General features: G+C 50.6%; 4 protein-coding genes and 1 pseudogene across 13 annotated transcripts; 1 reads left to right on the top strand and 4 right to left on the bottom strand.

The window, feature by feature from the left end:
• Window positions 1-10468: 10468 nt before the first annotated feature.
• Fasn (fatty acid synthase) lies at window positions 10469-27757 on the bottom strand. Of its 2 annotated transcripts, none has more exons than XM_052194394.1 (43): window positions 27505-27757; window positions 26242-26377; window positions 25583-25735; window positions 24260-24433; window positions 23907-24107; window positions 23603-23725; window positions 23392-23507; window positions 23163-23297; window positions 22104-22566; window positions 21811-21998; window positions 21368-21557; window positions 20827-20921; window positions 20470-20604; window positions 20188-20391; window positions 19960-20075; window positions 19597-19769; window positions 19332-19523; window positions 19177-19257; window positions 18905-19084; window positions 18573-18752; window positions 18289-18492; window positions 17782-18068; window positions 17124-17510; window positions 16874-17038; window positions 16678-16796; window positions 16435-16589; window positions 16131-16334; window positions 15774-15924; window positions 15510-15688; window positions 15311-15430; window positions 15074-15196; window positions 14768-14991; window positions 14335-14536; window positions 14078-14229; window positions 13870-13961; window positions 13561-13712; window positions 13235-13480; window positions 12857-13045; window positions 12445-12672; window positions 12136-12356; window positions 11921-12019; window positions 11483-11734; window positions 10469-11400 (listed from the first exon to the last, which is right to left on the bottom strand). In XM_052194394.1, exons 2-43 carry the CDS (start codon window positions 26366-26368, stop codon window positions 11263-11265), a joined length of 7515 nt encoding a protein of 2504 aa, XP_052050354.1. In that variant the 5' UTR covers window positions 26369-26377; window positions 27505-27757; the 3' UTR covers window positions 10469-11262. The 2 variants fall into 2 exon arrangements, with proteins under 2 accessions (XP_052050354.1, XP_052050356.1); XM_052194396.1 differs by lacking the exon at window positions 27505-27757 and adding an exon at window positions 26719-26981.
• Window positions 27758-30180: 2423 nt separating this feature from the next.
• Ccdc57 (coiled-coil domain containing 57) lies at window positions 30181-121372 on the bottom strand. 3 transcript variants are annotated; one of them, XM_052195877.1, is made up of 19 exons: window positions 120838-121371; window positions 113408-113822; window positions 111156-111264; window positions 104230-104331; window positions 103786-103943; window positions 103585-103659; window positions 102045-102245; window positions 98571-98729; window positions 97086-97248; window positions 96053-96187; window positions 88086-88299; window positions 87319-87471; window positions 83389-83489; window positions 80658-80831; window positions 74919-75126; window positions 68304-68425; window positions 63670-63801; window positions 62923-63139; window positions 30181-30593 (listed from the first exon to the last, which is right to left on the bottom strand). In XM_052195877.1, exons 2-19 carry the CDS (start codon window positions 113812-113814, stop codon window positions 30355-30357), a joined length of 3069 nt encoding a protein of 1022 aa, XP_052051837.1. In that variant the 5' UTR covers window positions 113815-113822; window positions 120838-121371; the 3' UTR covers window positions 30181-30354. The 3 variants fall into 3 exon arrangements, with proteins under 3 accessions (XP_052051837.1, XP_052051838.1, XP_052051839.1); XM_052195878.1 differs by having other exon boundaries at window positions 80670-80831; XM_052195879.1 differs by lacking the exon at window positions 63670-63801 and having other exon boundaries at window positions 120838-121372.
• Window positions 120653-147074, top strand: Slc16a3 (solute carrier family 16 member 3). Of its 5 annotated transcripts, none has more exons than XM_052195883.1 (6): window positions 120653-120768; window positions 142611-142705; window positions 143648-143891; window positions 144227-144370; window positions 144710-145492; window positions 146167-147074. In XM_052195883.1, exons 3-6 carry the CDS (start codon window positions 143669-143671, stop codon window positions 146442-146444), a joined length of 1428 nt encoding a protein of 475 aa, XP_052051843.1. In that variant the 5' UTR covers window positions 120653-120768; window positions 142611-142705; window positions 143648-143668; the 3' UTR covers window positions 146445-147074. The 5 variants fall into 5 exon arrangements, with proteins under 5 accessions (XP_052051843.1, XP_052051844.1, XP_052051840.1 ...); XM_052195884.1 differs by lacking the exon at window positions 120653-120768 and adding an exon at window positions 137346-137434; XM_052195880.1 differs by lacking the exon at window positions 120653-120768 and adding an exon at window positions 137647-137727.
• LOC127695750 (uncharacterized) lies at window positions 131378-131527 on the bottom strand (annotated as a pseudogene).
• Window positions 147075-147463: 389 nt separating the features above from the next.
• Csnk1d (casein kinase 1 delta) lies at window positions 147464-182327 on the bottom strand. Of its 3 annotated transcripts, XM_052195888.1 has the most exons (10): window positions 181934-182326; window positions 171812-171922; window positions 162523-162671; window positions 161567-161795; window positions 160982-161152; window positions 160163-160311; window positions 157571-157742; window positions 156365-156504; window positions 153296-153358; window positions 150126-152239 (listed from the first exon to the last, which is right to left on the bottom strand). In XM_052195888.1, exons 1-9 carry the CDS (start codon window positions 182007-182009, stop codon window positions 153326-153328), a joined length of 1230 nt encoding a protein of 409 aa, XP_052051848.1. In that variant the 5' UTR covers window positions 182010-182326; the 3' UTR covers window positions 150126-152239; window positions 153296-153325. The 3 variants fall into 3 exon arrangements, with proteins under 3 accessions (XP_052051846.1, XP_052051848.1, XP_052051847.1); XM_052195886.1 differs by lacking the exons at window positions 150126-152239; window positions 153296-153358 and adding an exon at window positions 147464-147595 and having other exon boundaries at window positions 181934-182327; XM_052195887.1 differs by lacking the exon at window positions 153296-153358.
• Window positions 182328-205786: the final 23459 nt, after the last annotated feature.

The raw sequence follows: 205786 nt of genomic DNA, 5'->3' as shown, positions 1-205786 counted from the left end.
CCAATACCCTCTTCTGGTGTGAAGACATACATACAGATAAAACACCATATACATATAATTAATTAATTAATTTTTAAAAAAGGAAAGAAAGTGAAGGAACAAACTGCATCTCCACAGCTGGTCATTATGGCACACACCTTTAATCCCTGCCCTCCAGATCTCTGAGTTTACAGACAGCCTGGTCTTCAGAGTAAGTTCCAGGACAGTCAGGGCTACACAGAGAAACCCTGCCTCAAAAAAGCCAAAAAAAAAAAAAAAAAAAAAAAAAAAAGTATACCCCTTACATCGATCCACTTATAGTGTTCTGGTCTGACACACCACACCCTGGAGTAGCTGTAGACGGTGTGTCTCGTGCCTGCCAGCTATTTCATGCTGTTGCTGTAATGCCTCCCAGTCATTGACACAGAGAGGTGACTTGGCTCAGACCAAGGCCGTGCTGACCACATGCCGTGCTTTGTTCTGAATGTTCTGTGAGGTTTGCTAATCTTAAGAAATTCCACAAAGCTTTACATAGGACCTATCAAATCAAAGGTCAGTATGAATTGTTGTGTCTAAAATATCTTGAGTAAGAGCTTCCTGCACCTGTGTGTTAACTCATTGTGTTTTTTTTCCCTTATAAGCTGACAGAAAAATATATCTGTTGTCCTAGTTCAGATAGCTCTGAGCTATGTCCCTGTCTGACCAGTTTCAGAGTGTGTGTTCAAAAAGCTAATCTTGCTTAACTGAGGTCACTGTTCATTGGCTTCTGTGGCAGTTCTTCACCCCCAGCGATGGCAGTTCCAGCATTCTTGACCCTGTCTGTAGATCTGAACTTCTATTGCGCTGAGTGTTTTTTGTCTTTATAGGCCAGGTAGAGCAAGGCCTCTGTTTCATTTGTTTGTAAATCTCTGAAACCCCAACCAAAAATTAAAAGGAAGTAAAGAAAGGAAATAAAAACAAAGAAAGAAAAAGCAAAGAAGGTAACAGCTGGAGGCGGTGACACACACTCGTGATTCCAGCCAGCCTGGAACTCTCCATCTTCCTGAGCACTGAGACTGCAAACATTTGTCCCCATACTCCAGCTCTGCCTGGTTTTCTTGGCGTTCCTATCGTTTGAGTTTACTGAAATTCTTTCATCCATAAATTAATTTTTCAGCAATATTTCAGCCATTCCTTTTTTTTCCTCCCCTTGACGGGGTCTCTAACCCAGGTTGATCTTGAACTAGGTTTCTAGCTGAGGATCTGAGGATGACCTCGCATTCCTGTTCCTTGGGTCTCCCCACCCCATCTTCATTTATACTGTGCTGGAAATCCAACCCGAGGCTCGCGTGTGTTAGGCAATGCTCTTCCAGCTCAGTCGCACCCCAGACCTTTCTTGCTCTTTTTTCCTACTCTTCTTTTGTCTATGCACCAGTCTGTTTCCATTGTTGACAGCATCTTGCCTGGAATTCTGCTTTGTTTTCTGACATTCCCCCCCCCCCCCCCCCCCCGCCGGGCAAGGGCGTTCTCTGCTCTTAGGTTGGCCTGCCCCCTAGTGGAGCCTTCCTGCACTGTTTGTTAACTGAGGCAGCACAGGCCACCCCTGCTTCAATAGCTGGCAACTGGGAAGGGGCAGCCCGTGATTTCCACTCATGTCTCTTGGCAGGGACCCACTGTAAGGCTGGGTAAAGACACTGGGACTGGGTTCCTCTTCTTGCTTCCCCAAAGCTTAACTTCCAACTTCCAGAGGGCGTTAGTGAGAAAGGACCTGGCAGAGCTTGGACGCAGAGCTGCGTGGTGAGCCTTTGGTCATCTGTGTGGTGGCCTTTAGGTTGGCCCCTGGAGGAGGGAGCGTGTCCTTAGCTGCAGCCATCTAGAGTGCAGCTTGCATCGTGTGGGCAGAGAGGAAGGATGAGGCAAGGCAAGTGCCCCAAACTCACTCCCTTCCTGGCAGGATTTGGTAGATTTTCCTGAACAATGTTTTCCCTTTGGCTGAGAGTCCTCAGAATAATTTCCAGGACTTTCAATGACTTTCTGGAGACTTTTCACCAGAAAAGGCTGCTTTTCTGAGGACAGCCCTCTGAAGCCTTCTGGCCACCGGGAGTGTGGGACCCTTTCGTTCTGCGTGACTCACACAGTTGCTCTGCTGTTGTCAGGGTCTGCCAGTGTATGCCCTCTGTTCTCTTCTCCTGCTTTCTTTTTGGAATCAGGGTCTTGCTATGTCTCCTTAGCTGGCATGGAATTTGATAAACCATACTGGGCTCAGATGCATAGATCGGCCTGCTTCTGCCTCCTCTGAGCTGGGAGAAGGGGCATGGGCGAGGTATGCCACTGCGCCTAGAAACAAGATCTCAAAGATAACAGCAGCTCTGAGAACAGCCCCTTATATCTCCCCCTCCCACCCATCCTTCCTAATACACACAGAGGGCGTTGTCATCGAGTTTTTCTTGTTTGGTCCTGTTCTTTTTAACAGTCTCAGATGGCCAACTTGGAACCTACTCTGCAGCCCAGACTAGCCTCAAACTCATGGTGGTTTTCTTGCTTCATCCACCCAAGGATTAAAGGTGAGCTCCACCATCCTGAGTTTACCTGTCTTTCTCATTTGTTGACTTGGAGTTCATGTCTCCTTTCCCTGCTCATGGCTCTCCTTTGGACACACACACTCCATTTGTTCTTCCAGTCACAAAGAGTAGATATCTAGGCCATGTCCAGTATTTTACAACTTTACATTGTTTTACAATGGATGTGTGTGTTTGTATGCACATGTGTGCATGTGTATGTATGTGCATGTATTTGTGCATGCATGTGTGTATATGCATGTGTATATGTGTATATGCATATGCAGGTATATGTGTGTATGTAGGTGGGTGTGTTTGTGTGCACTGTGTATGTATGTGTGCTCATGCTTGTGTATGTGTGTTCATGTATGTGCACGTGTATATGCATGTATGTATGTATGCATGTGTGTATGTGTGTATGTGTATGTATGCATGTGTGCGTGTGAGTGTGTGTACTTGGAGCACTTTCCAAGAAGCACAAACACAGAGGTGATTTTTCTGCGTGCTGCCCAATCTCTCCCTGGAGACTTTGTTCTATGCCTCCCAGTAGGTGCCAGTTTCCTGTCACCTCCACAGCACTCTGAGGTTATCTTTGCAACTGTGTCAACCTGACAGATAAAGAAGCCTCCCCCTCGTCTGACTATCATTTTTTATTTCCCTTATAATGAGAGGTTGAACATCTTTTTATATGGTTAGAGGTCTAATTGACTATTATTTTGTTTATAAATCCCCTCTTAAACAGCTTCATGGAGGCATAATTAATATTTTTAAAATATATACGAAGTGGCAATTACATGTTTATAGATACCCTTATATACAAGCGAAACTGTTACTGTCAGATAATGAAAGTGTTTTCCATCCTCCTGGTTTCCCTGTACCCTCCCCAGCCCTCTTCATCCATGACATGTTTGTTACTTTACAGGTGTACTTCTGTCAGGCTCCATTCGCAGGGAACTGTGTCAGGGTTTGGTTTTTGGTCTGAGGTCACAGCTCACAGCTCACTCTTCCCACAGCTGAGCAGTGTACTTCTACTTCTACAGGATGTTCTGACATGTGTCTTCCAATCACCTGCTCATGAATCTGGAGCGAGGGCTAGGGTTACAGATATGTGCCACCATATCTGGATTCATGCTTCTTCTTCTTCTTCTTCTTCTTCTTCTTCTTCTTCTTCTTCTTCTTCTTCTTCTTCTTCTTCTTCTTCTTCTTCTTCTTCTTCTTCTTCTTTTTCCTCTTCCTCTTCCTCTTCCTCCTCCTCCTCTTCCTCTTCCTCCTCCTTAGTGGTAGTGGTGGTGGTGGTGTGTGTGTGTGTGTGCCCGTGTGTGTGTGCCCGTGTGTGCGTGCGTGTGTGTGTGTGTGTGTGTGTGTGTGTGTGTGTGTAAAAGGATTTGTTTGGCTTATTCCTTCCAATCACAGTCCATTATGAAAGAATGTCAGGACAGGCTTCAGAGACCTGGAGTCAGGAGCTGAAGCAGAGGCCACAGAGGAACCCTGCTCGCTGCCAGTGTGCAGCCCTGAGCCATGGCCACACACCATCTGTGACTTCTTCGGTGTCCACCGCACTACAAACACAAACCCCCAGACCCCGAGGCCATCGCGCCCGTTCCAGGGCAGCACATGAACCATTACTGCTCTGCACTTCTGCGTGATGTAGTCTACCTAAACGGTCTTTTAAAAAAGAAAAGAAAAGAAAAGAAAAGAAAAGAAAGAAAAGAAAAGAAAAGAAAAGAAAGGATTTATGGGGCTGGAGACACGGTTCAGCAGTTAAGAGCACGGACTGCTCTTCTAGATGTCCGGAGTTCAATTCCCAGCAACCACATAGTGGCTCACATGAGATCTATAATGGGATCTGATGCCTCCTTCTTCTGGTGTGTCTGAAGACAGCTACAGTGTACTCTATAAATTAAATAAATAAACAAACAAATAAATAAGGGATTTATTGTATATGAATGTTTGCCTGGGCATACATCAGCCTATAGAGGTCGGAAGATGGTGTGGGATTCTCCAGAACCGGAGTTGTGATGGTTGTGAGCTGCCTTGCCATATGGGTTCTGGGAACCAAACTCAGGTAGGTCCTCTGGAAGGGCAGCCAGTGCTCTTAACTGCTGAGCCACCTCCCCAGCCCCCCCAAACTGTCTTAAACATTCCTGTGCACACTCAGGGTTGTGTGTGCTCGACTGTTGCTTTGGTTTTGTTTTTTTGGGTTTTTTTTTGGATTTGGTTTTTTTCAAGACAGGGTCTCTCTGTGTAGCCCTGGCTGTCCTGGAACTCACTCTGTAGACCAGGCTGGCCTCGAACTCAGAAATCCGCCTGCCTCTGCCTCCCAAGTGCTGGGATTACAGGCGTGTGCCACCACTGCCCGGTTTCAACTGTTGCTTTTACCCCGTTTTCTTTTTTCTTTTTTTTGTTTTTGTTTTTTGTTTTTTGTTTTTGTTTTTGTTTTTGAGACAAGGTTTCCCAGCTTCAACAGTTGCTTTTACCCTGTTTTCTTTTTTCTTTCTTTCTTTTTTTTGTTTTTTGTTTTTTGTTTTTGTTTTTGTTTTTGAGACAAGGTTTCCTGGCTTCAACTGTTGCTTTTACCCCGTTTTCTTTTTTCTTTTTGTTTTTTGTTTTTTGTTTTTGTTTTTCTTTTTCTTTTTGTTTTTGAGACAAGGTTTCTCTGTGTAGCCCTGGCTGTCCTGGAACTCACTCTGTAGACCAAGCTAGCCTTGAACTCAGAAATGCGCCTGCCTCTGCCTCCCAAGTACTGGGATTACAGGCGTGCGCCACCACCGCCAGGCTCCCGTTTTCTTTTGAGACAGGGTCTCCTGTAGCCTCGTACTCTCTACATACTGGAAGATGATCTTCCCCACTCCTGTATTCCGGCCTCTGCCTCCCAAGTGGTGGGTGCCACTTGCGGGGTGCGTGCCACCACACCCAGCTCTTATTTCAATTGTTAAGCATGAATTGGGGAACTGAGAGAAGCAAATACTGTATTTACCCATGTTTTGTTTTTCCATTTTCTTCCTGATATTTTAAGGCTCTCCTTTGCCACCCGGTAGCCCTTGAGCTTCTGATGCTCCTGTGTCAGCTTTTGAAGTGTTAGGTTACAGACTCGTGACACAGCAGGCTCAGACTGGGTAATTTCTATTGTTTTATTTACTATTATCATTATGATCACGACCACTACCACTACTATTGAGTTTTTGAGACAGGGTTTCTGTTTAACAGAGCTGGCTGTTCTGGAACTCACTTTGTAGACCAGGCTGTACTGAACCCACAGAGATCCACCTGCCTCTGCCTCACGAGGGCTGCGATTGAAGGTGTGCACCACCACTGCCTGGCCAGTGCCTTCCTTTTTTTTTTTTATTAGATATATTCTATATTTACATTTCAAATGATTTCACCTTTCCTGCCCCCCCCCCCAATCAACCCCCTCCTGCTTCCCTGTCCTGGATTCCCCTACACTGCTGCATCGAGCCTTTCCAGGACCGGGGCCTCTCCTCCCTTTGATGTCCAACAAGGCCATCCTCTGCTGCCTATGGATCTGGAGCCATGGGTAACACCATGTGTACTATCTGGTTGATGTTTCTGTCCCCGAGAGCTCTGGGAGTACTAGGTGGCTCATATCGTTGTTCCTCCCATGGCACTGCAAACCCCTTCAGCTCCTTGGGTCCTTTCTCTAGCTCCTCCATTGGGGACCCTGTGCTCAGCTCAACGGCTGGCTGAGAGCATCCCCTTCTGTATTTGTCATGCATTAGCAGAGTCTCCCAGGTGACAGCAATATCCGGCTCCACTCAGCCAGTACTTGTGGGCATCGATCATAGTGTCTGGGTTTTGTAACTGTATATGGGATGGATCCTTAGGTGGAGTAGTTTCTGGATGGTCTTTCTCTCATTCTGCTCCACACTTTGTCTCTGTATCTCCTGTGGGTATTTTGTTCCTTCCTCTAAGGATCAGAGTATCCATACTTTGTTCTTCCTTCTTCTTGGGCATCATTGATATATGAATTATGTCTTGGGTATTCCAAACTTCTGGACTAATATCCACTTATCAGTGAGTGCATACCATGTGTGTTCTTTTGTGGTTGGATTACCTCACTTAGGATATTTTCCAGTTCCACCCGTTTGCCTAAGAATTTCATAAATTGATTGTTTTTAATAGCTGAATAGTATTCCATTGTGTAAATATACCACTTTTTCTGTATCCATTCCTCTGTTGAGGGACATCTAGGTTCTTTCCAGCTTCTTGCCATTATAAGTAGTGCTGCTATGAACATAGTGGAACATGTGTCCTTACTGCATGCTGGGAAATCCTCTGGGTATATGCCCAGGAGTGGTATAGTGGGGTCCTCCGGTAGTATCATGCCCAGTTTTCTGAGGAAGCGCCAGACTGATTTCCAGAGTGGTTGTACCAGCTTGCAGCCCTACCAACAGTGGAGGAGTGTTCCTCTTTTTCCACGTCCTTGCCAGCCAGTGCCTTCTTTCTTTGTTGAGATTTCCTTGTATTATACATTCTTACTGCCCACTACAGTGTGTGGCGCCAACTGCTTTATTCTCTGTTAGGATTACAGGTCCATGCCACCTACCCAGTTTACATTCTTTCCTTCCTCCTCTCTTTTCCCCTCCCTCCCTTCCTGGTTTCTGGTGGTGGAGCACTCTACCCTGAACTACATCCAAGCCTGCTGACTGCTTCCAAATGCTAAGAGCATTATGACTGTCGGCATTAACCGACATTTATTGTTGTCTTCCCCGTCCAAGATTTTTCTGGTTCTTGGTGAATAAATGGTTTTCACGATGAAAACCTTGCAGGTAGCGGGCACACATGCTTTTAATCTCAGCACTCAGGAGGCAGAGGCAAGCACATCTCTGTGAGTTCAAGGTCAGCCTGGTCTACAGATGGAGGACAGCTAGCTCTGTTAAACAGAGAAACCCTGTCTGCAAAAACACCTTGCTGTTTGGTGTATTGGGCTGTGTTAAACTGTGAGTGCCAGCCAACCCTTCAGTCTGGCTGGACTGTCTTCTACCAGTGGTAAAGGGCCTGGCTGCTGTTGCCTAGCAGGTCACCTAGGTAGGGAGGCCTCTGAGGTGGGAAGGAATGTCATTTCCCATACCGCTTAGTGCAAAGGTGGTGGGCTCCTGGCTCTCCAACCACACTCCCTGCCTTTCTCTTTCCCTCTCGTTTGTTTCTGGATTGGAACTCAGGACCTCAGAAATTCCATTAACCCCACCCACACACCTGTTGAACAGGTGTGTAGTCCAGGTTAGCCTTTAACTAGTGGCCATCTTGCCGCAGACTCAGGTGCTTGTCACAGCTGTTCACTGCCATGGAGACTTTCCTGGGACTCTCCTCTGTGCCCTTAGGATCTCCGGCTCCTCCCACCCCACTCCTCCATGTTCAAGGACCACCCCGACCCCCAACAGTTGGTCTCACATTTAGGACTCAATATTTGGTTTTATCTCCCTGTCCTTGTTCAGTAGATACTATGTACTGTGTGTGCAGGAGGCTTGGGTGGAAACATCACTCACCCCCACCTTCCTGCAAGTAGCAAAGCTTTCGCTTCTAGTATTTTTCTTTCTAGTTGGTTTGAGCAATTTGACTGTGACAGACCTTAGCACATGACATGTTTCCTGAACCTACGAGTTTGAAAATGAGTCCCCACTCTACTCCCCCCTTTTCCAGTTCTAAGGATTGAAAGCAGGGCCTTGTGCACATTACACAAAGGCCATTTTCTCCTCTCAAGCTGCACCCCTGCCCTTTTACTCTGGGACTCCAAATTACCCGAGGTCCCATCTCTTTCTGAGCTCTGTTCATTATTTAAAAATAAAACAAATCCTGTTCTCCGGAGGATGGAGATCTTCCCCCATTCCAGGACCGCTCACAGGACTGCCTCTCCCCAGAGGCTTTATTCAACACAGTCCTTCCCTCTCCTCCTTCCTACACACCTTACTACTCTGAACCCCTGGGTGTTACAGCTACCTCACTGTTTTGGCTTGTGTCCTTGTGGTATCTGGGTGGTTTGGTAGGATTCTCATCTGGGCTTGTGTTCCCGCCCCCTTCCTTTTTTTTGCCCCAAGACAGGGTTTTTCTGTGTAGCTCAGACTGCCCTGAACTAAGATCTTCTTGCCCTGCCTCCAGAGTACTGGGATTAAAGGTGTGTGTACCTCACTGCCTGGAGGCCCCCCCTGCTTCTTCTTCTTCTTTTTGGATTTAGTTTTTCCGAGACAGGGTTTCTGTTTAGCCCTGGCTGTCCTGGAACTCACTCTGTAGACCAGGCTGGCCTTGAACTCAGAAACCTGCCTCTGCCTCCCAGAGTGCTGGGATTACAGGCATGCGCCACCACCACCCGGCACCCCAGGCCTGCTTCTTACACAGCCCAGGCTGGTCTCTGCCTGCTGGGTAATGGGTCTCAGGTACCCAGAGCTCCAGTCTTGAGCGTTGTTTGCAGAGCAGTAATTTAGAAACTTTGACCCTTAAGCTCTTGGAGCTTGTTAAAAATTTACTTAGCTTTATGTGAATGAACACTTGCCTACAGGTACCTAAGTGTGTTGCGGCTCCTGCAGAGGGTGTCAGGTCCCTTGGGACTGGAGCTGCTATGGGTTGCTACCTACTCTGGGTCCCTTAGAGTCATTTTTATTGCTGATGTACATAAAATCAATGCCACTGTACCAGAGGCTGCAGATGACTCTTATTCTTGACTAACGTAAGGACTCAGTGTCACACTGACAAGCCAGATGTTAAACTTGGTCCTCTACCTGTATCATAAGCCCTGTGAAGAGCATCTGCTCTTTTAAATGTTCACTTGTTCTAGTTCTGCTCCACTGAACAGATGTATGGAGGTTGGTGGACAACTTAAGTTTTTTCCACCTTAGCATGGGTTCCAGTGATCAAACTCAGGTCTAGGGTTTGACTACCCACCCAGCAGTCTCATGAGACCCAGCCTAAGTCTTGTTAGACAATCACGAAGAGCAGGAAGGCGTAAGGTGGCTACGAGGCGATTTTATTGCCTCTCATATGTGAATTCTAAGGATCACACAGTCTTGTAAGGGAGTCAGGCCTTTCTAGGATAGTTTATAAATCTGTTCCTTTGAGTCAGTAGACTCTAACTGGGTGGAGACACTACAGAGACAGGCAGGTCCCTCCCAGGAAGGCACATGCAACCCCTGACAAGAGCTGTAAGAATTTTCTAAGTGTGACTAGAGCCAACAAGATGCTTCAATCACCCAGACTGGGAGCTTCTGGGCACCTGTACCTGTACCCTGGCACTCCAGCCGTCTAAAAGCCAGCATGGGTGGGTCCGGCTGAGTCTGCTGCTCCCTGGACAGGACTGAATGCTGTGGCCCTCTGACAGTCTCTCCTGGACGCTCAAGCCTGGGGACCTTGCCTACCCCAACAAGCTGCCTTGCAAGACACATCATGCCTTCCCCCCAAGCCAGTGCATACACACTTGCTGTCACTGTGGGTCCACTAGGCTGTGCCTACTTTTCTCAGGGACCATATAGACCCTCCTCCTCCTCCAAGCGACCTCCACTCCTCTGCTTACACACACGGTCACATCTGTTACTCAGGCATGCTCTGCTCTGGTCATGTCACCTGTTTCCAGGGATACGCTTCTCAAGGTGTCCATACTGCTGAAGCTTTCCTCTAGAGGGGCTGGCACCAACTCTCAGTTGACTACAAGTAGAGGATGATACTATTTTCTACCCCTGGGGTGGGGCCGTAACTATGCTAATGCCCTCAGGGCAACTTAAATGTGGACAAATTCGGCTCATGCCTCTAGCCAGCCCCACATGCCTAAACCCGCATCAGCATACTACCCTTATGCTGACAGAATGCCACACCCTCCTAGGAACAGGCCGATTTAATTCTCACTGGAAGAGCTGTGGAGGACACTGGAAATCTTTGTGGGGATACCCATACGAGTCAGAGCCTGAGGCCCAGGCCCGGGACCACAAAGAGACTGAACAGAAGCAGCGCTCGCTCACGTGCAGTTTAATCGTGGGAACAGGAGAGCATCAAGAGCAGCATTTTTTACCAGGTTGGTGTAAAAATGACACAGTCCAGACATGGCTCACAGCACTGACGGCTGCGGTAAATTCAAAACCCGAGCAGCAATCTGAATCTTGGAAAACAAATACAGCCAGCGCCCGGTGCGGTCCGCAGAGCACAGCTGGCCCTGCATCATGGGTGCAGCCGGGGTGCTGGGACCAAGGGCTACAGTGTCTGCTGGGGTCCTCGTTCCCCGGGAACCAGCCCTCTCCTACCCTGCCCTGCAGTGAGCAGGGACGGGGCCAAGACACAAGGGGCTCCAGCCAGCAGCCTATGTATGGTGAGTCTGGAAACTTTCCCAGAAACTTTCCCTACATGGCTTCTCCCATTTTAGGGGGTTCTGGAATGAGTCAACCCTGGGGGTCTTTCCCAGCATACAATAAATATGAGAATTTAATGGAGAAACAACCAGTGTGGCAAACGCCGCACGGCGGAAAAGGCTCAGTTTGGCTCCTGCGGGCCTCCACTGACTCTTCACAGACAGGGGTGTCTCCAAGTCAGTGGTTCTGGGAACCCCACTACGTGGCTGGGACACACGTGATGGTCCTGTTTGTAGCAGCCCCCAGGGCAAGGGGTGGTGCTGGGCCACGAGGGGAGGGGGTCCCACCAGCAGGACCCTCCCCAGTCCCTGCACTCAGGGTGTGGTGGGCATTGGAGCATCTCTGGTGGCGGGTGTGGCGTCTGGTGGTGGGTGTGGCGCGTGGCTTCATGGTAGGCAGGTCTAGCCCTCCCGTACACTCACTCGAGGCTCAGCCAGGGAGCTGTGGATGATGTTAATGATCGATTCCAGGCCGCTGCCCTCCAGCAGTGTACGGTGGTCGCCCTCGATGATGTGCACAGACACCTTCCCGTCACACACCTGCAAATATTCACGTCTCACCCTGTGACCACCACATCCCGCCTGCCTGTGGTGAGTAGACCTGCCCCATCTCGCCACTCACCTGGGAGAGGTTGTAGTCAGCACCCAAGTCCTCTCCATAGGTACCACCTGTCTTGGCACGCAACAGTGTCACGTTGCCATGGTACTTGGCCTTGGGTTTATACTGCTCGGCTGCCCGGAGCTTGTGGTAGAAGGATGTGGCAGCAAAGCTCAGCTCCCGGCGGTCCAGGCTGTGGTGGCTTTTGGTGATGAGCTCCACAGCAGCAGCCACACGGTCCTCCAGGCTCTTCAGTGGCAGCAGGGCTTCCAGCACCTAAGGCAACAGCTCTGAGCACGCGGGGCTGGCGGGGCCACAGCTGCCCTGCCTTCCCTGCACAGATGGGCTTCTCAAGAAGCATTGGGAGTCTCCCTTATCCATTTTACAGGCACACAGACCCCAACCCTCCCAGCCCTGCCCTTCCTGCCTTTCCTGCCCTCTCTGGGGAGTCTCCAGGCCCACCTTGCTGTGTTCTGCATCAACAAACTGCTTTATGAAGAAGCACAGGGCCTCAGTCTCAGCCTCGGCCTCACAGCCTGGGGTCATCTTTGCCCGGTAGCTCTGTCAGGGAAGGAGAGATTGTTGCGGCAAGCGCCGAGGTAACCAGGACCCTCCCAGAAGTGTATTCAAAGCCAAGACACAGGGCAGTGCTCAGGACCAGTTGGCCCGGCTCTCACCTGGGTGTAGGCCAATACGTAGGTGTGCGAGCCGTCAAACAGGAAGAGGTTGTTGTGGGTGGGGGCTGGGCCCTGCTGGGCTTGCAGCTGGGAGCACATCTCGAAGGCTACACAGGCTCCAAAAGAGTACCCGGCTACGCGGTAGGGCCCCTCGGGCTGCACCTGCTTGATGCAGTCAATGTAGTAGGCAGCCAGGTCTGGAATGCTGTCCAGGGGGGCCGCTGGAACAACAAGCAGAGGGCTCAGCAGTCAGCGGGGAGGGACCCAAGGCCCATGGCAGCAGGCACTACTCCACCACGTGCACAGTACCTCTGGTGCACTGCAGACCGTAGGTGGGCACACTGAGCTTAGCGGCCAGGTTGTGGAACACCGTGGTAGAACCTTCGATGGGGTGCACGAGGAACAGAGGCCGCTCGGAGCTCTGCACCGAGTTGAGCTGTGTCAGGGTAGGGCCCTCAGGGTTCACCAGCAGGGTGCTCAGGTTCAGCTGCGTCTGCCTCAGGGGTGTGTCATTCTTGGACTTGGGGGCTGTGGTCTCTGTAAAGACAGGATATCGACCGGGCAGCCTCAGCCTGTGGGCCTGTACGCATCCTCTTGTGAGGACGCACTCACACAGACTACGTGCGGGCCCAGGTGCTCTCTGTAAAGGGCAGCGCTGCTGCCTCCAATCCTGGTTGACCTGACAGACACCGGGACTCTCAGCCTTCCGCCGGGTACGCACCAGTCGCTGAGCCAGCCTTGGACGACATCTCCTGAAGTTTGCGCAGCGTGAGCTGCCGCACCTCTCGCATGGGCAGCACCAGATCATGTTCACGTTCCAGGATCTGGCGCACTTCCACACCCATGAGTGAGTCCAGGCCTAGGTCCGCCAATGAGCTGTCCAGGTTGATACCTGCGAGGTCTCGGATGCCTGCCAAAGGGATAACTAGTCACTACTTAGAAGGGGGTGTGGACCCAGGCACATGCTGTGGCTCTGTAGCATTACTGCCAACCACCCAGCCAGGCGTTCAGACCACAGAACTCTGTCCTCTGCTTCCATCGACGGGAAAACTAAGGCTCGGAGAGTCAACCAGGCCGGGAAGGCCGGAAGCAAGCGTACCAAGGATGTGGGCCACGGCTTTCACCAGGTCCCTTTGGGCTTCGCTGTCACCGTGGGCCACAGCTTTCTTCTCAGCCAGCACAAAACTGCTCAGGACTGCGTGGGGCTGATTCAGGAAGAGGTCAAGCACCTCCATGCAGGAGGAGATGCGCTGCGGCAGCGTGCCGCCGATGACTGTGTCGTTGGTACCCATTGCTTCCAGGACGATGCCCACATCACCGATGGCGCCCCACTGCACGGCAAGGCCTGTGAACAACAGAGGCAGTGGGTGAGGAGCTCTGAGGAGTGAGAGCACAAGCAGGAGTGGGTGGGACGGAGAGGCCCACCTGGGAGGCCATCGTGCCGGCGCTGTTCGCATATCCGCTCCATGGTAGAGTTGGCAAAGCCGTAGTTGGTTTGGCCGGCATTACCACGCCCGCAGCTTACAGAGGAGAAGGCCACGAAGTAGTCCAGCTCAGGACAGGCTTCCCGGGTCGCCCTGCAGGTGCGTCTGTCAGTGTCTGACAACTCCTGCCCCCAGGGCGGTCCCAAAGGCCTCGGGCAGCTCAGCTTCACCTCCCCAGCCCCTTGAGCCCAGCAGGGACCAGACACATTGCAAGCACATATAAAACCCGATGGAGGGGCGCACTGCCCACCTGTCAAGGTTCAGGGTGCCATTGTACTTGGGCTTGTTGACGTCCTGGAAGAGTTCTGGAGTCTGGTTCTCCAGCATGGCATCCCTCAAAACCTGGAAGCAGGGTTTTGGTGCTTGCTGCAGCTCCGAGGCTCCAAGCCCCCCTCGGCAGCTACCCTGGGTCTCTCTCAGGCTCTGGAAGTCCGCAGAGCACAGTACGCCTTTCTTACCATGGCCAGGTTAAAGACACCTCCAACGGGCCCGAGCTTTGTGGCTTCAGCGATGAGGGCCCGGGCACCCTCCAGAGAGCTGACATTGCTTGTGGACACCAGCACGTGGATGCCCTGGCGTCTCCACTCCCGAACGTGCTTGGCTTGGTAGCCTGTGGGACACAGGGCTATGGGGCTGTACCCGAGGAAAGGGAGTGGTCTACAGCCCTTCCCAGAACAAAGGGAAGCCTACATCACCAGCTGCCCCATTCACTTACCCGTGCGCACTCCAGATCGGGAAGTCAGCACGAGCCTCTGGGCTCCCCGGAGCACAAGCCACCGGGCCAGCTCCAGGCCAAAGCCACCTAGGCCACCAGTGATGATGTAACTCTTATGAGCTGGGCAGAAGGTCTTGGAGATGGCAGAAATCAGGGTGGGCTGAGCGCCGGGCAGCACGGCCTCTGGCTCCTCCTCCCGCACCTGCAGATAAGGAGCAGTGGCTCAGAGGTAGTCCCAGGCCAGCAGGACGGCTGAGTAGGTAAAGGTGCCCATGTCAAGCCTGATGACTCGTAGTGGAGAGAACCAACTCCTACAAGTTGCCTCTAGCTCCCACACACGCCACATGTAACAAATAAAATAAGTCAATATAATTAGAAAAAAGTGAGCCGCGCCAGGCAAAGCCAGGCTGGGTGCCCGAGGGCCTCACCTCACCTGGACAAGGACTTTGCCAATATGTCTCCCCTGAGCCATGTAGCGGAAGGCGTCTTCCACCTGAGCCTTGGGGAACACCGTGCATTTGAGGGGCTTCACGACCCCGTCACGGATGCCCGCCTTCAGGAGTCCTGCCACCTCCCGCCAGCTGTCACTGGCCTCCTCGAAAAGTGAGTCCAGCAGGATCCCATGGAAAGTGACGTTCTTCAAGAAGATAGCCATGCCTGGATGGGAGAGTCGATCACTGACGGACACCCCTGGCCCCAACACCAGCCCCACCCCTGCTCCTTGGACTACGAGTCATACCCAGAGGGTGGTTGTTAGAAAGATCAAATTTGCCGATCTCTAAGAAGCGGCCATGCTGGGCCAGGCACCGCACACTGGCCTGCAGCTTCTCTTCTGCCAGTGAGTTGAGGACCAGGTCAACACCTACGGTGACAAACAGGTCACTTGGTCATGCTGGGCTCACCCATACCTCAGTCCTGAGGGCTAGACTGACTGCGTCATGATCTGCTCTCAGGAGACGGCCCAGAGGGCACTTACCTTTGCCTCCTGTGTGCAGTAATACGTGCTGCTCAAAAGATGTGTCTCGTGAATTGGCAAAGCTAGTGTCATCGAGCTGAGGGAACCTGGCCTGGAGGTATGCTCGCTTCTCAGCGGAGCCTGTCAGGGAGAGAGCCCAGTGAGTTTGGGCCTCAGGGCTCGAGAAGCTCCCAGGGCCTGGGCAGGAAAGGGGCCTTACCCACTGTGGTGAAGACTCGGCAGCCCAGACTGAGGGCAATGGAAATGGCTGCTTGGCCCACACCACCTGAGCCCGAGTGGATGAGCACAGCTTCCCCACGCCGAATGCGCCCACGCACTACTAAGGAATAGTAGGCAGTGGTATAGACAACGGGTACAGAGGCCGCCTCCTCCAGGGTCCTGGGGGTACACAGCAAGGATCAACTAACTCAGCCTGGCCACCAACTGAGACCACATCATCCCCCAACTGCAGCCACCCACTCACCAGCTGGAGGGCACATCCCAGAGGAAGTCCGGTGATATCAGGACCGAGGTGGCCAGGCCTTCTGCCGGTACCAGCCCCATCACACGCCGGCCGGACCGATCACGGCCTGAGAACTCCATGCCGAGCATGCAGTCCCGGCCAGCCCACTTCCCTGAGGGCAGGTGGACAGAAGAGGGGCTCATTAGTCTCTACTCTAGCACAGTTGTCAGGGGTGCAGGGTGCAAGTGCAGCCCTGGTGCTGGGGCCCTCTCTTCCCCAGGAGCTGGCACAGGGCTTCCTTCTCACTGGGCTGCCATGATACTGGCACTTTCCCTACCCCCCGGCGACCCAGTCACAAGACCCCATCCCGGCTGGCACCTGGAATGGCATCAGGGGACAGCTTGCCCGTGGCCAGCATGATGTCTCGGAAGTTCAGTGAGGCATAGTAGACAGTGCAGAGCTGTGCTCCTGAGCTCGTGGGCTGCGTGTGCTTCAGGGGAGAAGAGACCCAGCGGATGGAGGCAAGGTCTCCTCGGGTGAGGACATTTACAAAGGCATGTGCTGTCTGCTCCTCAGGCTTGTCTGAGGGAAGAGAAAGCAAGGATGCCAGGGCCTACCTGGCCAGTTCTTTGTCCCCCACCTTTTCCTTGGCCTGTCAAGTCTAGGGCATCAGTGGGCTCACCCTGCTCTAACTGGAAGTGACGGAAGGCCCCCCAGGCCCCGTCCCGGCACACGTTCATCACCAGGTCATTCTCTAACACCTTTTGCAGCTCTGAGGAGCCAGGCTCCAGCTTGGGGACATGAGATGTGTTGCTGAGGTTAGACAGCAGGATACACCTGTGGGGACAAAGTGGGTAAAGATACCGAGACTGGAGGGAAGGGAGGGGAAGAAGGAAGGGTGGGCGCGTCTTGGAGTCTCTCCTACCGAATCCGGTGTCCGCCCGGCTCTTTTCGGAGACAGTTTACCAAGCCCACCACACCAGAGGTGGGGCAATCCATGGCTGTCAGCCACACAGGCTGGGAGGAAGATGTGGCCAGAATGCTCTGCAGGATAAAGAAGGGTCAGTCTCTAGGCTGGTCGTATGCCAGGCAAGGCAAGGTACCCAGCCCCAGAACCTGACCTTCAGAGCATCCACCCACTGGAAGCTGGTATCCTCCACAGGCAGGAAGATGGGGTTGTCTTGTGGGACGACTCGGCGGCACAGGAACAGCGCAGTGCCATAGAATGACCTTTTAAGGCCCACCAGGCGCAGTGCCTTCCTTGAGAACAGGCTCGCCCACTCTTCCTACATGTATGAAGAAGTCTCGTAAGGCCCAAAGCAGCTGACCCACGGCCAGCCCTCACCTGCCCTGCATACCTAGGAGCAGTACCTGGCTCAGGAGGCTGGGCCCGGGCTGCACCTCAGAGGGGAGGCAGGCCAGCGTCTCCCCAAGGGCATGTCCTTTGAGCACTGTGTGCATTAGCAGGAAACCGCCTTCCTTGAGGGCAGCTACCATGTTGTCCAGGGCCAAGGCTGGATCCCCCAGGGTGGCTAAGGCGCAGTTGCACACCACAAGGTCAAGCGCTCCCAGGCTGCTGGGAGCGGGATCTGAAGGGTTCCAGTGGCCCTGGGCCACATCGTGCTGCTGCAGCTTGGTCTGAACATCCTTCAGGGCCTGGGGGTGCCGGTCGGTGGCTGTGTATTCCAGCTGGAGCATAGGCTGGGTGTTGAGCAGTGCCGGGATGCGGGAATACAAGTGGCCTTCTGCAGCCAGCACCTGGGGTGGGACAGCATCTTAGATCTGTTGCCTCTAGGAGGCAGACAAACCCGAGGCCTGGGTTCCACCCAGTCTTGTGGCCACGCCAGCCAGGAAGCTCTTGGGTGTTCTACCCTGCACTCCCACCCAGCTTAGAGCCCAAGCGTGCCAGGATTCTTTCCCAGGAGCCTTCCTCCTGGCAGCAGTGAAAAATTTCCCATAATCTTTTCGGGAGGAACGAACCGAAGCACGAAGGCCACACACACGGCCTGTCTACCTTTCCAGCACTCACCTCCACCACCTTCATCTTGAGAGTAGGCAAGTTCTCCAGGGCTGTGTCTATGCAGGCCTTGAGGGCCTGGGAGTTGAGGAGGCCACTGACCAGAGGGTCTTCCGGCAGCAGGAGCCTCTCCTGAGCCAGCGCCTCGCCCAGCTCCAGCTGCAGGTTCCCGTTGAGCTGCAGCTGGCAAGCAGCTGCCAAGAGTCGAGGCAGCCCATGCTGTGGGGGGTCCTCTGGCCCAAGCACCGCCGTCTTCAGCCCTTGCTGGGTGGCCTTGGTCTGCAGAGCCTTTACCAGACCTGGGAGGGAGAAAGGTCTATGTTCTCTAAGGCCTCCAGTCTACTTCCAGGGCCCACTTCCCAGCCTGGCCACAGGGCAAGGCCATAGGAACAGCAACGGGAAGGATGCAGCGTTCCGGTTCCGTGCTGGAGGCCCATGGAGGTAGGCTGCTCTCAGCAACCCAGGCTCCCCAGCACCTGTCGGACTGAAGGAAGAGGAGGGACGGTTTAGGATCCTCACCCTTGCACAGCTGCAGCTCCTTCTGCAGGACAGCATTCTCAGACAGGCACTCGGCCTCCATGTGTGGTGTGAAAACAAACTTCTCCAAGGTAGGGACCAGCTGTTCCTGCTGCCGCCGGGAAGTTGCTGTTGTCTGTAGTCTGGAGATGTGGACACCGCCGGAGACCGTTATGCCCAGACAGCGGCTCGTTGTCACATCAGCCACTATGGAAAACACAGTGGTCAGTGTAGGCAGAGCCCAGCCAGCCCAGGATGCGAGGGCATAGCGCTAGTGCCAGAGCTACCTTGAGTCTCCCCCTCCAGCGTGTACACCTTCTGCAGGTGCGTTGCGGGGTCGATGTAGATGGCGGTCACACGGGTAGGTAGCTGCAGACTCTGCTGGCTGAACCCCAGGATGGAGATCTGCAGCATCGTGTCCATGAAGGTCACCCAGTTATCTTTCCAGAGCAGCTTGCCCTGTTCACCTGCAGCGGACGGGCGGTCAGCACCCAGGACACCTGCTCCAGGCCCGTACTTCCTCCCTCCCTGTCCTCCCTGTCCCCAGCAGGCCGTGGCCCAGGGGTGAGAATGGCTCCTGGCAATCATGCTCACTGTCTCGGGGACTGCTCTTGCCCACCTTCAAGGGTGGCATCATGGATGCCCTGGAATTGGGGGCCATAATCATAGCCACGCAGCCGCAGCTCCTTGTACACTTCTCCCCGGGTCAAGCGGGAGACGGACGCAGACTCGGTTGGGGCTGGAACTTCTGGGTGGTCGAATAACTTGGAGTTTGGATCTTCCCACTGGTACACCTTCCCTGTAGGAGTCAAGGCAACAGGAGGGCCTGAGCATGGGGCAGGCTAGGAGCTGGGATCCCCAGCCTCACAGGCCTGGCCAGGCCCTACTCACCACTCACTATCAGGGTGCCATTGTCAGACACCTCAAAGGCATGGGAGGCCTCGAGCAGCCTCACCTCCAGAGGCACGGTTCCTGCAGGGGAAGGAGGAGGGTCAGCAGAGCAGGCAGGACGGTCTCAGCAGCCCCCCACTGAAGGGGCCTCTTACCCGTCCTGGGTAGTATAGTGGCCTGATGAAACGACACATTCTCAAACACCACAGGAGTCTCTTCTAGGGACAAGCCCAGGCTGCGAGCCAGTGTCTTCCACACCAAGCACAGGTAGCCAGTGCCAGGGAAGATGACCCGGCCATCAATGCAGTGGTCTACCAGGTAGTGGTCAGGCGACTCAGGACTGGCGTCTGTAAGGACAAATGCCTCAGCACTGGCCCACAAGCCTGGGAAGGAACCTACCCAACACGAGGCCTGGCTCACCGATGTTGTAGACTGTAGCGGAGGAGGAGCTGGAGCCGTTGGGGAAGTCTTCCGCAACGGGGACATCCCAAGTCTGACTGTGGTCCCACTTGATGTGCGGGGAGATGAGAGGAGTCCCTCGGGGAGCAGGGAACTCCACAGGTGGGAACAAGGCATTAGGGTTGACATTGATGCTGGTGACAAAAGAACAGATGACACACCTGGCCCTGAGAGCCCAAACACCCGTGGCCCTACCTTGCTTTACGACCCCAAGGTGACCAAGCTGAGGACCAAGGGCCAGAGCGGGGCTAGACTGACAGTAACCCCCCTTATGGAGGTGGGGTGTCGGCCCTCAGGTGAGCAGTAGAAAGGGGGGAAACCTACCCTGTGAGATGAACCTTGCCAAGGTTGGTGAGGAAGAACTCCAAGTTATCTTTATGGTCCCTCTTCATCAAAGGAATGATGGTGCAGGTAGACTTGACGCCTCGCTTCAGGACAGCCTACAGAGCGAAGGAGGCTGGGCTCTGACCCTTCCTTCCGTGTCATGCTCCCCTTGCCCAGTGACCAGCAGGCAGCTGCTGTGCCCCGATCCCAGGTGGACCAGCTGCTCACCTGCAACAGTGCGTGGGGCGCAATCTCCACTACCACAGCATGTTCAGGGACGTGCCACAGTGCTTCCTGGAAGAGCACCGGGCTCACCAGGTTGTTGACGTTGTACTCAGCAGAAGACGTGCGGGCCAGGCTGCTCTGCCACTGGGCCTCAGGGATGGAGGTGCTGAGCCAGCGCGCCGAGCGTGGCCGGGGCTCCCGGATCACCTGCATAGGAGCTCGGTTAGCAAGTGAAGTCAAGTCACCACGCCCTTAGGCCCATGCAATATTGGGTCAGGTACTTACCTTCTTGAGAGCCTGCAGCAGCGTGGGGGCGATGCCTTCCATGAAGTAGGAGTGGAAGGCCAGGCCGCCAGTCCGCACCTCCTTGGCAAAGACGCCCTCTTGCTTTAGCTGCTCCACAAATTCATTCACCGCAGCCTGCAGGCATCAAGGGCAGTGGTCAGGGGGCCCGGACTGGCTTGCCCTGGTCAGATACACAGTCCACCCAGCGTAGGCCTCGCCCAGAGGGCCTGAGACAAGTGTAGCTCACCAGCTGGGCCCTTCAGAATTTGGTAGATGTAGACTGAGGAGGCCTTGCCTCCTAGGTAGGGCCAGGGCAAAATGCAGGGAACAGAAGTCCTGCTAGGACTGCAGGCCCACCTGAGGTCCAGAGATGGTCACAGTGTCCTCAGAGTTGTGGCAGGCCGGCACCACACCAGGGGGGCAGCGCTGCTTACATTCCTCCCAAGACAGACCTGCAGGCAGAAGGGCTGGCCTCAGAGCCTGCCGGAGCCCAGTCCATGCTCCCAGATGGTGAGCACTACCTAGGGTCCTGGGCTTGGAGGACCGATGATGAGAGTGGACCTTCCTGGGCACCTTTACCCCCTGCCATGTCTGATCTCAAGAGAAGTGTCGGGGTAAGCAGCTGAGGAGCTGGGCAGCGAACACCCAGGGTTGGCAAATAGCTCTCCTCAGCTCCTTGACCCTCATGTCGTGTGTGGTGTTCCATACCTTGCTCAGGCCTGTGGGGCTAGAACTGAAGCCTCCTATAAACATAAGTTGGACAGAGTAACCTCTCCCTTTGCAACCACACGTCTTACACCAAAGCAGCTGGTCCTTCTGGAGGACCCAGGACAGAAACACCTTCCAAGAAGATCCGGGTGCCTAACCAGAAGGTTGGGGGCCTCCAGAGGATACCTACCAACCGCTGCCATGGACCCGGGTGGGAGCTTGGCTTCTTTGATGCACTGGCCTCTCCAGTAGGCTGCAAGCACAGCCTCTCTCTGGGACAGACAGCCATCTGCATAGCCGCAGGCAACCTCTCCCAAGGAGTGTCCAATGATGCCATCAGGTTTCAGCCCCACAGAAGTCAGCAGGTCGATGAGGGCAATCTGTGAAGAGGGGACATAGGCCATGCCACACAGCCCTAGATCACTAGTCTGACAATCCCTAACAGTGAAGCCAAGCACACCCAGCGAACCAGGCCTCTCCCGGGACCTCTGAGAAAGCCCTACCCTTCCCCAGGCTTGTCCCAGTACAAGGCCCTGCCTACACACCAGATGGGGCCAGGACTGTGACTCTGGTGCGGAAGGCAGGACCTTGGCAGGAGTGTCCCAGGGTCCTAGCACCGTGCAGGTAGCATACCTGGATGGCAGTGAGGCTCACAAAGGCATGCACGATGTCATCGAAGGTGCGTTCGTCTGTGCTCAGCAGCAGGTCTGACACTTTTACTCCCAAGGGCTTCACAGCCTCATCCGAGCGCAGGATGGACTCACGGAAGCTGTCCAGGCGCATGAGGCTCAGCCCCATTCCACGCCACTGCGTGCCCATCCCTGTGCCAGAAAGCTTATCAGGGACACCCTCCAGCCTCACCCTCAAGGAAAGGGACCCCCCCTCCTCCTTTAAGAGCCAGCCTAGGAACATGGGGGCAGGCTCACCTGAGCAGATGAACCAGAGTGGGCGCTTGTTGGCAGACACCTGTTGCACTTCCTGGACATGTCCCTCAACACCTAGCACAGTGTAGCCCCTGAAGGGCATGGCCGCTGTAGGGGTCGCCGCAATGTCATTGAGCATGCTCACAAAGGCCAGGTCCTGGCTGTGCTGGCGGCCCTGTTCCAGCAGGCCCTGCACTGCCTCTGCGGTGCGTCCGCTGGCATGCAGCAAATGGGGGAGGGCGGCATGTGGGGCGGGCGCAGGGGCCTGCTGTGTGTTGGGCTGGAGGATGACGTGAACGTTGGCACCTCCAAAGCCAAATGAGTTGATGCCCACGTTGCCTCCACGGACAGGCAGAGGCCTATCTACCACCTGCAGTCGCCCATCAAGAAGCCCTGGGATCTCAGGGTTGGGGTTCTGGAAATGTAGGTTAGGGGCCCAAACCCCGTGTTCCAGGGATAACAGCACCTGAAGACAGAACGCAAGGTTACTGGGCAGCTGTCCCCGCCAAGTGTGGCCATCTACCTCCCCTGGGCCCAAGAGCTGTGTGTGGCACTGGGCCCCAAGATCCTTGTCTGCTCTGGCCTAGTACTCTCCGTGGGTTTTTTTTTTGTGTGTGTGTCCTCCAGGGTGCATAGTCCCCAAGTTGAGGGGCTGTAGGCCTGAGCCCAAACAGATGGGTCATCCAGACAACCGCACATCTCCCGATATAGAAACAAGCTGGAGGTCTGAACGAGTGGACAGGCAGGTGTGCAGGGTCACCCAGCAGGAAAGGGCACGCCAGATCAGATGCTGGCTCGCTGCTCCCTCACCTCAGAACGAGGCCTAGGCACTTCCTCAGGACTGCACCTGTCCTTTTTGCAACCAAGTGTTTGCTTTGGCAAGAAGCTGTATCAGTCAGCACATCTACTACAGACAATGTGCCATGAGGGTAGCCTCACTGTCCCACAGGGCAGCCAAAGGGCCGGCTGGTAGGTAGGCAGGAGCCCTGAGGCAGGCCAAGTGGTGGTCACACTACGCAGCTATCCATGTAACAGGGACTCTTGACCCAGAGCCCAGCTCACCTTGGCCAGGGCTGCAAGCCCTGAGGCAGGCTCAGGGTGGCCCATGTTGGATTTGGTGGAGCCAATTAACAGAGGGCCCTGGCGGGAGGCGCACAGAGACCGGGTAATGCTGTTCAATTCCTGGGGGTCACCCACCTGCGGGAAATAGAGTAGGTTAAGGCTGCAGCTGGAAGTCCTCTAACAAGGACAGAGGGGTCACAGATATGGGTCAGAAAGGGCTTTCATTCACCTTGGTGCCGGTGCCATGGGCTTCAATATACTCAAGAGACTCGGGGGCCAGGCCGGCCGGCTGATACAGAGAGCGGATGAGCTGTTCCTGGGCTTCTCCAGAGGGGAACGTCACACCTACGGTACATGGGCAGTGGTATGGTGTGGAATGACGCCTCGCATGGCCCACGTCCCCGTTTCTTGTGATCCACGCTCTTTCCCTCCGTGCCCACCTTGCTCCTTGCAGCCATCTGTATTGGTGCCCGCATTCAGAATAGTGGCATAGACCCGCCGGGCCAGGGACTTCTTTGTCAGCAGAACTGCCACGACAGCCTCAGAACGGCAATATCCACTCCCTAGAGTAGATCAACACCTCAGCTAGGGGCTCTGGGGTGTGCGTGCATGCGCACACACACACACACACACACACACACACACACACACACACACACCACACACCCACACGCGCTCGCGCGCCATCAGGAGGAGTCAGGGTGCAGGTGGAGCCTAACTGATCCCTACCCAGGCCGGCCTTACCTGAATCGTCAAAGGACCTGCAGGTGCCGTCCGGGCTGAGCATGCCCAGCTTCATGAACTGCACAGAGGTGTTAGGCTTCAGCAGCAGGTTAATCCCGCCCACAAGAGCAGCAGGGCATTCGCCACTTCGGATGGCCTGGTAGGCGTTCTGAAGTGCCAGCAGGCTGGAGGAGCAGGCTGTGTCCAGGGCAATGCTGGGTCCTGTGAATGAGGGCAGACGCCGTCCCACACCGAACCCCTGGGGCCTCAAGCATCCCACTCAGCCTTCCCCAGGAATAAGGAAGTCCAAAAGGGTTGTCTAGGTGAATGCACACATTCAGCTGGGCCTGTGCTCAGGGCTGCCGCCCACCCACCTTTGAAGTCGAAGAAGAAAGAGAGCCGGTTGGCCATCATTGCCCGCTGGCAGCCCACCATGCTGTAGCCCAGAAGCGTCTCGGGATCTCTGCTCAGGGCCTCTGATGCCTCGGAACCACTCACACCCACCCAGACACCAGTGTTCGTTCCTCGGAGTGAGGCCGGGTTGATACCTGCCGGGGGCAGCAACAGCCACATAGGCTTGGTGAGAGGGGCCACAGTGGACCTCTAAGGTCTGGGTCAGGCAGCAACCACAGGAGGCCATAGGAAAGACAGAGAACAGCATTGTCTGAAGGCAACTCCCTTGGCCTCTGGTGTTACTGGTGGGTCTCAAGAGGCCGCTGGCCAATGGGTTCTCTAGTGCCAAGGGCAGCTTGCCCTGGGACAGGCTGTGATAAGGAGATACAGGAAGACAAAGGCCAAGTGTCCAAGCTGGAAAAGCAGAGGACAGTGGGTAACCCCCTGGGAGCTGTGCCCAGCCACTCATGGAGCCTGGGCGCCCAGACAGGCCCAAGGTGAGGACCTGCATTTTCACCACAGGCTCGATGGTCGTATACTGTAGCCCAGGGCAGTTGTACATCAAGCTGTATATCAAGTACCAGACTAATTAGCATCTACCAACCTGAAACACACCCCCACCATACCAACCCACACTGGCTGCCCACTGTGGGGCCTTCTATCCCTGGGGACCCATCCACGTCCCGAGCAGCAGGATCCAGAATAAGAGACAGCCGTGAGACAGGGTTGTGCCAAAGCTGGAGGCTGAGCCCCTGCAGAGCTACCTGCCGTAAGGCTCGCCCTCAGCCCGAGATCAACCAGACATTGGGGAGTGAGGAAACTGGGGTAACAGGGCGCGCCTGGGACACTCTAGTGTGCAGTTGTGAAACCGTGCCCTGCTCAGGGGCCCCGCCTCCTGAGCCACCGGCCCTCTATCAGGGTTTGGGACATAGCTAGAAAGATCCATGCCATGCCTGTCTCTGAGCTCTTCATATCTCAGAGCCAGAAGGATACTGTTGCATTTTCTTTTCCTTTTAACAGTACTGGGGATGAAATCCAGATTTTTTTAAAGTAATTTTTTTGTCACCTATTTATCTTATACATGGGTGTACACACACACACACACACACACACACACACACACAAGTACATTGTAGCTGTCTTCACACACACCAGAATAGGGCATCGGTGCCCATTACAGATGGTTGTGAGCCACCATACGGTTGCTGGGATTTGAACTCAGGACCTCTGGAAGAGCAGTCAGTGCTCTTAGTTCCCTCATTCCAGTATGTTTTACAAAGGGCAGTAATACCCCAATGACCCACCTCCGTCCACAATAGCTTCATAGCTGACTTCCAACAGCAGACGGAGCTGGGGGTCCATTGTGTGTGCCTGCTTGGGGTGGACCCCAAAAAAGGAGGCGTCGAACTTGGACAGATCCTTCAGCTTCCCAGACCGCTTGGGCAGTCCATAGAGCCCTGTGGAACATCACAGTCTCTGAAGCCAGGCTCCCCGAAAGTGACCCAACCTCACTGCTAATGAGGAGTCCCAAAACAGCCACATGTGGCGACCCAGAGCAAAACCTGTAGGAGGCGAGGCTGGTGACTACCCCCTGGTTACCCCAACCTGACTGGGAGACCCTCTGCATGCTCCAAGGCTGGCCAGGCCAGCCCAATGCTGACTCACTCACACCTGCTCATCAGGTAGAACCGCTCTGTGGCTCTGTTAGAGCCCATTGGGTGAGAGTCATCTTAGACACCATCTGCCTGCTCAGGGCACAGGCTGCAGCCGGGATATCTAAAGGGCCGGTCCCTTTCTGTTATCCACCTCTGGTGTCCTCCATGCAGAGCTGACCAGGCCACCTGTCCCTTTTCATCCTCAGTGGTCAACCTCACAGCTAGCTCCACAGGGGTTCACCGTCTCCAGAAGTCCTGGTCATGGACTCTCAGTCTGTCCTGCTGCCTGATCCCGAGGGGACACTCACCAGCCTTCCATCTTCTATCATCGTCTGTGACCATGTCCACACCGCCAATGAGGTTGGCCCAGAACTCCTCCAGGTTCTCTGATTCGGGCAACTTCCCCGACATACCGGCTATCACCACCTCCTCCATGGCTCTTCCCTGAAGGGGGGGAAGGTCGCATGGTGGGCCCCTCTCACAGAGTCATTCCCAGCTACAGCCACCTGAATCCACAGGCAGCACACCTCAGAGCCCTGCCCGCCCCGGGTGAAAACTAGCCGGACCCAGCTGTAATGAACGGATGAGCTGGACGCTCAGGCCTCCCTGCACTACTCCTGAGATGTTCATCCCTTCCAGGGTAGAGACACTTGACCTGGCCTGACCCTTGCCAGAGCTACCTGGGACCATCCGATCTCCAGTTGCCTACCAGGTACTCCATCCCAAGCTAGTCAAACAAGAAAATTGCAAACAGAAGTGGGCTTCAAGAAGCAGGGCATTCTCACCTCAAGTCATGGGGAAGCCAGTGCGCTTCCCATTCTTGAGGGTGGAAACTGACTGCCGTTCAGACCCAGCCAGGGCGCCAGGCTTGGTAAGGACCCAGAGGGAACGGGCCCGACTACTACTGTGTCCAGGCCTAACAGGGCTGAAGCAAACAGATTCCCTGCCAATGGACGACCCCTTCAACAAGATCCGACCAGGAGTACCACTCCCAGCTAGGGAAAAGGTGAAGCCTCTCGTCATTTGGCCGAACACTTTGTAACCTGGCCGAGGCAGTAGAAGGATCTGCTAGATCCTCCGGTCCCTAAGGCACTTGCCCAGGGCAGTCCAGGCCTTGCAGCCGTAGTCCAACGAGAAGGCTTCCGCGCCACCCAGTCGGCGAGGCCTGGATGGTCTGATGACTTCCGCTAAGGGCCTTGGGGCCTCGTGCGCACCCAGACCCGCATCTGGCCTCTCCAAACTGGAGCCCGGGTACCGCCGCGGCCTCCTGCGCCCCGCCAAAGCCGCCCAGTGCGAGCGAAGGCCCCGGCCCCATCCACGAGGCGCCCAGCCTCCTGCACCCGGCTGGCGCGGCGCCCACGTGACAGAGGCCCGCCGCGCTGGCTCTCAGCACACCCCTCCCGCGCCCCTCTCGGCCCGACCGCGGAGCACAGCCGGCTGGCTGGCTGTCGGAGGGGCGCGGCGACGCTTTTGTGAGCGCAGGGTGCTGAGGATGGGCGCCCGCCTGTCCTCCCACTGGAGCCGCGGCATCCCGCCACCGGCCTGCCGCCCCGGAACCCCGAACGCAGTACCTGTCTGGGCTCTGGAGGCAGACGACAAGCGAGGAGCGCGGCAGGAGAACTGGACGGGATGCCGCTGCCGTCTCTCTGGCTCCCTCTAGGCCGCGCCGGCGCTATTTAAACCGCGGCCATCCCCGCGCGGCCACGCCACATGGGCTGACAGCTTGGCTGCGCCGCCCAGGCCAATGAGCGTCGGGGCTGCGCCCCGGGACCCGGCGCGCCGCCGCCGGTGGGGTGATGCCCGCGCGCGCCGCCCCCAGCCAGGACCCTGCACGGGCGCGCGCCGGAGCACAGGGAACGCGCAGCCCCGCCTGCTTCCGTCCCCGCCCCCGGCCTCGCGCGGGCCACGCGGGGCTCACTCATCCCGACGCCCTCATCTCTGTCCTCCCACCCCGCCTCCCCGCGGCCGGGGCCAGGTGTGCACTGTGCGCGCGCAGTGTGGGTCGGGCGTGCTTGGTCACACTGGGAACTGAACTGAGGAGGACACTAGGGCCACGCAGGGGGGTGGGGGGGGGACAGGTCCGTGTCGCTGCGATTCCACGCAGTGATCATAGCGCGCGCGGAGCCTAGGGGCGTGGCCCGCTCCACATCGAGACCAATTGGACATCGAGGCCGTTCTCGGTGGCCCAATGGCGGCGCGCGGGTGGGCGTTGCTAGGCAATAGGGTGATGGGCCGGCAACAGCGGCAAAGCGCTCCGCCGGCCCCCGCGCAAGCGCGGTCGTTGACCCTGGCGGAGGGCGCCTCAGGCGGGGTTACTACCGGTCATCGTGGCCCAGCTTTCTCGGACACCCACCCTCTGTGGCCGCCTTGGAGACCGGGATGCGGGCAGGGACGGGAGCAGTGGGCAGGATAGGGAACACTGACGGGCGCGTGCCGCGGTCTCCCGAGTCCGCTCAGTGTCCAGGCGCGGCCATCTGGCGAGCGGGATACCACCCCTCCCCCGCCTGGTGGGAACAAAGCAGCTGCTGCGCGCCTCTATGAGTTGCTAGTTTCCGGGACCCTTTCCCTCCCTCCCTTTAAATGCCTCCTTTGAAAGAGTTATCGAATTTGGGGGCGGGGGATGACAAAACTCACCGACCAAAAAGACACAAGACTGCTCAGGGTTGGGCCCCTTGAGTGCCCAAGAGGGGTTGCTTTCTTCCCTTCTGCCCTTCCACTACAGGCCCTGGCCACTAAGACTAACCCCCTTATGGGGAATGGCTTTGTGTGTGTGTGTGTGTGTGTGTGTGTGTGTGTGTGTGTGTGTGTGTGTTTGGGGGTAGTGTCAGTGGTCCTTGACTGCATGTCTGTAGCGAAAGCCATGCCCTTTCTTGTCCACCCAGGCAGCAGTCTAAGCAGAGACCCTGCAGGGCAGCCTATAGGACTGGCAGGTGTACACTGCCCACGTGCTGGCTTGTCCCCAAGCTCTCCCATTAGAGCCCCTATGCCTTTAGGGCCCATTCCATGGCCTTCTGATGGTATCTTTTGCTGTACTGTGTATTCTATGGAGGTGGGGGTGCAGGACCAGGTTTGTTACCTGCACTGTCCCCATTCGAAGGTCTTCACTTTGGTGTTCATTGTGGGTGTCTTTGGGTTTCAGGGACAGCCTAGGAGAATGCACATGCTAGCCAGAGCTGGCCCACCCCACCTCCTGGTGCCTGGAGATAATACCATGTTTGCCTTCTTACTGGCCAGGCTGCTGGCCGACCATAAGTGGTCAGCAGAGCTCTGTCCTCTGCAGCTACCAGGGTCTCAGGTGGAGGGGCTGTAACCCAGGATAGCAGGCTGGGATGCAGAGTGTGGGCCTGTGCAGAGGATGCTAGGTCAGAGCAGACTTCTCTGCTCAGCTTTTCACCCACAGAAGTTGCAGGGTTACATCTCAGAAACATGTGACCTCACCAGCAAAGAAAGCGGACTGCCGGATGTGGACATGGGAAAGCCACATCAGGATGGCCTGCCATTGCCCCTGCTGGTCCTGAAAGTGTGAAAGCACTGTGGACCTAGGCAGGCTGGCTACTGTGAAGGCATCCTGCGGCTCTTTCTTTGCATATGCACCTTGAGAGCAGCCTGCTGCAGAGCAGCAAGAGTCATCTGCAGATGTCTGCTACCTAGGCCTGAGGTTTTCAACGGGCATCCAAAACCACATGACAGCGTGGGCTTTCCTGTGATGGTTGTCTGGCCCACACATGTGAGCCAGCCAGCCAGGAATCACTGTCAGGATTTTACACAGATGCAAAATGAAGCTGGGAGGGTCACATGATCAGTCAGGGACGCGCAGCAACCTGGACCTGGGAGCTGCGTCCATCCCTGCAGCCCTGTGTCTGACGCCCAGCACGGCTAAGACCATGGCCCTCGCTAAGTTGTGCCATGGGCAGGAAATGGTCAGGCAGGTCTTAGGATGAGGTTTCCAGTAGGTAGATAAGTGTGTTCCCAAGATGGGGCCTCTCGGCAGATGAGTGCATTCTCCAGATAGGGCGTCCCGGCCAGGCTCCTGCTCCTCAGAGACCTCACACTGTGCTTCTTGGGGACATACTTACTTTGCAGGTGGCCACTCTGTTCTGCCCACCAGGTTCTAGAGGACAGAACAGGGTCACTGGCAGGGCCAGTGCACAGTGGTTGTGGGTGGTAACAGGCAGGGGACTGAGGCCAGCCCAGGCTCCAGCGTGCATTTCCCAAGTAGGACAAGATAGACAACTTCACAGGCCAAGCAGATGGAGGAGGCTTTAATTGCTCTTTAGCATCAGAAAGGCCATCATTTGGAGGGCTGTCCCATGCTCACAGCCCACCTGTATACCACAAGTATACTGACTCTCAATTTGTACAAGCACAGGCCCCACGTGCCAAGGTGGAGGCCCCTGTGCGTCCCTGCAGGAGGCTCAGATTTAGTCCTTGAGGTTGTAGTTGCGGATCCTAGGGTGCCGCTGCTGCTGGCAATTTGCAGGTTTAGCTGGGTGAGCCTTGCTGGGTCTGGGGTGTGTGGCTTTTGGCTGAGCTTCCATCTTTAGCCCTTTGACCGCAAAGGCTTTCTGTATGGGGACAGGGCTCCGGGTGACCTTCTGTATGGGGACAGGGTTCCGGGTGACCTTTTGGAAACAGCTGGATCCTGGAGGTGCTGGACACTCTACAGGCAGGAAGTAGAAGATGTAGGTTAGGAACACGGGATGTAGCTGGGTGTGCTCAGAGTTGGTTATGTCATAATCGACAGCCTGGAGAGACTCAGGTCCTCCATAGTGACCTAGCCCTAGCCAGGGGCAACAACTGTGTTGGGTCTTGACTAGGGTGCAAGAGCTCTGTGTGGGCATGGGCTTTCAAGGATCCTGAGCCTGCCTCTCCCCTAGCACACAGAAATCTGGGCTCTGGAAACAAAAGAAAGCAAAAACCAAAACACCCTGAGCTGCTGTGACCATGTCCTAAGGGCATGGGGACAGGTGGCCCCTACCCCACTCAAGCCAGACCGCCCCATTGAGAGTTTCGTCCCTCGTCCTGTCCCCAGGGCCTGAGTGTACGGGGAGTGTTTGTGAACGTTCCTGACCACTCACATCCCTGACAGAGACAGGCCAAGGACGCTCTGGCAAGCTGGACTCCACACAGGCCCAGGTTAAAGCCTAGAGCAGCCCTGCCGGGGTCCACTGGGGCCATGGTCTGAGTGATCATTTTATTGCCTCTGTGGCTGTGGCTGTGGCTGCTGCTAGAACCCAGACTTAACGTGTCTGGTGGTAAGCCACGGCTAGCTTTTGTAGATGACCATCTTCATCTTTTCAGTCTTTCGAGTCTTTCTGTCCTTTGAGTCTTTGACACTAAAAATGTATCTTTTCTAAAACCGTTTTACCTCCCTCGGATACACAGACAGACCTGCCCTTCTTCCATGGCAGCCCGGCCTAGCAGACAGGAAGCTTCTGGATTACCGGGAACTCACTATAAACTGCTTGAAATTAGAGACACGCCTGCCTCTGCCTCCCGAGTGCAGGGGTGAGGAGCATGCAGCCCCATGCACTCTAGTGTCTTGGGGACAGAGATCCACTGCTTGCCAGCCTTAACTCTTATGTGCATGAGGCAACCTGGGAGGGGATATGCATGTCTGTCTGTCCAGGGTTGTCCACCTCTCTGTGACTCCCATGGACCTGGAACATGCTGAACGGGCACTGACTAGGGTAAGAGTCAGCACAGCTCGGAGTGCCAGCCTGACCCCACTGCCGTGGGCATGGAGCCCGGGTGCCGGGTGCTGCACGGGCCTGCCCTGCTGCCTGCTCCCGTCCCGTGCTTATTTCTATTCCGCTATCCTGAGACACTGTTGAGTCTTTTAAGAGACTTTGGTGTCTGTCTCTTTTAAGTCAGGATCTTGCTTTGTAATCCAGGCTGGCGTCAAACTCATGGCAATCCTACTGCTTCAGCCTTGTGAGAACTGGGGTTACAAGCATGTGATACTATGTCCAGCTTTCTGAGGAAACTTTGAGAACCAGCGAGCCCATTAGGGCCACTTCTGCTCTAGCTCCTGCTGAGCAGGCTCTGCTGTCTGACTCAGGAGCTGTCTGGGATCCTTAGGACTCCTGCTAGCTGTGTCTGGTTCTCCAAACCCAGAATACCCTTCTCTCACACAGATGTTCCCACCACATCTCTCTCCCAGACACCAGCTACCATAACACATGGCTCTAACCCCTCTAAGTCTTCCAGAAGTCATCGTGAAGGGGCAGGACTCACAGAAAGGGCTTCATGCTAGATCCTCTCGCTGCCTACTGGCACAGGCAGGAACAAGGGCCAAGGAAGGAACTGGCCTGATCCAAACTGTGGTCATAGTGGAGCTGTCCATGACGCACCCAGTGTCAGACAAGTCGCTTCTAACTGGCATCAAGAGCTAGACACATTTGCTTGAACTGTTCCTGCGTAGGTCTGGTTAGAGGAGGAATGGGACACTCTGCTTTGTGGCCTTTGGTCTCTGCTCCTGGCCTCTCTTTAGACACTCTTCCTTGTTGGGGGAAGGAGGTGCATGGCCCAGCTCCCAGGTCTTCGGGGTAGGGGGCCCCAGCCCACTGCTCTGAAACTGGGAGGCATGACACTGGGATCCGAAGCCATCTGGGGCCTGAGTCCCTGCACTAGAGGTTTGGGCCCCAGGAGTGCCCACCTGAGGACCAATGGGCATAAACCCCACTCTTCCTCTCTGGGTCTCGGCTTTGTCACCTGGGCTCTTGAGTCATAGGCACTAGGGAGAAGGCAGGATAAACAGCTGTCTTAGCTATTGCCAGCCAAATACTCCTGAATATCAGCCTCCTCCTCCTCCTCCTCCTCCTCCTCCTCCTCCTCCTCCTCCTCCTCCGGTCTGCCTCTGCCCAGCACTTGACTCGTGGAAAGATATTTGAGTCCCTGTGCCTCTTAATTGAAGAGGCACTGGAGCCTTATGGGTCCACGTGTGGGGTTATGCAGAGCCATGGCATGTCTTCACTGACCCTGGAGTCTGCGGAGGAGAGCTGACGGTTTGGAGATGGGCTTGGCTCTCATCCACACTGAAGTGTCTGTCAAGGGTAATGCTTTCTGAGCCTCCCCTGGCTTGCCCCTGAAATTCCCAGGTCCAGGAGTCACCTTCAGAGCTATTGTCCCAGATGCTTGGCTCCAGGATATGGTGTGACCTCCCAGCCCCATGGATGCCCTGATGTGGCTTTGTAAAGGACTGGACTCAGTGAGGTCTCCAGAAGCTGCCTTGGAGCTGGGGAGGGCTTGTCCTGGGCCCTGGCTACAGCTCAAGGCTCAGTTCACACTGTGGCCCTGGGCACAGCTGTCAAGACCTTCCTATCTCAGGCTTGTCTGTTCCAGCCAGTCCTGCCTTTGGGGGTCAACCAGCCTTCACTGAGACCTCTTTGTCCCCGCGGGATCTTGTGTGCACCTCAGTTTTCTTGGCATTTACCCTGAGTTCCTTTTTCCAGCATGCTTATCAATTAGGTCGTATTACACTTCTGGCCCTTCAAACTCTCCAAGGCTCTCAGAGTCCAGGCTGTCAGTGTGGCCTGCATGGTGAACACCATTTGGCTTCCTCAGCCCTCCTGTCCACATGCAGTGGTGGTATGACATCCTCATTCCTGTACCACCCCCCCCCCACCCCGCCTCGTGCCTTTCCCTAAAGGAGCCTTTAACCTCAGGTAATTAGGTGCTACCTAACTCCTCACCATCACCTTGGGGAACCCAGCTGCCTGGCTCCACTCACAGGCCTATCGGAGACCATGTTCTCTAGAGTTGTGCTACAGCAGAAAAGGGGCCTTGACAAGTGTCCACTGCCATGGGGTGCAGAGAGGGAGCCCTCGGTGGTGGTTCCCACCATCCCTCCTGTAGATGACTTTGGCAGGTGTGGACACTGGACCTGTCTCTTTCTGGCTGTCCTGCCTACATGGAGCTATCTGTAGAGGGAGCAGACGGAGAGGCTGTGTCCAACAGGTACTTGCCTGTGCAGCTACGTGGCCTTACTCTAATTCTGCCTCTGGCAGGGGTGAGGGAAGGGAGGAGACAGGGGCAGGGGCAGGGGTGATAGCTGCAGGAGGAGCTGCACTGTGAGGTAGCCTCAGAACTGGCTTGCCTCTGGATACATTCTCAGGAAGACATAGACAGTAGCATGGGCAGAAGGTGAGAGAGGCGGGTGGTCCAGGGATGTGACGGGAGTCTCACGCTGTTTGGGAAGCCGTGAGGTTGTTTCAGGTTCAGGAGCCGCACTGTCCCTGTTCTCCACACGTAGAGTCCTGAGTGTGTTTAGATGGTGTGTGGCTCTGTCAGATGCTCTTTAGGGGTGGCCACATTGTGTTTGGCTAGCTTCTAGATAAAGTCATGCCAGGGGCTTTTGCAGGGTCTGCCGGCCAACCTGAGGCTGCAGTCATGCTCCTGAGCATCCTAAGCTGTCAGACCCTGACTGGCAGAGCAGTTGAGGCTGGTGACGAGCTGTCAGGCCCTCCCTGAGGGCTGCACTGTGGGTAGCCAGCCCTCATTATCTGCATCTTGTCTCACTGTGCCACCTTAGCCGCTCCCTGCTTCCCTGGCCCCGGACAGCTGAGTGAGGCAATGTTCCCTACATCTACCAGTGTGGCCTGGGGAGAGAGGCTGCTGGCCACGCTGACACAGGCTGCCCAGCTTGCTCAAGACATCACGGGCGGCTGGCCAGGTCAAAGGCCTCCTCTGAAATCATTCTCTGGAGGTTTGGCCCATGACCCTTTGGACCCCATGAGCTGCTTTCTGTGCCCCCAGGAAGCAGAGGCAGAGGATGGCATGCCCGCAGCACATGCAGGAAGGGTGCACTCACCCAGGCGTGGGATGGGTCTGAGGCCAGGGCCAGAGGCACAGGCGGCGCTCCAGAGCCTGGAGGAGCCACACAGCTCAGCACAGTGCCTTGGCCACCTGTCAGTCTCAGTGGCAGCACTCTCTCTGTGAAGGATGGGGGACCTGCACCCCGAGACTGGAGGGTGGGGAGGAACTCCAGGAAGATGCGCAGGCTAGCTTCACCCCACTAAAGCTCAGCACCTCTTGGGTCAACGGGATCAGGCTCAGGACAAAAGGTCTTGCTGGGCTAGGAGAAGGGTACTTGGGTTGGATGAGGATAGACATTAGCCAGTGCTATGCTCCTCTCGGTTAGGGATGCAGGATCAGTACTACAGAATGCGGTGCCAGTGTGCACATTGCAGTGAGGCTCCTCCTGGGAGCAGTGCATGTGGGGCTCAGGGCTGAAGGCTGCCCCACTTCTCAGTTGCCTTCAGTTCCCTCCACATCACTGAGTGCTCATGACAGATGTTTCCAAGACAGGCAGGAAAGCTACAGGGCGTCACTCACTGCAAGGAGAGGGGAGACTTTGGGATTCACAGCCTGAGCCATTGTGTCAATCATGGACAGGAGTTAACATCAGCGTATGCACAGGTGTTCCTGGGTGGCCTGGCCTTCCATCCCACTCTTCCCCTTGAGTTCTGTCTGTCCATACTGGCTTAGGAACACACAATGCTCCCATGCCCTCTGTGCTTCAGGCCGGAGGCCATTGTCCGCAGGAGGTCACAGACCAGCCACTCTGCTGGTAATCAGGGGCTCTCTGGTCACTAGGGCACTTGTGGGTTGTGACACCTGCTGGAGTTCCAGGTATCTGACACCTCTACCCGCATCCCACTACAGGCAGCTACACTGGTCCTGTCATATGAGGGGTCCCCAGGTATTCATGAGGGGGTTCAGCCCCACATACAGAGTGACATGAACTTTGCAAATTTATAAATTTATCACCCTCAGTGATAGAATAAAGTATCCTATTAGCCTGTTAATTGGCTTTCCATTTTAGACAAAAGTCGGCAGTACCATGGTGCACATTCCCAGAGAACGCTGTTTCTCCCGAGTGTCCAGCCAGTCTCTTACCTCCAGTTCTCAATGTCAGGCCTGACGGGCCATGGCCTTTGCCCTACTAGACTGACTCTGAAGTTTAATTGGGAAGGCCGCATTTCCTAATCCTGAGCTTGAATGGAACGTCTTATTGAGGAGCTGCTGCCAGGGTACCCAGAAACTGTGGCCTGAGAGCGAGCCCTGTCTCCTTGGCTGTGAGGAAGTCAGGAGGCAAGCAGGTGCCTGATGTGTGGAGGGCTCAGGCACACACATGCCAAAGATCGGCTGCTGCAGGCCCCAGGGCACACAGTCCACAAGGATGAAGACAGCACTGTTCCCCTGGGCTCAGACTCCGCCCAAACGCTTCTGTAGCTTTGTTCTGAATTGTAAACACAACTTTCCAGGTACTGTAGGTATACAGCCCAGGTTCTTAAATGTGAAGGGAGGTGGTGGTGCACGCCTGTAATCCGAGCACTCTGGGAGGCAAAGGCAGGCGAATTTCTGAGTTCGAGGCCAGCCTGGTCTACAAGAGTGAGTTCCAGGACAGCCAGGGCTATACAGAGAAACCCTGTCTCGGAAAAAAAACCCAAATCCAAACAAAACAAAACAAAACAAAACAAAAAAAGTGAAGGAAGAATTCTGGCTTGTGTTTTTTGGTTTGCTTGCTTGTTTTGAGACAGGGTCTCTCTGTGAAGGCCTGGCTACCCTGGAACTCCCTGTGCAGACCAGGCTGTTGTTGAGAGTGCTGGGACAAAAGGCGTGGCCACTAGGGGATTCTAGCTCTATATAAGGGCTTACACCTAGACCCTCTAGTAGGAACCTTTAAAGTAGGGAGAGGCCAGGTGTGGTGGGCACACCTTTAATCTCAGCACTGGGAGTTCCTGGCCTGCCAGAGTTACAGGGTGAGACCCTGTTTTAAAAGGGGAGGGAGGGGGGAGAGGGAGAGAGAGAGAGAGAGAGAGAGAGAGAGAGAGAGAGAGAGAGAGAGAGAGAGAGAGAGAGAGAGTTTAGGAAATAGTCAGGTCCTATCTTCTCCAAATTATCCATAAGACTAGAAAAACTCTGAGAGCCAGCCTGATGGCCGACACCTGTGCTCTAGAACGTGGGAGGCAGGAGCAGTAGATCCTGAGTGCAGGGTCAGCATGGGTTACACAGTGAGGCCTTATCTCAAAAATCCAAAAACTGGCCGGGCGGTGGTGGCACACTCCTGTAATCCCAGCACGTGGGAGGCAGAGGCAGGCGGATTTCTGAGTTCGAGGCCAGCCTGGTCTACAAAGTGAGTTCCAGGACAGCCAGGGCTACACAGAGAAACCCAGTCTCGAAAAAACCAAAAAAAAAAAAAAAAAAAAAAAAAAAAAAAAATTCCAAAAACTGACAGCACTGGTGGGCTTTGGTTCCAGTAAAAGCAGGTGGACCTCTGTGAGCCAGCTTGGTCTACAGAGTGAGTTCCAGGATAGCCAGGACTACGCAGAGAAACCCTGTCTCAAAATAAATGGATTTTGGAAAATGGCTCAGTAGGTGAAAGTGCTTGCTATACAAACTTGCAACCTGAGGTAATCCCAAGAGCCCCATGAGGTGACTGTCCTCTGACTTCTATGTAGGTGAGTGGTATGTACATGCACTGCCCCAGACACACACACACACCAAGCCATAAAAGAAATACAGGTAGTAAGCTGGGTGGTGGTGGTGGAGGCACACACCTGTAATCCCAGCACTCTGGGATGCAGAGGCAGGCGGATTTCTGAGTTCGAGGCTAGCCTGGTCTACAGAGTGAGTTCCAGGGCAGCCAGGGCTACACAGAGAAACCCTGTCTTAAAAAACCAAACCAAACAAACAAACAACAAAACAAAAACAGGTAAAACAAAACAAATCAGTACCAAGCACATGGCCTCAATGTCACGCTCACGGCCGCCCCTCACGACTGGCCCCACACCAGGTCTGCCGCTGTTTCTCCGTGCTCACTCCAGCAGAGATAAAGTGCTGGGCAAGGCGTGAGGCCTGTCTGTGACGGCACATCTCTATAAATCAGGGATATAAAGTACTTTTTTTACAGTTCTGGGGACAGAACTCAAGGCTTCGTGTATGCTAAGCACACACTCCAGCCCCGAGCTCCAGTCCCTGCTAGAAATGCTTAGCTTGATAAAGGCCCCATTGAGAAGCACAGTAATCATCGCATTTAGAAACTTCAGCCTAATCCCCTCCGATTTCGGAAGGATACAAGACAACTCCTGTCACTACTCCTGTTGCCATGGTGCTAGGAGGCGCAGCCAAGTCTTTAAGAAACGGGATAGGAGTGCATGGAAGAGAAGGAAAGAAGGAAGGCAGCATCTGCTCAGCAGGAGAAAGGCTCAGAGCTGGGCTGCAGTGCGCAGGTCTGCTCACGAGCTCAGAAAGGCACAGCTCCTCCTACACTCCCCGCCCCTTCTGAAGCAGCTGTAATAGCCTCACTTTAGGAACAACAGGACTGAAGTAGCCTGCCACCACCTCGCAATAAAGCCTTGCTGGCAGTGCCCCAAGAGCAGTGCCTGGACCTGGATGGGAACACACCCTGGGGCCAGATACCTGCTCAGCAATCCAGAAAGTCAATTGCTTTGTACCCTGGTTTTTTTGTTTTTTCTTTAAATTAGGTCCTGTTTTTTCACACTGCATCTCCACAGCAGACTTTCACTCAAGCTATGGGGGTTGGGGAGGGGGTCAGTTTCTCCCACTGGCTCTGTCCCCTGGGTTCTACTACATTCCCATGATGCTGGAGCTCCTGGCCTGCTTGTCAGCAATAATGACCTCCCTTGGTGTCCCTAAATGCCACAGATGAGAACAATTAAGAAGCCTCCAGGGGCTTGATGAAAATTATAAGTATCCTTCAAGGCTCTCAAGTGGCTTCCAAACAACACACTCAGCAAGACAAGGCATTTCCTACATGGTCTTGGCTTGATTTTGTCTGTGATGGACAAGGAGAAAGAATGTGGTATTATTGTGTATGTGTGTGTGAGTGTGTGTGAGTGTGTGTGTGTGTGTGTGCCACAGCATGCACTTTGGAAGCTACAGGGCAACTTGTGGAAGTTATCTCCTTGCACAGAGTGGGTTCCTGGATGGAGCTCAAGTTGTCAGGCTCAGAGGCAAGTGCCCTGACGCGGCAAGCCACCTCTCAGGCCGCTTAAACCATTTTTATTAAGGAGTAATTTACATACAATAGAGTGCAGCTTTCTAGAACTTTCTAGCAATTTATCTATTTTGTAAAGTATCTGCCCAAATATTTCAATAATTTTTGTTTTTTGCTTTTTTTTTTTCTTGAATCCAAGTTTCATGCATCCCAGGGTGGCCTCCCACTTGTGACTTTGAACTTCTGAACCTCCTGCCTTTGTTGGGAATACAGGTGTACCCTATCATTTTGCCTTTATGTAACACCAGGGATTGAACCCAGGGCCTTGGGAATGCTAGGGCAGGCAGGCATCATACCAACTGAGCTATTTATCCCAAGCCCTAAGATGTCAGTTCAGATGGTCTGGATATGAGTTTTTAATATGTTCTTGTTTGCCTGTTTTGAGAAAGGATCTCACTGTGTAGACAAAGCTGGCCTCTAATTTGTGATCCTCCTGCCTCAGCCTCTTGAGTGCTGGGCTTATAAGTGTATGCTGCCAGGTCTGCTTTGCAGTGTTGGGGTTAAACTGGGGTCTCCAGGTGGAAGTAAGGCTCACAGCACTTGTTGCTTCTGCACAGGGCCCGGGTTCAACGCCACACACTCATCACTGGCCCATCAAACCATCCGTAACTCCAGTTCAGGGGGGTCCAATGCCCTCTTCTGACTTTGGAAAGCACTAGGCACACATGCTGTACACATTCATAATGACAAAACACTCTTACGACGCATGAAATAAATAAGTAAAAAGTAAATAAACTGGGACCTTCAAACAATATAAGATGAATAGTCTGTCACAGAGCTTCACGCTAACATTTCTGGGTTTGTGTTGTCATTGTTTTGAGGTAGGGTCTCTCTATGTAGCTCTGGCTGCCTGGAAAACTCTACGCAGATCAGTGTGGCCTCAATCTAAGAGATCTTTTTGCCTTGCTTACCAAGTACTGGAGTTAAAGGTGTGTGCTACAGTGTCTGGCCTTGTGTGTTCGTGTGCGTGTGTGTATGCTCGCGCACTTGGCCATGTTCCTGGGGGCAGACCCTGTGAGACTGAAATAAAGAGTGTCTCCTGATAGGTGTAGTGGTACTGAGGAGACTGAGGAGGGCCGAGAGTGCTTTCTCTTTATAATCTTCTTGTCCCGTTTTGCTTTGCTGTGTTGTAGGATCACCAACGTAGACAAGAGGACAGATATGGGCATCAGACTCTCTCCAAAGGTGGAAGCTACAGGTTCTTCATCGGTGCTTTCTTGACTTGCTAAATTGCTTGGTTTTGAGACGGGATCTCACTCTTTTGTTCAAGCTGGCCTGAAACTCACTGTGTTGTCCAGGATGGCTTAGACCTAATGTAAACCTACTGTCTAGTCTCCTAAATGCTAAGATTACAGGTATGAGCAGCTAGATCTTGCTTGAATTAATTTTTTCTTTAATTAATTAAAATGTAAACATTTTTAAAATGTAATGTGTATTTGCATCAGTTTAAGTGCATCACGTGCATGCAGATGCCTGTGGAGGCCAGAGGGGGCTGTGGCTCCTGGAACTAGAATTCATTATTACAGGCAGTTGTGAGCTGACAGACATAGGTGCTGGAAACCCAATCTAGACCCTCTGCAAGAACAGTAAGTGCTCTTAACCACTGAGCTGTCCGTCCAGCTCCTGTATCTCAATGGTCAGGTTAACACCGTCATTGTCACCACTATTATTGTATGGGTGTGTGTATGAGTGTATGTGTGTGCGCGCGAGTACACAAACATGGCCACTAGAGGACGTTCAGGAGTCATTCGTTTCTTTCTCTCTCCCTTCCCTTCTTTCCTCTATCCCTTCCTCCCTTCCTTCCTTCTTTCCTTCCTTTCAAGACAGGGTTTCTCTGTGTAGCCCTGGCTGTTCTGGAATTCACTCTGTAGACCAAGCTGGCCTTGAACTCAAGAGAGCTGCCTGCCTCTGCCTCCCTACTCCTGGAAATAGGAGTCATACCACCATGCCCGGCAAGTTGGTTATTTCTCGATACTGTGGGTTCAGGCCGTCAGCCTCATATGGCAAGCACTTTTAATTGCTGTCCCATCTTGAAGGTCTAAATTGTGCTTTTTGGACAGGGGCTAACTATGTAATCCCTGAGTACCAGAATTACAGCATGTACTACCATGGCCCCATTGATTTTTGTTTGTTGTTTGTTTGAGACAGTCTCAGTCTGTAACTTTAGCTGGCCTGGAATCAGCTCTGTAGACCCGAGCTGGCACCCAACTCACAGAGATCCATTTGCCTCTGCCTTCCAAGTGCTGGGATTAAAGTTGTAGGTTACCATACCAGAAGCCTTTGTGACTGTGTGTGTGCGCCGCGCGCGTGCGTGCGTGTGTGTGTGTGTGTGTGTGTGTGTGTGTGTAAGAGATGGGGGGGTCCCAAACAGGATTTCTCTATGTATCCCTGGCTGTCCTGTCCTGAAACTTGCTCTGTAGATCACCTCAGAGATCCACTTGCCTCTGCCACCTGAGTGCTGGGATTAAAGGCCTGAGACATAGCTGTCTGGCTCTATCCTTTTTAAAAAGTTAAACCACCATGAAAACATTTAAAATAAGCCTAGTGTGGTGGCACATTCTTTTAATCCCAGCACAAGTCAGAGGCAGAAGGATTTCTATGAGTTCCAGAAAAGCAATAAATAAATAAATAAATAAATAAAATAAAATAAAATAAAATAAAGAAAGAAAGAAAGAAAGAAGGAAGGAAGGAAGGAAGGAAGGAAAAACGTGTTTAAGTTAAAAACTGAGAGGCTGGGTATGGCGGCTCATACCGTAATTTCAATTCCTGAGAGGCAGAGATGCAGGAGGATTGCAAGTTCAAATTCAAGCTAAAAGAAAAGAAAGAGGCAATATGGTTGGGGCAGGGGAGAGTACTTGTGCTGAAAAGATTCTCACCTTTAGTCTGATTCACTCAGTACTGGCTGGAGTGTGACTAAATGGGTGCAGGGTCACTGTAACACAAACCTCTATACTACACGTGGCCTCTAGATGATGTTACAACTCCCGCCCAGCGCCCTGTGGGCCTGAGAGGAAGACACACATATGTTCATGGACCTTAAATATTTTCTTTGACTTTGGGATGTCTGAGCATCACCTCCATCAGAAAGGTAGCTGAGGCCGGGCAGTGGTGGCGCACGCCTTTAGTTCCAGCACTTGGGAGGCAGAGGCAGGCAGATTTCTGAGTTCGAGGCCAGCCTGGTCTACAAAGTGAGTTCCAGGACAGCCAGGGCTACACAGAAAAACCCTGTCTGGAAAAAAAAACTAAGAGAGAGAGAGAGAGAGAGAAAGGGAGAAGGGTAGCTGAGACCTCAGGACTGAATGAGGTAGAGTAATGTCGGGTCTCTTCAGGAACTCTTACCGCCTTTTTACAAAGGCTTTGCTTCCATGCACTCACTCACATGTTCAACTCAATTGAGAAGATTCTGCCTTTGGCCTCTTGGTAAGCTTTACAGGTAAAATGTGTGTAGGGCCCAGTGCTAAATGCTGGGGTTGCCACGGATGCTGCACACTAGCTCGCCCACACATCCTGTGGCACTGTGATTTATGGTTAACGCGTCCTTTGGTCTTTGTACCTACTTCCTGGCACACAATTGCTAAAATCATAGTGGAGTCATGCCTTAATATCTACCAAGGTTCGGCTCCAGGCCACCTGCTCCCCAACACTAGAATATGCCCCAAGTCCTCATACGAAATGCCTCAGTGTTTACATGGAAGTTTTGAAAGATGGCACTATGTCACCTCCTGATTCCATATAACTTAACGTATAATATAAACGCTCACCCTGTAAGCAACTGCTATACTATATTGTTGGGGATGACAAAATAAAGTATGTACATGTTTAATACAAATCCAGCTTTCAAAAGCATATTCAACCCACTCTGGTTGAAATCGGGCATGCAGATTAGCTTTATCTTCTGCTTGCTTGGCTTTTTCCTGTTGGCAAAGCAACATCATCTACTGGACTCTGGACAACACTTATTCAATAGAATAGTACAAATGGAAAGACTGCATTAAGACAATATTATGTATGATATACAGCCTGAAGACAAAGCCAGTGACATTATAGCTGGGCGCAGTGACTCACATCTGTTCATCTATTCGTGCTACGGTACCTTGGAGGCCGAGACAGGAAGGCTGCGGCCCAAGTTGGATTGCAGGCCTTTGCCACAAGACTCAGCTAAAAAGGTTGCTTCAAGTTAACTTTCCTTGCTGGAGATGTTGCTCTCTGGTAGAGGACTTGCCTACAGAGTCCTGACCCTGTGCCGAGTCCTGACCCTGGGCTCAGTCCTCTCGGCACAGCAAAATTATGGAACCAAATAAAGTTAATTTCTTTGTAAGGTTGGAACTGGCAGCTAGAACAATAGAAAAATAACCGATTAGGCAACACTGGCTAACTTTATAGGCTATTTTGTGAGAGGATTGGCGTGGAGAGAACTCTGCTATCTTGCCAGCTGAAGTGGCCTGGTTGGGATTTGGCAGTTGTCTCTCTGGGTCTGATTTCTGGAAGGTGAGGGGAACAGCTTGGCTTTAAGTTGGACAGGGACAGCGATTCTCTGTTGACATCTAGCCTGATCTGCCGCTGGACCCCACCAGTGTCCTGCTATTCCTGCATACTTGTTCTCCCAGCAACTCCTGGCCTTCCTGACAGAGCTGGGGCCATTTCCTCTGTTTCTTGGCTATCACTTTTGTGCACCTTGTGTCCCCTCTAGAGAGCTTGTTTCTATGTGATGTGCCTGCGTTATTGTAGACATAACCATGTGCATGCTGTGCACTTTTGTAGAGTCACACCTGGGATGCTGTGTCCTGCCGCAGAGATATTTCCATGCAGAAACACTCCTTGTTGGGACTTAATCCTTGCACAGAAAAAACTAACCTAAAGTAGCTGTGTTAACTGGTCAGTTGTATTTCTGTTGCTGGATTCTTGGCTTTCTTAATTGATTTTTAGACTTTTTTTTTTTAGATGGGGGGGGGGTGTCTCATGGCTGTAGTGACATACTCCTGTAATCTCAGCATCTTGATGTGGAGGTAGGAGGATGAGTTCAAGGTCACACATGAAGAGCGTGGTGTCACCCTGAGCTGTCTTCTATCCTGTCTTCATAAAGAAAAGAGAGCAACGGGGCTGCAGAGGGAGGCCTGGCTGCTCCTCAGAGGACCTGGGTTCCATCTCCAGTACCCACATGGCAGCTCACAACCGTCTGTGACTCTAGTCCCAGAGGAGGCAGCAGTCTCTTCAGGCCTCAGACATACATGTAGGCAGAACATTCATGTATACAGAACACATGTGCTTCCTGCGCTGGTCTCGAACTCCCAGGTTCCACTGATCTTCCACCCTAGTCTGTGGAGTAACATGTTACTATACACAGTCTACAGTTACTATACATAGTCTATAGGTATATGTCACTGCCTTGTTGTTGTGTGAGCTCCTGGGGACAGGATATAGATCAAATTTAGCTTTTATTCCAAGTCAGATAACAGAATGTTTAGACTGTGTAAAATATACTTTATTTTGTGAAGCTAGAGATTGAACTAAATTACACCTGCCAGGTGAGACCTATTTAAAAAAAATGGTGAGGGTGATTCCATACAGGGTTTATTTGTGCGGTGAGGGTGGGATGGGGTGGGGAATTGTCCTTGAATTCCGACATCACCTGCCTCTACTCCACCCCACCCCCACAGCCCCCCCATGCCATGCTGGGCTTAAAGGCCTGTGTTAAAGTTTTTTGATTTTGTTTTTTGAAATAAAGGTCTCACATAGCCTAGGTTGAATCACTGATTTTCTTGCCCTTGGCCCTGACCTGCTAAGACACAGACCTACGCCATTGTGCGTCTTTATGCTGTGTTGGGTACAGAGACTCACCTATGCCTCCTGAGTGGGACTACAGGTGTGCGACACCACTGCCCGGCTCTTATCTTCTTTTTTCAAATACAATGTGCTAGTTTTTCTTTAATAGCATTAAGGTTTTTTTTTTTTTAATCTCCGTTTAAAAAATGTATTTTATTAGAGTGAGTGTGAATGTGTGTGAGAGTATGACGTAAATGGAGAGGCCAGGCACAGGACTGGAGATGGCTTGGAGGCCAGGAGATAGCTTTATGGAGTCAGTCCCTTCCCTGTCTGTGGGTGACAGGGACCCAGCTCAGAGCACCAGGTGTGTCTGGCAACCACAGACACATATGCACTCCAGACAAGTCAGAGCTGCAAAGTGACCCTTATCGTAGCAACCAAACAAGCAGTGCTCATGGAGGACAAGCCATACATTCTCGCCAGCGTCTGCTGTCACCTGAGGTTTTGATCTAAGCCATTCTGATTGGTGTGAGGTGGAATCTCAGGGACATTTCCCTGAGGACTAAGGACTTTGAACATCTAAATGCTTCCCGGCCACTCGAGATTCCTTTGTTGTGAATCCTCTGTTTAGATCTATACCCCATTTTTTGATTGGGTTGTTTGATTTTTTTTTTTTTTTTTTTTTTTTTTTTTTTTTTTTTTTTTTTTTGGTGGAGGTCAGCTTCTTGAGTTCTTTATTGGATATTAGCCTTCTGTCAGATGCGGGGTTAGTAAAGATTTGTCCCCATTCTGTAGGTGGCTGATTTGTCCTATTGACAGTGTCCTTTGCCTTACAGAAGCTTTTCTGTTTCATGAGGTCCCATTTATCAATTGTTTATCTTAGAGCCCAAGCCATTAGAGTTATGTTTAAGAAGCTCTACCCCCTCCCCGTGCTAATGAGTTTACTCTTTCATTGCTGGTGGGATTGTAAACTGGTACAACCACTCTAAAAATCAAACTGGAAGTTCCTCAGAAATTTGGAAACAGATCTTCCTTAAGACCCAGCTATATCACTCTTGGGCATATACCCAAAAAATGCCCCACCATACCACAGGGGCACGGGCTCCATTACATTCAGAGCCATTTTATCTGTGATAGCCAGAAGCTGGAAAGAACCTAGATGTCCAACAATGGAAGACTGAATACAGAAAATGTGGTGCATTTACACAATAGAATACTATTCAACTATTAAGAACAAGGACATCCTGAGTTTTGAAGGCAAATGGATGGAACTGGAAAATATCATCCTGAGTGAGGTAACTCAGACACAACAGGACGTGAATGGTATGTACTTACTAATAAGTAGATATTAGCCAAAAAACTACAGAATACCTAGGATACAATCCACAGAACTCAAGAAGGTTAACAAGCACAAGAGCCCAAGTGAGGATGCCTCAGTCCCACTTGTGAGGAAAAAGACAACAGGCAGAGGGAGGGAGGGACCTGGGTGGAAGAGGGAAGGGGAAAAGGGGAACATGATGGTATGGGGGGGGGGGAGGAAACAGGAGAGAAGCCCTGAGGGCCAACAGAATGACTGGAAATATGCAACCTGGGGGCGAGGCGGGGGCTAGGAAGTACCAGGGACCTGGCGTGAAAGATTCTCAGGACTCAAAGGGAGGGACCTTAGATGAAATGCCCAACAGAAGAGAGAGGGAACTTGTAGAGTCCACATCCAGTAGAAAGACAAGGCATCAAGTGGAGGGATGGGGTTACCATCCCAAAGTCAAAAACCCTGACCCAGAACAGTTCCTGTCTGAAAGATCTGCAAGGACAAAAATGGAGAAGAGCCTGAGGGAAAGGAGGTGCAGTGACTGGCCCAACAGGATCCAGCTCAAGGGGAGGCCCAAGGCCTGACACTGTTACGGATGCTATGGTGTGCTTATCGACAGGAGCCTAGCGTGGAGAGGCCCCACAAGCAGCTGACTGAGACAGACAGAGATGCTTACACCCAACCAATGGACTGAAATTGGGGACCTAGTGGCTGACTTAGTGAAAGGCTGAAAGAAGCTGAGGCGGCGCCCTCATAGGAAGACCAGCAGTGGCAACTAGCCCAGGCCCCTGAGCTCTCTCAGACGCGGAGCAGCATACACAAGCTGGTCCCTGACACATACACAGCAGAGGGCTGCCTGGTTTGGCCTCAGGGGAGAAGATGCGCCTAACCCTCAAGAGACTTTAGGCCCCAGGGGGTGGGAGGGCCTAGGGGTGGGTGGGTGGAGAGGACAGACAGGGAGGGGGTAACTGGACTGTAAAAAATAAAAGTAGAGCTGGACAGTGGTGGCGCATGCCTTTAGCCCCTCACTTGGGAGGCAGAGGCAGGGGGATTTCTGAGTTCGAGGCCAGCCTGGTCTACAGAGTGAGTTCCAGGACAGCCAGGGCTACACAGAGAAACCCTGTCTCAAAAAACAACAACAACAACAACAAAAGGAATAATAATAACAATAAAGAACAAACCACACAAACACTATTTTTCTCAGATGCCTCTTCTGTCCTTCCTCTCTTTTTCTGTGAGGTTGTGGAGATCCTGATGGAATCAAGGGCACCACCATCCCACAAAGCTTTTTTCTTAAAAAAGAGAAACAGAGGGAGAGTGGATGGGATGAAGGCCAGTGGGGTGGTTGTGGGGAGGGACTGGGAGGAGGAGCTGGTTGAGAAGTAAGAACAATAGTTAAAAAGAGAAAAACGAACCAACATCTTAAAAAATGCCCTCTCCAAATGTGTTCATTATTGCCCAGGCTGGCCAGGAACTGCCTGAGTCTGAGGGTCTCCACCCCTTGGAGGGGGTCACATATCAGATACCCACATGGGTTTTGTTTGGTTTTTGGAGACAGGGTTTCTCTGTATAGCACTGGCTGTCTTGTAACTCACTCTGTAGACTGGCTAGCCTTGAACTCAATAGATCAGCCTGTCTCTGTGTCCAAAGCGCTGGGTAAGGTGTGAGCCACCAACCAGAGCCCAGCCGATTCTATGTTCTATCAATCCCTCTCTGCTGTGAGCCATATCTACATATACTTCATGCCTTGGAAAGTCGTGGTTTGATGCTAAACATGTTCTGTTCTTCTCTCTCTCTCTCTCTCTCTCTCTAAAGATTTATGTATTCATGTGTTTTATGAGTGCCCTCTCTTCAGACACACCAGAAGGACAGAAGGACTCATTGTAGATGGTTGTGAGCCCACATGTGGGTGTGGGATTTGAACTCAGGACCTCTAAGAGAGCACTCAAGTGCTCTTAACCGCTGAGCCATCTCTCCAGCCCCTAGACATTTTCTTAAGCTACTGAGATCCCTCTGTCTTTCAGAGAAGCCTGGGTTGATTTTGCTTAGTTGAGGCACTGCCTGGGCTCCTCGGATTGCAGAAGAGACGCAGCCTCTCCTGCCTTCACCTTCATGGCGCTTTCTCTCGGGCCTGGGGCCTGAGCACCCCCTTCTCTGGCAGAGCTCTGCACACAGCAGTCATCTTGCTGGTATCTCTCTCTTTTTCCTGTCTCTCCCATTAACTCCTCTTTCTCTCTCCCTCTGTTTCTCTCTCACTGCTTTTTGAGATAGGGTCTCAAGCTATTGACCCTAGGCTGGCCTCAAAAAATTTTGGGGGGAGGAGTGGGCTACTGAGACAGGGTCCCGTGTGCAGTCCTGGCTGGCCTTGAGCTGGGTTGGAACTTCACATGTAGAGCAGACTGGCCTTCAGTTTGTGACCGGCCATTCTTGGGCACTTGTTTTGCATTGTTGGTGCTGGATGAGCAGACCCTTGGGCATGCCGGAAAGGCGGTCCGCCACCCAGGTACCCACCCGACCCTGGCTTGCTGCACACACGCCGTGGGATCTGGGACTCCTCCCTACACAGTCCTCTCTCTAGATGCTGCCTCGAGGTTCATCCTCCTGGCTCCTCCAAGCTCCGTTCTCAGTCTTTCCCCACGTGCAGCCTGCGCTTGCTTAGCCGCTCCTTGCACCCCAGACAGAAGGTCGGACGGCCTGAAGCTGGCTTCTATTCTTCCTGAGGGTGGCACGGCACGCAGTGATGCCTGCCCTCCTGTCTGCCAGCCATTTAAGAGGAATCTCAGAGTGAAGTCCTTCCTTATCAGAAGAGCTCACAGGGGCAGAAATGAGTGCCAGGGTTCTGTGGCCCTAGAATAAACACCACTAAAAAGCAAGCCAATTTGGTTATTTCTAAATGTATTTGCTTTGCTTTAGAAGTGACTTCGACATGTATTCCTGAGTAGCAGTCACCATAGCCTCAGAACTATTTCAAAAAACAAGAAACAAAACAAAACAAAACAAAACAAAACAAAAACCCCATCAGATCTCTGGGCATCTATGTCTCAAAATTATGGAGGAAAAAAAAATTATGGAAGGCCCTCTGTCGTGAGGGCCTCAGCGCAGGCGCAGACAGGCAGCTCATCTGCTTCAGGGCCTCCACGCCTTCTTTTCTTCTTTTCTAAAAACAAATCTTTTTTGTTGTTTTGTTTTTCGCGGCAAGTTTTTGGGGCTGGAGTGATGGCCCTGCAGTTAAGAGCACTGACTGCACTTGCAGAGGTCCTGAGTTCAATTCCCAGCAAACACATGGTGCTGCACAACCATCTGTAATGGGATCTGATGCCCCCTTCTGGTGTATCTGAAGACTGTTGACAGTGTACTCTTATACATAAAATAAATAAATCTTACAAAAGAAAAAGACAAGTTTTCTTTGTGTGTGTTGTGTGTGTGTGTCCCTGGCTATTCTAAAGGTGGGCCACACTACTCTGTCTTTTATTATTATTTTTTAAATATTTATTTGCATTTTATGTGTGTGTGAGCTCACTGGATCCCCTACAACTAGAGTTATGGCAGCTCTGAGCTATGTGGGTGCCTGGAATCAAACTCATGACCCCTGGAAGAGCAGCCAGTGCTCTTAACCGCTGAGCCATCTCTCCAGCCTCTGCAAAGGTCTCTGTAAAGGCAATTCAAAGGTGCTGTGTGTGGTGGTACGCAGGCTTCTCAGACAAATGTTGCCAGCAGGAGCTCCCATTCAGCAACAGGGACCAAGGCAAGGACAGACACGCTGAGTAGCGGAGAGGCGTCCTGTTGAGCGAGCGAGGCTGCCGTGACAGTGGTCAGGGCCATGAGAACCAGCGCTGCACAGGCTCTCTTTGCCCTCCTCTGGAAAGTTCCTGGAGCTCAGTGGCAGGCTGCTGCGGCTTGCTTCTCCCTCCTGGAGTGGCTGTGTATCTCACAGCCTTGGCTACCAGGAGCCTCGTGTCCACCTTCCAGCTCGGGTAACTCACACCTTAGGGGAATTGTGTGTCAGTTTTCGAGTATTTGAAGGAAACAGGAAAGGAACACGGTGTTCTGGGCCAGTTTACAGTGGTCACAGCTGTTCTTGGAGGTTACCCGTCCTGTCAGATTTTCACTTGATTTTTCTTATCATAAATATGCATCACAACCGGCTCATTACCATCTCCCACAGAGACAGCTTGCATGCTCTCCTGAGCTCACTTTGGGTTTCACAAGTGACACCAAGCACCTGCAGAGGCCAGACAGTAGGCAGCTCTGATGTCAGAGACTCCTGGTTAATAAACATTACAGGAGGCCGGATTGTGGGCTAAGAAACAAATCAGGAAATGCATCAAATCCCACATCATCATCCTGAAGGGTGTGCCAGATTCCCCAGGACTGGAGCCACACTGTAGGCTGTGAGCCATGTGGGGCCTGGAATTGAACACAGGTCCTCTGGAAGAAAAGCCAGCACCATCTATCTATCTATCTATTTATCTATTTATCTATCTATCTATAATCTATTTATTTACTACTACAACAACAACAACAACAACAACAACAACAACAACTACTTCTACTTCTACTACCACTACCACTACCACTACCCCTACTACTACTACTACTAGGGCTGGAGAGATGGCCTAGCAGTTAAAAGCACTGACTGCTATCCTGAAAAATCCTGAGTTCAAATCCCAGCAACCACATGGTGGCTCACAGCCATCCGTAATGAGATCTGATGCCTTCTTCTGGTGTGTCTGAAGACAGAGTATACTCACATAAAACAAAACAAAACAAAACAAAACAAAAATACCCCAAAACCTACTACTACTACTACTACTACTACTACTATTAGTGGGTTTTCAAGACAGGGTTTTTCAGAGTCTTTGGCTGCCCTGTAAATGAGTTTGGCCCTCAAGCTGCTTCTGTCTCCCTAAGTGCTGGGATCAAAAGCACGTGCCACCCTGCCTCGCCACAGCCAGCACTCTTAGCTGGTACAGCATCTCTCCTCCAGCCCACCATGCCCTCAGCAGGTGTAGACAGTGAGGCTGCAGCTGAAGTCTGAGGTAGCCCAGTGACTAGATGGAGGCCACACCCAGATGAAGCTTCGGGAGGGCAAGCACGTCCCATCCCTGAGTTTGAAAACTTCTGGGATTAACCCTTACATGTTTTGCCTCAATTAAGTGCTAATGTTCAAAAGTGAACATTTTTAAAATTTAATTTAATTAATTTTTAAAGGGGGCTGGAGAGATGGCTCAGCGGTTAAGAGTATGACTGCTCCTTCAGAGGTCCTGAGTTCAATTCCCAGCACCCACATGGTGGCTCACACCATCTGTAATGGGATCCAATGCTCTCTTCTGGTGTGTCTGAAGACAGCTACAGTGCACTCACATAAATTAAATAATAAATCTTTTTAAAAGAAGGTTAAATTTTTTTTACTTATTTTTGTTTATGTGTATAGGTATTTTTCCTGCGAGACAACATGTGTACCACATGTGTACACATGCATGATTTGTGAAAGGGGTGCTGGAGCCTAGGACTGCAGTTCTTATGGCTGTGAGCATATGTGAGTGCTGGGAATCAAACCCATGTCCTTGGTAAGAGCCTCACTTGCTATTATCGGCTGAGCCATCTCTCCAAGCCAGCACTTTCTTGTTGTTTTGTGTGTGTGGCACACGCGTGTCACAGCATGTATATGACGGTTAGAAGTTAAGTTGTTGTGTTCTTTCCTCGATGTCTCCCAGGGGCCAAACTTTCCTTGGCAGCATTGGCAGCACACGCCATTATCCACTAGGCCATCTTGCCAGCCCTTTATCTTATTTTATTTATTTACTTATTTTGGTTTTTTGAAACAGGGGTTCTCTGTATAGCCCTGTCTGTCCTAGAACTTACTCTGTAGAACAGGCTGGCCTCGAACTCTGGGATCCTACTGCCCCTGCCTCCTGAGAGCTGGGATTACAGTACTCAAACTCAGGGAAATCTGTAACTTTAATTTCTTAAAACCCAATTTTTAATGATGGTTTTAAAATGTTTTAACGTCCCTTTAGCCCACCACCCACCAGCTAGTAGAAAAGAAAGGATACAGGGAAAGTGGACCTGTTTAGAAAGGGTTCTCTGGACTAACTCCTATCTGTGTCATCTGGAAATCGGCAGTTCACTTTATAGGTTAGCAGAGGCAGCTCGATCCACTTACCCAGTTGCAAACAGAAATATCAGGGTCAGTAGCAGCTGCAACACAACCTAATAGGAACAGCCAGACCTCAACCTTGGCTCGAGTCAGCAGGAGGGGACCCGGAGGAACACCAGGAGAAGTTCTTGGCTGTGCCTCTCTCAGGGAATCGAAGATGAGCAAAGATGAGAGGCCCATAGGCGTTGCACCGCTGGCTCTACAAGCAAGCCTAGCTCAGCCTCCGTCACTGTCCGCCAAGTCCTATTTATACTCTCTAAACTTCACGAGTCTTCTACAGGTCTTGTCTCAGCATGTGGGTCTGTCTCAGATGACATCACTCTGTTAATCAGCCTGGGTCCACTGAAGCGACAAGAAACTAGCATACCACCAGAAGTTTTTTTTTTTTTTCTGTATTTCTTTCTATAAAGTCCCAACAAATATAGCTCAACTACACAATATAAGACAGACCAATACATGTGTGTCCTTAAAAAAAACCTTTCATCACAAGCCCTTTCACGTGCTTGCTTTAACAACACACCTTTTTATCTGTGCCTGCTTCAGCTAAGCATTCCTTTATGAGTCTGCCTTAGTCTTTCACCTGTGTCCACTTCAGCGAAATGGTCCTTCAGGTGTTTGCCCTAACAAAACACCATCCAACTGACTTAAGTTTCCACTTCAAAAATCTGCCTGCTGTGGTGTTCCTTGTGCTGGGGTGACAGCACCTTAATCTTTTGAGACATGGGTCACTCTTTTATGTCTGGCCTTGAATGACAGAGAACTCTCCCAACCCCTGCGCCCCAAGTGCTAGGATTGAAGGTGTGCAGCACCACCGCTGGCTGTTTCCTAATGCTAAGGTGTCTCTTTGAATCAAGAGCATGCGGTCTTGCCTAGACCTGTAGTCCACCATGACAGGAACATGTCGCCACACTTGGCTTACTTGGGTGCTGGGATCTGAACTCAGGTCCCTAGACTTGAGCATAAGCTTTTCTACCCACAAAGGTGAGTCCTCTGGTCCTTACAAGAACTGCTTCGTAGCCAGGGAGTGGCAGTGCATGCCTTTAATCCCAGTACTATGCAGGCAGAGGTAGGTGGATCTGAGTTCAAGGCCAGCCTGGTCTACAGAGTGAGTTCCAGGACAGCCAGGGCTACACAGAGAAACCCTGTCTCGACTAACAAACAGTTTGGTTTTTTGTTTTCAAAGTGAACATTTTAAAGAAAAAAAAATCTTTCTAGCTTCCCGAGAAACATAAGTTTATTAGATCTACAGAGCCAGGGAGGAGCTGGTGTGGGTGTGTCCAGGTCTAGCCCTTGGCCACTTCCTGCCTGTCCTCCCAGCCCTTCCCTGCAGGAGTGTTCTCCAGGTGAGGCCTGAGGTGAAGGGCTGGCCATTCAAGCTGCGTCTAGGACAAGGAGGCTCTGCTGTCAGGCCATAGACAAGGGTCGACTGTCCCTTTCCTTTTCTCTTCCTGGATCTCCAGATAAGAGAAGCCTGGCAGTACAGTGTGGCCTGTTAGAATCTGCACAGCAGCTGTTATGTAAGTAGGAGTTAAGAAATGACTTTAAACTTTTCCCCCTGCTTTTAAACTGGGCCCGGGCTGGTCTTTAGTATGTAGCCCAGGCTGGTCTTTAGTATGTAGCCCAGGCTGGTCTTTAGTATGTAGCCCAGGCTGGTCTTTAGTATGTAGCCCAGGCTGGTCTTTAGTATGTAGCCCAGGCTGGTCTTTAGTATGTAGCCCAGACTGGTCTTTAGTATGTAGCCCAGGCTGGTCTTTAGTATGTAGCCCAGGCTGGTCTTTAATTCGTGATGACCCTCGTTCTTCCTCTGCCTACCAAGAGCTGTAATTAGAGTCTTGTGCCAGGAGGATGCACTAAGAACAATCCTCACAATGAAAACAACCAACCCACCCGAACAGCACTCTGTGCTGCGCCAAGCCTTCTGTTTGGTGGAAGAAGCTGACAAAAGTTCGGAGCCCTGGACCGAGCAGGGAGGGGCTGGGCTAGTCCCAACCAGTAGCCACATTCCTCCGGAGTTTCCACGCCCATGACCCTTTGTCCCAGGGACAACCTTAGCCTTCCTCCTAAGCCCTGATTACAGCCTGCTGACCACAATTAGGCCTCAGTTTCCACTTGAAAATGGGATCACTGTACCTGGGACTTCGTGTTGTATACTTCAAACCAAGAACTTGCCTGGCACTGACGGGCACCTTCCAGATACTGGCTGCTCAGACCAATCCCACTTGGAACCCCTCAGTCCCTGGTCCCTGCAGGTAGGGCCCTTTGGCCCTGCCTCTGCCCCCCCACCCCAGCCCCTGTCCCTTATCCTGACCGCTTGTCAAGTCAGTTACCCCAAGTCCTCAGTTTCAATTGTGCTCTGTGAAAAGGTCACAAATCCACATTAAGCCCAACCATGAACTGTCTACAGCTTCAAAACTACAGGTGAATGGGCTGGGTGTGGTGGCGTACACATTTAATCTCAGCACTCTGGAAACAGAGGCAGGTGGATTTTAGTAAAGTCTAGCCTAGACTACAGACAGCGTGGTTCCAGGACCATCGGTGCCATTCAGTCACAGTCTGCCCCAAAACAAAAACAAACAGTAAACTGCCAGGTGAACAGCTGGAACTCAGCAAGTGACTGGAAATTAAGGAGCTGGAGGCAGGAGGATCCAAAGTTCAAAGCCATTTTAAGCAACATAGAGTTTGAAACAAGACTAAGTGAGCCACAGGAAACTCCGTTCAAAAAGCAAAGCAAAACAAAACAATACACCCCCCCCAAAACCCCTGTAAATTAAAACCAGCAATGAAGTCTCAGCTTTCATTTCATCAGATTGAGAAAAGGTCTGGGCACTGGAGCAGGGCCGCTTTCTGCCCCACCCCCACCCCGGCGGGCAGGCAGCTGCTGGCATAGGGACAGATTTTTTTAGAACAATTTGGTAACACTTCAAACTACCCACACCTTTGACCCAGCTATTTCCCTTCTAGATAATTGTCCAACCCTGGATCCCACAAGGATGGGGACATACAAGGCAGCACCACATCTAACGTGGAAGATGACACGTGTGGACCCTGAGACAACATGAGTGTGCGGTGCTGTGGACCTCCCCAAAGATCTACCGGCCCACACACACTCTGGAAAGATCCTCAGAAACAATAAAAGAACAAGTCACTTAGGGCGACTGGAAGGAGAGGGCAAGTGTGTGGGAAGGCGAGGTGCACCTGCAGCTGGGTAGGTGGAAGGCTGACTGCCTTCCCGTGGGCGTGGGCGGGCTGGTGTTCCAGCAGCGGTCTGCACAGGCTGTTTCCAAATGAGGGAAGCACAGCAGGCCGCCACTGCAGCCCCTATCTTCCAGGAAGGCACATCTGGCCACTTGCATTCCTGGGACGGACACAAGGGAGGCTGGGCCATCCCTGTTCCCGGAAAAGACTTTCAGGGAAACGTCCGAGAGGGTAGACAAGGCCTGCCTCGAGACTGAACGTTGGAGACAGGTGCTTCTCGGTGAAGGGGTCTTCCCCTGGCTGGGATCCGTCATCTTCAGAGATGTGCCTTCTCAGATGAACAGGGGACAGCTGTTTAGAGGTGCCTGACCTGTGTTGGGAAGCACAGGACCCTACACTTCCAGTTAATCTTTATGATTGCTTCCGGTGCTAAAGATGGCCTGGGCCTTGGAAATGGCTGGCAAGTGTCTGCCAGTGAGCTGCTCCCCAGGAGAGTGCCCCACAGTACTGCCCAGACTGGAGTAGAGCTCTGCCTCAGAGCTGGGAACAAGTTTTGCTCTGGCTGTTCTTGTATAGTGTCTCCTATCCCCAGTGTGTGTGTGTGTGTGTGTGTGTGTGTGTGTGCGTGCGCACGCGCCATGTGCTGTGTGTGCACGGAGGCTCATGTGCCTGTGTGTCTGCCGATGGACCTAGAGCCTGGCACATGGGAGCTAAGTCTCTTGCCCCTCCGCTCGCTCGGGCCCAGCCTTGCATCAAGCGTCTTAATGCCTAATGTGTGGAAGGCTGCAGCAGGCTACCTGCTGCCTCCCCGGCATCTCATTGCTGTGGAACTTGAAAATCCACTTGTTTGGCTTTGAGAGAAAGCCTGTCCATATTTCAGTTAGGATTACACTAAAGGTTTCTTCACTGGAGAAAACCACTGCCCTGATCAAACGTAATGCTTTTGTGCAGGAAGGACCTGTATTTTTAAAGCCTTACTCTTTTCCTTTTTCTTTTCCTGAACAGTGTCTTGCGGGCCAGGCTCCAGAGTGCTGGGATTGTCAATGTGCAACACTCTCAGGGGGCAAGCTCATTGTGGGGGGGAGGGGGCGGTATGGTTGGGGGAGGGGGATGAATTGGGAGCTTCCTGGAGTGAGGCTGGGGCTCTACGGTGGAGCTGAGGTCTAGCCCCAGGCTTTGCCATTACCTTATCAGTAATCAGTTTTACTTCCTAAAATTCTTTCTACCCTCCCCTCCCCCACCCTAGGCTTAGGTCTCCTTCAATCCTTTATCCCGAATACTAACTGCTTGGTATTAGGAATTCTTCATCCAAGACAAAGTCTCAGGCGTCCCCACCCTTAGGGGCATTCCTGAAGAGTTAGAAGGGACACAAGACAAGTAAGAGAAAGAGAAAAAGGCCTGGGGCAAGAGGGAAGAGGAGTGGGGTTTGACCTGTGGCTTTGGCTTGGGGAGTTTTGCTAAGGGGAGGAGGAGGCGGGTGCTAGGGAGACGGGGTAGGGGTGAGGGCTGCCCTCTCTCTAGTAGAGTGGGAAAGCCCGCTGTGTCTGCAGGTGGGTGCAGAGCCCCTGGGCTATCCTGTAACACAGGGAGCAGAAGAATGGGCCCAGGCCTTGGGCCAGCTCTGCTCAGAGAGGCTTTTGCAAGAATGAAGGTGAGAGAGGAAGCCTGTTTTGCAGGTGTGTGTGTGTGTTGGGGGGAAGTCAGGGTGTGTGGGGGGTTGTAGGAGTCAGGGTGTGTGTGGGGGTAGGAGTCAGGGTGTGTGTGTGTAAGGGTTAGTCAGGGTGTGTGGGGGGGTAGGAATCAGGGTGTGTGTGTGTGTGGGGTAGGAATCAGGGTGTGTGTGTGGGGGGGGATAGGAGTCAGGGTGTATGTGTGGGGGGTAGAGGTCAGGGTGTGTGTGAGGGGTAGGAGTCAGGGTGTCTGTGGGGGGTAGGAGCCAGGGTGTGTGTGGGGTAGGAGTCAGGGTGTGTGTATGGGGGGAGGAGTCAGGGTGTGTCAGGGGGAGGAATCCTTGTGTGTGTGTGTGTGTGTGTGTGTGTATGTGTGTGGTAGGAGTCAGGGTGTGTGGGGGGGTAGGAATCAGGGTGTGTGTGTGTGTGTGTGTGTGTGTGTAAGGAGTCAGGGTGTGTGTGTGTGTGTGTGTGTGTAGGAATCAGGGTGTGTGTGTGGGGGTGGTGGGAGTCAGGGTGTGTGTGTGGGGGGTGTATGTGTGGGGGGTAGAGGTCAGGGTGTGTGTGAGGGGTAGGAGTCAGGGTGTGTGTGGGGGGTAGGAGTCAGGGTGTGTGGGGGGAGGAGTCAGGGTGTGTCAGGGGTAGGAATCCTTGTGTGTGTGTGTGTGTGTGTGTATGTGTGTGGTAGGAGTCAGGGTGTGGGGGGGGGTAGGAATCAGGGTGTGTGTGTGTGTGTATGTGTGTGTGTGTGTGTGTGTGTGTGTGTGTGGGTAGGAATCAGGGTGTGTGTGGGAGTGGTGGGAGTCAGGGTGTGTGGGGGGGGTAAGAGTCAGGGTGTGTGTGGGGTAGGAGTCAGGGTGTGTGTGGGGGGGTAGGAATCAGGGTGTGTGTGGGGGGGTAGGAGTCAGGGTGTGTGTGGGGGGGTAGGAGTCAGGGTGTATGTGTGGGGTAGGAATCAGGGTGTGTGTGTGGGTAGGAGTCAGGGTGTGTGTGGGGGGTTAGGAGTCAGGGTGTGTGTGTGTGTGTGGGTAGGAGTCAGGGTGTGTGTGTGGGGGTAGGAATCAGGGTGTGGGGGGGTAGGAGTCAGGGTGTGTGTGTGTGTGTGTGTGTGTGGGTAGGAGTCAGGGTGTGTGTGTGTGTGTGTGTGGGTAGGAGTCAGGGTGTGTGGGGGGGTAGGAGTCAGGGTGTGTGTGTGTGTGTGTGTGTGTGTGTGTGTGTGTGTGGGTAGGAATCAGGGTGTGTGGGGGGGTAGGAGTCATGGTGTGTGTGCCAGGTGTTCGGTCTGTGGATGACAGGAAGCTGTCCATAGCTGGTTATGGGGCTGAGGCCCTGCCCTGATCCTGGTAGGACCTGGACTGGAAACCACACAATGAGGATGGAGGGCTTGGGGTGAGCAGTGCTTATCCTTTCCCACCTCAATCCCTGGAGGTGTGAGGCAGGTAATCCCGGCCTCCAGACAGGGTGGCACCATAGGGTCCAGGGTGCCTCAAACCCGAGCTTCTCCCATCTCAGCCCCTCAGTGGTTCTCTGGGTCACTAAGTGTGGACACTCACATGACTCCTTTGTGCTCTCTCAGCATTGCTAACTGTCTGTGGCTGTGCAACCGTCGGTTTGCGGCTCACACGGCACTCAACGTGAGGGAAGAAATTCCAGCCTAGATCTTGGAGTGAGGTTTACAGACTGACTGGGGTGTGGGCCTACCCTGCTCCTCTAACATGGTGAGGTCAGCCCCATCCTCACCAGAGACCGAATCTCCTAAAGTATGACTGTGTCCAAAAATAAGGTCCTCAGCCGTTACTGTATTAGCATACAGAGTGACAAGTCTCATGGGGTTCCAGCCACACATACCGAGCCTCCAAGATGCCAGGCCTGCACAGGGAACTTAACAGGTACTTCAGCCACTAGACAGCACTGACAGCACCCGCCTTTTCCTCTCAAAAAATCCTTTGTAGGGTGAACCAGGAAGCCAGTTTTGCTTTTTTGGTTTTTTTTTTGTTTTTAACTTTTACTTTTACTATAAAGGAGCTGCTAGGAGCTACTGGCCATCCCACACTCAGACAGGCTGGGGCTCGTAGCTCAGTTTCCTCTTTCCTACTGAGTACTCCAAGAAGCAGGCTTCTGTCTAGGAAGATGGCCTAAGGCATAGGTGAGGGCGGCTGTGCAAGGCATGGAGAGCAGGTCTGTGGGTTCTAGGACCGCGGCCCTTCACTGACAAAAATGAACCAGTAGGAGAAGGGGGTGGGCTTTGTGACCATGGGAACTTTCCCAGCCAACAAGTGCTGGACCTAAGGACCCCAGAGGGCCGACCAGAGGCAGCATCTTCCTGCCTGTCCTGCAAACTGGCACAAGCATGTGCTTTGGCCTGCGTGGGCCTTGCACTCTGTGGCCAGATATGGCCAGTGCTATCCCCACAGTTCTTCTGCCCCACGCCATCTTCCCTGGGATGCTGTGACCTGCAGCTGCATGCATCTTGGCTGGTCTACCCCCAACCCCCACTCCGCTTATCATCTTTGGTTACCATGTGCAGCGTCTGCTGCCGTTTCAGCTGCCAGCCAGGGTGCTCCCAGCCAGGGTGCTCCCAGCCAGGGTGCTCCCAGGCTGTGTGGGGCTATGACAGCCCGTGGCCACCAGCTATGGCTCTTACTCTGACCCAGGCTGGGCCCAGCTTTCTTGAGAGCCTGCTGTCAGACATGCCTCTGGGTCCTGTGAGTTTCTGCCTGGCAGGGGTAGCAGTTTGCTCAAGAGTCAGTGGCTCCCTCGGGGTTAGCTGCACTGTGACCTCTGCTAAAAGGCTATGTGCAAAGTCTATGAGTGTGGAAAGCCTGGCTGTCAGTGCTGGCAGCCGGTCCTGTCCAGGTCAGGACTGCAAAGGTGGCATCCTACCTTCACCTCCTCGGGGCTTTTCTCTATCTGTCTCCCACCCCACCCACCTGCACAGGGACGCCTCTGCTGGTAGGTGCCAGGTCCCCCTCTCCCTGGACTGTGGCCTCCTCATAGTTGCTTTCTGAGTTGTTCATCCTCATCTCTGCTGAGGCCGGCCAGCCAGGGAGACTAAAGTGGTGAGCCTTGCTCCACTGAGAATACTCTTAGAACCACCAGTGCTCTACACTAAGCCAAACCCAGGAGTTGTGGGCATAGCAGTGTGTTTATACTCCTAGCACAGGGCAGAGGCAGAGACAGGAGATCTGCTCCAAGTTCCAGGCCAGCCAGGGCTACCGAGCAAGACCGTGGTTCAAAAAACCAAAATCAAATCAAATCAAAACCAGGGTCTCATCTCTATCTGACTGTACATTAACTCCTGCATCTGTGGGCTGACCACTTCCTCAGTCTTTTTAAAGCAAGCAGGGTGTAATTCCTGCAATCCCAGCATTTAGGAGACATATAACATCCCTGCAGATTCAAGGCCTGACAGAAATACACAATGAGACACAGCCTCAGAACACACAAAATAACAAATCAACCCAAAAGCTAACAACAAAAATACTAAACATATGTAATACACAGAGTTGTAAAAGGTGTAAAGTTCTATACATCTAGCTTAAGGAACAGAATGTTACTGCCACTGGCTTTCACAAATAAAGTTTTTTTCTTTTCTTTCTTTCTTTTTTTTTTTTTCTTTTTTGGTTTTTCAAGACAGGGTTTCTCTGTGTCACTCTGGCTGTCCTGGAACTCACTCTAGACCAGGCTGGCCTCGAACTCAGAAATCTGCCTGCCTCTGCCTCCCAAGTGCTGGGATTAAAGGAATGTGCCACCACTGTTTGCCAGGTCGTTAATTTTTTACTCTGTGCTAAAGCATCTATCTAAGATAAGTGCTGGGATTAAAGGTGCAATACCACTGCCCGGCTATAAATAAAGTTTTATTCACACCAGCTGCGTTTGCTGCCAGTCTGGACCCTACACTGCCTTTGAGGGTTGAGGTGTGCTGTGTCTCAGTGTGCCGCCATGCCTGGCTGTGGCAGATGAGTGGTGAGGGACAGCGGTTGGCGATGTTCTCCGGCTTCTTTGTTACTGAGTACATTTCCACTCTCTTCCAGGCCTGTGCTGAGTCTTTACTGCTACAATCCTCAAAAGGATGGCACTGGGGCTGGAAGGATGGCTCAGCAGTTAAGGGCTTTCTCAGAGGCCTAGGTTCAGTTCCCAGGACCCACAGAGGTTTCTTAGAGCGACCTCCTTGTACCTCCGGCTCCAGGGGTTTGAATACTTAGTCCCTAGTTGGTGGAACTATTTAGGAAGGCTTTGGAGATGTGGCCTTGTTAGAAGTGGTCACTGTGTGACAGGTTTTGAGATTTTACTAATTTTGTTTATTTGTCTTATTTTTTTGAGACAGGGTTTCTCTGTGTAACAGTCCAGGCTGTCCTAGAACTTACTATATAGACCGGTCTGGCCTTGAACTCAGAGATCCACTTGCCTCTGCCTTCCAAGTGCTGGGATTTTTTTTTTTTTTTTTTTTTTCTTTTTCGAGACAGGGTTTCTCTGTATAGCCCTGGCTGTCCTGGAACTCACTCTGTAGACCAGGTTGGCCTCGAACTCAGAGATCCGCCTGCCTCTGCCTCCCGTGTGCTGGGGTTACAGATGTGTGCCACCACAGCCTGGGCTTGGTTTTGAGGTTTTAGGAGCTCATCCCACTCCCTGTTACGGATCACTGCTCGGTGGTTGTGTCAGGGTGTGATCTTCAGCTACTGCCCTAGCACCATGCCTGCCTGCCTGCTCCCACCATGGGCCATGGACTCTCAAGCCTCTGAAACTGTGAGCCCCACATTAAATGCTTTCATTTGTAAGTTGACTTGGTCACAGTGGTTTACCATAACAATATAAGTAAGCCGTAGTGTATGAATGATTTAACAGATCTTCTTTGGGGGGGGAGGGTTTCTGTGTAGCTCTGACTATCCTGGAACTCATTTGCAGTTGCTGGCCTGCAACTAACTCAGAGATCTGCTTGATTTTGCCTCTTGCACGCTGGAATTAAAGGCATCGGCCACTACCACTGCCTGGCAACAGTAATTTTTGGGGGGAAAGCAAACTCCTCCTCCTCCTCTTCTTCAAGACAGGATTCTGCTATGTGCCCAGGGAAGTACTGAAGTTCTGGACTCTCTTGTCTCAGTGCTTTGAGTAGCTGGGACCAGAAGTGTGTGTACCACGCTCGAGTCAGGACTGTCTCATTTTATATAAAATACCGCCAATGTGCATGTTCAAGGGTACTTACCATTGCCTTATTTGTAATGACAAAGGACTAGAAATGACCTAACACCAACTGTTGGAGAACACCTCAGAACACAGTGCACAGCAGCAGGGATTGTGACCAAGAAGGACATATCCGGGACTAACACCAGAAGGACACTGGACTTAATGTATCTGGCTGTGATCCACCCTGCCTTTTGGCACAGTGTTTCTCTATATAGTTCTGGATGTCCTAGCACTCACTACATCGACCAGGCTGGCCCTGGACTGCTTGTTTTGTCTGGCTTTGGTTTTAAATCAGTTTTTCTTCTACCCTTCTTGCTTGATGCCATCTCAAATAGATCCCCCAAAGTGAGCCCTTTGGAGAGATTTTCCTAAGGATTTCACTTCGACCATCACTGGCTATTCTAGAGAAGCAGGCCATCCACCCTGTATCCAATGTGTGGAGAAGTAGATTTCATCCGGACGAGACCTGGGGAACACTGTGTACGATACGGTTTCTGATCTGAAGGGCTCTATGATCAAGGCACAGGACACTCTGGCTGCATACAAGAACACAGGCCCAGGAGATCAAAATGGCAGAAAGAATGCAACACACATCCTCTAGTCACTCGAGAACATCACAGCCACCCTGTTCCCACTCCTGCGGCTCTACCATGTTGGTAGCAATCAGGCAGCCAGCTCTCCTACCTGCAGCAGAGTTATCCTGTGAAGGAGCGCCTGAAAGGCTGGACCCCAGGTCTAGCAGCCTCCAGGTATCCTGGAGGAAGCTGCTGGCCAAGGAGGAAGATCTGTGGCTCTGGTGGTCGCTTTCTTCAGGGATGTCTCGAGCCTGTGGCAGCTTTGGGGTCCTGTTTTCTTTCTGATAAACTGACTTCCAAGTCTCTGTGGGGATTCTATGCTGCTTCTGTGAGAGTGAAGAGACAGTTAAGAGGTAGTTTTCTTCAATAGCTAGCTAGCTAGCTACCCTCTCTCTACCCTTGAGCTGCTTATAGCTTTCCCTCCCTGCTCCTATCAGGATACAGGGAACAGGACACTTCGAGATGGAGATGGGCTCCTGGAGAGCAGCACCAGCAGTGTTGACAGACATCACCAGGCTCAGCTCAATGTCTGAAGCCCAAATGAGTGCAGCACAGCAGTGTGGGGGCAGCCCTGACAGCTGAGGCTCCTGCTGGAGTGTGACGGGCACTGTGGGGTGAACATACACAAGGTACCCTGGAGACTGTGGTCCTTCACCTGCCCCACCTCTCTAAAGTGAAGTACCTGCTGGCAAACCCATGGCAGGAATCAGAGCAATGATGCACTTCCTAAGGTGTGTGTGTGTGTGTGTCTGTGCTTACACATGTGCGTGTGAACATCCAGCTGGGTTATTCCCCAGAACCCACAGAATCCTGTGGTACACGCCAGCCCTCTATGCACCCCAGCACCTGGCTATACCTGAGCAGGCCTTGACGCCATTACTGCCTTGTGGCCTTGTGGGGTGTTGTTTTTGCTGACTGCTTGTGCTGAGTGGAGCTGATTCTTCCCTGCATATTCAGAAACACATTTTCTCTTGGTGTGCCTGGAGTCCTGTTATGGAGAGTTAAGAGACATTCAGGGCCTGGTAACTGGTGACTCAGCTCTCCCTCAAGCCTGGAGAGAGATACTCCCCAGACCCTGGGTCAGGTTCTTCCTTTGCTGTCGGCCTTTGAAGGGAGGACGTGCCTGTGCACTCCGAGTTCAACCGGCTTCCTGCAGCTGACCAAGGACGCTCTCACAGTCCTCTGGGGAAGGAAGCTGTGCATTCCAAGCATAAGTCTCTTCCCCAAGAGTAGGACAGTCCTGCATAGCTCTGGCTTAAGTAGACCCCAGCCCAAGATAGTGCCTCCCGGGCTGGTCCCCACTTGTAGTCTGAATGCTTGGTCCGTCCCGTCCATGCTCTGCGGAGAAGTCGATGGACAGGGAGGCAGGGGACATCAAAGAGAACCACTAAAGGGCTTGAAAGGAAAGAAGGAAAACACGAGGGAAGAACAGCTGGGCGCCTGCCGAACTCACAGCACTGGGAGGACAGCGGGCGATCTCTCTGGCAGTAGTACACACACTAGTGCACACACCCAACTCATGGACAGTCCTCCAGTGCACACGCTGGTGCACACACCCAACTCATGGACAGTCCTCCAGTGCACACACTGGTGCGCACACCCAACTCATGCACTTTTGGGCTTAGAGCTCCTTTTCCATGGCCTTTTCTGTTCTCTCTCTCTCTCTCTCTCTATCGCTCACTCTCTTTCTGAGAAGGTTTCTCTGTGTAGCTTTGGAAGACCTGGAACGACTAACTCTGTAGACTAGGCTGGCCTTGAACTCATAGAGATCCACCTGCTTGTACCTCCCAAGTGCTGGGATCAATGGCTGGCATCACCTCTGCCAAGCTCTTTCACTACTACTTACATGGGAGGTAGATTTACTACTAGACATAAACATAAATTAAAAAAAGAAAAAAGAAAACAAGACTATATATATCTTGTTTTGTGAGATTAAAGGCATATGCCGCCATCACCACCTGGCTATTTTTATACTTTTACAACTATAGGTATTGTGTCTGCATGTATACCTGTGTGTTATGTGCATGCCTGCAGCCTACAGAGGCCAGGAAATGGCATGGGATCCCCCGTGACTGGAGTTCAGACACCCGTGAGCTACCATGAGGAGGGGGAGAGGATGGAGCATAGCACAGGGAAGCCCACTCTCCAGCAGTGCAGGAGCAGTGCCTGACACTCTGAATGGAGGAAGCCTCTCTAGGCTTCCCTCAGACCCTTTGTGAGGAGAGTTGTCCGCTGAGGAAACACCTGGCCCGCCCTACTCCCTTTGGCCAATCCCACTCAGCTTCTTCTCTGAGGAAAAACTGAGCTGCATGCGCCTCAGCTGTTCCCATCACGCCTGCTTTCTGGGTGGTCCTGCCCTGTCCCTGCCTGGCTCCTCTCCTTAGCCTGTGTGCCATGCGGTCCCAAGCCTGCCCAGGTGAGGATGGAGAAGGAGCACCACCGACTTGACGCCTCTTCCCCACCCAGATGCTCAGGCCTAAACTCTCATGTTCTTTCTTGGTGTTTCTGATAGTCTTCCACCACATTTTAGCCCTGCCCCACCTCCACCACAGCCTCAGTGGGCCTCACCTGCGATGGCCAGCGTGCTGCTCCCTGGCCCAAAGCCTGCCCTTCCCACCTGCCTGGGAGTAAATTTAGAACAGACATCACCCCAGGGCAAAAACATTTCAAATGGCTTTCTTTTATTTTAACATATTTTAAGTAAATTCCAAAGGCAAATTCCTTTGGGAGAATATATTTGCAGTTATTCAACAAATACGAATCAGTACTGAGATTCCAGAAACAACTTCTGTAGCCTGAATGAAGCTGATGACCATTAGTACACATTTAGCTCCAAGGCACAATCTTGTTACATTCATCAGTCAGTGGTGGAAATTACTAGTTGTACTGAAACTTGTGGGAAGAAAAAGCAATATGAATATTTCCATGGCAGAGACATGCCACCTCAGGTCTCGGGGAGGCAGGCCCGCCACCTCAGCTAAAGTTCTGAGTGTGCGTAGCCCTGGACACTGGGCCACCTGGGGATTCATATCTTACAAGTCACGACTGTTCTGGGTAAAACCTGAGGAAAGATCACTTGCTTTTTGTTTGAGACAGGGTTTCACTATGCAGCCTTGGATGGCCTGGAATTCATCAGGCTGGACTCAAACTCACAGATATCGGCTAACCTCTGCTTTCTCAATCTGGGATTAATGGTGTGTGCTCTGAGCAAAGTCTAATTAGGTCAAAGGAATAACATGGCTACCCAGGCGTGGTGGTGCACACCTATAATCCCAGCACTTGGGAGGCAGAGGCAGGCGGATTTCTGAGTTCAAGGCCAGCCTGGTCTACAGAGAGAGTTCCAGGACAGCCAGGACTACACAGAGAAACCCTGTCTGGGGGTGGGGAGGAATAACATGGCTAGAGTTGACATTGTAATGTCGGGATGAGCCCAGGGCCTCATCACACTAAACATACGCTCTTCCACTGAGCTACTCCCCAATCCTTGACCACAGCCACCCTGCCTGACCGGGTATGACACAGGAGGCTGCTAATCCCAACACTTGGAAGGTAAAGACAGATAAAAGTGAGGCCAGCCTTGTTCTACATTGTTCCAGGCCCTTCAGAGGTACAAAGAAACTCTCTCTCTCTCTCTCTCTTACTCTTTCTCTCTCTCTCTCTCTCTCTCTCTCTCTCTCACACACACACACACACACACACACACACACAGGATCCCACAGTTGAAAGAATTTGGATTTTTAAAAGGGATTTTTGAACTTTTAGCATTTAAATTTTTTGTTTTGTTTTTCAATACAAGGTTTCTCTGTGTAATACCCCTGGCTGTCCTAGAATTAGCTTTGTAGACCAGGCTGGCCTTGAACTCAACAGAGATCCACCTGCTTCTTCCTCCTGAGTGCTGGGATTAAAGGCATGTGCCACCACTGCCTGGCTTTAAAGTGTCTAAAATTTTAAAGACTGAGAATTTTAAATGCTGGAGTATATATTATATTGTGATATTAACATGGTCAAAGTGCAGGGACACACAGCAGTTTCCTAGCCTAATCCTAATATATGCCCCGTCTCTCAGACAGCAGCACAGAGCAGCAGAGGGCACATTTACTAACAGTCAGGAAACAGGAAAGGAAAGGTGTGGATTAATGTTGGCTAGAGTCATCTGGCCAGGGAAATCTCAATGGAGAAGATGCCCACTTCAGGTGGCCTACAGGCCAATCTGTGGAGGCATTTTCTTCATTAATGGTTGATGTGAGAGGGTCCCACCCATCCTACTGTGGATGGGACCACTCTTGGGCAAGTGGTCCTGGACTGTATACGACAGCAAGTGAATGGCTGGAGAGACAGCTCAGCAGCCAAGGGTACAGGGGGAGGCTCTATCTCCAAGAGAGCACAGGCTGTTCTTCCAGAGGACCCAGGCTTGATTTCTAGGAGCTACGTGGTGGTTAACAACCACCTGTGATCCCTTTAGTCTCAAAGGATCTAGTGTTTCTCCTGGTCTCCACAAGTACCAGGCATGCACACAGAGCATGGACAAACATGCAAGCAAAACACCAATGCACATAAAATATAAATAAGTTAAGAAAACAAGACAAAAGCTAACTGAGCAAGTCATGAGAAGCGTCCCAGTAAGCAGCCACTCCACCACCTCTGCCTCAGTCTCTGGCTCTCCGTTCCTGCGCTGACTTCCCTTTACGATGGACTATGATTCGGTGCATAAGCCAATTAAACCATTTTCTTGCCAAGTTGCTTTTGGTTCTGGAGTTTTGTCTCAGTAATAGAAAGTAAACTAAGCAGATCCTCTGGATCTATAGCAAGTTACCAGAGACTGTGAGCTGCTTGAGACAAACTCAGTCCTTCTGGAAGAGCAACAAGTACTCTTAACCACCGAGTCATTGCTCCAGCTCCAAGACATTTTTATTAAAGATACAAATCTTAAAATTTATATTGATAAAGATTAAAAATATAAGACCTATATGGGCCAGGCGGTGGTGGCACACGCCTGTAATCCCAGCACTCCGGGAGGCAGAGGCAGGCGGATTTCTGAGTTCGAGGCCAGCCTGGTCCACAGAGTGAGTTCCAGGACAGCCAGGGCTACACAGAGAAACCCTGCCTCGAAAAAACCAAATCCAAAAAAAAAAAACCCAAAAACCAAAAAAAACAAAAAACAAAAAAAACAAAAAAAAAACCCTATATGGGCATAGCTAGTAAACCTTGTGTATAACTAGTTACTTAAATCCAGGAGGAGGGCATGGTAGGGCGCTTGTGTAATTCCTGGGCTTGGTACCTAGGGTACACACTAGACTGGGCTACATACTGAGGTTCTGTCTCCAAAACCCAAGACAAATTAAGAAGAAAGGCAAGAGTGAGCATGGCATGGCCCACCAGAGTGGGCGCTGAATGGAGACATTTTTCTTGCTGTCTTCTGTAACTTGTCTACTGAGAACCTACACTCGGGCCCTTGGGAAATACTAATACAGACTTCTTAGGAGAAATTACCTGAGTTGTTGAGTGGGGCTGCAATTGTCCCAAAGGTGGGCCACGATCCAAAGGTCTCTCGGGCACCTCCTGGGGGTCCTGGGGCTCAGAGGTAGGAGGACCTGGGCACGGAGTCAGTTTCCCTGGAAACGGGATCAGGAAGGGTTGGTTCCCCATATACATCATAAAGGATTTCTTGAACACAAGAACAGCAGATTAAGATAGGCAGTGGTGGCACACACCTTTAATTTCAGCACTTGGGAGGCAGAGTCAGAAGGAGTTCAAGGCCAGCCTGGTCTACAGAGAGTTCCAGGACAGCCAGGCCTATGTAGAGAAACCCTGTCCCAAAAAGCCAAGTCAGGTGGAGGAGGGGGCAGGAACAGCAAACTGTTTTTCAAAATCAAAGAAAGTTTTACTTAAAAGAAAGAACTCAGTGACAGAGGTCATGTGAGAATTGTGACATATCATCCCCTTGCAGAGCCCAGGGACACACAGCACTACCTCCAGCACAACCCCAGCCTATAACCCCAGCCCTCAGACAGCTGCCCAGACAGCAGGAGCACAATTTAGTAAGAGTTACTAATACAGGCCTGGGGCAGCTCATTAAGTAAGCATCTGCTTGTGCAGGACACCCCCCACACCCACACCCACACCACCCCACACACATAGACACACACACCACCCACACACACACGTACACATCACACACACATACCACTCCCCACGCATAACACCCCCCCACACAAATACACATATACCACCCACCCCACATAACACACACACATACACAATACACTTATACACATCCCACACATCACCACACACACATACCACACACATACACTCACTCACTTGTATAGTTGTAGAACTCAAGCCTTTGCAAAGAGGCATGAATATCCTTGTATAGACAAGGCCTGGAGTGGTCTGGGACCTTGTTCCCCACATTCTGCAGTAAATGGATCTCTGCTAGGGACAGGACCCCTGCTTTCACTGCTATGTTTGGGTGACCAGTCAGCCAGGGGCTTCTGCTTCCATCAGGAGTGGGTGGCAATGCTGGCTTGGGAGCACTTTAAGAGCATGGAGTCTGTCTTCCCAGTGCGAGTCGGGGAAATAAAATGGAAGGAGACAGGAATTCATTGTGTTGGCCTGAGGAGTGGGAGGGTTGGCAGCTTTCCTGAGGTTTCCAGTGGGTCACTGCATTGGATTCCTCACTGTCCAGAGAAGAACACAATTTAAACCCAGGCTCATGTTCACTCCTGTGTGAGAGCCATGTCTTCTTCCTGGAATGATCTAACCATGGATGCTGGGTGAGCCTGCTGAGGGGTCAGGTCTACACTCAGCACAAGAACAAAGGAACAGAGGAGCAACAAATAGAAGGCGAGAAAGAAAGGGCTCTAACCCACTGCAGCAGGCGGCCACACCCCAGCAAGCAGCCGCACCACAGTAGGCAACCTGGGGAGCAAAAGCAAATTCAGAAGGCATGTGAGTGTGTTTTGTATAGTTGTTCAACAGCAGAAAATAAAAAACAGAAGCCAGCTTATTAGATTAAAAATAACCCAAAAGAATTTTGAAAATCTCTTCTAGATAACTCAAGGGTGAAATAGAACCCTGAGCTCACAAGAGTACATGTCTTGAGATGAGTTATTTGGTAACTGTGTCCTGTATGTTTCTAGGACATGTTTGAAGTCCATCACATGGCGTGGTGGCGTACACCTTTAATCTCAGCACTGGGGACACAGAGGCAGGTGGATCCCTGAGTTTGAGGCTAGCCTGTTGTACAGAGCAAATTCCAGGGCAGCCAGCAGAAACCATGTCTAAAAAAAAAAAAAAAAAAAAAAAAAAAAAAAACAACAACAACAACAGAAACCACACAATAGCTGAGCATGAAGGAATCAAGTAAAATGCTTGATACTCAATCAAGACACTGGGAAGAGCTAAATCGAATCAACTCAAGAAAAGGAATAGAGAGGAGGTGCTAAGTGATAGTCCCTGGGAACTAATCAAGTCCCTTTAGAAGCCTCAGGGGGGGGGGCAAAAAAAGGAGGGATGGACACACATGTGCGCACACACATACACACCACACACACAACACTCACCCACACATGGACATATACAGACATATCTCACACACACACAGACACACAACATAGACAAACAACACTCATCCACACAGACACACACACAGATATAATACTCATCCACACAGACACACCATACACACAAACAATACACACACAGGCACACAATACTCACCCACAAACACACATATACACAGACACACAAAACTCACCCAAACACACATACACACAATGCTTACCCACATTAGACACACACACACACATACCACACACATCTACACACACACACACACCACATACACACATCATGATGCCATACACAAGGATGAGAAGGAAACAGGAAGCAGCATTTAAGGGAATAGGGTTGCTTTTTATGTATGTACCTGTTGTTTATGTGTGTGGAAATGCATGCATCTGTGTACACGTGAACTCCAAGGCCCAAGGCTGATTGAAGTAAGAGATTCTCCTTGACCACTCTTCCGCCCTTTATTCTTTCAGTCACACCCAGAGCTCACTGATGCTAACCTCCTAGCTGGCTTGTTCTGGGGATCCCTGTCTCTAGCTGCCATACTCAGTGGAGTCTGGTGACTCAACACCCAGCACTCATGTTTGCTCGTAGATGCTGCACCTGAGAGCCATGTTCTCAGGCCTAACCTCTGGTGAGGTGTTCAAGAATATGAAAAACAAAACAGCGTATCACATGGACTTTTAATCAGGACAAACAAAATTGAGCCCTAACTGAACACAACAACATAAAGTGGAAAGACAACAGATCAGAATTGGTCGGTGTGTACAGAACAGACCCTTCACTGAGGAGCCAAGACCAGATTGCTAGGTGACTTTTGAGGAGATGACATAGCTGTGAATCCAGCATGTGGGAGACTAGGGCAGAGGGATTTTAATTAAGGCCAGCCTAGGCTACACAGTAAGACTCTGTCTCAAAAACAAACATACACACGGAGAGGTCTAGCTCCAGCGCAGCTCCAGTTCTAGACAGCAGTTAAACTAGGGTTCCTGTCAGGCATGTGGCCACCCAAGGAAGCTTCTCTGCCCTCCAGCTCTGGCTAAAGGGACAGCTAAAGGACAAAACCAAACAGAATAAAAATAAACAAAACAAAACAAAATAAAGACCCCAGTTTCAGAGGATGATATGAAAGTTAGGTTTCCTCTGGAGGAAACAGCTGCCCTTTGTGGACTCTGAAGAGGCCAAGTATGGAGGGGACTGCTTCCAGGGCACAGGACAACGACACAGCAGCAGGATACTGGCTTCATAACAGCATATTCAACTGGCTAACTAAAGCTACTATTTTTTTTTTTTTGATTTGTTTTTTTTTTCCGAGACAGCGTTTCTCTGTGTAGCCCTGGCTGTCCTGGAACTCACTCTGTAGACCAGACTGGCCTTGAACTCAGAAATCCACCTGCCTCTGCCTCCCAGAGTGCTAGGATTACAGGCCTGCACCACCACCACCCGGCTAAAGCTACTTCCTTATGATTAGTGATTTCTACATCGGGTTTTTGGATGCACATGTCACTGTGATTACAAAGTATGGACATCTGACAACCTGGGCACATACACTCAGAAGGCGAAACCGTCAACTGTAACCATGGGGAAAAACTGAGATCCCCAGTTACCTTCTCTTTTACTTTTTGACTGTGGCTGATCTTGAACTCATGATCTTCCTGCCTGTACCTTCTGAGTGCTGGGATAATAGGCAGGTATCATCGCCTCCAGAATGGTGGGTTTTCCCCAAATCATTCATAGCTGAATCACATTCTCCTCAGCAGGGCTGGGGGTGAGGTTCAGTGGAAGAGTGTTTGACTGGACTGCACAGGCCCTGGATTTGATACCTAGTATATAAATCAGAAGTATAATGATATAATAAAATGGGAAAATAGAATAATAAATGGGGGAAAACCCTACAAAAGTGGATATAAGAAGTAAAACAATCAATGTTTTACCTACCATGATTTTCTTTCTTTCTTTCTTTCTTTTTTTTTGGATTTGGTTTTTTTGAGACAGGGTTTCTCTGTGTAGCCATGGCTGTCCTGGAACTCACTCTGTAGACCAGGCTGGCCTTGCACTCAGAAATCTGCCTGCCTCTGCCTCCCAGAGTGCTGGGATTACAAGCGTGCACCATTTACAGGTGGGCCCCCACTTTTTGGGCCTGTGGTCACAGGGAGATTCTAAATCTCTGTTGTGCAAGTCTCTTCCGGCATTTCATAGCTCATGAAGAGTGCAGAGAGGAGTTTGTGGAAGACAGACGCTAGGCTGCTGGCAGATGAGGCAACGTGGACACCATTAGCAGGCCACAGGAAGGAGGAAAGAGTCAGCGTTGGTACAGTGCTTGCCGAGCGAGCATGTGCCACTGTTCCAATTCTTCTAGGAATCAGCCTGCTGACACTCAGAATCCACAGCACGCCCGGCAGGGAGGGAAAGCGGGTTCTGTGCACACCGCGTCCCTAAACGTCTATGTCCGTGAGCCTGGGTGAGGATGTGTGAGAGCCTGGTGAGCACGTATCTGGTGAGGGTGTGAGCGTGAGAGCCTGGTGAGCACGTGTCTGGTGAGGGTGTGAGTGTGAGAGCCTGGTGAGCATGTATCTGGTGAGGGTGTGAGCGTGGGAGCCTGGCGGGAACGTGGTTGGTGAGGGTGAATGCACACAGAGACTAAAGGGTGCAGGAGTCTGCCCCCAGTGTAGATGGGCTCCAGCCACTCAGTTCTGTTTTCTTACATTTTTGTTCTGACTTGTGTTTTTTTCTTTTGTTTAAAATGTAGATTTATTTATTTGTTTTATGTACATGAGTGGTTGGCCTGCATGTAAGCCCAGGTCCGCCTACTGCCTGTGGGGTCAGAAGAAAGGGTTGCATCTCCTGGAACTGGAGTTATAGAGTTGTGAGTCACCAAGTTGGGGCTAGAACTAAACCCAGATTTTCTGCAAGAACAGCAAGTACACTGAGCCATTGCTTCAATCCCTTGATTTAGTTTGTCTCACGCTGTAGCGCAGGCTGATCTTAGAGTCAGTGTTCCTGCGGGGATCTCCCTCATGCGAGATTTAAACATTAGGTACCGGTCTAGAAATGCATCTTAGTTGGTACAGTGCCTGCCTAGCGTGTATGCAGCCTTGGGTTTGATCCGCAGCACCACTGAAAATTGAGTATGTTAATATAAACCTGTGATCCCAGGATCAACTCATTCCTCACTATACAAGGAATTCTTTTTTTTTTTTTTAAAGTTTGGTTACATTTTTTTTTGTTTTTTGTTTTTAAGATTTATTTATTTATTATATTATATTATAATTTATTATATTAAGACAGTGCATTGTAGATGTCTTCAGACACTCCAGAAGAGGGAGTCAGATCTTGATAGGGTGGTTGTGAGCCACCATGTGGTTGCTGGGATTTGAACTCAGGACCTTCGGAAGAGCAGGCGGTGCTCTTAACCGCTGAGCCACCTCTCCAGCCCCGGATTCTTTTGAAGCCAATCTCAGCTATATGAGGCCTTGTCTAAAAGCAAAAGCAAGGATCCTGGAGAAACGGTTCAGGCATTAAGAGAACTGTCTGCTCATCCAGAGGACCCAGGTTCAAGTCCCAGGACCCACAGGGGAGCTCACAACTGTTTGTAACTCCAGTTCTAGGGGATCTGTCACCCTTACACAGACATACATGTAGACAAAACACCAATGCACAAATAAATCTGAAAAAAGAAAAAGAACCCCTACAATGCTAGGTGTTGTAGGCAGGAACAGATGCTGGGTTCTGACTTGGGGAGAGGCAGTAGTAGAGGCGAATGTGCAGGAGAGAAAGAGGAGGCTCAGTGGACATCCACCTTGCTGGGCCTGCAGTGGCACAGTCCATCTGTGGCCCCCTGAGCTTCTCCTTGACATTCCCAGCACTGTGCTCCTTGGCTGGCCTTGGTCTGGACCCTGTAGTCAGTCTTGGGATCTGAACTACAAGTTCTCCCAATCTCTGAGCTACCTCTCCAGTCTTGTTTGTTTTTAACATAAGGACTTCTACAGCTCAGGCTGGCCTGAAGCTTGTGGGGACCCTTCTGCCTTAGCCTCCCGAGTGCCGGGTTACAGGCAGGAGCTACTATACTCATCTGTCTTGCATTAAAGAACCAACAAACAAGCCTGGGACTCAAGAACCACTTGCTTCTTGTGGGAAATCACCCGAGTCCCTGCAGCCAATACTGCACTATTGGCCACACCTACAGCCCGGCCTGGGCCTGTCCTCTGCTTGCCTCACAGGACCTCAGCTGCTCCACGGCTCTTCCTTCCAGATGTGGCCAGAAGAGTGGGTCAAGGGACACCCAGTGCCGAGATGAAGCCCTGCTCTGTGCCTAAGGCCTCTGGTTGGCTCCATTCCACCACCAGTGGCCTCTGTCCTCCAGCCTCCCTGGGAAGCCAGCCTGCAGCCCTCCCTCTGGCCCCAGGCTGTGGTAAGCAGGCCAGGAAGCTTTTTTCTTTTGGCCTCCTGTGGCAGATCCATGGCACCACTTTCCCTCCCCACTGGCACGACCCCAGCTGAGGCCTGGCCTGCCGTCCTATCCCAGACACTCACCTTTTGCGTGGTCCTGCCCAGCTCGGAGTCTATTTCCCATCTCTAGGAGCTGCTCCCTCTCTAGGCGGAGGCTGAGTATTTTCTTAGCTGCGTCCTTTAGTTTCCTTTGCAGATGAGACACAGATATGGTCTGTGGAGGCTGTGTCCCTTCCTGGGGGAAAGTAGGGGACTCCATCTGGCCTTCCATGGGGTACCAGTCAGCCACACCCTGTACACAAAACCCAACCAGAAGATAGCTCTGTTAAGACACTCCAGAAGGCCTGCTGGAGGAGATCCTGAGGGCTGGGAGTTCTAGGATAGTCTGATGCACGCCCACTGAGCTGCTCACTGCCCTCTTAGAATCACCACGGCTGGCTGACTGGTGACATCCTTCCGGAAGAAAACAATAGAACGACTACTGCGCATGCTTTAACTGAGTTGGGAGTCAGGAACAGTACCCAGGCTTTGGTGAGCTACTTCTCGCCCAGGAATGGGGGTTGCATAGTTCTTGGCCTCCCCACTCCTGTCCCCGTCCCTAGCGCATTCCTCCCCCTACTCCCCATAAGCTCTGCTGAGAGAGTCTAGGTGGGGTGCCTTTCAAATGGAGACAATGAGAACTTATACTCAGCTAGCAGAGGGCTCCCTGAGGGCCTGTATGGGCTCTGTTCTGGAAGAAGAACACCTCGCATTAGCCTCCAGCAACACCCTAGATGTGGGAACCCTGAACCCTGTGTGAAAATGGCCCATGGCCAAGCAAGCACTTCTCACTGGTTTGAGCCCCACTCCGCCTGTGCTGGCTGAACCCCCACCCCAACCCCCCTTGGCTGCACAAGGCTCAGGCACACCTTTCCTTCTCTTCTGTCATCTCCCTTCTGTTCACCCCTCCTACCTGCCTGTCCCCTTACTGCCCTGTGGGTCAGCTATGGTCACCCTTCCCTGAGAGACCGGAGACTGCTAGGGAGGGGGGGACTCTGAGCCAGGGTGGAGTAGGCACGAACCCTGGGAGAGTGCCCTGTGCCCCTCCTTCAGTCCAGCCTGGACTTGGGGGCTAACCCACACACTGCAGAGATATAGTCGCAACCTAAGGGATGCCTGTGAGGAAGGGAGGTATGGGAGAGCCGGCCCCAGCGTCCCCACTGATTCCCAAGAGTTATGAGAAACTGTGACAATCTGTTACTATTCTGGGTGCTTGAGTTCAAGGCCCCGGAACATCCTGCATGCTCTGCTTTGTCTTCCTGGTCCTTGCCAGTGCTGGCAGGCGCTTGTGCCCTCTGGGTGCTCCTGTTCCTCAGCTAGCCTGAAGTGTGTGGGTGACTGCGCTGCATCTGGGTGCTCTTGGCAAAAGCTGCAGGCCATGAAGGACTGAAGGGCTCACAGTCATAGCAGGAACAGGAACTCTGGGTCCGAGGAGGTCCTGTGGCAAGCTATGGCCAAGCTAGGCAAGTGCACAGTGCTCCCAGGGGGTGCTGTTACAAGCCCAAACGTCCCAAATCGCAATGCATTCCCAGTGTATGCTGTTTGTTCTTGAGTCTCCTCAGATGTGGCCTTCAGAATTTACAGTAAATCAGACCCTAGGGAAGGCGGGCTGAGCTGGAGGAAAGGAGAATAGGGCTCTACCTTACAGGGGCTAGCCTAGTGCAAGATTCCTATCACTTCAAATCATCTTCCTAAACAGGGGTAGAACCCTTGTGTGTGGGTGAAGGAGGGCTCAGTGTGGCATTATTCCTGATGCGACACTGGCCTCAAGGATATGGAATGATTTCCCTGGGCTCAGCTGTTAAAAATTTTCATTTGGTTAAAGTGTAAAGTCTTTCCCCTGAATAAAGACTTTACAACATGAGACACACTCAGAGTCGCCTTGTGGCCTACGGGCACTTGAGTGGCACTGTGGCAACCCACTTCCACCATCTTGGAATGTGGCAAGTCTGGAGAGTAAGGAAATCTGCAGGAATGTCTTGCTGAGACTCACCCGATCCAGACCAGAGACCTGCAGAAGTCTGTGGTAAAACAAGGGTCTTTCACCAGCCAGGGTCAGAGCTTCTAGGCAGCTAACACTACACCAGGGACAGTCCTTCGGCCTGCCTCCTGCACAGGACAGGACAGGTGCTCAAAGTGTATTGATCAAGGTGGTGGGCTCAAGCTCTAACTAAACAGTGAAGCTCCACGGAAGTTAGGTGTGGACGGGGAGAGGTACTTCCTGTTTACTGCCTGCACGGAATTTTGTGCAGGTACCTGTGTGGGCAGCGTCACACTGCTACAGAAGTGTGGCCAGTTTTGCAGGCTCTTTGGCTGGGCAGGGAAAAGAAGGCTAGCAGTTTTGTTTTGTTTTGTTTTGTATTTTTCAAGACAGGGTTCCTGCAGCTGGGCGTGGTGGCGCACGCCTTTAATCCCAGCGCTTGGGAGGCAGAGGCAGGTGGATTTCTGAGTCCAGACTGGTCTACAGAGTGAGTTCCAGGACAGCCAGGACTACACAGAGAAACCCTGTCTCAAAAAAACCAAATCCAAAAAATAAAAAAAGACAGGGTTCCTCTGGGGCTGGAGAGATGGCTCAGCGGTTAAGAACACTGATTACTCTTCCAGAGGTCCTGAGTTCAATTCCCAGCAACCACATGGTGGCTCATAATCATCTGTAATGGGGATCTGATGCCCTCTTCTGGTGTGTCTCAAGACAGCGAGAGTATACTCACATACATGAAATAAATAGATCTGAAAAGCAAAGCAAAGCAAAGCAAAGAAAAGACAGGGTTCCTGGTTCCTCTCTGTAGACCAGTTGGATCCTAGCCTCTGCTAGGATCAAAGGTGTGTGCTACCACCACCTGGCTGAAGCTGCTTTTGACAGAAGCTGAAAGAACAGTTGGAGGGGCTACCTTAGACTCCTGTCTTGGGGACTGCCGTGTCTGCCTGGCTGCCCACCTCTCTGCACATAAACTTCTTCCTGGAACACTGGAGGATGGCTGGGAGGCTGCGCCTTCATGCCCAGACACTGAAGTTCTGCACTTCTCACGAAGGACTGTGGCACACTGTTGATCCTGGCCTCCTGACCACACTCTTCCCCACTGAGATTCCTTTCCAAGGCCCAGGACCCCCAAGTATGAGTGTGCCTAAAGTTAGAAGGTTCTCCAGTCTTTCTCCGTGGGAGGTTGTTACTGTTTTGTTTTGAGACAGGATCTCTCTGTGTGGCCCTGGCTGTCCTGGAACTCACTCTATAAAGCATGCTGGCCTCAAACTTAGAAATCTCCTGAGTGCTGGGCTTAAAGGCTGTGCCAAACACAAAGTAGCATAATTTGTGTTTTATGACAATGACATCCTCAAGGATCTGGAGGGGCTGATCTGTGGCTGTCCTTCCCGCTCACTCTGTCTGAGGTAATCTCTTAGGTGAGTGAGTCTTGGGTACATTCCACTTAGGCACAGATGCTGATGTCCTCATGCTGGAGAAGTTGGTCAAACTGGAGTCCCTAGGTTTCTCCAGTGAAAGAACTTTTTCACCTTCTGATCAAGGTCAGCTGAGGGTGAAAGAGATACTGTGTGACTAGAGATTCAGACACCTTGGTTCTCATTACACTTCTGTCTTAAGTTCCACATCCACATTCAACTGCCTTGTCTGGCATGTTTACTTACTGATGTTTGCATGTAGAAGTCTTTAAAAAGAAAATCTTTCTTTTTTTTTTTTTAAAGATTTATTTATTTATTATATGTAGGTACACTGTAGCTGTCTTCAGACACCAGAAGAGGGGTCAGATTTCTTTAAGGATGGTTGTGAGCCACCATGTGGGTGCTGGGATTTGAACTCATGACCTCTGGAAGAGGAGTCAGTGCTCTTGAGCCATCTCTCCAGTCTGAAAATCTTTCTTTTTAAAGATTATTTTTACTATGTCTGTCTATCTGTCTGGGGTGCTATGCAGGTCACTGTGTACATGTTATGGGGAATAGAATAACTAGTAGAACTTGTCACACTCCTTCTATCACATGGGTCGCAGAGATTGATTTGGGTCCTTGGGCTTGGCAACAAGTACCTTTACCTGCTGAGATAGCTTGCAGGCTTCCACTTATCCACGTGTCTGGTCACTTGGTCCACATCATTCAGGATTTCCTATGAACGTGGTAGACTGTAGTCTCTCCTGGCTGAGGTGGCCAGTTCTGGCCACCTTCCTGGATGGCGTTTGCACTATCCTACTATATCCATTTAGAACTGGCATTGCTCAAGGATCTGATGCTGGAAATGGAGCAAGAGCCTCTGGAGCAGCCTCTGGACAGGTGCCTGGCTGTGGGCTTCAGGACGGTGAGGAGCAGGCACGCACGTGTCTCATCCATTTCTGTACGTGTCGGTAAGGACAGCTGGGGCACTGGCCATGCCCCTGGGAAGCACTGATTTCCAGGCCTCCCCATTCCTGGGCATCTAACACTTGGTCCAACTGGGGGATATGCTGCTGGACAGTGGGTGTAACGCTTGGGGCCTTGTCCAGCAGTGGGGCTGGACACTCTTGGAGCTCTATCCAGAGAATGACCTCACAGTGCGCCAAAATCATAGCTACTAAGATCCAACAGGAACAAGGGTACTCTGTAGACCAGGCTGGCCTCAAACTTAGAGATCCGCCTGCCTCTGCCTCCAGAGTGCTAGGATTACAGGCGTGCGCCACCACCACCCGGCACCCAATAACTTTTAAAAAAAAGTATTTTTACAATGTGACCCGATAAATGTGACTGTCAAGGCCTACATCTCCTGCTTCAACCTAGTCTACCACTATTTAAGATCCAGTGTCTGTATGACGTGCTGAACTGCCTGCCCACTTCCCCTGGACTGCTGGATTGTGGGAAGGTCTGAGAGTCCTGGGAGGCCCGGGCGGGGTACAGGAACCCTTGGGGAAGAACACCGCTTGGTCCTTCAGTACTGGCCAGGTCAGTCTTCTGCTGGAGCCTTAGCTCCCTCAGCTCCACCCCTGCCTGCTTCCTTTCTGCTTGTTCTAAGACACGACCTCTGCCAGAGGCTGTGGCCTGTGCTCCTGTTCCTGTGATATGGTACTGTGTGAGTACACACTGTCTTAAATATCTCAGGCGAGTGCCTATGACCTCTGGTGATTAATTGGTCACCACCAGCAACCACAGGTGGCTACTGTAGGTCAGCACAGGCAGCCAAAGGTGAGCATAAGTCACCACTGTCACTGCAGGTCAACTGGCAGGGAGTCATCACTGGTTGGCCACAGCAGGTCAGTACAGAGGGAGAAGGCCATCAGAAGTCAGTACACACCACCCAGGTCACTGAAGGATGGGCATGGCCTCGGGCACAGCAGCAGAAGTAGGAGTGTCACCCTTCCTACCTGTGGTTCCAATTAGGTAGGAGGTCTGGGGCCCTTTCTGTAGATTAGACTCTGTTATGGGATTCAGTGTGTATTCAGTTCATTAGGCCTCAGCCCTGGCCACAGTGCTGACTAGACGTTAAGGGCTCTGTGGTCCCTCCTCTCACAGGCAGGCCAGGTCAGGTCACACAGAGTGCCTTCTTAGCCATCAGTCCAGGCCTGTCTATTGAGAGATATGCATTCTTTTCAATGTGCTTTCTAAGGAAGACTTTTCAATCAATGAGGGCATGAGCTCTAGTCCAGCAATAGTATGGGCGGCCAAAGAAAGAACCAGAGGCATGAGCAAGCTCACAGAGACAGACAGTGAAAAGAGAGGCAGTACCAGCAAACATGGCCACCTTCAGCTGTGGAAGCTGACAGGCCAGGGTGGAGAAGATGGCGGCAGTCATGCATGGCTGGCACCCACCTCTCTGTGTACCTGCTTCCTGGAGGAAGGCTCTCCTTGGGGCTGTGCCATCTTGAGATGCTTCCTTAGCTCAGCCACCTGCTTCTGCAGCTCTAAAACCTCCAGGTGCACCTGGTCCACCTCACTGGGGATCTCACGCTGGACGGCGACCAGCTCCGGGGTTCTCTGCCGCAGCTAGGCAATCAGTTCAGAAGGCAATGTTAATGTTAGGAAGTGTGGGGACTGTCCTACAAAGGACAGGAACACAAAGTGCAGGGGTAGAGCAGGGCCAAGTGGCCAATTCCTGCCGTACATGATAATCTGCAAACCTGCCCCATGTGCTCCACTTCTGCCCAGGCTCAGTGGGGAGAACTGGTGCATGAAAGTGGGTTAGAATCCACTCAGCCAGGCAGTGATGGCGCACACCTTTAATCCCAGCACTTGGGAGGCAAAAGCAGGATGATTTCTGAGTTCCAGGACAGCCAGGGCTACACAGAGAAACCCTGTCTCAAAAAAAAAAAAAAAAAGCCACTCCTGAGCTCTATTTCCCAGGAAGATATAACTGCCTCGAGAACATTGCTGGTGACCAGGAAGTCTTTTCTATCAAAAGGGCAGGTGGTAGGATGGGTGAGATGGCACATACTTTTAATCCCAGCACTCGAGGCAGAGGCAGAGGCAGAGGCAGAGGCAGAGGCAGAGGCAGGTGGATCTCTGGGAGTTTGAGGACAGCCTGGTCTACATAGTGAGTCTAGGACAGCCAAGGTTCTGTAGAGATCCCAAGCAATGAGGGTAGTGGTAGAGAAGTGGCTGAGAGGGAGGTGGGCGGGGGTGGGGTGTGGGAAAGCTGCACAAGGCAGTGATGGGTGGGGATGCGCGGCTGGTAGAGCCTGTGCCTAGGACGCAGGAAGCCCTGGGCTTCATTGCCATAGTACATAAATAGGGTAGTGGTCCACGCCTGGGATTTTAACCCTTGGGAGGTAGAGGTAGAAAGATCAGAAGACTTCAAGGCCATTCTCAGCCAGCTTGGGTTCCAGGAGAGCCTATCTTAAAATAAACATAGACAACAGGAGGAGTGGCCGTGGCGGACGTGAAGTCAGAAAGGGAAGTCAAGCCACAGGGTGACGGTGGCAGCAGGCGCACTGTGTCACCAGCACTGTAGCCTGGCTGGGCAGGAGGAGAAGAAGGAGAATGGGAAGGACATTTCTCACATGGTGGCCACCCGTTCTAGGTTAAGGGAATCAACACAGTGCTTCTGTTCCGGGGATGCCTGCGGTTGTCTCTGCTCGACCATCCCTTCTTCCCATCGCCTCATGAAGAACATTTATACAGCGGTGAGAGGACAGTATGCCCCTCCTCACTCACCGTAGATGGCTCAAGTAACAGGAAAGGTGGGCACACTGTGGTTAGTGTCTAAGAGTTAAGACAAGATGGAGAATAGGAGATTTAGCAAGCAATGTGCCTGCTAAGGATCTTGGATCCAGAATGCACTCCACTAAAGGTAAGCAGAGGATCTAAGCAGACATCCATCACAGGAGGCTGCAGGCGGCCATCCCCGGGAGATGGTGCTGAGCACTGTTTGTCAGCAGGGAAGTACAGGGGGAATGAAATCACAGAATGAAATGCCATGAACCAGAGTGGCCAGAATCAAGAGGGAAGAGAGGGCTGCTGTCAGTGAGCACGTGGAGGAAACAGACCTTAGCACAGCGACAGTGGGGAGGCACTGCTGCCGCCACCGCTGCTCTAGAAAAGTCTGGTGGCTACTCAAAGGGTAAGCACAGACTCTCCACAACGTTGGCACAGTAGCTCTCCTGGGTACACAGTCCCCAGACTGAAGACACATCTGGACAGAGACGCTTGTACAGATGCTTACACCATTCGCGATGGCCAACAACACAGGCAACCTACATGTCTATCCACAGGTAGATAGATAAACAAAGCAACAGGAGAGTACTGTGTGGCTACAAACAGGAAGGAAGCATTCATGTGTGACATAACACATGTGAACACTGAAATTAAGGAGCTATTCCAGCACTTGGGATGTAGAGGCAGGAGGATCTCTATGAGTCTGAGGCCAGCGTGGTCTACATAGAGAATGCCAGGACTACATACATCTGTCTCAAAAACAAAACAAAACAAAGCAAACTCCTGGGTTAAGTGAAAGAAGCCGGACATAGTGACTTCACTTATACAAGTCTTATGTGTCCATCATGCCCTCTGTCAAGGCCTCCTCTCTTCTACCTAGTCTTCTTGTATATTTTCTTCTTTCTCTTCATATATATGTGTACATATAAAATATGTATATGCAACATAATCTATACATATAAAATGCATACTGTACACAAACACATATACATATTTATGTGTGTGCACATACATACATATATGTGTGTGCGTGTGCACTGTTGCTGCTGCTGGGGTCTTGGGTTAGGGCCTCATGGATCCCAGGCTGGCCTCCAACTCTCCTATAGCCATGGCTGACCTTGATCCTCCTGCCTCAACCTCCTGAGTGCTGGGACAACAGCAGACACTTCCGGATCAGGCTTCCCTGTGAATCATCTAGAGCCACACACATGAGATAAACCAACTACTGCACAGTGCAGTCCTTTGTTCTGAAGAAAACAGAAGTTGGAAAGACATGCAAGGTCAATGAGGCCACGCCTGGCCCCTCTCAGAGCCTGCACCTGTGCCTACATCTGCTTTGGCTCTTCAGTTGCAATGCTTGCACAACCTTCAGTGACTAGGCTAGTCTCACCTTCTTTCTGAGCTGTGTCACCAACAAGTTCAAGAGATGCACTCTGTCTCCAAGCTTTCTGAGTGCTAATGCAATGGATGTCTGGTCTGCCAGCGTTGGGTCTGTGGGTAAGAACAGTTGCTGTCAGCTCAAACTTGAGAAACAGAAACAGTCGCCCTGTGAAGCTGACCCTCCTTTCCCACAGAGGCTCACTGAAGCTTCTAACTGACCTCAAGGTAAATATGTCCATCCCTGAATCAAAGGGTTGGGTCCCTAGAAAGACCAGAGACGTGCTATTTTAGTTCAACCTTATATATAAAGAGAGTGGGACTATAGGGTGAAACCCAGCCTTACCATGTCAAATCTGATCAATTTTCCCATTTAAATACAGGGCCATTTATTTCCAAAAAAAAAAAAAAAGATGTTCACATAATACCTGCGTTAAAGAAGAAGCGACATTTGGTATTCCAAGTTACTTTGCTTGGAATGTAAAAACCACTGTAAGAACTGTAAGGGTGTTGTAAAAAAATATACGTAAAATACATACATGTAAATAATAATAATGATGATGATGATGGTGATAATAATAATAATAATAATAATAATAATAATATATGTAAAGCTGTCCTTTGAAGGAAACTCACAGCATCGAGGCCCGGTGACTGAGGCAGAAGGCTTTGGAGTGAGTTCAAGGCCAGCCTGATCTACTTGGTCTAGAAATGAAAAGCTGGCTGTGAGGTGGGTCGGGTATGACTAAAGGGATGACCTAGGGGTACAGAGCACTTGCTGCTTTTCCAGAGGGTTGGGGTTTGGTTCCCAGCCCTCACAAGGCAGCTCTCAACCATCTGTGACTTCAGTTCCAGAGCATCTGACACCCTTTTCTGGCCTCTGCAGTTACCAGGCACACACGTGGTACACAGACACATGTAGGTCAAACACCCATACATGTAAAAAACAAAAACAAAAACAAAGAAGCCCCAAAACACTGGCTGTGGCTAAAGCTCAGAGGCAGAGAGGTGGCCGGAGTCCCGTGTGCTAGGCTCTAGGCTCCATTTCTAGCTCTGCACAAAAAAGGAAAAAGAACATTTGAGCATAGGTGCATGTCTTAGAAATAAAAGATTAACCCATGTAAAATGAATAATCTAGAAGGAAGGGCAGAATAGAATTAACATTAGTTAATAAGAAAATGGAAAGTAACGCATACTCTTATGTCAGCAATCCCAGTGGCTGACATTTTGTAAAGTAATGAATAAAGAAATAAATATCTGCACACTCCCAGGGAGAAAGGACAGAGCGAGCAGAAGCAAACGTCCAATGTGGTGTGTGGGGAGTGTCTGGACATTTAAGACTCAGGGTACAGCAATACAGCTGCAGTCTCAGCTACTCAAGAAGTGGAGGCAGGAGGATTATTATCTCAAAGAAGCAAATAGATATGATAAGGAACTTCATCCTAGAAGTTTAAAAATTTGATGAGATGGATACTTTCTCAGTATAATGTAATACAAAATATATAAAAAGAAAATATGGCAGTGCTGGCGCAGGCTTTTAATTTCACACTCAGGAGGCAGAGACAGGTGGATCTCTGTGAGTTCAAGGCCAGCCTGGTCTACAGAGTGTGTCTTGGGAAAATAAAAAAAAAAAAAAGGAACAAAATATGAACAATCCCTTAACTACAAATACATACTTAAGTTTCAAATCTTCCCACAAGGAAAACTCTAGGCCCTGGCGATTTGAAAGTTAAATTCAATAAATCATTTAAGAAAAAGAAGGTGTGTGTCTGATCATGCATATCTATAAGGCCAGAGTAACCCTGGTTCCAAACTCAGTGTAGAACATTACAAAAAAGGAAACAAGCCGGGCAGTGGTGGCGCACGCCTGTAATCCCAGCACTTGGGAGGCAGAGGCAGGCGGATTTCTAAGTTTGAGGTCAGCCTGGTCTACAGAGTGAGTTCCAGGACAGCTAGGGCTGCACAGAGAAAGCCTGTCTTGGAAACAAAACAAACAAAAAACAAAAAACAAAAAAGGAAACAAAGTGACAAGCCTATCTTACTCCTGGGCACAAATGTAGTACTTCTCCATGAAAGGTTGGCAAGCCAGGTGCAGCAGCCCATAAGGAAGCTGCAGCACAGTGCCGGGCTCCTTCCCAGGACCCATAAGGAAGCTGCACCACAGTGCCGGGCTCCTTCCCAGGACCCATAAGGAAGCTGCACCACAGTGCCAGGCTCCTTCCCAGGACCCATAAGGAAGCTGCACCACAGTGCCAGGCTCCTTCCCAGGACCCATAAGGAAGCTGCACCACAGTGCCGGGCTCCTTCCCAGGGAAGGGTGGCCTGACAAGACAGTGCGTTCCACCCTGCTTTGCTGACTAATCACAACCTGACACACAAATAAATGTCTCTGCAAGGTGAAAGAGAGACAGCTCCTTGGTCAGGCATGGGGCCCTGGATGACCCACGTGAGCTCCTGTCCTTCCTTCCCTCAGGTACCAGGGGATGTATACTGCACCCCAGACATTCTCTCCTTCTTTGTAAAGAATGGAAAGGCCCAGGGCAAGCCTATTCTAGGAAAGATGTCTGGGCATCCGTGTTCCTGGCTTGCATAAGGTCCGCACCAAGGCCAGCACACTCCCGGGAAGGGCCGTGGGTAGACATCTGTGGAGAACCCTGAGGGAGCCCAGGCAGTGGGAGTGCTGCTCAGAACTCCAGGGTCTCTCAGAGGTCACAAGTGGCCAGCAGCATAGGTATAAGGCCAGGCTGTAGTACTGCATTGTCGTGCTTCAAAGGATACTGTCCCTCTCAGGCCCAGATGTTTGGACACTTGGTCCCCACTTGGTGGCAGTGTTTAGGGAGGCTTAGGAGGTGTGGCCTTCGATGGAGGTATGTCACTGGAGGCGAAAGACTCTATACTTCTATCTGCTTTGTGCTTGTGGCTCAAGATGGAGCTCTCATTCTTTCCCAGTTGCCACACCTGTCTGTTGCTTCTGCCTTGTCTTTATAGACTCTAACCCTCTGCAACTGTAAACAAAAATAAGTGTTTTCTTCTGTAAGGTCTCTAAGTCATGGTGTTTTGTCACTGCCTCAGAGACGTCCCTAATACGTGCTCTGTGACAGCCAGGGCAAGTGAGGATTCCAAAAAGATGTTCGTGCTCACTCGAGCTGTAAATTCACACTGTAATGGGATGCGCCACACAGGGAAGCCAGCCAGGAAGACAGACTATGTATGCTGTGCAGCTGCCCTGCAAACTGCTGATGGCAGTGACTGTCCGTTAGCGGGTTGGGCAAGTACCGTAAAGCCTGGTGTTGTCCACTAAAACACAATTTAGGCCAAAGACACCAGACAAATGCTCATGTACTACATAATTCCACTCACACAAGAAGACAGAATTCCCACCTAACACTAGGGACTTCCAGGGAGCTCCTGTCCTGGAGACAGGGTGGCTGATGGTAGTAAAGACTGTGCAGCTATGCATGCATCTGGAAGACTTGCCTTAAGGAATTGTCTCAATTTTCTTTATTCTTAAACATTGTTTAAGCTGGGCGGTGCTGGCGCACACCTGTAATCCCAGCACTCTGGGAGGCAGAGGCAGGCGGATTTCTGAGTTCGAGGCCAGCCTAGTCTACAGAGTGAGTTCCAGGACAGCCAGGGCTATACAGAGAAACCCTGTCCTAAAAACAACAACAAAGAAAAGAACAAAAAACCCTCAAACATTGTTTAATTTTTATTAATTGTAAATTTTTTTTTTTTTGAGACAGGGTTTCTCTGTGTAGCCCTGGCTGTCCTGATACTCACACCCTGTAAACCAGGCTAGCTTCAAACTCACAGAGATCCGCCTGCCTCTGCCTCCCAAGTGCTGGGATTAAAGGGGTGTGCCACCACTGACCATATATGTTAGCTTTCACACAGTCAATGTTACTGGGAAAGAGAATAGGCTCAGGTGGCCAGGGACTCTCACCAGCTGCTTCTGCAGAGCTGTGGGCACCATGGTGTGGATCAACAGTGGCCACGGACGTCTTCATGGGCTCTTCTGTGCGTTGTAGCTGTTCTTCCAATGCTTTAAGTTTATGATTTAGGTTTTGCATTTCTGCTTCAAGGGCCAGAACATAATCTGCCAAAACACCAGGGAACAACACACACTCACTGGCACACTTACCCCACGGTCTTGCTGCCGAAGCGCAGGGCCCGCAGGCTCTCCTCTGGCCCTGATCTCGCTGCGCCCCCTGACCCCTGACCAACCTTCAGTTCTCAGCTTAGCCTCCACATCCTCTGGGGAGACTCTGGGACCAGGAATGAGAATCGGCCTGCCTCCACTCCCACAGGCTTTCTGAATGGAGGGAATGACTCCCACACCAGGGGCTTGTCCCTTAGAAACAGTCATGCTGCCTGCTAAGAACCAGACATGGGTGGGGCTGCCAGCTCAGATCTACCGTGGGATGCTCCTCCTGAGGAAGGCCTGCCTGGCAACCCTGCTGGCACTGCCACATCCTGCCCAGTCTGCCTGCCTGCCAGGGGTATCAAATATGCATCCCGCACTTTCCCCCTATGTCGCCAAGGAAGCATCATTAAATATAAAACTTAAGTTTCTCTCTTGAAGGACAAGCAACTGCTGTGTTCCATGGTAATTTATCACAACTGGAATGAGAAGCCTGCCTAGGGCTGCTCTCCCTGCTCTATCGGTTCCCACGTCCCCACTCGTGCTTCTCTGTCTCTCTCCCTGCTCACCTGGAGGGGCTGTGTCTCCTCCAGCCGTGGGGTCAGGCTTTGCTTTTGAACACTCCTCTGGCTGGGCGGAGGGAAGGTGAGCACTCAGCATTTCCATCTCCCTCCTCATCTGTGACACAGCGTTCCGCAGACCTGCATTCTGTTCCTGGAGCCTCTGGATCTCAGCAGATGGAGAATCTGCCCTTATTTCTCCTTCATGCTGCTGAGGAGGTACCTGCCAACCATACACAGCAAGGGGGAATAATCAGGGGTACAAAAGGAGAGGTCCTTTGTTCCAACTCAGCATGGAGCCATGGTCTGCAGAGTGTGGTAGAACACTACCCTCTGGCTGTAACAGCCACCATCTTTAACAGAAAAGCTTATTATTTGAAAGAGACCGCCCAGGATCAGGCTTATTGACTGATGAAACTTCCTCGCAGGTGGGAATGAAGACCCTCACCTCACATTCTGGCCTCTCCTCCTTGCACCCAGTAGTGTGCAGTCTTGTCCTAACTACACACATCCTCATGGTCCAGAGACGTGTCAGGGTGTGTACATACTGTGGACAGTTAACTGAAGGCAGGGGTGGGAAAGTCAGTGTCCACACTGGGCTAAATTGATAATATGATCGCTCTAGATTTCCTCACTCACGCATGACCTGTGAGAAAGCCCAGTAAGGTCTTGGATTCCCCCAGTTGGATTTTGGAAGAATCATACTTTGGTTTGTCATCAAGCACTGTGCGGAGAATGTAGAAGTTTGTTTCCCTGGGGAAAAAGTTCCTACAACACCATGATCCTCCTGGCACAAAGGCAGAGGTATGCCTCGAGGGGCATTTGCTGCGTGAATGACAGGGCCACTCAGTAGCTGGATTCTCAGACACAGACAAGGGTCATGGAGCTAGGAAGGAGGAAGGGTGTCAGGGAGCTCTAGAGAGGTGACAGTTTAGTCACATGCCTATGTTTACTGCGCCAAAGGCTTTATGAAATTTTTTAATTTTTAAAAAAGATCGATCGAAGCCGGGCGTGGTGGCACATGCTTGTAATCCCAGAACTTGGGAGGCAGAGGCAGGCAGATTTCTGAGTTCGAGGCCAGCCTGGTCTACAGAGTGAGTTCCAGGAGAGCCAGGGCTATACAGAGAAACCTTGTCTCGAAAAACCAAAAAAAAAAAAAAAAAAAAAAAGATTGATCGATCGATTGATTTGTTGTTTGTTTGTTTGTTTGTTTGAGACGGGGTTTCCTCTGTGTAGCCCTGGCTGTCCTGGAACTAGGTTTGTAGACCAGGCTGACCTTGAGCCCAGAGATCCACCTGCCTCTGCCTCCCAAGTGCTGGGATCAAAGCTGCCCAGTGTTACCACTGCCCGGCCAAGATTTATCTATTTTTATTTTTTATGTACTGGTGTTTTGCCTACATGTATGTCTATGTGAGGCTCTTGGATCCCCTGGAACTGAAGTTACAGACAGCTATGAGCTGCCATGTAGCTGCTGGGAATTGAACCTGGGTCCTCTTGAAGAACAGCCAGTGCTCTTAACCAGTGAGCCATCTCTTCAGCCCTGGCTTTATGACTTCTATGCAGTTTTAGAAAAGTAAGACAATTCACTGGGTAGAACACAGCTGAAAACAGAGAGAGGAGCAGGAACTACAATTGCTACAGAAAGCATCCACACAGGTCAGGTAAGCAGAGCCCCTAAGCCTGGGACAGCAGGAAGTGCAGGGTAAACTGACACTCAGAGCAAAAGGAAAGAAAAAGCTACTCAACATGCCCAGACGTGTTTCAAGTGCCCATCAGTGCAAACTGAGGCTGTTACCAGCTTCTCTGGTCATAAGCCAAGCAAGACCCAGTACAGGAGATCCTAGCTGATCTTCCTTCTGAGGAGGAGACACAAATGTGTCCAATACCACAATAAAAAAAAGATTATTTTTATGGTATGAGTGTTTTGACTGCAAATATGTATATGCACCACATGTATGCACTATCCACAGAGGCCAGAAAAAGGTATAGAATACCAGGAACTGGAGTGACAGATGGATGTGAGCAGCCACGGGGTGCTGGGAACTGAACCCAGGTCCTCTGCAAGAGCAGCAGGAGCAGAAGTGTTCTTAACCGCTGAGCAACCTCTCCCAACCACACCATCTCAACCCTGCTTGTCAACAATCTAACAACCTGGTAAGACAATGACTCAGCACATTAAAGCAAGCTGTGTGATAGATGCATTCAGATTATGTCTCTAAGGGATCTCTATGGGGTAGAAATATTAATGGTAGAAGTAAAGGAAGACAAACTTCCTAGTAAAGTGCTCAGCAGGAGCTCAGCCCCTCAGACACTGCCCTGCCCCCTCCTCTACTCATGTCCCCGCCTCCCGCGACATGTTCCCCCCATTCCATCTACTGTCTGTCCATCTGCCTACTTCCCGGGCCTGTGGATTTCAGACAGAAGTACTGTTAGGGGGCACCTCCCTCCACTGACAAGTGCAGACTTCCTGAGGCTGAGAGGGCCTAAGCTGGGTCTGCTCTAGGCCTGCATGATCTCAAAGATCCTCTCACTACAGTGCTAACTACAGCCACCCCAGCCCCACTTCTAAAATTACACTCTCTCCGTGTGTCTTTGTGTGTATATATACATGCCACAGTCTACATATGGATGTCAGAAGACAACTTTGGAGAGTTGGTCCTCTCCTTCCACAATGGGTCCTGGGGATCAAACTCGGGTCTTCGGGTTTGGCAGCAAGCACCCTTACCCACTGAGCATTCTCACTAGCCCAACTAGAGCTTTTTAGGTTGCAGTAAGTTTTTTACTCCTAGAACTAAATTCTCATCTCTCTTAACCTGAGCCCCAGCTCACCAGTGTTCTTTTTAGCCAGGCTGACTGAATGTGCAGCTGTGGTGCCAACCTTCTAGCCCAACCTGAGCTCACCCCAGCTCTTACCCCCTGGGCAGAAGGGGCCACCTCAGTTTTCTGCAACACCCAGCCTCTCCTTTATTATGACTGGCTGATTCCCCCTCTCTGGCAATGGACAGCACAGCAGCCAGGCCAGGAAACCTGGGGAGAACTTCTGTGGAGCAGAAGCAACAGCAAAGCCCGGGGGACCCGGTCATCCCTGTGCTACCTCACAGCTGTGACACCAAGCTGACTAAGAGCCTCTCCTGTTCTCAGGCTGGCTCCATCTTCTCCCTCTTGGGATCCCTGAGGTGACAACTCTGAAGTACAAGGGCCACCCTTCTGATCTGCCCTAGACCACGAGTGATGTCCCACATCACAGGTGCCAGACGGAAGCCTGTAAGATGGATGTCACACACAGCCAATGCCCGTGTGCTGAGGAAGCCTGTGGCAAATCTGGTGTCAATCTCTGGCACAGCACAGGCTCCTGTCTGTCCAGAGCTAGTCCTCAGGTGCTCCTAGCAGGGCCTGTAAGAGGTTTCCACTCGACGACACTTCGGCATGTTTCCTCTGCTGACTTCTGCGGCTCCCCAGTAGCACAGGTGAGGCAACCCTCACCATTTGGTTCAAAGTTTTCCATAATGCTGCCAGTGAGGAGCTGGTGAGGGCTTCTCCCTCCTGAGCCCTGGCCCATCACTCTGTGCCAAAGCCATGTCTGCAGCCAGATTCTGGGAACTGCACTGGCTGCTTTGGTTGTTGGGACACAGCCAGATACTGTGTCCAAGATCAAGGGTATACTTGAGGAGGTGGGTGGGTATGGGCTGTTCCTGACTATAGAGCACACTTCTGAAGTTTATTGTTTACTTAACAAAAACCGGCCAACCGATAGGCCCCGCTGACCTGCTTAGCTGGTACTTGGAGACAAATGTATTCTTTTGATTGCCAGCCTAGGGGAAAAGTACAAGAAAGCTTCCAGTAATGGACCATTGATGAAAATAAGTACTTTTTCTTCCATCCTCCATCTATAGTTTTTCCTGTGCTCAGATTGGGGACAGAGCACTTCATGTATGACCTCACGAAAGCCTGTGGGGTAAGAGGTCCGGGTGTGCCAAATGGCATCTGCTCCCTCATCATCCTCTGATTCTTGGGGCAGAAATGTGAGCTCAGCTGCTCAGGTGTCCTCAGTGCTGCACCCCTGGGGCAGCTCTCCTCACAGGCCCCAGGAGGGGTCAGGAGTATCTTCACCCAACTGGTCTGCCATGGGCCAAGTTTGGGAACTGCAGAGTGTGAAAATTCAGAGACATGTGTTTTGTTAGCAAAACTCTGCTGCTCAGAGTCTGCATGCCCACAGCACGGCTACCTATAGGCACACTCAGCTGCCAGCACCAGGGCCGTCCTCGGTAGTCACTTGCAGTGTGGACACTATTGCCCCCTTGTGCCTTCTCTTTGTGATCGTGATCTGGGAACTTGGCCTTTAAGGGATGACAGCTTGGTAGGAGAAAGACAAGTCTGAGGCAGGCGTCCCTCAGGAAGGGCCTGTAAGAACTTCAGTACTGTTACTCCAGAGAGCTGGTGAATGACCTTCATAAAGGGGCAGGTGTTTGACTACTGAAAAAATAAAAAAGGACCCCGTGCTAGACAGTTTTATGACGTGACACAAGCTAAAGTCATCAGAGAGAAGGGAACCTCAATTAAGGAAATGCCTCCATAAGATCAGGCTGTAGGCGAGCCTGCAGGGCACTCTCTTCATTCTGATTGATGGGAGAAGCACAGTCCTTTGTGGGTGGTCCCGGGTTCTATAAGAAGTCGGAGGAGCAAGGTGTGAGCAGCACCCTCCCAGGCCTCGGCATCAGCTGCTGCTCCAGGTTCCTCCTCTGTCAGCTCCTGCCTCACTTCCTTCCCTGATGGACAGTGACATGGGAGAATAAGTGAATAAACCCTTTTCTCCCCAACTTGCTTTGGTCACAGCCATAGGCACCCTGACTAGGACACACCACTAAAGATGGTCCTAAGAAGACAGATGGTCCTGGAGACAGATTAGGAGAGCTGTGAGATCTTGCTGAGAGTTAGCGCCAGCAGAGCTTGAGGAAAGTCTGTAGGAGTTTCTTACAGTTTCAGGAACACGCGGCCACAAGCTGTGCTCTGACAGAAATGCATTCTCTTCTGTTAGGCAGGCAGGCCCAAAGCCTGACACTGTGCTGTGAGGAAATCTGTGCTTCATCTGAAGGCTTGCAGCGGATCAATTCAGGTCTTGTCAGAATCTGGTGTTCCTGGGCTTGTATATTTGTCTCTCTAGTCTCTGCCTCTGGCACCACAGGGCCATCCTGTGCATTCATGTGTCCTTCCCTCTAAGGACAGCAGAAGCAGGGTCAAGGCTCAGAGGTCAGGGCTGCTCCGCTCCAGCATGGCGCATCTTAATTTACTACACCCTCAGCAATACAATCTCAGTGAGTCATATTCTGAAGTCTTGGGGTCAGGACTTTAAATCCGAGTCTTGTGGGGAATGCAACTCAGTCCACAGGCATCCTGTAACCAGTGTCTGGCTGTCGTCACTGCAGAGCTGCTAGGCTCCACTTTGTGAAGGGAAAACCACGTTCTCCATCTCATGTGGCTCAGACGCCATGCATGAGGTCATGTGTCTTTGGACAGAATTCCCACTTCTTACTCAGGACTTGATGGTGGAAAAGGTCCCAGGCTGGTGACATGGCTCAGTGGGTAAGACTACTTGATATGAAAGTCTGAAACATGCATGGTGGAGAGAACCAATTCCCTAAAGATGTCCTCTGACTCCACCCAGGTGGTGTGTGCACACATGCACACACAGAGAAACACAAAATAAATAATGTAATAAAAAAAAAAAGGCCCCATGACTGCATCCTGAAATGTGAGTCTGGACATTTGACAGCACACTCAAGTTTTCAGAATTGGCACCACAAACCGATGAGATCAATCAAAGAGGAAGCACTAGCCTGCATTTTAAAATGAAGACGGGAAAGCTGTGGTGGTGCATGCTGTCCCAGCAGCACCTGGGAGGCAGAGGCAGGCAGATCTCTGTGAGTTCAAGGCTAGCCTGATCTACAGAGCGAGTTCCAGGACAGTCAGGGCTATACAGAGAAATCTTGTCTCAGGAAAAAAAAAAAAAAAGAGTTCACTGCCCTCCCTATACAGTGAGTTGCAGGACAGCTAAAGCTATATAGTGAGCCTCTTTCTCAAAAACAAAAACAATAACAAAAACCAAAACAATAACAGCAAAAGCAACAAAACAAGCCCTAAAAGAACTAAAAAGTGAAGCAAAGCCTTTGAGTCCCAGCTAGTGACTATGTGGTGCTAGGATGCTGGTGTCCTGGCTTCACCCCAGATCCTGTGTTAACTCTTTCCTCTCAAGCCTTCCTTTATGCTGCAGTAGCCGAGAGGCTGCTACCACTACTCCCATGAGTGCCTTTCATGAGGCTGTAGCTCCCAGCCAAGAGCACACAGAGCCAGTCTCCTGCAGCAGAACAATTCCCATGGAGCTACGATGTGGTCTTCATTAGATGTCCCATGACGGCATGTGCTTGAGTGTGCCTCACAGGGCAGCAAGGAGGACTGTGTGCCGCAATGGATCACTTCCAGGTATTTGTGGTGTTGCGTCTAGGCCTCCGGCCATGCAAGGAAGTGCTCCCTCTCTATAGCCGTGCCTACTTAATGTTCTTCAGTTTGTTTTTGATAGAGAACCTTATGTAGTCCAGACCGGCCTTGAACTCAATTTTCTTCCCTCAGTTGCCTAAGTACTGAAATTATAAGTGTGTGCCACTACACCTTCCTAAATCTTTAAAAGTGTGTGTGTGTGTGTGTGTGTGATATGCTGGTGTGTGCCATGTGAGTATCGATGTGTACATGTGTAACTGTATGGAGTCAAGAGGCAACATCAGGTGACGTCTGCATAGCTTAGGCCCTTATGACTGTACAGCAAGACTTAACACACTGGGCTATCTCCTCATCCCTTCAAATATTCTTATTTTTGGTGTGGGTTTAATTTTGGCTTGAGATAGGGTTTCGATGTGTAGTTCTGGCTGGTTTAGAACTCACTATGTAGACCAGGCCAGTCCCAAACTCACAGAGATCTGCTGGAATTAAAGAGAGGCACAAGCATCCCTGATCCTTGAGATAGTCTTAACCATGGCCAGGATCACAACATGCAGCAGAAGGAGTCCTCCCCAGCTAGTCCTCCATGGCCAGGATCACAACACGCAGCAGAGGAGTCCTCCCCAGCTAGTCCTCCATGGCCAGGATCACAACATGCAGCAGAGGAGTCCTCCCCAGCTAGTCCTCCATGGCCAGGATCACAACATGCAGCAGAAGGAGTCCTCCCCAACTAGTCCTCCATGGTCAGGATCACAACATGCAGCAGAGGGAGTCCTCCCCAGCTAGTCCTCCATGGCCAGGATCACAACATGCAGCAGAGGAGTCCTCCCCAGCTAGTCCTCCATGGCCAGGATCACAACATGCAGCAGAGGAGTCCTCCCCAGCTAGTCCTCCATGGCCAGGATCACAACATGCAGCAGAGGGAGTCCTCCCCAGCTAGTCTGCTGCAGCAGCTCTGGCACACTGGTCTCCACAGCAGTGGTACCCACCTCTATGAGGCTGTGAGCCAGGAGCAAGCCTGCTAGTCTGCGTTCTTCCCTGAAACCCACGTAAAGGTGTGAGGAGAGAACCAACTCCAGAGCTATGCTCTGACCTTCCCATGTGTTCTCGCCCAACAATAATAATATATAATAATAAATAATATTTAGGAGATGGAGTTGGCAAATTTTATGGTCTAGGGAGGTGGTGACACAGCCTAAGTCAGCACTTGACACTGAAAGACTCAACAGTGACTTGACATTGCCGCCTAGTGTAGAGCAGTGCCCGAGCCCTCTTCAGCACTGGGCATGGATGTGTGCGCTGGATGTTGGGTGTTAGAGCTTCAAATGCTAAAGGACTACACCCTGGCATGCCCACTTCAATCCTGTAAGGTTTGGACTTGCCCTGCTGGAGTAACTGTCATCAAGAGGACCGGGTAAGAAAGCCTGAGCTGAGGTCATGGACTCTGAAGTGTGGAGAGAAGGCTCTTCGAGCCAGTAGGGGCTCACCTGTGCCTCCTGTCCAGGGAGGAGCCCATGTGTCCGTAGAGTTTCCACAGCCTGGTCTCGCTCCAGCGACACAGCCTTCAGCAGCATCTCCTGCTTATTCAGGGCCTTCTCTGTCTCCTGGAGTTTAGCAGCAACCTGGGAAAATGTCCATCTGTGGGCAGTGCTGGTCTTCAGGGACCAGACCGCCTTCTGCTTAAAAAGCAGACAACAGGACCAAGTGAACAGCCACAAGAGTCACTATATGTGTAGCCCTCAGAATGCTAGGGCCACCCTCCAATGCTGGGAGAGGGCTTTCCTGTTCACTTACGGTGCCTAGTTTGCTGGGTTGGGCAGGGCCATCCCAAGGGGTAGGGACTATCTCAGCACTCCAAGAACCAGAAACAGCCCCTAAACATGCTTGGGGATAAGGCAGAGAGACTTATTTTTGTTTACATTGGCCTTGGGCTTTGAGATGGCCTGCCTCCTTTTCCTGAGCAGCTGGGATTTCGGAGCTGCATTACATTACTACATCAGCATAAATTAACCGGTATTTGAGTTTGGACTTTTCTAAGTAAAAAAAATAATATGGTGAGCTGGTGAGAAGGCTCAGTGGTTAAGAGCATTGGCAGCTCTTTCAGAGGTCGTGAGTTCAATTCCCACAACCATCTATAGGGGGATATGACGCCCTCTTCAGGCAGGCAGATGGATATGCAGCAGAGCACTCATACATTCAATTAAGTTTAAAATGATGATGATGATGATGATGATGATATGCCGGGCGTGGTGGCGCACGCTGTAATCCCAGCACTCAGGAGACAGAGGCAGGCGGATTTCTGAGTTCGAGGCCAGCCTGGTCTACAGAGTGAGTTCCAGGACAGCCAGGGCTACACAGAGAAACCCTGTCTCAAAAAACCAAATCCAAAAAAAAAAAAAAAAACCCAAATAATAATAATAATAGTGATAATGATAATGATAATGATGATAATAAGGCAAGGGCCCAACCCCCCCTGTACAGTAAGTGCTACTTATACTCCACCCCAAGTACCCCACACACCTGCTCTCTGGCCTTGGTCAGGCCTTGGATCAAAGTCTCTGATCTCTGGATCTGGTCTCGTTCAACATCATCGCAGCGGCGCTGCCAGTCGAGGCCTAGCTGTACCTGCTTGCGCTCCAGGCTCTGTTCCCTTTCCACGGCCAGGGACAGCTGCTGCTTGTACCTAGAGACACATGCCAATGTCCCGTGTTAACTTTCCTGCAGTCCCTTCAGCGTGAAGAGCAAAGGTGAAGTGGTACACGGGGGGCTGACACGATCCTTCACATCCTTCCCATTTCAGGCGTGCCTCATGCTGAGGAAGGACGCGTGCATGCTGCGAGGAGAAGCTGTCCTAAGAGAGACCTGGAGAAACAACAGCACCCGTGGACAGGTAAACATAAAGGGCAGACATCAAGATTCAACACACGCTGGAGAAACAGTGCTGGAGGGAGGAGGCCACACGGGGCAGAAGGAACCAGTGTGAAGCCAGGAGGGAAGCTGCCTAACCCAAAACCACGACTGCTGTGTAAATCTTCTGAACAGAGACCCACGAGGAAAACTGGAGCATTGCCCTGGGGGCACAAGGCTGAAAAAGCAGGAGGGCTAAGGGTCCGTGCCAGACAGCAGTCTGTGGACAGAGAGGGACAAACGGGCCTGTTTATATTTGTACAAAGGCCAGTGTGGCGGGAAGCTGGTACAGCCCTAACACAGGAGCTCCGGGTGGAACCTTCACATCATCACAAAGCTGAGAGGGAACCACGCCCACGCAAGGTCTCTACACTTGCCTGTAATTGATAGAACCAATAAACAGAACTCAAGAACTCGGAGACCAGAACAGTGTTATCTACCAGAGTGGTCTAGGTGACATTTTCAGAACCCAGACCACAACAAGGGTATGTTTTAGCTTTAAGTCTGTTTAGCCAAGTACTGGGGCAGAACACATCCCAAAGGCATGAAACAGATTGCAGAGGAAATCAATCATGCAAGGTGCATTCTGCATGCACAGCAGAATTAGGTCAGAATCACTGACAAATGGTGCCTAAGTCAGAGGTTAGGCAATCTGGTCCTAAGCTATCAACTGACACAGGAGAGTCCACTGGAGACAGTGTTTTAGCTGAACAACATCAGAACTTGGGTGTAGCTGCGCTGTGCTGGAAAGAAAACTTCCAACACTAATTACATCTGACAGAAGGAAGGATGTCTCAGAGTTAATCAGCTTAGCTCCGATATCAGGATCGATCAGAACAACAAACCAAAGCCAAAGGAACGAGAACCACCACCACCACAACCACCACTACTACCACCATTACCACCACCACAACCACCACCACCACCACCACCACCACCACCACCACCACCACCTCGGTCTGCTTTCATCCCGTTGACCGTTCCTCCCCCAGGGAATGCAATGCCAAGCTTGTTTGATGTGGTTTCAATCCTGAGGACCTGTAGTGGTTCTCGTCTGCAGGAAGCACTCAGCGCAGGCGGCAACCTTGGGGACAGTACCTGTCTACGTCCTGTTGGAACCTGGCCACCTGGGCCTTGAGCTTCATCTCCTCTCCCTGTAGCGTCTGCACCTGGAGGTCTTTGGAGACAGCCTCCTTGGACATCTGCGCGATCTGGGCATCCCAGGCTGCTTTCAGAGCTGCCGCGTCTTCCCGAAATCTACACAGGAAGACATATGTGCAGTGAGGTTCTCCTGTTCTCTCTCATGCTCCCACACAGACCCAGAGGAATGTACACAAAGTTGCCAAGCCCTCATCAAAAAGCCACAAGAGAAGGCAAACCATTGCCTAATTTAAGACCATGGTTCTACTCAGGGAGAAATATCTAGCAGGCAGCCATGCAAATGTTAACTAATTGACTATAAAGGCCAGATTACACAAGGTGGAAAGGTGATCAGCACACAGCCTGCGCGTTGGGGGGGGGGGGGGGGGGGAGAAGCACAGCTGCTGAGTCAGCGTTATACCTCTCACTGTGCCCAGCCCAGCACCCAGCACGCTTCAGTTAAAAGTACAAGAAGAGTCCACACATTAGCTTGGCAGTCAAGTGCTGGACGAACCGCCCAAACCCGACAAGCTTTTCCAAAAAACAAACACCAAGTGACACTTTCAGGGGAGGTGATCTAAGCAAGACCGTTCCTGTTCACAGGAACAACCTGCTTTTGTGATCACAGTGTACCAGTGATCACATCCCTGGGAAGAGACCATGTGGGCTCTGTGCTGCCCAACGGGGGCATGACAAGCAGAAGGCGAGCAGCTGCCCTGGATCGAGAGCCAGGGGTTGAGTGTCCAGCCTGGCTTTGTAGAGCGTGAAAAAGGGCACTGTGGAAACATCTCTACACGCTTCAGGCATGGTGAACACAGGTACATGGAAGGCATCGATTTTGAGTCTCTCTGGCTAAGCCTGCCCGCCCGTCCGCCTGCCTCTGCCTGCTGCACTGGTATCTGGTACTGAGGAAAAGGTCCTAGAAATGCCCTCCGCAACACTTCTCACCAGGCTGCTTCCCTTCCCCAGCCAGCCGACATTCCCAGGGTCAGCACAGAAACACCTGGTCCTGTGACCCGTGTCCACTGTGGCCCCCTGCACATTCCACCTCCCTTTGCCAACAGGTGGCCTGGCTTAGCTGCCAGTATGGCTACCGCAGTCTTACCGTGAAGACCCACACACACTCACAGCTCCATGGGGGGCAGGCATGCCACTACCAAACCAGTGTTTTACCTGAATCCTACATGTGTGCCTGGTGGGTCCAGAGCAAAGCCACCGAGGGGGCAAGGTGCTAAGTACTGAGGTTGTCACTGAATGCCAGTACACGCTAGACACATGTGCAATGGTCACCAAACTCCCCACAAGTGAGAAGAGATTCCAAACTAGCCCGGGCTAGTTTGAGACCCCCTCAAAACACAAAGTCATTTAGTTTAAGGCTTCGAGAGGAGGCAGGAAGCCAGGCTCTGTGAGGCCCCACCACAGCGACTACTCTACAGAGGGTGGGAAGTGAGCAGCAGTGAGCCAGCCTTCCCTTGAGGCAGCCACTGCTCAGCTGCGCATCGCTGGCTCACTAGGGTGAGCTGCTTGGGCTTCTTACGGAATAAACAAGAGCACACTAGACTTAATGGGGTGATGTGCACCAAGCTTCTTAAAGCATACGTGTTAAAGTTTTAGTTTTCCTTTGTCTGTGGGTATTTCATCTGCGCGTGGGCTCTGAGGACTGAACTCAGACCCCTGGAGCAGCCGCCACTCTTAAGCACTGAGTCCTCTCTCTAGCCCATGTAGAGTAAGCTTTCATATACTGATACTTCACAGATCTAAGAACTACTTCTCCCCATAGTAGAAGTGTAATTTGGCAGCAATTTTTCTCTTTAAAACAAACCAAACAAAAAAAAGAGATATAAATACACCCATCCCAAAGAAATATGCAGTTGCTAAACCTGGGAAGGTTAGCAAATGCCTGACTTCAGTGTCCCTACGTATTTCCTCCCCACCCAGGATGGAGCTCAGTCCTACTTGTCTAGAGCCATTACATCTCTCCAGCATCCACAGTTCTTGACAAGAGACACAAGCGGAGCAGGTTGCCCAAACCCTCTGGCTTGAATTAAACATTGGGAAGGAGCCAGTGTCCTGGAGCACACCTGTGATTCCAGCACTGGGTAGGCTGTGGTGGGAGAATGGAGGCTTCCCAGACACCTCAGGCTACAAGGGAGGCCTTGTCTCAAAAACAAAACAAACAAAACAAACCAAAATCCCAGTTAAACCCAGAGCTGTATGGTCTTGAATTTCCAACACTGTTCATGTGCACAAGCGGACTGAAAGCAACATCTATAGAGGACGTCTGCACACCTGCACTGCAGCAGCGTGGCTCACAGGAACTGAGGTAACACCCCTGTGTACAGAGCAGATAAGAGCCTGTGGCCTTTCTTGCATAAAAGACACAAGGTGTGACTTAACAAGCCACTGCCCCCCATAGCTCAATGACTACCATAATTGTGTTGGGCACAGTGTTCTTGTGTGTGTACATGTGCAGGAGTGTGAATGAGGATGTGTGCAGATACACACACACACACACACACGTGTGTGTGTGTGTGTGTGTGTGTGTGTGTGTGTGTGTGTGTGTGTGTTGCACAGGTCAGAGGTCAAGTCTGGGGGTGCCCCTCAGCAGTCATCTGCCTTGAGAGAAGGCCTCTCACTGGGGCTGAAGGCTCACTGACTAGGCTAGGCTAGCTGGCCAATAAGGCTTCTGGAGGTGTATTTTGATACAATCCCAATTTAAAAGAAAATGTCATCTTATAAATGTGGATAATGCTTGAGAGCTTGAGTCTCTCTGTGACAGGCCAGACATATAAGGGCAAGTGCCATAAGATGCCAATTTGTGTGCTGTTCCTAGAGTTAGCAGACTCACAGACTGGAAGCTGCTGGGAGACCAGGGGAAGGAGTGGCAGCTCAAGCTGAATGGGAACAGTTCTGCAGACGGATGGCTGCAATTGCATTTGTCATATCCTGATGCCATCAACTTTACACTAAAAAGATTAAGTGGCTGGCCTGGCCAGGTATGGTGCTGCACACCTGTAACCCCAGCAGCACTTAGGAAGTTGAGGCAGGAAGATAAATTGGGGGGAGGGGCAGCTAAAGTGGCACATGCTTGCAGTCCCAACACTTGGGAGGTGGTGGCACACAGATTATAAAGCCAAGGCCATCCAAGGTCAGAGAGCAAGTTCTGGACCAGGTTTGCAGAAATGAGACTTTGTCTCAGAAAAACAAAAACTGAAGACAATAGGTCAACTTTGTTATATATACTTATCACAAGTAGTCGTAAATATAAAAAATATATCATTAAAAAGAAAGCATTACTAGAAATGGTGGGGGTTGGGAGTGGGCATAAAGCCCCTATCCACTGCTTGCAAACTTCCATGCTAAAATGGCCCACGGCTGCCTTGGGCTGGGCCCACGGCTGTTGGGCGGGGCGGGCCGGAGGCAGCAGCTCACTTGTCAGTGAGGGCATCCTTCTCCTTGGCATCCTCAGCTCGCTGCCACTCAGCCCTGTGCAGTTGTCCCTCCAAGGCCTCACATCGGAACTGAAGCTCCAGCACCTTGGCGTCCAGCACCTGCAGCTGCTCCGCATGGGCGCCCTTCACCGCCGCCAGTACCGAGTCTTTCTCCCGGGCTTGCCGGTCAAGCTCTTCATGTCTGAAATACAAGGAAGAGTCCCACAGTGGCTCACTCAGAGCCCTGGAACCTTCCGAAGTGTCTGTCGTGTCTGTCATCGTCTCTGACACTACAGTTGTTCCTGATAAGATGGCTGACTGAGCGGGGGTGGGGTGGGTGGGTGGGTGGGGGACTTGTAGGGTGCTTGCTCTTTCTGTGTAAGCACATCTTCTCAGATGTGCACATCTTCTCAGGCTCTGGAGGGCCCCAAGGCTCACAGACACCAGAACAGGTTCACAAAGCACTCACAGCAGACAACTAAGCTTGACCAGCCATGGAAAACAGACGCTACTGCCTCCCAGATGGACAGATTTCTGAGTGCCCCCTTAGTGCATCCATTTGTCTGTACTGCACAAATCATGGCAGGAGAAAACACAAGAGAGAATTTGTTTCCCTTCTTCCTCCCAAGTGTGGTCTGGGAAGCCCAAGTGTGTGGCGTGCAGTAGCTACCGTCCCTGCTTCCATTGGAAGAGAAAGTAAATGACTCTTGCCCTGGGGGCTGAGCCTGCGGCAGAGCTTCGAGCTCCCTCCCCAGTCCCCTCGCGCTGACACTGTGGTTCCAGCACCTCCTGAACCTTGCTGTACCTGGGGGAGGGGCAATGCTTTCATTGCACTGCTGAAGTTCCGCCTTGAGCCAACATACCACCTACTTCCTGGGTGTCCTAGACACCTGGCAACGTGAAGTGCCTGCTGCTGTTGGCTGGGTCCCAACCCACACCGAGCACAGGGTATGTGAGCAGGAAAAAGAGAACCCAGACAGTCTACAACCGAGAGAGTAAGGGGTGACTGGGTGACCATGCCAGCATGGCAAAGCTTGGGGCTAGAGTCTAAAACTTACAAACTAGTTAGTAAAGCATCCACGTCTTAAATGTTAACGTTTAATTTTTAAATACTTATTTATCTAGTGTGGGGGCATGTGTGTGGGGTCAGTTCTCTCCTTTTACCACGTGGGTTCCAGGGATGGAACTCAGGTCACCCACTGTGGTGACAAGTGACTTTATCCACAGATCCATCTCATTTCCCCATAAAAGTTAAAATTTAACTAAGGTTATATTTTTAAAAGCCTGTTTTAGACAATGTTTTAAAAGCCAAAGTTTTAGACATTCTTAGTTTGCGTTTTATCAATGAACTGGATTGGAGTCTTGGCCCTTAAAACATTTTAAACTTTGAGACAATGGATGCCTAACCCTCTCTGAGGAAGTAGAACATGGGGCCAACCAAAGTAGCATCCCAGCTCAGGCTCCCCGTCACTGGGCTCTTATCTCCGGTAAACACGATCCAGACTCTTGTCCAGCGGCACCACCCAGGCGGAAATACGCACTTCCTCCTGAAAGTCTCCTCAGCTTTCTTCTTGGCCAGGTGTAGGGAGTGAAGCTTCCTCTCCAAGTCCTTTATCCTAAACAGAAACTGTATCAGTAAAGAGCAGTTACACAGAGACCAAAGAGTTGAGCTGGAAGCCAGGACGGCACCACCAGGATCTAGTCCTTATGGCCACGATGCCTTGAGAACAGAACCCACGCACTGAGCATCCTTCATGGCCTCCAGACCCTGGAGTTCCCGGGCATGGCCCTGTAGCTTCCTCTCCAGGTCGATGTGCTCTGTCTCTGCCTTCTGCAGACTCTCCGCAGCCTGCGCTCCAGCGTCTCTCAGAGCTTGCAGCTCTTTGTTTAGTAGTTTTATCTGAGAAAGAAAAGTTCCAGGAGAGTAGCTGGGTTACAGGACAGTGTGAAGCCTGCTGCAGTCCCAACACTCGGCAGAGGCAAGTAGATCTCTGAGTTCGAGGCCAGCCTGATCTACTGACTGCCTTCCAAGATAGACAGGACTACACCGAGAAACCCTGTCTCAAAAAACAAACTGACTAACTTACAAAGGAACAGCATGGTGTTCTGCAGCACGGGGTGATTAAAGCTGCAACAGTGAACGTGGCAACTGGAAACCCTTCCAAAGCCCCGGCCCAGCCAGTTACCTTGAGCTCATGGGTCAAGACTGCATGGCTCATGTCATCAGCCCGCAGCTGGAACTCATGCTCTCTTCTCTGCATTTCAGATTCAAACTCCAGCAGCAGCTCCTGGAACGAAAGAGCCAAGAGTGAGGGAGGGCAGCTGCCGCGAATGCCCCAGCTCAGGTGTGGGACCGACGCGCACCGCGAATTACAGCGTCTTTACAGTACACACAAGGTTTTCTGTTCTACAGAGAAAACTGTTTAACTATATTTCCTACCACCATTCTTCAGTATCTATGAATCTATACACACCTGTAATCCAAGCACTAGGAAGGTAGAGGCAGGTGGATCTCTGAGTTCGAGGCCAGCCTGGTCTACAGAGTGAGTGCCAAGACAGCCAGGCTACACAGAGGAATCCTGTCTCAAAAAACAAACAAAACCAAACAGCCAAACAAAGAAAGAACAACAAAACTTCTCAGGTAAAATGGGGTCACAAATGAAACCATTTTAAGAAGCCTCTCTGAGAGATGACTTATGGAGTTCCTGCAGTCGGGTTAGCCCCCGGTGCACAGTCCCTGCTATCAGGCTAGCACACGTCCTTTTCATGTCTGACACCATGAGGCATGTCATGGGGTCCTCAGCTGTAAGCATGTTTGGATCCTCCAGCTGCCAGTGAACCAAAACACCTAACTTCTTTCTTTTTTTGTTTTTGTGTTTTCGAGACAGGGTTTCTCTGTATAGCCCTGGCTGTCCTGGAACTCACTCTGTAGACCAGGCTGGCCTCGAACTCAGAAATTCGCCTGCCTCTGCCTCCCAGAGTGCTGGGATTACAGGTGTGCGTCACCACTGCCCGGCTCCTAATTTCTACCTTCATCTCATTTTTGATCAGCACAGAGCAAGAGCCCCTGGGAGGACTGAGGGCCCTGCCCTGCCCTGCCCTGCCCTGCCCTGCTCTGCCCCGCCCGCCAGCAGACTCTGGCCATGAAGGACGGGCTGAGGGAGGACGGACAGACAGACAGACGCAGCTCTGAGGAAGTTGCCCCCACCCCTACCCCACGAAGCCCAGGTAGACGGGTGCACTGTGTGAGCTCTGCAGAAACAGGTCTCACTTTCTGGCTCAGGAAACTGCAGAAAGCACAGCTAGAAGTTATGTTTCACTTTTTCAATCCCTTGAAAGGCAAGTGTGAAGTATATAGTCACATGAGTGACCCTTATTGGAATCAGAATATTAAAATCATTATCGTAATTATAAAATCATGGCAGAATGCTTGCCTGTTTTGTGTGGTGCCTTGGGTTCTATTCCAAGCATAGAGACAAATGAAGGAAAAAAGGAAGGAAGGAAAGGAGGGAGGGAGGGAAGGAGGGAGGGAAAGAAGTGTGGTGAGTTGGTGGAACATACCTGTCAACCAAGAACCTGAAAGGCAAAGATAGGGAAGCCCCCCTCAAGCTCTAAGGCAAAGGTAGGGAAGCCCCCCTCAAGCTCAAAGCAACCAACTAACCAAACAACAAACCCGCAGAATTCGAACCATTGGGTTTTCCAAGCAAACTCCACAGAGGAAGGAAGTTCTGCAGGCTGTGGCCACCAGAGAGCAGAGCTCCATACTACGTCAGGCCTGTGCTGCCACCTTCTGGTCTTGCTGGACAGTGACAGGCAGACACCGTCTGTCTCTGCTGTGCTCCTGTCATTAAGGTTCCGGGGACAGTGTCTCTGGATAAACCTGGAACCTCACACAACAGTCTGTTACTGTCTCCTTGCACATGTTCTTTGTCTCAACAAGTCATCCTCTGTGCTCAAACCGACTGGAAGCACTTGTGACACCTGTCTCTTCCATCAGACCCATCAGGGTCAGGGTTAGATGTCCCCATGGGCTTCCCTTCTGGGCATGCTGTCATCTGCAGGGGCCAACTCCCCAAGCACGCCCCCACTCGTCAGCCTGCTGGCTATGCCCGCACATCTGGCCCAGCAGGTTCTCAGTTGCATACATCCCTGCCCCACACAAACACTCAACAGTTTCCCACAGTGCCAAGGCCTGTGAGGCCCTGAAGGCTGAGCTCCACTTTGGAAGCCCTCCTCTGACCTTGAACTCCAGTTTCTAGGTATCCTTGCGCACAGAGGCAGGTTCTTGTCCTCCTCCCCCTGAACGTTCTTCTGCACCCCGCCAACATCTATGCCGTTCCTGCCCACTCTCTGTACTTGAGTCCGACCACACCCCACTCCTGACCCTCCTGTCTCATCACATCCCAGGGTGTTCTTCGCTCTGTAAGGGCAAGAATGGAAGGTATGACAGGGATCCGTGTGCAACCCCGAGCCTGAAGGGCTACTAGCATGAGCTAGACATTCAGAAACATTTCTGAGACGAGCGGATAAATGTCCTCCGATGTCTTGTGAGCCTGTGACTAACAAGAAAAAGGATTTTCTCTGGTTCATAATACGTGATAAAGTTAAACTGAGCAGTCAGTTGCCAGTCATCAGCTTGTTTCAATTTATAAGATAAAAATCATTATTTCATTGAATCAGTTCTATTTACAAGGGTGACCAGCATGTGAGATTCTGATCCAACAACAGAAAGACGGGGCCTTTAGGAATTTTGTGTTGACACAACTCTCTCCTCACAACTACCCAGAAGGCCAAGATTGTTCCAAGCCACTTCAGGCTGCCACAGGCAGACTGCCCTGGGCTGCAGAAGGCTGCCTCAGGCTGGTTATTCCAGTCCACATGGGGGAAGACCTTTCCCTAGCCTCCTGTAGTCCTAAACATTACCTGGGTGACGGTGTGAAGTCAGGGACATGGCCTTTTCTGCCCCCTCCACTTGATTTTTTGAGGTTGGGTCTTGCTGTAGACCTGGCTGTTCTGGAACTCAGGGGTCCTCCAGAGTCTGCCTCCTGAGGGCTGGGATTACAGCTGTGAGCCACTCTTGCTAGTAGTTTTGAATAACTAGGTCTATAGGCTGGGGGTACAGCTCAGCTGCTTAGTACATGCAAGGCACTGGATCTCACCCCCAACACTAGGGAAAGGACAATTCCTCTCCGTTTATGTCTGTTTATTCTTGTTTTACTTGGTTTTTGTTTGTTTAGTTAGTTGTTTTTTTCCAGGTAGCATCTCACTGTGTAGCCCTGGCTGATCTGGAACTCCCTCTGTAGACCAGGCTGGCCTCAAAATCAGAGATCTGCTGCCTCTGCCTCCCAAGTGCTCCCTCAATGGTTTGACTTTTGTTATTTTTATCTTTTTTTTCTCTCCTAGAGGTGAGGATCAAACCAAGCACATAGCAAATGCTCTACCACTGAACTAAATCCCAGTTCCTTCTACCTCCACCTTGGTTGTGTGTGTGTGTGTGTGTGTGTGTGTGTGTGTGTGTGTGTGAGAGAGAGAGAGAGAGAGAGAGAGAGAGAGAGAGAGAGAGAGAGAGTGAGTTTGGGTCTCATGTTGCCCTGGCTGGGCAACTCACAGAGATTCTGTGGAACTCACAGAGATCCCCCCCTGCCTCTATTGGATTAAAACACCACTAAGAGCCGGGCGGTGGTGGCACACGCCTGTAATCCCAGCACTCTGGGAGGCAGAGGCAGGCAGATTTCTGAGTTCGAGGCCAGCCTGGTCTACAAAGTGAGTTCCAGGACAGCCAGCACTACACAGAGAAACCTGTCTCGATAAAAAAAAAAAAAAAAAAAAAAAAAAAAAAAAAAAAAAAAAAAAAAAAAACAGAACACACACACAAAAAAAAAATCACCACTAAGCCAGGCTCCCTATTTCCTTTTTGTCAGCAAACTCTGGGTCATCCACCCGAACCCTTGACTATAAGCCACCAATTTCCCACAAGACTCCAGCTGGCTCATCATCTGACCCACTAAGCTGTAGTTTGACATTTACTGCAATATACCATCAAGGAAAAATGGTATCTACAAGAGTGCAGTGAGTTAAAAGGCTATAGCCCTCATTCCTGCTACCAGGACGTCTCTAAAGCCTGCACCCGTGGCCTCAGGGGGGCTCCTTTAAGCAGTTCACAGAGGAAGATAAGGCTTGGCTGTACCAGGATTTTCAGGCACCACCTGAGGGTGCATAGCTGCAACATACAGGCTATCCCCAGAACATTCCTGAAGGACAGCGATTCTTCCCAGTAAGCAGAACTTTGGGCAGTGAACTCATTTGTTTGGAAGGAAAAACTTGGGCAAATATGCAACTCTGTCTGACTTACGTGCTGCAAGCAAAGGGTTGGCTGGATGGTAGACCAGATGGCCTGTTCTGTAGGCTATAAACAACCTCAATTTCTTTATTCCTTCAGTCATCCCTATATTTGCCCAGTGGATTCATGAGCAGCGTGGCCATGGTGGCAGGCCTCAGCAATGTGGACTTCCCACTTAGCAAGGCGTATCTGGTTGTGGCTGCTGCTGAGTATCCACTCTACCAGCAGCAAGACCCAGTACCCAGCTCCTCCATAGCATCATTCCCAGATGACTAGGCAGAGTGCTGGTGGCAGACTGATTAACACTGGTCCACTGCCATCACGGTGGGGCTGCTACTTACTCTGAGTATGGGCTGACTTTCCCTTCATGCAATGCTCCACCAATCCTATGGCTGGTGGGCCACAGAACGCCCACCCACACCCACAGGAATGGTATTCCACAGAGCACTTCTGCTGACCAGGACTCACTTCACAGTCAAAGACGTGCTCAGTGGGCTCGTGGTTGTAAGTCTCATGGGCCTTACCATGGAGTCACCATCAGGAGCAGCTGGCTTGACTGAAATGGCCTTTGAAGATTCATTGACAGTACCAGCTAGGTGGCATTATCTCACTGAGCTGAAATGAGGTCTAGAAGGCTGGATAAACTCTGAGTTGGAATTCAATAAATGGTCATTTCTGCCATGGCAACGATTCATTGGTCCAGGAATTGAGAGGTAGCAATAAAAACAGCACTACTCCCCATCACCTCTAGTAAAGGTGCTGTGATTTTCCAGGGTGCTATGCCCTGCTGCGTGCACTACAAGTCTTGATTCCATAGTGGGAAACCCTTCTACAGGCACTACAATGGTTCCACCGGACCTCTCAGGCACTGTTACCACTTTGGGGCCCTCCAGCCCCTAGGTCAATAGGTGAGGAAAGGCACTATGGTATTGACTGAGGTGAACAGCCCAGACTCCCAGGGTGGACTGGATGATTAGGCCACAATGAAGGTCAAGAAGATCCCTGAGACATCTAGTATTACCATGTTCTGTGATTGTGGCCACTGGGGCCAGACATGCTGGAATATAAGTATTTATTTATTTTCTTTTTTAAAATAAAGGAACACAGCATTTTATCTTCTCTGTGTAGCCCTGGCTGTCCCAGAACTCACTCTGTAGACCAGGCTGGCCTCAAACTCAGAAATCCACCTACAGCATTTTATCTTAAAAATTCAAATATATTTATAATGAAAATTCACGTCAATTTATTAAGCATCCACACAGACTGTCAGGCTCTGTATAAAATACCAAGTTTGCTCATGCTCTTTTAGAGCAAAAGTTACTGTTGTTCTCCACTTGTTTTCACATGAGAATGACATTTCAGTTCCACTGTCAGAATGACTTTGTCAAAATTGCTCAAGACACAAGTTTCCAATCACAGAAGCAGCCCATCCCACAGCTAAGGCAGAAGTGCGTTCATTGTGACATTACTTCTTCTTTGCCTTCCAAACCCACCACTTTGAGCTCCTCGTCCTTGGCCTCACCTGCCACTGCTTCTAGCAAGACCTTTCTCGCCTGGAGGATTCAGCAGAAATCTCTGCAGAGGCAGCAACTTTTAGAGGTCAATAAAGCTTTAGGTGTCTATATGACAATTTTAAAGTAAGCTGTCTTCAAGATTTCTAACAATTTAACTGGAAAAAAATCTCTGAGTTGTTCAAATGGTTCAGCTACTTTTCCAATTTGTCCTTTGGTTCCTAAATAAACAAAAGTATTGAAATAAGGCACCTTGAGCCCCAGAGGTGGCTCAGTGGTTCAGCGCACTGGCTGCTCTGCAGAGGACCTGCATCCACACAGTGCTTCTCAACCATATGCAATGACTGCTGAAGGCCTCATGCCCTCTCCCGGCCTCTGTGGGCATATACATACATTCCAAAACACTGATGCACATAAAATTTAAAAAAGAAAAAAAAGGCATCTTATTGTCTTCTATGGTACACTTATAAACTCATCTTCACAGGAATGTAGAACTCTTCAAACATGAACACATTACCTTGTCAAGATTGCTCAAGACACAAGTTTCCAATCACAGAAGAAGCTCACATGTGACTCTGGCTACAGAGATGACTGACTATCACCCAGCCTAATGAACTAAAATGGTAGACAGTGAGAACTGACTTCCACAGGGTGTCCTGTGACCTTCACAAGCATGCTACAGCTACAGAATGTGTATGTTGACACACACACACACACACACACACACAAGCAAATTAACGTAACATATCTTAAATAAAAATACACGGTGTGTATCTCCTGGAGGCCTGTGATCTTGGCCTTTGTTATAGCCTCTAGAGCTATTCCCTGGCCAAATCTCCTCTTCCATTGCCTCTGAAAAGTGGCTGTTGCTATTACCATCAAGGATAAAGCCATCTCTTCTGCCACTTCAATTAAAGACTCCACAACCCCTGCCTCGAAAGGACAGGCTCTCTCCCTTCAGAGCCACACACACTTTTTTTTTGTTTTGTTTTTCTGACAAGTTTTCATCATGTAGCCCACAGGGTCTCAACATTTGTTATGACAGATGTCACATGACCATGTCCAACTGTTTTGGTTTTTTTTTTTCCTATTTTGTTAAGAATATGGACACCTCTCACAGCATCCGACGAAGCTCTACAGCATAAATCAGCCCAAGGATCCTACTTCTGCTCGGATAGAATACTCAACAAACCTCTCACCATCTGATTTCAAACTAGTCGGCAAAGAGTACCCTTAAGAACCAACCCCAGTGATGCTCTACCTGTCTCTGCAGAGCAAGTTCACCATCGAGTTCCTTCAGTTTTCGCTCCAGTTTCCACTTCAGGTTCTCATACTGCTCCCGCTGGTGGTCCAGCTCGCTGCTCTTGTCACTGTGGCAAGCAGACAGGGTATTCAGAGAGCCATGCTGAGTGCTCACTGCCTGAACGCACTGCAGGGAGCACCTGACCCATGGAGCTGGTGCATGGCTTACAGGCGTGCATGCACGCCTCAGGCCTCTAAGAAGCAGGACTTCTGCTTGCCCTGAACCTGCCTGCCACCCCAAAACAAAGAGGCCAACAGCACAGGAGAAAACACAACACAGAACACAAATTGGTTGACAAACAAGAATCAAGAAAAGGGCCGGGCGTGGTGGCGCATGCCTGTTATGCCAGCACTTAGGCGGCAGACAGGCTGATCACTGTGCTCAAGGCCAACCTAGTCTACACAGCGAATTCCAGGCCAGTCAGGACTATATAGTGGTACGGAGGGGTTAAGCACTGAAAGATGCCAATATTTAAAAAAAAAAAAAAACAAGGGAAACACAGGGAATCTCAGCAAAGAAGAGATACAAAAACAAATCAAACGGAAACTTGATAACTAAAGCACAAATAGTACCCAGGTCACTACCCACTTTAACCAGGATCCCAGCACTGGGGAGGCAGAGGCAGAGAGGCAGAGGTACAGAGAGGCAGAGAGGCAGAGGTGCAGAGAGGCAGAGGCGCAGAGAGGCAGAGGCAGAGAGGCAGAGGCACAGAGAGGCAGAGGCAGGCAGATCTCTGTGAGTTCAAGGCCAGCCTGGTCTACATAGTGAGACTCTATCTCAAAACAACAATAAAAAAAGATTTTAAAAGTACAATAACCAAAACAAAAGTTCATATTCAGCCAGGCGGTGGTGGCGCACACCTGTAATTCCAGTACTCTGGGAGGCAGAAGCAGGCAGATATCTGAGTTCGAGGCCAGCCTGGTCTACAGAGTGAGTTCCAGGACAGCCAGGGATATATAGAGAAACCCTCTCTCAAAAAAACCAAATCCAAAAAAGAAGTCTCACATTCTGGGTATGATGTCTCTGATGAATATGGTAAAAGAGGGAATTGGTGAACTTGATAAAAACATTAGCTATCACATGACTGAATGGGAGAAAATGAACTAAAAAAAGATAAAGAAATGGAGCCAGGCAGTAGTGGCGCATACCTTTAGCTCCAGCAGATTTTTAAGTTCAAGGCCAGCCTGATCTACAGAGTGAATTCCAGGACAGCCAGAGCTACACTGAGAGACCCTGACTCAAGCAAACAAATAAATGGAGGCCTGGGGTTTGTGGGGGTAGTTAACAACTGGTGACTGACAAAGCATCTGAGCATGACTGAAAGCTCTCAGGTTTGGAGAAAAAGGAAAAAGACTCACAAAATAACACAAGGCAGCCTCAGCTTCCTAGTGAGAGCTGACATCTGTCTAAGGATCCTCCAGACAGCAGCTGGGCAGCATTTCCTGACTGTGCTCAAGGCCAACCTAGTCTACACAGCGAATTCCAGGCCAGTCAGGACTATATAATGGGACGGAGGGGTTAATCACTGAAAGATGCCAATATTTTAAAAAACCAAGGGAAACACAGGGAATCTCAGCAAAGAAGGCAGGCGCTGCAGAACATTTTCTAAAGACCTCTGACACAACTTCTCTGCATGTTAGGTGAAACTTGAGGAACGTGTTGCTAACACTTAGCAGACCAGTAGCTTCTATCAAGCTCCAAAGGTAAGAATGCCAGCAGATAGCATCTGTCATGCTGGGATAGTGGCGTATGCCTTCAGTCCCAGCATTTCAGCAAGCAGAGATAGGCGGATCACTGAATTTGTGGTCAGCCTGGTGTACAAGGTAAGATCCAGGGCGGCCAGTGAGGTCTTGTGTAAAAAACAAAACAACAAAAGCAAAAAATCTTGGGTTGAGACCTAAGGAAAAACTCATAGTTCCACTGAGCATCCACTACCACTGAGCACCCAGTACCACTGAGCATCCAATACCACTGAGTACCCAGTACCACTGAGCACCCAGCACCAGAGCATCTAGCACCACTGAGTACCCAGCACCACTGAGCACCCAGCACCAGAGCATCCAGCACCACTGAGCACCCAGTACCACTGAGCACCCAGTACCACTGAGCACCCAGCACCACTGAGCACCCAGCACCACTGAGCATCCGCCGGCACATGCACATAACTCGCTGGACACCAACACAGTGATCTGTTTGTAAGGGTAATGCACCTGTGGACACGCTCCAGCTCCAAGCGGTGCTCCTGCAGCGTAAGCTGATGCTGACGCTGCAGCTCTTCCAAGCGCCTGGCCTCTCTGGTGAGCTCCTGTCTCAGCTTGGCCACCTCTATCTTGAGCTCGCTGGCCTCTGCTTGTTGGGCCTCCTCCCGCCTGCGGGCCTGGGTGAACTCAACGTTGTAGCGTTCCAGCTCCTGGTCGCGCTCTTCCAGCACCTGAAGGTTGTAAACGAAGTCCTCCTGTAGGCGCTGCAGCCTCCCTTGCACCTCCTCCAGGCGGTTCTGAGTAGCCTGTAGCGCTGCCTCCTGCAGCTGTGCACGGTGGGCCTGGAGGGCTCGCCATTCCTCCTCCTTCCGAGCCAAAAGCTCGCTCAGTTCCTGCTCTGAGCACGGTGGCAGCATAGTGACAACTACGGCAAAGAAGGAAATGAGCAGCACACCATCAGGGCCTCTGAGTCCTAAGTGAGTATGTATGTAAGTAGTGTGTGTGTGTGTGTGTGTGTAGTATGTATGTATATAGTTATGTTTGTATGTAGTATGTATGTGGTATGTATGTAGTATGTGTGCGTGTAGTGTATGTATATGTAGTATGCATGTATGTGGTATGCATGTAGTATGTATGTATGTATTTTTGTTTGTTTTTTGAGGTAGGGTTTCTCTGTCTAGCTTGGTTGTCCTGGAGCTCACTCTGTAAACCAGGCTGGCTTTGAACTCACAGAGATCTGCCTGCCTCTGCCTCCCACATGCTGGGACTAAAGGCGTGAGCCATCACTGCTTGGTTAGACAAATAAATTAAAAAAAAAACAAGATACAATATACGAGTCCAGTGGTTTTGAGATGAAGTCTTACTAAGTTGCCCAGGCTGGCCTTGAACTCTCGGTCCTCTATCTTAGCCTCCTGAATAGCTAAAGTAATAGATATGTTCCACTATGCCTGGCTAAAGTCTTAATTTTTAAAAAATTAGGTCCCACATTATAAAACTACTTTGCCAACTAGCTAATAAGTCTTTAAAAGCAACTCATTGGAGGTGGGAGGAATGGGTCGGCAGGGCAGGAACCGCAGCGGCTACAGCACACTGGAAGAGACTGTTTTACTGAGGCACACTATAGACTGTCACTGGTCCTAGTGAGGCCTTGCTGCCAGTACTCAATGTAAAAGGGTTCTCTCTGTACACACAGCGTTAAGCTTGAGGCTCCTGGCTTTATTTACATAGTCCACCCAAGGCTACTCACAGGGACATACAGAAGGCCAGCCATGCTGGGCACCGTCGCCCAGGCACGTGAGCCAAGGGTGAGCCAGGGGAGGCACCAGAGCTCCTCTCTGACAGCCTTCCAACAGTCCTACCAGGGCACACAGGGGCTTCTGCAGTAAGTATCACTGTCACCCCAAAGAAGGTGGCAGTATGACTCTCTCTAAGTGGGTCTTCTTTAGAAAGAAAACCATTGTCCAGGATCACGTCAACTCACTAGTCTTATGTATATTTACAGAGAAGGTGAAAATACTCATGGCCAGCACCCTGAGATAGCCCAGAGTTAAGGTAGTGCAGGTTGACTCATCTCTACTCAAAGCAACAATGAGTAGGCCGTCACAGACATAAAACTCAGAAACAGGGGTTGCTTTTGTGTTGTGCTGTATGTGTGTGGGGGGAAGGGCATGGTGTGTGTGAGTGTGCATGTGCTATGTGTTGAACTGTAGTGTGTATGCATGAGTGTGTGGTGCTGTGAAGGTTTGTGAGTGTATTACAGCATGGTATATATATGGTATAACGTGGGCTAGTTCACGTGTTATGACGTGTTGTGTTATATGTTTACATCAACTCCACAGTTCCTAAGCCAGTAGCTGCTCTTTATATAAGTAGTACTACTTACAGAAAATTTAACTCATGACCTCATTGATAAGAACTAGTCATAGGGCCGGGCAGTGGTGGTGCACGCCTGTAATCCCAGCACTCTGGGAGGCAGAGGCAGGCCAGGCGTATTTCTGAGTTCAAGGCCAGCCTGGTCTACAGAGTGAGTTCCAGGGCAGCCAGGGCTACACAGAGAAACCCTGTCTCGAAAAAAAAAAACAAAAAACCAAATCTCCCCCCCCCCCCCAAAAAAAGAACTAGTCATAGTCAAGCTGGAGAGACGGCTCCATGGTCAAGAGCACTCACTGCCCTTGTAGAAACCTGATTCCTTTGCCAGCACCCACATGGCAGCTCACAAGCATTGGGAAGTCTAGTTTCAGAGGCTCTGATGTCTTCCTCTGGAGTCTAAGTTTTCTTCATAGACATGGTACACATAAAACTTCCACAAGAACACACACAGACATAATAATACATGAATAAAATTAAAAATGACAGTCCAAATCATTATACATCACTAGGACTGAAAAATCCAAGAGTGCATTTCACAGGAGAGAAGGGGTCTCCATCAGACAGTGGGCGCAGCTCTGTGGCAGGTCGTCCTCTAAGTGCTGGATCCCCCAGGGCAGGGATTGGCAGGGAGTCTGTGATAGACTGGGCACTATCTGCTAGGGGCTTCAGGCCACACAGCAACTATACAACCCCAGCCCTGCCCTGCTGTTCTCACACAGAGAGGCTTCTATCAGCACAGAGGGGACAAGCATGACAGACCTTCTCAAAGCTGGTCAGGGTCCCCAACCCTCCAGGGGTCCCAGCGCGGGCTGTATAGAGACACAAACAAAGCATTGCCTGTGCAAAGCCCCTGACTCTAGAGAAGGGCACGGCGGCACGCCTGGCATCTGAGTGCTGCCAATAGCCAAAGTTGGAGCAAGGGACCCCACAGCTGCATCCAGAAGAGACTGGCCCACCGGTGACTGTCACTGTAGCCTCAGAGCCCCTCAAGTGTGCTGAGATGGAGTTTTGCGGAGCCGATTACGATCTGAGTTGGCTCTGGTCATCCTGCTGCTTACCTAACATAAGTGTAGCTCCATGACCCACCGCGGTTGCCTGGCTTCTCAGGACTGCCACACAGCCCCCCCTTCACTGGAGCTCAGGAGACGCCCGCTGCCTGCCCGCCTGGCATCCGCTCTACAGCTCTGCTCTGTTCCTGCATCCCACACAATGGTCTGGTCATCTCACCAGCCCGACAGGCCTAAATCTTCAGTGCCTCATCCCGATGCCTGCACCTTGGCTGCCTCACACTCCTGCCACCAGACTCACCCCACTCCCACCCCTGTCACAATAGTCTACACCCTCAAACTGTGAGCCACGAGATCCTCCTTCCTTAAACCACTCTCTTAGAGCAATGAGAAAGGTAAATAACATGCCCCATCCATGCCTGCCGGAAAGAATCCTTTACGATGCCTAACTGCAGTGGCCTAGAGCACCAGAGCTGCCTGCCACTCCACTCCCACTCGCAGTCTCTGCAGTGCACCAGCCGCATGGCTTCGGGTTGGTGGTGCTCTGACATGGAAATCCGATTGTGGTACCATCATGCTTAACATCTGCTGTGGCTTCTGGAAATTTCAAGTAAGTTCCATTCCTTGGATCTGCACCCAGAGGCCCTTGGAGTCCGCTGCAGCGCTCTCTGACTTCCAGCTGCTCCCAGGCCTAAGGGCTGAGACTTTTGTTCCCAGGCACAGCACTTGTTGCTCTCTGCCTAAACGGCCTCCTGGGTGGGCAATTTCTTACTGCTAGGTTTTTGAAACTCAGCAGGTCACCGTCAATATGAAACTTCTGACCACCAAGCCAGGCACAGGGTCCCTATCCCTGTCATTTCTTCTTTGTTCTCCTGACCATGCAGACAGTGTGGTACCCTGTGCTGTCCACTGAAACTGGGGTCTCCCTGCATAGACTGTAACTTGGGGAACAGAGGATGAATGAATGACATAAAGCACCAGCCAGCCAGGGAGAGGAGCAAGCTTCTGCCGGCCTTGGAGCTCATCAGCTCAGGCATCCAGGGCAAGGGATCAGTGCCCCCCCCCCCCCCATGTTCCTTTCCTTCTACCGCACTACAGCACAACTGTCCTGCTCCTGCACAAATCTCACCAAAGGATGACTCCAAAAGTTCCAGGTGAGGCACCACAGGGCTAGAGTATGCATCTGGTCTGTCTGCCAGCTAACAACTGTCCCTAGCAAAGCACCTAGTTTTCAACACACAGTCTTGAGGGAGCTACACGAGAAGCCTCTGGAGGAAGTTCGGCCCCACTGTCAGCAAGACTTCACCTACAGTGTACGTGGTGTCCAGGAGAGTCTCTGCCAACAGAGCGTCATTGGGCAGGGGAACACATCAATTTCTCTCTCTCTCTCTCTCTCTCTCTCTCTCTCTCATTTTTAAAACAGTAAACTTTCCAGGTGAGATGGCACTTAACTGGAATTGTAGCTTTTGGAAGGCTGAGGCAGGAGGATCACATGCTTGACCTTTGAAGCCTTTGCTGAGTGCTGAGGCCGTTTCAGAAATGAACAAAAGGAACACTAGGGTCTTTCTTTCTCTCTTTCTTTCTGAAAATCTAATGGGGTGTTGTCAGTATCCCTGTGAAGTCTAGAGAGCCTTAGGAACCTCTGGATTTGGGAAGATAGAACAACTCTTCCTGAAAGGTGTGATTTCCCATGGGGCTTAGGGGCGTCCAGATAGCAGAGGCCGCATCTGTGAGACATGTCCATTATTGCACACAACAAAGTGAGCCCCAGTCCAGACACCCACCGTCCTGGGCTGTGGCCGGAGTTAAGATGTCACAAACAGTTTGGTAGCATGTGCAACAGCTCATGAACACAGCTCTAGGGTCCACAGAGCCCAACCCACGTGTGCAGCAAGAGTGTGTGTGGCAGGAGGCCTGCAGAAGCCACTCCTGAGCACAGGACCTGGCCAACAAGAGAGAAACACGCAGCAAAAGGGTGGTGTGAGAGGGCAGTCAGCCCCTCCAGGTGGGAAAAGATGCTGGGACTTCACAAGATTACAACAGAGCCAGAGCATACCAGAGCTGGGAGCAGGGGCTTCTTAACCGCTGACACCACCCTTAAGCGGAAGCTATTCAAGACCACGTCCTGAAGTCACCTAAGAAACGTCTATCTGAGAGGGAAAGAGCCTTCCCACAGGCCCAGGCGATGTAAGTCTGATTCTCTGCCAGCTTCAAATGAGGCCTTGTGACTCCAGTAAAAACGAAATTCAGGAATCAGAATAGAGATGGTGGCTCTTCAGACTGAAATTACTGGAATTATCTGGGTGCTTAAGAAGCCACAAGAGACACAGGACCAGAGGACTCAATGGGCCAATTAATGAGAATGTGGTGTGACTGGGAAATGTGCAGCTTTCTGTAGAAATTGGAATTTCTTGAAGGTAAAGTATTATCAGGGTAAGAGAGAAAAATAACACAGACCAGGCCCTACAAACCAAGCATCACAGAGAAAAACAAAATGTTCCCAGAAGCTGATATATGGGTGTGGTGCTCTGAATACTAATGGCCCCCATATAGCAGCTAGAACAGTGCAGGTTGGCTCCTAAGACCCTTCTGCTATTTTCCCATGATCCATCTGTGTAATTTCTGGTCAGTGATTCCAGGTTTTAAATAACTTGTAAGTTCTATAATGCTTTCAGTTTCTTTTCTTTATCATCCACTAAGAATTTAAAGAAAAATCACACTCTCTTTCAGCTGTTAATGCTGTTAGCTTTATAAGCTCTTCCCTGTTTTCAGTTTCATTTGGGTCATTTGGCTCATGGATTTTATTTTCTGTTTGTTGATAAGAAATGTAAGAGTAGAATGTTAATAAATTTCAGTTTAGTTCTGTAATGTCAAGAATTTAAGAATTAAAAAAAATGGACTGGTTAAAAAAAAAAAAAAAAAGAATGGCTCCCATAGGCTTATATATTTGACTGCTTAGTTACCAGGCAGGGGAACTATTCGAAAGAATTACAAGGATTAAGAGGTGTGGCCTCATAGGAGGGTGTGTCACTAGGGTGGACTTTCTTTGAGGTTTCAGAAGCCCTCGCCAGGCTGTCTCACTCTCTGTCTCTGGATCAGAATGTAGCTGTCAGCTACTCAGCACCATGCTTGCTGCCATGATGGTAGTGGACTAAGCCCCTACCGCTGGAAGCAAGCCCCCAGTTAAATGCTTTCTTTTATAAGAGTTGATTTGGTCATGGTGTCTCTTCACAGCAATAGAACAATGACTAAGACAATGGGTGTATATTGGACTATTCCAATGAAATTCCTGCCTGGTCCTCATGAAGCAGCTTCATAAAGGGTTCCAGGGCGGGCACTGACCTTTGAGGTCCTCCCTGTGGGGACATCAATGATCTCCATCTCTTCACGACTGTGCCACCCCCAGTCCCTTGGAGTTGCTGTTATCCTCAGGGAGGACCGACCTGTACCCAGGCAGGAGCCCTGGAGAATACATCCTGTGCCTGTTCCCTGAAGCTCTCCCAGGGCCACAGCTGCCAGAGCAGTGATGGAAGCCTACTCTGATCCAGATTCTAAATAAAGACTGCTGGAAACTGGATCCCAGGTTAGTCTGAAAGGTCTGAATGGTTTGATTCAGCTAACTGGTGATTCCTTTTCTCCACCCAACAGAGCAAGAATAAAACATAAAATCTAAAGAGAAAAATCGCCAGGCGTGGTGGCACACGCCTTTAATCCCAGCACTTGGGAGGCAGAGGCAGGCAGATTTCTGAGTTCCAGGCCAGCCTGGTCTATGGAGTGAATTCCAGGACAGCCAGGACACAGAGAAACCCTGTCTCGAAAAACCAAGAAAGAGAGAGAGAGAGAGAGAGAGAGAGAGAGAGAGAAAGAGAGAGATATCAGGATGCTTTCGCTGATGTATGCTAAAATTAATCACTGAAAATATGGTTAGATGCTTTTATACGGTCAAGCACCTCCCCAAATGGTATTTATTATTTACAATAAGAAAATAATAACTTTGTTATTTATTTAGTTTTTAAGACAGGGTCTCTACATAGCCTGGCTGTCCTGTAATTATGCAGACCAGGCTGGCCTCGAAATCACAGAAATCCGCCTGCCTCTGCCTCCCAAGTACTCGGATTTTAAGGCATGTCACCATGCCGGGCAGAATACAGTAACTTTATGTTAGCCGCTTGGCAGGCACCAAACTACTCAAAACTTGACAACGAAAGTATTCCCCAGTAATGGGGGACGTCTGCCTTCAGAGAGGCACGAGCGCGCCATTTTCTGGTTAAAAATGTGTAACTTAATCGTGTTGAATATCGGGCCAACCCAGGATGCAATGCAGTCTACAAGATAACGGACTAATGAAGCCAATGAGGGACTGAAGCAAGCGCTGCTGCAGGATGCAGAGCAGTGAAAACACTGCAGTCGTGTGCTGGTTTGAGCGAAACCTGCTCCTCTTGCAGGCGCTGGACGCTGTCGGTCCCCGGATGATCGCGTGTGGCTAATCACGAGGTAGGCGTTTGGGAGTCTGGGTCAAAGCTACAGGGGAGCAAGAACCTGATGCGATGGCCGTTCACTCACCGCGTGTGCCACCCGGCAGGACCCAGCAGAATTAGCTTCGTCTCCCACGTGCGACCTAGAGCGGCGCCAGCCAGAACCGGGGTCTCTAGGATTCTGCGGGCCAGCAGCCTCCCGCCCGCGCCTTTAGCGCGGGCCACGTTGCCATAGCGACTGGAGTCAGTAACCTTGGTCACTGTGCACCCTGAGCAGTGCTCCGGTCCCGCCAGGCAGAAACAGGAGTCTCAGCACAGAGTTCCGACCTGTGCGCTGGTACCGAAGGAAGGGACGCGTGGAGTTCCGTGGCCTACTGGACTCCCTGAGTAGTGCAAGCCAATGAGCAAGGACCCGCACCTGTGGGGCCCTGTACCCTCCCCTTAGCTGTCCTGAGGGTCCCCAAGGTGCCCATCCTGAAGTCCCAAAGGGCTAACTTCAGCGTAGCAGGAGGCGCCGGTAGGCGGAGCGACTGGGAGCTCAAGGGTGGAGCCTGCAAGTCGTGGATGGGAAGTTACTCGGGACTCAGGTTTTTCTTTTGTAGACTGCACAGGAGACTGTGACAAGGGTGCACGTGGCAAGAATGGGTGGAGGTTGCACCTAGGGCCTGTCGCCAGGTGAAGAAAGATAAGTGAAGAAGTTGATCCTCTTTCAGAGCCCTGGGTAAGGCGGGGCCACAGGAAGTCCTTCCAGGATTTGGTCTGATACCTCAAACATCAAAAAGTGAATGATTCTCCAGGATCCCAGCTTTCAAGGAGCTTGTCCTGAACTGAGAAGAGTTGGATGGAATGGGGGTGGTTACTGGGAAGGGCCTGCATGGGCCTCACACCAGGAATTAGTTGCAGGCTCACCTTTGTCTGTCTTTCCCTGTCATTTAAATTCTCAGGTCATCTGAGGATCAGGGAGATGGCTCTGTGGATGTGTCAGCCTGTTGACCCGATTCACACTCTGAGACCCACAGAGTAGAAGGAGAGAACCAATTCCCATGAATTTTCCCTGTTCTCTGTATGTTATGGTCTGCATGCTCACACAGTCACAAATACACAAAATAAGTAATAAAAAGAATGGTATTGCGGGCAGTGGTGACACATGTCTTTAATTCCAGCACTTGGGAGGCAGAGACAGGCAGATTTCTGAGTTCGAGGCCAGCCTGGTCTACAGAGTGAGTTCCAGGACAGCCAGGGGTACACAGAGAAACCCTGTCTCAGGAAAATAAAAAAGGTATTCTAATCTCTTTATACTGAAGAAGTTAGCCTGCGGCCTGGCCCTGGGATGGGCTCACATACCTCAACCAGCATAATTCCTAGGGATGGGGAATGTCTGTGACTCCCCTCCTTCTGGAGGGCAGCTTCAAGAAGTCTAGTCATTCCTGCCTTCCTGCCCTATATCCTGTGGCCTTCCTCTGCACGTCAGTCTCTTTTCCTGTACTTGTTGTCCCCACTTCCTGACAGCAGATGCTAGTGCTTGGTCTGAACCTCCCCACAACCAGCTTGTCTTCGTAGCCTTCTCCGCAGCCTTCTCCATTCCCCTGGACCTCTCAGGGCCTTCTGTTCTATTAGAAAGTGAGGTAGTGCTGGGCTGTGGTGGCGCACACCTGTAATCCCAGCACTCTGGGAGGCAGAGGCAGGCAGATTTCTGAGTTTGAGGCCAGCCTGGTCTACAGAGTGAGTTCCAGGACAGCCAGGGCTACACAGAGAAACCCTGTCTCGAAAAAACCAAATCCAAACAAACAAATAAAACAACAAAAAAGAAAAAAGAAAGTGAGGTAGGCTCAACTGCCACTTCTTGAGGTTCTTTCTCCCACCCTCTATTCCCCCAGCTGTTTCATCCCCTATCACCAGATAGAAAGAAGGATAGAGGAGTGAGACAGAGATCCCTGAATCTAATTTCTTTCCTTTCCTTTCTATTTTGAGCATAACTACTAACAAACTGAAACACCTCCACGCCCCCAACCCCACAACCACCACCAACCACCCCCACTTCTCGGGGCTCTAGCATTTATATACCCTCTGAAAAGTTCCCAGAGTTCTAAACATCACACAATCGAAGAAACTATCTGCAGCTGGCAAAAGCACACCTCTGCTAGAGCACGAGGCAAATCATAGTCGGCTGCTGGGGACAGTCTGAAGCAATCTCATATCTCCACACCTGGGATTAAAATAAAAGCACATTTTAATTTAATTATCTTACGATATTTCTGTGTTTTTCAAAGAAACCAAAATTCCAGAATTTTCAAACATGCCAACTACAGCTTCCCAAGGTGACAGAGGGAATTGGGCTTCTGTGTACATGAAAATGGCCAGGAAAGGCTGGGAGGAACCAGCCTAAGCTGGCTCAAACTGGAGCCAGGCCACCCACAAGAGAGACAGAATATGTGTTACCTGAGGTCTTCAAGCCTCCTCCAACCCCTCATCTGTAAAGTGCAGGTCTGTACGTACCTGTGTGTTGTGGATGGAAGTGGATTCCCCAGGTTCAATTTTTTTTGTTGTTTTTTTGTTTGTTTGTTTGTTTTTCTTTTTTCTTTTTTTGGATTTTTTGGTTTTTTTGAGACAGGGTTTCCTCTGTGTAGCCCTGGCTGTCCTGGAACTCATTCTGTAGACCAGGCTGGCCTTGAACTCAGAAATCCGCCTGCCTCTGCCTCCCAGAGTGCTGGGATTACAGGCGCGCGCCACCACCGCTCGGCTTCAATATTTTGAATAATCCCCAAAGGGGCTGTGTTTGGAAGTTAAGGCTTTAAGGAGGTAATTTCCAGTTAATGAGATCGCCAGTGTGGGACCACTCTGAGGAAGAAACACAAGGAGCACACAGAAAGGCCAAGTGAGGACATAGGAAAAAGAGGCTGTCTGCAGGCTGGAAAGAAGGGTCAGAGAAACCTAGCCCTTCTGGCTTCCTAACCTCATTCATCTCCAGAAGTGAGAGAAAGGAGTGTCTGTGTGAAGCCCCAGTGCCCGGCATTCAGTTATGGCAGCCAGGGTGGAAACACCACATCACAGGTACACGTGCTTGGAACTGTGGCTGGGTGACCTAGGTGTCCTGCTGACTGCAGTCACTCTTGCAGCTGAGCCTGCATGCCCTGGTATCTAAGAACAGAAGCGGGGTGCCACCCAGGTCTGGAAGCTGTGGTAGTGTCCCACAGTCTTTGTAAGAATCTCAGTGCAATTGAGCTGGGCTCCCCTGGCTGATAACTCCCCTCGATGGCTTGGACTAAGGCTGTATCTTCCTCAACTACTTGGCCCTACCAAACACCCCTTGTACCCCACGATTCACACACACACACACACACACACACACACCCCTCCCACATATATGTGTTTATGTATATATACACATATATATAAACACACCACACACATTCACACACACACATACATACACACACACACACCTGAGGGTGCTGGCTCACACTGCCACACCCTGCTGCCTCCCAGATGGCCTCATCTTAGCCCTGCCATGATTCTTTCAAGGATGTGCTGGAAGCCTTGGCACCTCCAGGCAGAGGCACCCTCCCTGAGGCCCCTGCATGTCACACGTTTCCCTGCCTCCTCCTCCTCTCTTAGCATTAGCAGTCAGGAAATGACATTTACTTCACTGTCATGGGGACAATGCAGGTGGGCTCATGGGTGAGAGAGAGCAGCTGCAGTAAGAAAGGATGTTAGACTTAGCCCTCGCCTTTCCGGGAAAGCCAGCCCCACACCCGAGGCTCCAAGGGAAGATCCTCCTCGTGTGCTGCTGCTGCTGCTGCTGCTGGGCGTCCTGGCATCCTCAGCTGCGGGTGCTTTCTATGCTGTGCCTGTCTGCCTTCTCACACTGCTCTGCACAGGATGCCAGTCACACTGGCTCAGGATGTACCCAGCACAGTGCAACTGCATCTTAACTGACTGCATCAATCAATGATCCTGTTTCCAAGTAGGGCCACGTTTGAAACACAGGTGGCCAGGACTTGGGCCTGTCGTCGTCTGGGCCTGTGCTGGGCTCCTGTGGCCACTCTGCAGTGATCCCTGCTACCACCAGGCACTAATGCCACCGTCCCAGTGCTGCTATCAGCATATCTCTGTGTGACAGATGCCTGGCTTCTGAGTGGAATGAACAAGGAATGGCAGAAAGGCTAGAATTGAATCAGAATTTTGGGACGTCAGAACGCAGGCTGACTTGGTGGGTGCTGCTGAACGCTGAGTGAGAAGCCGAACTTGGTAGCTGGGCTCTCTCCTAGGACAGTGCCCTGGGGTAGAAAGCGACATAGGAGCTACCCAAGCACACCTGGTGCTGGCTACCCATGACTTGGGAGTCCCTTCTTTGATTTTTGGCCATAGGCCAACATTGTGGTGGTATCACCCACCACCAACACACATACACACACACACACACACATATACACATGTAACACCCCCACATAATACATACACATACATACATACACATACCCTACACATATGTACACACACACACACATATACACACATACACCTCTCCCACATTCACACACATGCCACACATATACATATGCATACACATATACATATACATTCCCCAAACACATACACACCACACATACACACACACATACAACCCCCCACATAATACACTCACATATACACATACATACACCCACACCCACATATATACACATATACACATATATACACACACATTCATACACATACCCCACACATATATATATACACACACACATATATACACAGACATTCACACACACATACACCATACACCCTTCCCACATATATATATATATATATACACATAAACACACACACATTCACATACACACTTCACACACACACACACACACACACACACACACACAGCTGTCTGCCTTAGGACTCTAGGCCTTGTTGGAGCCACAATAACACAGGGATCTGGTACGAGTAGTAGGGCCCTGTTCTGCCTGGGCACAGGCCTGCGTCTTCTTGAGCAAACCACTTCCCTTAGGTTCAGGAAATGGCAGTGCAAAGCTTGCTGGGCGACCTCTCCATCTGTGGAGAAGGTGAGCACCTTCTCCATGGCAGGAGGTGAGCTGAGAAGTGGGGAGGTGAAAGCCACCTGTTACTTGGACCTCTCTGTGGCAATGGATGTGGATATCTGTTCCTTACAAGGTCCCCAAGTAGGGAACCACTCTGGGAATGACTATTAGCGGCAGTCTGTCACCCGCCCTACAGTACAGCAGGGCCTGTACAAATGGTTCCTGTTTCCTAAGAGCCAGAGGCAGGTGGAGCTCTGTGAGTTCAAAGACAGCCTGGTCTAGAGTTCCAGGACAGCCAAAGTTACACAGAAAAACCCTGTCGTGAAAAACAGAAATAAAAACAAAGAAAGAAGAGGAGGGGGAAGCTTTGGAAGAAGGGAGGGCATGTATCTGAGAAGGCAACGCTGGTCTTGGACAGGGAATGCCGCTCAGTCACTGAGGCCTCCATCTGAAACCTGCAGTCTGTTGCTTCCCTGTGCTCTTGGCTCTGAGGGCTCAGTGCTGACTCACAGGGAGGGGCAGCAGTTCCTGGTTTCTGATGGACAGTTGGGCAGAGCCTCACCCACCCCTGGGTCTGAGTTTATCACACGTTTAGCACAAAGGCTGTCTGCCCCTAAGCTCCTCGTCCCCTACTCTGGCCTGGCCTCTCCAGAGACTCTTGACTTTTCCGCGGTGAAGGATGAGAGCGAGGACATCCCAAAGCAAGGGCAGGGAGAGCATGACCTCTGCCCCTTGGCTTGGGGCACTCCATGCTGCAAGTGTTGGCTGCAGTGTACAAGTGATAGACTCCAGGTGGACGGTGGAGGCGAACTGGGGCTCAGTCGGAAGAGGGAGAGAAATCAAGGGACCAGGTCTGTTTGTTCTTGGAGTCACAAGCCAGCAGATGTCCATTCTGCGTTCGGCTGAAGTCACAGACCATTGTGGGTGCTCCTCTGAGCCAATGCTAAACATAAGGGAAGCGGTGCTGATGGCTGGGCAATTCTGCACTTCCACCCACTGCTGGTGGAGAATGGGCTAAAGGAACGAGGGCTGGACAGGCCGGGGCAAGACCACCGCCTGCTGAACGTCCACACACCTAGTCTGTCTGAGCCTGGTCCTGAGCCTGGAGTTCCGGTGGGATGCGGGGGACCTTGGGAATTACTACTGGTATGGACAGAAAGAGACAGAAAGAAGATCCCAAAGGCTGGTGGGGGATGGGGGGCAAAGCAGCTCTGCTTGAGCCAAGCAAGATTGGGGGCACCCCAGGGCACCTGGGTTACACGGACAATCAGAAGGGTCAGTGAAAGGGTGGTCTGGAAGGCTGTGAGACTAGATAAAGTACAGTGGACTGAAAAATGTAAGGACAAGGTCCCCTGGAGAGGTTCTCCAGAACCCAAGGGATTCAGGAAACGTGCAGAAGGTCTCTGGGCTGCTAAAGGGGAGAAAACCTCTAAAAGCTAGGGAGGCCCAGGGGTGTCCACAAGAGAAACCATGAGTGTGAGGAGTAGTTGGTGTGTTTTAGACCCAGGTTGAGCTGAGGCAGAGAATGACCAATATTACCTGCTAAGGGTTTCGGTGTGTCTGAGGTGTGCATGAGGAGCAAGGGTTGTACAGTGCTGGAGTTGGTCCGTTCTGACAGCTATCCCTGTGACCAGTGTCCATAGACCGCTGTCCGCAGAGGCCATGCAACCACAGGCTGTTCTCTGAGCTCTGGGACAGGTCTTCCTTCTGTCCTCAACTACTTTTGGCTGCCGGTGGAGCCTTGGTGACCCTGTGGCTTCCTAGTATCACCTCATAAGCCAAGACTTGGAAGGGTCACTTTACATCACCGCCTTCAATCTCTGAAGCAGCGTGTTGTCACCTGTTCTTTACACACGGGATGGAGATACAGACAGGTCAGGGGCTGCTCTGAAGCCCTAGGGACATGAAGAGAGACGAAGGCCCAAGAGCAGCAAGGGAGGGGAGGAGACACTAGTGATGAGGATCCAGTGGAGGCATGCGGTGGCCGTTCTTAGTTGTCAATCGGTGGCCGTTCTTAGTTGTCAATCGGACTGTATCTGGGACTGACTAAAACCCGAGTGGCTGGGTACATCTGTGAAGGTCTTTTTAAAATTATTGCCAGGCAGTGGTGGCACACGCCTTTAATCCCTGCACTTGGGAGGTAGAGGCAGGCGGATTCCTGAGTTTGAGCCCAGCCTGGTCTACGGAGTGAGTTCCAGGACAGCCAGGGCTACACAGAGAAACCCTGTCTTGAAAAACCAAATAAATAAATAATTAAATAAATATTATTATTATTATTATTATTAAAGCAGTTAAGGTGGGGAGTCCTTGGATCTCCCCAGGTGGGACGAGACATCTTTAATCTGGGCACACCTCCCAGCCGCAGCCTAGAAGAGGACTCGGAAGAGCGAAAGCTCTGAGTTCTTTGTCTGCTTGCTCTCACTAGTGCTGGCAAAGGCCTTTCCTTCACTGGCACTAGAGACTTATTTCAGATACTAGCTGGGCCACAGCCTGTGAGCCGTTCTAAAATTCCCTTCGTTGGGTCAGTTCTGCTCCTCTAGACAACCCTAACACAAGGCTGAATGTGCCACCACAAGGCCTAGAAGACTGGGGACATGGACAGACACAGCAGAGGAGGACAAGAGGTAAAATGGCCCACCTGTCTACACAGCCTGTCTCCATACCTCAGGCTCACCCACATGGAGATCCAGGACCTAGATGGTTCCAAGGAGCTGGAATTCCCTGCAGCTGCCCAAGGGAGAAAGGACACAAGGAAGAGGGAGAGAAGCAGGCAGAGGAAGAGTACCCAGGGGGTTCTGGACCTATAGAGCCAGCAGACAGTTTGTGTCATAGCAGGTGTGTGTGGAGGAACCCGGTCTCCCAGAACAAATTCCTTGCCCATCCTCTAGGCTTAAAGACTGAACTAGGGTCTGAGTGACCCAATTCACCAAATCAGCTATCCAGTTGGCTCCTAGACAATGCTGTAACTCTCTGTGGGCCTGGCCAGGCTCCTTCAAGTAGGGTGTCACTGCAGCTAAATCCTGGAAACCCCACTGCATCCTGGTTAAGCAAGAGAGGAAGGATATGGACAATGGGTTGTGTCACCCCATAGACGAGAGGGAGACCCACGGCAGCCTGCATTCTCACAGGGAAAGTTCTGCCAGGCAATGCTCACTCTAGTTTAGACACAGAGGAGGGTGAGCACACACTCCTAGCCTGCAACCAAGAAAGTGACAGTTTTCTGAAGTAGCAGCACACACCTGTAATCCCAGCACTAGGGAGGCAGAGGCGGGCAGAACCCTCTATGAGTTTGAGGCCAGCTTGAGTTACATAGTGAGTGAGTTCCAGACCAGCCAAGGCTACACAGAGAAACCTTGTCTCAGAAACAAAACAAAAATGCTAAACCAAGTCCCATGGCCCCGAGCCGGGAGAGCAAAGCAAGAGGAACATAAGTCTGAGACTGGCTTGGGCTGCACAACAGTGAGATCCGGCCTCAGAAACAGAAATAAAAGGAATGTGTGTGGTGCTGGCAGTGTAGATCTACAGATAAACGCTGGCATGGCATGTGAAAGTTCCCGAGTGTGACCCAAAATAACAACAACAAAAATACCAAACATTTTTTTTGATGCTGAGATAATTGGATGTCCACATGTAAAGGAATGAGACCAGACCTGTATCCCAAGCCATTCACATAGAGTGTCTTGAAACTGGACAATGGGTCAGCAAACTCTTAGAAGAAACATCGGGCAGGGTTCTGTTCCCAACATCAAGAATAAAGAGAAAGGAAAGAAAAGATAGGTAAAATTTCATGGCAGAGGATTTCTGTCAAAACACTAAAACCACAAGCAATTAAAAATAAGGGTTAATAGGATCTGGAGAGACGGCTCAGCAGTTAGTAAGAGTGCTGACTGCTCTCCCAGAGGTCCTGAGTTCAATTCCCAGCAACTACATGGTGGCTCACAGCCATCTGTAATGGGATCCGATGCCCTCTTCTGATGAATCTGAAGATAGCGACAGTGTACTCATATACATAAAATAAATAAATCTTAAAAAAAAAATAAGGGTACCAAAAGGCCTGTTGGTGTATTACCTTTAAGCCACTCAGTGGAAGGGGACAGGCAAGGCAGGTGGGTAGACTTGCGGGCTAGCCAATGCTACAGAGGGAAGCTGTCAGCGGGAGGGGAGGGGAGGGGAGGGACCTGCAAACAAGCGGGTCTAGGGGCCAGGGAGCTGGCTGAGTGGGCAAGCTTCCACTGTATGAGGACAGGAGGTGTTCAGCTCCCTAGCGCCTATGCAAATGCCAGGGGAATGGGTGTGGTGACCTGTCTGTGGTCTCACCAACAAGGAAGTAGAAAGTGGAGACAGGGAGTCTCTCAGGCAAAGTAGGTAGGCAGACTAGCCAAACGGTTGAGAGATTCTGCCTTAACAAATAAGATCCGGGGCAATCAAGAAAGACATCTGCCATCTGTTGTTGCACCATCAATATTGGGCCTCCACACGCACATATGTGCTTAAGGACCCTCCTACATACTACACACACACACACACATACATATACATACATACACATACATATACATACACATATATACATACACACATATACACACACATACATATACATATACACATATACACACATATATACACACATATACACACATACATATACATATACACATACACACACATATATACACACATATACACACATACATACACAGATACACATACACACATATGCACATATGCACACACATACACACTACACAAAAGAGAGCAAAGAGATTAAGTTCACTACTAGACACTTTAGAAATGCAAATCAAAACCACAGTGAGCTGCTACTCCACGCCCATAAGGACGGCTTCAATAAAAATAAAAACAGAAAACCCACAACCAGAGCAGATGGGGTTAACAAGAACACAGGGAAACTGGAAGTCTTCTGCTCTGTGGTGGCAGTGTGACATGGGGCAGGTGGTGTGGAAAGCAGCTTGGTAGGTAGTTCCTCATGAAGCTAAATACGCAATAAACACGCAATTCCTGTGTTGCGTGAGCCAGCAATTTCACTCTTCCATGCATTACTGAGAAAGGTGGAGAAAGACTTGTACCTAAATATTCATAAGAGTATAAATCATGATAGCCAGGGGCTGGAGAGTTGGCTCAGCAGTGAAGAGCACTGACTGCTCCTCCAGAGGTCCCGAGTTCAATTCCCAGCAACCACATGGTGGCTCACAACCATCTGTAATGGGATCCGATCCCCTTTTCTGGTGTGTCTGAAGAGAGTGACAGTGTACTCACATACATAAAATAAATAAATCTTTAAAAAAATTTTTTTAAATTAAAATTTTTAAAAAAATCATGAGGACTGGTGAGATGGCTCAGCAGTTAAGAACACTGACTGTTCTTCTGAAGGTCCTGAGTTCAAATCTCAGCAACGACATGGTGGCTTACAACCATCCATAATGAGATCTGATGCCCTCTTCTGGTGCATCTGAAGACAGCTACAGTGTACTTACATATAATAAATAAATAAATCTTTAAAAAAAAAAAATCATGATAGCCAGGAGGTGGTAATGGCTCAAATGTCCGTGAACAGGTGAACGGATACATAGAATACATACATTCTGTCTGAATAATGGTATATTATTCAGTATAAAGGGAGTGAAATACTAGTGAATCTAAAGACTTTAAGGTCAGTGAAAGAAATCAGTCACATAAGGCTACATTCTGCACTTGATCTTAGCCAAAAGGCCGAGAAGCGATAAGGCTACATTCTGAGCCAGGCCTGCAATCCCTGTGGTTTTGGGAGGCTGAGGCAGGAGAATTGTAAGTTCAAGGCCTGCCTAGGAAACTTAGCAAGACCTGTTTTTTGTTTTTTGTTTTTTTTTTTTTTTTAAAGGAAAAACAATGTCCGGAAGTACATAGCTCCACAGCAGATCACTTACCTGAGGCCACAGGTTCAGTCCCTGACATACACACAGTTTCCTTGTGCATAAAATGTCCACAGATAAAGAGGCAGGCGGGAAGGCATAGAAATAGTTGCTACTTTGTACTGATTACCCAGGGGGTGCAGGGTGCTGTGATGGATGATGGAAAGATTTGGAGAAGCTGGTGGTTACACAACACTTGCAGGCATTGGATGCCACTCCTTCCTTCCTTCCTTCCTCCCTTCCTCCCTTCCTCCCTTCCTTCCTTCCTTCAAGTTTTATTTATTTTATTTATGTGAGTTCACTGTAGCTGTCTTCAGACACCCCAGAAGAGGGCATCAGATCCCATTACAGATGGTTGTGAGCCACCATGTGGTTCTTGAGATTTGAACTCCAGACCTTTGGAAGAGCAGTCAGTGCTCTTAACCCCTGAGCCATCTCTTCAGCCCCAATGCCACTGTTTCTTTATGAAAACTTCATTTTGATTTTTAAAGGTGAAACACAAGTAACCTGCAGGGAAAGGGCAATTTGGGGACGTAGAAGGGAAGCCACACGATGCAGGTCACACTCGGTGTCCTTCTGGTCTCTGTGTGCACATACATCTTGGCTTTGTATACGCTTCCTGGATGCTCCTGACGCACATGGGGTCAAGGTTAACATTAGGAAGTCTCCCTCAATCACTTTGCCTTTTAAGAAAATATTTACTGTGCGTGAGAGGGAGTTTGGGTTAGAGGGTGTCCGGCAAAGGTGTGGAGGTCAGGGGACAACTTCTGGGAGTCAGTTCGCCTTCTACCTTGTCGAGGTGGAATGTGCCTCGTTTGTGTGGTGGTACGGCATGCTTCAGGCCAGCCGGCCCATGGGCTTCTGGGAAGTTGTGATTCTTCTCCCTCTCACGTCACCACAGGAGTGCTGGCATTACAGGTGCTCACCACCATCGCATCGGATTTTTTATGTGGGTTCCAGGAATGAAGCTCAGGTGGACGGGTTGCTGCAGATGGCACCTTTACCCACTGAGCCCCCGCCCCCCGCCCCCCCCCCCCAGCCACCGCTTTACATTTTGGAACAAGTTCTCTCACTGTTTTGCCTGGATTAGGTGACAAGTGATGCACCCTTCTCTGACCACCACCATCACCACCACCTTGCTGGACATAAACTGACAGTCTTAGCTTCTTATATTGGTTCTTGGGATTCAGACTCAGGTTCTAATATTAGAAATGGGTCACACAGAAAAAATGTCCACACAATCCAAAGAATTTGAGCAAGGTGCCTCTGCACAGGGATGCAGGGCAGTGTAAATTCAGCAATCCAGCATCCCTAGGGATTCCCACTGGGTTGTGTTCCTAAAGCACAAAAGGGGGTCTTGCACCTCACTCTGATTGGTCAGAGCTCAGCCTCACATTCTTTAAGGGATTATGTCACTTAAAATGGCATACCTGATAGGCAGGGCAACTTCTAAGAACAGGATGCAACTCTGAGCACATTCTTTTATCTTGGAAAGAAGGTGGGTGGGGGAGGGATTCTCGCCAGGTGACGTCTTTACTAATTTATTTTCAGGAGCTGAAGAGAATGGCTCAGTGATTAAGAGCACTGACTGCTCTTCCAGAGGACCGAGGCGTTCAATTCTCAGTGTCAACATGCCAGCTCACAACTGTCCGTAACTCTGGTTCTAGGGGACCTGATGCCCTCACACAGACATCCACGTAGGCAAGACACCAGTGCACATAAAATAAAAGTAAATAAATTATTTTTTTCAGCTTTATTATTATTTATTATTTTATAAGTCTTTTGCCTGCACGTATATGCACATGTGCATACCTTGGAGGTCAGGAGTCAGCTTTGGTTCCTCTGGGATTGGATGAAATTACAGATGGTGTGAGCTACCTACCGCATGCATGGGTGCTGGGAATCTGACCTGGGTCCTCTGCAAGAGCAACAACTGCTCTTAACCACTGAGCCATCTCTTCAGATTCTGTCTTGACTAAGTTCTTTATAGATGAATTTTCATGGTTTCATTTAACCTTTGATGGCAACGACAGTATATTTCATCTACATTTCCCACAATCATGCTGTGCAGAAAGCATTTCACCCAGTGAGCCAGCCCAAGTCTACCTTTAAGATGGGGACTTCATATATGCATGTGTGTGTGTGTGTGTGTGTGTGTGTGTGCGCGCGCGCGCGCGCGTGTATGCACTTGTGTGTACATGTGTGCATCATGTTTGTGTGGTGTGTGTGTTTGTGTGGTGTGTGTGTTTGTGTGGTATGTGTGGTATGTACATGTGTGTGGTGTGTGTGTGTGCTCGTGTAGTGTGTGTGTGTGTGTTTAGCTCAGATTAGCCTTGCACGGTAAACCCCTTGCCTCAACACCAGGGTTCTCAGACTGCTGTGAGTGCTACCATACCCCTTTGTACATGAATAATCCTAACAGGAAGACAAAGCTCCACTCTGCTCAAGTCTGCATCTTGCTCTCTCCTGGATGATTTGCTTGTAGTGGGGCGTGTCCTGCTCACAGTCACACACTGGACTGCTTCAAGTGTCTACACCCAGCTGCTTCCTGAGGCCACAGCCTGTGCAACTGTCACTCCCGAGCCTTCTCCTCCCTCCCTCCCTCCAGGGCTGAAGGTGGAACGTCCCGTCCTGGTATTCCTTTTCCTTTCTTGGTGTCGGATCTTCTGTGGACAGCTATGCTGAAGCTGACCCTCCAACCCCTGCAGAGCCTTGGGGTGATGGGGCCATCTGAGACTCTGTTGTGGCTTGTGTGCTCCCACTGGAAGCAGGACTTTTGGGAGGTTTGCGGATCTTTAGGAGTGGACTCTAGAAATGGATTAATTCATAACAATGGCGTGTTGGGAGGTGTTAGTGACTTTAGGAGTGGGCCAGGGAATCCCACTATGCCTGCAGGCTCCTGGGGAGAAAGTGCTCTAGGTGTGGAGTAAAGGTTCAGTAGTGTGTCCTGGATCCTCTGGACAGAGATCACTCAGGCGCAGGGGTAAGAGACTGGCAGCTGCAGACCTCAGGGAGGGGAGCAGTGCTTGGGACGGAATGTTTGTCCCAGTGACTTGGCTTTCTTTACCTGACCCAGCTTGCCTTGGCTTCCATCCATCATGGGGTAGCAACTGGTGCCGGGTGCTTCACGCGGGCTTGTCCAGGCATAGTGACTGGCCTATAATCAGGATGGTCAGGAAGAAACCCCATGGGCTGCCAATGTGGCGTCCGTATGGCTCTACAGACTCTGAAATGTTCCTTGTCCTGACGGAGAGGAGGTTTGACCTTCCACCCTCCTTGGGGCAGCTGACAGAGAAATCTTCAGATAACTCTCTCCTTATTTCTAAGATCATTTTGGAGACAGAGGAGGAGCTAGGCGGCCGTCTGGGAGGCTAGATGGTTGCTTAAGGCTGGTGATAGATCCTTCACATCCCATGGTTCCTAGGGGCAGGGATCTTGGGAAAGCCCATGTCCTCCAGGGCTCCAGCCACTTAGTCGCCTCAGAGCACATTCCAGGGCCTGGTGGGACTTGAAGCTGTAGACTGGAATGGAAAGCGGTAGGAAGAGAAGGCTGCCTGGAGGGACGTGGAGTTTAGAGGGCGGGACAGGATCTGACTGGCTCACCTGGGTGGTTTCTAGAAAACCGGTACCTCACCAGGGATAGAGCACCTTCCCTTCAGAAGGGGACATCTTGGGCGGGTACAGGGCCCAGGTGGGTAATCTGGATGCTGGATCCAGGTCTGAAGAGAGCTCCCACATCATTGCCCTGTGAGCAGTAGAACTGAATGCTTCTAACTCAGAAAACGGGCTTTGGGGTTGTCTAGGGCAACCAGGTCGCCACATCTAGGGCAACCAGGTCTGCAGAGATGCAGTTCTTGATGGTGCTGTCCCTAGCCTTTGGGAGACAGGAGGAGGCACTGGCTTGGTTTCTGTCTCCCTCTTGGGAGCTCTGAGTTATTTAGTCTGCAGGAAGGGTGGGGGTGACGAGCACAGCTGGCTACCTCCCAGCGTCTGGGTATCAGTGGCGGAGACTGAAGTTTGTCAGCTACCTGTCACAGGTCTCCATCACTAAGGATTGAAGCCCTCCACCCCCAACTCGTGCCACTTGTTGGAGGTCATGGGGTCCTCACATGTGTGGTTTCTGAAGCATCTTTTGAATAATAGTCAGGCCCTAGGCAGAGGTGGGGTCTGAATGACTTCATGGAAGGTCACTGGAGAGTGAACACATGATAGAACATCTGGCCTTACCAGGCTGGGCATCTCAGTAGGTAGGAACTCGGGGTGGTAGACTATAGGAGCCACAGATAAGGCCCATGGTCCCCCCACTCCATCCCGTCACCACGGTCAAAAGAATGGGCAGCTGTGACCTTCTGGACTCAGAGATCACCCTTTCCCATTCTGGCTGAGTTGAGTTCTTCACCTGATATTGAGTTATTATCAAAATGTCCTAGCTTCAGGGAACTGGGGTCATTTAGGAGCCACATTAGAAGTGAGATGGAGGCTCCTTTAACCCAGACGCGGTGTCCTGAGCCCTGTCCACCCCGATGGACATCAGCTCCCTGATGTCTCCTCGACCCTCAGCACCCCAAATGCCTGGAAAAATGGGGTTGATGGCGCACCCTTCGGAGGACTAGAAAGAACTCTAGTAGAACCAGCTTGGAATGGCTCTACTTTCTCCCAGCCCTGCTCCTTCCAGGCGGTCCGCGATCTTCTGAGGAGCAGGATGCAAAGCTGCTGTCCTGTCCTCAGCCCCCACGCTGGGCTGGGAGTGCGTGGGATCGTTCTTGTGTTCTGTGTACTCAGATGCTGAGTTCCCGTGCTCCAAGATCAAGTTGCAGTCTGGGCATGGGCAGCGAATTGACCAATGTGCTGTAAAGAATGCTCCCCAATAAAACTCTGGTTGGATAATAAAAGGCTGGAGCCTGTGACCTGGCAGGAGAGACAGGAAGGTGGAACTTGAGATGAGTGGGGGGTCTCGAGTAGGGACCAGGAAAAGGAAAAAGGGAGGGGAAGGAAGAGGTCGCCGCAAGGCAGGATGGTCCGCGAGGATGAGCCCTGAGCACGCGGCCACAAGAAAATCGCTCTGAGGACACACATGGGGCAGAGCAAACACAGCAAGACTCAGTTGGCAAGTGCCATGGCACCTACAGCTAGGATGTTAGAAGTCTCAGAAACGCCGGTTTAAGCGTACAGCTTGTTAATAAAAACACCAGGTGTCTGAGTCGCCACACCCCCCTCTCCAGGGAGCTATACAGGATAGAGTGGAGCAGAAGCCCTCCCCCCATAAAATCACTTCTATAGGAGTTGAGAGGAGGGCTGTGTCAGTGCCTGTATCTGTCTTTGTTGCAGGGCCCGACCACAGGGGAAACCGGAAGTTCAGGGAGTTTGACAGCCGTGCCCAAGATCCCCCTGGTCAGTCCAAGGTGCCTGTCTCTCCCAAGCAGGGGAGACAGCTGCCACAGCCACGCAATGGCCCAGGCTTAGGCACGAGCAGGGTATAGTGGTTTGGATGGGGCGAAAGCCAGAAGTAGGCCCTAAAGACCCAGAGGCAAGGCAGACGGCAGGAGCCCTGAGTGCATTAGGTGCGGTGGGGGCGTGTGCCACCGGGCAGAAGGCACAGGCCAGCAGGCCAGGGCCTGGAGGACAAAAGGTCCCAGTCTCGGAGATAGCGATGACATCGCCACTTTCTGGATCGCTGGAATCATAGAAGGAGCCCCCAGCCTTGGGAGGGGATAAACGGAGGGCAGAATGGGACGTAGAGGTGAGCAGCCACGGACCGAGGGCGCGGAAGGTCCGCGTTGGGTGGGGCCCGCGCCCCGGGCGCCTATGGAGCGGGTTCGGTCAGTGTCCGCGCCGTCGGGGCGCAGCGGCCAGGGCGCCCCCTCCGGCAGCGGCGCGGGGTCCGGGTGGGGAGGGTAGGGGCGGCGCCAGGCAGCGGTGACGTGCGCGGGGGACGTGCCGCGCGACGGATGAGAGCACTTAAAGTCGCCCCCGGCGCGGCGCCGAGCAGCCAAGGCGGAGAGAGGAGCAGCACACAGCGGCTGGCCGTAACAGGTAGGCGCGGCGGGATGCTTGGCGCGCGGAGCGAGACAGGGACCCTTCTTCCAGTCGCCCAAGGTTTGGGGGTCTTCGATCATCAGGTGCCGGATCCAGACCTGGAGCTCCCGGCCCCCGGTCCTCTCTCCCCTCCTGATTCTCCAGTCCCATTCTCTCTTGACTTGGAGAACCTTCTCACCACTGCGGCTCCACCAAAGGGCCCTGAACGGCCAGTTGCGCGCTTGCATCCTGCTTCCCTTCCCTCCGAGAAGCCTATCTATCCATCCGGTAGCTCTCGGGGGCTGGGCTTCATCCAGGAGGCAGCTGCCCCGAGCGACCAAACGACCAGAGTATAAATAGCTCGGCCCAAGAGGGTTGGAGGGTGGCCGGACGGCCGGGGAACCTGGGCTATATTTGGTGGGAATGCTACAGCCTTCTTGGAACCCCGAATCTCCAGCGGGCGTCAGCAGGCCGCCAGGGAGAGAGACGGACACGTGCGCTTCGGAATGGTGCCAGGTTGGGGGAGGAATGCCCTCGGGTCTCTTTCTTTCATCTCTTCACATCCACCTTTACTACCATCTTAGACTCATTAACCCTCACCCAGCCACCAACTATTAGCCCACACTAGGCACGTGAAAGAGAGGTTTCCCTACAGAATGGGCTCGGTTTGCCCTATCCTCATCCCGTAGGAAAACCAGGCACATGGCCTCAGTTTTCTTACCTGAAAAGTGGGTTGACTAGGCGCCTGCCTGGATGTTGGTCGAGTCAACAGACAGGTTCAAGAGCAAGGGAAGCCGTTAACTCTGGACAGCTGATAGTGCTTGGCATCTGAGTGACAATCGAGGAGCTGGCAGCAGGGGCCAGGCCGGCAGGAACACTTTCTGTGAGGATCTGAGTCAGGGCAACAGGTTGGTCTGAGAGAGAGTAAACGGCGAGGCTCCCCCCATGCGGCGCGGGCTCATTAGCTTTTCCAAAGCTGGGGGTGGATTCTGTCGGGAGCAGATTTTCCCCGAGGGCTCCCGGCATCATTCCACAGGCCCAAAAGTTGGCTGGTGTCCAGTGGTGCTGGGTCTGTCGGTGTTGAGGGATGAGGACAGTCCGGAACGTGTGGGGACTCACTCGGGGTGAGCAGAGATGAGCACACCTAGGGGGGTGTGCAAAGGACGGGCCTACCCCTCAAGGGCACTGATGACTGCCCAGGTACGTGTGGCCCCCCTCCTTGACGAGGACTTGAATAACCAGTGGTTTGGTTCCAAGATGGACTTGCCCACGTCACCAGTGATCTTGGGCAGGCTTGCTCCCCATTAAAAAGCGATCTCACTGCCTGGACGCCTGAATTTGGAGGGGCAGCGGGGAGAAAGCACAGTCGGTCTTGGAACAATCAAGAAGTAGGAAGGGGCCAGCGTGTGCGACCCCACAGTATGCCGGTGTTCTGAACTCTCGAGGCCAGTCCTGCAATGAAGGAAGGGGAAGGGCTGGTGAGGACCCAAAGCAGACGGCACCTTGGGGCCCCATGCGGGACTTTCTGGATGATGGTGCTAAGCTGTTGGAGACGTCTGGCACTGAGCACTGGCTCAGGGGCAGGTCAGGAATGGAGACCGCCCTAGAGGCAAGAGCAGACTTCTGGCCGTTGTTCCCATCGGTGGAATGGGCCATGAGGGGGTAGGTGGATAATGAACGAGCTGAGAGACCCGCGATGCTCATCTCAGCATCCCAGAGGCTCAGTCGCGCGCCCTCGCTCGCTTTCGTGAAGGGCAGAATGAACTGGCCCTCCTTGCAAGAGAATCTGTGACGAGTCATAGGTCTCTTAGGGTATGTGGCGCCCTGCGCTGCAAGTACGGTAGAAGCCGAGGACAGCCTACTCCAGGCAATACGGCAGCGGCTCCTCCCTTGGCGCGGTCACGTCCCCCACGTCCCGAGGCCGCTTGGGCGGAGCTTCCTTCCCTTTTCGACCCTAACCCGACCCACTGAACCCCGCCCAGGTCGGCTGGACCACTACCTCCAGTCGGTTGCCGCCCTGTGATCCAAGCCCCACCTCCACCCATACTTCTGCCTTCTCCAGACCTACCTCCTCTTTGCCTGACAGTGATGGGAGTTGGGGTGTGTGTGTGGCTTAGGACTTCCAAGACTCCTTTAGCTTTAGCCTTAGCTTTAGGAGGGAGGACTGCGTGGGAATCGAGGGCTCCGGAAGATGCCTTTGTGGTGGAGTGGCCCGCACAGTGCTCAGCAGGTCTTGGTGGAACTTTGCATAGAAGGGTCTCCCACAGTTAGCTGGAGCCGGTCCCTAGGGCTGCCCCATTTTGTGAGGTTCCTCACAAGAGGAGCGATCTCAGGGCTGAGGCGGGGTGGTGGTCGGCTCTGGGCAACAGTGTCTATTTTGGCAAACAAGGGCAGTATTTCTACCCCACTGATCCCTGCAAAGTTGATGTGAGCTGACAGGACAACGTGCTTGGGAGCCAGGCATGCATCGGAGGCCGGGTGGGCCAGTAGCGACGGGACGGAGAGCCAGGCAAGGTGTGGCCCATCCTCTGCTGACCATGGAGGCCTCCCCAGAAAAATCCTCTAGGGACTTTAACATGGTATACTTTTGCACACGATGGGCTCAGGCTTAGGGCTCAGAGAGGAGAGGTGCATTGCTACGCCCTAAGGGAGCCTTTCAGCAACCTCCTGCCCCTGCCACCCTGAGATACTGGGTGCCGGCCTCAACCGCCTTACTTGTTCTTTGGGGATCTGTAACGCAACACAAGGGATGTAGTTGCCGTTGTTCCTGCCGCCTACTCTGACCACAAAGGCAGGGCCAAGGCCGGCCCCTCTGGTGACAGGCACGTAATGGGCACCTAGTCTGCCTTCCTTGAACTAACTGGCAGTTCAGGTCCACAGACCCCAGCTGGCAAAAGGGGTGAAGTCCAGGCCCTCAGATGCAAAGGGCTGTTGCAGAGGACTTCCACGTGCCCCTGGCATAAGACACAGCCAGTGCTGTTAGGCTTTCCAAGGGCCCCTAAGGGGCCAGCCCTCGGAGCACCCCGGAGCCGCTCCTGACCCAGCCCCCATCTCCAGATCAGTTTTCTGTGACCTGGAGGCAGAGTTATTTCTGGGCTGCTTCCCTGGGAGGGTAAATGTCACCAAAAGGCCAGATGGCTAGGGTGTGTCCATGTGATATGCTGCTGGGGGGCGGGACCCTGGTGGGTACAGACAGGAAAGCCCAGGGGTTAGAGCAGTGGTCTGCATTTGGGCCCATCCATGGTCTGTTGCCCTGTGGACCTCACCCCTGAGGCAGGTTGGGTATTCTAGCCTTTTTATTGGGATGTGTTCAGGCCTGGACTGTAAACAGCAGGGCCAAGAGCAAGCAGGCTTAGACGCCACCCCTGGCCGGGAAATCGTGATCTCCCTGGAAGGTCTGCCTCTGCAAGGTTTCTGGTGACAGGCTGGGGTGGGCACTGGTGAGGTGCTCTTAGGGTAGCTAGCGCCTGGGCTAGGTGAGGACATGGCTGCTGGGCCTTGGCGAGGGGCTCCCTGTCTTCACGCCATCACCTCTGACGGTGGCCCTTCTTGTGTGAGCCTTCCATGGCAGCTATGGGACAGAAAAGTCCCAGGACAGGGACTCTCGACCCCGACTGCCCTCTGGGACCCTAGTTCAGAGGGCACCTCATCTACAGCAGGTAATTATGTCCCCGTTTGTCCCCCGTGGACTTTAAGAGCTCCAACGAGGGCCAACGTTTATAATAAACCAGCAAAGGTGGACTGACGTCAGAAGGCTGGGAGGCCTGTTTGGTACCTGGACAAGTGCTAGGCGTGTTTGCTGAGAGGCCGGAGCTGCAGCCTGGGAGGGGGCCTGGGGGGCCCAGGGTTGGGCTGGCGCTCACCACTGCTACTGAGCATGTTCTCCTTTTTGTTTCACATGGAAACCGGATTTTATTTTTTTACAGCTTATTTTGTGAACACGGGGAGGGGAGAGGTTGCGGGGGGTGGGGGGTGGGGCACATGAACATATGTGCCTGAGTGTGTGTGCCATTGCTTGTGGCGATCAGAGTTAGTCTTCCTTCATGTAGGTCATGGGCACTGGACCCAGGCTGTCAGTCTCAGGTGAAGGTGTCTTTACCCAGTGAGCCATCTTGCCCACCCTGGGTTTATTTTAGAGAGTGCAACAGAATTAATCCCAGCACTTAGGAGAGTTGAAGGCCATCTAGGGATACAAAGTGAAATACTATCTACACCCTCGAACACACGCGCACACAGACACAAAGAGAGGCAGAGAGACGGAAAGACAGACAGAAGAAAAAGGCAACACACTTCTGTAAGTCCAATGTCCGAACCCCCACAGTCAGCCATGTCCCTCCCCCGTCCTCGCCATGACCACTCCTTAAATTCTGGGCCTGGGGTGATCATGGTTTCTGCCTTTTGGTTTCATCTCTAAAGGGTTAATGCCTAAAATGTAACCACTCCAGTTTTTAAAGATTTCCCTTTAAGTAATCTTGAGGGCCTTTCAAACTCAGGGCTAATGGGTAAGAGGGACCTGGAGCTCAGCTGGGGCTCGCACTGGGCGTGTCCTGCCAGTGAGTCAGGTTGGGCTGTGCCCAGATGGTCAGGTGTGGGGTGCAGCCTTGGAAGGCTGGTGTGTATCCCTAGCAGAGCCATGTGTTGTCTCTGAACTTCAGGGAAACCTGGACTCCTAGGACAGTCTGTCTAGTTTAGCACATCTGTGACCCAATCACAGGACTGCTCGGAGGAGAAAGCCAGAAAAGGGGCAGGGGCAGGGGTAGGGGCAGGGCTGGAGAGCAGAGATCCATGCTCAGCCCTCCCAGGGCGAGCAGCCTAGGTGGGAAGGAAGGTCACCTGGCCGGAGCTTACATTCCAGTCTAGCTGCCCTTACAGACACACCGAGGCTTGACTTTTCTCCACAGAGTACTGTTTGGCAGCACAGCATTTGTGGAGAGAGACGAGTAGGCTGGACTGAACACTCAGGTCAGAGGCCGCCCTCGCTGCAGCTCAATTCTTGGTGAGACGGGGCATGAGGCTAGCCTCTGGGGTTAGTCAGTCAGAACACTGACTGGGGTGCCATTAGCAAACAGAAGCTTGGTCCTAGCTTTCGGACTGCTTTGTCTCACATCAATAAAGGCCCTGAAATTCATGAAAAGGGAAGTTAGCGCTGGGTGGGTGTGGGGTTTGGGTCAGCCCCAGTTCCCACAGATTGGTATAGGAGCTGCTGCCACACCTGTTTTCCCCTTAATCCTAGACCTTCCCAGAATCCATCAGGATCTTCAGCTTCCTCCCCAAAGCCAACGCCACAGATTGTTCCAGGCAGAGCTAGAGCTACCAATCTCTACCCAGGGGTACTGGGAAGCAAGCCCCCCTCAGATTCCATACAGCCTGCCTTGACATTTGCCCCCACAAGGCAGCCAGGGGAATCCAGAGCGGGCGAGAATGCGGCTTTGCCCCTCTGGGGCAGGGCTGACAGACCCTATTTAGACTCGGAGGTGGGCTGGATACTCATCCTAGACATTCTAAGGGAGGGTTCAAGAATGTGCCCTGAAAGGGACAGGAAGTCCAGGTTACTGTCCAGGCTACTCTGGGGGCACAGTTTCTGCGCAGCACAGGTTCAGAAGACGCCAGCTAGGCTGACTTCTTGGGCCTGCTCTTCCCAGGAAGTGACGTAAAGTCCTGCTTGAGCCCAAAGTCACTGTACTTTATAGCCACCTGTGTGGGGACAGGCAACTGAATGAGGGGCCTAGACAGCATCCCAAGGTACAAGTAAGGGAGCCTGGGGTGGGAGCCCAGGGCCAGCAAGTACAGGCCGCCCAGGGCTGGGCTGCTGCTGGAGCAGCCAGGTGCCAGTGCTGGCACTCTCCAGGTGCCTGGCCTGTTTCTGCCCCACCCTCTGCTGGGCTGTGGCTGTGATGGTCACCCTGGCAACCTGAGTCATCAATGTTTCTTTTCTCAGGTGAGACCAGCCCTCCTGGCTATGGGAGGAGCTGTGGTGGACGAGGGTCCCACCGGCATCAAGGCCCCCGATGGGGGCTGGGGCTGGGCCGTCCTCTTTGGCTGTTTCATCATCACGGGCTTCTCCTACGCCTTCCCCAAGGCGGTCAGCGTCTTTTTCAAGGAGCTCATGCATGAGTTTGGGATTGGTTACAGCGACACGGCTTGGATCTCCTCCATTCTGCTGGCCATGCTGTATGGCACAGGTGAGGTGGGGTCCACGGGGAGCCCGGGGAATGGGTTAAATCTCATAAATGGGGCGGGGTGACCTTGCCAGAGAGCTATTGGTTCTTTAAGAGAGTGGGTTGTGCTGAGACTCCCAGTGGTCAGGTCCCTTAAGATGGCTGCTGCCTGTTGACCCTCTTAGGCAATGAGAGAGGCTGAGCTCTGCCCAGTGTCCACGAGTCGCCTGCACTGTGAACCTGGGCCCCCAGTGCTCAGCACGCCTGTTGGGCTGAGGGCCCGTCATACTCTAGCGGGCAGTGAGAGGGCAGAGCTAAGCTGGAGGCCCAGGCAGCCCTCAGCCACCTTCTCCACACAGGCCCACTCTGCAGTGTGTGTGTGAACCGCTTTGGCTGCCGGCCTGTCATGCTTGTGGGCGGCCTCTTTGCGTCCCTGGGAATGGTGGCTGCGTCCTTCTGCAGGAGCATTATCCAGATCTACCTCACCACAGGGGTCATCACTGGTGAGTCTGGCGGGACCTGCAGACCTCAGGGTGGCCGCACCTGTTCTGAGTTTGGAGGGAAAGCTGAGAGCTGTTGGGTTCCTTCCCTCCCTCGGGGCATGGGCAGAGGTCTTGGGGGGCAACACGGGGGTCTAAGCTGCCTTGCTTGGAAATCTGAGTTACGAGGTCTCACGCTGCCTTCCTGCATGTCTCAATCATGGGGTTTAACTGCGCCCTCCTAGGAGGTCTGAGTCTGGGATTCCAGAAGGAAGTCACACTGCCTTCTGCAGGCTTGGATCTCGGGGTCTCACGCTGTCCTCTTGGGAGGTCTGGGGAATCTTACACTGTCCTCTCTTACAGGCTTGGGCCTGGCTCTCAACTTCCAGCCCTCCCTCATCATGCTCAACCGATACTTCAACAAGCGTCGTCCCATGGCCAATGGGCTGGCGGCGGCGGGCAGTCCCGTGTTCCTTTGTGCACTGTCTCCGCTGGGGCAGCTGCTGCAGGACCACTATGGCTGGCGGGGTGGCTTCCTCATCCTGGGGGGCCTGCTGCTCAACTGCTGCGTGTGTGCGGCGCTCATGAGGCCGCTGGTGGCGCCCCAGGCGGGGGGCAGCGGCGGCGGGGGTGGGACTGAGTCCCGTGGACCCCAGCGGCCGCCTCAGCGCCTGCTAGACCTGAGTGTCTTCCGAGACCGCGGCTTCCTCATCTACGCCGTGGCTGCATCCATCATGGTGCTGGGGCTCTTTGTGCCTCCCGTCTTTGTGGTGAGCTATGCTAAGGATATGGGCGTGCCCGACACGAAGGCCGCCTTCCTTCTCACCATCCTGGGCTTCATCGACATCTTTGCCAGGCCCACGGCTGGTTTCATAACGGGGCTCAAGAAGGTGCGGCCCTACTCTGTCTACCTCTTCAGCTTTGCCATGTTCTTCAATGGCTTCACTGACCTGACGGGCTCCACGGCCAGCGACTACGGGGGCCTGGTGGTCTTTTGCATCTTCTTTGGCATCTCGTACGGCATGGTGGGAGCACTACAGTTTGAGGTGCTCATGGCTATCGTGGGCACTCAGAAGTTCTCCAGTGCCATTGGTCTCGTGCTGCTGTTGGAGGCCGTGGCTGTGCTCATCGGGCCCCCATCAGGAGGTGAGTGCTGCCAGCCAGGGAGACTAGGCCAGGGCAGGGCCGGGCCTTCCTGAGGGGGGCTGCTCACCCCTCCCCCTCATACCCTGGCTTAGGAGACTGGGGCCAGCAGATGCTAAGTGCTGGCTCTGAGCCTCTGCACCAGGGTGGTGCCTGGCCTCTGCTTACCACGTGGGGAGCTCTTAAGGGGACGGGGTGGGGGTGGGGCGGGGGCGGTTTACATTTTAAAGGCCAGCTGGAAAAAAACACTTCACTAAAATTTAGCCTGGTTTTGGCTGGAGAGGGCAGCCCAGCCACCCTGGACTTGGCTCTAGCTTTGTCTGATCTCCTTACACCCTCTGGTTCCTTCTTTCTCCCAGAATGCTCTTGGGTCCTTAGGTGTTAAGGGCCTTGCTAAGCTGCCGTTCTTTCTAGGGGGTCCCAGTCTGGCTTGGAAGAGGGGCGTGTGCAAACCTAGTCTATCTACCCATTTCCGATTCAGCCTTTGCTCCCATGGGGAGGAGAAAGAGGAGGAAGAGACTGGAGAGGGCTGGGTGGGTGCCGCTAGGGATGGAGTTCAAGGCAGACAGGGCGACTGCGTGTCTGAGGCACTTCCTCAATGCCAGGAGATGGAACCCTGGCCCGGGTGGAGGCGGGGCACGCCTTAGAGCTTCTAGTGAGCTGGGTCTTCTCTGCAGGCAAGCTGCTGGATGCGACGAAGGTATACAAGTTTGTGTTCATCCTGGCGGGGGCTGAGGTGCTCACCTCCTCCCTTGTGCTGCTGCTGGGCAACTTCTGCTGCATCGGGAAGAGGAAGAGGCCCGAGGTGACAAAGCCTGAGGAGGTGGCCTCAGAGGAGAAGCTCCACAAGCCCCCTGTGGACGTGGGGGTGGACTCGAGGGAGGTGGAGCACTTCCTGAAGGCAGAGCCTGAGAAAAATGGGGAGGCGGTTCATACCCCGGAAACCAGCGTGTGAGCGGCCTGGCCGGGCGGGCGGGCGGGCGGGCAGGCAGGGAGCAGGGAAGAGGTCCAGAGACTGGCAACGCTCATATTTATTTCACAAACAGGACCAGCTGAGGCGGGGCCATCGGCTCAGCTCTTGGCTGCCTGGTCAGCGGGTCAGGGTTTTGCGGGGAGAGGTGGCAGGGTGGGAACCGCGTCATTCCAAAGTGGATCTGCGGTGAAGCCAAGGGAGGCCCACAGTTACCAGCCGCCTATACCAGGGGCCCGGCCTGCTGAGCCCGAGCAGCCTGCGGCTTCCCTTCCCTCCCTCCCCCGCTGTGGCCAAGGACCTAGAAACCCACACTTAGGAGACAACACGACTTTAATCAGAGGGCAGGGCTGGGACAGGCTGGCAGGTGGACACTGCCTGCAGGGTCCTCCCTGTCCCACCATCCCACCCGGCTCCCCAGCCCTAGTCTCCTACACTGCCAATCATCCCTCTCTGTCTAGAGGACAAGGCGCTCCTTCTACCTGAGAAGGCAGAAACAGACCAGCCTGTGGGAGGAGGGCCAAAGGGCCTGTCTCTAGGAGCTGTGCGGTTCTGGGCAGTGGTCTGTTCACCCCGAGTCCCACCGTTGTTAAATAACAAACTGCTGATTCTTAAGACTTGGTTCTGACCCTCATTAGCCCCCCAGTTCTGCCTGCTGTGACAGTCTCTGCTGCCCCAGGGTTTGTTCAGCAGCCACAGCATTCAAAGAGCAGGAAGAAAAGGGGAGAGGGGAAGAGCAAGGGAGGGAGCCCCCGCTAGAGGGGGTGCCTGGGCGGCATTTGGAGGCCATGGGGAACCCCCAGGGGCGAGCTGAGATACAGCATGAGCTGTTCACTGTGTGTGGGCTTCCGACATGAGTTTCCTGCCTTCTGTTTATTTGCCCCTCTGGAGGGCTGGTAAATTTCTCTATGTGGTCAGCACCTGCTGATCTCTGTCCAGCCCATGCTCAGTGCTCGGGCTCGCCCTGGGCACCTCACACCCACCTGCCCTGTGGCCGGTGGCGGCCTGCGTGGCTGGAAGCCCGGTCAGAGGCCGCTGGGGCCGCCTCAGTAGGTGGTACGTCGTGGGCGCTGGGGACGGCAGCGGGCACCTTGGCGGGCCGCATGCAGCCGGAGAGATGCCATGTCCCTGCTCCTCTGCAAGGAAAAGGAGGCGAGTGCTCACATCTGGGCCCAGCCTCCCATACCCCATGTTGGGTCTGGCCCTGTTCAGTTCTAGGACCCAGTCAAGGCTCTGGGATTCCTCTCCCGTCTGGTCTGGTTTCTGTACTAGGAGGTCAGCTGGTGGGTGAGCACTGCTGGTGGCCATAGCAGTCCCGTGCATCCTGGGAGTCTCATTTGCCAGCCTCGCCAGAGTCCGTGGGAATGGCAAGGACCTAAGGCTTAGACCAAACCCCAGAGGAAAAGAGGCAAAGTGGTGCTAAGTGGGTACCACCCTGTTGCAGAGGCACTGGGCCTCTCCACGGATCTGCTCTGCATACTCTCAGTCCCGCTCCTCAGCACCCCTGCCCCCTGCCCCATAGGCCTCAGGCCTGGCTGCAGCTGGCAGAGTGGATCTTGGAGGGGCAGGCTCCTGGGACGATCTGTGCTGACCTGGGTGAGAGCAGCAGGCTGAGTTGCCCCTCCCACCTGTGTCACCCCACACTGGCACTCAGAGCACATGATATTTGAGAACAGGAAGCAGCCAAGAAATGGCAAAAATGGGTCAGGTTTCCTGCACATGGGCAATCATGGTTAAGATGACAGGGCCGTTTTTTAGTAAAGTTCGTCACAGGGGAGAGACAGTGGGCTAGAGCCACTCTAAGGGAGATGCGGAGTGGCCCGAGGCTCCTCGCAGGCCTCCATGTGAGGGGACCTGCCGGGTAGCAGTCTCTGCGCCCTACAACGATCCATCCGTTTCTACTGGACTGACTGGTGTATTTTCCAGTTGGAGAAAAGGAAACTCCCTGTCCAGTATGGCTCCTGGGGTCCCTGGAGTGGAGACCAAGCCAAGCAGGTGACTCCAGAAGCCAGGAGGACTTAGGGCCTGACTGTGCACTCACTCTACAGGGGCTGGGCCGACTGGGGAAGGCTGTACTTAGGATCCTATGACTACCCGAGCCTGACTGAAAATGGACAAGCCTGTCCATTTAGACCTTGGGCCTGCAAAGGTCCAGGGGAAGAGATTAAGATAACCCATAATCCCCAAACCAGTCTGAGGCAAATGAGCTAGTTTACAGGCTACTGCTGCCCCAGCTACCCAGTCCCCATACCCTGTTCTTGTCAGAACACATGGAGGTGAAGATGTGGCTGAGTCAGCAGCCTAGTGGACCCAGATCCTACACCATCTGCGGTGGGGCTGCTCGGATGCATAGGGCATTGGTTGTAGGACCACTGAGTCTCCAGTGTAGACAATGGCCTCTTGGGTGTGCAGTTCACCCAGCTCTAGCTCCAAGACTGGTCCTTCCACCTCTAGCCTAAGTACCTTTACAGGGGGGGAAGGTACTTTACCCTGCACTACGGCTGGCTGAAACAGCAGGGAGTGCTAGGCTGGGGAAGAAGCCCATGTAGACAGCTGGCGCCCATAGTCCATCTGGCTCAGTGCTTTTCAACCTTCCTAGTGCTGGGACCCTTTAATATAGTTTTCATGTTGTGGAGACAATTACTCTGTTGCTGCTAAATAACCACTGCTATTATGAATCATGATAAATATTTCTGGAGATAGAGATTTGTTCAAGTGGTTGTGACTCACCCACAGGTTAAGAAACGCTGTCACAGCTAATGAGGGGATGGAGTGGGATAACAGATTCCCTCCTGGAATACACCAAGAGAGCCAGAAGCCAACTTGGAATGTTCAAGGTATAGAGGTAGAAAAGGCTGAAGAGCGACTTGGAATAGACAAGAGCACGTTGAGGGTGGGGGTTAGAGGGGCAGGGTAGCGGGGAGTTACTTCCTACCACGTCCACACTCACCACATGCAGGGAACTACCAAGTAGTTTCTGGCCATAAATCCTGCCAGAACCTTACTACAATTGAGCCTCTAAGTTCAACTGGCCAAGCTCATCAGGCTGGGGACACAGATTAGGAATTCCCAAGAGGACAGGTTTCCAAGCAGGAACAGACCTAGTTCTAGCAGCCTGACAAGATTTTCCCTGTACCCCCAATAGGGTGCTGTCGTGGAAAACTCAGATACCAGTAGATCTGTGGATGTAGAATCCTACATGGATTCTCCCAGTGCATGCTGGGAATTAAGGCAGTTGGACACACCCACGTCAGAGTTTCCCTTCCGGGCAAGGTGAAAATCTAAGGTACTAACACAGAGGCCTGCTGAGGTTAGGTACTTAGGAGGGCTCACAGAACTGTCACAACATCACTAAGGGAACTCATACACATATCTACCCATGCACACCAGAGTACAAACGGGAATCATCTTTTCTGGCACCTACTCCACCTAGCTTCCCAATACCCACAAAAGGACAAGCAGGAATGTCATCCTGAAAAGGTTGGCTCTGTTGGGTTTGTAAAACCAACACACAGAAGGTTGATGCAAAAGGATTGCTCAGAGTTCCAGGCCAGCTGAAGCTATAGAAACTACCAACCTCAGAATCCCAACCCATACCAAGTTAGCTCTCATGTGGCTTACACATACTGCTGAAACAAAGACCACACAAAGGGGAGGGAAGAAAGGTAGAAGTCATTATGAATTTATTATTTACACAATTGTTAAAGTACACAAATACAGTGGTAGTACAAACGCACAGCTCAGAGACTGGTCACCAAGACACAGGTTGATACACACATTCTAACTACGCTTCCTGCGAGTGACGATGGGATTACATATTGGGCAAGAACCGCCAAAGCCACACCCTGGGGACTTCCAATGGGCCTAATCTCAGCACAACCCAACAGGGCCAGGCTGAACCTGGAGTAGTCTCAAGGCCACCCCATACCCCTCCAGCACCATGGGTATCTACAAGAACACTTGCTGGGCAGGCCTGCCACTGGAGAGGGAAGGACTAACTCTGATAAAGGACTTGCAACAAAAATTTCAAACGTGCCCGACCCTCCCAACCTCCCTCTGCACTCCCAGACACACAGTCCCACCGAGTCAAGTCTGCACCCTAAAATGCTCGCAGAGCAACCAGCTCAGGACTCAGAAGGAAGCACCCACAGGCTCAGGTGGCTGGCAGGCACAATCAACAGCCTCACCCTGGGATGCGATCGCACATCAGCAGTGTGTCCCCCAACCCTGGGCCAGCACTCAGAGCCAGGGCAGTCTGGGAAGAAGGGAGAGGCCATGGTGGCACCACTAGAGCCCACACTTCCAAGGGAGTGAGGTAACCAGCACAACCCATAGGCTGACAGAGATGGAGCCACACACATGTACTGCACCCCATTTCTCAGATGGGGAGCTCAGGTCCTGCCGTCTCTTCACATCCGGTGCACATGGTGGGGAAGAGCATGTTGGCATCCTAACCGCCAGCGGCAGAGCAGCCCAGCCCGCAGACGTGTCCGGCTGAAGATCATGAAGCGTGTGGCGCCACACCTTTCTGGAGGTGAAGGTTTTAGAGTCAGGTAGGCAGTCACCTGCTTCTTGGCACTTCAGGGCTGATTCCCTTTGGCCACTGGTCCCTCTGGGCAAAGCATGGTGCCTAGGACAGCCTGCTCCCTGGCTCTGAGCAGAGAGGGGCAATGACAAACCCGAGTGACATCTGCATGGGACTATTCAGTCTGTTCTGCAACTTCCCAAGTTCAAAGGCATAGAGGCAACCAATCCTACCAAACAGCAATCCTCTCCCTAGAAACCAGACACAAGCTCAGCTTCCAGTCCTGGAACTCTCCAGCGGCCTATAGGGCTCCCAAGGTCAGCAGGTGGGTCCTTCAGTTCTGACTTCCTTCTTGCCTCCTTTGGGAAGAATGCCGTGCTATGGTGCTGTGCTGAGCCTCTAACTGCTGCGCCCTCACTCCATGGCAGCTGTACTCTCCCTGCTCTGATGATCGCAGGTGTTATCAGTTTACAGTGGGAAAGAGTAAGCAAGATGCCCAAATTAGGCTGATGGGAGCCCACAAGACACACACACACAAACACACACACACATACACAACTGATGAGAATTTCCTTTCCAAAGTGAACAGCACAACACAAGAAAACAAAACAACACACACATCCTCGACACTCACATGTGCCCCTCTCTTGCCTGTCTCCATTTTACACAGAAGCTCCAAGCCAGCATGTCTCAGGATTCTTTAAGGTCAACATCTTTTTTGTTTAAGACCGCAAAAACAGACAAGAAAGAAACAATAAAAAGACAGATTTCTTTACACAGATTTAAGCCAGTAATTTTTAGCAAAATGATACAAAACTGTCTTAACCAAGTAGAAGACTGGTAGCTGCGGTGGGATCGTCAGGGAGCGCAGGTCCGCCACACGGGTGGGAGCTGAGAGGCTCTTCACAGGGAGTCAGTCGGGCTCTGTCTGCAATGCTCTCCCAGCCTCTGCTCTTCGTCCCAGCCCCATGACAACTGAGCTCACACGGGGCCACGGTGGCAGCCCCTGGCGATGGCAGCTCTTGGAGCCTGTCCATTTAGTTTGTGTTTTGATTCCCCATGTGCATCGCTGGGTGAGTGGCCTGGAGAGCTCCCGGCGTTAACATTTCGGGTTTAGACCGGGGGGCGTGTCACTAGTAAAGCCATTGGTAACAGAGTAGATCAGCCATGCATTGTCTGCCCTTCACAGCAAAAAGGAGAGTTCTCATCGGTGCACGACAGACTGAAGACCACTGGAAGCCACCCGACCGGGAATCTGTCGGAGCCAAAGCACAGTACAAGGTCAGCAGAAGGCCCGAGGGACAGGCCAGCCAGGCACCTGGGTGCACATAACACAGTAGAGCCTGGGAGGGAAGGGATGCACTGCCACCTGGCTTCAATGTAAACACCTTCACCCCCGGCTGCACAGAAAGGCCTCTGTAGCCAGGACAGGAAGATGGGGAGGACGTGGCATGCAGGCAGGAGACTGCAGAGCTGTGCTCCTGAGATCCAAGTGGAGCAGCACACTTGCTCCCAGCCTTCCTTCCTAGAAAGAACAGGCACACCCGAGGGAAGACGGAAAGACTCTTATCGACACACTTCCAAGAGTGCACATACGTGTTAAACAAAGCAGATCTCCCAGCAGCACAACCTGCACCAGAGCTCAAGCCCGTGATGGAAGGGACTGCCAAATACCATGTGGCCAACAAGAAAGGAGCTCAGCGCGGATACCCAGCCATGCACTGACGCACTGACGCACTGACAGCAGGGTAGCAGGTGGTTGTGGCTGATTAATACAGATAACAGCTGCATGGACAAGATGGCTGGGCAGGTACCAAGTTTGGAAAGAAACACAAAATGAGGACAGAGATAAATCAAAGAGGAAGAGGGATGACTGAAAACGCCAGAACGGGCACAGAGCACCAGGAGTCTGCATGGAGCAAGAGCTCAAGAAAGCCCAACACCAAGCACGACCACTCAGCTGAGTATAACAGACACATGTGCTGCCAGCACATCTGCCCAGAGCCAGGACTGAGGGTAGTTCCAGCATACTGAATACAATCACAGGAGGCCAGAGGAAGAAGGCACAGCAGGAAGGTTCCCTAAGGTCACTCAGTCGGAGATTCTAACGATGCCACTGATTGCCCAGACTGGGTAGCTCACTACAGTGACTCCATAACCCACACGAAGAAAAACAAGCAGAAGAAGCCTTGCTCTATCTCCAGCATTTGGCATGCAAGCCCAGCCCCAGCGAGCCCAGAGGATGGGTGTGGGGTTGCTCCCACCTTGCCTGGCACCTGCGACTGCAGAGCCCCACCACGAGCACACTCACCCAGTGCTGCCTTCCGATGGAGACGAGCAGCTACTTGCCATGGTGTTCGAAAGGAATGCTATTCTGAGGTGGGGAAAAGACAGCTGTTGGTAAGTGTCCTGCTGGCCACACCAGCACATGAGTTCCTGGTCCCCTGGCTGCTTGTACTGAGCCTGAGTCCTGATGTGTCCCTTGCCTTGATCAGGTCAAGACACGGACAGACACTCTGGGGACTCCAGCTAATGGCAAGTCTCTCCACACAGTGCACCACTCATCAGCCTCTCATGACCCTGGATAAAAGTGACCATTGCTGTTTCCTAACCTCATGCTTTAGAAAAGCTGAAATCAAGTGGACGGCGAGGCTGAGGAAGTCCTACAGATCAGTCTGACAGCACTAGGCAGCGGTGGGAGGATAGCACTTCCCAGCATACCCTAGATAGAAGCCTAGATATACTCCTCCTAATGGAGTACCAGGGTGATCTTAGGACCTTATTTTGGGGCAGGTATGGACTAAGTCAGGTATCAAAGGCAGTAACTGGCACATTTTGAACTGTGCTAGACAGGAAACCTTTCTTTTCAATGAAGGAAAAACAAACAATAGAGATCCACTGATCAGATACCCTGCAAAGCCTATGTTCTTTTGGTTAATGAGAGCAAATCACAGATACCATGAAAAATGAGAACATGGTCTCCCCAGAAGACTCGCCTAATGCAGTGCCCCTTAGGGAAGGGAAGATGCTGAAGCAGGGTGGGGTTCTACAGGAGAAGAGGTGACTCAGTGACCTGTATGTACCATGTCTCCCCCCTCTCCTCATCATAGGTGGACAAGGGTAGCAGATTGCCTGCTAAGACTGGCTCTAACTGAGGGTACGGACTTGTGGGTATTATAGTATCCCTCATAGGATGTGCCATTAGAAAGGCAGTAGCTGTGGGTAAAGGAGGCCGAGTGAAAGGTGTGTGCTGCAGTAACAAGAGCTCACATGCACGCTGCTCTCTGGTTCACTGTGCTAAATAGATGCCGTCACTCCTACCTGAGTCCCAGCTCTCTGGGGAGAAGTTAACACTGGCCTGCCATGCCTGGAGGAACACCGACTAGCCTTTAATGCCTGAAACACCAGAGCAGACTCCTGGCTGCGAGCCCAGAACAGTGTAGAGAGGGATGAATTATTGGAGAACACACCAGATATAGGACATGCACACTGATGCTGGAGGTACTATGCAATGAAAGGGATCCTTTTAAGGGTACCTGCCCTTTAGTGACAGCAAAACAACCCCTAAGGGTGAAGACGAATGAGCACTCTACATACAACCACACAGAGCAGTCTCCAGAAAGCCCCCAACTTAGCCAGGGAGAAATGAAGAAACTCCAGGAAGGGAGTATCCCAACCAGTGCTCAAGCCTGCTAATAGTTCTCCATGCAGAAACATGAGAGACGAAGGACCCAGAGGCTGATTCTGGGGCCGAGTTAATCATGCGGAAGGAAGTGCTGTTCTCTGACACTGTAAGGCCAAGGCAGTTACAGCCCTGGCAGGAAGAAGCTAGGCTGTACCCTGCGTCTTCTTGGTATGCACAGAACCTGATTCTTCCATTTTCCTCCTGGATCTCAAACTACCAGATGCTTCACTTTCATACTGAACTAAAAACAAAACAAGCAAAAAACCCACCCGTGCCATCACTTCCTTAGTCTCTATCTAGCTGCTGGCATGAGATATGCCCAAACTCAGCCAGGGTCCAGCACACCACAGGCTGTAGATAAACAGGCAGAACTGAACTACTTTCTAATGTTAACACAATAGTTTGTGTGCCCAAACAAACAAAAACAAAAGCTATTAAAAAAACCCCAAAACAAAGAAAAACAAGACTGTTAAGTCTATCACAAGGGAGCTGAGCTTAAGAGTGTACACACCGAGGAACTCAACTCCTGATGATGTCAAAAACGCAAGGCCTAGAACTTACTGAATCCCTCATTAAACTTCCTACATCTGTTGTCTTTTCAGGAGAAATTTATACAAAACCAGTAATTTCTGGCAAATAAGAAATGCACAAAAACACATTTCAGCAGTCGTGACTTTCATCAGAGCAGTCCTAAGAATGGCCGGAGCCCAGAAGGCCCCAGGGATCTTGCACTGTCTCAGTACACACTGTCCTTCTCCACTCAAACACTGTACCAGGTGCCACAGTGAGCTAGAGAGGTGTTGGCATACAAGTGTGTTTCAAATCAAGCTCCAAAAGGGCAGTGGTCCTGGCAAGAGCCTCCTCAAATTTATCCTTCACCCTATCCCCCATTAGTGGGAAACCCTACTTCAGAAAAGGAAGTGCAATGCAGAGATAAGTTATTCTAGTCTGTTGAATGCAGTGGTGTTGAATGCACAAGCAGCAAGAGCACAGAGAGGAGGAGGAGGAGGAGGAGGAGGAGGAGGAGGACTCAGATGTGGAGGAGGGAGTGGCTAGGGGGAAGAGGCCTGGGACTAGTTCATACCACCCTGCCTTCTCCAGTACCTCCTCCATCAGACACACAGGGCAACAGAAGATGACACCTTACTGCCTGGCACCTCTAAGGATCGCCCACTCACAGGAATCCTTCCTTCCTATGCAGCCAGTGCCTTCTTTTCCTGGTGTTCTGCTAAGGAGAGCCTGGCTAGCTAGCAAACACAGGTAGAGTTATAAAGCCAGGTGTGCCAACGACAGACATCTCCCCAACACAAGGTAGAAGCAAGCAGGCATATTTTGTCTTCCCTGGTGGGGCAGGCGGCGGGGCAGGGATAGGGATGTCCCTTTGAAATTGAGCAGAAGAGAAAGCTTCACACATAGTTCACAGCCCATTACAGTCCTAGGCAGGAAACAAACCCTTCAGAAACCCAGGGAGTCACAGGCTCCAATGGGTTAAACATCCTCAAAAAGAAGAAAATAAGTAGGAGGGAAGAAAGGAAATACACTCTTCACAAATGTCGCCCTACTCCTGACTATGAACCTGTAAAGGTCAGTCCTTAAGGAAAGGTAGGGAGAGCCAGTGTCAGCACACAGTGACAAGGACACGCACCCCCACACGGGTCTGGCGCAGCTAGGCCTCAGTGAGCTCTACATGCATACCTGTGAGGTGGACATGCGAGAGGTATCTTGTCGGCCCGTGAGATCAGATGAGGAGACGTTGACTGGGGCCCCACGGTGCAGCCGCATACTCACTTTCCGTTCTCGTTCCATGCCAGAGACAGGCCTAGGAGAGGTGTTGGCTGGAGAGGCAGAGAACCCACAATTATTAAATACCCTTGGCTTTTTTAACCCCACTATAAGGGGAGCGCTCCATGGTCACAGGCACTTGTGCTTACAGAAGACCCAGTTTGCTTTCCAGCACCCACATGGTGGCTCACAACCACCTCCAACTCCAGTTTCAGGAGATCCGATGCCTTCTTTTGGCGTTCATGGGTACTGGGTGCACACATACCAGGCACTGGGTACACACTCAGTATACAGACACACAAGAAAAACACCCGTAACACATGTAATTATTTAAAAAAAAAAAAAAATCTCATGAGCCTGCAGGCACGGCAGAGGCCAGTAGCCATAGCCAAGTACACATCCTGAACCTATTACCTGACTCAGGGCTACACATAACCAACTCAAGATCAAGTGCTTGGCAACTCCTGCAAACTGGACGGCAGCTGAATGCATCCTAAGGCCCGGATGTTTAGCAATACACACATCAGCCCTGAGTATGCAGAGATTTGTAAGAAAATCTATGAGAGCTAAACTTTAAAACAAAAAAAAAAATTGATGTGTATGGATGTTCTCCCTACACATGCCTGTGTACCATGTACCCAAGGAACCAGAAGATGGTGTTGGTTCCCCTGGAACTAGAGATACAGTGTAAAAACTGACATGTGGGTGTCAGGAAATGAATCCAAGTCCTCTGGAAGATCAGTAGAGCTCTTAACCACTGAGCAATCTCTCCAGCACCATGAGTCAACTCTAGCGACAACTTTCAGGGAAATGAACTTTAGATCAAGTCTTGTAAAGGGACATTTCTTTCTTTTGAGACAAGATCTCACTATATTGACCAGGCTGGCCTTAGTTTACAGAGGACCAACCATCCTGCCCTTCTTCCCAATTTTGGGGTTACCATGCCATGTCTATCATGAGCTTTATCCCTGTCCTACCTACTCTTCAGAATGAAGTAGGGACACAATCCTCAACTGTTTAATCCAGGATCCTTCTGAGGTCATATCCTGGGGTGGTTAGCATCATCAACAGAGTAGACAGAAGCCCCAGTCTGGTGAGGCACCCTAAGAGGTTGCTCACCCGTGTGTGAGGTAGGGGTAAGGGGCGTTGGGGGAGCCACTTCCTGGGTTCCCCGCAGACGGCCGGAAGCTGTAGAGGGGAGGCCACGAGTGGCTGGATTCCGGGAGTGTCTTAATCGTTCCTCTCGGTCCCGGCGCTCCCGCTCGGCATCATCTGCAGCCCGGCTGGCACCCTGATGAGGAAAGAGCAGAATAAACAGGATGACAGTGACCTTGGTGGGTTTTTTGGTTTTTTTTTTTTTTAAAGGTAGGTCCTGGAGAGGTGGCTCAGCGGCTAAGAGTGCTGATTACTCTTCCAGAGGTCCTGAATTCAAATCCCAGTAATTACACGGTAGCTCACAACCATCTGTAACAGAACTCAGTACCCTCTTCTGGGGTGTCTGAAGACAGCTACAGTGTACTCATATAAGTAAAATAAATCTTAAAAAAAAAAAAAAAAGGCAGCTCTCGGGAGAAGACCAAACAGTGAAACCAGAAAGGTCATGTTCCCATAGAAACGATGCCTGAACTAATAGCCACAGAGGCCACTGCACTCCCTACCACACTGGAACTCACATGCACAACCCGCCCTCCATCCTTCCCCAGCAGTGCTGGCGGTGAGTGCATCAGAGAAGGAGAAGGAGACACCTCAGACCAGGAGGAGAGCGAGGCGGAGTTCAGATGCCATGGCCAGCCTTTCTCTGTCCATGCCAATGGCACGGACAGGCGTCAGGCTGCACTGGAGCAGAAATCAGTCAGTGTATCATTCTTAGCACTGTCAGCAGGGGTCTGCAAGCACTGCCCTGTGCTGCCTGTCTTTTCAGACTTAGCTGTCTTTTGAACCCTGCTGGCATGCAGGTCTAGGCATCTTGGGAACCAGCTCACCCCTTAGGGTCGCCTGCCACCATCTGGCCCTGGCTGATCTCCATACACACATGCAGCACTCTGCCCAGGCAGGCAGTTCTAGTTCTCAGTGGCCCTGTGAGCTGGGACGCAGTGCAGCTGACAAGGCTCTCGTATGCACTCAGAAGAAGCAGTGCTCGCTACTCCTTTGACTAGATAGATACATTACCTACAAAGATTCCAATTTCTACTTCAAATTACAAAAAACTTCTTGAAACAGGGTCTTGTTTTGCAGCCCAAGACTGACTTCAGGCTAACATCCAGCCCCCAAGTACTAGAATTAACTAGAAAGAAGTACAACTATGCCTGGCTCAACAAAATGTCTTTATTTTTTCTCTATTTTATGGAGTCCTCACTTTGTAGCCCTGGAACTCACTATATAGACCAGGCTGGTATCAGAGATCTGCCTGTCTTTGCCCTTTGAATGCAGGCATTAAAGGTGTGAGTCCAACAATTTTTAATGGAAATAGACATGGAAGTTTCACAAGGCCTTGAAAGTTAGGAGCAGTACTGTTTGAATGATGACAAGATCACCGGGCACTTTACCCAAGAGGCCCTTCTGAGGCCTATGAGGTATACACTAGATATGGGATAGGGGTATGTGTGCTGCTGGACAGGGGGGGAGAGCTTAAGCACCATGCTTCTTGCAGCCCAGACTATCATGCCATGTAGGGAGCTGAACCCACACATTCTTATAGTAACCAGGGTAATGTGAGGTGAGCATGGAGACAGCAGTTATTTGTAGCACCTGAAAGCCAAAGTTCTGTGATTAAGAGCATTTGCTGCTCTTGCAGAGGACCTGAGTTTGGTTCCCAGCACCCAGAGGCTCGCAATAGCTTCTAACTCCAGTTTCTGAGGATCCGACCTCCTCTTCTGACCTTGACAGCATAGGTGTAGGTACATGGTGTACATATATACATGCAGACACTTACATATATATGCACGCGCACACACACACACGTTAACCTTGAAAAATAAATTCTCTCAGAAGTAGCTTAACTCCCTAAAAGTTAAAGACAGGAGGACAATACAGGAAGGACAGCAGGCAAGCCTTTCAACTAAGGAGGACTTAGCAATCCAGAAGGAGCTGGCTCTAAGCAAACCTTCACCACTACTTACTGGGCTTCTTATATACATCCATAAATGCCAGAGAGTTTTCTTTTCTTCTTTGATTTTTAGATTTGTTTTTTTCGAGACAGAGTTTCTCTGTATAGCCCTGGCTGTCCTGGAACTCACTCTGTAGACCAGGCTGGCCTCGAACTTAGAAATCTGCTTGCCTCTGTCTCCCAGAGTGCTAGGATTACAGGCGTGCGCCACCACAGCCCGGCGCCAGAGAGTTTTCTAATGTAGGGTGTTTTGGCTGCATTAAGTAAATGCACTACCTGCATGCAGTAACCACAGAAGCCAGAAAAGTGTATGAAGAGGAACTGGATCCCCTAGTTGTCCTGAGAACTGAACTCAGGTCCTCTGCAAAAGCAGCAAGTGGCTTTAACTCCTGTGCCATCTCTCCAGCCCCAAATGCTCTAGAAGTTTTGGCCTTATTCAGCACCTTCCTTCCTAGAACTCATAGGCAAAGTGGACTGTAGGCCCAAGTTCTACCAAGTGTGTTTGGCTTTCACAACTCTACTATGCTTTGTAACCCTGAACCTTGCAGACAGCATAGCTTTACATACAGACCCAGCCCAGCCTGTGCTCTAGGAATCCCACTTACAAATTTGAGCATGTTCCAGTCGAACACATAGTCGTAGGAGAAGCCTTGGCGATGGAACAGATTTCTGAAGAGCTGTCTTAGGTAGGAGTAGTCAGGTTTGTCATCAAAACGTAAGGAACGGCAGAAATTCAGGTATGTGGCAAATTCAGCTGAAGAAACAAGAAACTCAAAGCTAGCCCAGAACTACCAACTGTGGCCAAGTTCATCCAGTTCACCTCCCACAGTGCCATATACTAAAGACATTAAAGACGAAATCCGAAGACTAGTCAAATTTAAAAACTCAGGCCTTTGGGAGACTGCTTGAAAAAATAAATTCAGCATCTAAGTAGAGGTTCAGTTCAATGGTAGAACCTTGCAAAGCTTGCATAGAATGTGAGAGGCCTTAGAGTCCATACCCAGCACCCTCCACATGCCCCCAAAGGTCAAGACTATACAGAGCACAATGTAGTTATTTCGGGCACTCTTGTCCCAGCAGCATTCCCTGGGAAGCAGCAGTGTGAAGACAGTCAGTTCTAGATGGACTTAGGCCTCCCACCACTGCCTTCCTTTCCTAAGTCAGGGGTCACTTCCCAAGGCGCAGTGCTGCCTCCTTCAGGTCTCTCCTGGGCAAAAGTGCTTAGGGACCGGGAGTGGGATGGTGTGGTGGTGGCAGGTCCCCATGCCACCTTCATAAATCAGTGCCCATTTCATCGAACTTCTCTGAAGGTGAGCGACTCTGACAGCACAGCCAGAGGCTCTCCATGCAAGTGTCTAGCTAACAGCGGGACAGGTGGCCGCCATGCCCCAGTAGACTCTGCAGCAAGGACGCGAGGGACTCACAAGGATAGCCCTTGCACAGCACTTCAATGGGAGTGGACATCTTCTTCTCACTGATCCGCTCATACTTCTGCCTCTTGGTGGCGGCCTTCAGCCCCTGCCAGGGGAGAGAGCCCAGGTTGAAGTACATCAGCACGTACCCCAGAGACTCCAAGTCATCCCTTCGAGATTGTTCTGGAAAAAAAAGGAACTATGTCAGGGATGATATGTGTGTCTGTATGTGTATAAAATCAACACCTGGCAAACAGAAAATTAGAAATAAACTTCAAAATAACAGAAAAATATACCTGCACAATTATGTCACCAGTTGTCCCTTACATATGTTAAAGAAACCTAACACTTCAGGGGGGCAACATCAACATCATGAAGAACTGCTGGAAATGTCAGCTTCTGCCTATTCCACTGCACCTGGCAACATAGAGACTCTAACAGTGGCTCAATTCCGCTTGTCTGCTAGCACAGCTGTCTGACGGCCTCCACATCTCTAATCCCCAAGGCGGCTATGTAAGCTGGACTTTCCCTATGCTAAGGGATGGCCATGCTAAAGGGACAGCAAGTCAGGTGATCCAGCTCTCTGTCAGGGCTCACCAATGCCAAGGTGCGTGTTGATGGAGGCGTAGCGTGCCGTCCCTGTGAGGTTCTTGTTCTCTCGATAGGGGATATGCTGGTGGGTGCGGGCATCGCGGTACTTCTTGGCCAGCCCGAAGTCAATGATGTAGACCAGGTTGCCCTTCTTTCCCAGCCCCATGAGGAAGTTATCTGGCTTCACATCTCGGTGGATAAAGTTTTTTGAATGAATGTACTCGATCCGACTTATCTACAGAGAAACACAGGTCAGACTGAAACCACAGTGGATCACGGTGGAAAAGGAGGCTGCTGGCAGTGAGGCTCACATCACACACTCTGTGTGCCGCAGAGCACAGTGAGCTCAGGGAAGGTGGTCTTTTCTCAAGGTATCTTCGGCTTTCTGTCCCCACACAGGCCCAGACACCTTTTTCTCTTTAGTTCCTAAGGGACTAAACAGTTTTGAGTAAGACATCAGGCTGCTGGGACAACCTCCTGCTGGGTAGGTAATGGTTCACAACAGATGAACTCTGTATGAGTCATAAACAAGAACTTCCGTGGAAACCATCCACGAGTTGCTACCTGTCAATCGTGGGCTCCCGAGAGAACTGAGAAGTCCGTTTATTATGGATGCACCCTGGGTGCTTTCCAAGTCAAGCATCTTGAGGCCAAGGTTAAACAAATCCCCCTTCTTTCTATGCACAAATGGGCACAATAATGGAGAAATGGCAACTTAGTAAATTATTTGGTTTTTTGAGATGGGGTTTCACTATGTAGCCCTTATGGGCCTAGAACTTGCTGGAGACTAGGCTGGCCACAAACTCATAAACATCTGTCTGCCTCTGCCTCCTGAGTGCTGGGATTACAAGCCACCATTGCCAACCAACATAACCCAGGAATTTACTCTAGCAAGCCGGCAAGCACACTCCAAGAGCCTGCTACACTGCCTGAGCACTTCAGGAAAGAAAAGGGGTGCTTACCATTTGGTCAGCAAGCAACAGAACAGTTTTGAGACTAAACTTCCTTGAACAGAAGTTGAACAGGTCTTCCAGGCTGGGTCCCAGTAGCTCCATCACCATGACATTGTAGTCCCCCTCAGCCCCACACCATCTGATGGTAGGGATGCCCACTGGAAGAGAAACCAAACACAGCACTTCAGCCCATGCTATTGCATCATATCGCCCTATTCAGCATGACATGGGTATTTAGCAGAGGTGTTCAAGGGACTCAGATGAGATTGGCAGTATCTGCCCTCAAGTATGCCCTTCCCACTCATCATGAAGCAGGACACAGTAACATGACAGAGCAAACTGACGGGAGTCCAACAAGCAGCGGCAGCAAGTGAGATAGTTAATTTCTTAACATCAACATCCATGGGAAAAACTATGTGAGATAAGAAAGGTCCAGAGAAGCAGCTAGAAGCCACAGCTGCACCAGTCCAGTGAGGCTGGAACCTAATGCTGAGAAACAGTAGAGAAAGACAAGAGAGAGAAAAAAAGTGTCTCCCCCCCCACCCCACCCCCCACAAATTGATGGGAGAAAAGCAAACACAGTGACAACTTCCTGGAGAGTCACAGACTTCAAACACACCAGCTGGTAGGAGAGAGAATAAAAACACCAGCACAAGTCCAACAGACAGAAACCAGCCAGGCGTGATGAGGTGCTTGTGAGGTGAGGCTCACACCTTGGACTACACACCAAGATCCTGTGTAAAAGAAAATGACAGTCACACCACCCAACAATCCAGGATGAGGGGAGGAACTCAAAGATGCCTTCAAGGTGTTAGATCTGAAAACACTACTTTTGAAAAATGGGTCAAAGACCAAATAAGAGCATACACAATAGACAGTCACAGAAAGATGGTTAGAGCAAAGCTGAGAGCACTCGCTCCTGCGCACTGCCAGGACCCAGGCCACACAGAGCAACTTTGCTCAGGTCACAGCAAGCACTGCCGAGAGAGAGGCTTCCTAAGATGATGCCTTATGCGCTCCTCCGCCTACCAGATGGAGCGTGTGGTGGACAGAGCATGTGGTCTAGTGAGCTCCACCTCCTGCCACTGGCTCTCACCATGCACAATCCCAAGGCCTCTCTTCCCTTCCATGTAAAACATACTCAGTGGCGCTTCAGTGTGCGTTTAGATGTTTGCAGTGAGGTCTACCTTCTGAAAAGCGTATCTCCAAGTACTCTATATCTTATTGAGAACCTATATGAAAACTATCTAAATATAAAAGCAATTGAGACTGGGAACCTAGTACATATATTCCCAACACTATCTTCTATATCCTATCTACCTTATGTGACTTGTGCTCTCCAAGAAACCAGCACTCAGCTCTGCCTCCTGTGCTCTGTAACATTTCTTCTACAGTACTCCACAATCTCTAATGACCTACCTGTCATTTCAATGGTGTGGTGGTTTGAAAGAAAATGGCTCCCATAGGCCCACAGTGAGTGCCACTATTAGGTGTGGCTTTGTTGTCTCAGATGATTAAGCCAGACACACAGCTCTCCGCTCACCACCTTTCTCTTTTCCCGCTGTCTGCCATCCCAGACATAGACCTCTCTAGCACCATGTCTGCCTGAATGCTACCATGCGTCTCACCACAACAATGGACTAAACCTCTGAACTGTAAGGTAGCCACAGTTAAATGCTTTCCGTTATTAGAGTTCTGAGGTCATAGTATCCCTCCACAGCAACACAAACCCTCAGACGGATGGTTTAGGTTTGCTTTTCTTATTATAAACGGCATTGAAGTATGTTCTTACTAAGCATGTCCATTATAATACATGGAGTTCCCTTCACCTCTGAATATATACCTAGGCACACATGTGCTTTGGCGTTAAGGCACACACTGTTTGACTACACGAGCCGACTGACGTGGGGCAGCCTGAGCACGGCCCTGCTCCCGACACCCTGGCTCCTGCTCAGCACTGTCCCATCCCTACTTGTCCCTAGAACAGGAAATGAATCTGTGACCTTAGAATGTGTCTTTTATGAAGAGAACAACCACACCTGTTTTCTTCTCTGAAATGTTCAAGCATTTGACAATATTTTTCCTATAAGGATACAACCTTCCTACTGACTGCAGGTTCAGAAAAATGATTGTGTGGTTTTATGCGAGGCAAGTATTTTTGTGGTGAGCAATAATTTCAGTATTTTTTTTCTCTTGAGATATCATATCAAGTCCAGGCTGGAGTTAGATTCTTCTGCTATCTCTCAAGTGTTAGAATTACATAGACATGCCTGTCCTGCTTGCTTTTAGCATTTTTCTTTATGAAATTATTCCTGACCCTAAATCCCATTATTACCCTATAAAAGCATCAAAGTGCAACGCTACTTACTGAGATTGTCTTGATAGTAACAAAAAGTGTTTTAAGTGCAGAAGTCACTTTTACTTCTAGCAGCGCTACATTAAGAGACTCAATTCACCCTGTACTAAAGTAACTCAGACAAGATGGTGCTCGGAAAGATGTTGCTGATGCCTGAAAGATCCCGCCCCCACCACACACCCAAGTGTGTCACCATAAAAGACACAACTAAAAAGACCAACATAACTTGACTTTAACCCAGAAACAGAGGAAGAATGTGCACGACAGAAATACCCAACACACAGGGGGTGAGATTCTCAATGTTCAAAAGTTGGGAGACATGTTGCAAAGGCATGGAGAAATGGGCCCACATATTAGAACTAGTAGAGAAGGGCCTTTTTTGGTTTTTTGAGACAGGGTTTCTCTGTGTAGCCCTGGCTGTCCTGGAACTCGCTCTGTAGACCAGGCTGTCCTCGAACACAGAAATCAGCCTGTCTCTGCCTCCCAAGTGCTGGGATTACAGGCATGCACCACCACGCCCAGCTGTGAGAAGGCTTAAAAATTATAATAAAATATGCCAAGGGGCTGTAATTTCAGCTACTCAGGAAACTGAGGTGAGAAGATCATAAGTTCAAAGCTTGTTAGGACTACAGAGTGAGTTCTAGACCAATCCCAGAAACTTACTGAAACCATGTTTCAAAATAAAAACAAAAAAGTGCCAAGGACAAACCTCAGTAGTGGAGGGGCTGCCCAGCATGTGAGGGACTGGATTAAAACACACAATGCAAAAGAAAAAAGTTGTTATTAAGTATAACTAAATTCCATGTCAAGAAAATTAAAGTGTGTGCACATGCACGCACACAATCTAACAACAAAAGTTGAAAACTCTAAGATGAAAAAAAAACACCAAGCAGATAAAACACTATAAAGACCAGTGAATGCAAAAGCCAGCAAAAGAAACTGCTAAAGCCAGCGCCAGCTCGGTGTGCTGTGCAGCAGGCTCTCCATTGGTGGAGATGGGAGAGTGAAGCAGGCAGACATCTGAGAACAAATCCACTGAGCTCAATGAAGCTTGTGTGAGACACATGGAGGTTACTACACTATGCAGAACCTCGCTCCTCAGCAGTCCTGCAAAGAGCTCCTTCTGAAGAGGGCAAGAGCGTCAGGTGAGGCCCTTATCCACACATTCCCACCAATAGCTCTGGGAGCAATACATTACTACCTCTTAGATGCAATCTTCTTTATTCACAGCAGGTCACACCGAGGCCCCAGCAGTTGTTATTCTCTCCAATGTGCACTAATACAGTGCTGTCATTTGTTTTCAAGCCCCGTCTCAGAGGTGGCCAGGAGGTGCGCCTTTTTACATGCTCCCACACGGTCCAAGTCCCTGCTCCAGTTCTAGAACTGGCCACTGCAAGTAGCCTGGACATCTCTCAGTTGGAGGTACACTGAGAAAGCTTGGGCCCAGGCCCTGTCCAGAATCACACAACTTTAATCTCAGCTCTGCAGCAAGTGGTGAAATGTTCAGGCAACTGCTGCTCTTCATGAGCACTGGCTCTCGTCTCGGCCTTTCACTTTCCTCTCTAAAGTCTAGTGATCCCAATTCCCTAAGAGCCACTGGACAACATCTACACAGGGTCAAATCACATGCAAGCCCAACACTGAGAAGGTAAGCAGACAAAGTTCCATTTCCATCCAAGGAGCTACTTGCAATTGAGACTTGCTGGGAAAGGTGAAACCAGTTCTCTGCAATGCAGTGTCACTGGGTACATGAATCAACCACTCTCTCCAAGGACAGGCTACATGTCCAGAAAATTGGCCAAAACCAACAAAAGAATACAACTTTTCCCTTCTTTGTGTTTTTTGTTTTGTTAGGTTTTGTCTTATTTCCCCTTTTAAAGTTCTCCCCGTGTTTTTGCTCTTTGAAAGAGAAAAATATGAAGCTGGGTTGGTAGGGAAATGAGAAGGATAATATAACCAACATGTATATTCATGGGGGTATTGTGTGTGTGGACAGAGATGGAGGGATGGCTCAGCGTTAAGAGCACTTGGTTGCTCTTGCAGAAGACATAGATTTGACTCTTAGCAGTCACACAATGGCTCACAATTATGAATACATAATTCTAGTTCCAGGGGATCCAACATTCTCTTCTGACTTCTGAAGGCAGCAGGCACTCATGTGATGCACATACATACATACATACATGAAGTCAAACACATATATACAGGTTTAAAAAAAAAGTTGGGAATAGTGGTATACATGTATAATCTCAGCTGTCAGGAGACAAAGGGAAGTTGACCAGCCTGGTCTATAGAGTGAATTCTAACACAGCCAGGGCTACAGAAAGACCCCGACTCAACAAAAAGTGGGGAAAGAAGGGAAGGCTGTTGTGTCTGGAATTTCACTTAACACTAAAACCAACCATGAGAATAACATTGAGCTTTCTTTAGGTCCTCCAACAAAGCCTTTTAACTTTCTGCACAGAGTACTTGCCTATCTCAGAATTTATTCCTAAATACCTTATGTACTTCCTATTTTGTTACTATAAATGCTGTTGTTGAGACAGGGTTTCCATGTTAAGAGCCCTGGCTGGCTTGGAACTCAAGCTGTAGATTAGGCTGGCATGGAACTCACAGAGATCCATTTGCCTCTGCCTCCCAGGTGCAGGGAACTAAAGGTGTGTGCCACTACCACCTGGTTATATAAATGGCATTTTAAAAATAACAATTTGTGATAATATCTAAGGTATATGTTACCATAAATGATATTTTTAAATTACATTTTGCAACTAGTTTTGTGGAATTAAACTGACCATATTTTAAATGTTTACTTAACATGTTTGTGCCACATGTGTACATAAAGGTCAGAAGACGTTTTAGGAATTTGTTTGAGGCAGTCTCTCTTGGTTTCTGCTGCTGGCCTGTGCAGTCCAGGGGATCTATCTGGCCCATGAGCTTTTGGGTTATTTTCTTGTTTCCACCTTCATTATTTCAATCCACTGAGCTAAAACCCCAGCCCAATTGATGGTATTTTGGTCTTGAGCTAAATAAATTCTTAATTTTTTTTGTATGTTTACTCTAGGAGATTCTATCATACGCAAACAAGTTCCAGGAATGTACTGTCAAAAGGTTACAAAAAGCATGACTGCATTACATGACACCAACCTGTTCTTTAGGAGGGGTGCGTCATGGCTGGTGGTATATGTGATAGACGGCACCACCTTCCTTTTCAATGGGAACAATAGCGTTGTTATTCCCTGGCTTTGGTGACTGGATCCCTGGCTGGAGAGTCTCACTGTGGTTCACTTTACCCTCAGCCACTACCTGCCTACCGATGAAGCCCAGAGAGACGGCTCCTTCCTGCTGATGCAGGATGAAGACCCTTCACTTTCCCACAGCAGGGTCGTGGCCACTCCAAAGCCGGGTAGGTATCTCATACTAGAAGATTCAGAATCCAAAGTAGATGCACGGATTCTGGATCTACGGAAAGTGCTGCCAATGGCTTAAAGAAAAAAGCCTGCTTACTGTCTGGGCTGTGACTTGAAAATGAGCTGCCCCCACTGCCATTCATAGTTGTCAACATGGGTACTTTACCTTTGTGGAGTCTAAGATGCCAAAATAAGAAACTGGGGCCAGACACTAGAAGGTAAGTACTTTCCATTATGATTTAACAAGTATTTCAATGTAAATGTGTTTACTCAGAATTCAGAAAACTCATTACATTTTCAGCAATTTTTAAGACTAAGCCTGTCAAATATTTCTAAGTAATGTTATTTCTCTTGTGGGAGGACAAAAAAGAGCAGCATCCCAGCCAGGGCTCTCGTTCATTGGGAGAGTGCTGACCTAGCACAGCCTTCATCCTAGCACTCCACAGAATATGTGAGCAAGGGCCAGGGGAAATAAACTAGGGGACTAGGCATGCACATGTCTTCACAAGGGAGCACTGGACCCTCAGCCACAGTGAGGGGTCCCAGGCTCCAATATCTAAGACTCCTTATTTGCTGCAGGTTCTCCAATGAGATCCGATAGTTTGTGACCAATTATGTGCCAGGCATAGTGTCCCACATTAATCCCAACACCCAGGAAGCAGAGTAGGAAGATTTGTGAATTTGAAATCTTGATAAAAAGCGAAAGACAAAAATAAACACTGCTGGGCATGGTGGTTTATCAGAGAACTTGGGAGGCAGAGGAAGAAAGAACACCAGCCCAGTCTACAAAGTGAGTTCTGGTCCACTCAGGACAACAGAAACAACTACTGAAAAAGAAAGAATCACACAAAACGAAAGAGAAAAAAATCCTGTGCCTACTTCCCTACCCAGATCCTACCACAAAGATCCATTCTCCCCTCCCACAAAGTTACCAAACGCATATGTGAGCTCATTAACGCTTCTGCTGCTGGGGAGCTATTGAAGGAGGGTGTGGTCTAATCTACTTTGGGATATATTAGGAAATGAACAAGCAGTTAAACAATCTACCAGGTCTTATCTGGCAGTACCAGGTGTTGATAAAAACTCAGTGACTACTCAAGATGTCCACTAACACTGAATTCTAGTTTGTTTCTGGTCTTTCACCTTTAATCTATTTTCCTGACCCGGATTTTGGGTTGGCAACGGGCTCCACTCTATATCCTCTAGAAAACCCACTATCCTCCCTTTTGCAGCACCCACTGCACAGTAAGCACACAGACCCGCAAGCTGGCTTTCTGTCCAGCACAGCAGCTCTCAGGCCCTGTGGCACCACTGGTCTCCCAGATAAAAACCTCACGCTTCAGCCAGCCACACTTTCCTTTTTTTTTTTTTTTGCACAGCCAGAGCCAAGGTAAACAAGATCAAGACAACCAAAGAGGCACTTGATCCTTCTAGAAGGCAGCAAAGTGACCCATATCACCTACAAACAGAGAAACATGACACATGCCAGGAAGCAATACCTTGTACTTTCTGAGCAAAGTGTATCCCCATCCTATATCTGCCAACCTCCATTTAGTCTCGGATAACAAACCCTGCCATAACTGTGCGTCCTTCCCTGGACAGTGTTTCCTAAAACAAAGACCAATGGGACTATTGTTAAATAGGCAACAAGAGTAAAAACCTGACCAAAGCCAACATTCAAACACATTCAAACAACATTCAAAGACCAAGAAAGGGTAAGACCCACTTCTGAATCTTGTCTGGATTCTAGGCATTTAGAGAAGGGATGTGGGTAAATGCGTAAGGGCCCACACAGGAAGCCATGCTACCCACCAGCAGACACCTGGCACCATCCCGGACTTCTCTAACCCTAACCTGGGACTCCACCGCACAGAGAACAGCAGTCACAGCAAATGGCAGCAATGCTGCAGCCGGACTCCTGTTCAGAGCCCACCATGCTCCTTGCTGACCACTGTCAGGCTGCATCACCCCCAGGGACTCTAGGCTACACAGTCTCAGAACTATAACCCCTTAATGCATTAAGCTTAATCCTTTTGTTACTTTGTTCTACTCCACTTGTTACAAAAGCTAATGCCTTCAGGAAAGCTGTCCTACTGAGGATCCTGCCAAAAGGGCAGGTGTACAGGACTGGGACTCTGCTGACCTCTTTTTGAGACAATAAAGATAAAAATTAAATCCAACAAAATGGAATAGGATGAAACAACCAAAGAACCAAAGAAAGAGCACATGAAACACATACAGATGCAGAGACACACAGAGAAATTCCACAAACACACAACACCAGAAACCCTAAAACATAAGCAAAAGATCTGACGGAAAAAGAAAAAAGGAACAAAAATGCCATCGAGTTCATTTTGTGTTGGTCATCTACTGCTGGGCATGACATCTTTCCATAAGAGTGGTTTTGTATACCTGACAGTCTGTTGGAAAAGACTAATTTTTCCTTTGTGAAGACTTATCAGCTGGACATAGCCTGTGGTGCAGGGATGGTTGCTTGTGTGTACGCCTGCGCTCAGGGTTGGGAACCCGTCTGGCTTAGGCTTAGGTTCTGTGAGTCCTATGTGCGACAGCCCTGTTTCGAAGGCACCAGGAAGTGTTCATCTACCCATGGCCTCCGTTGGTTCTAACACCCAGGAAAGGATATAATGGACAGTAAGGGGATTCAATGGCCGCTAAGATGGACACATAGGGTGGACACACAGCTACTGCCTTAGACATTTTGTTAAAGAGAATTGGCTTCCAGCAGAGGTAGAATTAAATTACTTTTGCTGAGGGAGGGCAACAAAACATCAAACCAACTGTTTCCCTTTTCCTGCTGAGGCCAATAAAGGGTCTGTCACATGGTGGGGGCTCTCCTCCCAACTCCAACTATCACAGCACCAGAGGCTTCTGCGGCTTTTTTGTTTGTTTTTCAGATACAAAGCCTGTCATAGCAGGCTCCTCTCCTAGGAGGTGGGGCTGGGCCTCATCCCTGGCTTCATCAGACGAGCTCTTTAGAACTCCACAGTATCACAGTAAAGTTTCCAGAAGTGAGAAGAGTGACTTTAGCTGGGAGTCTTGAGAAGTGACGTTCAGAACTCCTATCCAAGAGAAAGCTGAGACTTCAGAGTTTTAGGCTCCACCCCAATGTTCACGGAAAGCACGTGGCCCAGCAGAGGCCAACTAGCAGAAAGCACTGTGCTGTGACCTGCAGCACCATGGTTACTTGGAAACTTATACAAAATCCAGACTTCAAAGACAGCATCATCTAATAGGAAGCTAATAAAGTAGTTCTTAAGCAAACACGTTGAGGTCATGCTTCCTGGGGGCGGGGGGTGGGGGGTGGAGGGGGGGTGGGGGGGGGAGGAGGAGGAGAGGTTGTCTGCGTCTGTAAGCTAAGCCATGGGTAGACACTGAACAAAGATGAGCCTCACCTCCTCCTCCTTCGTCTGTAAGCTAAGCCATGGGTAGACACTGAACAGAGATGAGCCTCACCTCCTCCTCCTGCGTCTGTAAGCTAAGCCATGGGTAGACACTGAATAGACATGAGCCTCACCTCCTCCCTGCATCATTTTGTAGATCTTGCTCTCAATATGGAGCTGAGGATGTTTGGTTTTAACACATTCAAGCTTGATGGCAACTTCTTCTCCTGCAGCAATGTCCGTACCTTAGAAACAAAGAAAAGTACATACATTATTGTGTCTACCACATAACCCAAAGCCTGCTGCAGGAAAGGACAAGTGCTATTTGATATCCTTTGTATCTCTGTGAGGCAGGAACAGTGCTAGGAATGGAATCCAACCCCCTTGCACATGGCCAAAACCAAGCCACTGAACCACACCCTACCCTTTACAGTACCGGTTTCCAGAGGGGGACTAAATGATAGATGCTTTGTACTTCCTATTAAGAGAAGGTATGGGGGCTGGAGGTATGGGCTCAGCAGGTAAGAGCACTGACTGTGCTTCCAGAAGGTCCTGAGTTCAAATCCCAGCAACCACATGGTGGCTCACAACCATCCATAACAAGATCTGACACCCTCTTCTGGAGTGTCTGAAGACAGCTACAGTGTACTTACGTATAATAAAATAAATACATCTTTAAAAAAAAAAAAGAGAGAGAAGGTACCAAGGCTGACCAAGACAAAGTGATCTTTATTCAAAAACATGTAAGAAAACATCTCTGGCATTCTACCTTCCGTTTTTACTTGTATCCACCGTACCCACCAGCCAGTCAACATGGCTTCAGGGCCCATTCCTCCTACGCACTCAGGGCTAACCAAGGCAAAGTAACAGGATGCTTCTCTGTATGGTTTGATAGGCCTTTTGGAGCGTACTTGAGTCTCCCAAGAGGAGAGCTGGGTTTTCGCTGTTCTCCCTCCTCCCAATCTCAGGCCAGATAAGCCTGCTATCTACCCACACACCTCAACAGTTTCTCATGGGTGGTTCTCATGTGGACACAATCATCTCCAAACAAACTACCACAGTTTTAGCAAAGGCCCTCAACTAAACTAAGGATAAACTCCCCACCCCTTGTTTTTGTAAATCAGACTGGCCTTGAACTCAGACTAGCCTACCTCCGTCTCTCGAATGCTAGTACTAAAGGCAGGTGCCACCCTCACCCACTTGGGGACACAGAGTTTTTGTTAGTCTGTGACAGTGCTATGAGAACTAAGAGCTGTATAGTTTGGAGGTAAAGACAGTTTTATGTGTACGCACCCCTTTCGTGCTTTACTCTGAAGGCACCCACATAAATGTTCCTCAGTCTACCTGGTCTAAGACACTTTGGATTTTCCTCTGCCTCCACACAGTACATCCAGGAGCCTAATAAAAACAGCCTACTGTACCACACAGCTCTCTTCCTTAACAGGTTGTTTCTAAGTGAAGAACAATTCTATATTTCCAGGACTGTAATTATTTGGAAAAGATTAACATGGATTTTTTTTATAGAGCCCGATACACGCACACGTGACCAGGCTCTGTGCTGGTAGCTAAGTTGTGACTGAGCAGCTTGGCTAGCTCTCCTGACTCAATCTCTTCATTAACTGAGCTGGGAGGGGTGTGCCAGGGAGTTTCACAGGGAGCTGAGGAGACAAACAGTTAATGAGCCACTGAGGTGGACGCAGGAGCAGGCTCGTAAGCATAGAGGCGACCCGAAGCCAACAAACTGTCTACTGCCACCCAAGAACCACAGACAAGTCAATTCTGGTCTGTCAGAGGGATGGCTGCTCTGACAACATCTGGGCCGGAAGACAATCTCTGATGCTGCAGATCCGAAGAATAACAGGATTGCCACTGACCAGTCTAGGGATAAGAACATCATTTTCTATTCCACAAGAAACCTTTGGGACACTAGTAGTAAGAAGCAATATATCTTATTCTTCTTGCCTACAGGCAGGGCAACTTATCCACTTACACAAGAAATGACTTCATCTAGAATGCATCTGCAGATGAAAAATGACCTCTGAATACTTTTAAGGACCTGGACTCTGAGCTGAACTTGCCAGTCAGGAGCTATGGTGACTCACTTCAGTTAGGAGAGCAACTCTCTGAACCCCAAAGCCGTACTCTCCGCAACACAATACCACCCTTGCCAACTGGCAGGTCCACAGAGACAAGACAGGCTGGGGACAACCAGCCTACTGATCAGGAAGGTGGAATCGCTTCTAGCTTCTAGCTTTACTCTTTTGTGGCTCCTACTGCTCAGGCTGTGACAAGTCACTCCTGCAGTGCTCTCACCCTTGGGGACAATGACCATCGACAACTCTACAACACAATGTGAATTATACCATTTCTCCCCACCCACACCTTTTTTTCCCAGGAAAGTTTCTGTCTAGCTCTAGCTGTCCTTGAACTCAGAGATCTCTGCGGGGATTACAGGTGTGAGCACCACTGCCCAGCTTATTTACAGTTTCTCATGCAGCCAATGCCATATACCATGTGTCTCAGTCAGGGTTTCTATTCCTGCACAAACATCATGACCAAGAAGCAAGTTGGGGAGGAAAGGGTTTATTCAGCTTATACTTCTGCATTGCTGTTGGTCACAAAAGGAAGTCAGGACTGGAACTCAAGCAGGTTAGGAAGGAGGAGCTGATGCAGAGGCCACGGAGAGATGTTCCTTACTGGCTTGCTTAGCTTGTTCTCTTACAGAACCCAAGAACACCAGCCCAGAGATGGTACCACCCACAAGGGGCCCTCCCCCCTTAATCACTAATTGAGAAAATGCCCCACAGCTGGATCTCATGGAGGCACTTCCCCAACTGAAGCTCCTTTCTCTGTGATAACCAACCCGTGTCAAGTTGACACACAAAACCAGCCAGTACAATTGACCCCTTTGTCAACTTGACACACAAACACATCACTATTAAGCCTCAACCCTTACTTTCTTATTCATCCCCAAAATCTAAATTACTTTAAAAGTCCCACAGTCTTTACATATTAAAAGTTCAATCACTTTAAAATGTCCAATATCTTTAAAATTCAAAGTCTTTTAAAAATTCAAAGACTCTTAACCGTGGGCTCCACTAAAATACTTTCTTCCTTCAAGAGGGACACATATCAGGGCACAGTCACAACCAAGAGCAAAACTCAAACTCCAATGGTTCAATGTCTGGGATCCAACTCACAATCTTCCGGGCTCCTCCAAGGGCTTGGGTCACTTCTCCAGCTCCGCCCTTTGTAGCACACAGCTTGTCTTCTAGGCTCCAGCTACTTGTACTCCACTGCTGCTGCTGTTCTTGGTGGTCGGTACTGGCATCTCCAAAACACTGCTATCTTCCACTGTAATTAGGCTCCACCAATAGCCTCTCATAGGCTCTCTTCATGATGACAAGCCTCTGCTCCTATGCATGACCCCTTCAAGTCCTGGGCCATCAATTGCAACTGAGGCCGCACCTTCACCAATGGCCTTCGTGGCCTCTCACTGTACCAAGAGCCTCAGCTGCTCTTTGTGACCCCTTCATGCCTCCACAAAAAGTACCATCTGGGTGACTCTTACACAGTACCAAGTCCAGCCACAGCATAAAATACAACTGTGGCTATCTCTGGAACACACTCTTTGTGCTCTCAGAAAACACTTCCCAGAAGATTTCACCTCAGTGATGCTGGTCTCTTCTTAATCACCACTAATTTCTTAGCTCCAGCTAACCAGCATCAATAGTCCCAGTAACACAAAGGGTTGCTTTAGTGGTTCTGGTGTCTTATTAATCACAGCTGATTCTTCAGCTCCAGCTAACCAAAACCACAGAATCTTCACAATCAAAACATGACCACTGTAAGAGTCTTTAATCTTCCCTCTGAAATTTCACAAGCCAGGCCTCCATCTTCTGCACTGTTCTTAACATTGTCTTCCAAGCTCCTACAGAACTTTGCGAGCTCTTAATATCGAATGGATCATCTAGCCAAAGTTCCAAGGTCCTTCCACAGTCCTGCCCAAAACATGGTCAGGTTGTCACAGGAATACCCCACTATGCTGGTACCAATTTGTCTTAGTCAGGGTTTCTATTCCTGCACAAACATCATGACCAAGAAGCAAGTTGGGGAGGAAAGGGTTTATTCAGCTTACACTTCTGCACTTCCTTCTGTTGGTCACAAAAGGAAGTCAGGACTGGAACTCAAGCAGGTTAGGAAGCAGGAGCTGATGCAGAGGCTATGGAGAGATGTTCCTTACTGGCTTGCTTAGCCTGCTCTCTTCCTTAGGAGCCCGGAAGATTGTGAGTTGGATCCCAGACATTGAACAACTGGAGTTTGAGTTTTGCTTTTGGTTGTGACTGTGCCCTGATATGTGTCCCTCTTGAAAGGAAGAAAGAGATCCCAAGAATACCAGCCCAGAGATGGTACCACCCACAAGGGGCCCTCCCCCCTTGATCACTAATTGAGAAAATGCCCCACAGCTGGATCTCATGGAGGCATTTCCTCACCTGAAACTCCTTTCTCTGTGATAACAAAACCAGCCAGTACGTACGTACACGTATACGTGTACACACACACACGTACGTACACACACACACACACACACACACACACACACACGTACGTACACACACACACACACACACGTACGTACGTACGTACGTACACACACACACACACACACACACACACACACACGCCCGCAGGCCCTATCAGGAGGGTTATACTGAGTCCGATAGTCCAGAAGAGTAGATGGATATAGGATATACAAATTTAAGAGGACAGCACAAGGCCTACTCTAGGGACTGTGTCACCTGTGTAGAAAGACTCAGCAGCTCCACGTTCCATTTGTCTTCCAGGTGCCAATGCAGACTCACTGGTCTGCTCCCCGTATTTCTGTCCTATTGCCCCAGCGGGCCGCATCTTCTGAGTCCCCTTCCAGCATGCTAATCTAGTCCAGACCTTACACTGCTCCTGGGCCAAACAGATGGACCTAGGAACTCTGGGAGTGACATACACTACTGAAATGTACAATACCAGGTTCTCTACCATATATAAGTCTGATAAATGCTACCAGAAGGGGCACAGTACATAAAAGGTGCCACTGTAATCAAGGGTTCAGATGCAGAACAGATAAAAACATGTACTTGGGAGCCCTGAGGGTGAGCAGTCCAACAGGTTACATGAGCCTAACCCAGCATATCACACTGTCTAGGGCAGGGAGGGAACATTGAATGACAAGCCCAAATGCTGGTCACTCTCATCAGGATCTAGCTTGTCTGTACTGGAACGATGACCCAGTAGTTAAAAGAGTGCTGCCTGCTTTTCACAAGGACCTGGGTGTATTTCCCAGTATCTACAGGGCAGTCAATACCGTCTTATAATTCTCTTTTTGGATTTGTTTTTTTTTTTTTTTTGAAACAGGGTTTCTCTGTATAGCCCTGGCTATCCTGGAACTCACTCTGTAGACCAGGCTAGCCTCGAACTCAGAAATCCGCCTGCCTCTGCCTCCCAAGTGCTGGGATTAAAGGCGTGCGCCACCATCACCTGGCTCCATCTTATAACTCTTAACAGGATATTAGACATCCTCTTCAGCTTCCTCAGGTACTGCAAGCATGTGGTGCAGAGACATGTAAAGCAGGCAAAACACAATATATTTAAAAAGAGAAAAAGCCCAAATAACAACAACAAAACAGCTGGGCAGTGGTGGCGAACACCTTCACTGGGGAGGCAGAGGCAGGTGGGTACAGTCAGGAGATAGACAGGGCTGTTTTGAAAAACTGAAAAAAGAAAGAAAAGGAGTTTTATTCAATGTAGTCACACTAGGTATAACAACATAAAGGAATCTAGTGACTCCCCTGTCCCCATCAGTCAGTACTGACTTGAGGTTCAAAGCTGCCCTAGGGTTTTGACTATATAGGACATCTACAAATATGGTGGGCATTCAAGGCCTTGGGTGGACCCTCCTGAAACTTCAAACATAGGGCAAGTAGCAGGCAAAAATCAAGTTGTGGTCCCACCGTTATTGTCTCAGTTCTAGATCTGTCCTATAAGGTAGTCACAAAAGCCGTCAGAACTATGTGAATTCTTTCTGTACAGTCAGATCCTTTTTGGGTGGTACCAGGACTTCAGCCTTGACTCTTCTCCAACAATGGGTAAATTTAATTCTTGATGTCTCACTTCCCCAGCACAAGGGCCAGAGTGTAGATTCCAGCACCGATTTAAATGCCAGGTCCGTGGGCAGTCCACTTGTCACCCCTACAAGCAGGAAGCACAGATTGGATTTCGGTTTCAGGTGAGAGAGCTTGCCTCAATATATAGAGAGGAACTGAGAAGCCACTGACAGCTTCTGACTGCCACATGTATGTGTACCCTCTGTACACATGCACCCACATGTAAACACACATACTTGTAGGCACACCACACACATACACAATTTTTCTTAAAAGACATCCTTCCTGCTGTAGAAGGCCACTGTGAGATTGGAAGTACCACTCTCATTAACCACCAGTGTTGAGAAGCCATGCAAGGTTGTGAGGAGAAAAACCAGATGAAAATGCTATGAAGTTTTCACTCCCAAGGGGTTCTCAGGCACATCATGCAGTCTGACTGCACTGTCAGCTAATGTGCAGAGGAACCGGAATAATGGGCAAGGAACACAGTTATACAGTGGACAAGAAACTCCCATTTACCAATGACATCCTCAGACTTCACTGCTTGCTTCCAGAGGGGAGATAAGGATGAAAGTAGCTGCCAAAAACAGCGGGTAGCTAATGCTTGTCTTGTCTCTCTTGCACTTTGTAGGTTGGGCCTACACTGTTACTGAATAGACCTTCACTTCCTAACACCAGACAACGTAGACTCAAGCCTAGCCTACTGGGCAAACTCTTCCCTAAGCTACCCATGCCCCCTTAACTTCACTTAAGAGTATAATCTCTGTTTTAAAATATTACCTAGTAGGGACTGGAGAAATGGCTTAGCAGTTAAGAGCACTAGCTGCACATTAACAGTCTGTAACTCCAGTTCCAGGGGCTTCTATGCCCTCTTTTGGCCTCCAAGGGTACTGCATACATACAGTATGCTGACAAAACATTCACATAAAATTAAAAAAGGAGAGTTATCAAGTGGCACAGTACCAGCAAAAGGGCTTTCTACTGGTTCCCAATGCATCAGAAACATCAGTTCCAAAACAACACACGATGGGGTGAGGTTAGGACAGAGGGGATGACTGCTCAAGTCAGCAAACACTTCAGCCCAGGGGTCATCTCCAGGTATGTAGACAGCAGCACATTCTACATCTGGCTGGCTCAGACAGGACTGAGACTGGGTTTTCTAAAACCTGGGCAATCAAGAAACAGACCCATGATGCCACTTCTCTCCAAGGAGGTAGTTCTAGAGAAGTCAAGAACAATAACGTGGAAGGCCACTACAGACTTTCCTCCTGCCTGCTGGCATAGCAGGCCACCAGGGAAGGCACAAGCACAGGTTTAATGACTTATGACCACAGTTTAACATATTTCTATGTGAAAATGTTTCAGGAAGAAATATAAAAAGCCCCCAACTCCCAGATTTAAAACAGGGAGAACTCCACTGGAAGAATAAAGCGCTTTATGAAGAATACTAAAGTGGGAGAGTTTGGAATTGTTTTTCAACTATACTTGCCTAGAATGCATGTCACCCAGACTTTAAGATGAGGATCCACCTCCACTCATGCTCACACGGCTCCTGACCTGCGGTATGGGTATGGGTGAGCCAACCGACCCACTGTCTTCAGGTCCCCTGTCCCCAAACCGTCCTGCAGACCTGCTTCTCTAGCCTATCTTATTCTGAATCGCTCATTTCGTGTTCAGTTCCCCAAGGGGGTGGCTTGAAAGGACAGAAATGAGGGCTGACAGCCAAGCGGAGAGAGAAAGACTGGCAGTGCTTAATCCCCCCACAAAAGGCACACTGTAGGCCCTGCATGTTGGCACACATCACTCAGAAGGCAGATCTCTGAGATCAAGGCCAGCCAGGGCTACATCGGAAGACCATGTCTTACACAAATCAACAAAAAAACCTCACACCATGCCGGCTAAGCCAGTGACTCTAACTCTAGGATCCAGTGTCCATCTTGGAGCACAACAGAGGAATCACCAAATTAAAACTTTCTGGAAAAGGTTAGCTCATATAATCAAATGCTGTGCCCAAACCTGTGTCTAAGCCAGCCACCACCCACACACTTGCGGAAGACCCTGGGCAGGATATGTATCTGCTGGTTCCAAACAGTCTGTTAGCCCTTTGTCTTGTCCCTGATGTCCTGTCCCATGCTCTGGATGGAGGTGGTTTTCCCCCCTTTCTTTCCTTTCTTTCCCCCACTGTAGGAACCAGGTGGGGCAGAAGGGATGTGACTAAGTAAGCTGCCACCCCAGACACAGCTTGCACTCTCCTGGAGAAAGGTCCACACCTCTGAATGACATGTGACCACATAGCACAACCGGCTGTTAGAATCAATCTTCAGAAAGTACAAAACCTTTTGGCAAAATCTCAGGGAACAAGAAGTTTCAAAATACCTATTTTCTGATGCTCATGAAAGGGTGGCTAATGGATAGGTTTTCAGTATAGCTCCTATATCCTGAGGTTAAACTTCTGCCAAAATCTATTGTTCTATAAATAAGCCGAACAGCTCCAATTTACCCAGCACTTTGACTCCCAAACACTGCCGAGAAGGCATCTGGCTCACTACTTGGTTATAAATATTTAAATAAACAAACCCTAAGTATCTCTAAAGCATATTTTACTCATCAGACCACTCTGGCAAGAAGTTCAGGCTCAAAGGCATTCGTGTGGCACATAGCAGGGTCACCCTGTATGCTAACCAGGTACCATAAATACCTACGAACTACCCAAACGGGTCAGTTGTTCACCCCACACTGCCAGCTATCAAGGTCCTAAGAGGAGTTGGAGTGGAAACTCAAACTCGGGGAGTCTGAAAGGCAAGACCCAAAGCACTGCTTCTTCTTGATTCTCCATTAGAGGTGCAACAGCCAAACACATGCTGGGGACAGGCTACTGCTCAACAGAGAGCATGGTCAACTCTAACAGGAAGCTCACCAACAGAAGGCTCCAAGTTCTCAAGGGGCTTTGGAATAACTTATGATTCTACTAAGAAATGCAGAGTAAAGTTTTTTTTTAAATCCCCAACTATCAGATTTAAGCAAACCTTTAATTACACGTATGTACATGCATATTCGTTCACTGTTAAGTCTGACATAATCCATTATAGTTTAACCCAGAGTCTAGGATTCTCATATCTGAGAGTTCTGAAAGCCGCCATGAGAACTTCCACACCACTTCTCTCCCCTCTATTCTGCCAACATCTTGACACTGAATGTATCTGCACTCATTTCTGCTTATTTCTGGGTGTCCAGTAGTCAACTTAGATGCTCAACATATCCTGTACACCCCAACCAAACCAAGGCCTTTCAGGCCAGGCACAGGGAACATTTTCTGGAGTAAGGTGGCAGCCAGGTGGCTATGGGTGATCCCTTCGGTGGGTCAGCTAAGGGGAGATGCCATTGTGGAAAAGAGCAGGCCCCAGACAGCCCAAGAACCCTTAGAAATCAGCCGGTCATTTCCCCATTTCTGCCTGGGTCCCTACCCCACAGTACGTTTGTACTGTTGTGACATTTCTCCCACACGTAAAAACATCCAGGACGAAACCGCAAGGTTGAGGAATAGTAACAGACCCTTTGCGGAGTAGAGCATGGCCTTTGTTTACTGCGGTGACCTTAGGTGGGGGAGGATGCAGACGCCCGGCCCAGGCCCTGCCCCCTCCGGGCCCCACCCCCAGCCCTCCCCTGCCCCGCTTTCCCCTCCCCCTCCCCGCTGTCCCCCGGCCCAGGCCCGCTGTCCTTTTCCCACGCCCTCTGACACCCCACAGCCTCTTCCCGAGGCCCGCTGCCCACCGCCTCTAGGCCTTGTCCTTCCCCTCCCGGATCCCCGACCACTCCCCAGACACGCTCCGAGCTCTGTCCCCACGGTCCCGCAGTCCCCAAGCCCAGCTGTCCTTCGGCCTTTCCCCGCACCCCACCCCGACCCGCCGCGCCCAGCCCCCCGGCCGCGCTCGCACAGCGGCCGTTGGTGTCTGGCCGGGGCCAGTGGCCCGGGCCCTAGGACTGCGGGGATGCTGAGCGGTCGAGTGTCCACTACGGCCCTACGCAGGCCTCGGCCTGCCGGGGACCCCGCCCGCCGACCCGCAAGGCTCCCGGGTGCTCGATGGAGCCGGGCCTTACCGAGATAGATGTCTCCGAAGGAGCCGCTGCCGATCTTGCGGCCCAGTCGGTACCTGTTCCCGACCCTCAGCTCCATGGCAGCGGTGCGGCTCGCTACTGCCCGCCCGGCCGCTTCCTGGGTCTGCGCTCCGGGAGGCGGCGCCGCTGCTGCCGCTACTGCGGGTCCGGTCCGACTCCGCCCCCCTCACGGCCCCGCTTTCACCATCGCTTTCCGGTCGCCCCGTCGCTCTCAGCGCCTCAATACGGGGCGGATGGGACAGTCCGAGCGCCGCCGCCGCTGCTCCGGCCCCTGCCGGCCCCGCTCGCCCTCTCCCCGCCGCGGATGGACTCGGATCTTCCGGGCCTAAATCCCCCTTCAGCTGCCTAAAGGAGCCGCCGCCATCGCGCTGTGACGTCACTTCCCCTAGCAACCCAATGGGCGGGGCCACCGTCCTCGGGGGCGGGGCTTGGCTACTTGACGGATTGCGCAGTCGCAACCAGGCCTGTTTCTCTGTCCCAGTATGCACCATTCCTGCAGGATGACTACAGCTGGTCTCTTTGGTCTTCCCATTTGTCTTCAATAGAAGTCCGAGGAAGCTAAGCCATGTGTGTGGTAAGGAATGCCTGTAGTTCCAGCCCTTGGGAGTTCGAGACCTGTCTGGGCTACAGCGACCCTTCCCCTAAACAGACATAGAGAAGCCAAACAGCAGTTCCTTTTGTAAACCCGGGAAAGGCCCTTTGCTGATAGGGGAGCAGGGCAGAGAGGGCGGTCCAGGCCTGGCTCTGGGGTCACAGATAGACAGTTAGCTTTTGTAGGAATCACTAGTCCTGGGCTTTGAATGCTGCAAAACGTGCCTGCTGTTGCCTGCCAGCTTCTTGTACATCAAGGGTGGAAGAAGAGTAGTCTTCCTGGGACCCACGGTGAGCAGGAAGATAAATGTTGAGTTCACTGAGGGTGTAGAGGGTAAGTTCCAGACTCTGGTCTCTCTCCAGGGCCATCTGCCTGGAGAGCAAGTCAACATTTTTATCTGGTATGTATTGGATCTGAATGTTCTTCCTATCAAACTGAAACATGAGTTCTGAAGTTCAGGCTGACAGCCAGCTTCCAAGGCTTGGCTGTCCGTTCTGACCACTGGGGAGGGGGTTTGGAGGAGCTACTGCACAGGAGGTGACCGCTTTCCTAACCAGGGGACAGCTCCCTAACCAGGAGGGGACAGCTTTCCAAATAGATGCTTTTCTAGGCCCACTACCACCCATCCAGAAACACAAAGAGTCCCAGATCAATGTAATGGTTATATCTGGTCAGCTAGCACCCATAACACTCTAGCACTCTGCACATGACAGACGACACCTCAGCACCCCTGCCTCATAGGGTGAGCAATTGCCCTTCAGAAGCACACGGAGCTCGCCTGTCTCCTAGTCTCCTGGCTCCACCAGCCTTCCTTTTGGTGGTCCTGCCACCACAGTGCTCCCCAACCTGACACAGTTGGCAGTCAGGTTGGGGAGCATTACATGGTGTAGCTGGAGCCAGAAGACCCCAGAAGGCAAACTGACACTAGTGGTCACTGAGTGGCAGGTATTGGGAACTGCCTAGCTTTTTAGTCCAAGAGTCAAACTAGTAAAAGTAATATTACTGACAGAATTCAATTATAATTTTTTTTTCTGTTGATGAACACCACCTAACTTCTTCCGAGAAGCCTGTATATTGAACTGGAGACAGCAAACCTGGTATCTGGCCTAACCTCCCTCTTGACAACCTCAGGCCTGATCTTGGCCTAGTGGTCTCCCCTTTGGAGGCACTTGCTCTGTCTGAATAGGGAGCCAGGAGTGTGAGCTGCTGTCTGCCTGGGGTTCTGCACGCTCTTCCTTTTATTTGTAGTCAGGGCAGTCAGCTGATAAAGTGATCAACGTAACGTCTTGCTGCGTTTTACTTACTGGTTTGTCAGGAGGCAGTGCGTGGAAGAGGCCCCAGGCAGGACCATGCTCTGGGTTTGAAGGTCATTTGCAAGTGTCCTGTGCCAGGGCTCTTGGCTTCTCATCACTGCACCTTGCTCAGGAAGTGTGTGCCAAGGCCATAGCCATCCCCTGGGCATGCTGGGTGGGCGGGGACTGCGCAGACTGAGCTCACAGTGACTGTTCGCCACCAGCACCTCTGAAGCTCAGGTTCTTTCTACTCATGCCCCACCCTCTCACAACGGTGCTAGTAATTTGAACACCAAGTATCAGGCCTGTAGACCCTTCTCCTGCAGTAACAGTGCCCATGCAAAGGCCCACACAGGTGCTTAGCAAACATGCTATGTTCTGCTGGAAATAGCCTTGTTAGCTTTCTGGCTCATGGTGACCCTAAGCAAAACCCATACCAAGTACTCAATAAAATCAGCTTCACAAGTGACTCCTGTGATCAGATGCCCAGCCCAGTGTGGGGAATGAGGCCAGGCCAGCCCAAAACAAGACAACAAGGGACAGCCACTGTCTTGAGGGCCTGGGGTAGCTTCTGTGAGGTCCTGGCTATCCCCTCCTATCCTCACTTCCCAGCAAGGGTGCTGATTTAGGGTCTCCCTCAAAACTCATACCTGGACTGCATGAGTATGTTGTAGACTGGGCACCCCTGCCCAACTAAAGTCTATTTTAACCATAAAACCCCAACCGAGGCATAGTTGTCTCAGAAGGTCTGAGTAGCCCCCTTTGGAGTTGGGGAGCTAGGCAACTTTCCAGGTGCCCCCAACAACTTGGAGTATAGATTCCATCATGGCCTTGCTGAGCACTGCCCACTGGGCTTCACTGCGAGGGTCATGTGTCTGTGGATTCCCCCACCCCCAGTGCTTGTTTGTAGTATGTGTGAGCTTCCAAATTCATACCAGACCATCTGGCTTCAGCCCAGATTTCCCTAGCCTCCTAGGCCCAGGCCGAGGCTCCCCTTCACAATCCCAAGTTTGTAAGCTATGTCTGGTGAGTGGAGATCCAGCCTGCCTTTTATCCTGAGCCACCAGGGAAAGAGGAGACCAGGAACAGAATAAACACGCCATCCCACTTGGAACTAAGAAAGATGTCTCCTGTTGGGCAGCCTGTATGAATGTGTGTACCTGTATTTAATGAGAGTCCGCCTTCCGTGTGGCCTGCTCATGTGAATTCTGCAAGTCACAGTCATCGTATCAGCAGAAGTGTTCCGCCAGGCCTCTACCATGTTTTACCATGTTTTCTTTGAAGTCCTTCTAGGTTTATTCACTTTATTATGTGTGTGAATGCTTTGACTGCATGTATGTCTGTGTACCATGTAGGTGGTGGAGATAGAACCCAACTCCTCTGAAGAGCAACACAGTCTCTTAGCCACTGAACCATTGTGCCTCCAAACTCACTTCTTTATACTCCCCATGAGGAAGCCCAAAGTAGCACACACCTCAGGAGTGAACAGAGAGGCAAGGCTTAGACCCTAGGGACTCAGAATTGACATCTCCTTGCAGCCATCTGAACTCCAAGTGATGATCGAAAGAGCAGACACTCGTATTCTCCACCCAGTCTCATGGTACCAGTCCTTGTCAGGCAAGCGACAGACACAGGCTCTGTCTCCAGGATCAAGAAGGATGCTGCATGTGTATGGGCGCCTGTGTCCGAAGACCTGACTCTTGTTGGATACAGAATGAAAGGTGTGGAGATCCCTTCACAGCAATCACTGGAGCCCCGCTTTTCCTGGCCACTCAACTCCATTCTTCTCAGTTGACTGCTCTAACTTTTAAAAGTTTCTGCTCATGGCAGCATTCCTGGCCTCCCAATAGCGAATCAGTTCAGTTTGGTAAGAGATAATAGCTGGCAATTAGACAGTTCTTCCCACCCCCTCCATCAGCTCATAGGTCATAGATCACTGCCTAGCCCCGAGCTGTCACTCTGAAGACAGTTAGGAGGGAACTGGGTTGTTCACACAAATTGTGGTTGCCTCTCTTCCCCTGAGGTAGCCCCTGGGTCTCTTGGGGTCAGTGATAGGGGTTTGTACTTGGGGAGAAGGCCACCATTGGAAGCTGGCTTCCCAATGAGCATCCAAGGTCAAGGGTCCCTCTTGCAGCTCTGCCCTCCCCGCAGAACCACAGGAATGCCGATGCACTTTGCCCAGAGTGGCTCAGTGCTGTCATGGCTGGTGGGGTGGGTGAAGATGGAAAAGCCAACTCACAAGTGAATAGAAATTGACAAATTATCAAAAGACGTAGGGGTCTTATGATAGCATGAGAAGGTCCAGTAGTTGTTCAGCCCACGAGGCTGGATGTCTCAGCTGCTCCTCAGTATGCACTGGAATCCCAAAAGAGTAAGCTCCAGTGCCAGTGAAGGAATGGACAAGCCAGCCAGAATGAGCAAGCAGGCAAAGAGCGAAGGTTTCCTTCTTCCATGTCCTTCACAGGGACTGCAAGCAGAAAGTGTGGCTTGGATCAGAGTTGTACCTTCCAGCCTCAAAAGATCTGGATTAAAAGTAGTTCTTCCACTTCAAATGATTTAACTAAGACAAAATCTCTCACAGGTGCATAACCACTTGGGTTTTAGTTCATTCCAGATGTAGTGGACTTGACAACCAAGAATAGCCACCACAGTGATCACTGGTTGACCCTTAGGTCTGGTGGAGAACTGTCCCCGTGGAGAAGCCCCCAGTGGAACGTGAGGGTCACTGCATGAGCTGCCACCTGTGTGCATGCACACAAAGGTGGATGCGTGTTGGGCAAGCTAGTGCCCAGGCAAATGCTGACGGTAATCCCAGGAAGTTCTGGGCTTATTGCGCTCGGATGAGGCACAGGCACCTGTAAGAGCGGTGGGAAGCAGCACATTGAGTTCTCAGAAGCTCTGTGCCTGCCCTGATAACTAATGGCAGAGATGGGGATCCTTAGAGGCTGAAGCTTGGTGTTGAGTAACACTGCCGGAATAAAGCCCACACTCAGGCTCCCTCCTAATCTTGACTCTTGACCTGATGTAGTTTCTGTTGAGTACACTCAGATACGGATGTGTGTGTGTGTGTGTGTGTGTGTGTGTGCATATTGCAGTAGCTCTGGCACACGGTGGCCACGCTAGAGCTAGCTGTGTAGCTTTGGGTTCCTCTTAGCCCACCACTCTTCCCCCATATCCTCTCCTATCCTGATTCCTAGGCCTTCCTATCAGGTACAAGCCATGCCCATCAGTAAACCACTCTCAGCCCCAGCAGGTGACAAGAACTCCTGTCAGCATTGCAGCTGCCGTGGCAGAGCAGGCAATGCCGGGGGTGGGGGTGATACCTGCCTGGTCTGAAGGAAGTCTCAGTAGTCTCCAGATACTTCCTGCTCAGGCTGTGTCCCCAGCCCCTGTTACTGATTCAAGGCTAGGAGAATCATGCCTGTCTCTGGCCTGAGATCTTGCACTTTTCTTTCTGGCAGGGAAGCAGATGAGAGGCCCATAAGGTACCCCATGTGTCTAGGCACCAGCCAGACCAGCACGAGAGCTGGCACAGACACTGACCTGTGAGCTCCAACACCCCCATTATCCTTACATCTCAAGTCTGTGGGGCACTGACTGGGCAGTGAGTCACCAGCCCAGTTTCTCTTGGTTTGCCAAGGTGAGCACCCAGTTAGCTGGCTGCCAAGGGGACTTCCTCAGCACCTTCTCCATGAGGCCTACCCACCCCAACAGGCTTGGTTCCCAGTGGAGTCATCAGTGAAGGGGTGGGTGCTGGCAGCCTCTGATGATGGTGAACCCCTCCAGGCAAGATGTCACCCCCAGCTCAGCTGGCAGAGCTCTGTTCAACCTTGAGCATACTCACTGGAGGCCGCCAAAGAAAGGGTGTTGTAGTTTAAGGGAGTCTGGGGTGAAATCAGGGCAAGATTTTGAACCTCTCTAAGGAGGCTCAAAAGACCTGACTGGGAGGACAAGGCAGACGTATGAGGTTGGGGAGGTGGCCGTACACAGGTGCCAGTGAAGGCACAGCAGCCGTGATTATTAGAACTAATTGCTGGGCTAGACACGGCACAGATCTGTAATCCCAACATTTGGAAGGTGGAGGCATGAGGACCAGCATTCAAGGTCATCCTTCACCACAGGTTGAATTCTTTGAGGAAAGAGTACATCAGACCCTGTCTCCAAACAAAGAAACAAGAAATGCTGGGGACGTGGTTTAATTCGTAATTGCTTGCTGGACAAGGACCTGAATTTTAGCCCTAGAACCCAGATTTAAAACAAATCAAAAAGCAGGCATGTCAGGTATAGTGGCACAAGCCTTTATCCCAGCACTCAGTAAGCAGAGGCTGGCCTGGTATATGTAGAGAGTTCTAGGCCAGCCAGTCGTACGTAGAGAGATACTGTCAAAAACAAGAACAGAAGCAAACAGTTATGGTAGTCTGCACTGACTCCTCTTCTTCTTCTTCTTCTTTTTTTTTTTTTTTTGATTTGGTTTTTTTTTTTGAGACAGGGTTTCTCTGTGTAGCCCTGGCTGTCCTGGAACTCACTCTGTAGACCAGGCTGGCCTCAAACTCAGAGATCCGCCTGCCTCTGCCTCCCAGAGTGCTGGGATTACAGGCGTGAGCCACTACCGCCCGGCTGCACTGACTCTTCTAAGAAGATGCAGACGTGGATTTCTGAGGCTCATTGATCCCGATCAGTCAGCACATTGTGGTGAATGTCCTCTGAATTAAGCAGTGCCTTCTTGAATTCAGCAGTACCTCATTGCAAAAGGACTATCACGCCTGGGATTGGTGACTGTTTACATCCCTCATTGAGTGTTAGGCTAATGAGAGCCTCACTTGAGTAGTGACTTCCTAACCCCTGTTGTATGCATACAACTCTGCCTTAATTGCACGCGGCCTGGGGGAGGGCCATGGTTCCTGACATGCCTAATGCAGCAAACCTTTATTCTTCATATTGGTTCCTCATATTGGTGTGACCCCCAACTATAAAATTATTTTTGTTGCTACTTCCTAATTATAATTTTGCTACTGTTATGAATCATAATATAAATATCTGTTTGCTGATGGTCTTAGGTGACTCCTGTGAAAGGTTCGTTTGACCTCCCCTCCAAAGGGGATGCAACATACAATCTGAGAACCATTAGACTATGGGAACTAGAGGAAGAGACTCCATCTATGGAGATGTGAGAAAGCCCTCATCTCTGCTGAGTAAAAGTTTTCCAGGTGTGGTTTGTGGAGAATAGCATGCCTATAAGTAACCTCTTACCAATGCTTGGTAAAGAAGTCCAATAAACCTGCCAGTTTTCCAGAGTGAGTGTATTAGTTCCATTGTTGTGAAGCGACACCATGACCAAGGCAACTCTTGTAAAAGACAACATTTAATTGGGGCTGGCTTACAGCGTCAGGGGATAAGCCTGCGATCATCAAGGCAGTAAGCACGATAAGGTCCAGGCAGAGATGGTGCTGGAGACAACGCTGAAAAGTTCTAGATCTTATTCCAAAGGAAAACAGAAGACTGACTAACAGGACGCCTGGGGAGGCTTTCAAAGCCCACCCCGCAGTGACACACTTCTTCCAACAAGGTCACACCCACTCCAGCAGAGCCACACCTCCTCCTCCTGGCACTCCCTGGGCCAGGCATATCCAAACTACCACATTTTACTCCCTGACCTCTATAGGCGGAGTCTGTGGGAGCCATAGCCAGCCGTAGGATAATGCAAGCTACATTTAGTCCAGCTGCAAAAGTCCCCACAGACTAGAACAGTCAGTCTCAACAGTGTTAAAAATTGAAAGTCACTGGGCGATGGTGGCGCACGCCTGTAATCCCAGCACACTGGGAGGCAGAGACAGGAGGATTTCTGAGTTCAAGGCCAGCCTGGTCTACAGAGTGAGTTCCAGGACAGCCAGGGCTACAAAGAGAAACCCTGTCTTGAAAAACAAAAAAACAAAAAAAAAAACAAATCCAAAAAACTAAAAAAAAAAGTTGAAAGTCTTCTGAGATTCATCCAATCACTTTAACTGTCAAAAAGCAGTTCACACACTTTCAACATCACAGGATATATGCCACCATTCCAGAAATAAAGTGAGGAAATACTGGACAAAAAGCAAGACTAAAAACCAGCAAGACTAAAAACTCCACATCTTGCCCAATGTCAAGGCGCTCTTCAGACCTCCAGCTCCTTTCATCCTTAGTGACTGCTGTTGGCAGATCTGGCGGTCAGCAGCAACAAAGTTCATTCTCCTGCACTGGTTCCACTCCCACTTAATAGCTTTTCTCGGCAGGTATCCCGCAGCTCTGACATCTCTAACATCTTCGGGTCTCCAAGGCAACTTCGCCTTTACAGCTTCTCGTTCTAATATCTGGGATCCACTCGTCATCTGGGCTCTCCAGACGGCTTGGGTCACTTCTCCAGCTCTGCTCTCTGTAGCACTTGAGGCTCTGGCTGTCTCCACTTTACTGCTGCTGTTCATAGTGGTCATCCTATGGTACTGGCATCTCCAATACACTGGGGTCCTTTACTGCAACTAGGCTTCACCACCACACAGGTGCACTTGTGCGCGTGCGCGCACACACACACACACACACACACACACACACACACACACAAGAAGGAATAATTGCTAGGGAAGGGGTGGGTACCAGAGAGAGTGGACATGGAACCAGCTCTTCTCCAGGTAAGCTTCAGTTCCAAAGCTATAACCAGTTAATTGAGAGCAAACTGGAGAAACCAGGAAGAAAGAAGTCAGTAGGAAGGGCAGAGCAAGAATCAACGAAACCGAAAGCCAATCCTGGAAGAACAGCAGCAGGCAGGCTCCCCATAGGAACCATGCCAGGAAAACGTGTTAGTGAACCACACAAAGGCAGAGTTTAAAAGAACAGAGTTAGGAATACCGATACCCTGATAAAGAAGAAAGTCTAAATGAAAAAAGTACCTCAAAAGTAAACCTCAAAACAATCAGAAAAGACTGAACAGGGACTTTGGGGGGAATCAGGCCTGACAGTCTGGGTTCAAACCCTGGGACCCACATGCTGAAAGGAGAGCGTGTATTGTAAACTGTACTCTGACCCCCACACACATGCTATGTATACGACACAGGCACCTCCCAATTAAATGAATGTAACATGTAAATTTAAAAATAAAACACAAGCCAGGCAGTGGTGGCGCACGCCTGTAATCCCAGCACTCTGGGAGGCAGAGGCAGGCAGATTTCTGAGTTCGAGGCCAGCCTGGTGTACAGAGTAAGTTCCAGGACAGCCAGGGATATAGAGAAAAACCCTGTCTTGAAAAAAAAAATCCAAAAAAAACAAAATAAGTAAATAAATAAATAAAAATACAATGTCAGGAACAGGATCCAGTTGTACATTGAATATGGACTTCATGGTCTAGGTTTATCTGGATAAGTATCAGGGAACAGTTTCTGTCATTAACTCCATGGACACATAATTTGATAGGATGAGGTAGACTTTTGTTTCCTTTGTTTATGATTAAAGAGCTCGGTGTAACAGAAATGAGAGCATCCCCATGCCTGCTGCAATCAGTATGCATAATATAAAATAACACAATATAAATATATATAAAATGTTGTATAGTGAAGTATGTGTAATAGAAAAACATCAGTAACCAAGACCACAGCTAGACCAAGAGTCCCAGGGAAGGCCCTGCTTTACACAGCCTCCGAGACAAAACAGTTCTGAAGTCAACCTTCTCGATGCCCAACACAACCGAAAACTTGTGCTGCGCTGGAAAGATGGCTCAGCTAGTCAAAGTGCCTGTAACCCTGGCAACCCAAGTTCCATCCCTAGACGCCACACAAAGGTGGCCAGAGAACCAGCTCTCTAATGCTGTTCTCAGACCTTACGCATGGGCCCTGGGAGCATTTATCCACATACATCATGCCTGCATACACAGAATAATAATAAAATTTATTTTAAAAACCCAACAAAACAGGCTGGCTTTGAATTTACCACTTCTGTGCCTCATTCTCCCAAGCACTGGGATCGCAAGTGTGGTTTTCATTTTTGTCTGCTTCCCAGTAAAACGTTCATACAATGGGGCTGGGGAGATGGCTCAGCGGGTTAAGGGCACTAACTGCTCCAGAGGTCCTGAGTTCAAATCCCAGCAACCACATGGTGGCTCACAATAATCTATTATGGGATCAGATGCCCTCTTCTGGAGTGTCTGAAAACAGTTACAGCGTACTCACATAAAATAAATCTTAAAAAAAAAAGTTCATATGAAGATTGTAGCATCTTTTTAAAAAAAGATTCAATTTTTCCCCTTTATTTCTTGCATTTGAAGTACTCTTCAGTGACATCCTTGGCCTGAGGATGGATGGATATATACATACATATATATATATACACACATACACCATTATCCACAACCACTACACAACTACAATCAACCACTTTGTGCAGGCTCTCCTCATGACAGGTCTTACAGAGGTCTGTCCATTTCCTCTAGTTTATTGTCACCAACCTTAATTAGGTTGCTTTGGTGCTCCACTCAAAGGGCCTCCACCAACTGGCTGTATAGAGGCTCACCATGATTGGATGCCAGCGCACAAAGGTAGGCTTGGCACCCCTCTGATCCCACGGACTAGGCCGTCATGGATGATTGTAGGGCACCCCACCGTCTCTAAAGCAGGGTGTGTGTCTGTCAGAGCTCCAGCAGCAGCGCTCGCTCGCTCTGCCACGGCCTGCTGTGGTTTAGGAGTGAGGCTGAGTCCTGCATGCACACAAATGCCTGCTGCACGGCGGGAGCAGAGGGAGAAGATTCAGAGCATTTCTCATGATAATTATCCCTGACTAGAAGAAGGGTGCCATCCAGTAGGCAGATAGGTAAGTATGTTGGCCTTTTCTTTCTTTCTTTCTTTCTTTCTTTCTTTCTTTCTTTCTTTCTTTCTTTCTTTCTTTCTTTCTTTCTTTCTTTTCTTTCTTCTTCTTCTTCTTCTTCTTCTTCTTCTTCTTCTTCTTCTTCTTCTTCTTCTTCTTCTTCTTCTTCTTCTTTTTGCTGTGACAAATTATTCAAGGAGAAATGACTAAGGAATGGTTCGCTTTGGCTCACAGTCTCAAAGGTCCCTTAGCAACCTTGTTGGGCCTGAGGTCATCATGAGGGCAGGGGCTTGGAAGAACAAAGTTGCTTACCTCATGGTGGACCGAAGCAGACAGAGGAGAGGGAGCAGGTCATGAGGCTGTCTTTCCAGGATGAAGGACTTCCGAAGAGGCTCTCTCTTCCCCTTTTAACCACTTCAATAATGTCATCATATTATGACTCCATCAAGGGTTAATTCTCAGTGAAGTCAGAGACCTCAGGATCCAGTCACAGTTCCAAAGTCCTCAGCTGGCAGCCACATGCCCCAGTACATGGCAGTGAAAGAGGAGTCATATTCAAATGATAACAATAAAAAAACCATTACATATATTTAATCACAGATAGAAGGAATGTGGAAACAGAGATGAGTCACATGCTCAGCCTTAGTGGAAGAAGCCAGTCAAAAAGGCTGCATGCTGAGCAGATGGGGAAATAGAGTTTATGGAGCGTGGAGGGGGGTGACGGGGTGGGGTGGGAATAAGGGATGATAGGTAAAACACGGGATTTTCAAGACAGTGGAACTACTTTGTAATTGTAGACACCCAAAACCCTACCTTAATGTATGCAAATTTAGTCATTTAGCAGGTGAGATGGAATTCAGACGTAAGGAGAGAATATGACTATATCACAGACACAGCAGTCAGCGTTGCTAAAGGGGATTTAGGACTGACCTAAGTAATTTTGGAAGTGAGCAAATTCTGAAAGGCCAAAGGCAGAAGGAACTGCATATAGACACGTGCCCACATTTGGTAAAGTTGATTGGCAAAGGCTCCTGAGGCTTCTGACCAAGCGCCTAAAATGAAGGAATGAGGTAGATGGTTTCTCACGGTGGAGTGACCCAGGTGGTAGTAAGTTAGGACCAGAGACACAGGTTGAGCTCCTACCTCGTGCAAAGGCTTATGGGTACATGCATTACACATATGTGTGTGCAGAGGGTACACACACGTCTCTACCTTTGGTCAGTCAAGAAGCGACGGCACTTTAGTGAACACAAATACCATAGATACATCATTCTTTAATTCAAGGAGAAATGACTAAGGAATGGTTCTCCCACAGGGCTTGGAGAAATGGAGGATGTCTCGCCTCAGCAGACATCCATGTTCCTGGAGTATCTTCTAGTGCTGCTGCTCCGGACCAAATTATGTGCCCTTAAAATCACATGCAGATGCCCCAATGTGATTGTGTTTGGAGCTAAATTATTTAATGAGGTAATTACAGTTAAATGAGATCATCAGGGCGAGGTTCTGGTCTCATGGAAGGGACTCCTGGAGCACACAGAGAAAGCCAAGTGAGGACAGGGAGAAGGGGACATCTGTAGGCTGAAGAGAGAAGCCTCAGGTGAAACCAGCCCTGACAGATCCTGACTGCAGGTGTTCTTCAGAACTGAAAGAAAGGAGTATCTGTTCTTGAGGCCACTTCATGGTGTTTAGTTATGACAACTCACGCAGATTGATACACCCAGGAAGGGAAAAAACCATCAACAAAACAGCAAACCCACAATGATGGAGTCAGACCAGAGACACAAGCGGAAGTTGTTCCTAATGACCCAAGCTGGAACGATCTAGATTCTAAACAGTAAAGCAGATAACATATGCCAGGCTGTGAGCCAAATATAAAAGAGTCCATGTGGGGTCACACATACATACATTTAAAAAACAACTGAGCATGTAACTTGGGGAAAAGAAATAAATGGCCCTGGACTGGAGAGAGGGTTCGGTGGTTAAGAGCACTGACTGCTCTTCCGAAGGTCCTGAGTTCAAATCCCAGCAACCACATGGTGGCTCACAAACATCTGTAATGAGATCTGACACCCTCTTCTGGTGTGTCTGAAGACAACTACAGTGTACTTACATATAATAACTAAATTTTTGGGCTGGGGCAAGCAGAGGTCCCAAGTTCAATTCCTAGCAACCACATGATTGCTCACAACCATCTGTATAGCTACACTGTACTCATATGCATAAAATAAAAAAATCTTAAAAAAAAGAAATGAACGTTCCAAGTAGAACATTCCATATAGCTTACGTAGATTCTCTGCCCCACTCTCCTGCTCCAGTCCCCTGCCCTTGTGTCTACTTGATATAGCTTAGTTTTATGGGAGGAAATTTCAGCTGAGGAATTGCTTAGCTTACGTTGATCTATGGGGATTGACTTGATTTTGGCCTGTGGGCCTGTCTGTGAAGGATTGACTTGATTTTTATTGCAGGAAGACCTTGTTCATTGTGGGAAGCACCTTCCTTAGGCAAGTAGTCCTGGGTTGTATAAGAAATCCAGCTAAGTACCAGGCTGTGAGTGACAGAGCCAGCAATGCTCCTCTGTGGTTCCTGCCCTGACTTCCCTAAATGTAACCAGTAACTGGAACCTGGAAATGTCGACCAGATAAACCCTTTCCTCCCCAGATTGCTTTTACTCAGAGTATTAGGTCCCAGCAATGGACAGGACAGTAACACATTCCCCATCCAGACATTGTGACCTCCTCCTACAGGCAGGGGGCTCAGGGTGAAAAGAGAGGACAGGACAACTTAACCAGAGAGTGGCCGATGGTGAGACATGGTGATAAGAGGTAGCCTGTCTTCTCAGCATTTGAGAAGCTGAAGCAGGAGGATAGCTGTAGGTCTTTGGCCAACCTGGGCTACATTGTGAGCTCTTGACCAGCTTGATATACACAGGAAGAAAAAAACAAAATCTGAGAAACTCAGTCAGGAGAAGTCTAAGGCGTTAGAATATAAATGACCTGTGAGGTCCTGAACAGAAGGGGCACCTTGAGTGAGGAAATATGAAGGGATGGAGGAATGATGTTTTTCCTTAGAGACAACTTCATGTAGGCTGACCTCCAGCTTGCTGTGTAGTCAAGGATGACCTTAAAATTTGGATTCTCCTGCTCCCACTTTTTTTTTTTTTTTGGATTTTTTTTTGTTTGTTTTTTGTTTGTTTTTGTTTTTCGAGACAGGGTTTCTCTGTGTAGCCCTGGCTGTCCTGGAACTCACTCTGTAGACCAGGCTGGCCTTGAACTCAGAAATCCGCCTGCCTCTGCCTCCCAGAGTGCTGGGATTACAGGCGTGTGCCACCACTGCCCGGCATGCTCCCACTTCTTAAGTGCTAGAACACAAGGTTGCCTCTACCACTGGGCTTTATGGGCGTGCAGGGAACTGAACATGGTGTTTTGAACATGCTTGGAAAGTGATCCAACCATTGAGTTGTGGCACCAGCCCCAAAGTATGACTGGTCTCATAATGGTAAACGGCTGGGCCACACTGAAAACAGCACCATGGAGCCCACTGCTCTGCATGGTTAATGAGCATGAACAAACAGAACAAACCCGGAAGCACCATGTTCGTTAGCATGTCACCTATGGGAATCGTGGGCCAGGTGGGGATTTTGTGTGATTCTACAATAAATACTGATACGGGGAAAAATTTAAATTATTTTAGGTTTCAGATTGGTCCCACGTTATGGACTTTTATGTCTTTCCCCCTAGCTTGCCAGTAATTGTATTTTGTATTGTATTGTTTGAGGTGAGGGCCTGTTATGCTGCCTAGGCTGGCCTCAACATCCTGGATTCAAATGTTCTTCCTGCCTCAGGCACGGAGTTCTGGGACGATAGGGTCACCAACCTGCATCTGTCTATAATGGTTTCAGCAAGAACACATATTTCTATTTACCACGTGATAAATACAAAGGCAACCAAAACACATCAGGAAAGACCTACCTGAAGGTCAGAGGATGAGGAGGCAAGGAGTGTGTGTGTGTGTGTGTGTGTGTGTGTGTGTGTGTGTGTGTATGTGTGTGTGTGTGTGTGTGTGTATGTGTGTGTGTGTGTATATGTGTGTGTATGTGTGTGTGTGTGTGTGTGTGTGTGTATGTGTGTGTGTGTGTGTGTGTGTGTGTGTGTGTGTAAAGTACAGGAAGCTATAGAGTCCTGGTGCTTAAGAATCAGGTTATATTACAAGACGGGATTGCTTGAACTAGGTCTATCAGAAAAAGAAGATGACTATGCTCCCAGAAGGCTAGTAGGCCACTACAGCACCATGCCGTCTCAAAATAGAAATTAAATAATTTTTAAAAAGAGCTGTTCTTTTTTATTTTATGTTTTTAGTATTGTGGAGAAGGGACAAGGAGAGGCTGAGCTAGAATCTCATGTAGCCCAGGCTAGTTGTAAGCTTACTAAGTAGCTTAAAAGACATTCAGCTCTTGGGTCTTCTTGCTGCTAATTCTAGAATGTTTTAGATTCAAACACTTGCCCCCACACGGAGCTTTGTGTTTAAATATATAGAAAGAACTAGAAGTAGACAAACAAAAATAATCAGGCAACAGTATATTCATGAAAAATCTTTAGGTCCTACTGAACCTAAAATTATACCAGCTGTCCCTTTTCTTTTGTATCTAAAGACTGCACTTTCCATGGAGAACTGTCTAGCGCACTCAGAGGAACCACACAGCCCAGGGTGGACTCGGGTGCTGCTTGCTTTCTTAAGGTTGTTTTCTTGGAAACAATGAGAGGTAAGAATATAAGAGTGAACATCTCATAGGCAGATGGGCCTAGACTCAGATCATCCCCCCATGAGGTCCCAGGAGACCTAGCTACAGGTGGCCAGCTTTGATAGCAGCATAGCATTTTCCAGATGAATTTGTGCTTCGGATAAGCCACTGGTGTGTAGTATCATGTCTGTGATGTAGCTGAGCCTTAGTGGATTCCTAGGACCAGGGAATGACCGCCCATGGTGTAGGCTCTTTTCTGAGGCATGAGAACACTATTTGGCAGGAGGACTGGCTCCACGGCCCTGAGCCTCATGCTAACATGCATGCTTTGCAGTTGTACATTGCTGCCTAACAGGTCTGTCTCATGTGCCTCAAGTAACCTGTGCTGCTTCTGGACATGCACAATTGCCTTCTGATCCCCATGTGTATAAAGGTTCCAGCAGTCCTCTGGGCTCATCTCTGGGCCGCATTCTAGTGTCCCTGGGGTCTAGTGGCTAGTATCCTCAGTTGGCTAACTAGGGCCACATAGTTCAGTGACTGGCAACTGGAATCGTCTGTTGCCAGTGGCCTGGGCTGCTCCGTGTCAGGATTCAGGCCCCCAGACACAGAGAACTTTTGGTAAGCCGGGGTCATTGCTGGCATCATCCACAGCTTTTGACCAGGCCTCATGTGACGGGGACCTTTGAGTAGATGGGCGTTTCCCAGGGATTCTGGTGCTTCCTTGGGGCACTCCTGTATTCTTGAAGTTCTTGACAGGCCCTGTGTAGGAGGGTTTGCCGAGAGCCGCTGAGGACCTGGAATCTGACAATTTGCAGGCTGGTGCTGCTACTGGAGAGGACAGGAAGGGCTGGCCTACAGAGACATGGTCTGTCAGACTGCTAGCTGCCCAGGCAGTGGGCACTCCAAACCACCACCTGCTGTCTATGGTGCATTTAGTGTAGATTATTACAACATTAGAATGCAGATGCCTGCAGCTCCATCCTGAATATGGGAGCATACAAACCATTATAGAGTATTTGCTTGTATATTGCATACACCTTTAGTCTAGGAACTCAGGAGGTAGAGGCAGACAGAGATCTGTAATTTGAAACCAGTCTGATCTACCTAATATACACCTAAGTTTCAGTCCAACCAGGCTACACTGTCTCTGAGAATTTTTGTCTGTAATTTATATATATATATGCATATACATATACATTATATATATATATATGTGTGTGTGTGTGTGTGTGTGTGTGTGTGTGTGTGTGAATGACAGAAAGGGCTAATTGTAACTGTACATCTGCTGAGTTCTCACAAATATCCATAACTATATTACCCAAGATGCTTTGCAGATGCATAGAACATTCCAGCAGCCCAGAACACCCGTGGTGCTCTAGTCACCCTACCCGTGGAAGCATCTGCTGCTCTTGTTTCTCCTACTAGCTTGATTCCCAGAGGTCATGTGAGATCTTCAGCACATGCCTGTGGGGTCAATATCCTTCTACATTGTGTTTGCAATTCTCCTATGAATCATGAATGATCTCCCGTGTATCCATCTCTCTTTTAAACATCTCTGTCTCTCTGTCTCTCTGTCTCTCTCTCTCTCTCTCTCTCTCTCTCTCTCTCTCTCTCTCGTCAGCATTTCTCTGTATAGCCCTGGCTGTCCTGGAACTCACTCTGTAGACCAGGCTGGCCTCAAACTCAGAGATCTGCCTGCCTCTGCCTCCCGAGTACTGGGATTACAGGCATGTGCCATGACCATCTGGCAGATGTATTTATTTTTATGTGTATGAGTGTTTTGCTTGCATGTGTGGGTGTGCACTAAGTGTGTGCCTGGTACCAGAGGAGGCCAGAAGAAGGATTTGGATCCCCTGGAATTGTTATGGGCCATCATGAGCCGCCATGTGGGCAATGGGAACTGACCCCAGGTCCTCTGCAAGAGCAGTAAGTGCTGGGTCACTGATCTGGCCTTAGTAATCTTGCTGAGTAGCACTGTCTTAGGCACACCACGATGTGTTCACACCCTTTACCAACTGATACTTGGCTTCAAGAATATAGTTGCTGTGGACTACTTTTTTCTTTTGAGACAGCGTTTGCTATGTAACCACGACAGGCCTGGAGAACCCAAGCAGAACAGGTATGTAGAGCAGGAGCTGGCCTTGAACTGAAGAAGAGCGGGGACTGGCCTTGAAGTGGAGACGAGCCTGCCTCTGCCCCGGTGTGCCGGAATCAAAGGCATGTGCCACCATACCTGGCTCTTTATGGGTGTACTTTTGGGGGCTACTTTATTGGGTTCTATTATCTACCACTCTTCCAACCCTTATTCTACCCCAATCCCTTTTAAGCCCCCAACACTAGGTAGAAGAGAAAGAAGGTTAGAAGCAAAAGGGAGTGTAGACGACTTCCTGCTGACTGGGAGCATCAAGTTCCTTGGGACAAGTCTGATCTCTGTTGCCAGGATATATCTCCAACCAGCAATCCAACAACCCAGCAGTAACAACCGCAGCAGCAGGAACCAGCAGTAGCAGGGACAAGCAGGGGGGGCAGTGGGAGGTGGAGATAGGGGGAAAGCAGGGGGGAGCAGCAAGAGCAGCAGCAGCCAACACAGGACCCTTGGGCTCTGAATTTAGACTCTCTTGAGAGACCCTAAAATTCCAAACATAAATTATTTGCAGTTGGCAAAAATCACGCCCCTCCTAGAGCATGAGACAATTAAAGTTAGCAGCTGGGGACAGTCTGAGGCAGCCCCATTGCCCACGCCTGGGATTAAAACAAAAACATTCATATAACTGGGTTTTTAAAGAAACCCACGGTTCTTAGCTTCCTTCCTTCCTTCCTTTTTTTAAAAATTATTTATTTACACCCTAAATGCTGCCCCCCACCCAAATCCTCCCTCATAGAGTCCCTCCCTCCTCTCCTCTTCTCCTCTGAGAGGGTGGGGCTCCTCTAGCTATTCCCCAACCCCGGAACATCAACTACAGGATTAAATGCATCCTTTCCCGCTGAGGCCAGACAAGGCTTCCCTGTTGGAGAACAGATACCACAGTCAGGCTACAACTTTAGGGAGAGCCTTTGCTCCAATTGTTGGGGGACCCCCATGGAGACTGAGCTGCATGTCTGTTACATGTGTCCTGGGGGCCTCAGTCCAGCCCATGTGTCCTGGGGTCCTCGGTCCAGCCCATGTTTGTTCTTTGGCTGGTGGCTCAGTCTCTGAGAGCTTCCAAGAGTCCAGGTTAGTTGACTGTTGGTCTCCCTGTGGAGTGCCTGTCTCCTTCAGGGCCTTCAGTCTTCTCCCCAGCTCTTCCATGAGTCCTCAGCCACCATCCAGGTTTAGCTGGCTCTGGGTCTCTGCCTCTGTTTCAGTCAGCTGCTGGGTGGAGCCTCTCAGAGGACAGTTATGCTAGGCTCCTGTCTGCAAACATAACAGTATCATTAACAGTGTCAGGGATTGGTGCTTGCCCACGATACGGGTCTCAAGGTGGGCAGGTAATTGGTTGGCCGGTCCCTCAGTTTCTGCTTCATCTTTATCCTTGCATTTCCTGTAGACAGGACAAATTTTGGGTCAAAAGTTTTGTGGATGGGCTGGTGTCCTTATTCCTCAGCTGGGGGTCTTGTCTGGCTACAGGATCAGCCTCTCAGGGTCCATGTCCCCACTGTTGGGCATCTCAACTAAGGTCACCCGCAGTGACTCCTGGGAGCCTCCCCATCCCATACCTCCTCCCTCCCTCTGGGACTTCCCAGAGGCTCTCCCTGCCCCCAGCAGCTGCAGATTTCCATGCACTCTCCGGGCCCTCTGGCTCTCTCTCCTGTCTCTCCCCACACCTTCTCCTGCCCCTGTCCCTGCCCCCACTATTATCACCTTCCCAAGGGTGGCATTGTCCAAAGCAAGCTGAGCTCTTCCTCGTTAATCATTAACCAAGATGTCCCCACAGACATGCCCACGGGTTAACATGATGTAGGTTCTCTTCCCAGGGGAATCTAACTTGATTCACATTGAGAGTAACTAGCCAGTACAACCAGAGTAAAATATTTTTAAAGATGATGATGAATAGGAGGAGAAAAAGATTACTTAACTTTTCTTTGGGTGATATGTTCAAACATCTGCCTTAGATGGGACACCAACAACAGATCAGACAAATGATTCCATTCAAGTCCAGGTTAGTGAACCAACGAGTTTATTGGGTTTATTTGCAGGGGTGTGGTGAGGGTTTACAGGAGTGACTGCAAAACAACTGCACCTTTGAAAAGCTCTCTGAAACTGCACCAGGCAATTTCCTCATGAACATATATACACACACATACACATACACATATACACACACATATATGCACACACATGTACATGTGTGTGCGCACATATATAGTCACATGCATGAACATATATGCACACACATGTATACACTCACGCATACATACACACACAAACATACATGCACACACACATACATACACACACAAACATACATACATGCACACACACACACACAGTGCTCTACAACTGTTACCCCATATGATGTGCAGCCAGGGAGGGGAACATAGGAGGGACTGAGTGACTGGACCAATCTCTCCTTCAAGGGAACATCGATAGGTCCTATCTTGTAAGAATCCCTCATGGAATTCATAGCCTCTTTGATGAAGACAGCAATGGTGAGCTTAAGAAATAATTTTAAGATGGGCGGTGGTGGCACACGCCTGTAATCCCAGCACTCTGGGAGGCAGAGGCAGGCTGTTTTCTGAGTTTGAGGCCAGCCTGGTCTACAGAGTGAGTTCCAGGACAGTCAGGGCTATACAGAGAAACCCTGTCTCCAAAAAGCCAAATCCAAAAAAAAAAAAAACCAAAATAAATAAATAAAGAAAGAAAGAAATAAAGAAATAAAGAAATAAAAAGAAAAAGAAAAAGAAAAGAAAAGAAATAATTTTAGCTGATAGAGCACTTGCCCTGAAAGGAAGAGGACCTCAGTTTCGGTCCCCAGCTCCCGTGTAGCACCTGGCTATGTTTCCATTCACATGCAGTCCCAAAACTGGGAAGGATTTGCTGGCCACTCTGTGAAGCTGAGCCGATCTCTCCAGGTTCTTCGAGAGACTTTATTAAAGAAGAAAACAAGGAGGTAGGTGGGCCGGCAGGACAGCTCTGGGGTGAGGGTGTTCATTATTAATCCTGGAGATCTGAGTTCCAGCCCCAGGACCCATAAGGTGGAAGAAGAGATAAGTCCCTCCTGCCCCATAAATAAATGCAATAAAAAATTAAAAGTAAATAAGGCAAAACGTGTAGGGGTGTTAGAGAGACACAAAGACAAGAAGGCAAAAGCTCCCTGAGCAGTCAGTGTCGTGTTCCCTGGAAGATGTGAAGCAAAGAGAAGGTGGGAACAGAGGCAGGTTTCTAAATAGGATTGGTTGGGTGAAGGGGAGAACCCAGGGCCCATAATAGAATACTCAACCTAGAATGAGTTAGGACTTAGGGGGTCCTTCCAGCTAAAGGGGTTCCTTCTTGTTACTTTTCCTTCCGCAGCAACTTGATCTTCTGTCTTCTCTGGAGTTCAATTCCTTGTTCTACATTACCACCAGCACTCACACACACACACCTGAGAGACAGAGACAGAGACAGAGAGAGACAGACAGAGACAGAGACAGAGACAGAGAGGGGGTAATGATTAATGGTTAAAGGCTCTGAGGCTTAGAGGACAGTGTTCTACAGCTAACATAAGCAACTTCTCAGAGAACATGTCTGTGAAATGGATTATGACATGGCAAAAGGCTTTATCAAACACAGAGTACTAGATTTCAAGCCCTTGATTAAAACAGCAAAAGAGAAAAAAAAATCTACTTAGTATGATGACATCTCCTAGATTTCTGTATTGCGGATAGAATTGCTGTAGGGATCCGCTTGGCACCATTACAGCCCTCGTGGGCACAACTGCAGTCTTGTGCTGCAGGCATCCTTGGCACACATCCCAGAGCCTATCAGACAAATGAAGTCTTTTAGACGGTCAAATGTGGTGTGCCAGCCACCGATGCTGGGTTGTTTTCTAGCTGATGGGGACACATTAGCAGTGAGAAAGGCCAGGCACATTCAGGGGCTGTGGCTCACTGTTGTCTAAGCACAACTTGCTTCTACTTGGGTGCAGGGAGTGTCTTGTCTTGTCGAGATGCTCTTCTGTCTGTGAATTCTCGCTAAGCATGTTAATGCAACCCTTGGCTCTACATCTCCTTATGTCTCACAACATCTTCCATCTTTGGTGGAGCCCCAGCTCACAGGAGGCTAAGGCCTGAGGACCAGGAGTTCAAGGCCAGCCAGGTACATACTAAGTGAGAGGCCAGCCTTGGTTACTGGGATGATGTCAAACTCAGTAAAGGTGTGTGTGTGTGTGTGATGGCACACAGCTCTATCCTGGTGCTTGTGAGGTGCAGGCAGGAGGATCACAAGTTCAAAGTCATCCTTAGCTACATAGTAAAAATCAAAGCCAGCCTGGGCTACAGACAAATAAAAACAGACCACAAAACAAAAGACAGCATTTGGCCCTGATAACTCTGTGTCCACCTCTCACCCAGGTAGTTCAACCAGATTGCAGGGAGGGCACCTGAAGTTTGAGGGGAAAGGCAGTTTTGTGTACGTTTGCTGGAACCTTATTTCAGGTAGGCCAGTTAAAATGTTACATCTGAGTGGGTGAGGGCTAAGGCGGGATGAAAAGGAACTTGGAATCCCCAGGACACTGGAGGCCCAAGTTCTACACCCAGCAACCCAGAACAAGTGAAATGTTCTGTGAAAATCTTATGTTCTGGTTTTCCGTGAGGATATGCAAACGTGTGAGGTTTTTCCTCTGCCCCGTAGTTGAATTTCTGATTTCCCTCTTAGCCAACATCGTCCTGCCCTCCCCACACCCTCCCTCAGCCTCCCTATTCTTCCTCCATGCCATCTTGCCCTCCCCACACTCTCCCTCCCCTCCCCACACCCTCCCTCCCCTCCCCAACCCTCCCTCCCCTCCCCAACCCTCCCTCAGCCTCCTTATTCTTCCTCCGTGCCATCTTGCCCTCCCCACACCCTCCCTCCCCTCCCCACACCCTCCCTCAGCCTCCTTATTCTTCCTCCGTGCCATCTTGCAGCGGTTCTGCAGCGGGGATGGGTCTCTCACGATTTTAATCCTTACAGGTCTTCCTGAGTACAGACACAAAGAGAAGCTCGGGTCACTTTGTTTGTTTGTTTTGTTTGTTTTTCGAGACAGGGTTTCTCTGTGTAGCTCTGGCTGTCCTGGAACTCACTCTGTAGACCAGGCTGCCCTCGAACTCAGAAATCCGCCTGCCTCTGCCTTCTAAGTGCTGGGATTAAAGGCGTGCGCCCCCACCAACCGGCTCTTAAGTGGAAGGAAACACGCCCTAGCGTGACTAGTGCAGATGGGATCTAAGCCATTCAACCCACATGGGACTTTTGTCATTCTGTTCCTGCGGAGAATTACTGCAGCATCGCTTTCACTTGTTCCCAACTGAGTTCATTATAACGTAATAGCATGAGTCCGAGGAAGTGCGCAAGACTCCCGGAAGCGTGATGCCACAGTCTGGCTTCTCGCAGTCTTCCCACTGCCTGGACTTTTTGCGGGAGTGTGGTCCAGAACCTTGCTTTGCCGCCTCTAGTGGCGACGCAGATGGGTCACACGGAACCCAAAGCAGAAGGCAGCGCCAAGGCTCCCACCACCAGGAAGAGCCGCCTCCAGAAGACGAAAGGCCCCAGACAAACGGCTGCCTGCCTCAGGACCAAAGTGAACAATCGCCTGTCACTCCCTCCCCCCCCCCCCCCCCCCCCCCCCCCGCCAGGGAAGACATCAGCAGGCAATGCTTGCCAGCAGCACCCGGACCAGCTCTGCGAGCTGCCAGCACCTAACCAACCTCCTTTCATAGTTCATGACGTCCGTGTTTCCAAACTTACCAGATACAAATGAGAAGGCGTTTTTTTAAGTTTAAATTCTCACCCAGATCCCTATTAAAAGTTTTTCCGATGCTTCTGTTTTTACAATATTCAGATTCTGTCTTAGAATAGAAAACAAAACAAAAACCCAACACTACAAAATGGGCCACTGTTTTACATTTCCTGGCACGTTGAATGAAGCTCTCAGAAACCAGGACAGAGCTGGGACAGACAGGTCTAGGGTTCTTCAGCTTCCTTCACAGGGCATCAGGTCAGAAACCCATAACTGTTAGTGAGTGAGCAGAGATTAGGGAGAGGCGCCTGTGGATGTAGAAACAGCTTAAAAGATAGCTGAGATCCTGTGGGGCCAGGGCAGCAGGAAATTAGTGTTTACTGGGACAAAGCCATGTGCCTAGGGAAGACATTCTTCAGTGTACGTGACAGCATACTGGCCTGGTTTTCCCCTGCTTCCTTCACCCTTGTTCTGCAATTTTGTTTTTGAAACAGATCTCAG

This window comes from Apodemus sylvaticus, chromosome 10 (assembly GCF_947179515.1).
Source record: "Apodemus sylvaticus chromosome 10, mApoSyl1.1, whole genome shotgun sequence".
NCBI classification, from domain to species: Eukaryota; Metazoa; Chordata; class Mammalia; order Rodentia; family Muridae; genus Apodemus; species Apodemus sylvaticus.
This window is presented reverse-complemented; position numbering and strand designations above follow the sequence as displayed.

Bases quoted from the DNA above. Each gene is read 5' to 3' on its own strand.
- Fasn (XM_052194394.1), bottom strand. From the start codon at position 26,368: ATGGAGGAGGTGGTGATAGCCGGTATGTCGGGGAAGTTGCCCGAATCA. The intron at 19,524-19,596 runs GTGAGCCAGGCC...TTGTCCTTACAG, and splicing joins CGCTACAGTCTACAACATCG to ACGCCAGTCCTGAGTCGCCT. The intron at 15,197-15,310 runs GTAAGTGCCCTC...TTGTCACCGTAG, and splicing joins ACTGCACACAGGAGGCAAAG to GTGTTGACCTGGTCCTCAAC.
- Ccdc57 (XM_052195877.1), bottom strand. From the start codon at position 113,814: ATGCTGCCACCGTGCTCAGAGCAGGAACTGAGCGAGCTTTTGGCTCGG. The intron at 97,249-98,570 runs GTACTGTCCCCA...ATGTGTCTCTAG, and splicing joins TTCCAACAGGACGTAGACAG to GTACAAGCAGCAGCTGTCCC. The intron at 96,188-97,085 runs GTGTGTGGGGTA...ACATTTTCCCAG, and splicing joins TGACCAAGGCCAGAGAGCAG to GTTGCTGCTAAACTCCAGGA.
- Slc16a3 (XM_052195883.1), top strand. From the start codon at position 143,669: ATGGGAGGAGCTGTGGTGGACGAGGGTCCCACCGGCATCAAGGCCCCC. The intron at 143,892-144,226 runs GTGAGGTGGGGT...TTCTCCACACAG, and splicing joins GGCCATGCTGTATGGCACAG to GCCCACTCTGCAGTGTGTGT. The intron at 144,371-144,709 runs GTGAGTCTGGCG...CCTCTCTTACAG, and splicing joins CACCACAGGGGTCATCACTG to GCTTGGGCCTGGCTCTCAAC.
- Csnk1d (XM_052195886.1), bottom strand. From the start codon at position 182,009: ATGGAGCTGAGGGTCGGGAACAGGTACCGACTGGGCCGCAAGATCGGC. The intron at 160,312-160,981 runs GTGAGTCCCTCG...TTGTTTCTTCAG, and splicing joins GCTGTGCAAGGGCTATCCTT to CTGAATTTGCCACATACCTG. The intron at 156,505-157,570 runs GTGAGCAACCTC...CTGCCTCTCCAG, and splicing joins TACCCCTACCTCACACACGG to CCAACACCTCTCCTAGGCCT.